The 205,048-nt window shown below is 38.7% G+C and overlaps 1 protein-coding gene across 2 annotated transcripts; it reads left to right on the top strand.

Moving 5' to 3' along the window:
• Positions 1-39,878: 39,878 nt before the first annotated feature.
• Positions 39,879-195,811, top strand: tsnare1 (T-SNARE Domain Containing 1). Of its 2 annotated transcripts, XM_018665760.2 has the most exons (12): positions 39,879-39,964; positions 75,769-75,890; positions 96,775-96,852; positions 98,160-98,229; positions 113,687-113,777; positions 113,884-113,958; positions 114,125-114,181; positions 117,177-117,332; positions 141,606-141,678; positions 148,940-149,022; positions 165,002-165,111; positions 195,154-195,811. In XM_018665760.2, the coding sequence occupies exons 2-11, from the start codon at positions 75,806-75,808 to the stop codon at positions 165,095-165,097; spliced, it is 864 nt and encodes a 287-aa protein (XP_018521276.1). In that variant the 5' UTR covers positions 39,879-39,964; positions 75,769-75,805; the 3' UTR covers positions 165,098-165,111; positions 195,154-195,811. The 2 variants fall into 2 exon arrangements, with proteins under 2 accessions (XP_018521276.1, XP_050932184.1); XM_051076227.1 differs by lacking the exons at positions 165,002-165,111; positions 195,154-195,811 and adding an exon at positions 162,810-163,054.
• Positions 195,812-205,048: the final 9,237 nt, after the last annotated feature.

The following is a 205,048-nucleotide window of genomic DNA, read 5'->3' as shown; positions in this document are numbered from 1 at the left end:
CAGGGAGAGCATGGGGATGAGTATGAGGCAAAAGCAGCTGTGTTAGCAGCTGAACTAATAAAAGAGCATTTAAAAAGAAACACCCTGTCTCCTAATGCCTCACACTGACATGGAGGAATTAACGATTGCTACGTTTCCAGGAATTCATTAATGCTTGGCATGAATGAATATAGCTATTCAACACTGTTTAAAATAGTACAAAAGCTGGTATGGAAATGTTTCCCACCTCCTTATCTTTGCAGAGAATATAAAGCTGTAATTTTGTCCACGTTGGCTCTAATTGCTAACATGTTTCATGTTGTGACATAATGTTAGGACCTCATTGCGGTGATGCGGTAATTTTTTTTTTTTTTTCCCCCGGTGGAGAGATGTGGTCCCACATTTCATTGGCTGTATTCACACTGTGGTTGAAAGTGTCTCAGTTTTTTAACTTGTTTTGTCTTGTGTTTTTGGATCCCTGTGCACCCTCAACCACAAGGATCCCAAAGCCCAAGATTTATTGCATGTCAGTACATTGTGAGTAACTGCATTAATATCAAATTTGTTCAGTAATTTAGGTACACGGTGAAACAGCAGGGGGTAGGGTCAGTGGGTTGGACTGGTCTGGTCATGTCTATAAACAGCACAAAAGTTCTATGAAGATGCATTTTTTTTGTCCGCACTTGATCACAATAGAACACAAAAAGCTGAAGTGTTATTGTAGCTGTAGGGAATTGTGGCACAACTTCACCTACTTCAAAGCTGCATGGAGAAGGGAAAAAGTCTGAAGCAAAAACTTCATCCAAACTTTTGGCATAAAGAACAACGCTACTTCAGTCTGTGGCCTGTGGCCTGCATCAGGATCATCATAAAGTACATTACAAAAAACATTTAAATAAGAAGAATCAGAAATATAATAATAAATTATAGATATAAATTATAGATATATAGTTACATATCATTCTGTGTTAAGGGGTACTGCATAGTTTGTGCATGTAGGCATCAGAACTATGGCAGCTATGAAGATACCACATATAAGAAGCTGTGATTGGTCATCTTAGGCTGCTGATGCCAGTGGAAATTACTGAGAGAAAGAAGCATCATGAATCAGTGAAGCCATCTAACCTTCTTCCCATCACCACTACTATCTCTCACTGTGAATGTGTCACAATGTAAAGGAAAGAATACAAACACTATTAAGGTCCAAATAACAACAACTGAAAATTTTCCTTTTGGCTAACACTGGCACATTTACATTGATGTTGATTAATGTGCATTGTCCCCGTAAGAATACATAAGAACATTAATTAGTTATTGAGGTGAATGTAATTAAAGCACCATATGGCCTGATCATGATACAGAGATCGCTGTCACTGTCAACTGAAGAAGTCCAGGACTCTGACAAATAATAAACTAAAACGTACACTATCTACTGATTGGTGGAGCTGCTGTTAATTCTCAGTTTAGAGAAAGATGCTGATTGTTAAAAAGCCAATATTATTATTGTCTGTCGACAACAAGACATGGACTCAAGGCTCCAACATCAAACTCACATCAGTGCAGAACACTCTGACACTGAGCATTTGAATTTTACATAAAAACTCAGCAAAATGGTCAAACATGAAAATCCGGTAAGTCCTACAGACACTGGGCAGCATTTTATGGGACAAAACTCTGTGATGGATTGATGACTTTCTCTCTTGGTAACAAGATATGATTATGTAACTAAGACAGCTTTGAGTCATCTCAAGACATAATGGCTTAGCAAGACAAACAATTCCCCCTTCCTCCAGCTTTTGTGCAAGGCTTCAACAGACTAAACACATCCTGGAGCTATCTCTGAACTGGACACACACAGATAAAATTGATATTGATTTTCTTTTGTGACCAGGTTTTAGAGGGAAACAAGCATATTTCCTTTAAATGCAACTACAATCAAACGTCAGGCTTTAATGTTCAATTCTAGCCATTTTCTATTATAAAATGACAATGGTGAACTTTACAATTCGCTAATGTGGACAAGCAGGTTATGCTGCAGGACTCTGGATACTGCAGAGCCCTGACATCTGCACTGCACACCATTATCAGACATGACTAATTCAGCACGTGGCCATAAGACTCTAAATGTGTAATTAAATATTTAATAAGGCCACAGACTACCCACCCACCTCACACTAGCCATTTCTGTGCCACATTTATGCAGAAAGCTTGCCTCCTCTAACTTACCTGTACACATTGTCACTCTCAGGGCTTGCTCTTGTCATCTCTGAGATGTGCCCCCTGGTCAAATTTGACAAGTGCCATCTGGGATTTAATATATGCATGTGAACTTTATACAGACAAATGCCACTATGTGAGCCATAGTGGCCTATCATCCTCTATCCTCTGTGTACACATGCAATCTTCTTGTTTTTTCTGTTGCTGCTTTGCTTAAATTGTTTGTTTTGTGTGAACTCTGCTGCTATCTAATCTCTGGATGCAGCCCCATGTCATTTGGATTTGTACAGCTCATGCTGGATAACACTGTCAGGGACATTAAACCCTAATTTGAGTGTGACCTTTTTAGCTGCTTTTATCTAAAAGACTCAAGGAAAGGCGGCCACTCTTGTTGGATGGATTTCTCTGCTCAGTGTGCTCAGTAGCTATTCATAAATTAGCTTTTGTCCCTGCCCAATATACACCAACTTGTCCAAACCTTACACAAGCCTAATAACCTTTTAAATTTGGATGCTGCTACATACCCTGTGTCTTTAATCACACATCTCACAGAGCAATTTTCGAAAAGGTAGACTTTTGTATAGCTTATTTTAAATGATTCATTCATTCTCTGGGCCTGGATACATTCAGGCCTTGTCGAGCCCAGCGTGCTGAGCTGGGATCTGGCCCTGGTCCAGTTCCACTGTGGCTGGGGTGTTAACTGTGTGGGGGTGGCTGGGACCATCCAAGCCAGAGAAATCATCATTGCTAGCATCACATCCCCCAGCCATGTTTCTACCGAGAAAGGAAGAGAGTGGTGCCAGAGATGTGAATATGTGTCATCTTATGGATCATACAGTATAGTGAATAATATAATTGTGCCAGTGTATGTGTGGAAAAATTACCCTGATGAGGACAAGCTTATTCATGGATGCAACTGCAATTTATGAACAGAAAGTGGGGTTTCACAGGTGGCTCTAAAGGTTAATAATTCCATCAACATGATAGCATTGGCCAAGATGAAAGCAGAGGATATTTGCCATGATGTTAATGCAAAGTTTGCATTTGTGCTAAATGTTCATGGCAGACACTGTAACAATCAATATATAAAGTTAAAAGTCTAAAGCCTAGGTGGTTCCCCTGCATGCTGCAATTTTCATTTCATCCAATTATATGAATGCTTGAGCAAACAGCATATTTCAAGTACAGAAACTGAAATGTGCATGAATGTGTTCAGCAAATTTCATGACATATTGCATGTTTCAGTCGAAATGACATATATATCCTGTGTCATGAAATTGTTTATATATATATATATATATATATATATATATATATATATGTGTGTGTGTGTGTGCTCATTATCTTATGATTTCTGTGGAAATTTCAGTCTTAACACAAGGAAGGTCAGGGGGTCACAAGAAATTCATCCTGTGATGAGCATAAATATTGGAAGTCCACACAATTCCAGCCATTTGTTCTTGAGAAACACGAACTGAAGAATTGGTGAGGGTAAATTCTGTCCCAATGGTAGTGTTAGATGAAAGGTCATGGGTCACGAAAATCAATGGCAACACTTGGAGACATGATCTGTGAGGGGGACGTGGAACAAAAATGACTTATTAACTATCAGCCCCCATTATTCCCAGTCTCTGTGTAAAGGCATTCCTATTTTGGAATATTACATGGCCTCAGGTTTGCCCTGTGGTAATTTGGACATTATTAAGGACAATACTAGATTAAATGATGCATATCTTGAAGGTTTTATAGGAGATAGAATTAGGTAATAAAGCATGCCTTAGGACACAGTAGGTGTTATACTATATTTTTCTTCTCAGTTGTCTCACTGAAAAACCAAATCCAATATGTAATTAAAAATAATAATACCTGTATCCCAGTACTTTCTAATACTCTGAATTCTTATCTGTGGCACTTAAAAAGTAGCTGGCCTGTGTTTTTATTCTTTTTTTTTTTAAGCAAATCTTACTCAAATAGGAAGGAGCTGTGCATTCTGAGGACTATTTTCAGTAGTGGATTAGTACACAATTGGTATGATTGTTTGCAGCACCATGACAGTGTAAGTGAGACTGTGTGAGTGTGTATATTCATGATAAAGAAGGAACAGGTCACCCAGTGAAACATTATGTGATATGTATTTCATAACTTTTGGACAACAGTGGAGCTCTGTGGTACATAGGCATAAGCTATATCAAGCTGTGGATACACACACAAAATTCCTGGTTGTTTTGGGGGTCTTTAAGTTGCTAATACACAAGTCACTGATACCAGTTTTCAATGCTGATTTCCTGGATGTATGATGGATGTATGATAACAATAATAGTTTGGACTGGTTCTGGCATCACATCTCACCTGAAAGATTAATCTGGGCCAATTTCTGCACTCTGCTATCCACCACAATGCCTGCTGGGTCACATTAGTTGGGCTGTTTATGTCCTTGAGAGCTTTACCTCTCCTGATTATTACTTCTACATTTTTTTCATCAGAGCCTGCTTACAGTCTGGATACTGCAACACCACTTTTGAATAGATGATCATTTTCCAAGGTGACTTGAGGGTCCTCTGAGGTGAAAGGAAATTTGCTCTCATTTCAAGGTGCCTGCTCTCCATCTCACGACCATGGATTACAAGCATGGTCCTGCTTGTGCATGCCTCTATGGTGTCCCTATGTATTAAATTGTACATTTACTACGCCTGTTACTGAGAGTTTATCTACACAAAACATAAAGACCGACACATTAAAGACATGTTGGGATAGTCCTCTTCACCTTTGATTTAAGACCAGCAATGCGTCACTAGGAGTTGTCTACTACTGATATTAGGGCTGTGTGATTCTGGTCAAAATGAGAATCAGGATTTTTTCGATTCACACCTGAGCTGACAGTGTTCTCCCACAATTCACAGGAACACCACAATTTAATGAAAATATAATTAACTGCAATCCATATTGTCCTCATGAGGACAGAATAAACAATACCATTATTACTCAGAATAATGTTGTTGTTTTGTTGTTGTTGTTGTTGTGAAATTGTCAGGTGACTCCTGGCTGTACCCCATTTGATGTTTTCCTCTCTGTACTCCAGAGCAGCCGACTTAAACATGGACTTTCTTCGAATGCCCCCCCACCCAGCAGTGGAGGTCACGGCCCTCAAAACCAAGCATGTGCTCCATGTGTTCAAGTCAGGACGCCTGGAGGTAACACTCACTCAGAAATAACATGCCAGCAAAATGACCCACATTCAGTGGAACACACAGATGCACTGACAAATATTAGCTTGCGCCCGCGCACACACACACACACACACACACATGCACACTGACAGCGCACATATGCACACCCAAACAGCATATGTGCTTTCTCACCCAGTTAGATACTGCTCCCCTACAGCTACAGTGTATAGGAAACATTTGATTCCAGCTGTTTGTCAGCACACAATCTGATGTTTTGGTAAATGCACTTGTTTGCCATCAAACCTTTACTTTCATTACCCAGCTGTTCAATTAGCTTGCTGAAGTGACACAGTGACAAACTGGTCATGCTTTTTATTAAAAGACACTATTTTTGTTGCTGTGCTTCATGTCTATATAAACCCAACACATTTGAAAGTTCTTCAGAGACAAAAATGGCTAAAACAAGGAACCTAACGCAGGAAACACACCTGAAGATACAGATTCTCAGCCAGGAAGGCTACAGCTGCTGCCAGATAGCCAGGAAGTGCAGATGCAGTCCTTCAGCAGTTGGATACACTCTGCAGAAATACAGACGAACCAACAGCTTGAAAGACAAACCAAGATCTGGGCGTCCAAGGGTTTCTTCAGCAAGAAATGACCACATCCTGATCCACATGTGCAGGGAAAACCACCGAATGACATCACAGGAGCTTCAGCAGCAGTGGTCAAACCAAACTGGTGTCCAGTGTTCCACCTGCACTGTACATGGCCGACTTTTAGATCATGGCTTGGCTACAAGGCTGTCAAGATCCTGATCAATGAGAGACAGAGGTTAGCCCAGCGTCGTTGGGCCCAAGCACACAAGGACTGGACAGCCAGGAATTGGAAGAAGATTCTGTGGTCAGATGAGTCCAGTTACCAGCTTTATCCTCCTCCTGATAATGTGAGGGTACGCAGAAGGCCAGACGAAGCTTTATCTCCAGCATGTACAGTACCTACTGTCAAGCATGGTGGAGACAGTATCATGGTTTGGGGATGCATGAGTGCTGCTGGTGTTGGTCATCTCATTGTCTGTGATGGCACATTGAACTCTGCCAAGTATTGTGCCATTCTGGAAACCCACATGCTCCCTTCTGCATGTGTACTGTTCTGTCGAGGTCAAAATTGAATGTTTCAACAAGATAATGCCCCTTGCCACACACCCAGGGCCAGGCAAACTTAGCTGCAGGAGAATTGTATCCAGGTCTTAGAGTGTCCAGCTCAATCCCCAGACATGAGCCCCATTGAAAATCTGTGGTGGATTATCAAAAGGTCTGTTTCAAAGCGTAAACCAAAGAATTAAAAGCAGTAATTCAAGAAGAATGGGACAAGATTACCCCTCAACAGTGTGAAAGGCTCGTGGGGAACATGCCAGCCAGGATTAGAGCTCTACTGTGTGCTAATGGCAGGACTACTAAATATTAATTTGATAATGTGATGGTTTATTTATTTTTTGTTCAGTTTTGAACACATTCTCTGTTATTTGTTGACTTTGATACCAACAATGTTGAGAACTGACATTGAAACTGTCAAGAATTTAGTTTTGTTAGTTTTTCTTGTAAAGAATAATATATATATATATATATATATATATCATGTCATTTGTATTTGTTTGTGTCTGTCTAATGCAGCCACACCTTTGGAAACACAAAAAATATTTTTCCCCAAATATTTCATGATAATATTTGAGATTGTGTAAAATTTTAAGGGTGTCCGAAAACTTTTTTCCACCACTGTAAATGTATCCCACCAACAGATTATGAAGTTGGAATAGCCCATATGCTAGACACCCAGGTCATCAGGGAGGGTAGCATCCCCTAGGCCTCTCCTAGCTGGTACAAAAGAAAGATGCCACTGTGTTGGATAGGCACTGCTTTCTGTTTTGGATGGATCTGGATCTGATTTTGAATTCAATCGAATGCTGATTGTCAGTCACTTCTGTTGTGTTTGGATGGCATTATTGTTTTCTCTGATCAGCAGATGCTGACGAGCATGTGAAAACGTTGGACCTGGTGTTCCTACAACAGGAAGGCCTCAAGGCAAAGTTGAAAAAGTTGTATTTTTTCAAGAGAGAGGAACAGTACCTTGGCCATTGTCTTTCTGTTGCTTGTGTCCCCACAAACCCTAATAAAATAGTTGCTGTGTCTTGTTGGCCACATCCAACTAATGTGTCTGAAATGAAGTAATCTCTAGGATTTGCCAGCTATTACGGGAATCTCGTGGTGGGTGCCACAGAACAACATTGGATGGGAGAATTGTCTGCCTTTAATTATACTGTAAAATATCATCCAGGTTGGGCAAACATGAATACTGATGCACTCTCCAAGCACTGGGAGGCTAAAGTGACTATGCTGTGATAACCTGCTGAGAAGTGCCCTACCTGACTATTTTCAACATGCTATTCAAGGGGTTCAATACCAGCAGGTAATTCAAGCTTTCATTTCAGTCCTTCTGTCATGGACAATGGCATACCTTAAAGCTCTCCAAGAATTTGACCCTGCCATCAGTACCTTCCTACCATTTTGGCAGCAACAGAGAATGCCCAATCAGGCTGAAAAGGAGACCTTACACCAGTCTGTCAGTATCTTGTCACAGCAGTGAGACGGTATTAATCTTGTAGTTGCTGTTCTTCACAGGCGTTTCTTTAGGCCTGAAGGTGGTGACGAAGTTAAGCAGCTGAACCAACCAGAATGCCTGAAGTAGGAAGTGTTACATCAGCTACACCAGAACCATGGGCATGGATTGAGAAGGCAATAGACCTGGTTCAACAATGATGCTATTGGTCTGCAATGAGGCAATAAATTAAACAATAGTGCCAGCAGTGTGACAGATGTGCTGTAGCAAAAGATTCCCTGGCCCAGATCTGTGCCCCCATGGTATCTTCTGATACCTACACCAAATAAGCTATTGACCACTGACGTTTCATTTCTAGAGTCATCCAGAGATCTTAAAGATCAAGTTTTAGTGATGACAGATGTGTTTTCTAAATTTACCCAGGCTACCTCTTTCACAGGTGTTGGTGAAAGAGTGGTTTTATTGCTTTGGGGTTCTGACACGACTCCACTCTAATTAAGGCCAGAACTACAAAAGTGACCTGATTCAGAACTTAGAACGGTATATGGAAAACATGCACCACACTAAATCGTTTATAACCCTTTTTTTTTCAGGTTAATCAGATTTGATTGGGTGTCCACTGAGCCACAGAAAGGTGTTTTGGGTGACATCTTAATTTTACTGTTATTTTGATGAAGTTCACTATAATTGTTTAGACATAAGAGTGCCAGACTGCTCCTGCTTCACCTGGTGTTCACCTATTGTTATTTGGTCTCTTGTTGTAATTCCTTTGATTAATGATCGTTTTATTATTGTTTTCAAGCCGCTGCCAGGGTTTTACCTCTGTATTGTCTTTTATTAAATTGACAATTTTCCTTCAGTTACCTCTAGATTTTAAGTTCACTTTTTCAGTTTTCAGTTCAGTTTTTTTTTTTTTTTTTTTTTTTTTTTTAATGAATCACCATGGCACTTTTATTTATCTGTTTAAGTTTGCTGTGATTGCTGTGTGTTTGTTTTGGGGAGTTTGTGCACTACTACAGGCACAATTTAGCTGCTTCTTCTTTGGCTTCTGGGCCCTGCTCCTGGCCCCATTTAACCAATTTCTCATTTCTGTCTTTATTCCAAACCCACTTTGACAGTTTCCTTAGCCTTGGTTACATTATTTGTAATATTATTATTATTATTATTATTATTATTATAATAATAAAAAATATCAGCCACTTTGAAGGAAATAAGTCAATGTCTTGAGCAGGAGGATGCTATTTCCAGAGGTTTCTGGACACTTTACACCCAAACGCACCCAAAACCATAAGCATTAATGTGCTGCTATGACAGCCGCCACTCCGCTGCTTTCAGGCTTTCCACCAGATGTTGAACCTGGTTGCATTTCTTCCATTCAGACACGTGACTATTTGCCAGGTCCAACATGATGATGGGTGATAAGGCCTAGATCACAGTTGATGTTGTGTTCCAGTTCAACCAGGCTATGTTATACTGACCTTGCCACCTAAGGCAGGCTGAAGTTTGGTAGTGAGAGTTGAAACCAAACTTTTTATACAATACACATCTCAGCACTTAACAGTGCTTTTGTGTGAACTTTGCAGCTGTTCTGTTGTTCCTCCTAGATGTGTCCCTTACAATAACAGCAGTACAATGTTGGAAGTTTCTGACCTGAATGAACCACTCTGATGCTAATGCTGATCAATGGAGTCCACATGGCCATATGCTTGATTTTCACCTGTTAGCAACAAGCATGTCTGTCATAGTAAATATGAAATATTAACTATATACATAATAATACTTAACATATTCAGTATAGTTAACATATTAGCATATTTAATATGTTAACCACAGAAATATAGTTAACATATTAACTATTAATTTGAAGATGAGTGTTATATTATTATTATTATTTTATTTCTATTTTCTATTTTTCTATTTGTACATGTTAAATCCCATGAGGGATTAATAAAGTATTCTGATTCTAATAGCAGAGTTATCATAACGACATGTTTTCAATATGTAAATAGTGTCCACATCAACATCCAAGTGCAGAAAAGTCTGAGAAAGTCAGATTTTTCTGAAATCTCTGGTATACCCAAATGGGTGCTGTATAATATTTGCGTAAGTGTATGAAAATCAAGCAAACATAGATCCTTCACATCAGCCAGGTTGCCCTGTTCAGTTATATTAAACTCAGATTAAATGGATGTGTTACATCATTAATGCACATTATTTTGTTTTTCACATGTCCGCCTCTGTAGTCATGCAACTGGTATGAGTTATCTCGTAATGTGCATGCTCATAAGTTGTATGACCGCAGGTATTTCTCCATTCCATCCACTTCATGTCAAAGTGGCATGAAACAGCAGAACCCACACATTTAAGAGGGTGTCCATATACCTATGAACATGTACTGTAACCATACCAATCTGACATTTACTACTACCCTGTATGTATGACCAGAGGGACTCACAACAACACTGAAAAGTCTTTGCTGACAGACAGCCAAAGTAGTAGGTGTCTAATCCAATTGCATCTGTCTTGCTTGAAAATGCTGGCAGAGTGGAGCATTTGTTTTTTGGCTGAAGATCAGTGAGCACATTTGGACACTAATCATTCAATCCTATCCTGCTTAAGTAAATAGTCCTGACTTTTGGAACTGTCATGTTAATGTCTTTACTGTACCTGCTTTTCTTAAGTAAGATAAGGTTCCAATAAAAGAAAACATTAACCTTGTCCATCATGTCATTAAGGGCCATGTAAACACCTGAGTCAGATTTCTTTCTACAAGCAGTAATCCAATTCTTTATTTAGAAAGCATACACACATGCAGTACAGACACTGAAAGCAGGTACAGAGTGGCTCTGACTGATTTTAGGTTTTCTGTTAGGTCAAACAACATTAACGGTTTTGTTGAGCATTGTAGTTTTAACAGTATGTCTGAGGTGAAATGTAATAATCAGTAGAGAGTAGAGAATATGTAGTGGTCAGTACCTACCAAAAGTGGTTCACGGAAGGACAACTGGTGAACCTGTGACAGGGTCATTGATGCATGTGGGGAGCAAAGGTTGGCCTGTCTGGTCAGATCCCACAGAAGAGCTACTGTACTGCACAAATTATTGAAAACTTTAATGCTGGCTATGATAGAACACAGAGTGGAGCCCAGCTTGCTGTATAAGAGGCTGTGTAGCTGTAGACCAGTGCCCAAGTTGACCCCTGTCCATTACTGAAAGCTGTGGGATCTGCTGAAAAAACACATCAGATCCATGGAGGCCCCACCTTGCAACTTACAGGACTCACAGGATATGATGTTAAGGTTTTGGGGCCTGATACTACGAGACACTTTCAAAGGTCTTGTGGAGTCCATGCCTCGACAGGTCAGAGCTGTTTTGGCAGCACAAGGTGGACCTACACAGTTAAAGTAGGTGGTTTTAATGTTGTGGCTGAAAAGTGTACTGAGAGCATCTAAACTCTCTCACTTTTTTCCTCCCTCTCTCTCTCTCTCTCTGCATGTCTGTGTGTGTGTGTGTTAAAATAGAGTCTAAAATAACGTTATGGGTGATGGTTAAGATCAGATCAGGACTGAATGGGGTTTACCCAGTTGAAACTGTTGCCCTGTTCAGTATATGCTGGCTGTCATTAACAGTTAATTTGATTGGTGAACAAAGGAGGAACATGAAAAGATGTAACCATTTTACACTGATTAGGTATTTTAGCGTTTAGCATTTACGTAAACAACACAAAAACATCTCTTGCTAAACAGCATTTCTAGCTTTCACTGGCTTTGCATGCACATGAGCTAACAAGCTAGCAAACAATCGTTCACTTCCGAGGTCTTACTTAACCTTCCAGAAGCTTTTCCATCATTAGCAGTGAGATTACATGACTCAGAGATAAAAATTGATGGTGAAAATAATTTCACCTTTTATGGAGTGCTAATGGCTCATGCCGATAGTACCAGGGTTCTCTGGTTACATCTTAGAGTTTCTTGCAGGATTTAAAGGAGAATTTATTGGACCAGTAAAAGTGCAGCAGAGAGAATCTCAGCCCCTGCAACATTTGTCAGTTTACCTTTATAACCAAACTCAGAAAAACTGAGAAGCACAAAGACAAATTGAGAAATTGAGAGACACACAAGACAACTGAGAAGCAGAATGTTTTTTTTAAAAGTCACCAAAAATTAGAAACCAAAAAAAAAAAAAAAAAACAAGAGAGAGAAGCTGTGATTTGAGTAAATCACATTTCTGCAAATCACATTTCTTGTTATTTCATATTGTATCACTTTGCCATATTTTTGAATCAAAGTAATTTTGGGTTACAAGATATGTAGGCTGATTTGTGACCCACATTTCTCTGCATTTTAATAAGCAGACAAAATTAATCCCATAGAGAATAGCAATGTTATTCAATTAAGAGAAATAGCAGATTGGACACAGTGAACGTGCAGAGAACAATTAACTAAACCGGTGTCCACTGGTGAGGTTCAACAGTCCTATAGGTTTCAAGCATTCAGCAGTGTCATACTATGAAGCATGTCATTTTGTCATGTCTGTGTGACCTAATTGGTTTAAGGATAATGTATATTAAACAAGTGTAACAGAGTTTGTATAGTATATGATTCCACATTCCATAATTGTCATGATTCTATATGCATGTATCTGTGTAGAGTGGCCAAGGGTGCCCTCCCTGAGAGGTAGTAATCGGTAAATGCTACTGGCAGCTGTGAAACATTGCCAGATCATGAGAGGTGTTGAGCACAACATTGCATTACAGTATTGTGTAGTAATGTCTGTATGTCCATCATATGAACATGTCCACAATGATTTATGTAAATGTTAATGGGAATAATAATGAGTGGGTTGCTGTACTTTTTGAAATGCTAGAATGCTCACATAATAATAATAATTCACTCTCTTAGTTAGACTCTGTGCTAAATTAACTTGCTGTTCTTTTGTAGCCTGCTGTGTGTGAGTTGCCTTTAGCAGGCCAACTGTATGCCTGACCTGCTCTGTTCCTGTTCAGATAATAAATGGTGGCATAAAGAAGATAAACAAGCCTCCTGCTCATCATTCTCCACACAATGCAGAGGTGAGGGGCTGCATAAGCCAGCTAGTTACAGGGAAGTGTAGCTGAGTGTGGTTACACAAGCATGCAAGCTTTCAAACTGAAGCTGTTGCAGAGTTAACCAGTGCCCATTAACAGACCCTTTTGAAAAAAATGTTACAAGTTGAGAAAAGGACACAGGCAGAGAGTGTAATGACCAGGTGATGTCTTCGAAAATCTTGTTTTATCCACTTAACAGTCCAAAACACAAAGATATTCAATTTTAGACAAAGAAAATCAGCAAATCCTCACAGTTGGGAAGCTGAAATTAGGGAATGTTTTGCATTTTTGTCAGAAAGCATCACTTCATGAGTGAGCTGATAATCAATATAGTTGATCAATTTTCTGTCCATCAACTAACTGATTAATTGATCAATTGTTTCAGTGTTTGTATTGTTTGTATTAGTGTTTGAATCAAATGTATTTTATGGTCAGGTGCATTACTTTGCTGCTTGTTTAAAGAGACGGTGTGTAACATTTACAGAGCTCTACTGGCAGGAATGGAATATAACATACATATAAGTATGCTATAATGTATGTATGTTTTTTCGTGGTGTATAATCATCTAAAACTAATAATCATTGTGTTTTCATTAGCTTAAAATGAGCCATTTATATCAAGGCTATATCTAGGATGATTTTGCATTTTACCTTGACATATACATAAAAAGTATACTACACTGAAAAAAAAGATATTTTGGACTAACTAAAAACTACTAACTAAAAAAATTGCTGTAATTTGTTACACCTGAATTTATTAATTTTCCTCAAGTTATATTTGTGATTTGGCCAAACTGTAAATTTTGATTAAATATCAATCAAACTTTTAATTTAGCCAGAGACAAAAATTTACATTCACACAAAGTAACAAGATTATTTAATACACAATTAGCTGCTGCGTTCCTTTATTTAATACACAATTTTTTACTTTGTTTCAAATCATTTTTTTTTTCATTTGGGAAAACCTAATATTTATTATTACATCTAAGTCTAGTTTTTACTTTAGAATAAATTAATTAAATTGCTGTAATTTTGTTAAGAGCAATAAACTTTTCTCAAGTTAAACTTTTGATTCAGTGCATTGTACCAATATAAAAAATATCTATACAAACACTTCTTTGAATAAAATCTCAATAAAAACTTCTAGTAATGAAAAAAATGCAATGATTTTCTAAATCCAGCAGATATTTTAAGGGAAACTTTGTCACTTTCCATGTGGATATCCAGTCATGTTGATGGTAAATGTAGTCAGTTGATGCAGTAAATTCTTCAGTGCTGCTATACTGACATCGAAACATGAGTCCTCCTGCTACAAAATCTGCTGTTCTTGGGGTATTCAGGTACTTATCCATGGTCAGTGTATTTCTTACAATGGATAGCGATCAGCATGCCCCCAGTTTGGAGAAGCAGCAGGAACACAGGTGTAGGAAGTTAAGCAATGAACTACTGTGGTCTGCAGCCAAAAGTATGTATTCAAAAAAATCAGTGTCATTTTGTGTGTATGCTATATTTAGAATATTTTCATCTCTTTACCCTGCCATCAGACAGCCTTTTCTGACAGGAAACCACCGTTACATGAGTCATTATGGAACACCTGAGTTGCTGGTCTACTGTTTTGTTGTTGTGTGATTTCAGTGTTTTAAAGGGTCAATTCGGATTCACCAAAGTCACAAAATAACACAGAAAACCTAACCTGGTGAAGCAGCAGTCAGAAAAGACTGTCTGACAGCAAGGTAAAGTGGTAAAAGCATGCTAAATTCAGCGTACATTTAAACTGATACAGATTTTTTAGGTGCCTAAATTACATTCTGGTGTTAACCCTGTCCACTGCAGTACATTGCTTACGTTCCTGTACTAGTACTCCTGATGATTCATCTTGAGGCTGTAGGTGAGAGAGCAAACACAATGTTACTATTTTTGTGATATGAGGCAAAGTTAGATGTACTGAGCAAGTACATATCTGATCAAGAACTCTGAGTATATTCCAAGTCTTCACTCTGATAAATTCTCCCTTGTTTCTGATGAGCTTGCTGTGGTGCTTGTCCAAGGAAGCTAGGAGTCGTGCTTGAATAGTCTCATGACTTCAGCAACACCCTTTAAACCTTTAAAATAACACAGCAGTTAGTAGTAGTTAATAGTTACTAGTTTAGATCATATCTAAAGGATAAAAAGAGTAAAGTCACCATATAAAGTAAGGTATCCTTAGTAGCAAAGCAGAAAATCTAGATTTAAAAACAAAAGTCTACAGGACACTGAAAACGGCTTTGGTTTGGAAATGGCATAAATTACGTAACGTTCAACCTCAAACATGAAGCACTTAACTGTTATTGAATTAAGTAATGAAAAGTGGTGCGTGTCAAATGGACTCAACAGTGAGGTTTGACCGGTGAACTGCTTCTGCTAAATTATCTTTTTGTTTGTTTTTAACGTTACTTCAAAGGTAACATACATGTCAGTATATTGTCTCCACAAACATATGGCCAGCTCTGTGTGTGTGTGTGTGTGTGTGTGCGCGCCACTCGGTCCCGCTCTTAGCAAAATCATGCCGACACAGAGGAGGACAGGTCCTCTAATTTACTCACAAACTATAAAAATAACAACTATATTAGCTTTTATATTAATGAAGGCGATGATAGTGTTTCCCTTTGAATGAGGAATGAAGGTAAATAAAATCCTTTAGCGACAGTTAATGTTAGCTAACACAGCAACACACAAAGAGTCTGTGAAGTCAGTTTAAACTAGTTGTCCATGCTAGCGCTAACCACGGATGTGCATGGAAAAATACACATCACCTTAAAACACCACACTTTGGAATCCGTTTTTTAAATGAGTTTCTGTTATTTGCTTTTGGGCAAACTGAACAATACAGGTTTAAACTGAAAACCACTTTATTCCACCAGAGTAATATAAAAATGCACCTCAAATGAATGAGACAGATGTTTGACTCTTTTCAGTGTATGTCTTGAAGGTCTGTCTGCATATAATACTTCTATAAAACTACAGAAGTTCATGTTTGTGTCCACATTTGGCACCTTTGCTCATGGAGACCCAAAACCTTACTAAGACACTTTATGCTTAGGTTTTCCTTCAGTTTGTTACAGCTATAATTGATCTCTTTACAACTGCCATGCTTACAAAAGCAGAGTGGGGGAGGAGGCTTGTGCTGTGGGCTTTTGGGATTGTAGTGTTACCAGGGTCTGTTCACTTGCACAAACATGAACCTGTTTAAGTGTATTTGTAAGATCATCATGACTGCATAAAACATTATGTAATCAATACTTTTTAATAGCTACTGCGATCAGATAAGAAGAGTATCGAGTGGTGTATTGAGGTATGGATTACAGCGGTATTGATCTGGGCCTGACCTGAGGCAGCTCTAACAGCAGGAAACCCACTCCTCTTCTCTCTTGGGTCTTGAAGATTTTTGCTTTTTTCTCTGATCCAGTGTGTTCTGAAATGTTTCTCTTCCTCCTTTTGATCCCGTCATCTTCCTTTTTATGCACTCCCACTAATCTGCAGGATTAACTTATTCTCCATCTACCTGTATTCTTTGATTATTGCTGAAAGCCTGAGCGCTGAAAACTGTCTGGGATTATCTCCCAGTGGAGTGTTTGATGTTCCCCTCTTAATGAGGCTGGCAGCAGAAAGCTGGTGCACTTAAAACCTTCCCTTTTATGTTGATGTAATGTTGTAGCCATTTTACAAGCAGTTATTACGGAGCAATCGTATTCGTTCAGGCATGTCCACTCCTCTATCAATTTAGGGTCACACCCAGGTCAAATGGTGTTTATGCTCAATGCATCGTCACACATAGTTTTGATAGCTTAAGGGCATGCTTACTATCAGAGATTTTCAGATCAGAGCTTTTTGAACCACAAACATCAAGTCAATTCAAAACAACACATCCACACATACACCACCACAGCACATATCAGAAATACTTGGTGGATGATACAGAATTTATTGAGCTTACTGAGTCATTATAATATGGTGTGTGTGTTAAAAATTAATGAACCCAAAAACTACAGTGTAAAGCTAATTTATTATTTCTCTTAAGACACGAAAAATCAATTCTTGTCGAAGTTTCAGCAAAATGAGGAACCCTGTGCCAAACCTGCCTGCCAGGTCTGGCAGTAGGTAACTGTTACTGTACCTTGTACCTTGTTAGATTCATGTTTCTTTGCACAATATGAAACAACGTGGTGCTAACCTGGAAAATAAAATGTGGCAAACATTTTTATTTTTCATAATAGCTTTATTGACCAGGTGAAGGTGACATTTTTCAATTTAGTTTTTGTCTTTAGTTAAACAAACAAAATTGCATGACGAGGTGTCAATGAACATCTCTCATTTATGGCAAAGCAAGAACTCAAGTGTCGTAGCAACTGGGACACTAGTTTCAAGTCCTAGTAGAAGCTGTAGTTGTTGGAATCTGATTTATTTTTTTTTTTGGTTTGTTTGTTTGTTTGTTTGTTTGTTTTAATGAGGAGATCAAATTTGAGTTCAGATTTTTACCATCCATCACAGCAGTAGGTCTTAATGTTGAAGTCATTATTTCATTCATTAACTGACAGAATATTAATGATGAATTGATTAATAACAATCAGATAAGTTGATGTAATTTGAAAGGAGTTGCTGGTGCTGACAAACCTGCAGAGAATTAACACTTGAACTCTAACTGTTGATCACAACTTTGAAAACAAAGTAAACACTGAGACTGACAGCAGAGGAGGCAGGCAGCTGTTTTTAGCAGAACCTCTCATTACTCTATCTTAACAGCAGACAGGCAAGTTAGGAGTCGTTGAAAACCAAACCAGAAGAGACATATAATGAATTGTAGAGGCCAGAAACACAGCTCCAAATGAATGCTAATGTTGCTCTGCATCTGCTGGATGTGGAAATAAAATAAGAATAAAAAAAGACTGCTGAGCAAGATAGGAAATTATGGTTTGAATTAATTAGAGGATAAAGTGATGACTGCCACCTGCATTAAAGGATCAATCTAAAGAATTCTGTGGTAAATGCAGCACCTGATCTTTTCTAGATAAATCAAATCCCAGGATATTAATTATGATAGGTTAGCAAAGAATTGTATTTTGTTATCATGGATGGAGAATGCTCCAGTGGTTACGTTATAGCTCAATCAATTATCACAGTTTTTCCCGACAGACAAAGGATCAGGATTTTTGTCCTTTTTTCAGTTTGACTTTGAGTTTCAGCCACATATGGAAAGCGTTACTGAATTGTTAGATTTTCTTCTGGGTAAACCGATTTATGTTTTTCATTTTAAGAACACTGCACTCTACATGCAATTGTTTACCATCTCAGTTCTATTTTCCCTTTTATTCCATATGATTATTGTTGTAACTTTTTTCTTCTTTTCAAAAACAACAAATTTACAATGTGATAATACTGTCTGATGTTGTGCTTATATATGTATATTTCTGTTGTTGTGCATCCCCCAAGTGTCCAGATAAATACACAAATTCAGTCAAATAAAAGTGCAAATCAGTAGCAGTTTCAAGCTCCCTGTGTGTAATGAAACAAAATGACTAGCTAGATGTTTAAAGTGTAAGCCCAAGGCTATTTTATTTATTTATTTGTTTATTTATTTTTGCATGAAAAAAACATACCCAAATTCAATCAGTAACTGCTCCATTAGTGTAAGACCAAGGTGAACATCTTCTGTGGATGAGGGATCCTTTTGAATTCAGTCTCCCTGTTTCCATCACCAGGCCAGAGAATTCTGTCAGGGCCACTTCGAAATTCATATTCATTCATTTTTGTGGCATTAGTGAAAAACTCTGCAGTGACATTGTAAATGTGACTGTGTTTAAAATATTTATATTTTAGGACACTAAAATTCAAACTGTTGGAACCTGCATGCTTTACACTACACTGTTTCCATTTTCGGAGGTGCCAACTTTTGCGCCTTTCAAGATGTTTTTAACGGCCATAGCCTGATCTGGTATCAGGACTGCTTGAGTGGAAATGATTAATTTGTACAATCCATAGAGAACAGTCACTGACAATGGATGTTACAAATGCTAAGGTCTTTAATCCAAGTACTGCCCCCAGATCCAAAACCAAGTACACAATCATTTTGATGAGAGTGCAGTTTGCACTAATTTCCCCTGTCCTGGAGCTGAGAATAAATGCAGAAAGAGGCAATCGTCAAAGATGATTTTCTCATAGGTTCACCTCCACAAGCAACACTTTTCATCAAACATAGTCATTTGATGATATTGCAACAGCAATTTCCATTCTGTTTTTGTTTCATTTTATTTAGTTTAATCTTTTAATTTTTTTTATGAGCGTTATTGAGAGTGTGTAGGAATAATTACAGAGTGTGATCATCATTACTGCACAAAATGCTGTCAGTTGCAGAAAACTAGCAGCTCCAGATCATCAGAGAGCCTGATAGCTTCCTCCAGCCTGACAAACCAATCCAAGGAAGCCCAGCTGCTCTGGGGGAACCAATAAGTTATGGTTCAGTAACTGACCCTTCAAAGGACCAGTCATGCAAGGCTGAGTGTGTGAAATTAGTTGGCTGGAAGAATACTGTACATGCAAACAGAGATCACTCTCACGTTCTCGTCCCCTTGCACTTTACACTTCACTTCCATTTCCACTGTCTTTACACAAACATGTGAAATAAAGCTTGAATATGAAATGCTGTTTTATGACTTAGAAAATGAAAAAATGTTCTGGTGGAACCATATTGATCCGGAGCAGCGCTCTTTTTTTCCTCCATTCCAACTTTTTTAATGTGTTTCTATTAATGCTTCTCTCATCAGATTCTAATGCCAAGTTGAGCACTTGTCAAATCAGTAATTTATTCCACTTTGATTACTTAAATGGGAATAAATTATGGCAGCAAGATTCTTCTGGTCGATTCCTCTGTCTGGACTTAATACAGCTGGCTATCCTTGTAAAAAAAATCCAACACAACTGAAAACAGAACAAAAGAAGCAAAGTAAGAGTCCCTCTCATGAACCGTGTCGTATTGTAAAACTGTGATTGATTCTGTCATGTCTGTGTCGACAGCTGATAAAAGTGTCAATTTATCACCTTTCGCAATGCTGAGAATCAAAACACATGTTGTGAGAAAAAAAGTGGCTCAGCCCTCTTCATAAAGCCCAAGAGTGACAGGAAATCAATTTCTGTCGCATGCAATTACCAGCATGCTGATTCGGGGAAAACACTGCTTTATATTTCATCAAGGCCATAGAGGAGCTGAGGTGGCGCTCAATACTGGCCTCCAAAGCAGCGCACACACACACACACACACACACACACACACACACACAGTATACATAACTACAACTACATGTATTGACACATGTATTGTGCAACGCTCAAAATTAAAACATACATGGTAGAGAAGAAGATAATGACTCATCATGATGTAGGGCATCAACCCACTTAAAATGGAAGATGAGACCAGGTGGCTCCTTTTGTTCCACTGACAAAGGTGGGCCATTGGAAGCTCAGTGAATGCTGAGCTATGTTGTTATGGCTTTTTGATAGATAAATTATTGGTTAACATTAGCATGTTCACACATATAGGTCTGAAGGTACACCTAACTGTGTTGAATGCAACTTGCTAACCCCCCCTTAATCTGGCACCTTCTGACTTGGCTTTAACAAACCTTGTTACTCTCCCCCACATGTCATGTGGTCCGTCCTTGAGGCCATTTTTGACTCTGTCATCTTGGTTATAGTTTCTTTGTTTTAAGCCATGCAATTTATAACAAAACAGCCATTCTGAATCAGCCATCTTGCCTTTGTCTGTTTGTTTGTTTTCCCACAGACATGGATATCATTTTTCCTTTTAGGATGGTGCTCCTGAGGTAGATTTAATATGAATTAAATCCTATTACTTTATGTAATTAATTATTATTGTGTCATAATGATACAATCCAAAAACCAAAAAGGAATAAAGCAAATCATTTCCCATAATTCCATTTGATCTAATCTATAATCTCACTAACATCTCAACCTCCCCAACTAACACTGGCTGTAACACCTTAATACAGTTGTAGTACAGCTGTTTCTTTCTTGCAGAACTGAAGTAAAATTTTCCAAAGGAAATTAGATGCCCCTGCTCTTGCTGCCACCCCAGCAGAAGGAGAGGCATTCAGAGAGGAGAAAACAAACTTACACATCCCCTAGGTCAGCCAGACCACAATTCTCAGTAAAGCCCTGACTGGTGCAGGCATGGACTCACAGGATTTTTAAATCTGTGCACAGCAGCCTGGAGAGCATGATGTTGGTGATGTCTATCAGTCTGCTGACTGGAGAACAGGCACTAGAAGATGACTAGATGACCGAATGACTGGATCTCCAGGAAAACTGCTATGAAACTGCAGTTCTTCAAAGAGCCAAATCCCTGGTTTGATATCAGGTGGTCATGATGGACTTATAGAGACGTATTGTTCCAGTCAGGTCTGCTGCCTGTGAAGAGACAGTTAGACAAGAGGAGTGAAGGGAATTGCAGAGAGGAAATGATGAGAAATGCAAAGAGATGTATAAGTAGTCCTGTGCTTTTCATTTATTTATTTGTTTTGTCTTTCTGTTGTTTACTATGAGAATATGTGAATACTTGGGGTCTCACAGTCTCTTATGAATTTGAGGCCACTTCTTATCTTGTGTTTAATGTCTGAATATGACATTTGTTTTTCTTTTTTAACTGCTGGAACTGGAAGTGATATTTCATCTGCTGTGTTGATTATGCTTCCTACAATTGATTGATTAATTAATACTACTCTGAAATTATGTAGATTTTACAATAAGCAAATTTTCCTGCACAGCTGGCCTACAACTTTAACTGTACTAGCCTTCAATTGGACACTAACTACAACTCAGCACACAGGTACAGTTAATAACTAGCTGGTCAACACCAGAGACCTAAAACAGAGGCAAAAAAGAATGTGAGGCAGACACAAGACATGATTCACAATTTATAATGTTGCTCTGTAACTGCTGTATGTCTACATAAGCAACTGTTTGCTAACAAGTTCATCAAGGCAGTTATTCATCTGTGGCGCATGACAACAGTGGTACCAGACAGCACATCCAGTGGCCAGTGTGTCATGTCACTCATATAACATCAGGTTTATGAGTAGTATTTATTTACCATCTTGCAGGCTCTTTGCATGCAATCTTTCTATGATATGATATGTGTTTGTACAGTTTATACTGCTCAGAGTACAGCCCAGTGTTGAGCTGTGCATACAACAATATAATGAGGATGGAATAATATTAATGTATATTCTGTTCCAATGTACAAGATGCAATGGGCTGTGTCAGCATCATTAGACATTAATATATATCAGTGTATATAACTCCTTTAAACTTAAATGAAGGTTGTGTATGTTTAGATGTTTCATTTAGGAAAATCATAATGAGATTCTAAGAATTTATTGTAGTTTATGCAGTAAAGATTGATTGGTAGAGTATGAATCTTTTAAAGCGTTGAATTCCCCCTAAGCTCTCCTCCAAGAATTTGATCAGCACCCTGCGCTGCCTGTCTAACCTGCTAAAGAACTGTCAGATAGTATTAGAGCTCTCTGTGTGAGCTCAGATGACACTTATTTTGAGGTGAGACATTCTCCTCTGTTGTATCGTCCAACAACAGATTCTCCAACCTCCCAAATCCCAGTTTTTAACCTGTGTAGCCAGTGCTGTTAGGAAATGACTCTCAGAGGGTGATATGGCTGCAGAAGCCATTCAGTGGCACCTGTGAGACTGTAGCTCATCCAATTTGGCCCCAGGCTGCTATGATGCATCTATCATCTTTAAGATAGAATCTGAAGATCTGGCTCATGCATGATTCATACTCTTTCAATACCAACTAGACTACCACTCTTTTGTAGTAGCAATGTTTACCATCTCTTCACAAAAAGAAAACAAGTTACACATTATTATTTTTGCAGAATAGGAGAACCAGAACACTAAATTCATATGTTTTGGCAGATGATCAAAACAGATTCATTACATTTTTTCTGTCTGAAATTCATTCATATTCAACTGACCTGGAAATCATTGCAAACTAAAAGCAACAGTGGCTGGCTAAAAAAAGAGGCCTACTAGTAGTGGGGCTGCATAGCTAACTTATTGTTCATTTGCTACATACATAGTTTAAAATATTCAGAAGAAATATTTGCATTGAGCCATTGCAGACTGAAATTCTGATGAATATGGCAGCCATTTTCCAAAATGGCTGCGAGTGGTTACTACACCAAACTCCAAATTAAGTGATAAATGTTTTATTACAATGTAAGGCAATCAGAATTGGAAAGGAAATGTGATAAAATGGTGGGATTGTCACAACATATTACAGTGAGAACTAGATTAAACAGTAGCAGAAGGGAGTATAGTTCTGTATTAACAAAGGTCATCATCATTAGAGAACCATAAAAAGAAATGCCAGAGCCAGCAAAGTTCAGTCATGAAAGATCAAAGGACAACTATACATGTTTGGGGGCAATGAGCATTCACCTTCACCTTGAATTCTGTTTACAGGTGAGAGAATGTAAACTTGGATCCCAACAGAAAATATTCATGCACAGTTTTGTGTCACTGCTTCTATGCTAATTTACCTCGATATCCGTAGGTATGACCCCCTTAAAAACAGGTATACTTCAAGGGTTCATAATCTTGCATCATTTGCATAACATTTGCATAACAACCATCTACAAACTCAGTAGCTCATGCTATGTTGGCTTGCTGTGGTGAACTAACTTCTGATAAACATGATGCAGAGTTTTACCCCTGATAGAATCACTTTGTTTGACAACACAGACTGGACCAGCTATGTACTCAATATTTGTCTCTAAAATAGATGGAAAGTATTTATCAAGCAGAATTAGCAGCATTAGCTGATTGGCTTTAGCTTTATTCATACTTCACAATTGCTGGCTCACTAACCAGTGCCCCCCAACTGAATACTTATGTTGAATCATATTCATGTAGCTTTACTGTATGGTCATTATAACCTGATGACCTATACTGTTTTGCTATGTATAATGAATTATTTGCTATAGTTTGTTTCAGACTGGTCAATGCATACTGTATACTCTAATATTTACAGATTCACAACTTCAAATAATTAGGTAATGAAATGACCAATTATTTTGTATTATTATTTTTACTGGATTATTTTTTGGTCAGCAGCATGCAGTTGCAGTCACATTATTCACACATGTCACACATATAGCTACCCATGTATAAATATACACTGTCTCTGAAACAACATTTTATTTACTGTATAATGCGCTATGATTTCTGTCCATATAATTTAAATTGGTGCACTGCACCAAAATGATTCTTGGGTGTGCAAAAACTACATTTTTGTCTCGCTGTAGAATAAACTTAATGTCTACTGTGTAGGGAGTAAATGAATGAACCATCTAGCAATTTCTGAAACAACCTTAAAGTCACGAAGATTGGTAGAGCCATTCTGGGAATGTTGTTGTTATCAAACTAATAATTTTATTAGCAAGAGCCATGTGTACAAAATCTTCCCCTATTTACTACATAGTGCACTCCATTCACTATGTGCCATTTTATTTGAGTGTCTGAATTCTGAATGTGTAAATGTGTCTAATATGCAGTGCCTTAAAGAACTGCTCAGTGGAATGAAAAATTACTGTCCATAGCATGAGCACTTTTCCAAGCAATGGCCCGCATTGGTTGGATAAGACTTTTTATTCTTTCAATGATGACACAAAGTGATAATTTAAACAAGTGTTCAAAATCTCAGTTAACTGTTAAGTGTTGTGAGTAGAACATAAACTGTTCAAACACCATAGTTATTTAACAGTATCAATGAATAAAGTCTTTAAAACATTTGACATTATAGTAGGGAATGCACAGGAGTAACATATCCTTATATTCTATTATATTATATCATATTCTATTATATTATATTATTGAAAAACAATAACACTCCATCTGATTCCAGGAGCCTGGTATTGTGCATTCTGATTGCTGTCACTGCTTACTGGGGCACTTGAATGGATTGGCACTATCATTAATGTTATTAATTACACCTGTGCTTTTCCTGTGCTGCTATGACAAGTCAAAATGTCTGCTCTGAAAAATGATTATTGAAGCAGAGCTGACCAACCTGTAATTGAATTGCATTAGCTGCAGCTGTTTTTCCATGTTTTGACATGTGAAAACAGTCTTCTGATGAGGTACACTGAAGAAGAACTGTAGGGACATCACTTGTCAGGTAATCATGTCTGAGACAGACCAACAAGGTGAGACCATCAGGTGCCATCAGCTTACACTCAGCTCCATGATTTCAGTTTTATTTCAGCAGTCAAATCATGGACTGTGGTTTAGAAAACTGTCTTGACTGTTCCCAAGCTAATGGTGGGATGTGTAGGTCTGTGCTATGTGCACTACTGAAACCTCTCCACCTTTCCTCTAAATCTTGGGGACTGGACAGATACAGTTTCCTTGTTTTTTTGTTTACTTTCTACAACACAAACACAAGCTGAACAGAGGAAATTAGATGAATAATTTTGTCAGCAGTAATACTGCGATTTACCTGATTTAAGGGATGCATGTGTGTGCATGTGTGTGACAGAGAGAGAAATTATCAACACTTGGGAGCATGGTCATCTTGTGGAGATAGCTTAGAGTAGACACAGCCAGGGTAATAGTAGTAGAGGGTTACATAGGAATACAAACAAATAAAATAAAACACACAAACAAAACAACAAAATTTTGTATGTGTTTGTGTATGCACATGTATGTTTGGTTGTGTGTGCACATGTGGGTAAAATATGTATGTGTATAATTATATTTTATTAGATAGGTGAATGTGTGCACATGTGTGTTTAAGTGCTTTTATCTCTGTGTTTTACTGTTGAGGTGCTTAAGCTGTGAATTTTTTTTTTACGGGAAACTCTGCCTTAATTAATAATTAACAAACTCCTTTTCCTACTTTTGTTAAATGTACAAAAATGAAAACTTTATGAGCGTTTCACGCATGAGAAGGTTGCTAATAATAAATAAGTTAAATGTGAACGTCATGTTGCCTGCTGTTTTACTTCTGTGTAGGAGAAGAAACTTCCGAGTTAAACATTAGAATTTAAACATTAAGAGGATGAAGTAAGGCTGTCTCTTGTCATATTGTATTTTTTTCTTCTCCTAATCTGTTAATGGCTTTTTAAATAGGGTGACCATGTTGTGTGCGTTTTTTTTTTTAATCTGAATTTAGTGTATGTATTTATCTTTTTTTTTGTCTGGCACTTTGGGACGTTTGGCATCTGAGGCCAAAGAGAGCAACACTGAATCCTATGTAAAACTAGATGTAAACACAATAAAATTATTCACATCAGTGGTAATGAAATGCAATTACACTAATAGGAGGTCACCAAGATTAATACTGAGTCTGTGTGCACATAGAGTTTTTGTAGAAAAATTGGAAGACTTCCTGGGGAAGATCTGGTCTGATTATGAGAGACGACACAGAAATCTGACTAAATTTATTAGAAAGCCAAAGGCATGACAACCCAGTGTTTAGACCAGTCCTACATTCTTCTCTGTGCTTCCATTAGAGCAGTCACCCACCCAATATCCAGCAGAAACTGTGTCAGCCCCCAACCACCATTACACACAAACACCTCATTCAAAGGTGTACTATTACACAATTTAATATCAAATTACTATAGTGATTTATTTTGTCTCACTGAAACCTGTCTGTGTAATGATGAGTATATTAGTCTTAACAAACTCTCTTCAGACTCCCTCCAGTTATATTAATACTTGCATTCCTCAAAGCACCAGCTCCAGTTTATAAATCAACCATTTGAAAGCCTTGTTCTTAGTCTGTTGCATCTATCAGACTGATTTTGGTTTGTAGTTGTTAATGACAAATCCTCCATATACACAAAATTAGACATGGAGTTCCACATGGTTCTGTGTGTGGACCAGTTCTTTTCACTTCATGCTTCTTTTAGGCAATGTCATCAGGAAACAACCCATAAACTTTCACTGTTATGCAGGTGATACTCTACTTATCAATGATTTCAGATGGAACCACTCACTTAAGTAAGACCTGGATGACCGGCAATTTTCTGCTGTTAAAGTCAGACAATGAATGGAGTTAACAGTTAGGGTTAGATCAAGCTTGCCTGAACCATCTCCTAGTTATGCTGCTATTGGGCTAGACTGCTGTGGGACTTCCCATGATTCACAGAGCTCCTCTCTCTCTCTCTCCTACATCTGTATGTTTTCATATCTCATAAATGTATGTTACTAACTCTGCATCTTCTCTCCTCTATAGTTTTCTATAGTTGTGCTCTCTAGTCTCTTTACCCCCTCCTCTTGCTGTTTTCTACATGTATGAGTATTGGACTTACATTCTTCTGGTGGACAAAAACATAATTCCAAAATGTTAATGTTTCACTGTGGCTGCTGGATGTGTCCAAAGACAACTGTTTGCAATAACTTTATAAGGTGATACTATGTTACAATGTGAATGTTGATGTTTACATCTTGTTTTGCTGCCTCACAGTAGGACATTACTTAGGATATATGGGCATTTGTTTGAAATTGTTTCACTTAATTTTAAGAATCCCAGGCCACTGGATTAACAGGACATGTTTGTGGCACCACAGAAATAAAACTGGCCAATATTATTTCTGTGGTTGGCACACACTAGGAAATAGATAGGTGCCTATATTCAACTCAGCGCTGTGTTAAATCAAATTATTTAATTGTTAGAACAAATCAATTATCAGAAAAGAGATGCTGTAGAATTATTTAAAATGTGGTTTTGCAGTGCTGTTAGCACCAAAACTAAATTATATCCTCCTTCATTGTACTAGTATGTAGTCTGAAATCTCAGAAACAGATATCTCACAACCTGGACAGATAAAACACACATTCACACGTTAGGAAAGTGGAGACAGCTTTGAGCAAAAATTGCTCATAAGAACCTGTAGCTGTACAGAAGTACAGCTGCACTGAAGGTTCCTAAGAGCACAGTGGCCCTCATCCATTTAATTATCTAGTCTGGACACTCAGGATACTTCTCTGATGAAACCAACACTGAACTGATTGAATTGGCCTCAGTTCTCTCATGTCTGCAGAGAACCAGGTAATGCTAATTACCTGCCCAATACCATCCAGATAATGAAGCATGGTGCAGGCAGGGGCAGGGAGACTGGTCAGGGTTGACAGAAAGCTGAATGGAGAAAAGTACAGAGATATCCTGAAAAGCTGGTCCAGAGCGCTCAAGACCTCAGACTCTGCTGAAGGTTTGCCTTCCAACAGGACAATGACCCTAAGCACACAGCCAAGACAACAAAGGACTGGTTTAGAGTCAGGTCTGTGACTGTCCTTGAGTGACCCAGCCAATCAAGGCCAAGCCTGCATGAAATCAAGCATCTCTGGTGAGACCTGGAAATTTGCTGTGCACCGACTCATCATACCTAAGAAGACTTGAGGCCTATTAAGTCAAGTGTGTTAAGTGTGAAGAATAGTTTGAATGAATCCTTTTGCACTTACAGTGCAACCCACAGTGCCTCAGAGAGCTCAATGCACCACAAATTAAGAAAACATCTCCATTAGTTTGACACGTGTTGCAAATACACACAATGCAACAAAATGGACAAATGGGGCAAGAAACCAAAGAATCAGAAGACCACAGGTGGATTGCCCAGAGGCAGGATGTCCAATAATTAGGAGACCTCAGGCGGACAGCCTAGGGGCAGAGCAGGGATGGAGCAGGAGACCTTGGGCTGATGGCACTGTGGCTGAAGAGGAGGATAACTGAGAGGGCAGGAACAGGCCCAGGAACAGATGAGACATTGTCCAGGAGCCCCAGTTCAGGAACAGGCAGAATGCCAGCTGAGATGCCCAACACAGGAACAGGCAGAACATTGCTGGGGATAGCCAACTCAAGGTCTGACTGAGGACCCAGCTCATGGCATTGGGCAGCACAGGCTCATGGTCACTGGGGAGCAGAAGTGGATAGTTTGGGGGATCAACATCTCTAAGACCCCTGCTTCCTTCTGGGGGCTCCAACCTCTAGGTATCTTGGGGCAATAGCCAGATTAGTCTTGAAGAAAGGGGACCAATCTGCATCATTGAAATCAGAATCAGACACGAAGCTGGTCAGCTCAGGAACTGGAGCAGACAGTGAACTAGCTGACTCAATACAAGAAGTCTCCAGTCTGGAGTGCAGACTGAGGGCTAACATGCTGGAGGCTTGTGGGTTGGAGGCCAACTGGGGTGTAGACTGGAGACAAGCTGACTCGGAGGCAGAAAAGAAGCTAGCAGACCCCAACACTAGCTGGCTAGGAAACATTCTGGTAAACAGTCAGAGGGCTAGCAGGCCAGATGCTGCCTGATTGAGGAACTGATGGGTGGCTAGCAGACTGGGAGACTGGTTAGTGATTAGCAGGCAGACACTAGCCATACCTAACTGGATGAAGACCAAGTGATTATGCCAGGCAAGCAGGTGAACAATTATAGGGTAACAGGAACACAGGGAAACACTAGGAAGCTAAAACATAAGAAAAGACAAATGGCTGATGACAAAGGACCAGGTGAGGTAATGAGGGAAACTGGAATCAAGTGTTGGAGTGGGTCAGGAGGTCCAGGTGATTGGATACAAGAAACAGATAAGCAGCTGGGACAGGGAAAAATGTCAGGTTATATCTTGTGGGCAGAAGGAGAATGACATGCCTGAGGGGAATAACGTTGAGATGTAGAAAGAGGAATAGGAGATCATGACAGTACATGCCAAAAATGAGCTTTCGTAAAACCCTGTACCGCAAAAAAAAGCATTTTTGTTAGTCCATCAGTGCTTGTTTAGTGCAAAGCTCTCATGGCATTGTAATAGACATCCAGCACTTAACCAGCAGAGACTGAGCACCTTCCCTCCTACTCTGTCCTCCTGTTTTAAATGCCACTTGCAAATGCTTTGCTGGGTGACTTAAAAATCAATTTCCCACTTTACGTCTGTCTTCGCAGTCCATTCGTCTTGCCAGGATTCCAGTGTTTTGTGTATTGATTTGCTGCTGCCTCCTGTCATGCACCAGACCAGAGGAGCCTGTGAGAGAAGGAGCTGAGACCGGTAATGGAGTCCTCTCCCCCTCGTTATTCCCGGTGTCCAAGCAGAATGGAGTCAGCCACAAATCTGACCTTCACCTCCTTCCCAAAAACAAGACATGACAGACTGTCCTGTTGGTCCAGTGTATACCATGGTCTGTAACAGTAAGGGACATGTGCTTTGTTCTCCCTGCACATCTCTACCTGTCATTCTCTATGGACAACTTTGTGATAAAATCAAATGTCATAAGAATAAAATGAAAAGAGCACAGTCATACCTTGCATCAGACAGAGAAAAAATAATTTACCTTATTCACTTTTCACATGTGTCATATCTTCATGTGATGATGATGTGACAGTTTAATCATGATGATTGATCATGAAAGATTGTAAAAAGAGATGTATAATCACTCAGACCTTATCTAAAGCCATTTAAATGAGACAAAACTGTGTCCTAAGATGTCTAGTTGTAACCCTGAGTGGAGACCTCCCTCACCCATTTACCAAGGAGGGTCTCTGCTATCTTGTTATGGAAATTGTTTTGTATAAGACATGTCATGGACTCAAGTCTGACTCAAGTAATGAATCTGATGGCTATGGATGTGACAATATCAAACATGACTTGCAACTTGAATTTTACTTTACTTGGACTTAAGACTTTAACTTTTAAAAGATTGATTCAGCATCTCACTCTTATAACTCCTAATGATGGACTCCTTACTTATGGAAAAAAGCAGAGGAAACAGAGATATCAATGTTGTGACACACGCCAGAGCATACAAATTTATGTATCAGCCACTGGCATTGCATATTTGGCTCTGCTGCTTCAGTTTTGACTATTTTTAATATCTGTCTGTTGTGATTCCCCCAGCTTTATGAACGTGCAATACTACATTGCTGGAATATTCTTTGGTATGTGATGAAATGAAGGTACCTGTCCTGTCTGAGAATATAGGTGTATTTGCATTAGTTGGGAATTGTAGCAGTTAGTTCCTGATTTGCTCCTTGGGAACAACATGCTATCCTGACATGACTCCAGCTACAATGAGGAACTAGCAAGGCTCCACACAGTTTAGAGCCCAGGACATCCCTGAGACACATCTCCATTCACCACCTGCAAGAGGACAGAGGCTACCTCCATTAATACACAATTGGTTCAGTGAGACAAGTTCACTTTTACCATGTTGTGCATAAGCTGCACATTGCCATGTTAGCCAATGTTACCATGAAATCAAACATGGCATATTGCATCCTCTCAGCCAAGAGGCATGTTGGTTGACAGCCGCAAAAATCAACATCTGTTACTCTTAAAGTAAACTGTCAGTTAGACAACACGGTGTAATGATAAAACAGATTGCTTGGCTGAGGCAGGAAAGATTACTTTATTTTTTAGATACTGATGGCACTTTGCTGTTGTCAGCTTATATGACTACAGTAAGATAGAACTTGATAAATGCACCTCTACCAATGGAGGTAAAACTATAACTTTAAAATACCAAGCCTTTTCATACATATAGTTTGAAAGGCACATACATATAGTTTATGTATTTTCCTTTTGTTTGTTTAGCACTCAACACAGGCTTTCATTTTTCTACAAATGTAAAGATTTGTCATCAGAATAAGTTGAAGCATGTTACAATCTTATAAGACTGCACTGTCCTGAGCTGACCTAGCTATACTGTGAACAGAACCTGAGCGACATTCTGTATGTAAGGGATAATATCCAACAAGTTCTACAGTCCATGATTGTAATGGATGATGCAGAGGCTAAGAACGGTCTGTAAAATCCATTACAATCCTGGAACATACAAGCATGGCCAGTTGCTGACAAAAAGCTGCATATAGTATATAACTAAAAATATTGATTGTTAATTTACACATATGACTAATACAACATACAGCTTTAGATATTTCCTGCTATAAACATTGTAATATATAGTTCCTGAACCTCAGAATTTACATTGCAAGCAGTATCTTAGCAACAGGTCTGCAAGGTTTGACCAGGAGTTTAATAACATGAGTCTTAAATTTTAAAACTGGAAAAGAGAAGTTTCACTGATTCCTATCAGTCTCAAGAACAGAGAACACAGAATATTATCTCTTATCATGTTATACAGCCTGTCTCCCCACCTCACTTTTATGATGTTTATATATAAGTGGCATTTCAAAAATTCACCTTGATGGATGCAAATTGGTCTTAACATAAAGCTTTATTTATTTGTATACTAACTGCTCAAACAGTATATTTTGTGTATAATACAGTAACATACTATATAAAATTAGTATGTTTTTTGCATTGTCAAGGACATAACAAATCTGTCACAGACTGCATGGTATATATTTCAACCCACAACAAGGTCTACAGTAGACTAGAATTAGATCAGTGACCCAAGTAGAAAGCCTCTAGACTCTTCATTTATCTGTAGACCTTCAGGAGTCCCCTTGGAGACCTGTGGTCATCCATCGGGACACATGTTCACAATGTTATCAGAGAACAGTTTATATTCCGCTGTGTTAGGTCATACAGTCACACAAGTTGTGTTAAGTTGGGTCTTCAGGTAGTTTTTATGTGCCAAGTTACTGGCAGAGAGATGCAGCTACTGGCAGACACACTGAGAGACAACCATTTTGAGAAATACTTCCTTCTAGCTGCATTAAATATGAACCACACATGTGCTCACATAAAGACACAGTCATTTTAATGATGGATACAAATTGACTGTATTCATACTAAATTGCATACAGCACTGTACAGACATCTATCATTTAATAGGCTAGGGTAGAAAATGTGGAAGGTCCATCAAGTGACTGCTGTGGTTTGATGCAGTTCTATAATCAACACTGTGAAACCTTTTTACTTTATAGCCTTCCTTCTGTAGAGTGGGAGGGACCGTGAATGCACCCTTCATTCACAAGATAATTTGGGACCTTATTAGGCTGACTGAGTGGTTCACTTAGCACTTGGTTTACATTTCCCATCTCTTGCTCTGGTTCTCCAGGTGTCTCCAGGATGATTACTGTGTGAGTGATTTCTCCACTTGCTACCATCTGGGTGGGAGGACCAGAGCACACAGCCATCTCACTGCCAGGCCGTCTGCAGCATGCAGAATCACACAGCAAGCTGTGCATGAGCTGCTATAACACAGGCATGAGAAGCAGCTGAGAGCGACACACTGTAAATAACATGAAGCATGTTATATACAGAGGGTTGGCATGCTATCAGCCTGTACAAGGCACGACTGCCAATTATTTATTCAGTTTTTCTTTTCAATTTATTTGTTAAAACATATCTGCATGCTTGGAAACTATATGGGATGCATGTTACTTTTACATTCCCATTGTCACAGTCTGATTTATACATGTCACATTTATGTCATATTTTCTTTCTTTTTTAATTTGCAAATGGAAGAGAATGGGTTTAGTTGTAATATCTCAATTTGTTCATCTATCCACACATCCATCCATCCATTATACCCATACCCTATACCATTTATCCTTAAGTGGTTAATGTTGTTGTGACTATGGCTGAAATTGTGGAATCAGTGTCTGTTAACAAAATTATCATGAATAAATATCATCATGGATATCAGTTCTCAGTCAGTCTGTGAAATTGTTGAAATATTGCTCAGATTATGAGTTCTCAGTGGGCTAGGGATTATGTCACACTGCACAACTACTGTCAGTTGCCAGTTTATTTGCTATATCCAGCTAAAACTGATGCAGTCTAATACACCAGTCCTGCAGTAAATCTGACCTTCATGAGGATCATACTGCTCAGTTTTTGTTTGGGGGAGATGTTGATTCAACTGTATGATGCAGTTTTCTGTTGTATTGTATTGTATTACACAGAGAGGTGTGTTTGTTATTAGTGTACCTTCACTGAAAAAAGTGATCTTCTTAAAGGAAAGTTTTTCCTTGTCGCCTAGTGCTGCTCATGGTGGATCTGTTGGGTCTCTCTCTGTAAATTTTATAAGATAAAGAGTATGGTCTAAACCTGCTCTATATGTGCAGTGCCTCGGGATAACTTCTGTTGTGAATTGGCGCTGTATAAATAAAATTGACTTGATTTGACTTGACTTGACTTATGTAGTATACAGCTCCTTACCTGGTAGTGAGGGACAGATTTACTCTGACAGCCCAGGAATTGAACCAAGTAACTTTCAGATCACAAGAGAATTTCTGGAACATTGTTGAAGAAGAAGAAAATGAATTTAATATTAGTAAATGGCAGCTTTAAAATATCTGCTTTCTACCACAATGCCATAGATGTGCAGTCTGCTGTATGTGGTTATTGAGGAACAACAGTCCTGCTGGGAATACAGATGCATGCAGTGTATTTGCTCTTAGTGAAGCGAATGTGAATGTGTAGATGTGAAGTGAATGGTACAGTTAACCTGAGGGACTGCAAACGTTATAGACGCACTGGGCTGATGAACTATGGATCTGCATGAGTAAAGTGAGCTGTATGTATTTGTGTGTGTGTGTGATGACACTGAGGAGGCCTGACAGACTTGTCCTCTGTCAGCAGATGGAGGCATGCATAATTCAATCTGGAGGCAGTTTCATGCTGTTTCTCTTCCTGTCTCATCACTGTTCCCAAAGACAGACAAAGCAGGATTTGGCTACAGAGGATAAGCAAGGGCTACAAGTCGTACTCTCTCACTGGCCCAGCAGTTGTCTGGTACCCCCCATCACCACACCCTGCTCCACTCACCCCATGCACAAATGACACCCACATATGCACAGAAACACACACACACATAAAAAAAGAAAGGTCAAATTGACTGAAGTGTATGTTACTGTATATATTTGTATTATCACATTACAGGACTGCAATATGACAATAATATAACAACTCTATACAGTAAATACATCACTGTTCACCTGCCAACTTCCAAACCTCATATTTCCAAGCCTCTCGCCAGCACATGGAAATCAAAATACATAGTTAAAACAGTCATGCTTAATAATATCAAGTAATGAATGGTATATAGATGGACAATAAGTAGGTCCAAAACATGTTTAATTAGAGGTTTGGATTTTAAGCAGGAATGAAATAATTGGATTGCGGTGACATTTATACAGAGGTCATGGTCCTCTTGGATGGACTGATATAAAATTTGGTCCACATGTTCATGTTTTCACACTGGACAAATTACAATACTTGTAACTGACCACCACCATCAAGTCAAAATTTCAATTTTTAAGTATTTTGGTTTATGGCCAACTGTATGTTCAAAACTAATGACATTCCCATCAGCCTCAGCAGAGGTGCTCAATGGTTGTACTGCGTTTGTACTGGGCAGCTTCCAGGTGTGGATGTGCATTACTGTGTGAGCATTGTCGGGACATTCCTGAAAAAAAGAGAGCTGGCCATTCAGTAGAGCGTCCCTACATAAATACAGGATGAAAAGGTCTGTCCTGGTCTTAACAACTGTCTTCCAAAACTTACCATCATTTTATTGCAAAACTCTCATTTCGTATTAACAGAATCAATGTTTCCCTGGTGAGTTGTGGCAAAGGGATGTAGATCCACTGTCAGCCTAACCACCAGACTTGGAATGCAAACCAGGCTTTCACAGTCCTGAGTTTTGCGATCCACCACAGCCACCTTCCAGCAACTCCACTCCAGTAAACAAATCTAGTGCTTCATTCATCTAAAGAAGAAAAATGTTGGCTATTAACGTAAACCAAGGCTGCAATTATATTTGTCACCAGAATGTAATTGAGAAACAATTTAGTAATATATAAATGTAATTTCTGGGAGACAGGGTTAATTACAGGACATATGGTATGTGACTGTTGCACCAGATAGTCCTTAAAAAAACAAAACAAAAAATAGATAAATAAACAAAAATGTAGGATAAAGGTAACTATTTGACTCTAGCTTTATTTTGCTGCAAAAAATATATCCAGAAAGGGAAAATATATGTTTAAAATAGCTACATTATTTGTGCTGTGCTGAACTTGTATTTGCACTTGAGTCCTCCTTGGAGCTCCTTGGGCATCCTGTGCAGTGCTGAACTGTGGTAATGTCTGGAGCATCTGTCCTGTTAAATGTCCGTCTGTTCCTGCCTGTACTGCCACTCCCTGCCTCTGCTCCTCTCTGTTCATGCAATTTGTGTTTGGCATATGCTCCCACGATTCTCCACACTCTTCTAGTAGCCATTTTAAGTAACTGTGCAGTGTGCAAGTGATGCACCAGCTCTGTAGTCTTTTTAGAATGGCCTCGCGTTAATGTCAGTGTTTGACTACAGAATAGTAGAATAACATCTAGTTTACTGAGCACATACATGTAGCCTATGAATTTAAGTTGAATTTTAAGTTTTTAATGCCTTAAATAACTGAAAAAAAATCTCTGCTTACCTTGAATGCCACAGAGGACAGAACTTGAATAAAAGTGAAAATTACTCCCACATGTGGTGTCACTTAATGCTTGTTCATTTGTTTACAAGATTTTGGTCCACACAAACTTCATCACATGTATGGACAAGCTACCCCACAATTCCATATATATGTAAGTGGGTAAATTATCCAATCAGGAGGAAATTGGGTCAGTTTGTGAAAGTATCACCTTGAGAAAACACACATAATGCCATCCAGATAATTAGGTAGAGAAGGCATTTTTCTCAGAGTAATTAAAAGGATTAGAGATGGCACAGTGTGTCAATGGTGTGGGTGGCCTGGCTTCCTTTAGTGGCACCACCCACCCACCTTGCCTTCCGCAAGTGTATTTCCCAGAAAGTTGCACTATTCTTCTGATGAGCAACTGGAAGTGGGGAGAGACAAATGAAAAAAATAGAGATAGAAAGATATAAAAAACATCCTTAGCTAGATATAGTTTCAACCTATGACACTGCTGTCATGCAGTGTCCTAGCCAAATTAAGTTTTCCTGTATATTCAGTTTGACAGATTCCAGCTCAAAAATGTATTATTCTAATTAGGTTTTCATTATAATTACCTCCAGGGAGCATGAAAAATGCCTGCTGCTCTCTGTAGACATCTAGCTGTGGAAAAAGAGTTAAGTGACCATACACTGTAGACAAAAAAGTTGGAAATCGAAATGACAAAGGCACTCTCACCAAGATGTGGTAAAATTAACCAAAATCTCAGAATTACAATCGCAGACCAAAATGTGTTTAAGAGAGAGCAGAAGTGCCTGTTTCACAAACTGACAGTGTGAAGACTGAGTAAAGACAAGAGGATCCTCCATCATCACAAACATGGACAGCCCTGACTGGCTGAGATCCAAAGATGTCATTAACGGCTCGATAACCAGATATATCAGTCTCACTGTGGACAGGACAGCTGGCCACAGTCTCTGTAGTTTCTCTCTCTCATAAGCACCATACCGATCAGACAGTGGGAGGGTGTGAAGGTCACTTTGGTGTCAGTGAGGCAGATGTCTCTGTGGACACGATGCCCCTGGAGAGATCCCTGTTTGTGGTTAAAAGAGCTGCAGCAGTCAGAGGCAGAGCAGGGTTCAACTGCACAACACAGAGCAGGGCAGAGCTGAGGGGAATTTTAATACCAGAGTTAAACCAGACAGAATCAAACATGAGGCTTCCGCTTCAACCTTTCAAAACAAAACCCACACGTGTTTGGGGAAATAAATGTAAAGGGAAATCTTTTTTTCCCTCTCTCTCTCTCTCTCTCTCTCTCTCTCAAAAAAAATCGACTACATTTTAAAGTTCGTCATGAGTCAAAATTGTGATTGATGATGATTGATGATTTGTTGATGATGTGATAACATTTTCAGCTCTCTCGTTTACAATCATACAATCCAGTTTTTAAAGATGATGGGCATTTATATTGCTAATAAAGAATTTCACAGTCAGACAATATAACTGTGATATGTCAGAATATTTATATAATATCTAATCTTTGGTCTACACCACACAGTGGGGTCATATATACATAAACTGCGCCAACAGAGCACAGTTTAGAAAGCTTTTCTGTGGAAAGCTCCTTGGCATGATTTTAAAGCATGATCAAGAAAAATATCTGTTCACTAATATTAACCCCTCACAGCTCACTACCAGGCAGCTCCAACACTGTAGTCAGATAATCTTGAGAAGTTTAGTATGTACAGTGTCTCAGGTTTGTGGTCATAGGTCATAGGTCTCTTTTTAAATTCCACTGATGAACATTGGCTATATCTTAAGTTGCTTTCAGACAGTGAGCTGTTACTGACATGGTATTCTCTATGTTGGTGGCAGCAGGGCCCTGGCTCCCAGCTACCTGTCAGTCCTACCAGCCTGTACACCACAAGCTGCTGCTGTTTACTGTCCACTGAGTATAACTGATTCATACAACTAAGCAGAGTGGATTTTTAAATGTGGGTAACTGTTGGGATTATTACACAATTAATACAGAAGTTTAGTTATGGTATAGACTTCTGTATCTGTAACAGTTTCCATTTCAGAGGTTCTTCATGTCTGCTGTCAAACAGGCATAGCACCACAATGGAGATCCCCAGGAAGCAGAGGGGGAGTGGCTCAGATTTGGTGTGAGAATGGTCAGACTTGGCTCAGACCTGCCATCCAGCTGGGCTCACTATCAGTCTCAAGCTCCAGCATGAGTCTGTGCCCAGTGGTAAAACCTCGAGCCAAATTGGCCTGGGTGTCTTCTGCGTTTGTGCCCAACATTTCTGTTACCTGCAATATGTGTTCAGGAAAAACACTGACTCCTGTATGCAAGATTCATAATGGCAGGCCTCCCCCACCGCTTACAAAAAACCATCAAACAACAAGGTCTGCTCTGAGAGCAGCTCTGTCAGACCTGTAGAGCCTCTCACATTTGGACAACAGAAATACCAAACTTAACATATCTTCACATAAAATCTGAAGTACTGCTTATTTAATTAATTTAATTAATTAATTCAATCACTGTTTACTTATTTCCTACACTGTTAACTTGTATTGCTTCATGTTTTCAAGCATTGCTTCTTATACTAAATTGTGGATGATAATGTGGAAATGTGAATTTGACTTTTATCTTTGTTGAAGGACTGCAGTTGAAGATTTGTGGTATGGCTAACACATTTAGCACATTTATTTATTATATTTATTGTTCTTCTAAATAAATAAATGAATACATAAATAAATCAAATGAGTTAAGCTGAGACCTAGAAAAAAAACAACAACCTTATATGTGATTATGACAAATACTAGATTCTCCTCATCACTGAGGCATCCTTGTCATTGTTATTATATTGTTATTGCTACTGTTCTAAATATACAACATATAATATTATAATATCATATTATTATATTTTATTGTCAGTATTACATAATATATAATATTACATCTCCATCTTGCTTCAGTTGTTATGATTGGAAGCCTGATGTAAATATCACATATTCACACACACACACACACACACACACACACACACACACACACACATATATATATATATATATATATATGTGTGTGTGTATATTACTGTTTTATGTTTTTTATTATCATTTATTATTTTTATTATCATTTAATTCATATAAAGTATCTTTGTGTATCCTGAACAGCTCTCTATAAATTATTATTGTTATTCTTATTGTTATTATTATTATTACTATTAGTAGTAGTAGTAGTAGTAGTGGTAGTAGTATTAGTTACTGCTTTTAAATTAACACACAGAAATGAAATTCCAGCTTGGCCATCCCATCAACTACAAATCCCAGAGATCTTTGCCTGGGCCTAATCTGGTCATATGACCAGGCAGCAGGAGCAGGTGGTTTGTGGTCATATGATGTTGTTAGCCGAGGCTGAGAAGAAGCATCATCTGAGCTGAATCACAGCCCACATACGCCCTACACTGAAAGGTAAAGCTGGAGGAATCCCTCATTTTCACCCTGTATTTTTCTGCCTTTAGTGAGAGATGTTGCAGTCTCATACAGAGAGGAGGAGGAGAGGGGGGTGGGAATGGGAGCCAGGGATAAGGGGGATGGGAGGCCATCAGGGATGCCTCTCCGTTGCTTTCTATAGACAACAAGGAAGCACAGATGTTTGCTCTGTGCAAATCTATGTTCTGTAAACATATTGAGCCTGAGGTTGTGCATGGGAATTGTATGTGTTTGGATGGATGCCATATTGTTGGAGATATGCAGAGATCTGAGATCTAGAGAGGGGAGGTGTATGTGTTACAAGTATTTCCTCTTGTAATATAGAAGCTATATGTTGCTCTTCTGGCAAGAGGCCAGACATGGATGGATGATCCCTGTTTTCTATTTTCCCTATTTCTGCTCCACTCAAGCCTTGGGGTTTATCTTTATGTTTTTCTGATGAAGTTTAGTATCTTGCTTGTATCTTTTTTTGCCACCTAGCAGGGTTTAAAAACCAGGCTGGTATCAAAATGAATTCTAATGAGGGTTTCTACTGACAGCTCAGGTGTGCATGTGTTTGACAGTTGGTTTAGGAACAAAATAATAAAAAATAAAATAATAAACAAATAAATATACAGAGGTCTGGTGTAAAATGACCATTTGAAATTGTGTCCATGTCTGTATAGTAAATATGAAGCTACAGCCAGCAGCTGGCTAGCTTAGTTTAACATAAAGACTGGAAACAGGGAGAAACAGCAGCTAGCCTTTCTAAAGGAAACAAATAAGCTGATTTCCCAAAATGTTGAACTGTTTTTATTTATTTATTTTATTTTTTCTGGATGTGACTGACTTCTTTATAAGTATAGATATTTTGGGGTGCCTGGAAGACAGTGTCCTGTGCAGAGGCAGCAGAAAACAGCACTAATACTTGGACTGGAATGATCAATAATATATGATAATAAACAATCTGATCCTAAGATCCACTTAGTAGCTAATCTTATCACGTGATCTTCATTAGCATATGGAGTTTACCCAGTTGTATTGTAGATGTTTGAATTTTCATTGTTTTTGTAATCAATTTAAGGACTTCTCATTAAAGTTGGCTTGGAGGTTTTTCTTTTGACAACTGGTGTTTCTGAGGTTAAGAATGCACTTTGAGAACATATCACATATATCACATAATACAGTATGTTACTTCTAGTGGAAATGTGTTAACAATGAAATCTCAGTCAGGTTACTGATGTAGAATTGATGACTGGTATGAAAATATAGTTCAGTACTGTAGTATGTTTGGTGGCAGTAAACATTTCTGAAGGGTGATTGGATTGGAGGAGTGATGATAACATTCTCCATTTACCCCCTTTCTTCACAGCCTCTTTATGTATTAAGTCACAGAAAAGACATATAATGCAAAGAAACACAAATCTTAAATATGTTATTTTGTGTCCCTAATTATTTGCAGCTTGGAGAGAACCAGTAACTATGACTGGTAAACTGTGACTATATCACTATGACCTTTGAAGTGTAAGATAATCCTTTATTAGTCGCATAGCTGGGAAATTTGCAGCAGCACAAATAGAAAAAGGCTAGATATAAACAAGACAAGATATAAAACAAGATAATATATGACAATATATTACTTAGAAATAATGTTGTGGTGTTGAAACAGATCAGTGTTCCCTGGAGGCTTAACTTTCTCTTGAGGTTGCACATTTAGCATAAAGGATTTCAGATAATGCAAATGTCTGTGTCATCATGTTTACATAACATGTGACTGTCTTATTACCAAACTAGCATCTGTGCAAACTCAGGAAGTGCCAGCATAGTCATGACCATGCTGTTTGTGGTTAGCCTTAATGTTCATCAGCCCTACATGTCCAGTCAACAACAAAAGGTCGTCACCTTTTTATAAGGTGGACCCTTTAGGGGTCAGAGGTCCCCAAACCCTCCTAGCCACAGTAATTTCTTGTTTTCATATCAATTTGAATACAGGACACCTGAGGTGAACTGAGGTGACTGTTGCTAGGCCTGGTCTGGTTTAAAAAGTGGAGTATTAAAATCTCCACAGTGGCACACCCAGACACTTAGCTGTGTCAGCATTACATGAGATCCACAACCTCCATTGCATTTGTGAATGATGTTTACGTATGGCTCCCATTCAGCATCGCCATCTGTTGTGGTGTTTGTACAAATAAATGATTATCATTTGGCAGACAGTCACAGTCACACTGTGTTCATAAATTGATTTTGCTTGGTATTATGTGATTATTTCAGCAGTGATGACACCAAGAACAAGTCTGACTCATGACCTCAGTATGAATGTCTAAGTAGAAGCATCTCCATGACAACCATTCAAACTCTTTGCAGAAAGGAAGGCAGGCAGATTTTTTTTTTTTTTTTTTTTTCAGAAATACATGTTCTTTCCAGATTTCCAGATTACCATTAAATTTGTTATGCCCATTCAAGAACCTGATGATTTTGGTGATCCTCTGACCATTCCTCTATCACCACCATTAGACCAACATGTCTCTTTAACACATGAAAAAAAAATAAATAAATAAAATCTTGTCACACCTGTATATAGACAGGTACATAACAAAATAAGTGACTAGTAAAAATCATAAAAAAAATACAAACAAGTTGAGAAGCTCATGTAAACTGGGGGTCTTACTCATGGGTGCTCGTCCACACAAGTAATCTGTCAGGCCTGCATAAGACCAAAAACTACATCTGAAACCCTTCTGTTTTAATCATTGCAGCTGTCTACACTGCCCACAAAGTGACTTTGTGTTTTACGCTCTTTATATAAACGTCACTCAACATGTATTTTTATGATTTATGTCAGTTTTCTTCTGTTTTACACGTGCAACTTCAGTGACTGTGTGCTAGGCTCTGTGTCCTACCATGGGTGACCTACACTCAATTGTGTGCCTGAACGCGTCCTTTGTAGACCGAAGCAGCTGCTGTCCTAACATGCTGCTTTCTCTAAACAGCCTGTGTAAACATTGTGTTATTCACAGGTAAGATTAAGATGGAATGCAAGATCGGAAATTGGATTTGTGCCACATCAGCAGTGATGTGAGCACCAGACTGTGCTTCTGAAGAGGGAATGAAGCTTTTAAATGCACCAGTCGATACATTACAACCTTCACCTATAGTCATGAGCTTTGGGGTGTAACCAAAAGACTGAGATTAAAAGTGGCTGAAATGAGCTTCCTTTGTGCTGAAAGGGTCCACTGGAGGTATTTCACACGTCTGATAAAGATGTTTTCTGGACTGGAAAGAGACCCGGGACACACTGAGTGGATTACATATTGTATCTGGACTGGGGATTCCTTGATCTTTCCCAGGATGAGCTGTAGGGTGTGGCTGGTCTGGGCTACCTTGATTAACCTTAAGACAGACAATTTTCATGGTGGCTATGTTGAGGCCACTACACACTATGGGGTGGCGCAGAAATTAGAGGCTAACCAGGCTAACCTCTGGCTCTGCCAGTCATTTGTATACAGTGATGTTGTGGATCACTTTGACAGAGACACTTTAGTGTATGTAAATTGTTGCACAGACATAAAATAAAAAATCTGTCATTGTTGTTGTTATTGTTTTTTTATGCTGACTGGTTCTGATTGGCTTGTCAAAGTGAAACTGACCAGTCCCACACATTAAAATGCTGCATCAGATTTTGCAGAAGATGCAGTGTTATGGGTGACATGGACAGCTGCCCAGGTCAGCACCTTGCAGAGGACAGCACAGGACATTGCAACCATTTATCTATGTCACTCATTTGTACATCACGTCAGACATATCATGTCACAGAGTGGATCACTTAATCTGGTCCTTGTCAGCATGGGGAAAGTGGTTTCTAGATTGTGAGCTATAGGCAGGCAGGCAGACTGCTGCCTGAGGAGGTCTTCTTCTTCTTGCTTTGCAGTGTTTGCTCCACCAATGGGAAGGTCTCCCACTCAGAAGTATGAGATGAGGAGGGGGGTGCGGGTTAGTTGATATCACCTCAGGTCTCCCTATTGGCAGCTTAAGGTAGGGGGAGCTTTTCCCAACATATATGTAAATGACTTTTGGCCATTTTTTGTCAACAGTTTAACACAGAACATGAGTATTTCTGTGAGGAGCTTTAAATTTCAAATTCATTTATTTCCATTTTTTAAAAATGTAACGAATTAAACCAGTTAGTGAAATCAAAGTCCTATGTTGCAAACAGATTGGGCTTCTTTCTTTCTTTCTTTCCTTCTTTTTCTTTTTTTGTGGAGATCCACAATGATATTGTTAGGGAAGTTAGGGAAGAAGAGCTTCTCAGCTTTGACACAAGGTGGTTGTACATAGAAGTTTAAGTTAAACTGTGTTTTAAATCATCATAGCTTTTACTTGCCACATGTCTGTTCTTTACATTGTTTCCATCATGTGTTTGCTAGTTTACAGTTACAGTGTTGAAGAATGCATATTTGGCACCATGAGTGAAGTTATGTGTACAATTAGTAACCCCCCCACCCCCCACCCCCTGTAATCATGTGCTAATACATGCCTTTAGATGGCAATGTGGCAGGTATATTGATGTGCCATGCATATAGTTGACTCACCTTCCTTCCTCACCTTAAAAAATAGTTTTACAAAATGTTAACAGGCATCTTATGTTAACTTTAACACATCTGTACTAGAGTGATTTTATCACCTTAAGTTTTCATGGCTTTAAGACTTTGAAAGATACAAATCATAACATATTTACAGTCTTTCCATGTTATTATTTCAATGATAACCTGTAATTTAACAGTATATGTCTGTTATTTGAAGGTGGTTACTATTTGAGATATTTACAGGTGTTTTACATGTATTTTTATTTTAAAAGTCAATTTTTATTTATCTTATTTTATTTTATTTTTACATTGTAGTCTTAACAAAGCATGCAGTTAACAAAATTAGAGCTAATTCTAAAATTTAAAGTTAAAGTTCATTCTAAAATTAATCAATTAACTGCCATACACACAGAGCAATAAGTTACATTACACAGTGGAATTATTACTTTGTTACTGTATTGTCATTATAAAACACAACAAGTGATTATCTGTGTTAGTCCTTTGACATACCTTCTTTTGACATACATTCTAATATGTGTTGAAGCTGACCTCTAAGTGGGTTGGTTTGCAAAGGAATCCTCTCTACTCTGTCTCACACCAATGGCCAACTGCCACTGCAACAGCAGATGCTTAAGTAGATCCCAAAGACTGAAGGCTTCTGCAGATAGACAAAGGAAGGTCATGTTGGCCATTAAAAAAAACAACAAAAAACACATACATTATATAACAAACAACTTGAATACATTTATGTTTTTTTTCTTTCTTCTTTTTTAACTTGCCCCCTGACAGGAGTTGGATCAACCAATCATCTTGCTTGACACATAGGTCAGCAGAATCTGGTAAATTGTATGCTTATCTGGAGCTATACACAAATGTTTTTTGCAAGCCCATGCAGAAAATGGTGTGTAACCGTAACTTGCAGAGGCTTGCAGAGGAGTTAACATGCACACCTTCCACATCTCAGCGATTCATCATGTGAGCCTAATTTTAGCTGAATATTATTATTCTAATTATTTGTTTGTGAGTGTATTTAAGCAGTCCAGATTAATTTGAGCCATGAGGTAATGGATATTATTTTTCATATTGTCAACATGATGTAAGATAAGATAAGATAAGATAATACTTTATTAGTCCCACGATGGGGAAATTTACATTGTTGCAGCAGCATAAGTGATTGAAAAGATAGAAAAAGACATAAATACAAGTAAAAGACAAGATAAAAACAAGATAATGCTATAAAAATATACACAACAGTATAAACATGACAATGTAATAAAAAATATTAAAAGAAGAGCAATATACACAGGACTTTATACATAGAGACAGAAAATGAATGCACACAATGAATGACTGATAGCAGCTGTTTTGGATTAGGATGGATTAATTAAAGTGCAGAACCTAGTGAAAATGTTCCATGTGAGTATGTGGTGTACTAGCAGCAGTGCTGGTTGTGGAGTCTGACAGAGGCAGGAAGGAAGGACCTGTGATACCTCTCCTTCAAACACTAAGCATTAAATAGCCATATTTCAGAGCAGTGACCTCCAACAACCTTTTGCAATAGACATTGAGCATTCATATATACAGTATATAATGATGTATTTATATATGTGTATATGTGTGTGTGTGTGTGTGTGTGTGTAGACTTGTATATTAATAGAGAGAGAGAAATGGATAGATATATTTATAGTTCAATTTGATCCATCTTACTTTGGACTATAGAAAACAACACACAATATATAATAATATAATAATAATTTCAGTGAGAGATTATTTTTGTTATTTTTCCACAAGGACGATCAAAATTTAATGAATTGCCATCAAATTTAGCATGATTTATGCTTACTGGAGCATGAGCCTGTTTTGGACACATAGCTTTCCTCTAAGACCTCAGGCCATAGTATCTACATTTAACATAAAACATCTCATTGGCAGATTGCCATGAAAATTCTAAAGTATCTTATGGCATCTTAGCCATAAGACAAGCCCTTTCCATTATAATGTTCTCATGGCCTTTCCTGTAGAACCAGGTACTTAGGTACTTATTATGTTTATGGTTATGTACAACACTGTTATATTGTGGCGTTTAATAAACCTTGCAGCCCTTGGCAGGGCCTTAAACCTTTAGTCATTTTATGACGCAAAAGATGCCATGAGAATGCAAACATTTTCCTCCTGCCAGTTAGACAGTTATGCTGACAACGAGTTTTGTAGCTCACCTAACAGAGCTAAAGCAAGTGACTAGAATGTTGGATGGCAACTAGTAAGGACAGGCAGGGAGGGGAAAGGAGCCTTTTTCTGGATTTAATTTGTGGATTCAGAGAGACAAGAGGCCTTGCCGTCAAAGATAACAAGGCCGAGTTCTGTGATGTGTGAATAATGGCTGGACAGAGGTTTAGACATCATTAGAATAATCAGTCCTGATGTGGACAAAGATGCACAACAATACAGGGGAGGCCTACTGATGGCTGATAGTACACTAATTAAGATGCTGCTGGTGCACTGTTCTCCTTTTGACAATGCAGATGTACTGTGATCCAACCTCTGCCTGGAGTTTGGTTTTATTATGCTTATGCTCATTGTTTCATCCTAATATGCCCATTAAATCTTCTTCATCTTCACTTCTTTATTCATTAGACTTTTCCTGTGTGGTTTGCGCTCTGCTGTGGTGGAGCTCTGTTGGACAGTTTTGCTTGAGTAACTCTGTTTGAAAAAAGACACAGATTTGAGTTTTTAGGTTTCAGTTGGACATTTGTATGTTCTCCATTTTGCTGATGCAAAACAGTTTAGCTTTCAGGAACAGCTCAGCTGCAGCTCATTGCTGCTGGAAAGCATTCAGCATGTTTGAGGTTTTATCGTATTCCGCTACTCATCTTGCTGTCTGCCGGATTGGAAACCTCATTGATCATATCAGAATGGTTAAGTAATTGATTGTTACTGGTTATTAACCTCCCAGAACTTTGGACCTGCTTGCCAGCCACTGAGAACAGCCTGTAATCAGTCACAAATGGCAGCCGCTAATGAAATTAGTTCCTGGTTCTGCCTCACAACTTTGTTTGTTCCACAAAGTATTGGCAAGGGCATAGAGATGCCATGGTTTACTCTCCCCAGAGAATGGAGTGATAGAACAACAGAATGCAGATAATGAGCTGCTCTGTCTGTGTTGTCTCTTTATAATTACTCATGTGTCTGACCAAAATATAAAGATGAGGACATGAAAATCTGTACTTGCAGCAGATTATTTAATGTCTGCAAGAATGACATTAAAGTTTGAGTTTGTGCTTCTCACTCTCTAGACTATTATTAAAACCATATTATATAATTTTGTATATTTACCTGGTACTATTGCAATTTTGTTATCTGTCTAACTCTAAAAGTTGGCTCATGTCGCTTTATTATGTATGGAATTATGATATGTTTAGTTTAGCCTTAGTTTAGCTTAAAGCCACATCAAAGTATATGATCAACCTGAAAAACACACTTTTGATATTTTTGGCTTTGCAAAGTTGATATGGCTAAGCAAAGTATTATCTGTTCAAACAACAGAAAGTAACGTTAGAAATTGCTTGGAGTCACGTGTCTGAGGAATGTCATTTAAATTTTAACCCTCCCTCTGTCTTGTAGAAAATATCTGGACATCAGGTTGTTAAATGTTTTTATTATTATTATTATCATTATTATTATTATTATTAACACATTCAGGCAATTAACATGAATTTAAGTAACCAGATTGACCAGGTTGTGTGTATACATAGTACATGCACTGTAGTAACCCACGTATTGTGGAGCTGTGTATACATTTTTTGTTTGTTTTTGTTTTGTTTTGTTTTGTGTATGTGTGTGTTGCAGTAGAGAGGAGGATATGTCTCAGTTTAATAAATAGTAAAATGTTAAGCATTTGAAAGATAGTTTGACTCCTACAGATGACTTTATGTTAATTTGAGTTTCTTTCTGATTATTTTAAGCTGAGGATGCATTGCTCAGTGTAATGACTGAAAGCAGGTTTAAAACTGAAACTGTGAAACATGTAGCGGGTTTCCAATAACTTATCTTCCCCAGACTCCCCAACAATGCTGCACTGTACAAACACTACACTGTAGCATGATACCCTCTTTTTCCCACTGTAATGTGAATGCTGACGAAGAAAAAAAAGATTGGAAGATGTGAAACTGATGGAACTGATCCTTGTTTCATCATTTGATCTGTATTTCCCAAAATACTGGACTGTTGCTTTTTAAGTTTATAATCTACTAATTACCATTCAACCCAATACAACTGGCCTGCATAGCTACCTTTGTAATTGTAATTTCATTTCTTCAAAGTCTTCATCATGTGTACTTTCCCCCATTTTGTCCACCTGCCTGTGTACATCATCTTCCACACTGCAGAACCAGTTTGATAGCAAAATAATCAATCGTGTTTGCTTTCAAGGTAGTCCATAGATTACCCTGAGCTTATCAGTGAGCCAAAGCAGCCCAATTGTTTCACCAGATGAGTGCTCAGCATTGTTTTTGGAAATGCCTCTGATTATCTTGTCATAACTGGGGAGTGAAATCCATTCACTCAAGAGTCAGCTTTTGTTGAGGTTTGACTGAGACTCATCTTATCATCCAGTTCCAATGAACTGGCATCATGTTGTGAAATTTGAATATTAAGGAACATTAAAAGAAAGTGATGGCAGTTACCCACTGACCAGCATGACCAGTATGTGTTAGGCTGATAAAAGAATACCCAACAGTGGCTTTGGAATGTCTCTCATGTGGTGATTTAGGGCTTCAAGAGGATTTTAATGCTTGTGTGTTTGTGTGTGTATGTGTGTGTGTTTGTGCATGCTGAGGTCTGTTCACCACAATTGGGATTGTGTAGTCATGGTGACGGCTGTGAGGGTCTGTGAGAAAGCAATCTCCAGGAAGTCATAGCCGCAGGGTGAAGCATATGTGGCATGAGGATGGCACCAGAAGGCCGCGTCATGGATGTCCAGTTGGCCATCTGTTGTAGTCCTTCAGCCAGGGCCAGGAAGCCCCCCCAGAAACCACGCAGGAAGAACGGCATTTTCAAAATGCCAGGGCCCAGGACAGCGCTCGTTTCCCCCAGGAATTCCTTGGCACATCCCAGACACTGAGCTTCAGACGCTCTCAGTGGGACTTCCAGAAAACATCCTCGACTGGAGCGATGACTCCGTGCAGTGCATTTGTTGGTTTGCAGAATGAGACCGCTAGAGTGGAAGCAGCCACAGCATGGCTCACTCATCGGCCAAAGATCATTACTCTTCCTTATCTCGGGCCAAGTCCTCAGGCTGCTCCACCACGCTCCAAACAGGGAGCCCATTACCAGACTGCGGGCCTGTCCACAAGGGCTGCGGAGACACATTGACATTCCACTGCTGGTGTGATGTTACAGTTAGGACATATCTGTACCTCCATTAGATCTAAAATACAGTAAATGAAATACAACACTGAGCGTGCTGTTGGATTTCTTGTGACATAGATGTTATGATGTCACTGACAGAGGATTCAGTCTTGAAGGCATCAAACAGTTAAATATGCAACAGGATACTAGGGGTAGTGGCGTGATGTGCAGGATGAATAAAAATATTGTAGGATACCTTTGGAGCCATAATTTTGTATGTTTCATTTTGTCTCCCGTGTAAATAGCTGTGTGATCATGACACCAACTAGGGAAAGTGGAATTTGGGGGCTTTAGTTTCTCATGTTTGAAGTGCAAACTTCTCAGTCGGTGGTCCCTGCAAACGTCACTCACTGTTTTACAGTTACACACCCTGATGCTACAGATTGCTGTGGCTGTTGTGCATAACTGAATTGCCACATTGCCACTAAATCACATATTCTATGATCTCTTGATAATTTGAAAACCAGGGAGATGAATTATGGTATTTAATTATTAGTGTCTTTCTTAAAATGTTTTGTGTAGCATTCGAGGTTACACATGTACACATTTAGGTTTAGCCACACTAGTGGAATGGGATGGCAGTGTCAGCAGGGCAGTGGGTGTGTTGGTCGTTTGGTCATTTATGTCCATATCTCAGCATCTATGGGCTGCATCGCAATGACATTTACACACAATAATGGAAATATTTCAACATCTACTCAATTGATTGCCACCAAATTTGGTACAGACAGTATAGTCATTCAATTCATCCAGTTGATGAGCTGTAATGACTTTGGTGATCCTCTGATGTTCCCTCCAGTGCCACCATTAGGTCAAAATCAATTTGTCCAGTATTTTGGTTCATGACAAAATACCTGCAAAGCTAATGATTTGTCCAACAGCCCTGGATGTATTTTGCATATAATTAGAATATTTTAGCATGCTAACATTATAGATTAAGATGGCTGACGTGATTCAATGTGTTATCACGTTTTAATACCATGTTGCCAACATCACCCACCCTACCGTTCTCGATCTGTCCCATCTTTTCCCTTCACTTGTTAGAGAAGTCTTATGGACATTAAGACAATTATTGCTTCCTCTTCGTTCTGGCCATTAAGAGATGTTACAAACATGAATTACAAAGGCTATCTGAAGGTAATATGAAGCCTCAGTAGTCTGAATTAGTACTGAGTAGATATCTTTCAAAGTTAGTTTGGTCTTTTTAGTGTGAAATTCCCACTTTATGTTGCTATCCCTCCACTGTAGCTTAACAAAGAAACACTGTCCGCGGAAACACGAAGAGGGAAAATTTAAGAGAGGAGAAGAGGGAAGAGGGAAATTTAATTTTGGAAGATATCCACTTGAAACTAAGACTGTCTCACACTAGCCTCATTATCTTTGGTTTGGATTGAGGTCTAGGCCACTTTTGTCAGTGTACTTGTGCCTCGGACCTCTTACTATTTAAAGAACTGTATATATCCAACATTGTAAGATAAAAGCAAGTAAGTGATATCATTTTTTTCAGCACAACCTGGGCTATTATTTAATGAGGGCTTGCTGTAAAGGCAAAACAGAGTGTAGCATGGCAGTTTTTAAAGTAAGCTTGTACACAAATGCGTTACAGAAATATTAATGAAAGTATCAGAGGAGTACTCTTCCAGTCGCCCACGACTGGAAAGACTTCAGAGGGTTAAACAGGAAACCTGCGTTATAAACTGGGGCATGTTGGATTGAGAGTCAAGGACATTTACCAAGCAGGACATAACACTTTTAAGGATCCAGTTTTTGGGACTTGATCAACACTATGATCAACTAAAAGTCAGGATATCTGGTAATGTGTTGCACAGTCTGAAATCACTTAAATGTGAAATGGGTGTGGTTTCTGCCAGCAAACATTTCCCAGTCATGTAAAAAAAACAAACAAACAAAAAACTTATTTTTATTTTTATCTAGGATAGTAATGGCTCTAAAAAGGAAGGTCTGACTTGTCCAGCGTTGCCCTGTAGTTGTTGTAACATGGCTTAACATCCTGTGTCTGAAGTCTTTGTGCTTCTGTTGTACCAAAAATACTGTATGTCCATCTGACATGTGAGATGTGCTGTTATGCCTCAGCCTTAAGTATAATCCAACATGTACCTCCTGGTTCCTTTTTCTCTTTCTAAAAATATAATCAGCTGAGATAGCTGTTGAATAGCCACACTTCAGACATTACTGTAGGTATTTGGGTGCGCATTACACAACCCTGAGGTAACATAATTGCAACTTTTTTCAAAGGTCAGATGAAAAGGAGGCCAGATGAAGACTCCTGCACGCTCGACTGTCCTTTAGAGAAAGGCCACAGCCAGATTGGGAGTGAGAGGGGGAGAGACTGAAGAAAAAGAGAGCAGAACAGTTCTTAAGCACAGATTAGTGAGAGGAGTTTGTGGAATAATGAACAGTTTCCCCTTAGGACCATCACCTGCTCTGTGCCACATTCGTATGCATGCAAGGCAGCAACATGCGGCAGAAAACTCTCATCCTGCCATTGACAATCCAATCAAATAAGTGCATAGAGGACAACCTTTTTGGTCCTTTCAAACAAATGAAAGCTGCATGGTGCTGTAGCCCTCTGACTCAAGGTCACCTTTCACTAAAGCATTCCTGTCTCGCTGTGGGACATGTGAGTTCCCCTTTCTGTAAAGTGTTACTGATAATCATCTGGCTGAACTGTGAGTGCTGTGTGAGACACCTTCCTCAGTAATAGAGACACAGCTGATTCTTTCCAGAAACAAAAAGCACTCAGAAATCCTGCTAATGGTCAGATCTTATTTCACAAGGATATTTCTGGGTTATTGCAACTTTTTGTAGTTTTAACCATTATTCCACTTGGTAATTGTAAGAAAGAAACACCAGCAGTCAGATGATCAGACAGGCTCAAAATAAACAACACCACAATCCTTCCCTAACCTCAACCAAGAGATTTTAGCTGCCTAAACCTAATCAAACCATAACCTCAGGGGTAGCAGATGAGAAAACTGTCATATTCATCGCTTTTGAGATTGTTATTTGTGATAGCTTTGGAAGGCACTGGCAAGCCAATCCTACTGCTGCAGGATGTTGATATTGGACAATTCTGCAAAATCCTGGATCAGGTTTAATGACAACATGTTTTTAGTAGAAAAACAGACATTCACTGTTTACTTACTTTGGAAATTCCAGGGGCTTCTTCCACCCTCTGATTCGTGTGTGACTACAGCTATCAATGTTAATTAAATATAAATACACTAATATGTAAGATCAATAGGCACAATCTATCTGAAAAAGTGGTCATGGCTTTCATTACCATGGTAACACTGGTGCCTTTGGCTACCAAAAACTGTCAAAAAAACAAGTATTTCTCAGGAGGGAAGCTGAAATTATATCACATAAACCCATCATGTATTAAAATTATCAAAGAGATTCCCATGTTTTTCTGTTGAGGAATATTGTGGAAGTCATTAAAGGAAACCTTGACTGTGGATTTTTTAATTGGGAAATAATACTTATGGATGGCAGGTCCTCCCACTGAATACTGTATTTGGGAAGAAAATATGTGTCATCTCAATTTTCCAGTGGAAATGCCAAAGCTCACAGTGTCCAATATTGCTATTGCCAGAGCAGTTTCTCTGGGTGTCTAATATTGCCACAAATGGGTTGACATTGGTATCAAATGAAAACCCTGAGCTTCAGATTTCAGACACCAAAGGGTACTTTGTGTGTATCTATGAGATGCCAGTGGGTTTGAGTATCAGTATTTGACAACTTGAGAATGAGAACAGGTCAGTTTACATCTGTGCTATGCCATTGTTCATTTGTTTGCTTGTTTTTCTTAATTGTAGTATCTATCAAAATACTCAGAATTACAATGTTTTAAAGTACCAATTTGAAAGTAAAAAAGTTCTTGGTTAAATGTGAGGAATAAGACACATTTATCAAGTCACTTACTCCACTTACAGCCAGATGTGAGCAACTCTCAAATGATCACATGATTGATTCAGAGAAGGAATAGCCAATCCGAGATATAGGCTGCAGTCAAAGAGTAAAATAAATAAATAAATAAAAAAATACAAATAAACTTTTACCTAACCACTTTCCCTTGACCTTGATAGAAAATGTCAAAGAAAAGGAAAAGAAAAAGAGAATCACAGTATTTAGATAATCTAACTGCACTTACAAGGCACAAGGCTTTTTAAAAAAATAACTTTATTTATTACACATGGGAAATAAGTACAGTTCCAGTAAGGTTTCCTGTCCAACACAGAATCACAGCTAGCAAAGAAAGAATGTTTTCAGTTTGTAAAGAGGGAACATTTTACCAGCAATTACTCACAGGGAGTAACAACAAAATAAAAACGAAAACAAACTGGATTGAAATGTCGTAATAATAAAATAACCTGAAAGAAAGTGGAGAAACTTAAGCCATGAAAATAATAATTCAATAAGAATAAGCAACTGAGCAAGGGTCCACAATAAATTATATTCAGACACAAAGTAAGAGTTTCCTGACATGGGTGCTTTTAATCTTGTTTTTAGTGCATTCCACAATATTCAGTGCAACTACATTTATGTATCTAGTATTTTCTTATGATGATTACTTTGTTGACTAAAAATTCAATATATTTTTTCTTCATGATGACTCCTAACTGGATTTGAAAGAGAGGTAATCTATATTCATGGATTTGGAGCTCAGCCAATCATGAAAGGATTTCCATAAATTTTGGATTGTGTCACAACCATGAAATAAGTGCTCTGTTGTTTCTACATGTACAGTTGAAGTTTTGTACAGTTGCTAACATTTAATCAGATTTAATCAGTTCCCTGTCTCAGGTCAGTTTAGATCACTACTTTATGTCAGAATAATAGAGAATTATTTATTCCAGCTCTTATCACTTATCACTTTCCCAGTGTGTCAGATGTTTACATACACTTTGTTAGTATTTGTTGGTATTTAATTATTACTTTTACATTGTTAAGCTTGAGTCAACCATCTGTGGTAGCCTTCCATAAGCTTCTCAGAATAAGTTGAAGAATTCTGGCCCATTTTTCCTGACAGAGCTGGTGTAACTGAGTCAGATTTGTCACCCTCCTTGTTTGCTTGCACTTTTTCAGCCCTGCTCATAATTTTTTTTTTTTTTTTTTTTTTTTTTTATTAGACTGAGTCAGAGACTTGTGATGGCCATTCCAATACCTTGACCCTGTTGGGCACAACTTTGGGGTCTTTGTTCATTTTTGACTTCCTGGCTGTTGTCTCGTGGTGTTGCTTCAAGTATCCACATGATTTCTAATTATTTATTAACTATTTTGTGAAGTGCACTAGTCCTTGCTGCAGCAAGTCACCCTCACAACATGATGCTGCCACCTGCTTCATGGTTAGGATGGTGGTCTTCGGCTTGCAAGCCTCACCCTTTTCCTCCAAACATAACACTTGCCATTATGGCCAAACAGTTAATTTTTGTCACATCAGACCAGAGGACAGTTATGGGCAACACGGTGGTGCAGTTGTTAGCACTGTTGCCTCAGAACCCCCATGAGCATGTGTGGTTTTCCTCTAGGTACTGTGGCTTCCTCCCACAGTCCAAAGACATGCAGTTAGGTTAATCAGGGATGTTTGTCTATACATGTCAGTGCTGTGATAGCTTTTCAAGTTATGTTGACTAGTTTTACTGTGATTATTAATACTTTTAAATGTGTTTCATTCAGCATCTTCACAAGGTTTGCTGTCGTCTGAGACTAGTTTGCATTTTGTACATCAAAAAAACTTCATCTGCATGAGACAGATGTGAGAAATATGTAAAATATGATGTTAGAAGTTCTAAGACGCTCTCGTAGTAGGGCACCAAGTTGAAAAGAAATCATTTGAATATTAATTTTCAATATTAATATCCATATCACAGATCTAATCAGTCTAATATCTGGAACCACGATTCAAGAGATCTAGTTCTCTATTGCAAAGGAACACACTCAATGACTGGGTCTAAAATTATATGATTTTATATAATACTTTCTATGCTAACATTGGAATAAATGTAGTGATTAAATGAAACACTAAACAATGTACTTAAAAAAAAACACTTGTAGCTGAGGTACTGAGTACTGTGATAAGGTAGTGATGTAGTAAAATATGCTGTGTACGTAGTGTAAGACGTAATTATTGGGTCCTAAGTGATATATAAGTAATATTTAAATATTAATCAATACAGGACATCAATACAGTCACGAGCAAATAGTGACGGTTGGGGCCTATTTTGACTTGGCAGTCTGGAGATTCAAGGCCAGAGCCCAATCAGTAGACAGTGTTGTCAGCTTATCACAGCAGGATCCAGGTGGATGGTTACTCAGGCAACCAGTTGGGCTGATGTTTTTCTGTGTTCTGTCTGCCAGCACTCCTTCTTCTTTTGGTACAGCTGTTTATTTGGCTCGTAGGTGGCAGGGCAGACGTACCTGTCATCCAATGGCTCTTTCAAGTCGATGAAGAATAGTAGCAGATTTAAAGATTTACTATTCTCCACTCAATAATTTTGGAAGAAACTGGATTTGGACAAATGTCACATGAACTTAGAAAAAAAAAATAAAACTAAAAAAATAAAATCTTCAAACAAACTGGAATGATAACGAAAATAAAATGATGTCAGGAGCACTTCTGGTCTCCTGAAGTGTCTAATTATCAAATGGCTTGCAAAATGGGCAAATTGTAGAAAGTGGGCATTCACAATCACTAAAACTATGTGGGTAGCAAAAATAAAGTACAAAGCCAAAAGGACAGAGGAGCAGTACTACTAAACAGGGAAAACAAAATACTAAGTACTAAAGGACATGGAAGTTAAGTGGAAATAATGCTCAAGAGAGCAAACATGAGGGTCTGACAGTTTTTATTACCTGGGGGAATGTCAGATGTGCCATGTGCATTGTAACTGTTATTTGACTACTCAAACTTTTTTCCCTGTTTCCCAAGAGAAGGCCCGATTTTCAAACAACAAAGCTACTGTGGAAGTAGAAACATTTCTGTTGTTTTTAAGTTAAATCTTAGTGGGTAAAGACAAAGAGCTATAGTTTTTCTCACAATACAAGTTAGATAAGGCCTTCTTTTACGAATGGCATTTTGGCTATTTTTAAGGAGCACAAATGCAAATAGTAACATTAACTATTCAATTATTCAATAAGTATTCCATTGAAGTGCCTCAGTAAGCCATTATAGGGAACCAGCATTCTGGAACTAGCACACCTGAAATAAATAATAATAATCATTCATATTATTATGATGGGAAATAAGGCAAAAAATCTGAATTTATTAACCAGATAAATGTCATGTACACTATCAGCTTGCCTAGCTAGCCTAGCAAAAAACAAAGAGAGAAACTTGCAAAGGTTTCTAAAGGGTTATTTTAAAGCTTGGAGTTTGGATTCGTAGCTCAAAACAGTCTTTATCTTTGCAGGGATGTGCTAAACCCAAAGTAAAATGTCATCACATCCCTTTTACAAAACATCACTAAGATGTATCAAAATCAGCAATTACGAGTGCTGTGGTGGAGGAGAAAACTACATAAGATGAGACTTGTGAGAGACAACGTGAAAAAAGAATAGTCAAAATCCACCTCAACCAGCTACTACAGTAAATGCTGCCTAATATATTGATGCAACAGTATTAACAATCAAATAACATTTCAACATCAAATAATATGATAAAATATTAGTAACTGAAATTAAACAAATGCTATTGCTTTGACATTTTAAGTACATTTTGTTGCTGCCACTGGAGATAATGCTACCTCTGTACTTCTGATGGATTTTTCTAAACTGCAAAATAAATAAACATTGTCATGGTGGGCTCTAAGGACACAGGAGCGAGGACCAAATGCAGACACAGAGCTGAGACTCAAGCAGTTGAGTGATAACACAAAAGGAGAACAAATAGCTTACTGGGTGGTGGTGAAGGAAAATAAATTCAAAAAAAAGGAGACAAAGGGTGAAAAGTCCAATCAGAAGCAAATCCAAAAATCAGGAGAACACAAGAGAGAATCTACAAGGAAAAACATGAAGCATGCAACAGAACTCACTCAGCTAACTCAGTACACTGACAAAGTCAAGGGGGAAAGACAGGACTACGTACAGTTACGTAACAGAGGTGGGACTGAAAACAGGTGGGAAATCAATACAAATCAATACAATACATTGATAAAAGTTTGACAGTTCTTTGCTTAGAGAGGCAGTGCTATGTAAGTTAAGTTAAACTAGGCCCAGTTACATTACCAAGTTCAGTGAAGGGAAAATAAGATGCCTTTTTGGTGTGCTGCTGTTGTTGTTCTGGCTGTGGGGCCTTAGTCTTGTTAAAGTGTTCAGTGATTGTTTCTTTGTTCTCCTTGCAGAGTTAGCCACTTCATACTAACTCTGCTTTGTAGCTCTTTTTGCTGCCAGCAGACCTTGTGTCATACCTGCTGTGCTTAGTGCTCGCTTTAAAAGTTCAGTCCAGTGCAGGCTTCTGCTCATGGAGGTCAGAGAGCAGCAGCTCTTGTTGACAAGCAGGGCAGAGAGAAAGAAGAGTGGAGAACATCTCCTTTTGTTGACCTGATGAAATTATGGGTCCTTGGGCATACAATGACCAATTGTAGCTGAAGTTGGAAGGATTTTACTCTTGGTGTGAAAAGGTGAAGGACTTTGGGATACTGTGTTCAATGGCGTTCCTTTTGGTCATTTTTAAAACCCTGCTGTTTTAACTAGATATCTTTAACATCCCCTGTTGTTCCAGGGAGTATGTTTTAGCTGAGATGTCCAGTTGCAAACAGTCCAAAATTTAGGTTGGTCAAAATGCTGAAATAAATATCTAACTTTTAAAACTGAACTTCAAGACTGATCTATTACTTTAAACAGCAAGTGAATGGAATTGATTCACTACTGTCACACAGAACAAATTAATCAATCTCCCAACCGTACAAGTTGTGCTTTAAAACCTGTGGCTCTTTGGTTTAACTCAAGCAAAACATTAATTCAAGGTACAGTCACACTGCTGTATCGATATATTTCGCTGTCCCCTCTTAAAATTGTGTTATTGACCAGCTGTAGCACAGGAATGTGGGAGATTTTTTGTGGCAGTGATGGAACACATTCCTTTCAGTTCTTTCTAGTGGCTGAGACATCTCAGTCACTGCAAAGCCAAGGCCACCTCACTCGCCGTCATCTCCTCTGTTGAAGGTGTCTCTTTCAGCTCATCAGCTCCCCAACTGATTGGCCGTCTCCATGGTTTCCAAACCCAATTAAAGAGGCTGTTCCAATTAGAGAGTGGAGAGAGCTTGTGTGTGATGCGTAAGAGCACTGAGACCCTGGCCTTGCCGAATAGCGTTAGCAACTCCCTCCAGTCCCTAAATTGTCAGAGCACTGTACTTTTGTCTCTTAATTCACCATGTCTAGACAGTCATCTACACAGCAGACAGCTGTATGAGCTTAACAGTGTTTTATTTTGCCCACATGTCAGAGTTACTGCCAAATTAACATTCCAGAGATACAGACTGTGAATATGTGATAAAATGGCTGTAGTTTATATTATTATTGTAGTGTTGATGCTATGATAATGCACATGGTTTAATTTACCACACACTTGGGATGAAATCCATATGCAATCAATATAGCATCAGACAGACACATTTTCACAGATGCTCACATCAACATGTGTGAACTAATGAAAGCAGAGCAGTGTGTTCTGCCTCCCTCCTTACACAGCATTATGTATTGAGCCAGACTGCTGCTTGTGTTGGGCTTCCTAAGGCCAAAGCTGTGACAGAGAACAAACACAGATAAGACATCCTTTGTGTTCCATCAAGCCTCCCCTCTAACCGTTTACTTTATCCCTGCCAATCCACACATGTGACTGAAGAAGAAAAAGGGCTGTCGTAGATAGACCAGATCTTGTTTGTTGATGACATGAAGTGTTCTGCAGAGTGATGAAGATAAAGGCAGTCAGGCTCCTAACTGCTCTGCATTATTACTGTATGTTACCATTAGCAAGTTTGCTTTGGAGCAGCAGTGGTGTCATTATTTGTAATCAATAGAAAAAATGCTGATGTACTCTGGCTTCTCAGAGACATTTAGTGTTGACACAACATTAGCTGCATATTTGTTGAAAACAATGAATAGGAGCAGCGATATGACGTCAAAAAATTGATTAACCTTTCATTTAGGGAGCCTACCATGGGACACTGTTGCATCATCATGCAGTACATTTCCTTTTTATGAAAAAAATAAATACTCAGCTCAGATTGGGCAGTAAATGTATATAAGCTCTAGGAAGAGTTTTAGTTGTTGCACACCTCTTTCATGTAATAAGTACAGAGCCCACTGTGCTCTTGGGAACCTTCAATGCAGCAGAAAGTTTTCTGCATCTTTCCCCAGATCTGTCCCTCAACACAACCCTGTCTCTGAGCTCTGCAGATGGTTCCTTTGACCTCATGTCTTGTTTTTATTCCTGTTATTACTGTCAGCTGTGAGACCTCTACAGACAGGGAGACTAACTGTATATCCATTTCCTATAAAGGGTCAGTGCATCGGCATAATTTTCTCAGACTGAATAATTTTTTGCTAGAATTATAAGACCTACAATGAGAGAATTTCAGGAGCAATTTGCATCCCATATAGGAACATACCCTATAGAAGAATATGGCTTGTGCCTAAAAACAAACCTGCTTGGGTATGTTTACCAGTCAGCAGTGTTTGCTGTTGGCACAGACAAGAATGATATACTTAGTGTTGCACAGATGATTACTATAACTACCACTCCAACCTTGGCAAACGTATTTTCTGTCTGATCAGCTACTTCCTGCATTTCCACTGGAAGTTGGTACTGGTTGTAAATTGTGAGGTGTGAGATCTCCCAATATAGATGTAATCCCTATGGCACTGGGTGGGGACAGTAAGTGAATACTAACATATTCATTCAAGCTAACATATTTGTACCATCAACTTTTACCAACCAAAATTCCATATACTTACTCCTTCCTGAGATGATACCATTGTCAAAATAGTTTTTGGTTTTCTGTGTTCAGATTGTTATTATTATTTGCAACATATTTGCATATTTGTTAGTGCTTAATTACTTTTTTCACAATGCTGTGCATATGCTGTCAAATTGATTAAGTTATTGTTTTTGTTTTGTCTATCTGCATGTGATGTCTTAAGTTTTTGAATGTTGAGATTTTAGGGGGGAATCCATAGTCGATACAATTACGACTGTGCACAATTTCATGATGAAACCAGTAAAAGAACCATGTAAAAACACCATTATATAAATCAACAAAAAAGTTTATACATCTTTCAGGCTTTGCAGATATAAAAAGCTTTCAGTGAGCATTGTGGCTTTTACATCACAACATTTAGACAGTTATTTCTGCAGCATATTTTACTGTCTTGCTCTAAACAGTTTTAGCTTTGGGCCTTATTGATTTAATGAAAGTTTTTCATGTAGATCACATTGTCAAACCAAACCAACTAGAAGCAGCACTGAATCCTCCTAGAAGACAGAGCTTCATTCTCGAGAGTACATGTGATGGCTCAGCCTGGATGGCAGGTGCCACTGGAAGGTAAGCTGAGGCAGAGTTTAGTTATGGAATAGAATGGGGTGATTTATCTCAATAATGACGGCTTTTTGTGTGACAAGGCAATTTCACTGCCCAGAGGTGTTTTTTCTCTCTTTTTCTTTTCTCCTTTTTTTCTTTCCTCCTCCCCAGGCTGAAGGTTGTTTTCAAAGGGAGGCAGTGCTGATGGAATGGCCTGAGCTCAGACTGGGGACGAGAGAGAGGAGGCTTTAGTAAACACACATGAGCAATCCTTAAGTTTGGCTGTGTCAGCTGAAGGGGTGACAATAAGAAGAGGGGATGATGCAGAACCAGGAGAAGGAGAGTGATAGAGAGAGACTGGTTTTAAGTTTATCTTTCTTTTCTTTTCTGAAGAAGTTACGGTTGAGGACTGAGCTTCAAAACACACTACCTTTTGATTTCCATCCTCCCCTTTGATCCTGTCAAATCTGCCATGTGGCTGCATATCTGTACTTCTGAGTGTGCACATCAAAAAGCTTGCAATCAAACCAGCAATACCGCTTCATTGTATTCACAAAATATCCTTTCATTGTAATCTCAAATTACAAGCAGGCATGTGGCCTGTAATATGTAGCTATAGGGTTTTGAAATTAATGTCCACAGTGAGCTGCCCTCAGGGTATTTCAGGACCTAATCTGCCAAAGAGTGAGCAACTTCTGTTGTTATTTTTCCATAGCAGATCCTACTTTTATGGCAAATTTCACAAAATGTTTTATTTCAGACTGAAGAATGTACGATGGGCAATCACAGGAGGGGGTAAAATTCTTGAACAAACTGAAAAAGAGAGTAAATGATTAGCATTGAATAGTTGAGAAAGAGAAGTGGACATAAGGAACTAAATATGAAGATGAATGAAACAACTAAATTGTGATGGTTTTTCTTGACAATAACCATTAAGAGCTCTAATGGAAATTTGCTGTTAAATTATTAGCATTACAAGTTAAGTATAAAATAAGTAAAAAAAAAAAATAAAAAAAAATCAATCTCATTTGTTTGATTTATGAAGTAAATCCTAATCATTTAAATACTGTGAGTAAAAAATTAATAATTTCCCCCATTAAAGACAGTGCAATACCAAATTCTGTAAATGGTTATTGAAAGTAATGTATTTCTTAAAGGTTAATAAACCATTTACCAACATTTTATAGATCAGTTAGAAGCCATTAATAACAACATGTTTTGGATTAACAGGATGTTAATCAGGCTGGTGTTTATCCTTTTTTATTTGGTAATAATTTATCATAAATGTAGGTAATTGTCACGTTTCTCTCTTATTAACAAAGTCTCCAGTTATAAATACCAGTAAGTCAATAAAGTACTAAAATTACTTTCTAATAAGCCACGTGTCCATATTTATAGCTTAAATCTATGTCAAGTCATTAAGAAAGAGTTGTTCAATATCTGTCAAGTCTCCAGTTATACATGTTAATAAATTATTTACACAGGTTTTTTTTTTCCAATTAAGTCTGTGGTTTGTAAATGTTAGAGGTGTTAAAGAATGGATTTTGGTCCACATAGTCGAGGTAAGGTAGGTGGCCTAATGGTCCACTGGCCTACCTGATGAAATGAAGAAGCTATCTAAAGCTAAATTAAAACAATTGTCTGTGTTAATGGTTTGTTAACCATCAATAAATCCACTAGTTACACTGTAATAAGCAATTTTTCATAAGCCCTGTGTTCAAGTTTTTTGAATTATCTCTCCCTCCAATACAGATTTATCATTCTGTGTTGTTAGTCAAATACATAGCAGTAAAAAATCAATGGTCTTAAAGTACAACCCACTAAATTGTCTGTCCTTCGATATGTTTTTAGTGCCAGCAATGTTTCCCTCTGATTGGCAGTTTCTATTATCTTGACATAAGATGTTAACTTCTTGGTTATCTCTTCTTCACACCACTGTTACAGAGCTGTCCGACTTGCCAGAGGCTACAGATAAACATTAGGGTTAAATGAGAACCATTACTGCACACTGTGGAATGTGGAATAATTCCAACAGACATTTCTGGGTTGGTAAATGAATCATATCTAACACATTTATATATCCATTGGCCTAATAGAGTCACTTAATCGAATTGTGTGTGAGAGATAATTAGACAGGGAGCTTCCATCAGAACTCGGAATCAGGATGTCTTGGATGTCAGAATCAGCAAACTGGTCAAAAGGAGCCTGGCTGATTAGGGTCAGTCCTGTCTTGAAGAAACAACATCAAAGTGTTAATGGTCATCATGTCTCACTGACTTGATTCCAGACCACTGACAGTAATGAGGCAACAGTGAAATAAACCTTAGATTATTCTTCTCTTTTTTCACCTTCTGAGTCTTTTGAATGAGCAGACTTTACTGTATATATTACACACAGTAGGAATGGGCTGATATATGGTTATGCCATGGTCTTTTGATATCATTTATTGACTGGTCAGTCCCCACTCTCATTTAAAAGCAGCCATGTATCCTAGAGTTTTGTGGTCCTTTTCCCTGCCTTAATTAAAACACCAAATTGGTTGTCTGCATGTTAAGATTGATTCCATACTTTTTAACAGTCATTTAGGTAGGGATGAGCAATAAATCACAATTTTAACTAAATATTCTGAATCTCTCACTATCCTAATTTGAGCCATGTTGATATGTGCTGTAAATTACAGGCAGGCTGTCTGTAGCTTATCCCTTTGATGCACATAGCAACAAACTGCATAGTACAAAGTAACAACAAATCACAGTCAGTCAGCTTGTGCATGAGTCTTTTTGTGTGGGTTTAGTCAATAGAGAAGTGGAGTCACCACTGGTTAGAGTGGTGAAGCCAGGGGAATAGGTGCAGATCCTCAGACTGTTTCAATCACAAGATTTCAGATTAATAGAAAGCTAAATGTATACACTGTTGGAAAATATAATATATATTTGCAGCGTTAAGAGGAAATACAAGCACGCCATGGCTAATTCTGCTGTAGAAACTGTATCTATTTAATACTATTTCTAATATTAATTTCTTTGAGAGAAATGTAACCACACACACACACACACACACAATATTTGCTTGTAGTAGCCAGATGATCTTATGTATTGTAAAATGTAAAATGCCCCACAGATGGAATTAGATCATGAAAGGCACAAATCTATTACATTTCCATCTCCACCTCCTGAGAAAGATCATGTGATATGATAAGTATAAAATATCATAACTTCTAAGTAGACCTTGTTGTAACATTATTTTCTCAACTATTGTTTCCAATGTTATGAATGAACTTTGAACATCTATTTATATCACTTACGTAGACTGAAAAAATAATAAGAGGTCCACAGTGAAAATGGAGGATGTGCACTAGCTAGTTAAACAGATACCATTTATGTGTGTCATAATGTGTGTCATGCTATAAAAATGATCTTGAACTTCAGTGAAAATTCACAGTATACATTGTTACATGTATTGCTGTATTGTGGAGGACACTACTTCAGCAATTTGAAATTTATTGTTACAGTCACAGATTACTTTTGGTTGTTGTTCCTTACAGTCCAGGTCCCTTAGTTTTCCCATGATTATTGGTAATGTGGGGTTAGCAGGAGAGTTTCTGTAAAGAACCATATAATTGTGCAGTCATTATAGCAAAACTTGTGAAAGGTTTCCAAGAAATGGAATAATATAGAAATGGAATAGGTCAGGTTAGTTACACTAATGGGAAGCTGTTAATTTCTAAAATATTTCACCAGAGAGAACTGAAAAATTCTGTACTTATAATTTGATTAACTTGACACAACATAACCCCATCCATTTTCTATGTGAGTATGATTTCAAGGCTTTCTTTGAAACTCAAATAAATCAGGGGTACTTATCAACTGTGCCAACTATTCTTTTTTCACTGTAATTAGAATGTAATTGCACAATCATCTGCAGGAAACATACGGAAAAGTACCAAAATATCTCTTCCTGTCTTGGAAATTATCATGAGACAGATGCACCTGCAAATTGATTTTCATATGGAAAAGCATAGAAACCAAAGGCTGCCAGGAAGGTAGATATTAATCTAAATTCTAGAGTGTACTTTGGAGAATTGTCAGAAATGGTGTAACAAATTGGTTATATTATATTATATTATATTATAATATAATAGGTAATTTATAGGACAATAAATAAATAACAAAATATATCATTTTCGTTGTTTGCACTATTTAAGTTTTTTTTTTTTTTGCATCAATTCAAACAAGTACATCGGAGTACACAAGATAATATTATGATTGTAGTATTATATATTAAAAAAACAACAGTAATAGTATGGTACGGTAATGGAAATGCACCGTAATGATGTGGTTGCTCAGTCAGATCTTTAACCAGCTGAGGTAGGTTCTTTTTATTTATTTGCAGGTTGCTTAAAGGGACAAAAATAATACTTTTGGGCCTCTTACACCCAGCACAAACAAAGTTATGAACACTAAACTGACACATCATTACCATTTAAGTTGATATGGCAACGCTGTAAGCAAACACTTAATTTCATCCACTAGTGACAAGCAACAACAGCGTTGATTTGGTGTTTGTGACCACCTGATGAATATAAGTCTAATATTTTCTCTCTTTTAGCTCTATTTTTGGTCTCTACCAACTCCTGAAGGACATATCTGGCTCTTTAGCTATTAAAAGATTGATTGTGTTCACTAGCTTGTATCTAACTGTCTGTCTGCTGTTTGGTGTTAGAAGGACGGTGAGAGTGAACCAAAAACAGTAGAGTTGTGGGCCAGACAGCTAAACAATGAGCTGAAACTCACTGTAAAGAAGATGACTCAGGTATACATCAGTACAAGTGAAGCTAAGTTAGGCTATTTATTAGTGGGTTAATTCTGACGCTAATGCTGTATTCGCATAATGTTGGCAAAATGGGAAGAATAGGAAGAACAGCCCTTTTTCTGACATGGAGTTTTCAGGCATTACTCCACATTGTTAGCCATAGTTCTAATCATGTATTCACACCAGATAAACAGCTTAAATTAGCTTCTTTTGTTGTGTTACATATTTTTAGCATTTCATTACCGAGTGAAATGAGGCTCAAACAAACGGTATTTAGGGGCTCCTGTAAAATGAGCTGACTCTATTGCATTGCATTTTATTTTGATGGAACTGACAGTAGTGGTGCATTTACAGTCATTCAGTCAAGAGTCTGAGTTTTTCATTACCTTGGAGGGTAACACTTTACTGTAAGGTTAATGCAATACGTGTTATGTAGTATAGTGGTTATAATTTGTCTCTAACTGAGCTGGGGCTAGTGATTTAGATTAAGAAAACGGTTTGGTTAAGAAGAGGAAAAGAAGTGATAGAAATACAAGCAAAACAAGAGGTAACATTGATGTTGCTTTTCACCACTGGAGACATCTCTTGGCAGGTGAGGGGCTGAACATGCAATGTTTCTTCTAGACTGGTTAGTAAACAGCTGTTAATGCTAACATTGGCTGTGTAGTGATAGCAAAAATGTAAATACAGCTTTAATATAAAACGTTAGGGAATGCTCTCAGGTCAGAAGAAGAGGGGTGTTTTCCTGTCCCTGCTGACATTACATGAATGGAACATAAAGGAACAGACAGCTTTAATCCCTAATGCTTAATAATGCCATGAGTACTTGTGTCATATTCTTCATGCAGTAGTACACCACCATAGTTGACAGCACATCTCCTTGCAATGCCAGCTCTCAGTTGTCACTGAACTGATGCCATGGGAAACGCCCACTCAGAGGCTCCAGGCTTAAGGGTAACACACACAATACATGTCTAAACACCAGATCCCATTGTTTTCTATGTAAGCCTACACACCAGTGGTGTCCTGACACACATGCTATCTCCAGAAAAACAGCAATGTGACCACATTTGTTTTCCGAACTGGCACATTCTGGCTGAACATTAACCATTTATTTTGTTACTATACCATATCTGGTCTTAGTGCTATGGTCATCAAATAATGCAGTGTGTTTTAGATAGGGTGAAAATATACACAATAGCTGTAGAATTATATGAAAGATAAACTGAATTTCAGTTTGGCTCTAAGGCTGTTTTAAAGGCTTTGCCACATAGTCAAAACCAAAGGAATCGCCCATCGCTGGAGCCTATCCCTGACATTGGATGGTCACCAGTCCATTGCAGGGCATATTGACTATATTGAATATTATTGGTCATTTCCACACTGAAATAATGACATCAGTCTTGAAAAAATCCATATCATTTGAACCCTCTGTCTCACACACACGCTCACACACAGTCCCACCTCAGTTTGGCCCTTGGTTGTTTGTGATAAATGCAGCATTTGTGTCCAGGGTGTAGGCTTATTTCTGCTCAGTTGCCTGCTCTGGCTAAGCTAAGCCTTGTGTTGCTGATAATGACAGCTGTGAAAGGAGTGGGGGACTGAATGAAAACCAGTGGGGGTGGTGAGTATCTGTGAATCCAGTCACTCTGCCCTGCCAGGCCTGTATTTACCATCCTTCTGTGTCCTGCAGTGTCACACAGGGGTGCTCACCGCTCTACCTCACTTTTACTCTGTTTACCAGCGCAAGGGCCTATTTTTCTCTATAAGTGAGGACTGTCTTTGCTTAAAAGTGTCATTTCATGTGTCAGAAAAATCTTTCACCACCCACATTTTAATATATTTTTGTGTGCTGTAAAATTGCTTAAAAAGACAAGTATTACTTCAAGGATTTTTTTTTCTTTTTTTTTTTTCCACACAGCAGTTCACAGGAAAAATGCTGAAATTTCTGGATTGTGATAATGGGTTTTCAACTCCTTGTCTTTTGTGATGAATGTGTGTTCTTTTGTAAACTAGTGCACTATCAGTAATAAGCCACTTTGGCATATATTTACATTGTTAATATCATATGTGAAATCTCAAGTTCTTTAGGTGCTGTTTCTTATCCATCCATCCATCCATCTATCTATCTATCATACATCACTTCTCCTTCTGGGTTGTAGAGGGGGCTGGAGCCTATCTCAGCTGACATTGGGTAAGAGGCGAGATACACCTTGGACAGATCTCCAGTCTATCACAGGGCTGATATATAGAGACAAACAATCATTCACACTCACATTCACACCTATGGGCAGTTTAGAGTCACCAGTTAACCTGTGTGTCTTTGGACAGTGGGAGGAAGCCAGAGACAACTCAGGCAGGCACATTGTAGATGCAATGTAGACTGGAAACATATATTCACCATTAGTGCTAAATTTCATTTAATGTGCATGTCTTATAATGTTTCACTTTGTACATAAATACAGTAAATGTTTTCAAGCACATCAAAACACCATAAAGATAAATTAATACATGGCAAAATTCCTGTATTAATAATCCTGTTAATATATAATTATGCCCCTGCTAAGGACAGGACAGATTATAGTTTCCATAGTAATGTGGCACACTTTGTGGCTTGGAAGTTTTATAGGTGTGTAACAGACAGAAATAATTGCTGTTAGAGGAAGCAATGTTAAGTGCAAAGAAATGTTGATACAGTCTGAGATGATTGATGCAGCAGTTCAAAAGACACAGGCCTTATGAAGGGAATCACAAGAGAGCCTAACTTTAAAAAAAAAAAAGTTAGGTCCCTTTCCCCTCATTACTTGGAAATATCAACAGTAAGACTTACCAGTTATAGAAGTGATTTTATTCAGTGAACGAATGAGTTGATAATATGGTTTTTTTTTGTTGTTTTTTCTAATCTTCACATGAAAATCTAACAATTTAGTTCTTTGGATTTTTCCCCCTTAATTAGTACAGTTAATATAATACAATTAGTAAAATATGACCTGTTCATAATTTATTCGACTGGTCAGCTAACAGCAATAACCACACAGGCACATAGGCAATGCTATGACTGTGAATGCAAATATAGAACCTTCATAAAAGTAGAAATAGGAAATAAGTCCACAGTAAAACAAGTCAGATACATCAACAAACAAAAATAAATAAAAAATCTAAAGTCTGTAAAAAAAAACCTAGGCCCTGGGCTGCAAATAATAGGTTCTTAAGATTAGCCTATGTAAGCTAAAGACTACATCCCTGAAAAAATGATAGGTAGATATATGATTGTGGTGGTTGGTGGAATTGAAAGTGCTTTACAGATAACTGATAATATGCTGACAGCACAAATAATACAAATAAAACAGTATAAGACTTACACATATGAGAAACTGAGAAGATAAATGTGCAGTACTAAAACCAATTTAACAGATAAAAGACAGTAAACATTTTTACACCAACTAATGTCTGGACATTAGTCCAAACTCAAGCAGATGACAGATGAAATGGTTGCCTGTGCAATAGCAGCTGTTGCATTAACACATGAATATTTTGAAAGAATACCAGCATTTGACTTAAATGGCATGGATTTAATTATATTTATATTTGTGGCTCATTATGAAGGTTACAGGATTATAAATAATTATCAATATATACAAAATATCTGTACAGTTTGTAGTACTTCAGTTTCCCTTGTACAAAATCCACTTTCAACCCCATTGATTGGACAAATGTCCTTATTCTTTATTACAGCTATTGTTTTAAAATCCATCAATTCCAATTTTTGGTTTGTGCAGTTAATATTTAAACTGTGATGTTTTACAACACCGTTTAAATTCTTTTATGTTAAAAAGAAGGATTTTTCCAGCCAGAGAGGAAGATTATGCATGCCACCACTTAAACTGATCATCCCCATGTCTGCCAGTGAAAAATACTGACAGTGAAAATAATCTTAAGATGCAATTCAAAGCTGTCAGTGTGTCAAACTGCATTTGACCAATTTGCATGCGCCACATTTTACTTCATTACTTGTTGTTCCAAAATAATATATAAAGAGATCTCTGTACAGCCCTGTGATGGACTGGTAATTGGCCAGGGTGTAACCCACCTCTCGCCCAGTGTCAGCTGCAGGCTCCAGCCCCTCTGCGACACTTACAGAAAAGCGTTATAGATAATGGATGGATGGAGATGTGAATACAGAGGTGAAAACAGAGGGCATAAAGGCCATGTTAGAGGAGCATCTACATCATTAAACTGTAAAATATGATGAAAATAGCTTGATGATAGAGTCATACTTGGTCCAATTGCACTTGAATAGAAATACTACTTTTGCAAGTTCTTGACTAATTTTGGTGCATTTACATGGTAGTGATGCATTGACAGCAACCCTGTTCCCAGGAAATTTTATTTATCTATAACCATAAGTCTTTAGGCATGTTTCGCCACTCTTCAGCCATCTTTGTAGTGCCCTCAAGCAGTTATTTCTGGCTAACAGGGTCAGGCTCCTATCTAAATGAATAAGGACTTTCAGTGACATAAAACTGCATGTATAGAGTCACCAGTCAAATCTGCTCAGAAAGTTTGGTTTACTTTGCCCCCCACCCCCCACCATCTTATACCATAACCATAAAAATAAATAAATAAGACTGTTGTCACTACAACTGGGTATTGTACTGCAAGATTAGATATCATCATTGTAAACAAATATGTTGTTCCGTATCAACATATTTGCAACATGCAAAACATGTAAATGTACATGTCCTCATTATATGAATAGAAACATTATATGAATGCAATTATGTTTCCTACAAAATGTATTTGCTGTTGAAGTTTGGTTGTATATAAACATAACCTCTAGGATACAGGGTTGTCGTCAGAGGGAAAGAATTCAGAGGATAGGGCAAGCTCTGACAACATCACTAAGGATGATACCAACAGCAATAAACATATTTTGGAAAAGTATTGTGTTAGTGTTTCATCATCACTCTAATGAGCGCAGTTTTCACTTGTATGAACGACTAAGTGAACAAGTTCAGGGATTTATAATTATACACAGTGGTGGAGGATAGGATTGTCCAAATATGTGTGTGCGTGTGTGTGTGTGTGCAGACATGAATGTGCATCCATGAGTGTGCATCTCATATGCAGATAGAGGCAGCATGTGTCCACACTTCAGAGGGATGTGAGGCACAGTTACTGGGCTTGAAATCAAGCAGAGTGAAGATTGTTTATGGACTGCCAAAAGTAATTAATCTCCCCTCTCTATGAAAATTAATCGGATTAAACGTTCTTTTGGCCCAGTGAATCTGTCTCTGTGTTCTGTGTGGACACTGAATCTCTGGGTGCTTCTCTGTCCCACTTCGTACCCATAATGCCAGTCCTATAGGCTGGATTCACTGGCTTCAACACAACAATGGACAGCACAGTGACTCTGTGTAATCACATTCTCCTGCTTGTCTGAATGCTTGTCTTTCACGGTGGGGAGAGAGCACTGGCCACTTCACCAGTATCACATTCTAACTTCTGATGCTCAGGCGCCAAGAGAGATTTGTTGATTTGAGTGTCATCTGTGTCTCTCTGGCCGCAGGTTAAACACATGTTTGACCTTTTAAGCAGTATTCAGAAGACTATTCTGTGCCCCCCTCTAATCTCTACATGTAAGTGGGTTATTAGTTAACATCTGAAAAAGGCTAACTTCTAAATATTCACTGGTTTGTTTAGTCCCTGCATGCTTGATTGCTTAAACTATTTTGATTCCTTTCATCTGACACACACCCACACACACAGCGTGCATAGCAGTGCTCTTGCAGGAATACAAATACATGTTAGATAGTAAGGCTCTGATTATTACTAATATACTTGTCATGACTGAGACTAAGGCTTTGTTCAGACTGCTAGCCCAAAGCCATTTTTGGCATATCCAGATATGCACAGCAAAATCCCCATGGACTAACATTTTTGAAAATCAGATCCAAACCACATTCAGAGGTGGTTAGACGCGTCTCAGTCTGGATGCTCTGGCTGCTCAAACCAGATTTCAAAGTGTCTTTTGAGTCACTCACAATGCAACAACAATGCTGAATCCAGAATTATGGCAGCCACAACTGTCTTGCTACCACAGCAACCTGTGCAGATAGGTTGGTGATGTCTGAACACAAAAATCTGATCTGATTACTCAAAGGAACCATGCATACAGTCTGTCCTAAATATCTGATTTGAGAAACAAATTTGATTTGCCTACACTCTGAACAAAGCCTTAGTCATATTCAAACATTTAAACTTACTAAAAGTTTAAGCCCCTATAGCAGATCTCAGAGGCTGTTATGTTCATTACATTGCAGTACAAAGAAGTGAAGAACATCATACTAATGATTTTGCCTTATCAGGTATATTTTTGAGATTGAAATGAAAATATCTATGGCAATTTCATGTCTGCATATTGAGTGCAGAGCAGGTTTCAGGACACAGTTAGCTTATCTTAGCATCATAAATACTGGAAGCAAGGGGAAACAGCTAGCCTGCATCTGTCCAAAGAAAAATATGGCATCTACCAAGATCTCTAAAGCCCACTAATTAAGATGTTGTGTAATGTTTAATCTTTGTTTTGTTTTGTTTTTTTACATATATGCAAACAGAAATGTTAGATTTTATATTTGTGAATGTAGATGAAGTTATGTCTTGGAACTGTTTCTGTATCTGTTGCCATTGCATTATTTGTGCTTTCCCAGATAATTTAATCAGATTCAGGAACATACCCAGCAGAAAAGTGTTGGGTATATGGATAAACTGTTGTTTTCCAACAAAGAGTTACAGCACAGTACTCCCTGTAAAAGCATATCCTTCCACATAAAACACTGTCAAAGCACTCATCAAAAACTGTTCCACAGTGCTAATAGAGGTCAAAAACTAAGCAGCAGACATGGGATTAATATTGATGTTTATGTCACTCTCTTAAATTAAGTTAAAGAGCATCTTTCCAAAAGTGGTAAACTAATTGAGGAAAGACCACCATGTCATAAAAATCTAAAGGGTCATCCCATTGGTACAACGACTTGGGTTTTATGCACATAGCTCTGGCCACCATTTTCCTTGGCTGTGATAATGTACCTCCCAAAAGAAATTGCTGCGATCTCGTAACAAAATCACTGAAAATAAATTCAACAGCTGAAGTGATATAAGCAGTTACACCAGCAATCACACAGGTTGTGAACAAACTGACTGTTTAGCCAGATTAGCTGCAGTTCAACTGGAAAGTAAAACCAAAAGTGAACATACAAAAATGTCTTATTGCATAGGAAAACTGTGCACACAGAATAACAAGTACCTAGATCAAAGTTGAACCAATTCTTGTGTCTATAAAGTATGATGCATGTTTACAACATAAAGTATAGGTGATCGCTTTCCTGTTAGGTTTTGTTTTCTCCTTTGTTTTCTTTTGTTTTACTTTTAACATAAATTAGTAAGTGTAGAGTAGGTACCATGCTGACACCAATATCCAATGATCTGTGTGTGTGTGTGTGTGTGTGTGTGTGTGCGCTTCAGCTTTCTGGGTAAACAAATTTTATCTGATATACAATTTACAACAACTTACAACTTAGCAACAATCTGAAGGGTACTAGAAATGACAAATGATGTGGAAGTTGTTGTTGGGGAAAGCTCCATCATCCTTTAATATGCCACCCTGTTAAGCTATTATAATGTGTTTACAAACAATTTCTTGCTCACAGAAACTGACAACAAAGACAATATGATACACCACCGCCATATTCTCTGCTTATCATAGACCTTTTTCACAGCAGACATTTTCATTTATCTTAGCAGAAAAAGCACAGGACACTGGACACGGCTTACCTAAATGGACTACAGCCTTATGTTATTAATTACACCAGAGCCTTTGCTGTCTACTGTGAAAAAGGTCTGTAGGTCCTGTACAAACATGGCACATTCACACAGGTGATCCCACTGCTTTTGACTGATTAGACCTCTTAGCACTGTTTGGATGTGTACAGAATGTGCTTCTTTGACATCTTCCTAACGCTTAACTAACAGTAGGATTAGTCTGGTCGCACTTATTAGGACAAATTACAAATGGTATGTATATTGGTACCTGGTGTCTGGTAGAATCTTCTCATTTGCAATGTACATTCACAGTTAATCTGATGTAAGTCCAGTATTCACTCTCCTTACATCTGGTTTGGTTTCCACCAAACTGTGACAAAGTATACTCCTCTTTAGTTGCTGCCAGTTTCTATTTTTCTTACCAGATAGATGTTGCTTGGAAGTTGCTGTTTGGTGCTGGGCATGTGGATTACCTTAGATTTATCAGATCCAGACAGGTTTTGCTGGACCCAGCAGTCTAAAGGTGGTTTTCAGATTTGTCAGCTGCACATTCATGCTGTGAATCTACCAGTCTGCCACATCCCAAGGGTGTTCTGTTGGATCTAGACTGGGGGAGGCTATTGAAGTTTACTGAACTCATTGTCATGTTCATGAAACCAGTTTGAGATGAAGTTTGCTTTGTGACATGGAGCATTATCCTGCTGGCAGTAGTCATTAGAAGATGGTAAATTATGCTCATAGAGGGATGCACATGGTCAGAAACAATACTCAGATAGGCTGTGGCATTCACTCCATGACTGATCGGTATTAAGGGCCCCAAGTGTCCCAACAGAATGTTCCCCACACCATCACATGACCAGCAGCAGCCTAGACTGTTGACATAAACCAGGTTAGGTCCATGGATTCATGTTGTTGAAGCCAAATTCTGACCCTACCATCTGCTGCCTCAGCAGAAATTAAGATTCAGACTGGGCTACATGTTTCTAGTCTTCAACAGTCCAGTGTTGGTGAACCTGTGTCCACTGCAGCCTCAGATTTCTGTTCTCAGCTGGAGTGGAACTGGACTGTTGTTCTTCTGTTGCCTCAAAGTTTGTTTGCATTCTGAGATTCTTTTTTTGCTCTGAGAGGTTATCTGAGTTATGATTGCCTTTCTAGCAGCTCAAACCCTTCTGCCATTCTCCTCTGACCTCTCTCATCAACAAGGCATTTGTGTCCACAGAAATGCTGCTCACTTAGTGTTCTTGGCACCATACTGAATAAACTCTAGAAACTGTTCTGCATAAAAATCCCAGGAGGTCAGCAGTTTCAGAAATACTCAGCCCATCTGGCTGAGAATCATGCCACGGTCAAAGTCACTGAGATCACATTCTTTCACCATTAAGTTTGATGTGAAAATTAACTGAAGCTTCTGACCCATGTTTGCATGATTTTATGCATTGTACAGCTGGAGCATGATTGGCTCATTGGTGTTCCCAGTAAAGTGGATGGTGAGTTTATCACAGTCAGGCTTATGTAATCAGTAACAGTCTGACCTCCATTATCAGCCTTCCTTTAGTAATGCCATCTATACATGTCTATGAAGACATCATACAAAGTGAAAGTAAATTGTGTTTTATTGTGCTAATTTCTCTTTCCCCAGGCACCTGTAGCTGACACATCATCAACCATCAAGCAGAATGTCATATGGGTCTATTGATGGAGGCTCCTTTGGCAGTCGCAACCCATTTGGAGGTCCTGTGAGACAGGGCTACCAGCCAGTAGGTAAGGATAAGTATTAATTTTCTCATGGATTCATTAAAATGCTATTTTATGTTGCCCTTTGAGAGGTCCTACATTCAGTTTTTACAACAATTAAAGGTCTACCACCCTCAACAGTGCACATATTGCACAAAAGTGAACATTTCGGCACTACTACAGCTGCTATCACACATACTGTGCAATATTATTTCACTCAGCAATTATCATTTCAAACTGTGCAATATCAGTATTCAAATCCAATTTGATACAATGTATACAGTCCTGTTGTCATCTTGTGTTGTATTTACTAGTTTTTATGACTTGCTTATTGATGCTTTTTGCTATTTTGCTATCCCTGTTTGCTGCTGCAACAATGTGAATTCCCCCACTGTGGGACTAACAAAGGATTATTTTATCTTATCTTATCTTTTATTGTATGTCACAGGATAAGACTTGGAAAGAAATCTGAATATAATACTGTCTGTAGCTACCGCCTCGGTGATGACACTGAAATAATTAGAATCCCAATCATATTTACATATGCAATACTACTACTACTACTACTACTAATAATAATAATAATAATAACTTTATTTATGGAACACTCCAATCTGCAACATTTATGTAATAGGAGACTGAGAATAGACCCCTGTGGGACCCCACAAAAGAGAAGAGCACATAAACACTGGGTGGTAACCATTGAATTGTGTTCTTGTATTTGTACTTTTTGTTGATAATTGTACAATCTCTTAACTGTATCTTCATCATCAGTAAGTACATTTTAGTGATTTTCTGTAACCTGCAGAAAAAAAAAGCTTTGTCCATACCAAAGAACACATTTCCATGCAAGATGTTCATACAGATGCAGACAGGTAGTTGACAGGTAGAAAAAACTGGAACTGAAATTTTGCTGCCAGCACTGAAGATTTGACAAAAGAAATCTGCGACTTGAGTGAGGCAAAGGGTTTTGCAATAGCAAATAAGCAGATGTGGTATATTGGATGGTGATGATGTGAAGATGATGAAGAGAAGATCTCTGCTGACACTGTCTTACTTGCATATAGAAGTTTATTGCAAAGAAGTCCAGCATCAAAACAAGCACTGCAGTAGCTTGTGAGAGGATCCGAGCCAATATGGATCTCTCTCCTAACAGCTCTCAACATCAGTATATATATATATGTTAGTTGTCTTTACGATTTATAGCAAGACATCGGGCTCTCACTCAATGACCTCACTTTTCCAAGAAACAGAGAGAAGGGAGGAAAAGCCCTCTCCCTGTTCCTTATATGTATATGTTCATGGCTACTAACCTAAACATGAACCCAAAGAATAGAAAGACATACATGGAGCTTCAGGCATTCCAAGAGAGTAAAAACCATATATGGAACATCAGACACTACACAGACAAATATGGTGAATGACAGGAACAGAAAAGAATCCCTCAACAAAGATTATTTGTTAATTTGTTAAGATTATGACATTATGATCCTCTCTCAAACACACTACTTGTCGATTAAACTCATCAGGTTATTATTCCAAACTCAATAAGGATATGGTGAACAAGGCAAACATTTGCCATTTCACACATCCAGCAGATATGGAACAGCTCAAGTATTCATTTGGAACTGTGTCTTTTGCAAAATGATGAACTTTTTCTGTCTGCTCTTGGTGCAGGGCAGGTGGTTCAGAGTTTAGAGCTTTTTTTCTCTGAGAACAGCTGCCTAACTGCTCCTGGAAACCAGGTTGAACTGTAACACTGAACAAAAAGTTTCAGAGTTACTAATGAGAATGCATTGTATGTATCCTTGAGCTCTAACAATAGTATTGAATGTACTCTTACTGAGTGCTAACATGCAATTATCCAATCATGTGGCAGCAGTGCGATGCAGTTACAGGTCAGGAGCTTCCATTAATAATCACATCAAACATCAGAATGGGGAGAAAACGTGACCTGAATGACAGTGGCATGGTTGCAGATACCAAACAGGCTGGTTTGAGTATTTCTGAGAAATCTGAGGCTGCAGTGGGCACAGGCTCACCAAAACTGAGCAATTGAAGACTGGAAAAACATGGCCTGGTCTGATGAATCTGGATTTCTGTTGAAGGACACAGATGGTCTGAATTTGGCGGCATCAGTATAAATCAATGGACACAACCTGCCTTGTGTCAACAGTCCAGGCTGCAGGTGGTGGTGTAATTGTGTGAGGAATGTTTTCTTGATTCACTCTGGGCCCCCCTACAAATCAGCCATTGCTTGATTGCCACTGCCTAACTGAGTATTGACTGACTATGTGCATCCCTCTGTGGCTGTACCATCTAATGGATACTTCCAGCAGGATAATGCTTCATGTCACAAAGCAAACATCATCTCAGACTGGCTTCATGAACATGAGTTGAGGGTTACTTCAATAGCCTCTCCAGTCTGAATCCTATAGAACTCATTTGGAATGTGATAGAGTGGTAGATTTGCAGCATACATGTGCAGCTTATAAATCTGCAGAAATGATATGATGCAGTCAATATGGAACACAATCTGAGAGGAATGTTTCCAACATCTAGAATAATCCATGCCACAAAGAATTAAGGCTATTTTGAGACTGAACAAAGGACCAACCCAGTATTAATAACTAACAACCATCGTCTTTCTTACCTCTGTTGATTCATTACTGAATATCTTGGCATGCTACAGCCAACTGCTGATTGGTGGGACAGCATCCAAAAAGGAAAAAAACAAAACAAAACAAAAAAACCCAGCTCCATAGCACTACTAGACTCCACAGGGAACCTTTATCAATACAAAATTGAATTACACTTTAGTTGCTGTTTTGCAGATACTTTATGTTCTGTATGATCACTTTGCATTGGTAGACGACAGTTTGAAAATACATTCAATATGAACATTTCTTGTTATTTTGGTAATCATAATCAAAATGCATGAGCAATTGCAGATTAATTGTGATGAAAATTCAAGTCGATTAGAGCGAATCAGGCTCTTTAGCTTCTAAATGTTCCACTATGTTCACCAGTTGGTTTCTGACTGTGCCTGTCAAAATCAACTCTATGAGAATGGTGAGAGTGAACCAAAACAGTAAAGTTGTGGGCCAGACAGCTAAACAATAAGCTGATAACCACTATAAAGCTCCATAAAGCTGAAGGGAGCTGCACATTCTGGTGACAGTTCTCTGTAGATTTATAAATGATGACACAATCACAATCTCCTTTCATACTGCCACACTGTTTTTGAAAGTTGGAAATGAAAATGAAAGTTTGCATAAATTTTAGTCATGCACTTACCCATTTATAAGCAAGTAATCAGAGTCAGGTTTTCCAGTCATCACAACACATTTATTATTCATAAAGAAATGAATTATTCAAGCAATCAACACCACATGTACATGAGTAAAAATACACATACAAATATTACAATTACATGCAGAAAAGTGCACAAGTAAATGTTGCACAAACCACAGTTTCCATGTGTATGTGAAAGCTTTCTAATTTTCATACACACATTTGTATGAACGTTCATTTTCTTCCGATTCTATAAATCAATGTTTATCCAAAACTCTGTTTGTGTGTGTGTGTGTGTGTGTGTGTGTGTTCTTGACCAGAGGTCACAGGTTTCCATAAGGGTTAAGCAGTGGGAAAAGCACCTTCATTGGATTTGATCTTCACACTGCTTTCATTAGCCCTGTAATGGGGTAGGAGCAAGACAGAATGCCTGAGGCAAAACCAGCCCTGTTCCCAGCCAAACTGAATTTGTTGTGTATGTGTATGTGTATGTGTATGTGTATGTGTGTGTGTGTGTGTGTTTGAGAGAGCGGAAGATAGACAGATGAAGTTAGTAGAGATACAGTTTGAGATGAATAGATGGCAAGGACAATGAACTAATGTGCCATGATGTTTTAGCAGGACAGAGAGCAGTTGTACAGCTGATGAGATTTTGTATGTATGTAGATTTTGTATGGGATTTTTTGTATTTTTGTACTAGATAAAAAAAAGAAAAAAAAACTGAAATAACACATACGGGCCACCTCACCTCAGTATACACAAAGAAATTTGCCAAATGAATTCTGGATCATTTCAAAGGATGTCTACTGAACATATAATAGAGTGTTGTATTCCTTTTAGAGCTTATTACTTAAAGTGAAATATTGTGAACACATTTCCTATGGTCCATACGCAAGATGACACATGAAAGCAAGGCCTTAGATGATTATATGATTATATTCTGTGTATACACTGTTTTCTGTCATTGAGTCAATGTTTGATATATCTCTGTATCTCTTGGGCATACAAAGGATAGTATAGATTATTCAACTGAATTTATACTGCACTGAAGTGATTGAGATTGAGACTCCAAAATGAACTCAAAGAAACAAAGTCCTCACATGCCACTGGCTGATGATAGTGATGGAAAACAATTGCAGTGGTGTTTCTGGCCATCCAATGAAAGTTGATCTAATATTCATTAGTCTTGTACACAGTGTACATGTGGAGCTGTTGTCAGTTCTCAGAGGATCTGACCCTACAAATGACCCTCTACTACACCAAAGTAGTAATAAGTAGTGAAGGGGAATCAGCATTTATTCATGAGTGAATCAAAGTCATCAATCAAAGATGAATCACTGTTGAATTAGGTTTTGATTTTGAAAATCAAATCAACTTTGATTCAAAGTCCTCAACATTGAATACACTAGAAGAAAAAACAAATCTTTATTTAGTCTTTACACACACACACACACACACCTTTCTAATACCACTATAACTAAATTTTAAGTTACACGCCAACACATATTGATGTAAGTTTAAAATGAACAGTAAGGTAAAATTGCAGTGATTAGTTTAAGAACATTACCCAAATGTGTTTTAATAATGTGAAAATACAGACCATTAGCAACCATTAGCAGTAAATGTTTCAGCCACATTTGTTCCAATGATATGGTTGAAACAACATCAGACGCTGTTGCAGACATATTGATTCAATGTACAGATCTTGTTAAAATTTTAACATTGACCTGTAAGTATTTTGTTAGTCTCTTTACAACTGTGATCACTAAACAATGTTTCAATGTTTTTAACAACTTAAAAAAACATGTCTGTTTAACATTGAAGGCTGGTCACATGCTAGCTGGGTAATTTGAGATGACTGCATGTACAAGAATGATTGGACTAAGCTACAACACAAAGAAAGAGGAAAGAAAAAATGGGGGAAAAAAGCATGCTTATTGTAAAAGTGTGGTCAGTGCCTTTTCAAGATCATGATAACACTCTCTTACTTATGAATTCTACACTGACTGGTATCATGGCTCTCAACCATGGTTATAAGGCCTCTGGTTTTAAATTAGTTTAGTCCCATGACTGGTGATGTTTGCCAACCATCACAGCCTTCAGTAGATATATGCCAAAAGATAAACTGCTGATCAATTTTTTCGGAGCTTCTCTGAACATTCAGAGCTGACTAAATTCATGTCTATAAGTGCATACTGGGCATTTCCTAACCCACCTACTGCCAACTCCTCTGCTGCAATTTAATTATTTCAGTTCTGAGAAATCATGTTTCTTTCTGTGATTTTGGCATGGTGAGTCAAAATACTACAATACAATAGTCTCTGCTGTAAAAATGTAGTGGTGACCAGGTCACATCACCATCTCCATCTCTCCCTGTTATCTGTCTGTATCATGGATGTATGAAGAGCTGCAGGTCTGTCTGACTGTTTGACCAAGGGGCTGAGCTACACACATGCAGAGCAGAGAAGCCACAGTGTGAAACAAGTGGACAATGACGTTTTATTTCTCTGATTCATTGTTTTGTTCTTGTTAAAACCGCTCCCTCTCTTGAGTCACTTGCACTTGTGGATCACTGCAGTCTTGGAGTAGATGTGTTTACAAAGAGCAACCAACAACCTGCATATTATACCTTTAACGACAACCTCTACGTTTTTATATACACCAGGTTGTACCTTTGACTTTTTATCAAAGGAGCTGATATGTTAGGGCTTTGGCTTTTAACAGGACTGTTGAGAGGGGTGATGGAGTGACAGGGGACAGGTGTGTGAAGATGTGTGGTAATGGTGCAGTTTGGCTTGTGAAGGCTGGAGGAGGGTTAATGGTGTCAGGCAGAGGTGAGCAGGAGTGGTGCGAGGCAGAGCAACAGGTCTCAGGAGACACTGAATAACAAAAAGTGCAAGACTTGCAACAAGTAGCACAAAGGAAAGACATGGCCAAGAGCAGACCTACCACTGAGGAGCTATAACAATCTGGTGACAAGAGGAAGGTGAGACAGGGTACTTGAGCAGGAGTTGATGATATGATTGAGAGCAGGTGTGGAGATTGAGCCAACAGCCTGGTGAGGAAGCTGTGCTCATACACACACATGCACACACACACTCACTCACACAGACACACACACACAGGGAGAGACAGGGAAAACACCAGAGGCATAGCCTCCTCGTGTAGTTTCATGTCCATCCAATCCATAGCAGTGTTCCAACTCCGAGTTATGAAAAAAACAATGAGACTTCTTTTACCAGGGGCTCCCAAAATTGCTCCCCCCACTTTGCAACTCAGTAGATGGCAGTGTCAGCCAGTCGGCTGGTTTAGATTAAAGTATCAAAAATATCTCTTCTGCTGAAATTTGGTATTTTGTACATTTATGTTCCTCTCAGGATGAATCACTTCAGCAATCCCTTAACTTTTCAACACCAGCATCAGGTGAAAATTTCAGTTTGCCCAATACCTTGATCATGCCTAAGTACTTGAGAATTTAATGCCATTCCCACCAGCCTCATCTGTACTCCATGTTTAATGTTAGCATGTTAACCTACTAAACTAAGATGGTGAGCAGGGTTCACATTAAACCTGCTTAAGGTCAGCATGTTATCATGGTCATTGTGTCATTTGATTATAGTTTCACAGATTGTGGTGATCTAAAGTAGTGATCTAAATCGAAATGTACTCTAAATGATTGTTGTTCCTGCTACAATGGAATGACTTGCCCTTGTTTAGGTGTTAGATGTAATTTCAAGCTACTCACGCAGGTTGTTTTATGAGCATGCCCTCTAACTATGTAAAACCTGATTAACATGTTGATGTTTATTGTTTGTCACTGAGGTAATTACTGAGAGCATGCATGCAGCAGTGTGGTTCAGGCAATCACACCCTCGGACAATTTATGAAAATATTCAAATTACCAAGCAGAAAATGTAGTGCAAGTCATTTTGGTAGTCAGCACCAAAGGAACATGTCTTTATCTCTACACAAATGTATATTCGTAGCAATCATGTTTGACACTCAAAGGGAGTAGTTGGCACAAGTCATTATGCCGCCATTCAGATATACCATGAGGGGAAAATGGAGGGTGTGACAGAGAAAAACAAACATCACATATGCTTTTTGTCTCTTTACTCCAGCACACTGTACTCATATGTGTGCTGTGAAATACTTTCACTCAGTCTGACAGTCAGCTTCTCTCAGTTTTCTCTATTGTGGGCAGACAGATGGGAGCCTCAGTCATCAGAAAGGAGGTCTTTGATCACAGTGAAGCCTGGGTACATTATGAGGGATATGAGTGGTGGTGGTGGTGGTGATGGAGGTGGTGGTGGGGGTAGGGCAGGAGCCTGTCAGATTTGCCATTTGTTACTTGGGCTGATCTGAAGGGGAGCTCAGGAAATGATCAAAGCCCAGGTTAAGTCTCTAATAGAGCTGTCGTTTAGGCTAATCTCTCTCCTCCCTCTCCCGGCAAAAGCTCTCAACCCTCCACCCTGCTCTCTGAGAGGTGGAGTGTCAATTCCAACACAGCCAAGCGTCTCATTCAGGACAATAGGACAACATGGTTTTAATACCATCGCACATTGACGCACCATATATTGCTTTTCTTGACAGTTTACAACAGCGGTCATAATTGTCACATAATTACTATTATATGTACATATTTTTTTTTAAATAGTTTAAAACTTGCTTAAAGTTTTAAAAGTAGCACTCACTCTTTTTGATACCCAATTGCTGAAATACCAAAATTCCCTTTCGGTTTTAAATTCCTCCTTTAAAATTAAACAATGAACTCTGTTGAGTTTCAAAACAGTAAAATTACTTCTCTAAGTAAGGTAACGTACCATATACAATTATTTTCTAAATTAGAAAATGTTTATGGGCAGGATGGTAGTGCAGTGGTTAGCACTGTCGTCAGATTCGAGCCCCTGTTCGAGCCCGGAGATTTTCTGTGTGGAGTTTGCATGTTCTCCCAGTGCCTGTGTGGGTTCTCTCTGGGTACTCCAGCTTCCTCCCACAGTCCAAACACATGCAGGTTAACTGATGAGTGTGAATGGTTGTTTGTCTGTATATGTTGGCCCTGTGATGGACTGGTGATCTGTACAGGGTGTACCCAGCCTCTCAGCCAATGTCAGCTGGGAGAGGCTCCAGCCCCGCAACCCTTAATGGATAAGCAGTACAGATAATGGATGGATGGATGGAAAATGTTTATGTATTTTGCTAAGAAATTGTTGACATGGTAGAGCCTGACATGTACAGCATACCACACTTTTTGTCATTATATCCCCGAACTGGACCAAAAAAAACTCTCATAGGGAAAAAAATAGAAGAAACCTCAGGAAGAGCTGAGGATGGATCTGGGATGGACAGACATGCCATAGATGTCATGTGTACAGTATAGAGAAACACCATAGATTTACAGTATGGACAATCAGGATGACAACATTATAGACTCTCAACATATTATAGTAAGAACTGGATTAAACCATAGCAGTAGTGAGTACAGTATGTATTAACGTAGGTCATGTAACAATGTTCAGTGAATGCACTGAAGTCATTAACTATGCCACTGAAGTTGTTTGAAAAGACCAGTGTTATTGCTGTATACTATTTGGACCATTCTATGAACATATCTTGATCATGTTAATTGTTCCTCACAGGAAGACAACTTGCCATCAACCATGACCATGAGAGATTTTAGAGTCAGCTGGCACATTTAGAAGTAGCTTCTCCAAGTTGCAGTTATTATACATCTTAAAGTTTAGGGACCTGCCAGCCAAACACCTCCTTAAGTATCTGAACAGTTGCTCAGATGGTGTTCCACCTGAGCTTTTTGTTTTCAAAGCAATGATGGGATGGATTTAAGCTAAGCCCATGAAAAGGCTTAAACTTGCTAAAGGAACTGATAATAAACCATTCATTTTCCCTGATGATGTTCAAGGAATTCAGAGAAGTCCAGTCTCTGAATATGTGGTCTCGTCACAGCCTAGTCAAACTCTACAAAGCAGTTTTTGAGGATTTCTGCTCTAAAGAGACTGCACTGCAGTCAGGAATAAAAAAGACTGGAGAAGGCTGGGAGAAATGTCAGAGCAGGTGGAGAGGGTGGTGGTGCTCAAAGGACAACTGTATGTGTTTGGGGGCGAGAAACTTATGGCACTGGTGACACCTTGAATTCTGTTTACAGATGAGACCTGGTAATCTTGGAGCCAAACAAAGAATACTCATTTACAATTTTATACTTATGTGTCACTGTTTCTGTACTTTTACTTGCCACCACATTTGAAGACATCAAACAGCTGAGAGAGCCTGGCTGAAATGCAGGAAGAGATGCTCTGTGGTTGTGCTGAATGGAAATATATATGTAATATGTGAACACTGTGACCCAGAGTATATTAGTAATGTGGAATAATACAGCCCCACTTTAAACTCTTGGTGTTATGGAAGGGATGTTTGTTTTTCAAAGCAAAGTGTGCTTTATACTTCAAGGGTTTATGGTCTTGTTTAAAATTTGTTATCTACTAACTCAGTAGCTTGTACTATATCGAGTTGCTGTGGTGAGCAAACATCTGTATGGTTGTCTGATGAGACACAATGATGTTCTTACAAAAAACTGACCTAAATATAATACCAGATGCAGTGGAAAAACTGTGTCTTTTGAATTCTTCTGAGAAATCCACCGTCGTTGAAAAAATAAAGGCTACATAAATAACTAAGTGTATAAGTTCGAGAATCCTGGCCTGACACAAGTTTTAAATTGTTTAAAAGTCAACAGAATTTCAGAAAACAGGCTTTAATGAAAATGAACTTGAGTTGTTGAAATAGATACAAGAGTCTGCAAAAGAAAAACTTGCAGTGGGAACAGCAAGAGAATTCAGACTAACTGACAGAGGGGTGGTTTGAGACTTTACAGTTTACAGGTTTAAGGAAGCATAGAGTTAATTCAGGCAGAACCGGCATTAGCTGATTGGCCTCAGCCCCTTGATTCATGCTTCACAATGGCCCACAAACCAGCTTTTTGGCACCCAGTTGAACAGTAACACTGAATATTCATGTAGTTTTACAGTACAACCATTATAACCTGATGTCTCATTTGCTATGTGTGGTCAATTATTTGATATATTGTGTTTGCTCTGATTTTACTGTTTCACGGCACTATATAATAAGATAATGAAATGACCAATTAGTTCCTAAAAGTCCAAAAGCCCATTGTGAGTGAGTACTTTATTTGGTTCCCAGGGTTACTTGGATCCAGATTATGTCTGTTATTTATTTTTTTTTTTTTTTATGAGTCCAGTGGGATAGGAAAGTTTAACCAACCACTGGTGGCCATTTTGAAAAATGGCTGCCATGGCCACCTGGGTAAATGGTCTGAAATGTGAAGAAATAGGGGAGACTGTGGCAATTATAACTTTATTGACTCCAAGATGATGTCTTCAGATGTCTTAATTTTTTATGACCAAAAGTCTAAAATCCAAAGGTATTCAGTTTACGTTTATATATATGACAAAGAATCTGACACTGGCATTTTTATTCATTATTTATGCAAAAGAAATAACTAAAACATTTACTTAGTTATCAAAATAGTTACCATTTACTTTTCTGTTCATCAACTAATCAGTTAATTTCCACCCACCCCCTGCCAACCACACACACACCACCACCACCTCCTCCATCCCTCCACCTCCACCCCAATTCAGATCTAGGTCAAGCATTAGTCATTTGGGCACTTAGTTCCTTTTCTGGACAGAAAAGACACGATGACAGAGAGACAGATATATGATAAAAGCTTAAGGACCAGGTTCTCCACTGCACACAGCAGAGTGCTGGGGGTTAGACCTGACCCGCAGATGTGTCCACATTGTTAGTTCCCTGTGATGAGCTCTCTGGAGACAGAGCCCTGCTTATTAAGTTTGAATGAAGTGAGAGGGTGGACTGGGTGTGACAGCTCTGTGATGAGCACTTGCTCCTCCAGCTCCATGCACTGCTGATGGGCAGTGAGTGGCCAAAGTGGGCCATGTGTTAGATAGCCACGCATGGATTAATGGAACAACTGAGATGCCATTGATCTCAAGTCCAACCTTCAGTGACCCTGCATCCTCATATGAGGACTTTTGTTGACTAAGGCTTCATTGTGCCCTATACACTGTCTCTCTGAGTAGCTCTGCAGCCTGTAGACTGCAGCATTTTGGTGACTGTGGAATTAGCTTGCAATCTGCTGTAACAATACCACAATAAATTGCAGGATTAAGACATTTTCTAAAGATAACAATTCTGACAAGCTCTGCTAATGTTATTATTGTTATTATTTTGTTTGGTTTTTTTTGTTGATATTTGGTAAAATGTTTTATGAACAAGTTTTGAGGTATGTCATTATTAAAATAGAGATATTAAAAAGACATTAAACAAAGCCTCAGCCTCTGGACTGCACTGTTAACTGTCTTTGAGTTGAGCACTGTGGGATGTATGTGTAGTATATGTACATACAGTCACTGAGTTCTAAGAATACCTGTACACTTTCTTATGTACGCAATTAACCAATCAGCCAATCACATGGCAGCAGTGCAATGCATACAATCATACAGACAGAGGTCAGGAGCTTCAGCTGAACGCCACAGCCTGAGTGTTGTTGTTGACCATGTGCATTCCTTTATATCCATCTTCAAACAGCTCCTTCCAACATAATGCAACACATGACAAAGCTAAAGTCGTCTCGAACTGGTTTCATGAACATGACAGTGAGTTCAGTGAACTTCAGTGACCTCCTCAGTCTCCAGGTCTGAATCCAGTAGAACACCTTTGGGATGTGGTAGAACAGGAGATTGACAGCATGAATGTGAAGCTGACAAATCAGCAGAAATGATGTGATGCAGTCATGTCACCATGGAGCAGAATCTCAGAGGAAAGTTTCCATCTTCTGAATCCATGCCACAAAGTGTTTTGAGATCAAAGTGAGGCCCTACCCAGTATTAATAGTGTTCCTAATAAAGTGCTCAGTGAGTATATGTATATGTGTGAGCATGTGTATGTATATGTACAGTTTGAATGTCTGAATGACAAAAACACAAGGTTTGTGGTCTTAAGTTTCCAAGCACACTGATGCTGCCATATTCATGCATCATCCCAAGAATAATGAAATTTTGGGTGTCTTTAATGTTAGATGATTTACCCATATTTTTGAATATTCACATGAATGTAGAAATCTTGGATAAAACCAATCAATAATACAAAAATATGAGTGAAAATTAGATCATAAAATTGTAATTATTAATCTAATTTGAAGAGTAGCTGATCCACAGCATAAACTGCAGCTCTAATTGAATTTCAAATTTGATCTTCATGTTTCCCCTAACCCTCTGTCAGCAAAAACATTTCTGAGCTTTCCTCACCACCAGACAGATGAATGTTCAGCAATGTACAGCAAGTTTACAACAGAAAAGCAATGACTCTAATATAAATACAGAATTTAGCCTGAAGTGTGACTGTAAAGAAAGTTATACAAGTGCTTTTGCCTGATTTAGCTGTTGATGTTAAAGAATGCATACCATCAAATGTGTTTTTATCTTTTGCAGTTTTCCCCACATTAAAGTGTCATAATAGCTTAATTTGTCTTGCATGCAGCTGTAATTGTTTTGTGGAAAGGTCATGTTTTATTTCAAATTCTGCCCTGAACAATTTGTTGTTTAGATGCCTACAGTAAGGATGAAGAATCATGAAAGTAATTACACTGGCCTGACAGCACTGTGACGATGAGAATGATCCATCAGGTTTAAACAGAAAGTAAATGTGCTGCAACTGAAAAATATCTCTCCTCTGTGTGTGACAGTGATAACTGCTTTTTTTTTTTTTTTTTGTTAACAATAATGCAGAGTCTCAATTTGCATTACTGGGAAATCATGAGGGGAAAAAAGTTCAGACGCAAACTTAAATTTTATTGAGAATCACTTAATTGATGCATTTTTCTAAATATTTAAGTGAGATCAATTTGGAAGCGTACTGTTCATTATCCTTGCAAACTTTTCCTCACATTGTTTGCAAATGATCTGTCTCCTGCTGAGCAGAGGAGTGAGGCAAAATTATGAGGAAGCTTTCATCAAAGACACAAAAATATGCAGCCAAATTGTAGCATCTGAACAGCATGGTGTTCAGTCAGACCGGAGCTTTCCATGATAATCATTTAATGTTGGTCTGCATTTTCTGCACGTTCTGGCCGCAAGGGACGTGATAGCACACTAAACAGAGCAGAACGCCTCCAGACGGCTTCATGTGGGGGCAATGCTGTACAGTATGTGTGTGTGTGTGTTTGTGTTTGGACAGTGGGGGGTAAGTACACCTCCTCCCTCTGCAGTCAAGGTGAATCTTTTATGAATTCCTGCAGCTTGTTCACTCTTCTCTCCAGGTTCTCCAAGCTTGATTCAGTCATCTGTTTAAAATATCCCCATTTGTCCACGATGAAGCTGATGTACTAGATTCCAGCATCAGTAATTTAAGAACTTAGGATCCGGACTTATATTCACATCTGAATTTGAGCTCAGTGTATAGCTTCAGTTAAAGCACGACAAGTGTGTCAGGCTTGTTAAAGCTGTATTACCAGTGCACCAAGTCTTTCAGGTAAAATTAGCAACAAACTAAAAACTATCTATCAAAAGAAGCCTTTACAGTCTCATTTTATTTATTTTCCCTCATAATGATGTTGACTATTCAACTGTTTTGAAGTCTTGATGTAGTTTAACATTTGCATAATGTACATAATATGTGAATATCAGTACATGATTATGCACTAAATGAAATGCTACAAAAAATGCTTAAAATAGATACATTTAAAAAATCAGCATTGGTGAAATGTCTTCTTCAGATATGCTTTGAAAATAAAGCCCACCTATTAAACATCAGACTATTGTCTGTCTTCATGCTAGCATTTCATTTAGCACTGCTATTACAGGTTATCTCAGCATACAGTAGTTACAAAGGAGGAGCTGCTGCTTTCATAATCCCCATCCTGTATTTCCATTTACCATGTCCCTGTTAATCATATCCTCAATGCTATTTAATATGGAAACAAAGGCCTGTCCTTGATCATGCAACGGTCAGATAGTTTTATGTTATAGCCACAAGGTTTAATTGTTTCAGGTTTAATTGCTTCGGAGAAAGCACTGAGGGAGGTGGCTCTAAATACTCCACCAACTTCAATAAACATTGCCATGGACAAGCAGCCAGTCAGAGGTGTGAATCAGTGCTGTAGTGAACAAAAAAAGTTTTATTGTTGCAGTTAAACAAAACATGACCCTGTAAATAACTGAGGCTGCAGAGTGTGTTTTCAGTATTTTTTTTTCACGCTGATTGTTTAAAAGGCAAAAGGTATGATGGCCTTAAAATACTTAAAATAGAGTTTGTTCTGCACCAAAAACAATCAGGCAAACATAGGATTGTAGTTGCTTACTTGGTGCCCCTAGAGGTCACATGGACACATTATGTCAAAAATAACTTAAAGGAAAAACAATCATCTCTTGGACCACAGCTGTTCCAGCTCCATCTATTTGTTTTACATGCAGACAAACACATTCCTGATGCCATTATTTTCAAGTAGTTACAGGGGTCATTGATTATGCTTTGATTCTATATGCTTCTCTGTCTTTTGGCAATAACTTAGAGCTGAGTTTTATGACACTTGGTAATCAGTCCTTGTCCTTTTGACAAAGGAATGTAAACCAATAAAATGAAAAAAGTTAAAATACTTTCAATAACAGGGATATACAGTTTTCAATATCCCTATCATCTGCTAAAGCGTTTTCAGTAGCAGCCTCTGTGTGTTGGTCAAATCCTGCAAACTGAAAAAAAAAAAAAACCTTGCTGGCTCCACCTGCAGTGCCAGCTGTTGGGAGTGAGCCAGGTTCTCATTCTCTCAATCAGCTGCTCAGTGGCTAAATTGCAGATTTTTGAAAAGAGTAAAATCTGTCCCTCCTCTGTGAGGAGAGGCAGCCACTGACCTCAAGCATAATGAGATGGGATCTCTTGATTAAGTTCGTCTCTGATTTGAGAGTGTAATTGAACATGTTGCAGATAGCACATTTGTGCTATCGACAAGCTACTCTGTGAGGGCATGATGATATTCATCCCCTGCATGCTCAGGACTCTTCACTCATTACAGTGGGAGAAATCAGGGCACTCTCTATTGATTATTCAGCACTTAAATAAAGAAAGAAAAAAAAAATCAACCACAGCCAAACTGATCATCAGCTATAATCAGTTCACTAGGGTATATCATTAACAACTGGAAATACGCAAAGTGAGATTCTTCCCTACAGCTTTCTCTTTTTTTCATTCCATTTCAGACACTTGTTCTTATTTGTTTGTAGAACAAATCCCAACAAGGACATATGAAGTCATACAAATATTGTCTCTGTGCAGGCTTAGACTAGAGATTGGTAAAATCAACTGAAATAGTCACATTCTTTTCTTTTGCAAATGTTATTTGATAAAGATAATTATTTTCTGTCAATTACAGACGTCTAATTCAACAAAAACCATTGAAGAGAAAATCAAATGTAATTGCGTTAAGCCATTAGTGTGAGAAACCTTATTTCTCACAATCAAATGAAATAATTCTCTCAATCTCAGAAATGCCAAACATCACTGGTAGAATAATATTTGATCAGTCAAAGAGACAATTTATAACTGACTGAATACAAGTGGGATGACATACATGAGTGAAAGTAAAATGAGCAAAATCTACTGGTAAGAGATTCCAATTAATATTAATTAAAATTGTATAATTATTAAAAATCAACAAATTAAACAGATTAAAGAAACTATAATTCAAACAACTGTGTTCAAACAAGTTATTAACCATTAACAAGGATGATTATGAGGATTCTGTTATGAAGTAAATTAAGATAGTTATACCTGCTTAACATCATCATCATTGTCATTATGAGCATGGTAGCATGTTGGCATTAACAGCAAACTCAAAATCCTACAATGCCTACAAACTACAGGCACCTCTTAGACTTGTTGCCATTTTATTGTATGATTCATATTTCTTACACTCCTCTTAAGCATTTCCAAAATGCCTTTGTAGGACAAAATTAAAGTTATGACTGTATCAGACACAGTGCTCAAACCACAGAGAGACTAAATTTGTCAAGAGTGATTTAGTGAGGGAAATGCATATCAGTATAGCTTTGAAGTCCCATGCTGATACGGGCATGTTAATGTGAGAGAACAGTTTCAAGTGTGAAAAGATAAAAAGCTGCTGAATTGATCCAAACCATTTACCAAACACTGATTGTGAAATAACCCTCTATGGATCCCGAACCTTCCAGGGAACAGTGGAGTTTGTGAAATGAGCGTGAAATAAAAAGTGTAGATTATGTGTTGTGGACTTTAGTGTGAAAATGACATTCCTCGCTTGTGAAAGGATTGTGTGACAATAACATGAACTGGGCACACAGTTCATGTTATTTTCCTCCATTTGTGAAAAGGATGAATTGCATGTAAAACAGAGATCTTTACTTGAAGTTAGAGTCAGCATCATCAGATTTATGCAAGTACCTTTAGTTTAAAGTGCAATAAGTCACAGTTTCTCCCTCTCCTCCTCTTTCCATGAGTTTAATGACTTAACCCTAAACCCAGCCCTCATCACTGAACTTCATCCTACAGTAGACAGATGGCGCAGATGGTGGCAAATTTCACAGATAGGCAGAGGTACTGACGTGATAATACTTTTACAATCAAATGCTTATCCACAGTAGAACTGAAAGATCACCACTTTGCAAACAGGGGTGATTGTTTTCACCTTGTATTCACTTTGATTACAATGAATTGCAGTTGCTCCCCTAGCACTTGTAACTCTGTGTTAGTTTTCATTGGAAATCCATTGACATCCTGCTTCTTTCCTTTATGTAGTCCTATGTCTGATCATACCATTGAAACAAAGGGAAATTTTCACCTGATGCTGGCAAGATTCAGGGGTCATACCCCAGATACCCAAAATAATTTGATAAATGGTTGATGATAAGGTTTAGAGAGTCTTATTAAGTAAAAATCTCTCCCTGACAGTCATCGGTACAGTCTCTATAGAAAAGCTTCAAGCGTAAATCAACACTCAACAACTTATCGCAGCTTAAACACACCCCCCTTCACAAATTAAAAAAAGCATTCAAACCCTAACACACACAGTCACAGGGTATGATTTCTCGTAGACTGTTGGAGGGTCTAGAGGACAGAATTACTGGGTCCTCTGTGGAAAATGCAAAATAACCTCTGTTCATAATGAATGCTGCAGACTGGGACCAGGATCAATTAATGTGTAATAAAGTGTCTGCACATGTACTTATCAACTCAAAATAGGCTTTAGAGTTAAGTTTCTTGTTAAAGAGCAAGTTGCATATGAACCTACGGGAAAATCTGTCCATCCACCAACCCAGTCCTTATTCACACAACAACTAATTTTCCACAGTGCTATTTAACAGTTTAACCAATCTGCCACGTGTTTCTAGTAATTGTATCCACATATAATCCTTTATCAGTGAGGAGACATTTATTTCATTTGCCCTGCAACCAGCATGCTATTAGCATTGCAGATATTAGGCTGTGTTTCTCCCAGGATACTCACCTAGAATCACTGCAATAGAGATGCTATAGAAATAAATAACAGCTTTCATGTTGTGATACGGTCAATTTTGTTTTATTTCTATGTGTCTGTGCAGAGTAGGAATGTGGGCTCCTGGCACCGAAGACATACACAAACATAGACTTAAGTCATACACCCATCCTGCAAGCCAGTCCAGTGATAGGCCCATCTACCTCCACTGTAGCATGAACACTAGATAGCCATCCATCACGGTAAATGAAAGGTGTACAAAGCACGTGTTAAAAATGTGTGTGTATGCGGAGATAACATTAAAAATGCACTAAAGGTCTTTCAGTTGAAAAATGACCTATTTCCAAATGTATCAAAATCTTGTAGTGCTGCTCGAATGACTGAATGCAATCATGTTATTACCTGGACGATTTGTCAGTATAGCTCAGTGAGTAGAGTTAATGACTTGTGATGTACAGCGGGGGGCTCTCAGTTCTTCCTCTAGCCCATGCTGTTAATAAGTGTTTCATTGTCCAGCTCTGCTTTGTCTTTGACTTCACCTCTGCCTCTCTGTCGCTCTTTACTCCATGCCAATATTTGATCTCCCATTCCTCTAATATTGGTGCTTTTGAGCATTTTCACACCTCTCCATGTTATTTAGAACCAGAAAAATAAATGTAGATAGCAGTCATCTCTGGGTGCAGTATTTGACAAAAGGGTGGGTGAGATGGCCTCTGTGTGCAGTTTATACAGGTCGTGATGTTGATCTCAGCCTGCTGTAATGGCTCCAAGCCATTAAACCCCCTGTCATTTGCAATGACATGTGCTTTTGAACAAGGAAAATGGTCCTGCCCACATAACTTATAGAGCAGACTCACCACTCCTGCTGCCAGCCTGTGGCTCAGTGCCATGCCATTTTCCCCGTCCAGTCTATCATCATTGCTGCAGTTAGATCCCACATTAGAGGCTCCCGCAGTCTTTGATGTCCATTCAGTTTCCAATTCTATTCATTACAATAATAATACAAAGTTTTTTTCAGTAAAATTAATGTAAATGTTAATTTTCCCACAATCTCCTATCACAGATTAATGTTACTTTGAAGTGCCAGCTCTTCAAAGGGTCCACATTTATTGTTTTAAACTCCCTCTGTCAGCTTGGCTTGATTTGAGTACATTAAATGATTGTTTGATTTTTTTTTTTTAAAAGCAAATTAACGCATATAGAATTAGCAGCAATAGTCGCCATTAATGATGAACAAAATAAAATGGTGCCATTCAAGAAATTTTTTCCCTGCATGTAAACTTTAAAGCAGAAGTGTTGAATTACATGCTGCCACCACCAGAAAGTCACTTAAGAAAAACTGCATGAACAGAAAATATATATTTATTATTTTTTTAAAAACATCAGCACACAGAATCCACATCACCACTAACTGGCTTCTTATCCATGGTTATCCATGTACAGTCACCTGTCACATATAAATAACACATCCAGACCAACTGGTGACAAAGCAGATTTTGTTATGGCAAAAATGATTCTAAGGGCTGTTTGTGTATGATCAAATTTTATTGTACTTCATGAACATTTTAAGTACCAGTCTATGGAAACCTGTTTCCACAACTGTGATGGAAAAAGAAGATGATCCTCTAAGTCAGTATAATGACAAACTTTAAGCAATAAGAAACCTCAAAATAACTGTACTGTGTTATTTTGAAACACTAACTCATTATCTTGAGAAAGGTTCTTATTATAATGACTTGTATTTTTTTTTTCATCACAATGACAGAAATGGGCCTCCTACTGTTTAGTGTGGACAGTGTGGACAGCAAAGCTAACGCTGTGAGCCTGTACTTGTGCTAAATGCCGATGTCAGCATGTTAACATGCTTACACAGACAATGTTAAAATACTGATGTAGCTGAGTACTGAGCACATGTAGTTAATGATGGCATTATATGATTATTACAGTTCTTCCAGTGGGGAACATGAATATGTGCCATGTTTCATGGTATTCAGCCAGTTCTTAGGTGGTGTGAAAAATATTTCTTGTTTAGCCAACCTGTAAACTGGAGTTTTGTAATGTTTTTGATCAAATGGTTGAATATCAAATCACTGTATATTTTCATATATATGTTCTCCCTGTGCCTGTGTGGTTCTCTCCGGATATTCCAGCTTCCTCCCACAGTCCAAAGACATGCAGGTTAACTACTGATTCTAAATTGCCTGTAGGTGTGAATGTGAGTGTGAATGGTTGTTTGTCTATATGTTTTGTGACGGACGGACTGGTGATCTGTCCAGGGTGTACCCAGTGACAGCTGGAATAGGCTCCAGCACCCCCGCCACCCTTGACAGATAAGCCTTAGCAATAATGAATGGACGGATATTCTACAGTATTCAAAAGGTTTTCTAAGTAACAGACATTGCATCTTATAAGCAGATGAGGCACATTAGGTCTCATTCATCAATCTGCAGGACCTGACACATGTTTATGTTCTTTTTGTGTTAATTAATTATTCAGATGACATATTCATATTTACCTCACTTTGCCCAGGCTCTTACCCCATGTACTAGAAGACAAAAGAGAACTATAGGAAATGAAGAGCAAAAACACCACAGCAAGGACGACCTGATGCCTTTAAGTAATATAAAGTAAATAAATATATATGTATGGCTGCTTTGAAATCCTGCTTCAGTTAGTGGCAGTGAGAGATAACCACAGACAGCACAGAGATATGATACGTTTTTTAATGACATGATCTTTGTCCAAACTAACAAAGAACACAGAACAACTACAACAACTAACTAACTAACTAACTAACTAACTTTAAACTGGGCAACCACACCTGAAAACTACCCTTTGAGATGTGAGTGTGATGGACAAACAAGAAAAATACAGTCAACCAGACACTTATGCAAATGTTCAAATCTGGATATTTACATGTTTTTTGTTTCATCACAGTAGTCCCTACATGCTGCCACTGTGTGGTCCACTCTCTGTCTGCTGCAGTGTCACGCTCCACTGGGCTGAGAAGTGTTTGCTGATACCATGTTTTCTCCAAAGCAACACAGGTCAGCCCCTCAGAACTGCAAGATGTGTTTCAGGAGACCTCCTCCAATATCTTCCAGATCAACGCCAATGGTAAAAGACCATTCATCATTAAAAACCGAGTGTATATGTGCTGTGTGTGCGTGTGCATGCATTTGTCCTTGTGCTCCTATACACAACATAAATACTTTGAGATCTTTGACCAAGGACATTGTGGCCAGTCCTTTTCTCCTCAGATAGATTCTAAGATTAGTATCTGAGCTTAGAGATGAAAGTTGGTCAGGGTTAAGGTTAGATTTAGGATTAGCGCTGCAAATTTGGTATAAAATTAGAAGTAGTGCTCGGATTAAATTAAGGTTTAGATAACTTTAGAATAAAATTTAGATTAGATTCAAAATAGTATTTATACATTTATTGGGACTGGTTTATATGTTCTGAGTTATGATTGAAATCAGTACTAGAGCTAGTTTAAAATCAGAGTAAGTTTATAGAAGGGTTATATTTAGGCAGAGATTTAAGGTTGAGTTTCAGATCAGGTCAGACTTCAGTATCAGATTATTAGCAACGGATTAAATGTCAACAGTCAGGGTTTAGGTTTAAGATTAAGAATAGTAAATGGTAAATGTAAATGATATTACAAAACATCAGCGACTTATGTACATGTACATGTACATACAAATTAAGGTTAGTTCAGTCTTACTGTATGTTTTGGATTTAAGAGTTAAAGCTTGATTTTAGCATTGAGATTAGTGTTAATACAGGGTTCAGATTTAGGACAAAGTTAGCTCTAGTTAAAGTCTAAAATTAGACTGTGCTTATGTTTAATTTACAATCAAAGTGATAATTTTGGATTCAGACAATTTGGCAAGAAGTTTAGTTCAGATTATAAATTTGGATTAAGGCCATGATTTAAAAAAATGGGTCTGAGTTTAGTTTAAGTTTGCTGTTTAGATTGTTGTTAATACTGGCTATAAATCTGAATATATGAATTATACATTTTGTCATGGACTTAAAGTCAGGATTTAAATTAACAAAATTTAGGGTTAAACCCCCTGTAATTTAGGGTTAATGTAATTTTGATGTTTGGATTTATATTACTTTTATTACTAGGTTTAAATTTGGGATGAAAAATATTGCTTTGGTTTACAAGAGGTTCCAGATTTGTTTTAGGATTCCATACTTTTCGTTTAGGATTAGGTTTATAGGAAATCTAAAGGCACTTCTAAACCTTATCTCTGGCTTTTCATGAGTGCCAGTAATGCTGTTCTTTCTTAACTTAGTCTCACAGTGAGGTTGTAGAAAGAATATAAAGTTCACCCAAGTGCATGAGTGTTCGTGTATTTGTGAGTTCAGTACGTATATTTATATTTGATGTTTGTATTGTTCAATTGTTCCCCCAGTTGTCACACTAGAGAAGAATCTTCAGTCCCTGGGAACATCTAGGGATACAGCAGAGCTGCGACAGAGTCTGTGAGTGACACGCACACGTACACAGTCTACATACTTGGTCATCCAGCTCAGTACAAGTGTTACATTTTGTACACAGGTTACATTTATCTCTGCTTTCCAGAAAAGTGCTTATTTTCTCTTTGTTTCACGGCCCTCTTTCATATTGATTATTCTTTTTTAGTTGAGCTGCCAGCAATTACCAGATTCAGTGTTGATGACAAAGTGGCCAATCTAAGATGATTGCATCTGTTTAAAATGCATTACATCCCACTGTGTTAGCTGGCATGTCATCAATTGTATCGAACATTTTTTATGATCGCCTTGGAAACTTTGACAATGCTTGGCTGCTTTTATTTTTAACTTCCCATTTTCCTTCAACAGTATTGACGTTGGATGCAAAAAACACATCCAGTGCCTCCGACTGATGCAAATTACATCCAGTATGATGCTTTGTGTTATTCTGCAGCTCTCAGTGTTTTGAAAGATTGTTCCAGAAAACAGTCAGGAGGCTTCCTGGTTCTCCAAGAATTTAATGGTGACTTTTGGAGCTCGTTAATTAGAAGCTTTTGTTTTGATCAGTACTTTCTGTGGTTTACAGTTTTCTCTTGTTGCCACTGACTTAAATGTGAACTGACTCTGATGACACATTCTTATCACATTCAACACGCATATACAAAAGTGACAATGATTAATTACAACATTATCCAGGATTTAGGTGAATTGTTTAGTTTATTCAATAAGGTGTATGCTGATTCCAAGGCTTTCTACCCAGACAAGAATAAAACTGAAGCGCCAAAGACAAAGAGTGATTCTTAAAATTGTTTTAGCAATACAATGGCACTTAAAACAATAACAGTCTCTAGTACTTTTGTTTTAGTACCTAGTTTTGGCAACAAAACTTTGTCACTGAGGGTCTATTGACTGAACTGTCATTTTCTTTGTGAATGTCTATTGACTGAGCTCTTGTTTCCTATGGGAGAGTCTATTGACTGAAATGCTGTTTGAATAAAGTGAGTAGCTGTATGAAATTGTTCAGTTTTAAAGAGGATTTGCACAACATGGTGGCTACATTGTATATCAGCCAGTTCAGCTGAATTGAGTTGACTTTTTGAGTTTTATTTATTAGCACACAAGTGATAAACCACAATTAAGAAAACCAAATAAATAGTAGAAATGGTCAGATTTAGTTTAGTTAGAGAAGAAGAAGAAGACTTTGATACAAAATTCTAACAACCTTGCAGCTAACAATACTTTGCAATTTCCCTTTGCGATTAATAAAGAACTCCCCATATAACATTAGCTTAACATAAGAAATGCTGTGTTATACTGTACAAGAAGGCAACAAAGATATACTGTGACAAGAAAAAATTATATGGAATGACCCAGTGTCCTTCATTAACCTGATCTTCATCTAACTCACAAGTATAGACACACATAATGTGCTTTAGCTAATAACAGACACAGTGATAATTTTTCATGTCTTTATTCAATGTTCACAGTGCTGGTGGAAAAAGCGAGTGAACACTTTAACTTAATAACTAGTAAAATCTTCTGTGGCAGCAATATCAGTAGCTGTGGATCAGACCTGCACAACATCCAGGGGGAATTCTTCCTCACAGACCTGCTTCAGTTCAGCCATATTCTTATGTTGTCTGATGAGAACAGCTTTCTGAGCTCATTCTCCAGCATTTCTATGGGGTGGTGGTCTGGGCTCTGATTGGGCCGCTCCAAAAGGCAGAATTTCTTTGCTTTAAATCATTCTGTAGATTCTTCATTCTTGGAGATTTACTTCAGGCTGGCTGGCAGGCAACCACCCAGACATTATCCTGTAAGATACCTTGATAAACGCAAAACTTAATTTACCTCTGATGTTGAGCTGTCAAGGCCCAGAAGCAGCAAAGCAGCCACAAATCATGGCTCTTCTTCCACTCTACTTCACCATTAGGGTGGTGCATTGGTGTCTGTGGACACCATTTGTGTATGGTAGCCTCCTGAACTCCTCAGATGTTCAACAGGTCAAATGATTCCTCTAATTGATTATTAGGATTAAGAATTTAGCTGTTACTTCTTTTTCGCTTCACTGCACATTCAGCATTGTCTTTGGAGTCATCTTAGTTGGTAGCCCACTTCTAGGGAGAGTAGCCACAGAACTAAATTGCCTCCATTCATAGAACATTTTGAACATGTGAATATCTATGTCTGTATGTGTCTATATCTCTATTTTGCAACACTTCCAAGCTTCATACAAATAAACGTCTTAATTCTAAGTCTTCCGAGATCTCTTTAGATGAAGATATGACCATATTTTAAAACAGATACCATAAATGCATGAAATTCCTTAGGGTTTATTAACTTTCTCTTTCCACTGTAAAAAGACAACTTTGCCTTAATGCCTCATTTTTTCACATTTAGTGTTGTTTTTTCGTGCACTAGAACAGAGGGATTTCTGTGCATTATGAAGTAAAGAATAAGACTGGAATTATTATGCCTTTATTATCAACAATATAAACTAAAAACTTCCAGTACTAGTTACTTGAATCCTGGTTGTGACATTGTATCTCACACAGCATTAACCCACATGGTTCCTACTGAGGACATACTGAACATCTTGCAAAGAATGAGCAGCATGCATATATATATATATATATATATATATATATATATATATATATATATATATGCATATATATATATATATATATATATATATATATATATATATGCAGGATGGTGTATGTGAGTCGAAATAAACTATGGGGTGTATGTTTATGGTGATAAAGAAACATGTCCTCTTATAGAACAGTGTGGCTCAGTGATGTATTTTACTAGTCTGTGAACTCTTTGGCACAGGGAACTAAATCTCAGGCTGGATACACACACAATAATTGATAGAAGTGTACATTCATTGTTGGTTTGTGTCTTTAGATTGGATTTGTTGAAAACAAGACAAATGTAGAATATCTACAGTCTTATCCTTAATGCCTTATCTGTGATATCCCAACAAGCTCCAGTTTGGTTTTGGTTGTTGTGTGGATGGTTAAGGTTAGGATTACTGTGGTTGTGGATAAAGTCTGTTAAGTCTTGCATGAGAAGCTGGATATAAGGTATATACAGCCATGGAGGAAGTGCTGATAGACTTCTTTTGGCCATATCTTTCCCAGTCCACTTACTGGGTTTTTCACGTGAGCCCATCATAACATTTGTTGTGAATGAACCTCATGTCAGTGTATGATAGATAGGTGGATTTGAATCATGATTCTCTCAGAAAGAGGATGATGGCTAAGCAGCAGCCAAAGACTGCAGGAATTCACTCCAATGCTGACTTCTCAGTGGGGGGGAGTTGTTGGGATCTAAAACTTTTGAAAAACAAGTTGAAAAACAGAGAATGTCATATCAGCCAGTGGAAATCACATTGTTGACCCCCACTCAGTAGGTGTTTTGATACCCACTGACACCCTCCTACACTGTCTGCTTCCATCCCCCTGTGCCTTGTCCCCCTCTTCATTACTGCAGTACCATATGGAGGACTACAGCTTTCAGATCTCCATCCAGTCACACTCAAAAAGGCCACATACACACATATGCTGTTCTAATCTCACAAACAACAGATCATCACACACATGTTCCCTTGCAAGAGGAAACACTCTTGAGTTTTGTGAAATAAAAGCAAGTCTTGTTTGTGCCCGTGGTTAGAATGGTAACCCGCCATCTGCATGCCTGTCTTCAGGCAAAAACTCAAATCTCACGGTTAATAGAATTTGACCCACCCCTGTAATCGTGGAAATGCACACGGCAAAAAGTCTAAGTGGATTAATGGCCGGCACCCTCTGAGTGTCATTGTCTTTGTTAGCGCATTAGACATTCAGTGGTGTTCTGGCTACAACATGCCAGAGGACACAGGGCTGTGTTTGGAGGAGAGCGCCCCCGACTGACTGACAGCCTCCCTGCAGATACATTATGCTACAATACATCATAATACCAGATAGACTCTACAGCAAGAAGGAATGAGCTTCAGTTTATTATTCATAGGACGGGCAGATTTTGCCAGCAAGACTGATGAAGTCATATCATATATGCTACTTACATGTAGGTGATAATAGTCTGATAATGATATGATAGGACACTTTAAGTGAAACTTTTGCTCTTGTTAGGATGGAACTTAATATATTTAGGGAACTGGTAATGGATGAAGAATTTAAATAAGACACAAAGGTAAGACTCATAGCTGAATAACAAACTAGTGTTTTTCTATTGCTCACAGTTGTATGACATGTTTTGACTGATGCAGAGGGACATTTCCATTCATTTTGGAAAATGTATTGAATTGTCAGTAGTTATTTTCATGTCATACAAGAGTTGTATTGTGTTGTATACTCATGACAGATGTGTGGGGTATGGGGGTGTTAAATTATGAACAGAACTCTGTGAAGTCTACTTTCCTCTTCTTTCATATCAGGATTGCATGTTGACATGGTTCTATTGATTCGTAAACCCTGCACTGCTTTATTATGTCACTGATGAATTCCAGTCTTAATCCTCAATGTGCAGCCCATTATTTATTTCACTGTGTGTTTCTTTTGATGTAGAACAAAATGTTGTGTCATCAGACAGATGAAAGTGCCAGTAAACAAACTCAGAATATGATTACTTTGTCGTGTGTGGTGCCAGAAATATCAGCTAATTTCATATCCTTATTAAAAACACAAAGCTGATGAGGTGTGGAGTTTATTATTTATTAAAACAACATGCTAAATAAGCCAGCGTTTATTTCTCAAAAATGTACCATGGAGTGAAACACAATGTGAAACACAATGGAGAAAGGCTATGAAAAAAACAAACAAACAAAAAACATGTCACATAGCCTGATTCATGTAGTGAATTGATAGCAGTTGGTGAACCTGCAGTGATGGGATGCTCATTTTGACATATTTTCTTTCTCTTTCCTCTTGTTATAGCCAGCAAATTATAAGAAAAAAAAAGTGTTAGTTCACTTAGATAATCATTTCAGATTATCATTGAATGAAATCTTGAGAATATGGAATGTAAGTCTGGATATATTGAATGAAATCTTGCAAATACTAAATGAATACTGAAGTCATCAATGTGTAGGTTTCATTTCTGTGCATTTACACACTACATTTTGTTCTGCTTTTTCACCCTGTAGGTATTGGATTGCTGACAGGCTGACAGACTTGGTTTTGGTTTTTCTGGTGTTTTTTACTTTCTTTGTGTCGAGTAGCCATGCTACAGGGAATGGGCTTATTGTTTACCTTCACGATCAGCTGATCTTGCTCTCCAAACCCACTCTGCTCAGAGCAAGCACCCAGATTCCCAATGAGTTGAGGAGATGCTTTGGATGTAGGGCTGAAGCCAAACAGAGAGCAAGAAGGAGAAAGTTTAAATCCTTTCTTCCTTTTGTCACTATGGGAAATGTGAGGTCCCTGCAGAATAAGAAAGACAAGTTTATGTGCTGACTAAGGACCAATGTGAATATTGGTAATGCAGCGTTATGTGCTTTACTGAGACCTGGCTGCAGGTCAAACTGCACAGGCTGACAGAGACTGCAGGCAGAGTGGGGATGAAGGAGGGGGGGCTGCAGTGTTTGAGAACAACAGATGGTGTTATCCCAGACATGTTACTGTGGAAGAGCAACTCTGTGGCCTGGATGTTTACCTATTAGCCACGAGTCTCCATCCATATCATCTGTCTAGTGTGTTCACAAGTGCCATTGTTGCTGCTGCTTATATCCCTCCATCAGCTGCTGCCAACATAGCATGTGATATCATCAACTCTATCACCACTAGATTTCAAACTCAACACCCATAGGCTTTCACTGTCATCTCAGGAGACTTCAACCACACTTCAGCTGCCCCACCAGAGAAAATAAACCTTTAGATTTACTGTATGCAAATGTGAAACATGTATGCACTACCACTGCCCTATGCCTCGTGTGACATAAGATCACAACCTGGTGCTTCTCACTTCAACCTACACACTCATCATCCAGCAGCAGCCAGTGACCATTAGTACTGTGAGGAGGTGGTAACAGGAAGCTAATGGGACTGAGCAGGGATATTTGGAGGGCACAGATGGGGATGTCAACATTGTCTCCATCAGGACAGTGCAATGTTTCCCCAGCAACAAGCCCTGGTACCAGCTTTGACCCTGAAGGAGCTGTTGAGCAGGAGGAAGAGAGCCCTCACAGACAGTGATAGAGGCCTACTGAAGAGGGTGCAGAGGGAACTGAGGTGGAGCGATGTGAACCGTCACACACCTCTCCAGTGAATGATACCAATGGCTTAGATCACAGCCCTACCATTACCCTCCCCTTTCATCAAACAAGTCAGGCAAAGTGGAGCCTCCACAACCCTCTGAGTTACTGACTACCTGACAGATAGACCACAGTTTGTGTGACTGTGGAGGTGTGTGTCTGAATGGGCGGTCAGGAACACAGGAGCACAGCAAGGGACTCACCTTTCTACACTCCCTACACTCACCTTTCTTCCTCACCCTGTACACAAGTTTTCAGATGACTCTGCAGTTGTGGGGTGTGTCAGCAGTGCACAAGAGGCAGAGGACACAAACCTGGTGGACCTCTTTGTGGATGGCATGGGAACAACCACCTGCTCTTGAATGTGACCAAGACTAAGACGATGGTTGTGGACTTCAGGAGGGCTGAGACTATGTTAAACACCGTTTCCATGGAGAGGAGGTGGCAGCACTGGAAGGAATAGAATACACTGGAGTCTACAGAATGGACTTGAAAAGGAGCAGACGCTACTTCTTGAGGAAGCTTAGCTCCTTGTGACGAGTGCAATATTTTTTGCTGCAGTCTTTTGAGGCAGCAGCATCAGAGCCAGTGACAACGACAGACAGTTTCCCTGTGCCCAACAGTGGAGCTAACTGTTAGTTCATACATAAGATAGCTGGGAAGATAGCTACATGATAATATTACTTGTTTATATTGTCAGCTGTTCTGGATCTTAGTGGATATCTGCTAATGTAAGGCTGTGTCATCTGTAAATTTATGTTAGAGACCAAAGAAAAACAGCATTGTTGGCTGTTACCACCACTTTACCTCCATGTCACTGGAGGCGTCAGAATTATAGAGCTAGCAAATACTGTAAAATACTATAAATACATCCCATCTGTTTAAGCAATTCCTAGAGAGCAGGGAAATCAACATCCATCACTAACTCAGCTGGTAACATGAAGGAAACAAGCAGAAATGTCATAGCCATCTTTTCAGACTCAGTTCATGACTGTGTGGATGCACCTCTCCATCTCGTCCTCCTCCACTCTTACACAACAAGCAGGCATCACTCTGCCTCTCAAACCCACGTTTATGCACCACTCTCATACAACCATGTGTACGTGTGAACCAACAGTAGGTGTATGTTCTGTTGGAGATGCACATTTAAATGTCAGATGGATTGCAAAACTGAAGCTCTCTCTCCCTCTCTGGGTGTTTATATGGGTAAAACTTTACAGTGGTGGTGATTGGAGAATTGAACTCTACTTTCCTGATGCTCTCACCGCAGATCTCTTTAGATAAGCACCTGAAATATATCTCTATAAATGTAAATGTAAAATGTCAAGTGTTTTTTGGGGGGGAACAGGCACTGCATGCATGTGTAGTCAGCATGTCTGGTATTTTGAAACTTTTTATTTCTAAAAGAGGAGGAGTTTTATTGGAAACCACAGTTACCTTCACAGTGTTTCTCACCCAGATACACTGAAGCCTAACAAAGCTGTCACACAGTTTCATATTAGAGTCATTAAGTTTCCATCACATTTTTAACTCAAATCTTGCAGTAAAACAAAATGTCCACTGATGTGTTTCTCCTACTGTTACATGAACATTAGAAGAACAGTTGGTGGTGCTAATTCTCCAGTCGGGTGCCTCTGAGCCATTGCAGAAGAGGAGGGTGCAAGTCAAACCTAAGACTGTGGGGAAGAAAATTTAGAAAACATGATGGAGATATAACCTTTCTGTTTGTGTCATGTATTAGTTTCAGGATACGTCTCCTCTTCCCTCCACACAGATCTGATATTTTTGTCTGCAGCAGTTTTTAATCTCTCTGGTGGAGTGGAAGTGTCAGTGGACATTTGGGTCACATGCATCACATACATCATGATTTATTCCCAAAGTCTTTTTTTTCTTTTTTTTTCCCCAGAATTTCATGAATTTCCACTGTGGGTATTTTTATGTGCAAATTGAAAATGTGAATAAACAGGTAGATGGCCTACATTAATGATAAAGGTCATTTTCACACATATTCCTACATAATAGACCCTCAATAATTAAGTGGAACTTAAAGGAGATAAATCATCATTTAGACATAAATCATCATTTAGTATCATCGCTTACAGGTGTAGTGTTGCATAACTTACACATCTATCAAAGGAATACCAATACAAGAGACTTTTTTCATTCCATTGTGGAAATTTTGGGATGCACTATAGTGCTTATATTTCTCACTGTGAATGTAAACATTTGGAAAGTAAATATACCTGATAAGTAGTAGTTAGGTTGGTTTTATTTTAAAGTGTCACACACTAAAAGGAGCAGAGATGATAAGTATCTCACCACATAGTCTGCATTTATCAGAGATCAAAAATAAATTAGGACGTTCTACAGACATTTTATGCTAACCTATATCTAAAATTATGATATAATAGACAATAGCACAAAAAATGGATTTTGTTTTTCCCAGATCACACAGGTGACGCTTTCTGTTCTCCTCTGGAACTGCATGGAAGTGTCCAGTTTCACCTGCCAGAGGCAGACAGACTTCTGCAGTCTGGTCAGGTTAAGGGTGACACAGTGCTCAGAGTGGCAGAGACACTTTCATCACTTATTAACAGTAATAATCAGGGAATTCTATTGGACCCATGGTCCCCCACTGAAGTTTGTTCCAGCTATTCATCTTCTTCTCTTCACAATTACTGAGCAGTGAGAGATCATTATATATTCAAATATAAATAATACTAGTCTGTATAACCATTCATTAATCATTCACAACCCTTCACCAAAGTCGTGAGTGAAGGGTTGTTAAAGTTTTAAAGAGGTGTTGTGCAACTTTATGTTTTTTTGGAGACTGGTTCAGTTGAACTGTACTATGTTGTACTGAAATATCTCTAATACCTGTTCAACACCACTTATTTAAATGAGGACAGCATTTTGATGGTCCTCAGATTGAGATGCATACTACTGGTACAGTACAGTGGCACATCAACAGGCCCACCCAGCACATTAACTATACATTACTGTACTGAGAATATAAAGTGGGATGCTGCTTTGATATCAATGGTTGGGAGTTACTTTATGGAATTTCTCACATAAAGAGCCAATCTCCCCAACCCCTCTCCAACCCCAACAATAACTCTGCCCTGTCACTGGAACAGAGAGAAGAAATCAATGGTTCTGTATACCCTCTCCACCACATGTATTTTGTCACAGCTGTCTTGACACTCAGGTTGTCAACACAGGATGTGTTTTGTGCTGAGATCACACCACACAATGTCTCTTAGCTGATGATTCATGAGTCATTTATTCTTTCCTGGCTACAGATGGTCAAATCTGAAATGTGTGTGGAAAGGATGACAGTGCATCCAAATATGTGACAGATATGGTATAATGTCTCTAACCCAAAGGTGAGGTCAAATAGTTACGGGTTCACTGTCTTCTGTCCCTTTGCCATATTCACAGTTGTGAATGGGAGTGTGCTCTGTAGATCTGTAGAGTTAGGTGAGAGAAGGCCAGAAATGCTCTGTCAATTGCCACTACATGGAATATAAGGAGCCACTGTCCCAAATGATCCACTTTGTTCCAGATCTGACAAGCTGAAGAATTATTGAGCTGAAACACAGAAGCCTAACAAAGATGTTGAATGTATCTCCTTCCCCATAAAACATTTGCAAAGCTGATTCTTTGAATCATTCTCGACCTTTAGGAACAATACAGTATGGTGAAGAGAATCTAATCTTGAAGACTTACTCACCCATAGTTCAGAGTTTTCAACTACACCACGCAGTCTTTATGCAGTAAAGCAGGGAGACCTGTCTGAGAACATGTTCAGTATATCAGGGGAGACGTCTGTACAGAGATGGTCTCTGATGGCCTCTGAACTCTGTGTTAACATGTCTTGTGTGCCTCACGGTATAGATGAGCATGCAGAAAAGGCTGCAAAATGGCTCATGCTTTATATGCATTACTGCAACCCAGAGTGCATTTAGGCTGTACGCTTGTTGGCCAAGTTACTTGAAAAATCTACTCAATTACTTATTAAATAATATTCATTAAAAAGGAGCTTTTACATGTTCACTAATTAGTTAGTTGTAAGAATATTCAGTAATGCATCTTGGTGACCTAAGACATATAGTTCTTTGATTATGGGCTGAATTAGGTGCATGTCATACCCTCTCTCTGCCCTGGTTTCCTGATTGACAAGTGTCAACTGTTAAATAAAGTGAAAATGAAAAAAAAAAAGAAAGAAAAAAAATCTAAAATAATAAAAAAAAAGAATTCAAACCTCACATGTCACATATACCACTTCCTAACTGGTGACTAACTGAATGAAAATAAGACAACTGTGGCACATTTTTTCTTTGTTAGAGGTTAAAGCTGCCTGTCTGAACTGCTTGTTGAATGGCTGATAAGCTTTGGAAACTCCCTCCTCCCACAGCTTTCCAACATCAGAATTTATGGGGCTGTGTCTTACACTTATGTAACTACTCACACTCCTTTCATGCCATGATTGGTCAGCCATGTACAGGTGAGAAAGAAACCAGGGTTTGTACTTCTCTCTCATCCTCTTTTTTTTTTATTCCCCACAATGTCACATCTCTCCCCCTATATGGCATCCAGCTTTTCACTTCCCCTTCCTGTGTGACCACAGGGAAGAGCTATAAGCACAGATGCCTTCCAACATGTCGTACAAACTAGTTCTTCTCTAGCATAACCCAGCCCTAACCCAGACTAACACATCCTGGACCAGTCTGTCTATGAAAAGCACAGAGATTAAACTAATATCAACTCCAAGGAATTACTTAATCCATCAGTGGGGTGTTGGGACGTAAGTGCTGCCAGAACTGAACACGCGTCAGTACTGCAGTTGAAGCTGTGTAGACACTGAGGCAGCTGATGATCTGTATCCACTACCTGGTCAGTGTGGAGAAGTAGTTGTCACATAATACAGACGTATGTTGGACTTAAGTCAGTGCTGAGTTTTACAAATTGTTCTGCATTGTCATCTGAGCCAGTGAGAGGTCAGGGCTTTGTATGAAGCAACTCAAATATAGTTCATATCAGAGCCCTTGTGAAGTCCTGAAACTATGATTGCAGCCAGAAAATAGCCCACACCACCACCCACCATCACCACCACCACCTCTGCTCCCCAACACCCTACCCCACCCATGCTTCACACCTCCCCCTGCAGCCAGCTGCTCCCAGACTCCTCAGTCCTTCACCAGGGCCAGCCAGACCTCAAAGGAATACCAAACACTGCGCACGCAGGAGAAACACACAACAGAGGTGACTGATTGAAATTCACAGTGTGAACAATTCCAATCTTATGCATGCTGTTTCTGCCCGCCTGGCTCTCGAGCTTGTTGTGGGAGAAGAGTGTGACTAGCAGATGTATCACTGTGCAGAGATACTGCAGAGGTCTTCTCGGGGGTCCTCAGTAGTGGGCGAGCTCTGATTGTTTGGTAACAGCATGTCAGTGGTGGGTGGGGCTTCCACTGACTCATGGATGATCCATCAGAGCTCATCAGCAGTGAAACACAGCTCAGATTGTATTTTTAGCTGGTGGGCTGGAGGTTCATAGGATTCCCTTTGCTTCCCTCTACTTCTACCTGTGAAATAAATACAAGTATCCATCAGTTTATAAAAAGTTTCTGTTGATTGAGTCACTTATGGTCTGGTTAGTGAGTAGAATCTGGCCTTATCCTCGGTCGACAACTGATCATTTTCTGCTGAATTTTCCAACTTTAAGGAAAAGCAGTGACGGTTGGTCTCAAGAACAACTGGCTAGATTGCCACACAATTTTGGTATGCCGCACACCAACACTTTGGTCTGTAATAAGGTGTTAGGAAAACAAATTATTGGCTCCATTATGTTCCTCACAGGTAACTCCTTGAATGTTGATGTAGAAGCCATAATAAACAAAGCAGTTAAGCATCTGACAACAGTGAATGAGTTGCAAGGACCAGCACTATAGGCTGTGAGGCTGCCCACAGTTAGAGCTGAAGGTCTCATGACATTCACCATCCAACACAACTTATTTCCCCATCCACAGTTATTTAAAAGGCCTCTGAAAACTATTGTAAAATGTCTCTTGTGGCTCTGTGGGAGCTTTGTCGAGTTGGAGAAGATAACACTGAGGTTATCATAGTGATGTCATCAGGGAGGTCTCGGCTTGAGACCACAAATTCTACATCTGCGTTACAAAGTGGACATGCAGACTTTGCAAGACATGGGCATGTAACAGGCAGGAAGGCTACAATGAAAAATGCTATTGAATTGCATCATGGGAAATGTAACATCCAGTATTTTTGGAGCGTAACCTTTGACCATTCTTTTCATACCAGTCTCCCAGGTCCTCAGATTTTGTGTGAAATCTATGAAATCTATAGAACATCCCTTTAAGTTGTGTGCAACAGTCAACAGTTACACATTCCTCACTGATTGGTGAGAGGGATTATGTCACTAGTGAATGTCATGTTGTAAATTGTTTGATCCGTTGCAGGTGTTCGTAAAATGACTCTCCACGTTTCACATGGAGCATCATGCTGAGGTTTATTTGTCATTCTTCCAGATCCCTAATGCAGGGTGCCAGCCATACAGTCTCTACTCTGCTGTGTAATTTTGGTGGGTAACGTGATGGAGCATTAGCTGGCTGTGATTTCAAAATAATCCTTCACATGTCTGTTGCTGCTTTACAGCTAAATGATGACACATCAGGCTGAGGTCTAGCATTTGTTAATCTTTCTGTTGTGGCTATGTTTATGTGTGTGTGTGTTTGCACCCAGATTCTGGCTGAGACTGATGTGTCTGTGAGCAGAATGCATTCCTAATCATGTATTGTAATGGATGATTAGTAAATGCAACAAGTAAGCAATGTGAGTAAGATGTTTGTTTGTTTTTTTTTTTTTATCATACGCTACTGTTATACCATATACCATTCTTCAGAATATTCAGTGTACATCACCATATTAACTTAGCTCAGGCATGTACAGATTTACAGTCTTACAGCTGCAATATATGACAGCATTCTGGCTATTTAAAGCCTTAAATCCTGATTAGATTATAAGTATAAAACTTCTTCACATAGAAGACACTATTTCTGTCTGTTATAACTTTGGTCAGAGAGGAGAAACTGGCTGCAGTCCAATTTAATTATTTCCTCATGGTTAAACTTTTATTTCTAGCAGCAAAATTAACTTCTACCCCGTCTGCTTCCCTGACTCTTCAACTCTCTTTAACCCTGCTCTGCACTGATATGATGGCTGATGCTTTTCAGGTATTTTCCCACCATGACACTTTGGATTTTCTCACAACAGATACAGAATTATTGTGACATGCTCCTCCTCTCCTCAATGCACTATGGTCCATCTGCTCCCCCTGCCACCCGGTACATATAGATCAATATTTGATTAAGTTATGCAGCAGCAGATGTGTGTTTGTGTGACCGTCCAATTTCTGTGGGGCAGCATTGTTATAGTGTCAAATCTAGAGGATGGGAGTTGGCCTTTGGGAGTATTGCAGCAGGCTGAGGGGGAACTGTAAGCCCAGGAAGACCTGACAGCAGAAATATTTGATAAATGTCATAACCCACACTTCTAGCAGATGTATTGGAGAGGTATGAATATGGCTGCACCTTCAACCTTTCACCCCAGTGGAACTTCTCAGGAATAACATGAAGCAATGTGTCAATGATGTGTCAGTTTTACACTGTCCATCTCTACCAGTTAATATTCGGTCACACACCTAAGAGCAGTTTTTGTTTGTTTGTTTTCCTTTCAAGAGGGTGGAGAGTGTTGAAACATATAGTCTGCTGTTTGTCATTTCCTATGTTTCCTTACCTGTCCATCAGCAAAAGGCCAGTGTTATATTTTAAGTATCCATGAGTATGCTAGGGTGATGTACATTTCCTCATGAGTGAGAATAAGCGAGGCTCTGTGTGGACATTTATGTACCAACTGTGCATGCATCATCCTAGTGGACTCAAGCAGACTAGAAAGAACAACTATGTATCCTTGGTGTCCACAGCTGTCTGTGTGCATGTCTGCAAGGGAGTGTTATTTAGGCTTGGGGGGGTTATTTTTGTAGTAGTTCAAACTACTGTGATCATGGATCATGGAGCCCTCAGACGGGTTGTGAATAAGCCAACAATTTAGCCAGATTAGTCAGATTAGCCTCCACTTAATTTGGAAGTAAAACTGAAAGTGAGTGCAGCTGTAATGTACTAATCCCTCCTGGCACAGGAAAATCAGTGTACAAAAAAAGTGTGTACAACTACGATGAAACTGGAGCAGAAAGTTGGTCTGTCACAGATGTTTACATCAGACAGTTTCAACAATAAATTTACAGTTCACCTTTGTTTTCTCTTCCAAATTAGTTTGGCTAACCAGGTGGTTGAAACTTGTCTGGTCATCCCACTGCTTATGTCTCAGCCATATCTGGCCTGTGAGGAATAGCTGCAAGTCACAATGAGAACCTTAATTTGATTGTACCACAAGTCCTCCAACCTTAACGACCAGATGTCATTTGTCCATACCTATCCTACTTGATTAGTAGTCCCTTAAAGATAGAAGACCTTTGATATCATGGTTACAATAGACAGTTAAGATTGTGGACTTCCTAACATACTGTACACACCAAAGCAATAAATCCACAATCAGCCAATACTGACCAACCCATACACTTGCATCTGCCTTTAAACTACATTTCTGCTCATGTACAGATGAAATAAATCAGACAACAACCTGTTAGCTAGTGAACTTTTGCAGATTTATGTTGGTGTCCTTTTGAACTATGGGCAGAGCTATGCTAGCTGTTCCTCGTTACTTCTAGTCTTTAGCTAAGCTAGGCTAACCATGTTGTGATTCAAACCTTGCACTTAAAGCCCTGACAAACATAATTCTTGGAAATGAAACAAGTCTTTAAGTGTGCTGTAAAATTCTGGTTAACTTGTTTTAAAAAGCTGATTTTTTACAGTGTATTTTAGGATGGGTTCTTATTTTAAAAAGGCACTTGTTGTAACAGAATTTCAAATGAGACAATTTTTAGTCCATGATTGTCTGTGTGCTTTCTCAGACACTTTTCCATCTGGGTGACAATACAATTCTGAAAACAACACTGACAAAAGATGGAGTATAAAGTCCCATATGAAGTCCCATTTCACTGTAATTCTCATAATTCACTAAATGCTCTCTCACTCTTTCTGTCTATCTTCCAATTTCTTTTTCTAGACACTCCACACAGCAGCAAACCAACAAAGTCATCACCAGCACAAGCCAACTGATCAAACAGCTCTCTGATATAATCAGTGGCTCTTCACGGGTATTTTATGCTCCAATTCCTTCCTCATTCATTGTCATTTTGAAGAATAAACAGTGGATTAAACAACATTTGAGATAATTAAAGCTAATCTTGTTTTGTTACACAGCAAGACCGTCTGCGTCTGACCAGACTAAAGACTGAGCTGTCAGAGTCAGTACAGCGCTATGGGGATCTGCAGAAGGTACAGTATTAATTAGTTGCTATATGGAATTCTTACTGATAAATGGAAAATAAATGGTATCTTGTGTACTACATGTGGTTGATCCAGGCACAAAAAATCTGACCTCTTTAAGGAGAAAAAAAAAAGTGTCTTCTTGACTCTGTCTCTTCATTTGTTCCTCTTTCAGAAAATTGCCGAACGCTCAAGGGCCTTGCTCCCTCCAGCACAGAAAGACAAGAAGAAGGTAAGCTAATACAGAGGGTGAAAATCTGCCCTTTGTTTCACTGTCATTCATAAAAGAGCACGATGATGAGATGGCATTTCTCTGCTCGATTGCATCCTCACAAGGGCTCCTCTGAAGTTCTGTCTCATCTCTTTCACTCTGTTATATTACAGTGGACTCCATTCATCACATCCAACTCTTATGCTCTGCTAAATTTCTTTCTTTTTTATCTGAATCTAAATCAGTTACTAGCAGGAGTTTATTTTCACTGTGTAGCCCAGTGAGAACCCTGAGCTAGAGGCTGGTAATCCGTAATTGTGCTGAATAAATGAAAGTCAATCCCTATTACAGACAGTCTGGATATGAATGAATGAACTTTGAGTTAATTGTTGATTACTAAAACAAGATAAAATAAAATGAAAATGATTGATCTATGTTTATATATGAGGTGATTGCTGCAGTAGGAGTAACAAAATACTGCAGGGAAAATGCAACATATATATGAAGTTAGATTATACTGTAGGAACAGTGGGTACAGAAGACTGTACACTGAAAGTTACAGTATTTGACTGTGGATTAATGTGATTCCAAAATAAAATAGAAATATCAAAATCTGTCTAATTAATAATATGAATCTGAATATTGATTGGGAATAAAAATGATATTAGCAAAGTGAGAGGGTATATACAGTAATAACATGGACAAAATGCACAATTATAAAATATATCCAGTGGTTAAAGTAAAATACGTTTTTCTGCTCTGCATCACAGATTGACCATAATGTTCAGTATCTGTTGGGATAATATTGTTGATCTGTGCAAATGACTAAACATGAATTTGGCTGAAACGTTTCACATTGTCATTTATCCTTGTGTTGCCATAGATCTTTTTTTAATTAGCCTTTATTCTGAAGAAGTTTCAGTGCACTGAGTTCTCTTGGCCATTGTAATAACGGCCATTACAAAATAAAAAATAAAATAAAATAAAACACTCACTTTAGTGCTTACATTCCTTGATTATGTTACACTGCCCAAGGTCTTCCAAATCCCAAGTGTTTCTTCCAGTTCACTGTTGATTTTTGCAAACTCAGCTGTTTCAGTGAGATAAATTTGACAGCACATGCACAGCATTTCAAAAAACACGCTGCAAAGAAAATCAAACCAAGTACAGAAATGTAAATTCAGACAACATAGCTGAATACTGAATACAACCAAATAGAGACACATGATGCAAAATTAGAAACCATATGTAGTTTTTTGTGTTTGAATGTTTTTTAATGAAAGTTGTACTGAGTTAAGCTCAGTAACTGCCTTTGTCACTCAACAGTACTGCAGCTGGTTGGAGGTAGGAAGCGCCTTGATTCAAGGACACCAAATTAAACATCACCCTGCTGTTGAACTGGAAAAAAAAAAAAAATCATTTACAGCTTCATCTGGCTGGACAGTAACAATTCTGTGAAGAACCATTTTGCTCACAAAGAGCCTCTAAAAATCCATCTTTTTTACAGAGGGGAGAGTCATATGTATTAAGGTTTTATGTCCCTCAAAAGGCATATTATGAAGGTCTTTCATACTCCTACAGTTAGAGGTAAAGGGCTTTGGGGGCGGCAAGCTGAAGGGTACACTATATACATCTGGTATAATCAGTAACAGTAGAAATGATCTGTATTGTAAAGGATGAAGTGGCAGGTTTTTTTCAGTTTATGGATATCAAATGAGAGAAGCAGTCTGACGTTTGGAATGTCATACATATGCATTTATTATTTCAGCTGTTATTGATTGCTTCCCGCCCACATCTTTAAATTCACGTCAATTGAGTGGACTGGAACCGACAGCGGGAAATTCTGGAAACGCTGTGTACTCCTTCATAGTCTGTGAACTTTTGCAATACAGTGTCAGAGTGATTGTCTTGAAAGTTGTTCCCATCTGTGTAATGTACAAATGTATTGTGGAGTACTGGCGGTGGGCATGCATGTGGAGGAGTGAGCACAACGTTGCAGAGTTTTTTTGAGGAGTGGTGAGTCAGATCACGGCCAGTAGACAGAGCACTGTGACTCAGCCTGGGTTGGTTCCTGTGCTCTGACCCGCACTGGCCTCTCTACCGTGGATTAGCTGTGCAGTCAGCCACACAAAGGTGGAACACATTAGCTATGCAAAAAACTCAACCAGGCCTCTCTGTGACTATAAGCCTCTTCCCTTTCCTCTGCACATGTACTAAAGTGTGTGCATATGCAGATGTTCATGAGAGAAATGGGCACTACTGTGTGCCACTCTTGAATTGTAAGTGTGGATGTGAAGTAGTAAAACCACAACATCAAATACTCCATTACAGGTAAAAGTACTCCAGTTAAAATTAATTTAAGTGAAAGCAACAAGGTATTACCAACTAAATCTCCTTAAACCTGCAGTAACTGATATTGTGACCATGTTGGGGCAGTTGTAATCACAATGCTGACAGCTGAAGTTGTTAAGCAATTAGTTGTTTATGTTCATATCCTGCAGTTATGGAGCATCACTATTATTCATTTAGAGTTGTGTTTCTGGCCACCTGAAATTCACTCTATTTTACTTCTATTTTGGTCTCTAGCAACTCCCAAGGGAAATGTCTGGCTCCTTAGCTGCTAAATACTCCACTATGCTCACCAGTCTCTAACTGTGTCGGTCAGCTGTGCTCAGGAGTATAGTGCACAGTGGGGTTTTTAGTGACTTTTCTTCTGAAAACCACTACATTTGAAATGATGAGAGTGAACCAGTGAGCTGAAACTGACTGTGAGACTGACTACACAGCGCAGTGAAGTTGGTTCAGGTGATAACTCTATGATTCATCAGCAAGTGACCCCTTTCACATTGCCAACCATTACAGTGTTATAAAAGTTATACAGTATACAGTACAGTCTGTGTGTGTGTGTGTGTGTAAGCCATGTTTGTTACTGTTGTTACTATTATTGCTGTATGTAAAAGCTATTGATCTAATATCTAATCTAATGTGTGTGTGTGTGTGTGTGTGTGTCCAACAGAATGTGCTGACTCCATCCAGTGAGCAGATGGATGAGGGTCCACTGTTTGGAGAGGCAGTAGACTCAGAGGGAAGAGCTCAGGCTTTCTTGTCTGAGATCAGTGAGGAGGACGTGGAGGTGCTTCGCCAAAGAGAGGAGGCTCTGCTGCAGATCGAGGTAAGAATGCTGGCAACAGAGCAGTTCAGCTCTATACACTTATTTTTTAGACATCTGGCATTATTTGAATAACTTAATTAATAATACACAGAGATCACACAGTTGCCCTGACTAGATCAACTCCAGTGTACTGTTGGTAGACAATGAGTGCCTCCAGGAGCAGCTGGAGATTAGAAGCCTTGCTTCAGGGCATCTTGTTTGTAATTGCTTCACACACAAAAAACATGCAAAACTACAAAAAATGAAGCTTTGTAAAGACCTTAAGAGTTGCCACAGTCAGTTCAGGTTGTGCTTCATTTATATAATAATGATTATGGATGTGGGACAGTGAGCCCAGGGGCACTGACATATTAACATCATATGTTAGCATGTAGCAGCAGCACTCTGTATTTCATCTTTTCAGCAACACTTTGCAGGTTGACTTGAAAAATGCACCTAAACTCTTTGTTTATGCTAGAGAAAGGTTCCATGCCACAGCAGATCCACACTGACACTCATCTCCACACTCTATATAGGCAACTATTGTATGCCACCATAGGCAAAATTCCAGGAAACCATTAAAGGAAACCTGTGGTCATTAAATTCCCTTACAAACTGAATGTAAGCTTACTGTCGCCTTGGTGTGTAGTGTGCAGATGTATTATGTAGAAGAAGAAGAAGAAGAAAATTAATGAAAAATATTACCAGATCAAACTAAATATGAAAGGACTTGGATATTACTACTATTGACTGAGCTTTCTGACTTTCCAACAAGACACAACAGAATAAGACCAACACCAGTGATGAAAATATTAGTATTGAGCTTGTATTCAAATGCTGATATGTCTTATTCTTGTGTGCCTCGTTTGTGTCTTTTGTCCACAAACTTTTAAAAGCACGTCAGTGGGCCACAGTGCTGCACTGGGTGGCATGCTCCTTCATTACTATGAACACATCCATGGTAGTTTATTTTGACTCAGTCCCATATACACCATCCTCCTGCCCCAAATACTCACTGGAGCACCAAATTTGGATTAGACTGCCGCCAAAAATAGTCCCCAACAAATACACAAGTTACTCCTTCTGGAGTGATGTTTATTAACAACTACAGTGACCAGCTGTTTTAGGAAATTTCTGAGCTTTTTTGAATACACACACACACACACACACACACACACACATATATATATATATATATATATATATATAAAATTATGCCATGGCAGCAGATTCAGACACAATGGCCTCTCAGGAAAAAAAAAACAAAAAAAAAAAAAAAAACAACAACAACAACAAAAAAAACACAGAGCATCTTTTATGCAGCGAAACTCAGCTCCAGCCACCAGGATCTTGTGGAGACTGGCAGAGTGAATACAATGAACTGCTGCATCTTTGTTTTCATTGAGACATGGCCACACAGCAACATTCAGGACATGATTGTTGACCTGGACAGGCTAACAAGCTAGTGAGACAACAGGGAATCATCACTGTCTGGTAGAACATGTGGCAGTGGACTGCGTGTTAATGTCCACTAGGAATGGTGCACAAAATAACTACCTGCAAGAGCCGCACAGTGTCACCAGCAATCAGCAAACAGAAAATACACCGAACCTTGTGTACATCCTAGTTGCTGCTCACAGTGCTCACTCTGACCATTAAGACTGTGTGATATTTTAATATCTGCTTTATGTTGCACTGATGTTCATAACATTTCATTTCCCTGTATGCATGTCAAGCATATGTGTTGAAGTGCAAATGATAATAACGATAATACCTGAACCTTAATATTTGCATGCTGTGTCTAAACATTCACATAATCCATAGGAACTAATGGGCTTGGAGCTGAGAGGCACAGACAGGGTAGGGAAATCAGAGACTATAAATGGATGAACACATTGTTGGTTTGGATCTTTTCATTTCATTCTTTTGAAAATAACAAAATTCCTACTCCTAAACTCCCCCACCTTATCCTTTAATAACAGTCAGTACACACAAAGACAGTGCAGTCAGGCCTCCTGTTACTTTTGGATACCTGGATCTGAGCCCAAGAGCCAGACAATAATACTTCTTGTGTTGAGTTTAGCATGAAATGTCATCCCTCTGAAGATATAATATTTCACACATGTCCCAGAAGCCAGATCTTTGCTATTCATGGTTCACCTGCCCCACCCATGTATTCCCAGCCTGCCTCCAAAATCCAAACCAGCAACATTGTGATTGTAAGCCTGTTTACTGTTGTTCTCCCAGGGCCACATTTACTAAGCCGCTAGGCACCTGATTTCAGATGAGAAATGAAAACCTGTATTTTCATGTGCATAAATCTGTCCCATAGTCTTATATGCAAGTAAAAAGCCCTGGCCATTTACCTTTAAAGTCGGGTATCCGAGATAGAAACCACCAGAATTAACAACACACTCTTCAAAAAAGAAAGAAAGAAAGAAAGAAAGCAAACTAGGTATTTGTTTTTTTCAAATATTGCCTCCCAGGAGGCCAACACATGCCAAGTTAGTAACGAGAATTTCAGACAGGCTCTGTCTTCTTCTGCCACCTCCTAAAGCTTATTAGTATTTTGTCACAGTACCCCCATGCTGCTGCAGGATATTGAATGCTACCCAATTACTAAGGTGCTTATATAGACTTGTTTGTTCGTTTACCTGGGCAAAGTGCGTTTGGAATCATAATGTTTCCAGACTTAACTTTTGAAGCTGGTGTTAAAGAGCACATCATTCTGTTAAATACTGTAAAATCATTTCAAAAATATCTCTATGTCTATGTCAACCTGTTGACCACAGGATCAGACCTGTTCCAACATAAATTATTGTTTTATATCTTTCAGTCTTACAAAGTCTGTCTCGCTCATGGAGCTGCTAATTGCAACACATTCACTTATCATTTATTAGGAATTGTGTTTCACACAGTTGGATATTCACTCTCTTTTGGCTTTATTTTGAAGAACAAGATACAGTGTTTTCTCTATTAACATTTAGCTGAAACCACAGCAGGTGGCACGGTGGTGCAGTGGTCAGCACTGTCCACAGTATACCCCGCCTCTCGCCCAGTGTCAGCTGGGATTGGCTCCACCCCCCTCACCTGAACCCATGTGGATAAGCGGTATAGATAATGGATGGATGGATGAAACCACAGCCTTACCATAGTGTTGGCTAAACCTAAGGATGAATGTGAACTCTGGTCTCTAGTCAAAGTTCTAAACTAAAGTCCTGTATGCTCGCCATCCATGTAGACCTGCTCCCTGTGTTTTGCAGTTGGAACATAAATATAGCACTAGCTACATGGGAAAAAAAAAAAAAAAAAAAAACATTGTCAGGGAACATAATCCAGGTAATTTATTTCACTATGTAATGTAATAATTAATATTAGATTAAATACCATTTCAAGAAGACAGGGTATGTGAGATCATTGTTCATTTATGGAAGGATTACAAGTGTAATGAGGGAGCTAGATGTGGTTATCTTAAGTATGACCTAAGACTGAAGCTACTACTAGTAGTGGCCATCACACTGTGTCACGGTGTGCTGTTGAAATGATAATAAAGGCTTTTTTAAAAGTTTGTATAATCCATCCCCCTGTCTTGTCTTGACAACTCTCCCTGCTGTCTGAGGTTTATTGAATATACCTCTCCACTTCTGCAAAATCTGCTGATGAAACTCTTGAAGACATATTGTAAAACTTCATCAGCCGTCTCAGGAGCATATGGCTGAATCAAAGCAGATAGAAGCCTGACACATGGTGCTGCAGTCTGCTTTTAAAATGACAAGCTTCTATGTGACTGTCCAGCTTTGGACTGCAGTTTGCCATCCAGTGGTTTGAAGACTAATGATAATGTTTTAGGAGCACTTTGCAGCATAATGAAGATGTATCTCTGTGCCCGGTTGGAGCAGCCTGAACTTCATCAATGTTTCAAATCAGTTAATCCCACCACAGGGGCCGTGCTGAATAGGAGCGAAAAAAGGAAGAGCATCAATCTCTCCCCGCAGAGTGACACGCAGTGAAAGAGCCACAGCACGAATGACAGCTTCATTTCAGTGCAGGCGCCAAGATGGGCCAGTCAGATGATTGGTGTTCAGACAGGGTCGTCTGGTCTGTGCTTTAGTCATAGCAGCATAGATAAATGTCACAGTCAGTGCTCAGGCAGGTGCTGAGGGGCTTGACGTTGTTCCTTTGGGGAGAGTGATAGTATCTGACAATGTGCTTTTTCATCTCCATACCACCCTCTTCGCCTCTGTTCTTCCATCCAAACACCCCCACCCCCCCATCCCTCCATACCACTAAATTAGCAGTGTTTGCTGTGAATCCCAACACACCTCACTTTTCTTCACTGCCCTCCTCCCAGAGGACCCAGGGAGCCTACTGTCTGTCATCGTTATCAGCCCCTCTCTCTCTGGAAAAGGCTTGATGTGGTTCTGAGGTTAATTCTGCCCTCCTCAGAGACTGGATGTATGTGTGAACTCTGCCGAGGATTCCTGGCTACAGCTGAGGTGGCAAGTCATGGTGTGCTGACTGTAAGCGCTGTTAGTCTCTGTGGGATTTGCTTTACAAAGCCTTTACCCACTCATGCCTTCACCACTGTCATGTTTTCCTAAAATGGGCCCTGTTCTTTGCACGTGGATACAACCTGTCTCCTAGAAATTAAGTTTATATACAACTAAACTCCGACAGCAATGAAATATTACATTTATTAATGGTAACGGATTCGCCAGGAGACTGTTGGAATTAAACCCCAGCAAGCAAGCCACAAACGTACTGAGGCTTGAAATGGTGAACATCAATACAATTACAGATGAAAGCACATACAATATTAGTGTGGACAGCTTTCAGAGGAATATTAATTAAAAACACAAAACATTGCAGAAGTGACCTGCACGAGATCATATAATGTTAGTGGAGGCTGCTAAACCTTTCCTGATGTAAGACCTGACTGAATCTAGGTACTGTCATAGCAGTTCCCTGTCTAATAAACTACCTTATCCAGAGAAGGGAGAGGCATGGAGTTTGGGCTGGCATCCGATCCGGACAACAAACTGAATTTAAAACAAAATACAAAGTCAGGAAATTGACCAGGCAGCTGCTGCTGATGAAGTTACACACAATGCTAACCATCCGTCTCATGATCCGTCTCATAATGAGCACGATAGCACCCTTTACTTATAATATCAACACTGCTTTGTTGTTGCGTACATAGTTATTCTTTTGTGATATGTCAGTGGCAGGTGACTTATATTGAGTCTGGGGATGAAACACCCCTGTCTGGAAACCCCAAGAGAAACCAGTGATGCGGCAGGAGTTGTTTGCTGCTGATGGAATATAAGGCCATGGGAGTGAGGACAGGCCTCTGAGGTGCTTACGGGCTGAAACGTGAGGTATGGGCTTTGGAAACCAAACTGAGGCATTTTTGAGGGTCTAGAGCAGCAGGTGTGGTTGTAACTGGAGGAGCAGCGGCCCATGTAGAAGAAGATGAAGGTCAGATAGAATGACCTAATGCGTGACCTAATTTTGAGCTGAGGAGTGGCTGATATCCTGGTGCATTTATGGTGGTGCTGGGTCTTGTGGTCTCTTCAGGGAGAGGTGGAGAGGCCTCTGTTGAATTGTTGGCTGCAATAAGGCTTGCCAGTTTGCAGAGCTGAGACAGCTGGAGACCTGGGGCTGGAGACATGCCTTGGGCCCTGAACTGGAAATCTAGTCACTCATACTGTCTCTGAGCTAGAGTCAAACTAGTGGAGGCGATGTGGGCACTTCTGCTCTGAGCCGTGGGAGACTGAGCTCCTTCCAGCTGGAACTCGCCAGTCAGATTGAAAGAGGATCGGAGTCGTAATCCGACATGCTTTGATGAGTGGAGAAGATGAGGGCAAATGCCATGCAAAAGGTAAAGCAGAGATGAGACATCATGGTGCTGAAATGACAGCTGAGGGAGAGAGAGAGAGAGAGAGATAGAGAGGGCATTTTTAAACTTTGATGGTTTAAAAATGATTGGCTCCAAGTGTGTGTGTCAGGTTGCAATTGGTAGAAACAGAAATGAGTAGGTGGGGCTTAGAGATAGCAGGAAAACTGTCTGAACTTTCCCTAAACTGTATTTAATATGTGTAAGGTTGCCATTTTCTGGTAATGTGTTGGATGTTAATATCGTTTATACAAAGGGAATACTTGATTTGTTACCAAACCAAGGTTCAATTTAATATACATTTCTATTTAACCATTTAGAATTTGATTCCCTTAATTTCATGCCTATGATGTACTTAAAGAGCAACTTGCAGGTTACATTTTTTAAATAAAGTAATAATAATTCATTATTAGTAATAATAAAGTAATAAATTCATTTATATGTTTTACAAGAGATAAAGGAAAATGTGTCTGTTAGCGAAGCTTCTCCATCAACACTGCGTCATAGTCATACAGTGTATGGTCATGGTACGTCACATAGGGGAGTCAGTGTCATTGAGGCAGTGTGCAGTAGGTGTTAGTGAGTTTGAGCAGCAGTGTGGTGTTTATTTGGTAGTTTCAGTGTAATAGCCATGTCTGTGTGTGGTGCAGGCAGCAACTCTACTATTTTCCTGACAGGAAAAGAAAGTGCGCTAGCTTTCATGTTTAGGTGTGTTTTGTGCAGGTGAGGAGACTTCACTGCTGCATCTGTGACTAAAAACACAGTTGTTTCAGACAGAAGGATTATGTTTCCGGCAGTGTGATAAAGATGGGATGTAGAGCCCAGTGAACTGGAGACTGTGACCCACTCAGATGCCGCTTCTGGTTCTGCTGTCAGCAGACACTCTGTTCAGTTAGAACATTAGAAGAGTCCTGTTTTCTAATGTCTGCTAGCTGCCAAATTAGCCAGCATCTCAATTTCAACAACAGGAAGCAAAGTGTCAAATAAGGTGTCAACCTGCCTCCCTCTCTCTCTCTCTCTCTCTGTCTCTCTCTCTCTCTGTGGCAGTACAACACCATAAAGGTAATGAGGAGTCATATTATGCAGAGACATGACTGATAGAAGCAGATACTCACTAAACAGTGTCACAGGTAACTATCAATAGTGCTGCCGGTAGCAGACAACCAGTACTAGTTTTGTTATATGCTGATATGTGATACTAACCTTTATAATGTTGTGATGTAGACGCAGCGTTAGCCATTGTTAGCTGTCGCTAGCTAATGGCATGCAGTCACAGAGACACCTGCCCAGTCCTCCACTCGTTCTCCTTACACCACAGCTCAGTCTCTCTCCTGTGGCTGTTATTTCTTCTGAATCTGGTCTGTTCCTGGTCTCTTGGATATCTGAGCAGGTCAATTATACAACTGTGCTCTGTCATATGAATATGTATTTTCAGTGTCTTCAGTTTCAAAACTTGCATTTGGATCCATATTTACTAATGTTAAACTTTCTCTAGCTTGGCTGAGCTCCCCTGTGTTACATCACTTCCGGTTTATTGTTTTTAGATGCGGAAGGAAAATTGTCTCACATAAATGGCTCCAGAAATCACTGTAGTGTGTGTGTGTGTATATATATATATATATATATATATATATATATATATATATATATATATATTTGAAATTTTAGTTCCTACATCATTTCCCTTCACATTTATTCACTGTGGTCTCCAACCTGCAAGTTGCTCTTGAAGAAATAAGGGTAAGAGTACCCTGATAATCTGAAGTATAATAAGGATATACTCCAGCCCAGCGACTCATACAATAGCTGGATATAGGTATTAAACTGCTTCCAACCCTGAAGAAGCTCTCCTAAGTTGTTGTAGTCACATGGTCCCAGCAATTATTGTTACAATTACAATTTATATGAAGTATGGGAAGGAGCTCATTGTTTACCTTTAATAAATAAAAATAAAAATATATACAAATAAATACAGTGGCCCTTATCACCCCCCCATACACACACACACCCACAACCCTGACCCACATTCTTTATGAGTCGCATAATTGTATCGCCGCGTCAATCATTCCCATCCACTCTAAGACATTAGGTAAAATGGAGCAGGCAAAGATAAGACAAGAAGAATATTTAAATATTAATTCAATCACAGAGGACACTGTGTAACCAGGAGGACCGTCAGCAGCCAGGATAAGATGTTCAGATTGCAGGGAGGAGGGAGGGACCGAGACACCCAAGTCTCTGTGTCAGTTTATCGCTGGAGACGTCTTGTAAGGTTTCAGAACCTCCACTGTTTCACATCAGTACATTTCATTTGGAGCTCTGTTAGTGGCACTGAGCGATGACTGAGATGTGCATGTCACAACAATGACACATGGCGTTTGAAAGAAGCGTTGTTGTGCATTAAAAATATTTAGGATTACAGCAGGTTAGCCTTTACAGACCAGAGTCCCTTGTGCCCAAAGCAAAGTTTGTCATTTCACACAACTAGCCTAGCTTACATGTGTGGCTTCACTGGTGTATTCACATATTATGTTAAACGTACACACATCAAGACTACATCAATCAGTCAATCGCAGTGCAGGGCTGCATCGTCCAGCGTCCTGCCAGCAACCTGACGGGCGAGTGATGTCCCGCAGATGCAGGCAGTAAGTCAGTGAAAAAATGTAAACAAAAAAGGAAATGGCACGATGTTGCAAGCTGATCAAACAAAAAATGTCTGTCTACAAACAAGTAGTTCCGACCAAGCAATCTGAATGGTCAGCAAGACATTTAGAATGTGCTCAAATCAGCATGACAGCACACCTTACTCATCACTAAAAATATTACTCTGTACGCCATATACATTTTACTTTGTTGGTAATAGTTGTATAATCGCAATGTTACACTCGAGGGTGCACTTTAACGTCATTTGAGCACTTCGGTGATGCTTGCGGACCTTGGCGCAAACGCCTCGGCTTTATCCATCAGTGTCGGTGACAGGGTGCTATAACTTAAAATTCATGTAAAAGTTTGCGGTTGCAGAAGCTACATCTGTGTGAGTAAAAAAAAAGCATGCATTTATTTGTGCAGTAGGCTGTTGATTTAGGTCGGTAAAGTCCGAGACCTCGATAAAGCATTAACGTCAGCTCAGAGTTCACTCATCTGGGACTAGAAAATCATTTCTGTTGCTAGGTCGTTACTAAGGGTCTGGTTATTTGCTGTAGTGGTAAACTCGGTTCCATTACACATAGGAGTCCACTGAGGTGACTGATTGTGTTCCAGTTATTAGTCAGACCCCATGTATTTCCATGGAAATAGGAAAAACACTCGCCAAAGCCTTTTAACTTTGAGAGCAAATTGCTCCTCAACATGAACAGATTTTGATTATACATTTTACTTTGTTGGTAATAGTTGTATAATCGCAATATTAACCGAGAGGGTGTGCTTTAACGTCATTTGAGCACGACAGTGATGCTTGCATGCTCAAATGACGTTAAAACACACTCTCGGTTAATATTGCTTAATTAAACACTTAAAGAGGGCCCAAGATCTAAAGGAAGCCAACCATACGATCCTTATTCATTATGGCAGGGACTGATCACTCAACACTGTAGCAGTCAATTAGTTTTCATTGAATGTTTCATTGAATTGAATTGAGTCAGCTTCATGAATAATACTAATAATTTACTAAAAATGTGAAAATTACTGAAGCAAGACACATCAGCTTTTGGTGGGTTATACTGGATTGTGTGTTCGCTGAAAATCACATCTCTCTCCAATTTTAATGAGCAAACACTGTATTTTCTCCTCGTTATAAAAAATCTAAATTAAAAATCCTGGATACATATGTTTTTACTGGACAGTGATAGTAATCGAAATATGTAAAGGGACATTCCTCAGCTTTACATAAACTACTGTTCAACTGCAGTAAAAATGTGCTGTGTGCAGGCATAGCGCTGTGTCAGCATAAATACAGTCATATGATCAGCACCGTGATTGATTGAGGATCTGTGTTGCCTTAATTTCAAAATAAGAGTGCACTGTTACTCAAGATAACTTCATCAAAGAGAATGAACAAATTTATCCTTGTTTAGTTATTAGTTGCTTTAGTTATTATCAGAATTAGAATTAAGGAGATCACAGAACATCATGTTAAGCTGTATTTGTTTAACTATGTTTAAAGACTGTGGCCATGAACAGCTTTGAGCCACCCAAGGGACAGGTAATTGAATTTTGCTGAGTATTGTATTATTCCACATATTTTGACAAAAGATATAAGTCAGAATACAAGTATCCAGCCTGTGCAGCACTTTCTGCACATTCCAGTCCCCCTTTAGACTGTCACCTCCCAGCTGCACTTTATGTGCTTTGGCACAGGATATTATTTCATCAAAAATGAATTCATAAAAAAAGCTCAGGGCATAACAGAGGACAGCTTTCAAGGAGAATCTGAATACAACACCTGGCCCAGTAGAAAGAAAAAGGGAGAAAAAAAAAACAGCCCATAGCAAAGCGTGCCTGTGCTGCCGATGTATTCTCAGGACAATGTATCTCTAGAGTTTACCCTTCAGTGAAGACAGGTATAGTGGGAAACACCACAAGACAAATCATTCCGTAGACAAATAATAAGACTTTTGAACCCTCAGCAGAAAACATATCTCACAGAAAGTGGTTTATTAGCAAAAGCATTTGTTATTAACTCTGGCAATCAAAAGACTATTGATTTTCCTCTCTTTAGTCACTGAAGCTAATGGTATGATGGCAGATCAGGTACTGTTGGCTGGCTCCCTCAAGATAATGAGAATATCAGTACCCTGTGAAATCCAAATGCTTAAATTCCACTCAAAGTTGATTATTTCTATAAAGCTGACTAATACAGGCTTCAGGTTCCTGCTTACACTATTCACAAGGTAAATTTTCAGTTGTATTTTGTTATTACTGCAAAAGTAAGACACAGACAAGAAAATAATTGGCACAGCAGGTGAATTAAAGTATTTCTAATGTACAGTGAAATTGCTTTAGGTGCAGTCATGCGGACAGTATTAAAATATTCTGCTAACAAGCTCTGACACTTACGCTGAAATTTAATTGAAGTAGAGGCAAAAGTATTGGTGTTAAAAACTGTTTAAATAAAAGATAATTCAGAGTTACCGTTTTAATTCAACAACACCATAACCTTTATTTCCCACACATTGGAAAATAGATTGAGAGGACTGAGATTTAATTAAATTTTAATTAAATTATAATAAATCAAATAATGAAATTAGAGGAAGTGACTTTTTTTCTGTTTCTGCCTGGCTGTCACTGCTAAACACACTACAAGTGGCCTCAGTACAGTTTAGATTCTCTTATAGATGCAATCTTCAATCTTACATAACAGACTAAATAACAAAAAAAAAAGAAAAGAAAAAAGAAAAGAAACAAAGAAAGAAAGAAAAACAAACCAAAAAAACCCACAGCAATGCGGTATAATGCTGTAGTTACAACAATTCTAAATCTTTCTGGTGCTAAATTAACTTAATACTAATGTTATGGCAAAACACTGGCATAATATTTGCCATGTCCAACATGTAAACATGTCCAAACTTAGTTCAGTGTCAGTTCAGTTCAGTCATGCTTGGTACAACAGTTGGTACTTGGTACTAAATGCAACAGCACAGCTGCGACTGTGATGGCAGTGTCATTTGTTGAGAAGGCATTTGGTCATAATCCAAACTTGCCAAAGTTTGACCTGATGATGGTGTGAGAGGGAAAGTCAGAGAATCAACAAAGTACAATTAATTCCAAAGGGAACATGAATGTGACCTAAATTTAGAAATTCATTCAATAGTTGGAAAGAAGTCAAATGGAAACATCAACCTCACGGTGACACTGGCTGAAAAGTCACCTCCTGGGGACCAAGAATGTCTGTACAAAATCCCATGGCAATCCATCAAGTATTGCGACATTTCAAGTAGGATCAAAGCAGTGCTAGATTTAGTGCTAGCACTGCCATTCAGACAGCCTTGCTGCTAGCATGTCTATTTAATAGCATGGTTCCAACTGCCAGTCGACTTGTTTTTTGTTTTTTTGTTTTTTGGCATTTCCACTGTTTCCTAACCATACCCATGTCTTTATTATTGTAACCATGACAACCAGGGTCTCCTAAACTTGATGAAATGGTCATTTTAATACAAAGCAAAATGTTTCCCTCATTCTAATCTGACCATAATGTTGTCATATTGTTAATCACACCACAGTGATTAGTAACAGTTTCAGAAGACAGAGGAATCATGCCATCCTGCTGATAGTGGTGTTAGATCAGAGGACACTTCAGTGTGACATTTTAAAGGGCATAGACTATCAACATATTTTGTTGTTTTATTTATTGTACTGTTCTGGCACTCATGGCACTTTGTTAAAGTCAGGGAAAAATAGAGCTTTTGGTTTAATACTTAACAGTGATTTGAAGCCCAAGACAAGTCATGTTTACTTCATTAACATTTAAACAAAAATATGAACAATTCCTTGACTTTATCTGAAGTGGTTTTGTTGTCTGACACAAACCACACATGGGACTCAGGACATGAACCTCAGTTTCTGGTGTTAAAGTGCACAATTTGATGTTGTACAAATTTGTGACACTTTCTTCACTCAAATTAGTCGTCTTTAATAATTTGAGACCAACTGAAAACAGAAAGAGTTTGTCTTCTGTAGGACATGAATGTCAACAGTATTTTTATGCTAATCTGCTAACATTTGTCAGTTGTCCAAGCTAATTGGACTGGGGTCAATAAAAATGTTAGGAATCATCATCTGTGGATCAAGGATGTGAGTAGAAAATTCCACAGGGACATAGCCAGCAGTTGACATGATGCTCTATCTTTCTCTGCAGCAAATGGGCAAATGCACAGACCCTAAAGCCCACCACTAGGGTGACAAAATATATAAGTTCAAAAAGCTATTCACTAACATGAGTGAATGTCATTTGCCTCCATGCTTGTTATTTTGAAAACACAGAAGAGAAAGAAGGTTGAGCCTCAGCAGACTGTAACCTCTGTCTCTAATATTTTCAGCTGGGTGTCCTCACTGGCCTTCAGGCCCTGCTGCTGGCATCGTGTTATCATATTCAGGGGTGTTAGGTCCTTCAGCTACTGCCAGAGAGGAAACAAGATTTTACATTTATAAACCATTTATTCAGTAAGGGCAAGAAAGAGATGTCTCTCATGCACTTGGTGTGGGAATTTTTTTTTTTTCCTCCCCCCTTTTCTCACCAGTAAGCGTGCGAGTAAATCTGCTTAACGGTTTTTCTGCTGTGGCAGTGACACTGTGTCCTGTTGCCCAATGCCTTTGGGCTCGGGTGGGAGATGCGGGGAGAATTTCATATCAGCATTAAGCACACTTATCAAAGAGAGTGAGAGCAGGGAGGGGGAGGAGAGATGACTGAGCATCAGAGAAAACAGCAGATAAACTTATTTGTCCTCTGTCCAAGCCACTTTGATCATCTGTAATTTTATATAACCATGTTTTTATAATCTGTACCAAGATTAGATTACAAGTTTTTATTGGTATTACTAATTTATGTAGACTTCAACAGCACCTCCTCATGATTGGACCAAACATGCCAATCACTGAAAGATCACTGATCATGACAGTGTCTCCAATTTCCATTTTCCTAAATTCCTTTAACCCTGTCAGATTTGCATAAGTAAACACAGCATTTTCAGAATAATGTTTGTTCCCAGTTAAATTTACTATTAAAATATTTGTATATTCTTGATGGTTGCTCTTAAATACCCATCACACATCAACAAACATCATCAAAACAGTCCCCTTAGTATGCTGATTGGTGTTACTTCCAGCTGATGGGCTAAATTGATTCTCACTTTATGTTTTCAGACTATGCTCTAATAAGAATGTGAAATATATATTTAAAAAAGTGACATTAACTTTAACAGACACGCAACAGAAGACACTGACCAACAACAAAAAAGATGATTGCTGTTTTACAAATATGTTGATAAATGATAAGTTCATTTAGCACAGTATCTGTTAATGGCAGGATATGTTTGTATGTAGGTAAGTGTTTTAGCAGTTTCTAATATTAAAGCAAAAACTTTATCATCATCCTTATCTTCTTAAAGCAACAATAGATGACTTTTCTCCACAGCATTTCCAAGTGATATTAGGACCAGTGTGTATCTATCGGCAGATATGGAATATAATATACATAAGAATGTTTTTTAGTGTATAATAATGGTACTATTAGCAACATAGCTATCTGCTATTAGCCTGGCTACTGTCCAAATCAAGAAACCACTGTAAGAATCCTAATTTTAAACAGAAACCCTGATCTCAGTACAGTGACAGAGGCAGAGTAAAACACCTAGTTGTATAAATACGTTTTTGTTAAGGTTTTGTTACTTACTGATATAGTAGAAATACCAATAGCTAACTGTTGGTTTTCAACCCTCTCAAGTCGCAGAGCTCTCTCTTGCTGGGACAAATTTCTGTGGGCTGTTGGACCATACAAAAATCCATTAAGTAAGTGAGAAGATAAATCCAGGGCTGAATTCTTGTCCCAGTTCAACCCATTGAGTGAATGCCCATCTGAGGTTCACTCCTGTTTGACTACTGTTTCTATCACCCCCCCTTTACCCTCTTTGAACAAACAAGAGCAAAAAAAAGTGCTGTCCTTCTGTTTTGGTTGCACGGTGGCAGGTGCACTTCCATTGTGCCGTAAACTGTAGACTGTGCAAGGAACTATTGTCACTCTAAAGCTCTTTTTTTAAGAAAATACTCTTTTTGGATCTAAACTTTCAATGAGAAGTAGAAGTGACCATACATACAAAACATACAACATTACAATGAATGTTTCCAAACTCCACTTACCCAATTACAATATTTCATCTGCACTCATCAATGAATTATAAGTTTGAAAGTAGCAAATATGTCTGCATTTAGCCATCCATCCATTATCTATACTGCTTATCCATTAAGGGTGTTGTAGCCTGTCCCAGATGACATTGGGCAAGAGGCGGGGTACACCCTGTATGGATTGCCAGTCCATCGCAGGGCCAACATATACAGTGGTGGAAAAAACGTTTTCGGACGCTGCATGCATTTGTGAAATATTGCATTAAGAATCACTCTTAGGTCTTCAAGTGCAATTTCTTTTAGTACAGTCACAGCCATAATACTAAACAAATCTTAGAAAGTCATTAAAAACTTAAAATTGATTGGTTCCATAAAAATACATAAGACATTTTGAGTATTGGGTCATTTTGGTACCAGTGATCCACTAATGAAGGTCGTGCTTTTTATTAAAAGATGCTTTTTATTATTATCAAAAGGTCTGTTTCAAAGTGTAAACTTTAAGAATTTAGAAGAATTAAAAGCAGTAATTCAAGAAGAATGGGACAAGATTACCCCTCGACAGTGTGAAAGGCTCGTGGGGAACATGCCAGCCAGGATTAGAGCTCTACTGTGTGCTAATGGCAGGACTACTAAATATTAATTTGATGATATGATGGTTTATTTATTTTTTGTTCAGTTTTGAACACATTCTCTGTTATTTGTTGACTTTGATACTGACAATCTTGAGAACTGACATACTGAAACTGTCAAGAACAATAAAAAAAAAAATCATTTGTATTTGTTTGTGTCTGTCTAATGCAGCCACATCTCTTGAAACACAAAAGATTTTTCCACAAATATTTCATGATAATTAAAAAAAATAAGTTTTCCTAACACACACATCCATCAAAATCTATGATGTACGTACTGTAATGTTCTATAAATAATGTTATCAATGTTGATGTTGGAGTCTGAATTTATAGGTAAAAGAAGTATGATTAAAATATTTTGTTTTATGAAATGAGTATGTAATAATAATGATTGGGAGATGGATGATGTAAAATTAAAAAATGTTGAGAACATAACTTTTTGCCTATAATGTTAGGTTAATACATATTGTTATGGTAATTACATTTGTGGTAGTAATTTGCAATGTATAGAAGTGACTGAATAAATCTTGGAGATGGGAGTCTCAAAATCAGGGAAAATAAAACCAAAACTATCTGAATGACCAGATACCATCAAAGGCAATGGAAAAAAAGAATGAATGGATATATTACTTTTATATCATATATGCTGGGTGGTTTCATAACACAGATGCCAATAAGTCATACGTTATATCTCAGGCCTACATGTTTGTGGGGGTGGAGGTGATGAAGAGGTTCATCTCTGTTAGGATGGAGTGCCCACTGCTGTTGTTAAGGAGAGGGTAGTCTCTTGTTTTAACTCAACACCTCTCTATGCTGAGAGGATTTCTTGTCAGTAACAATCTGAACAGAAGTATAGTGTGCTCATATGTATCTACATCTAAATTAGTGTAACTGGAACACTCATCTCTGTTACAGCCCCACAGTGTGATCTAAACTGATAAGATGTCTGGATATTTACATAAAAATGTTGTTTTGTTCAGCTTGAGTTCATCTAAGGCCGAACACTGATCTATATTCAGGGTTGATTGGGAGCACAGTGTTGCACTGAGCTGCTTGGCACATAGTAAAGAAATTCTTTCCACCCTTGCGGGCTATGGATTTGTCAGAATACAGCAGGAACAGAAGGGACTTGAAATGACGAGCGTTGACAGCAAATGATGACTAATGTGCCTGTGGAGAGTGGATACGTCACTGAACACTGCCAAAGAACAACTGTCATGACAGTCAGTTAACATGCTTCCTAATCCAGACTACACCTGAGATGCACACCAACTTACCCCCTAAAACACAATACAGCACGTGTTCAACTGTTCTCAGTTCTTTGTTCTTTTTCACCACATTATCTTGGAGCATAATTATTTCAGAGAGATTATGGTAATATGATCTACAACTTGAAGTAAACCAGAGGTAATACACAGATAATATATTGTTGATAACAATAAGAATATATTATTTTCTGTATTTGAGTAATAGTAGAAAATATCTGGGTTGAAAAATCAAAGTAATAATATAGTAATAGGCTAACAACAAAAGGTACTAGGTTAAATCAGTAGTATGATCAAAGATCCAATACAATGGGTTCCACATTTCTCATAATACAAACAGCAACATCATCAGGGTTATTTTCAGAGCTTCAGAGCCATGAACAGAAAACATACAACTGTTTTCACAGGCTGTCTCATACTGCCCATGACTGGACTTATCACTATGTTGAAAATTAGAGGAACGTCCCTTTGAATTCCCACCCCATTCCTAACTCAGGAAGCTTTGGTACTTGAATATACTCTTTACTCATAATTAAGTTTCCATTTCTTAAAGTTGAGATCTTTAATTGGAGATTTATAGTAGTGGTGTTGATATTTGTTAATTAATTTGAATTAAATGTTAAAATATTCCATCAATTTACATGATAACACATTATCACGTCCTGCAAATGTTAAGTGCTTATCAGCCTTCATTGCCTAGAATATGACAACAGATGGGCTGAAATGCAAAGCACAACATATAAAGTATTGTAGTGATTTAAGTAGTGCTAGCCTTGTTCAGAATGAAACTGCTAGCTTCAATCTAAACAAGGTTACAGGGCAAAGTTTGAAATTTCTCACATAGCTCACATCACCCTTCTTTTATGTGAATGAATGTAATCACACGAACAGACTATCACAGTCAGATCACATTCACAGTCCAGAGGAGTAGTCAGTTTGGCTTTGGAATGTGTTGAGAGACTTTTCTCTCAGTGAGGTCTCACTCTGATTGCTGTGCACTCATTTGGCCAAAAGAAGCAAACTAAGTGGGAGAGAGCACTTCAGAGTTCCAAGTAACTTCTCAGAGCAAACAAGGTGTGAAAACGCCTTAAATCTCCCAGATGCCTCTTCAGGGTCTTGCTGTCTATCAGCGCTTTACCTCTTTGTTGCTGACTTGCATATTTAATCAGCTCTTATTACTCAAGCTGGTTCACCTTAAAGAGGCGGATAGGAGTGCTCTGCTGTGCCACACTTCCCTCTGCAGGCACAAGAGGAAAGCTCCACTCTGGGCCATTTGTCTCATCACTGGTCTGCAGCGTAAGACTGAATGACATATTAGCATGTGTGCTGCTGGCCTCTATAAACTGCAGTCTTTGCATGAAACCCATGCTGCGAGAATCATGTGCTGTATGCAGCACTGCCTCTAATCCCTGCTGCTCGCCATCATATGCTGGAATATAAATCATCTTTATTGTGCTGATACCTGGTAGGGTATCAAACTGTGCCTTGCAAATTTTACTGTTAATAAAGACAGGATGATTTTCAAGACACAACCAAAATAAGGTAATCACATATGGGACGCTCAGTGAGTATCTGTGTAGATAAATAGAACAGTATTGAGGAAATATGAGCATGAAAGTAACAGGGAAAGAGGAGTTTTACCCTGTTTTCTTCATCTTTCACGATCTGCAGGTTGCAAATCTTTGGATCAAGCCGCAGTCTTTCCCACAAGTGTTCCTATCAGCTAGTATCAGACAGATCCTTATGACCGGAGAAATGCGAGGCATGCAGTATGTGACTGAGGTGTCAGATGCTGCCAACAGGCTTGTTTTTGTGACTTTTTTTATCTTGGCCTCAAGTTTAATTGTATTTTTGCTGTCTCCGCAGTGGCCCAGTGTCAGATGGAACAGATGTCTGAATCAAAGTCTGACATTTTAGTCTCATGAAAATATACAGACCCTTGGAGCTTTTCATTTGTTCAAGTATGTCCTTTTCATCAGTCACATACAATAATAACAGTGGCAGGATTGATGGGAAGCATCAGAGGACCAGCAGAGGTGAGAGTAATTGAAAAACAGAAAGACAAGTCTGACTCATTGGCTACATCATACAAATTTGTGGACTGCAACAAATTGTGACACTTTAGTGATCCCAATACAGGAAGTTCATTTTTTGCATGTGTGCCTGACAGGTGAGGTAAGGGTCAGCTATAGAGTGCTGCCCCCTGAGGCAGCTGCTGATTCAGGGTGAATCACTCAAAAATAATGCCTTTTTACTTTTTCTTGTCAATTTCCCGTGACTTTTGGGATAAACATGGTGTGTTAAAGGAAAGACGTGAAAAAAAAAAATCCAAGATGGCTTCTCTTGTTGCTAGTCTTAAACCTGAACAAGCTGTTACATCATCAGGTCATCAAAGGGATGTTTGCTGGCAATGTTGCTAACTTTGTGCTTTTCTCACTAGAGTTATTGACTTTTTGGAACTTAGTTGCCAGTATTGCCCCTTGAGCATGAGGGCAATACCTATGTGTTTCACTCAGTTGACCTGGCTTCTTACTTTCTGAATAATCATTTTATATGTAAATGTACCCAAAATCACAGTACAGTTGTTGACTTTAAAGCTAAAGTGTATGGTGATTTTGTCAGATGATGTCATAAAATCAGGATTTTAGCAGTGCAGAGCAGCAGCTTGGAAATAGCTTAGGTCAGCTGGTTAAAATGTAGACTTAATGGGCAGTGTTTCTGTCACTATTTCAGATTTGTTTCGTTGTCTGACAACAGAAACAGGAAAAACTTGTAAATGAGAACAGCTTTATTCTGAATTTGTTTAAAAACACTGTATATGTGAGAGCAGGAGAGAAGCAAAGGGATAGATAGAAGATAAAGGGCTGAAATAGACTGACACTAAGCAGAATGCAAATATGACACAATAATGTCATGAATATAATAATTTGTGTATTACATCATCTAGTCACATTTAGCAGCTTTATCTATTTTCTTAAAGTAGTTATTTACATCAGTTTCACAACAGTTCTCAACTACATCTTCAGTTTTACACAGCCATATATTAGGTTTGTCCAGGTTTTACCTAGTGTTGTTTTATATCCTGTTACATAATTTTAACAGTTTGTTAAGAAGTGAAACCAGACACAGTCTGTGTATAGCCATTTCTACATTAGCAGAAATGATTGTGTTAGAGTTAACAGTGAATTTTGCTTAGATGTAATTGTCAGTTACAAAATGGTTTTGTACCTACAGTATGTAGTTCATTTTACAAAGTAAGTGATAGTATGGCTGTCAAAAATTTCTGACATCTGCAACTCAGAATCACAACTAGGAGGCTGATGTGAATGGTTTTCCCCAATGCTGCTTGTATTTACCATGTGACATAGAATTAGCAACCAGAACATCTACTGCCATTTGGAAACTCAAATTGTAAGTTGTCTGTTGCTGGAGCCAGGAAAAATGGTGCAGTAGTATTTCCTTTTGTAACATAAAGAATAAGGAGGGCTCAACCAGGTCTTCTGGTAGTCCTCTGGTAGCCTATGGAATGGTCAGTTTGGTCAGTTTTACTCACAAAAACATCTTTCTTAGGTTTGGGAAAAGATTTTGGTTTGGGTTCAAATAAGTACTTCCTTAATGTTAGGTGACTTTTGTTTTCAATGATAAACACACAGTTAATGTTGTGGGACTGTCATAGAAAGGAACAACAACTGGAAAGAAACAAACCGTAATCTTCTGTGTCAAAGTCCAGTGTTTTATTGATCCATCCATCCACCCCAACTTCCTCCTAATGTGAACTTTATCGCCTTTTATACTATGTCACCTGACCTCCTCCTTTGCTCCTGTCATAATTACTTTGGCTGCTAGAGGTCACCTAACAACAAAACATTACCATTTGTAATAAGCTGCTGGCACTGGTGAACAGTTTCTTTGACACCTGACCTTAGGGTACACTTTAAACAAACTCTTGTGTGTTTACCCATTAGGGTTGGTTTATTTAGTCAAGGAAGTAATTTTCCATATAATTATGAAAGATCCAGGGTAACAGGTACATTCACAGATCATTTTATTAGGAACACTTGCGTATTCATGCAATTATCCAATCAGCTTATCATGTGACATCAGTGTGAGATTCGAGTTAGGAGCTTCAGTTGTGCCCATGTGAAAATGTTTTATTATTGGTTGGTATTTGATCTTCTGGGATTTTCATGCACAACAGTCTCAACAGTTTACTCAGAATGGCAGAATGGAATGAAAAACAAAAAACATCCAGTGAGCTCTACAATGCAAATGACTTGTTAATGAGAGAAGTCAGAAAAGGCCATGGTAACTCAGATAACCACTCTTTACAACTGTTGGGAGGCCTTATGCAGTATTACATACATGTAGCTGCCACACAGTAATTATCCTCACATAACTTCACATTATTTAATGTTGTAGCTGTCTATCATTTGACAATTTATGTCCAGTTTCAGTCTAGATAATATAATGTTCAAACCACTTATTACCAGATATGATTAGTAATGTTCAGCAAATCTTGCTGTAAGACCCAAATTACATTTAGTCAGTTCATGTGTCTTAGACAGATCTCAAAAAAGGTAAGTGTAATGTATCCAAGAAGCTTTGAAGCAACACTGACATGTGATTACTTAAACCACTTCTGATTTGAGATGCATTCTGGCCATCTTCTGATGTTGCTGGTATTTAATAAACAGCTTCAGGTGCTGACCCTGATTTATATACAGCCCAGGAAAAGACAGATTGCAATCACATTTGTGATCTGGGCAATTAGACAAATGCAAATTGAGCCTTATTCAGGAATTTCATTTCCCCACAAAAGATACACATACACATAGTAACTAAAGAAGAGACTATATCCAAGCAGTGCTGATATACTTACCCTTGTTTATGAGGAAACCTCCTGTAGTAAACCTGGAGAGAAACCTGGAGAACAATCTCCAGTCCTGGGTTCCAGCCCAGTGCCACTATCCAGTGGCTGCTCGACTGGCCATGAGCAGAATTTAAAGCCCATGAAATATGGAAAAGGGCACAGTGTTGGCCCAAAGCCTGACCACCCACTCAGCCCTCAGGCAGGGGTCCCAACCCATCACATCTCTGCCTTTTCCCAGTGTATGTGTCTCTCTCTTTGCCTATTCAAATTCACTTCCACACATTATTTGCTAAATTGGTTACACACTGTTCTGTCATTATGATGAAATGAGCCCTGATTGCCCAATGCTTTGCCAGGTAAAATAAATTTGTTATTCTATTACAGCATGATAGACAGGGTTGCCCAAAGATAAATGCAAAAAAGTCTTTAGCATCACAAGGTTTGCCAGGGGCCATTTTGGCTCCATTCAAATGGTTTTTGCCAAGTGGCAGGATGGCTGCCAGTTTCCACAGCAATCTCCGCCACCTGTGATGGATGGCCCAGTGGGTTAGGCTACACAAACGCAGCTGTGATTGCACAGAGCCATAATGGAGGAAAGGGGGGACCTGTGAGCAGGAGATAGACAGAGGTTTTATAAGCTTTCATATTGGTTTGAGTTGAAACATTGAGAGCAGATTCAAAGCCGGGGGACTGTGGAGAATTAGCTGCGGTCAACCATAGCTGCAGTAGTTTGTTCTGTACCCTGACAGAGAAATAACTGAACAAAAAAATGTAACTTTTTGTCTACCCAAGGACACAACATTTAGGATTAAACACAAATCCACTGGTCAATTTAAAGGGACAGGATTTATTTTATTTTTTTATATTTTAACAAATCCACATATTTACACATGACACATGGCATGGCATCTTTGTAAAGATAAATGTGGAAAGAAATTATATTTTTTACAATTAAGACTTGAAGGCACTTAGAAATAATACAGAAGTAGAAATGTAATCCATACTTTGGTATATTTATTTTTTTTTATTATTCTTTAAGATCACTATTTACTTACATTTTATGAACAAAATAATACATTGATGGATCAAGAAAACAATTTTCAGAGTAACTGACAATGAAGACAACTCTGATCCACAACTGAAGCACAACTATAAACATAATGTGTGGAAGTCTGGGGTAACACTTCTAAAAGTAACTTAAAACAATTATACATACTACAAAAGAGAGCAATCAGAATAGTACACAATGTGGGTTTCAGGGAACACACAAACACACTGTTTTTGAAAGCAAATACTAAAATCAGAGGATCTGGTTAAACTTAAAACAGCACTTATCATGTTCAAAGCAAGAAACAATTTACTTCCAGGAAACATTAAAAAAAATGTTTGGTGACAGGGAGGGGGGTTGCAATTTAAGAGGTCAACTTAAAAAAAAAAAATGTTGTGTTCGTACCACACAGAAGAATATGTGTATATCAACTTGTGGGCTGGATTTATGGAATGGATTGAATGAGGGACGGTAGATGTTGATTGACTTTTAAATTAATCTTAGACACTGGGTGGCAAAGTGGTCTGTAGTAATCTAGGTGGTGGTGTAGGTTTGGAGCAGGGTATAGTGTTTTGGTAGCAGTCGATGTAATCTGAATTGTAAACAAAAATGTAAATAATTGATATTTGTATATTGAAGATGATTGCTATATATTGTTATAAGAGGTGGGGAAAATACGTTTTTTACTTCTACCTACTTCTTTTCTGACATTTTGTCTCTTTTTTTGTATCTGTCTTGTTTTATTTTGTGTTAAATAATAAATAAATAAATGAAATGAAATAATAAAGACACTGATGCCAATTCACAAGTGATTTGGAAGAATTCACCTGGAGCCCCCGCACCATGTTGTACACTAAAACTTTATGAGCCCAGTTTGGTTCATAGTGACATCTGGTGAAGATTTGCTCCAAATACAAATTTACTCTCTTATTGTATAATTTTTATCTTGAGTTATTTACACCAATGTGAACACTGGACAGTCCTGCAGTCTTTGTTAAATCACCCCATATAGCCAAAGTACTAACTGTACAGATGTTAGTTGTAAGCTAGCTAGCAATGTACTACTGTAGCAAACAGGTTTTGCCCAAAGTCCAACTCAGCTGAGGCATCTTCATCTTAAGGTGGGAATACACATTTTGACTGTTAAGCCAGTTATGAATTACTGGGTCTGTTGTTGTTGGCAGTTTGCAGTTGAAATAAATAAATAAATCCTGTCACTCTCATTCTGATAGACTTTTTAAACATGTTTAATATTTCATTTCCAATGATGCCCATTGTATCACCCAAGGAAAATCTCTTTACCTTCAGTTAGCTTTGTTTTACAAAGTTCATTTACCCCCGTTTCCCTTTGTAGTCTACACAGTCGTAGACAACTCTCCCTCCAGGTTCTCATTAAAACTTTTTCTTTCTTTTTTTGGCCTTTTCAACTTAAATGTTGCATATAAACTGTACAAGCTGCTGAATGTCCATGTCCATGATGGCTGGCAGTCTTGTTGGATCTGAGTTGGCTACCTCCAGTGGTTACTGAGCAGTGGTTTATTGTGATGTCTAGTGACATCCAAACTTTTCTGCTCCTTTCTGACTGTCAAAGACTAAAAACTGTGTCACTCTGTAGGTTTTCAGCTGGTCTTTAGGTTTGTCCCTGACGCATTTAAATTAAAGCCAGTTTAGTTTCGAAGTCATTTTATTTTTCTTGCACCTGTGATGAATAGCAGTGTAACATTAGTATATACTGTATGTTTTCTCCATAGAGAGACATGCTGGACGTCAGTCAAATCATGAAGGATCTGGCCAGTATGGTCCACGAACAAGGAGATGCCATAGGTAAGTTTCATCTTTCTTTCTTTTTTTTTTTTTTTTTTTTTTGGTGTGTGTATGTGTGTTTGTGCATGTGTGTCTACATGTATTTTGTATGGATCTATGGTTTGAAAACAACATTAGGACATTTTTGCTGTGTTTGGTTTTAAGTTTCAGATTAGAATTGGATAGGGTTTCGTATTTATTTGTTATGATTAAGGTTAATGTGTGTGTGCGTATGTTGAACATTGTTGTCCCCAAATCAATTAGCATCAGTAACCTTTGTGGTCATGTTTTAATTTGATGTAGCCTGATTAATAACATAAACTCAAAAGTTTTTAACCTCCACCTTGCTGCCAAACCAGCAGATTCTTTGATGAGAAGCAAAATGCTGTGGGTTTACAGAGACAGTAGCCAGTTAGAGAAAATCCATTTAGACACCCTGATATCTGTAAATGGCTCTCTGCACCCTGCAGTGATAGAGACTTGGTAAAAAGAATGAAACTTGGCACACAGATATAGGACAGATATGGAGGTTTTGCTGCTGGGTCACAAATCTGCCATCAGCTATGTCTAGCCCCATCATGAACATTCACTGGAGAATTGGCTTTTACTAATAATGTCAAACAATGACATAGACAGATAGACATACCAGAAAACTATTGCTGTGATGGGTTTGTGGATCAATTCTGAGAAGAAGTGAAAGGTGTGATAAGGCAGATGACTTAATCTTTAGCTGTGGCATCTGCTGCAAACCACTTCTGTTGGTGGCTAGAGGAGAGTGAGTTCATCTACATCTCATTTTGTAAATCACTGGGAGGCTAATTTGAACCTTTAACCATATGTGTGAACAACGTCTCCTTTAAAAGAAAGGTAAGAACAGGACAGTGAATAAGTATTTATTTATTTATTTTGCCATGCTACTATTTCTAAGGTTAACAATCAGCTTTCATGCTACACTGCGCATGCTTATCTTAACAAGGGAACATGTCGCTCAGTAACTGTGGGCCATTGATGTGTTTGCAGCACTATAGCACAGAGAAATAAGATACATCAGGCTTTGATACACATAAAACACATGGATGGTAGGAATCAATTTTGGTCTTTTCCTGGCATTGGCTGACTGTAAAATATCGACCACAGCTTTGTCGTATCTTCCAATAGCAACTCCAAGTGTCAACTGTGAACTTTAAATATAGACATACCCCTTTTTCCCTAATGTGTGATAATGTTACATGATTCATTGATGCATCATTCAACTTATATAGAGTTTAAACTCAAGATATTTAAAGAATCTACCCTGTAAGTCTTCACTTTTTAAGAGTTTGGTTACTTTATGACCTTTAAATCTCTTCTGCAGGTCAGAGCAATACTGACATTCACAATGTCTGTGTAATAACCAGCCAGTGGGACACAAACTAGCAATTATTGTGCTAATTCTAATGTGTTCTAATGTTCTAGTGTTTTTTACTCATATTCTCAACTAAATTTAACACACAAGCCTCATATACAGTATTGTATGCTACTAAGGTGTTTTCTAGTTAACATCATCCTTGTCTATAAGATATTGTAAATACAAAAGCGATTACTTAGCTGTCCTGTGAAGACAGGGCAAGATTACTCATACAACTGTGGCAGCTGTGGCTCAGGAGGTAGAGCAGGTTGCCCACTAATCAGAGGGTCAGTGGTTTGATCCCTGGCTCCTTCAGTCTGTTTGCTGAAGTATGCCAGGGCAAGATACTTAACCCCAAATTGCACCACCAGTGCATGAATGTGATAGAGCGCTCTATATACATTTACATAGAACAAGAGCTGTATGAGTGTGTGTGTGAAAGAGTGAATGTGAGCTGTAGTGTGGAGAGTTTTCAGTGGTCAACATGACCAGAAAAGCGCTATGTAAGTGCAGTCTGTTTGCCATTTATAGAACTGTGTGTGTAATTCTAACAATTAAGACACTGGCAAAGGTTGGGGCACAAAACACAAAAACAATAGCAAGAGTTAAATCCTTTATGTCCATTTCAGCTTTATGGTGTTAGGTGTGAAGACTAAGTGCAGATGTGTGCGTGTGTCTGTGTGTAGTGACGTTTTCTGGAAGGAACGAGGAGCAATAACTTGTGCTAATTGCTGCCTTTTTTGTTGTAGAGTGTTCTTTTGTCTGCTGCCTTCAATCAGACTAATGTAGATGCCCTTTAAATACCCTTTAGAGTCAGGCTGACTCAGACCACTCTCAAACTTTCAAGTATGTTCTGCCTCCAGCCACACCTAAATCAATGATGTAACACTACAGCAGGTGTTTTCCATCAGCTACTAAAGATAAAACTGCTGAGACCTAACACCTATTTTGAATTGCATCATGCTTGAATGTGTTACCCAAAGAGAGCAGTACACAAGCTCATCAACCCTCAAGTTTTCATTTTGGCTTTTACAAATACATTTCTGTTGTTATTGTTGTTTGTTTGTTTGTTTGTTTGTGCGTTTGTTTTCCAAAGCTCAATGAATTCACTTTTTGATTTAGATTTTTTTTCCTCGCAGCATGTTATTTCAATCACAACGCATACCCCTACTAAATAAAAACAATGGTCCCATTCTCTTTTTTTCAAATAAAATATTTGCACCTTAAAATAAGTTCAAAGAGGTAAAAACATACTATTGTGCAGCATAAAATTCAAGGTAGAAAGAGAAACAGTGGGGGCACTGAATCAAAAATCTAGGGAACTACTGGAGATGAGTTTGCATTCATGAATGAAAAAAAGTCAAACTTGAGGTAACCCAGTCTTTACATTGTGCTCTTCAACACATTCCTCATGCCACTTCCTCAGTCAGATATAGAATATAGTGAACTCCTTCATCCATCACACACAAGAATCTTTGTTTCTTTTATGTGTGAATTCTGCTACATTTCATGCTGATCAGACATGCGTGAACTGCACTGAGTTTTTCAGCCATTTTATCATTTGCATGTGAAAGGCTGTTGATATGGTACTTTGGACATGGAAGGTGGAGGAACACAGTGTGTTTCCACCCAAATGAATGAACAGAGAGCGAGAGGAGAACTCTATGGAAGACTGCAGAGTTCACGGCATTATACCACAGCACAAGTCCAATCTGATCATTACAGAGCCATGCAATAATGGACCTCTCCCCATTAAAAAGAGATGCACTGAAATTGCTTTTGGCGTTTTTTGAACAAGGCTTTCTTGGTGTAGTGGCGGATATGAATAATATGTGATTGTGCTGTGGAGGCGTTTGTCGCAAAAGCAGCAGGTAATACAAAGAAATGAATAGGCTCAAGAAGGAGGGATTAGTGCTTTTATGGCTTATTCATTGCTGGCTAAGAACACACTATATTAAAGCCTGTGAGTCGAGATACACAATCACCAAGGTTGGTTTAGCAGGCAGACACAAACTCTGGCACACCACACAAAAGAGGTGTTAAAAACATATTCATTTGTTCACATCAAAAGTGCACATTCTTTTGTTTTTCGAGGTGATTGAAATCTTCTGTGACTGTACATGCTGGAGGCCTTAAAAGGGTGTCTTCCCTTTGGGGTTTGAATGAAGCAATCTCAGACTTATGAATAAGGTTATGGGTTGTGAGTTGTTTGGAACAACACTGACAGTTTGGCCTGAGGGTGGTGCTAGAGTTAAGTTTGTGGAGTGAAGTATTCTTGGTTTGATAGAAATCTGTGTATTAGATTTTGATATTTTTGCAAGCAAAAAACTTGTCCTAAAGCTTGAGATATGAAGTTGGGAATCATCCTCTGGGGACCATGAATATCCATAAAAAAGTTAGAACCCAGGTTCCCTGGCAGAGAAGACGACGACAGTAAGCTAGTACACATGGATGGAAACAATGTAGGTTTCCAAATGTTAAAACAGTCAGCTTTGCAAATGTTGTATGAGGATGGAAATTCATTCAGTTCATTTGTTAAAGTTTAAGAATACACACAGTGCGCTGAAACAAAACTATTAACAAGAAAACTCTTGTTTGTTCCTAGGAATCTAGAGCCACTCTAGCTGTTTATGAAGCTGTGCTTAGGCATGGTGGTTCTTTAAGCTAAATGCTAAAGTCAGCAGGCTACCATGGTCATAATGTCAATGTTAACATGCAAATGTTTAGCAGATGTTATTTCAAAATTTTTCAACATTGTTTTCCAATTTGAGCTTGTAACCTCTCTAAATAGTACTAAATACAAAGTACAGCCTAGGCCTAGGAATGTCTCTCTGTTGGAATGTTTGGAACAAAAAGACATGCCTGTTTACGTATTTGATTATACACCAAAGTGCCAGGAAAAAAAAAAAAAAAAGATGGGATAATGGTGCTAGATGAAAAGGCAGTGGATTGCCAGAGTCAGTAGGATTCATCCCCTGGGGATGATGATTTTCTGTACACAGTTTCATGGCAACTCATTCACTGACAACCAAACAGCACTGCCAACCCAAGAGCCAGGGCACAAGTATGACAAGAAAACATGTCCTTCCCCACTGACCTTTAGTGACCCATGATGCTTTTTGTACAAACTTATAGCACAGTGGGTCCTCATAAATATTACCTGATGTCCAGGGACAGATCACAATACATAAACAAAGCTATGAATGAAACATTTAGATTTGTTCAAATGTTCATAACAGATGTATAGCTGCATTAACTGTGGCATGCATTTCATGGAAAATCTAATCTTGGATTTATGTTGTTTCTTTCTGTGGTTAGGGTTGGTTAGGGTTAGGGGGAGGGTTAATGGCTACTCAGAAGACAAATGAGCATGACAGCGTGAAATGACACAAAAAAAGCAAAAATGCATGTGATGGCACATGAAATGACTTGCAAACTGGCGTGTTCTTCATATGACTGAATAAGTCAACCTTATGTCGTTAGCTTAACATGTATTCTTATCTTCTCTAGCTCACCAAGGAGCCAATTTATTCTGTCAATGAGCACAATTCATTCACCCGACCTCCTGCTCTAGTCAAGTCCAAAAGTTATTTCTCTACAAGCTCAAACAGTGCAGCAATTATCAGAGGCCTCACAGCATAAAACAGTGAGAAGTCTTTGTCTACATCTTTGAACAGTTTGCAGCCTTTTCATTCTCCCAGCACCCAAACAATCAATAGCACTCACACTCATTGTTATTGGCCAGTCATAAATATGTGCATAAGTATGTGGTGATATCAAATATTTTGGACCATCCAGTTCATTAAGCACATTCTGTCTCATCCCATTAAATCCAGTGTATTGACAACCTTTAAAGGGGGCCCTGCTGTTTTATTGGTCTAAACTATTAGACCAGTAGTCTTTGTAACACAGAGGGGTGGGTTAGTGGGTTGTCAGGTAGTGTGCTGTGTGCAGAGTACCATGAACTAGTATGAACAAAAGTCAGTCCTTCCATTTAAAAAAATGAGATAAATAACTATAGTAAATGAGTACATTTTTTGTGATTTTAAGTAACAACTGTCAGATAACAGAATTGTAAAATTTCAACCAATTTCATGTCTGTGTGTTAAGTATATAGTATAGTCAGGATGTGGTTAGCCTAGCGTTGCATAAAGACTGGAAGCAGGGGGGTAAACAACTAGCCTGGCTCTGTCCAAGGTTCACCAAGCATGCTTACCAACCTATAGTGTAGTCAGGAATGATATTACAGTCAGTCATATTAGAGGCACCAGTGTGATTGGACTGAAACGAAATCATAATACCTGAGAGAGCATGGCAGTATAGCCTTCTACTCCATGACGAACATGCATACACGTTTACAACCAGTCTCAGTCAGCAAACACAGCCACAGTGGGGTCAGTGTAAAACTACAACAAAAAATTCCACCAGATGCAGCAGAATAATAGTGTAGTGTGTTGGCTAAATAAACACACACAGTCACACAGCTGTAGTGGCACATCTACCTCTACCTGGTTGTAGACACAGTGGCATAAAAACTGTGCCCATATGCTCAATTACCGTAATTTCCAGACTATAAGCCACTACTTTTTTCACATGCTTTGAAACTTGCAGCTTAAACAATGATGCGGCTAATTTATAGATTTTTACGGGCTAACGAGCTTCATGCCGCAAAAACATTTAGACACTTGCGGCTTATAGACAAGTGCAGCCTGTATATGTACCTTTTTTGTTTTTTTTGTTTTTTTTTAGTGGGCGTGGCTTATAGTCAGGTGCACTCAATAGTCCGGAAATTACGGTAACTAAAAGAGGCAACACAGCAGGGACAAATAATGACTTACTTGTGATACCTGCACTGTCAGCACTGACATTATTTCACTGTAGTCCACTTCAGTCAGTTCTGTTTCAAGTTTCTTTGTGTCACAACCAATGTTCTAATGTAAAGAGTGATGTAAACTTTGTCATGTAGTGTGACCAGGGCCTGTAAAACACCATTCATCTTCAAAAGTATGTCACTAGGGTTTAACTTTATGTCCAGTAGGCTACTAGGGAATTAACTGAATTAGCATCCATATACATGTACTCACTGTCTGACAGGGATGACAATAGCTTTGAGAATGACAGCTGAAAGTTCTTCTGTTGTGACAAACTTAAACAATATGATTTTTGCTGCTATCTAAACTTGAGCCTCTGTTCCTCAACGGTGAGCAGTGTGGCCGCTGTACAAGGGGCAGAGCAGGATGATGGACAGATAAGATCCTGATAGTTTTACACAAAATGTTTCTGCTGCCATTCAGAAACAGTTATCACTGAGTGATAAGAGACAAAAATACATACATATTTTATTTTCAGTAGTCACACATAATCCAGAGAACATTTAAAAATAGGCATAGTGGTGAACTTTAAGAAGGGCACAGGCCCATCTAGGCCCACCCGGGGCAATGCATATGCTACCAACACCACTAAAATAAACTGATTAACATGTTGTAACCCAGTTGTTGAACCTGTGCATATACAGAAATATAAAAATGACAGTTTGGGGGGAGTTATGTACTGGAGTAATTTTCTATCAATCAAAAGCTGTACTCACCTGTGCTCACCTAGCAAGGTGCTGGGCAAAAGGTTACAGTGGGAAATGGTTAAAGCAGGTATCTTAGCCTGAAATTGGAGACTACAGTTCTAACATTTCTTATAACAGAGTGTCAGCATTACATTTTACCTGGAAGCATAAACTTTGAAAGATGTAAGAGTTTACCAAACAGTGCACGTCTAATGAAAGACACAATCAAGTTGCATTATGGGAAGTGTAGGTTGTGTTAATGTTTTGCAAGCTTGACTCAAACTAGATACTTGCTGGAATTAAAGTGACCCCTTAACAAATTTGCTTTGTTTTCTCAGACAGCATTGAAGATTACATCCAGACAGCATCATCCAATGTGGAATCAGCCAACCAGGAGCTCGCAAAGGCCAACCAATACCAGGTATACTGAACCTTCCTGTACTGCAGTGTGCTCCACAGTTTGCACCAACTTTGCTTTGTTTTAATTTTGTGTACTTAACTGAGCTTTTGCATTATAATGCACTCACAAGAAGCTTAGCTTGATCAGCCATGCAAACAGGGACTTTGCTAACTAGATTACACAGCTTTATCACATCCCCCACTAGCATAATAACAGAGATGATGTAATTTCATGTCATACTTTACTAGCTTTTGCCTTCAGTTAAATTAATTGTATTTAGAGAGAGAAAACATAAAATGCTTGCCTGGAGTCTTATAAAAACACAAAACCACATATATAATTCCCATTCTATGGGCAAGTGTTATTTCTACTGAGATAATAGTTATAAATTTGCAATTTCATCCAACAAGTGTATTGACTTAGAGGGGAATACATTAAAGGACAACAACTGCAGCCAGAAATTGTAGATCTTTCTCTGTGGTTTTTGGGATGGCTAGAATTTCCACATCACAGCGCATATTGGAGAGACGCTTTATGAGACGCCCAAGGGGCTGCTTTTGCTCTTTCTTTTCAAGAAAATGTATATCTCCCTTGTGTCTCCTGCTGTTCTGCCTGGGAATATCTCAGTAGGCCAGAATTCAGTGTGGCTCTGTGCTGTGTAGGCCTGTATTGATTTAAGTGTCACTGTCCTAATAAAGGATATACACTTTTTGTACAGGTTACATAACTTAGAAGCTGCATCTTACTCTTAACCTGCAATGTCTTTTGACAGCCATGGAAATGACACGTTTTGTGATTTTTGACATTTAGACATTAACTGATTTCTGTCTATTGAATATACTTCCAGTAGAAGGGAGAAAGTGAGATTTTGGTTCTGGAAATTTGATAATAAAATCATATTTTCTTTGAGTCAGGGCCAGACAGTCATACACTCAACTTTAATTTCTCTATATTTACATGGATTTTCAACAGCAGCTATTCATTGTGAAAATGATTGCTGGGCAGTTTCCAGAGTCTGTCATGACTGCAATGATTTCTGTCTGTCCCCACATGCTGCTGCTCTACTAGTGAGCGAACAAATGAGCGAATGGCAACAGCTTTCCCATTAATTGTCATTTCATTATCTCAAGGAGAGCTGAGCCGTGACCAAGCTCACACTGAGCAATTTAGCTCTCCGCCAATCCAGACAGCCGCTGTCATTGCAGAGGCAGAGCAGCTGAATGGAACAAAAACAACAAAGGAGAAGACAGACTGACAGGCACAAAGTCAGACAGACACACAGGCAGAGTGATGGACAAGGAGAGAGGCAAGTCCAGATTCTACACAGTCTTATGTTAACATCAAACCGGATCATTCTGAACTGTGCAGAACATTGTAAAAGTTACATATAGTACATGTACCAAACTACTGATACTAAAATCAATTCTATATGACTTCTGAAGGTGTCCTGTGGTACCTGGCACCAAGACATTAGCAGCAGATCCTTTAATTAGAGTCTCTGTAGATCAGACCTGTTCCAGCACATCCCCCAACACCCTCTCATCACTTCATGATCTGTCCCTCCTAGGACCATTGTCAGTAGGTATGCACTGCTGCCGACTAGGAGTCATCCGACCATAGCGATTTGGCCCTTTTAAAAGAAAAAAGAAGTTATATGATAGTAATGTCATATAACAGCTATTAATTTAAAGAACACATTTGAGCTACAAAGTAAAGTGAATCAACTTCAATCAATTTATATTCTAGCAAAATATAATCACACCATTCCCAGTTGGAAACCACACAGAGCTGTAATGTCTAAACCATTTCTTCTCTATAAACAGTCACTTTGCAGCTAAATATACAGTTGCCTTTCATTCAAAGGAAGAACCACCATGGTGAGTATCCGCAGGCTTCATGTGGCAATATTAAACTACATCAATCAAATAGGAAGGAAGAACAGCAGCTGCTGCCGATGAACATGCATATTACAGCATAAGCAGCTACTTGAAATGCAGCTAAATATAACAAGATGAAAAAATACATATGTAAAGGTTAAATAACTGATATTTAAAAATCCTCAAGTAAGTACATGTACACAAAAACGAGAGTAAAGGTGATTTATTACTTCCATCCCACAACCTATGAAGCTGCTTTCACCTGTTACTTACCAACTGGTTGCATCTATTCTCGTTCATGCTTTTTAAGTGAGAGTTGAACTGTTTTCAGTGCTTACACTTAAAGCGATGCTTTCACCTATTTTCAGTGTCTGCACATCAACAAAGCTAACTGACACTATGACACTTGGAACTGTCTCTATTGCCTCCATTTCAACTGAAAACTGCTTTTATCACACGCACTTCGAGTTAATCAGCTTTCTGTGTCTACACGTCAGCCGACATTTCAACTGTTTTCATCTTTTACTCTTCAACTTATATTTGATAATTTACACTGCTTACATTCCAATTGTTTTGACTGGTTTCACTTTGACTGACTTTACATTACTGTACTTCAACTGAAACATCTCTTGTTCTGGCTTCCATTTCAGCTGAAATTTCATGTAATTCCATCACTTTAACTTAAACATTTTTTATCTATTTGATCTATTTTAATTTTAAATTTCAAATATTCTAATTTATTCAACTTTGAAATAAAAGCTAATTTTATTTTTCTTCCACTGCTTGAACGTAAACTGACACTGAACGAACTGACTTTTAGTGTTAAGCAGATAATTAATCTATTTTTAATTCTAATATTTCTGATGCTGACTGCTTACATAGCAAAGTAAGCTTCTTCTAACATGTCATGTGACAGTTCCAATCTGAGTTTCAATCTCTTATGAATTGAGAATTCATTCTGCTTTTAGGTATTACACAAAATAAAACCCATTTACTGTGTTTTTGAACAATGTTCTGTGGGTTTGAGAGACTTTTTGTGATGATGTCATGTGCAGACAAAATGATGCACACCTGAGGGCTATATCGATTTCAAGTCAATGTTAATCTGAAACTCTAAAGTCTAAACCCTAGATCCGGCTCAGGTTCTGTCTGGTGTCATTTTTTTAGGCGCTGGATCTTCCTTAAGACCTATATCTCCTTTAATTTCCACCAGGAACTGATGTGAACAGTTTTTACCAGTCAGTAGCTTGTATTTACCCAATATAAAGTGAATGTAGCGTGAAGTTAATGGCACCATTGTGATCACATAAAAATTCAACAGAATTGTGACCGGGGGGGAGCTTTAAAGAAAGAGATTAAACACTTTGCACCAAATCTAAGCACTGATGTAGCCTCGAAAGCTGGTCTACATGCACCACTGCATCTCTCCCAATGGTCAATTAAGAGCGGATGTCATTTTCTACATGTACCCTGCCTTGTCTGCTCACTTTACATTGAAAATAAATTGAATCTATAATCCATTACCCAAGGCAGATTATTCTCCCTCCTGCAAGTTTCTTTAGTTCCGTGATGTTTTATCACCTCATCTGTGTTCAGTGGACCACAATGAACTCTGATAGCTGATTGCTGCACAAGGTGGTTTATAATTACGAATAAAACAGAGATGTTGTAGGAATTTAGTGATGAGAAACTGTAGCCTTCTCACACGTAGCAAAAAACTATGAAATAACTGAATTAATTATTGATTTGACAAGGTGTGACTGGGATGGGGGAAGGGTGAGTTGGGTGGTGGTTCCATGCTGATGTCATTGTTAAGACTTAAAAGTCCATCCGTCTTCAGAACTGAAAATTGATCTCCTAGTGAGCGACTACATCCTTCTGAGTCGTGAAAAAATCAATTTAACACAGTTCTTCTCTGACTAAATTGAGGATAATATGAAGTGCTGGCTATTGTGATTGTGGAAGGAACAAAAGAAGAGGGAGGGGAAGAAATAGAAGACAAAAAAGGAATATGGCTTGTAAATGAATGGGTAGACGGATGAATGGACCCATCCACACACAGACACATACAAATTGTTGCCTTTTGACAAATAAAATAATGAAAAAGAATAACCTAATCACAGTGGTAATGCTCTGAATGATCACTGCACTTGGACTGGGGGGGGTGGACTAATGCTAACAAATTGCAGGGAAACTGACTTTCTGTTCAATCACTCTTCCTCAAGACCCTCTGGACTCTTTATGCTACTTTGAAGGATATGGAGTGGAAATAACAATGTTTGAAGTTACCCAGGTTGATGTCAGTGACACTCCTCTGGCTGTGCCCCCATCAGCCACAGCTGGGCTGAGCTTTTTGAAAAGGAGAGAGGAGCCCTGATTTCAAGTAATACATGGATACATTTACTTACATTCAACCTTTTACTTTGATTAAAAACAATAGTGTTGTTCAATACAACCAATAATAGAGATGTGTTAGATGAAACGATCACCATAGAAACTATTTTGGTATTTTTAGAGCCTTAATATTAGGGGAAAGAAAAATGTAATAAGTAATCTTCACATTAAATTGAAAGGTGTACACAGCTGGTATTTTGGCCTGAGCATACATTTGGAAATAAAGGCCGTGAGATCACCACAAAGATTAGGGATTCACCATAATACTCATACTTGCGGTATTTGTAAGTGGCTAGTGACATATTTGTGACATATAAGTGACATATTTACACTGCCCAAAAGCCTGTTACCACCACGAGTTTGTCAGAACTCACAGTGTTGGACGTCCATCCCTTCATTCACACACACACACACACACACACACACACACATTAAGTAGCTGACAGGAGAAATACATATGATATTATTTTGAATGGTGTCTGACAAAAACAGGATATTCACTGTTTATCTTGAATGTCAGACATGCAGTACTCTTATTTGTCCCATCAAGAAGCACAGATCGTAAGTATTATGTGATAACCATCTGTGGAGCTTCTACTATAACTTTGTGGCAATTGGAGATGAATAATAATATTCACATGGGATCCAACATGTCATAAACCTTTCCATGTTTAATGATTTTGTTGGTCCTAAAACTAGCCTATACTTGCTACTTTTACTACCTGGACTGATTTAGTGTGTTAGACTGTGGTGAATTGTGGGATTGAATACTGCTTTAAAGCAGTGTCCTGAAAAGTGTACATAAAGCTTGGATTAAGTGGACTGTGTGTTGGAATTATTTCAACATGGGATGCACTTGCCTTCTGCCTGCTAAAATATGAGGTACTCAAGACCATAAGTGAAGGAATTGTAACAGACCTTATAATTCACCCTGTGGGTACAATAAATGTTTATCCAGAGTAACTGTATGGATACCAGTTGGTTTTGGGCCATCTTGCTATGAGACAAAATGTTAATAAGAGGCTAATTATGTCTCTGTCAGTTACTTTAGGCATTTTGGAATTAGCATACAAAAGTAACAAAGGTGTAACAAATGTTGAAAGGGACCAAGAATAAGGTAGACTATTAAACACAGTGGAAACCCTTAGTATGTAGAAATTTTCTGCAAGTGTGAGATTAGCAGAATGGTGCTAACTTAGTGTTTGTCAGCTGTGGCCGTTGGTGCTACTCACTGATCACTGAAGTTTTTTTGGGAGAACTGAGGACTCTAACAAGTCCTCCAAATTAAATGACAAAATGCTTTGATGGTCCATAACATGGGTTATTGTTCACTGTGGTTTGGGTTAAAATTAGTACTTGATTATGGCTTTGGGATCCTTGTTGTCATGAATACAATAATAACAATTTGTGACTGTGGTCATGGTAAAAAAAAAATAAATAAATAAATAAAATAAAAACTTATTTAACCAGCAGGAAATGGGAAACAGATGTTTCCTGTGTTAAAGTCTGAGGATTTTATAGCATTTATATAGTAACTTCACATTACATCTTCCCCATTTGAATGTAAATATGTGACATTTTTGGGAATTTGCTTTTTTTGCATTTCTTATCCCAGCACCTAGTTGCATTAGTGAAGTCAGTTAGACAGCATTATGCTATTATTCAAAAATTAGAAACCATAACTTAGTGGTCGTACCAGACAAATTAAGGCTGTAACAGTAAAACCCATGCAGAAAAAGAAAATCTACTTTTAATTTTTAAGAGGAAAGAACATAAAGTCTCAGTTTAAAGGTTGTCATTTGTCCAGAGCTGAGTGTACATTGTGGCATTAGAAATTTCTACAAAATACCTTGACTTACTTGATCTTCTCAACAAGAAAAACAAGAAAAACTAAATAGTTGAATTTAAAAAATCATTAAGACCTTGAACTGGTAAACTGTTTATTCATAAGTCTGGAGCATGGTCTTCAAAGTAAAATTTTAGGAGAGAAAATATATTGAACTCTGGTAACAGAATTCTAACGTGTGTTCCAAATAAATAATCACTATAGAAGAAAGTGGTAAAAGCAGTGTTTAAACAACTAAAATTCTTCTAATTTTATGAGTTTGTATAAGGCAACCTAGTCAATGAAGATTGTGTGTACATGTTTTTTTCATGGCACAGGGAACATTTAATCATCTCAGAATATCTAGAATATCTCGATTCTTGCAACATATCACATGTACTGTTGCCATCAGTTGGAGCTGGTACTCGACAATCCTGACAACTCATTACCAATACTGTTTATTGGTATTTAGTCATTTTGTCATGAACCAAAAAATGCATTTTGCTCCTTTATATATATATCAAAATCTGACATTGTCATATAGGTAAATTCCATGTGTTGTTTTAAATGATGTGGAAAACCCCTTACACTACACTTCACACAGCACTGTTGAGTGCCACCTACAGAAACCTGATTAATGGAAAATCCCAAATCAGAAACGCAAGAAAAAAGGAATTACAGAAGCAGTCGTGCTGTTTGATTGACAAGTGATCTGTAGAAAGCGCAGCACAGCAGAAATCAGGTCTAAACAACAAAGTCTGAGGACAAACACTGCAAGTAAAAAGAAAAAAAATGTGTCTTACTTGAATTTCAGTATGTGCTTCAAAACCCCACCTTGCAACCCCAAAAATATATTTCTACCTTATATCCTGACTTTGTTATTGGTAAATCTGGAAGCAAATGTCTGTCGGGTTGAAAACCCCAGCAGAGTGACTTTGTGAGAGCAGCAGGTCACGCCACACTGCTGGTGCTTCACTCTGTTTGACTCCCTCACACACTCACACACATACAGAGACATGATGTGAAAGGCACTATAAAGCACAGCTTCCCTTATTGAATCCAGCATGATTGTACACACCACACTTTGCTCTGAGCTCAGCTCACCTTTCTTGCTGAAGGTTAACCCTCAACAGCAGCAATGAAGATGCCTTTGTGAGTCAAAAAGTCTTTAATCTGTCTTTACTGTAGTATCTAAGAGCTTGGATGAATGAGTCCCATCGGTACAAATGGTCTTTTTGTCTCTTTGAACAAAGGGATCTTAAGTAGCTGTCAGAGGTGAGGCAGCTTTATGCGTGGCCCTACAACCTCATTTATATTTATAAAAGCTTGTTTTCTTTATGGATGATTAAACAAGAAAATTATCAGTAACCATTATTTGACCATTTATGTGTCACAAACTTATAACTAGTTACACAAGAAAGTATGACACAGGATTTTAGCTAATTTTGCATGATTGGCACAGAAATTCATAAACAATATTGTTAAATATATTGCCAAGATCTGTAATTTTGGCAGGCTCTTCACATTTTATTTGCATTGTGGCAAATATTGTATCTGGCACTGCACTGTAGCCTGGTTAAAGACCTCTGAATCAGTGCCAACATCTCTAATTTTTTCACCAGTTTAAATAGGTCAATTGTAGCTACCTAGCTAGCTGTTATCTGTTAACAGAAGTAAGGCCACAAAAACAGCAATCCAAAGTATATTACTATAGGGAATCTGTGTAAGCAGCTTAATATGACCCATAAGTACATTTTATTCTTAGGAGGTTATGATGACAGGAGAAAAGAGGAAGTCAGGTTTGGAGGAAGTCTTTGTGTCTAAATTCAAACCAGGAGCATTCCAGGAGCTTAACCATGTGTTCACCATTGTAGCCATAATGGCGAAGGTCTTTTATATCTGCCACTGTGGGAGCACTATTTCAGTCATGAAACCTATTTTTTAGTTTTTTTTTGTTTGTCTGTTTTGTTTTGTTTTTAACAAAGCTCTAGGACTACTGCATGTCTTTTGAACTGACAGGCACTAGAGCACATCAGCCAGCACAAGATATCACAATAAGATAATTCCAGTTTGTCTGGTGGGTGTCTCTTGAAGTTGGCAAATATCATGGTCTATGATTGCCTCCTTGCTGATGATTGACTCTGGCCCTTTTTGCCAACACTTTGCCAACTTACTGTTCACACAGACCTTTTGTCCAGTTGACATGGGAGCACAATGTTGACATTGCTTTCTTTGCTACTCAATGGGTGACAATTTAAATGTCAACTGAACATATGTAACAAATATAAAAAAAGACCACATTTCAAAATGTTATTCATTTAAACAGCACCAAAGATCAGGATTGTACAAAAGAGTGCTTTTTAGTGTGCTTGCAATGAATATCTCCACAATGCTAAAAGCACTGTAAAAGTGGCAACTCTCATAAGTTTCGCCAGGTAATATTAGCACATCCATGTACAATTTCTTCCCAAAGCTGTCCACTGTGTCATGTTCTTTATCTGCTAATGCTGTTGTCACAGTTGTCTTCCTGTGACCTAAGAACTCTGGTCATATGCTAAGCTTAAGCTATCATTCTGTATATGATACAAGAGGTTAGCATACACTCTCAAGAGGTTAGCATACACTCTCTGAGCAGCAGTATTTCTTCAGGGCAGTGTGGACACTACAGTAAACCACTATCACACAATAATGACATGGGCTAGCCAGGTGGAGGCTTGCAGATTTGTTAACTACCTCCAGTAGAAGAAAAGAAATGATGGAACTAAAGGCAAAACATTAGTGTTCCATCGCTGGGGACAGCACTTGGTGAGTAAACGATTGATGATTGATGCTTAATTCGCAACTTTTCTTCTAGACTGGTAATGATAACATTGGTTGTAGTGATAGCAAAACTATCAAACAGCTTCTTTAACATGGGGTTGTATAAAGGCATTGATGGATGATGATAAAGACTGTGATGCAGATGAAATTTTTGCTAACAGTTCACATTTGCCCATTCACACAACATAAACCAATGTTACAAACATCAGGGGCAACGTGGGGTTCAGTATTTTGCCCAAGGATACTTCGGCACGGATTGGAGGAGCTGGGGATCGAAACACTGACCTTCCGATTACTGGGCGACCCGCTCTACCCCCTGAGCCACAGCTCCCCTGGTGTCTCTAAATTTACATACCCCACAGTACGGAATCATGAATGATATGATGATGAAATGATGTACAAGTTACCGTTCAGTCCAAGTTAACCACTGTTCTGTCAGTGTGATGCTGAGATCAGGGGAGTCTCCACCATCTCAGAGGTAGACAGCATGACTGACCAATGAGCTATGTTAAACAAAAGGCCAATCTATCTGTAATAACAGGCTAAATATGCTGATGCCAGTTAGTGATTTTGTTCCATTATTGACAATTGTTGTCACAGGGCTTCCTCCCAGGATGCCAGGATTGTCCATGAAGTCTGTGTTATTTGCTGGTCCTCTTAAATATCATAATCAGGGTGACTGCATGGGACTCTGAGTTTTATGTAAATTACATATAAGCCGATTACAAGTGAGGCAGTTCCGCTGTAAACATTATTTATTTTATGGACTTCCAATTTTCCGACCAGATGCGATAAAGGGAGAATAATATTATGGCCATTATCATTGCATTGCATTATTGTTGTATTATGAGGATATTTCTCATGTCACACAAGGTAAGTGGTTTTTCTCCCACAGACACAGCAAGTTTGTCTTCCATGTAAGGGAGGTGGAGATGAGATAGATAGTTGGTTTGTGTGACAGTGCTATCAGCTTTAATGGTTATAATGCAGTTTTTTTCCCCTGGAGAAAAAGGTGTTTTTGAAATGGTTTATGGTTGTGGAAAGTCTGAGATGGCCTCAGAAATATTGAAAAATGGAAAGGTGAACAAGCCATTTAAGTTCTCATCTTCTCTGTCTCATCATTTCTTTAACTCATCTCTCCTTCTTGCTTTTGACCTGCACTGCTGACCTACATTTGCAGTGGGATTTCTTGAAGAAAAGCGGCAAAAACAATGACTTGTCTTGAAGCTATGAAAAAAGTGCTACTTCACGAGAGAAGACTATACTGTCCTTCTAAATAATGATGCCTATATGCATCCTATTTGTGCAGATGGTTTGGTATGGTCATATGGAGAATTTATCTCCATGGAAATAATAACTTAAGACTGAACCTGAAGTGCCTGAATAACATAACAACAAAACTTGTTTGCAGAGGGTTTCCTTGCTTCCTTGACAACCTTTGGTATAGGTATCAAATTGAATGGAGCACTGGTAATTCATCAGGTATCAGGTTATTGACATCCTCAGTGCTCTAAACAACAAGAGTTCAAACAGAAGAAGAAAAAACTTAGAAAAATGACTTTGTATGAGGCAAATTGTACAAGGTAATAATAGATGACTCAAGGGGACTCCATTATTGTCTCCTGATGGTCACTGATGTAGTTAAAAAGCTCAACAGAGGCAAGGTGGAAGAGTTTCACCATAAGGCTCTGTTTTGGCTGGCAGTATTTCTTCTGTATCTTGTGGGAGGCTGGGTACAGTCCCCATGATCAGAGACTTTGTGCTAGGTCTAGATCTAGGTGCCAAATCTTATATTTAGCTGGTGCACCACAAAATCTGTCCTGATCAAAGACAATGGACTTGCTCTTTAACTTCTTGTCAAATACTCAAGGGCTTATGGCTGTTTTGTGGTCTTGGTTGGTTTATGACTATGTCTCTTAAGGTCTTTTATTGGGTACTCATGTCTGTTGTAAAGGTCTGTTTCAAACAAGCCATTCTCTCTAGTTCATTTTAGAGTTGTTTTTTTTTTTGTTTGTTTTTTGTTTTTATTCTATCTGTGATTTTAATGGACAGAATTTTGAGGCACAGCAAAGGGCTGGAGCATCTACTTTGATGACCTCAGGCTTACAGCTCAGCTTTTTGCCGATGATGTGATTCTGCTAGCTTTGTCAGCCCGCATCCTCCACTGTGCATTGACTTCGGTTGGCAGCCAAGTGTGAAACAGTCAAGATGAGAGTTAACACCTCCAAGTCTGAGGCCACTATGCTCTGTCAGAAAAAGATTTATTGTGCCGTACAGGGTTGAAGGAAGCTACTGCTCCTGTAAAAGGATTTTGAGTATCTTGGGGTTTTGCGCACAAATGAAAAAAATGGAAGTTGATGCAGCAACTATAATTATGTTGTACCTTCGTCTTGGTATGTTGTTGTGAGGAGTTGGGGTTGAACCCTATTAGTATTTCCACCCTCAGATATAGTTATAAGCTTTGAGTACTGACTAAAGGATAAGCAGCCATGACATGTTTTCTGGTCTCACTCTGAAGGATAATTTCCAAGAGCCTCAAAAGACTCAGCTCCTTCTTGCTCAAAACAGATTATGATCAGGATTTGTCCTTGGACTCCCTCCGTCTACTATGATTGCTACTATGATGATGATGATGATGATGTTTCATCATTAAATATAATGAGTGAACTCTCAGCATTTAAGTCATTCATTTTATCATTTCAAGTCACAAGACTTAAAGTCAGAACAGCTCATGTTTAGCTTTGAAATGGTCTGAAGATTAATTCTAGAAATGTTGAATTAACTTTAGATAAATCAGTCACGTGTACCTAACACGTGGTGTTTAATGATTAATTTTCAGCAGCAATAAATATTTATCATTGCATTAATCCAGATAATTATGGCCGGGAAAATAATAAATGTATTTTTACTCATAGCAAGAGTGCTGCCATCGTGAGCCTGTTGTAACTCACCAAAACACCGGTACTTTCCACTTCAGCTGTGTGCATTCCTGCAACATGCATGCAGCTCTCAGCAGACAGAACTCACCTAGGAGTCACTGCACAGGGTTAGCCTGTGTGAGCCCTGTGAGCTGCAGGTTGCTGACTCCTGCATTAGAGTTGTGTTAACACTCTTTTTATGACATTTGTGACTTAATTTAGAATCGTCCACATCCACATCGCAATGTGTTTAGAGTCACCAGTTAATCTAACTTGCATGTCTTTAGACTGAGAGAGGAAGCTGGAGTACCAAGAGAGAACCCATCCAGGCACAGGGAGAACAGGCAAACTCGGAACCTTCTTGCTGTGAGATGACAGTGCTAACCATTGCACCACCATGCTGCCCCAGCATCAATCTTTTTTTTTTTTTTTTTAATTATGTACAATATATTTTTTCCTATAATGAACATCAAGACAAATAACTTTAGGTGATCCAGGAAAACATTATAACCATATTCTGGGCAAACAGCACAAATTTGTTGGTATTCGTAGTTTCCATCTAAATGTAGCAAAAATTAAAAAAAAAAAAAAAATTCACAAAATCTAAAAAGACCATTTTACATACATTTCCCTCCACTACTTTTATGCGATTTGGTGGCAATCATTTTCCTTTAAACCACTGAAGATGTAGAAGCAACATGATGACAAAATTAAAAGAACACCAGTCAAACCTCAAACAAATGAAAGCTATGTAGATAATGTGATGGAAATATGACATTTATGTATTTTTTGGCCGTTCAGTGACACTTGACCTTAAGTCATGCTTTATGGATATCGTGATTTATTTGCAAAGTCTATTTTCATTGTACCTGGTTGCATTTTGCTTTTTTAATACCCCAACTTTTTCACTTGTGCCAAGTGTAAAAACCTTTTTTGTGATGTATTGACTTTTTGATGAATTCCTGGTGCTTTTTATTTGCAAAACCAAAATATGCTTAAATACAGGTGGGTGGAACACTTGTTGGGTTTCAGTAGAAAGTTACATTTGACTAGAGTTAGCAATAAAATTTGTACCACTGTGTGAGGATTTTCCACACTAACAAGAAAATTATCAATTAAATTTAAATTTCACCAGCAACATCATGCATTAAGATAGTGACTATAGCTTTTGGAGGCATATTTTGGAAAATATCAGAGTGACTGTCAAGCTTTAAAAACCTATACTGATTTTATCCTAGCTTAAATATGAACTATTCCCCCCATATTAGACATTAAAGGTGAATAAAAATGATGTGAGGGTGACGCTGTCTTTCCCTGAGGGATTCCTGCACCCATTGGCCCTGAAGTGCTGGCGCTAAGGACACATTCTCTGGCAGATTAAGTGAGTGGTGATAAGAGCATCCCTTCTCTATCCTCCTCTGTCTCTCCCGCTGCAAGTCTCTCTGTCCCGCCTCTCAGCCTGCCCTGCAATCTGGAAAATTCTGGTTTAAAATACTGCAACACTTCCTTTGTTATTCTAAGCCCTTTTTTGTTCCCTCTCTACCTTATTTATTTTCTTGTTCCCCCTAAATAACAGCAGTGCTGAGTTGAGCGAGCACGAGAAATAGAGAAAGAAGGGATGAGAGAGGGAGGGAGGGAATACAGTATATAGAGAGAGGGAACAACTCAACACTGTCAGAGCGAGCAGAGAGGAGAGGATGGCAGAGAAAGTTTATAAGGCGTAGTTTAGGAGGAAATGCGTGAGAGAAGCTGGGGAATCTGTGGTGGCCAGCTGCAAGAGGGGAGATAGCGGAGAAAGGCTTTTAATTCTCAATCCCCACAGAGCCTTTGAAAATTACCAATCTTCTTATCACAGACGCAGGGCTGCTTATGCAAATTGTTGTGGAGTGGAACGTTTAAACGGAAAATTACTCGACAGCGTTTTTTTTTCCCTCCCTCTCCCCCTCTCCTTCTCTCCCTCTCTCTTCCACACAGAAAGCCTGTTTCGAGTCTCAGATAAGAAGATGAATTGCTCTCTCCGTGCTTTGAAGCGCGTCAGGATTTAAAGACTCCAGCCTCGACTCTGGTCTAACGCCACTGCTCTCGCTGCCTTTGTAGCAGAAAACAGGCTGGAAAAAAATGGAAGAAAAAGCATTTCAGAACAACATAGATTCTGTGCTCCAATACATCGTCACCGCCTGAGGAGACGAGGAAATAAATAAATATTCCCTAACCCCTGCTCTTCACTCTATTTACTTTAATGTTTTGCTTAACACATACAGTTTCCCTTAAAAAATAAATAAATAAATAAATAAATAAAAAACATGGGAACGAATTGACATGAATGAATAAAGCTCATGCATTGTGTGGTGAAAGCATTTATCTAAATTATTCCACAGGCAATATTAGAAATGAAATAGAAAATAGTTCTGAAAACCATTCAAGAGCTATAAGCACTTAAAACAAAAACAACATACTGAATGCAAGTGACTATGAAATTGTGAGGTTTTACATGTTTCTAAGTTTTATATTCTATAATCAAGCAGCTTTTGATGTATGCTTCATTCCTCTGTACAGACTGGCTGCCTGAGTAGCATACCTCTTGCCTGGGACCTTCCTAACACATTTTATACAACTAATGAAAAGCACCTCTCTAAAAATGTATAAAGGCAACATGAGTTCTAAACAAACAATGAATACAAATCCCTTGCAAAGTAATGAACAGTAAATGTTGATTATGAATTAGTGTTTTACTGGACAAATACTACTAGTTCAAGTGGGAAAACATGTTATGAGCAACATGGCATTAATTACAGACTGATAAATACAAAACCATCAATAACAAACAATATACAACATTAAAATAAAATTCTAATTCTTACATAGTTAATTGTCCCCTTGGAAAAACTGTTTTTAAATTAAATACAACAGCATTAAAAAAGGGGGGAAAAAGTGTATGTGTAACATATAAAGTGAATATCTGATTCTGAAAAAGCCTTCTCATTCAGCAGGGGAAACTTGTTCTGCTGTACACAGTGCTGTAGATTAAAAAAGCAAATACACCACATAAACAATCCAAACTGTCTCTGTGTCTTCAGAAACTCTGTGGTAGGAGACGCAGTCACAAATAATGCAGTTAATGGTTCTTAGCCCCATTTGATAAAAGCATTGTGGGTTGAAAGCAATCTTGAACATTATCCAACATTTGAAAAAATTGTCGATTAATGAGTGCTTTCTACTCTGATGAGGACTGAAAGCTTTGTAATACCATGGTAAACCTGCAGAAGTCACCATTTCATCTCATTTTTTTCTTTGTTTTGTTTTCCTTAATTTGAATTTTTAGAGTTTAGCAATAACACGTGGCACTAAACAAGCTAATGCAGTCAGCCCCTACATGGGCTGACTGAATAAGCTGAGGAGAGATGAAAAAGCTTGTATTTCAGTGCTTTACATCTGCTAGTCTCTTGCCTCCCTCCTCCACTTCCTCCTCTCAGTCATGTAAGGGTGCCATCACAGGGACAAGAATAATGTGCAGCAGAGCCATCACTGTGATGACTGCACAGCACTTCACTGGAAGGAAGTGTAGGCAACCACTGGAGTTTTTGGACAGTCATCCCATTCCTGCAGTTTATTTGTATTTGTCAGCATGACCTTGAATCCTCTAGCTCCTCGACCGTTGTATTAATCTCATCCAGTTGAAATGCCACTTTCTCTATTCACGTTCACTTTCAAAATGTCGTTTTGTTTGTGTAAATTGTGACTGCATGTAAACCTGTGCTGTGGGGTTGCAGTGAATTATTTCCAAAACAACATGAAGGCAGAAACAGGGCAGTTGGGCAGTTGTGTGTGGTTATTAAACTGGAGCTTGACATTTACAGTGCTGCTAATGCACTATGGCAGTGGCTTTCATGTATGCAAAACGAGAGGTTTAGAGCTGAATATTTTAGCTTTGTGGAGAATCACTGGTTAAACCACTGCTGTCTTATGTAAACCACCAACAGAGGGTGGAAAAACAAACAAATATGATGATTTAATGGCAAACCAGTTATACAAAGATAGACCATCATTATCATTGTCTTTTCTTCCTGATGTAGGTTTCCTTTTGGAGGACACAGCAGACAGTGTAAAGTGTCCAGGTGGGAACTGTCTAATGTTTGAACTCCAACCTGAATTCTTTCTCCCCACAGAGGCAGCTGAGGAAGAGGAAGTGCTATATCCTGGTGGCAGGAGCCATCATCCTCACCATCCTCATCATCATCATTGCTGTTTCAGCAAGAAAATAAGACTGGCCACTGTGGTAAGATCTATCATCCACAATACAACACTGTAACCCTTGTCCCAGTCTCAGGGTCACTGTGTCAGGCGGAGTGGCATTTCAACTTAAATCTTCTTTCTGGTTTAGTAGGTATATGTAACCCATTCTTGTTAGTCCAGTTATTACAGTTCCTGTACCATCAATGTTAAATAAAGATTTTATGTTTACTTCCAAGAAAGCATATCATAACAGTTAATCTACATTTCATTCCATATGGCCCCACCTGTTCGATTGTGCTGTGGACTCTCCAGCCACACTCGCACCAAATGTGGGATTATTGACAGTTTTTCAGATTGTGGAGGCCCATTCTGTCATAAAATGTGTCACTAACACTTTATTTTCGTGACCACCATGAGTCTTTAAAGAGCCGTTCCTTGGCCCAAAAAGGGTCTTGTAGACCACCTGGCTGGAGAGTTCATTAGTTCTACCCCAAAATGATGATCCCAGTGTGTAGGCAAAAGTAATGTATGAGTGTGACTAAAATACAGACATTAAAATGGCGAGCAGATGATTTCCCCACAATCCAAACTGTCTAATTGAAGAAACAATCTTGTCAGAGAGTATTTCCCAAAGAAAAAAGCTGCAGGAGCATTGTACTGCATATTCCAACAATTTACCAATGAAATATGTTTTCAGCATACAAAATAAATCCTACATACTTACAGTAATGGTATGCATTATGGTTACCCAATGGTAATTTAAGGCAGTTTCTTACATTTATAGAAGCTAAGTACCTTCAGTTATTAAATCTTTATAGGAATCGTTGAGATTTCCACATTGCTGTTTTGAAACATGGCTGGGCAATAAAATGATCAAACAACAAAAAACAACAATTAGATTAGATTGTACTGAGTAATGTTAGATATATGTATCTGTTGTGCATCTGGGTCAGCCCTCTGCACATTCACATTACTATAGTGTAGTGTTGTGTAGTTGTCTTGCTTGCACTATAAATTTTGGCAGCTAATTTTAATTTAGTTGTAGTCTTAGTATTTTCACCAAATCGTGCATCATTTAGTCAAATTCATTTGATTTTTGTTACATTTTAGTCCCGTTTTCATCAGTTCATCATCATTTTTTTTTTTTTATCATGTATGCACTCAGGCTACAGCTGTCACCATCTTTGTTATGCACAGTTACCATGGCTACAGGTGGTGTTCTTGTCCATTGTGAGGTTTGTGAAAAAGGCACTGTTTACTTGTTCACACACAATAACTATCTGACACTGCTCCTCTCAGTAAACTCAGTTATCATTATAAACTCTAGCTGTTTGAACAGAACTTCTCTCTCTTTTGTTCCAGTTCACCTAGCATCATTACCACAGCTACCTGTTCTTTCAGCTACAGAGCAGCAAATCATTCAGAAGCTGACTGACTCACATGTTCATTAAAATGCTGTTCATTATTTGAGTTTATCTGGAGAGAAAACACAAGGTGATTTAGTAATGTTTCTTTAGTAAACGTGTAGCTGAAGATTTAGATGGTGGACAGTCATCCTTACTCCTGTAGCTTACTCATTCATTTTGATAACAATACAAAACAAAGTGAAAGTTACTATTATACTCACAGCACTTGATAGTGTTTTATCGGCCCACCTTTTTACAAATGTCAGCATGCTTCCTACATGTTTTTGTGGTTTGTTGCAGCTTCCTATCTAATTAGACTGTAAATTAATTTCAACCATAAATATGTTTCTTCCAAGAGGCAGTAACATCAGTAACATCAACTCTTTATTAAGAGAGACATAACGTTACTGACGCAAGTTGCACCTTAGTGCAACAGGTGTGTACGAATTCTGCAGCTACATGCAGGTTGTTATGAAAAATGTGATTGCAAATGTAACTGTTCTCATTTTCAACAGTTTCATTTTATGAGATAACTCTGTAACCAGTGCTTTCCTTGTATAAGAAGTCAGCACTCCAGAATAACACTGGTCAAAATCAAGTTGCAAACACAATGCTGAGCTGTCAGTCAACATAAATGTGTTTGTGGCTACAGTTCCACCAGATATTAGTTCAGACTGAATGAATGAAAAAAAAACATCTCAGTTCTCTAAACAAACAAATTCCATTTGAACACATATTTTTGTTAATTTGAAATTCTATTGATTTCTTAATCTCAGTAATTGTGTGCTTTGGTAGAAGCTTATAGAATCATTGTCTCAGTAAACAAGGTATTTTATGCTATGGGTAAAATCACAGATGCTACATCCATGTTTTCTTCCAATCTCTAAACAAAACTAACTGTTTGCTTTATATAAGATGCTGGTGGTGAAAATTAAGGTTGGAATGGTCATGCTTGTTGCTCATAGCCATTTCTAACTGTTTAATGACTTGGTTGGATTTATTTATTTATTTATTTTTTTAATATTTAGTTACAGTCATTAAATAAGATAAACTAAGAGATGGGCAATCCAAGGCCTGAAGATCTCAGTTAGATATTTATTTTAGTTTATTTTAAATTATGTGTTTTCTTGTACATTGCTCCAAAGCTGCCACATGACACTGAAGCTGCACCTAACATATCTGAGTTTGATATTTCTCATGGTGGAAAAAGCTTTCTTGACAAACATTGTATTTTTTATTTTCTCACTTGACGTTCAATACAAGATGTCTCTGCTTACATAAAGTATTGATTGTCACCTATTTTCTTCTGTGGGGAGGAAAAATGGAAATCCTGTGGAACAAAGCATTCTATTCATAAAACAGCAGGCTGAATCGATGCTCCTGTGGCGACTGGCCCATGTTGGGGCTCAGCAGTTGGCGGTCGACACTCAAGTGGCTAGACACTTCTACCACACCAAGACAGTCTGAGAGCTAAAAAAGGAAACTGGCTATTGTGAAGACCATTAATGACTGTTGTACTGTCTGCACAGTGTAGAAAGTGTTTGCACTGTTTGACGAGGCAACTGTTACTCTCAGTGTAAAGAACAGTGGGGCAGAGGAAAACCTGGTCTTTGCCGCAGTTTGACCAGTTGTCTGTAGAGTCACCTCGCTGATCTAGATGTCCAGTTAAAGGTGCGTTTAGCTGGTTTTCAGTAGGAATGATAGGAGGGAGTGGTGACAAAACTGGAGTCAGAGACACTTATTAAGATGCGACAGTTACAGCTGCAGACAGATTTTGGCAGACGGGCTGCAGTTCCTACTCCTTGTGGAGCATGGTTATCATCACATTCAGCTGCTGCATTCGATTAAGATAAAATATTTCTATAGTCGCTGTGTTTTGTAAGTATGAGTCTTACATAGGCACTTTTGAACACAGATATGTGGGAAATACTTTTGCAATGCACATTACCTGATAAGGCTCAGGAGGCTTGTTCTTCTCTTTTATTGAGGACAGTCTGGTGTATGAGATGCTTAACTCACCTATTGTGTTCATTTCGACTAACAACTTTGGTGTTTCCAGTAAAAAATGACCAATCCATTTTAGATTATTATAAATCCATAATAATACATATCTTGTATTACGTTGCACTACATCTTTTTTTTTATCAACTCAGGTTAATGTGAACATTATAAGTTTTGAACTTCCATTTGCTATTTTTGGCCTGTGGCCTCATTGGCCGGTGGTCATACAACTCTTTAGGGGAAAAAAGCATTATATAGATATTAAGGATAACAAATACTCAGATTAATCATATTGTGCTATTTATCACAGACTACTTGATTTCAATGTTGAACAAAGACATTGTTTTGAAACCATTAAAATTTTCTAAATAGTGGCTCAAAATAATATCTTTGGTGTTCTCCATCGAAACTGACCAGTATGATTGATTTAGTAAAGAAAAGAAGCCCAAATCTACACAGGAAAACTTTACCATATTACAAAAGTAATGTCACACATTAACTACTCTTTTCCCATCATCCTATGCAGACCTGAAAACAACCACAGATGGTCCCATAGTGCTCCTTAGTGTTGCATCATTATTTGTCTTTGCTCTTAACCTCTGTACCTCTGTCTGGCTTCTCTCCTCCTCATCAGTGTCATGTTCAAAGATGTAATCCAGAGCCTCACGTACAGTATATCTTTTGGCCATCGTGCTGCCACAGAATGAACTGTGAGCAAGGCCTCAAAAAAGCTTTATAAACCACAGCTGCGGATAAAGTTGGATGTATCATTGAAACAATGTTGCAGCTGTTTTTTGTGAATTGCAAATAGGTGTGGTTCCCATTGGGTAAAAATTCTACTGGGGATAGGTTCCCATGGGGGTTGCCATGGAGGTCAAAAATGGGCATAAGCTGTGTGTGTTTATGTGTGTGTGTGTCTGTGTCTCTGCTCAAAGACACCTGTATGTGGGGGAGTGGGAAAGCAGTGTGGGAATGTGCTTGAACTCTATTTTATTGTATTGTAGTCTTCCTTATTCATTTGTAATGACAGGTCATTTTTGACCAGGAACACCAAGTGTATACACAGGCTCAATAAAACACAGAAAAATGTATAAAAATTCTCAGAATGTATCTTGTTTGTTCAGATGTCACAAAGTAATGGAACCTCATGACAATCAGATGACATTAACTGCATTTTTCCGAGAGAAAACTTGTAAATCGGTCAAATTTGACCAGAACACAACAGGAGGCTTAAAGGTGCTTTTTTGCAAGCATATGAGTTGGTGCCAGAGGCCTCCATGTGTGAGCAGATGTTGTGTACTGTCATTTATTCAAGTGAGCAGAAGGTAACTGCCCTGCAGCAGGCCGCTACTCTAGCTGATTTGCCAAGCGTGACTCTCTCCACCGTGATTCTTCCCAAATCTGGATAAGACGCATGCCACACATGCCGCTGCTTCCTCGTCAGGTCCTCGTGTGGAGAAACAGCGTTTCTTTTGCCACAAGCCCGGACATGGAATCGCTGACTGTGAAAAACTGAGATGTAAGCAGCAGGTGTCAGCTTCTAACGGTGGCCAGTCCACTGCCAAATGACTGTCTGAAACCTTTCATCTTTAATGGTTCTGTCTCTTACAGGAAGGGCTCAGTGACCAGTTACAGTGTTATGAGACACTGGTGGATCAAAATTGTTGTCCTGCCTCTGACAGGCAGGACCAGACCACTCCGGTCTGGTCATTGGTCTCTTCCTGGTAGCTGTCCAGTCCTGTTTTATCAGTGATTGTGTTGATTTCATGGGAGACAGAGGTACAGTTTATCCTGTCCCTTTGTGAGACTGAGTCATCCAGATGTGTTTGCACTCAGTGTTCTGGTCAGAACTCCGGCCTGTAAGCAGGTCCAGGACATTGACTTCTCTGCCTCACTGTTTGTTGTCTGTTTGTCTGAGCACCTGTTACCACCTGTTGGTGAGATGGTGAACTGTGTTTCTAAAGAGCCTGAATGTTTGTCTGTTAGGCACCGAACTGTCGATGTCAATGCTCTTCATCAGAGTATTGACATCCTCCTCAGCCACAGATATACTTTGTGTTTAGCAAGTAAACTTGATTTCAAAGCAAAACAAGAGTTACAAGGTGCTGTGCAATAAAAAACAGTAATGAAGTTAAAAACAGAAAATCACAAAATAAAAACATTAAAAATGCATAGGAGACAAACACACATTACAACACAAAGTGCTTATGAAACATGTGAGTTTTTTTTTTTTTTTTGGGGGGGGGGGCTGCAAAAAGCTCGGTGACCCTTAGGGTACATGTCCATATAGTGGTTTTTTTTTCCCCCAGTTGTTCCCAATGAGAAGAGAACATATGCAGCTGCCTACAGAAAAAGTTATCTACCCAGCAGCACTTTATTTGTGTGGCTGCTCCAAGTGCTTCAAGTTGAAACTTTAATAAACAAATGCCAATAGAAAACAAAGGGGAGATGCTAGTCTGTCACACAACAGTGGTTCAGCCTGAATATACAGAGCAACTGAGGCAACTTCTCCAAGATGCTGACACAAACTATCTACATACAGGTGTGCTGAAGAGAACTGGAGCTGGGGGGCATCAGGGGATGTCATAGGAAATACTGCAGTTCGCACAGGGTTGATGAATAAAAATTAATCATGGGATACCTTTGTGCTAGATTTCTTTTTGGCACATATATGTGTTTCCAGCAGAAATCTGCCTCTACTTTATTTACTCAGATCTCAAATTAGTAGCTCTTCATGTTTATGAAAATAGAACAAGATCTCTGCTTTAGCAGATGAGGCAGGATTATCAGTGTGTGTGTGTGTGTGTGTGAGAAAGAGAGAGAGAGAGAGAGAGAAAAAAAAAAGAGCGAATATCTTAATTTCCACTGGAGGGAAATAATATTATAACCCAGTATTTGAGTTTAGCAGAGGCAACTGGGTTTACTGCCAAAGCAGACCCTGTCATAAGGCTGGCAAAGTTCTTGTATTAAAGAACCAGATGAACAAACGTGGCTTCAGTTCCATCAGACATTGTGGTAGATGCAGAAACATCTCAATTTTACTGCAATGACTGCCCAACTGTTTTATTATTCTTTAGGTAAAACAAACTTGGCCTTTTTGATTAAACTGATATTGGCACAAATAAACATTTTAAAGTATGAAGTATTTTACAGCGTGTCCCCTAAAATCGTTTCTGAAATAGTTGTGAGCATAGCAGTAAAATACAGACTCCGTCAATGTTCAGTCAGTTTTCTTTAAGATAGGACTTTACCATCCAGTGAAACATGGACAGATGCATGGAGACAACAAATCAAGAAGCAAACATGTGAAGGTGATTCACAGATATAAATAGACCAGTAGATAAAACCCTGTCAGAGATCACTTCAAACTTTTGTAGCTAGACGACAGTCTATCCACGAGTTCAGAAATATTCTTTGCTCATTTGGCATGCGCCGTATGTTGGAGATATATTTTCAGCAATTTGACTCAAATCTGGGTAACTCAAATATTATTGACCACTTTTGTCAATGTACTTTTGCCTCAGACTCTTACTATTTAAAGAACTGTATAAATCCAATACTGCAAGATACAAAAAAGAAAGTGACATCATTTTTTTCATTTCATTTCATTTTCATTTATTCATTTTTCAACAGAAGAAAAAACATGTACCAGTGTTTGGAGTCTAAATCCATGTAGCCCAGGTTCTCAAGTAACAAACAAAAGTCCACACACAGGCAGAGATATTTACATTTATGTCTGTCTACTTGTTTTTTTCACTTTTTTCATTCTGCCCCATTGTTTCTGACCAGGATCAGGCAGAGAGCTACATCACGCACACACTGCACTCCCACAACACAAAACTGTTTAAACTATGGTCACCACTGTCTCCAAACCCCCTATATTCAAAATCTCTAAAAATTCCCTCGGTTTCTCACGGGTCGTTTTCGTGGCAGAGCCATATATTGGCGACCGTTTCCTTTGTGAGCGCCATTTTTAATGCGCATGCTACAGCGCACACTGACGGATCAACGGCGTTCAGATTACTATCTTGGCACATTATTTTACCTCTGAAGTGTGAAGCCATGCTAAATTAGATTTCTAAATGCTAAGGACACAGCATAAACATAGTAATGTCTGTAAATCGGGGATCCGCCATATCGTGACTCTTGATCGTGATCAGCTGTTTTTGCATGGTTCAAGAACACAGCTGATGATTGGTTTACACAGTCAATATAGCTGCCATGAATTTCATTAAACAGGGTAAAAAAAAAAAATTGCATAACGCATTAACAAGGATGCAAGACACAGATTTATCCATTTTTTTCTGGAAATACTGAAAAATGACACCAGTTTCCGTGATGGATCACAAAACCCCTGGAAGGATTATAATCACAAACGAGGGCTTGTTATAAAGGCAAAATAGAGTGGAGCATGGCCGTTTTTAAGTTAGTTTCTACACAAATGCGTTACAGAAATATTAATGAAAGTATCAGATGAGTACTTTCCCAGTCGTCTGTGACTGGAGGGACCATAGAAGGTTAACCCACAGATTTACCAGAAAAGGCCACCATTTGTCTTGACTTCAACACTTACCATCAAGTTCCATCGCTTAGTGGCAGCTTAGACATTGCAAGTTGTATATACGTTTTTATGGCCTCCCCTTGTTTTGTTTTGTAAGTGACAGTTATCTTCTAACCCAGAGTGAATAGATTTAGACAAATGTCCTGACAAACAACTTGAAAAAATGACAAGAGAATACAATAGTACTATTTAGCACAAGGATTACAATGTAGTGCAAAAACAGGAAACAATCCACATTCAGCATTTATATTCAATTTAAATGTTTGTTTTGATGTCTAGAGGATCTTTCTTGGTGATAGTTAAATTAAATAGCCAAGTTTTTTCTTCTTTTTTTGTTTTTAATTAAGTTGTTTAGTAAATGTAGCAATCGTCTATAGTTGAAGTGAAAGCTTCATGCAACTGCTGGGAGCTCTCAGTGCCTGGACCCCACCCAGGTAAATTATCACAAGCTGTGTGACCCCTTTCACATTATTTGATCCATTGTTAATTTTCTGTAAAAACGCTTTTTGTGTGTTATTTTTTAATGTATTTTTCAGCAAAATTTCTGCTAACCTCTTTTAATCATCCTCTTTCCTATTAAATCCAACAAAAGACTATTTGTTTAGCTTTTTATGGTTTATCCACTACTTTGTGGATAATGTAATGTCTTTGTTCTACTTAGCCGATCTTCATAGCCAACTTTTCTGACTTCCTTTTAGTGGCTGCTAATTAAAATGACTGACCTGACATTCTCTCTCCAATTCATTATTGAGATGATTGATGGCATCATGACATCCATAACTCTGGCTGAAAATCTGCTCCAATATGTGACTGACCACTTCATAGCTCAGAGCACATTTATATCCCCTCAACCATTTTTCTGTAGGCCCTCTGTCAGAGTTCACATCACTGTCGACATATTGATGGTACTTTAAAACCGAAAGAAGTTTGACTTGTGTGCTTCAAAAGGCGAAGAATAAAAACAGAGTTGAAGAAAATCAAAGAGAATGAAAAGAGAGAGCAAATATACAACCTCTGAGGTAAACACAGAGGCACAGCACAATGTAGGAAGGATCACAAACAAACAAAAATCTTTGAGAAAAGGTTTGATTTTAAAACTACTCTAAACATATGTCAGAGGAGGCTGGAAATTTAATGGAGTTGAAGCTTTTACAGCAACAGCTTGGTCACCTACGAGTCCAAACAAGACCACACCTGAAAGACGTGCATTGTATCTAGAGGTCATCTTAAGCAACAGTTTCTAAATCAGTGGCAGAATTTTAAAACTGACTGAAGCCTTGTTATCCAGTGCCAACCAATAAAACTCAGCGTCAATAAATAAACAAGCAGAATAGAATGATGATAAGTATAAAGAGCAGAAAACACATTATATGACAAAATAAAGTAGTAAAAGGATGAAAAAATGTAAAACACTGCTGGATAGCATGCTGGAGAGTCATTAGCTAATCCTTCATAACCTGGCGCCACCAAACACAATCTTCAATCAATCAAATGAGCAGTGACTTCTGTGTCTTCTCTGTGGTGGTTCTTTGAATTTCAGTGACGTCTGAGGACTCCACCTGTGTTGCAAAAAGCTAATATTACAACCTGTCTACGAATAGGTGCGGACAGATGGAATAGTCACTCCATCAGTTGTGCAGTGACAGAAGACCTGGCTTTACTTGCACCTTTAAAACAGCTGTTATCAAAAATGTGTATCAAATGACAATGTAAAATACAGTGACAGTGTGAAAGCCAAACTATCAACAGAATATGAAGCTCCTCTAGGATTTACTGTTTCAGCTCATTGTTTGTGTCTGTTTACCCCTCAACGTAAAAATTCTGGCTCACCCACTGCTTTCATTAGATTAGACTAGATTAGATAGAGACTTTATTAATCTGCATAGGAAATTCACAGTTCCAGCAGCATCATCAAACTTAAGATAAAAGGTGGAGGGCATGCAATAAATATTGGGAATAATAATAAAAAAACTGGTAATAAAAAGTGCACAGTGAAGAAACTTCAAGTCCAGTGCAAAGTCCAGTGCAAACAGAATGCCATATTTAAGGTGCATGGTGTACAGTGAGTGTGTAGGTATGTATTTATGTAGTGTGTAGTCCGTCAGAGCAGTTGACATCAACGTTTTCCCCCCTTCGTGGAATTAAAGAGCTGCATGGCGTGGGGGAGGAATGATCTCCTCAGTCTGTCAGTGGAGCAGGACAGTGACAGCAGCCTGTCACTGAAGCTGCTCCTCTGTCTGGAGGTGATGCTGTGCAGTGGATGTAGTGGATTGTCCATGATCGACAGGAGCCTGCTCAGCATCCGCCGCTCTGCCACAGATGTCAGGCTGTCAAGCTCCGTGCCCACAACAGAGCCCACCTTCCTCACCAGTTTGTCCAGATGTGAGGTGTCCCTCTTCTTGATGCTCCCCCCCCCCAGCACACCACCACGTAGAGGAGGGCACTCGCTACAACAGTCTGATAGAACATCTGCAGCAGCTTCTTGCAGATGTTGATGGACGCCAGTCGGCTCTGTCCTCTCCTACACAGAGCATCCGTGTTTGCAGTCCAGTCCAGTTTATCATCCAGCAGCACTCCTAGGTATTTGTACAGCTGTGCAAACTCCACGCAGTCACCTTTAACACACAGGTTCCAGGTGAGGCCTGGGCCTCCTGAAGTCCACCACCATCTCCCTGGTCTTGGTTGTGTTAAGGTGCAGGTGGTTGGAGTCGCACCATGTGACGAAGTCCTGGATCAGTTTCCTGTACTCCTCCTCCTGTCCACTCCTGATACAGCCCACGATAGCAGTGTCATCTGCAAACTTTTGCATGTGGCATAATTCCGAGTTGTACTTGAAGTCCGACGTGTACAGGGTGAACAGGACCGAAGAGAGCACGGTCCCTTAGGGCGCTCCTGTACTGCTGATGATACAGGATGTTTTCCACAGCCGAGGGACCCTCTCCCATTCCAAACCCAGGTTGAAGATCCTCTGTAGAGGGTTTCCCAGCTTTAGTGCGCAGGCCTTCAGCAGTTGAGGGGATACTCCAACTGAACCTGCTGCTTTGCTGGGGCAAAGCCTCCTCAGCTCTCCACACACCTGAGCTGCTGTGATTGTGGGTGGGGGGAGGAGGATGAGGGCATTCTCCTCAGTGCTGGAGTCAGCTCGTGGGGGGAGGGAGAGAGGAGGGTGAGTGGGGGTTGCAGTGTTTTGAGGTGAGAATGAGTTGGGGTGGTCAAACCTGTTGAAGAAGTTGTTCAACTGGTTCGCTCTCCCAACATCTCCCTCAATGGTGGCACCCCTCTTTGAGCTGCAGCCGGTGATGATCTTGAGCCCATCCCACATCACACACCTTCATGCTGTTTTTCTGCAACTTCTGCTCCAGCTTCCTTCCGTATTGCTCCTTCGTCCATACAGAAGTTGATGTCTCTCAGAGCCTGTTCTGCCTCAGGAGACCACTTCCTGAATGAGTGTGTGGTTGTGGGTAGCTTCCACACTTGAGGCTGGAGCAGAATGAGGTTGTGATCTGCTTTCCCCAGTGCAGGCAGCGGGGTGGCGCTGTATGCGTCCGTTACATTAGCATACAGTAAGTCAATGGTCCTATTTCCCCTAGTGTTGCAGTCCACGTACTGGTAGAAAGCAGGTAGTGTCTCGTCCAATGTCACATGATTGAAGTCCCCTGAGATTAACACAAGTGCCTCCGGGTGCTGTTTTTGTAGTTTAGCAACAGCAGAGTGGATGACGTCGCTCACTACCTCCGCATCAGCACGTGGAGGAATGTAAACAATGACAACAATGGCGTGTCCAAACTCTCTGGGCAGGTGGTAGGGATGCAGACTTACAGCCAAGAGTTCAATGTTCCTGCAGCAGCTGGAGATTTTGATGTTCACATGCCCATCTTGTGTTTACATATAAAGCCCACAGGCTTTTGTGTCTCTGTCTGCTCTGACTGTACTGAAACCGGGTAGCTCCACGTTAGCATCTGGGATACTAGATGTGAGCCATGTTTCTGAGAAGCACAACAGACTGCACTATTTGTATGTCTTGATGTTTTTCACCAGCAGTCGGTAGTGAGTTCACATTTCCCATAACCACAGAAGGTACTGTAGGCTTAAATTGCCACTTCTTCACTAGACACTTAGCCTTTAGCTTCGCGCCAGCTCTGCAGGCACGATATGGCCTCCTCACCTCGTCAGGTAAATGGGGACCACCCCGGCGCGGGTTTTCAGAGCAAGAAGTAATTCCCTCGAATAAACAAGTCTTGGTGTGAAAAAATCCATATCGATAGGATAGAATAACACAGAGTATCATGCAGATTAGAAAAAGAGCGAAAATAAAGAGAAAACAATGAAACAAGAGCAAGGCGCACACAGAGCTGCTGAAATGACTGCCTCTCGCGTCGGCACCGGAAATGAAAGTCATAGCACTGTTTAGTCGCAGCGGGCAGTTGTTTTCAGCAATCAGCCCTAAAATCCCACTGCACAGTACCTACATGGCTGCAAACAGCAGACTGACACAGCTAGAAATGGTGATATGGTGAACATAGTGGTTTAGCAGCTAAAGAGGCATACTTCCCTCAGGAGTTGATGGAGACCAAAAACAGAACTGAAAAAAGTGAATATTGGACTCACATTCATTAGGTGGACAGGAATGTGATTCCAAAGGAATTGAATGATTGCAAGCAAGTTTAACATATCAGCTTAAAAGGTGATGCTATGTCAGTGTTCACTACCTGTTCCCACTGCCTCCAAATGGCATATATATATATATATATATATATATATATATATATATATATATATATATATATATATATTTTTTTTTTTTTTTTTTTTTTTTTTTTATTTATTTATTTTTTTTTTTTTGCTGGCCAAAGGCATTGTGCATTGGCACATCTTTAATGTTGGACTTTGTTGAATCAGATTGAACTTAAGATTTACTACTGCACTAACATTGACTCCATAGTGTCATGTCGCTTCATGCCCAGCTTCAGCCTGCTACATTTTTAAGTGAATCCTGACATAAAATAATCAGGAGGGCAGGTGTTATCATATTTGTACGAGTGTAAATCATTAAAATTATGAAGGCATGTTGTTATAAACCCTCTCATATCAAGCAGTTCAACCTCTGCAATAGGTTTTAGCCATGATAGTGGAGTGGTAACGTGGGTTAGTCAGTCAGTCAGTGTGGTTGGTCCACTGCTCCTGTCCAGAGTGAAATATGTCATCAAGTACTGGATGGATTGTCAGGATATTACATATATTTAAGCCATCAGGTTCATTCCTAATAATCCCCTGACTTTTCATTTAAAACAATTTGTTCAATACTTTAACAACTAAACACCTCCAAAATGTTAGCATGCTAATCCATTAAATTAACATGGTAAACATCACACTCACTAAACATTATCATGTTAGCACTGTTATTGTAAACATTAGTCTTTACTTCAAAGCAAAACAAAGCTGCTAGCATGGCTGTGGACTTGTATTATTTCATAACATGTTATAAATAAGTTGTGCAATAGAAGAGGTGACCACACACTGTACTGTATGTTTAAACTGGCATAAAGGGGATATGAAGAATTGTGAAAATTGTTCACATATCATTCACCAATGACCCGAACACACACAGTTCAAAAAGCTGTTAATGGCAACAAGTGTGATGTATTTTGTTCTCTGAATAGACAGCGAGACAGAGTGTATAAAAAGTGAGTGAAAGAGTGATGGAGAACAGAAGCAGGAGAAGCAGAAAGGAGAGAAGCAAGTGCCATACATCAGTTTAATGAGGATGACGGTGACAGAAATAACTGGGGAGCTGCTTCTACTCTCAAATCAATAGCCTGGCTCTTTATGACACTCTAAATAATGCAATAACTGCACCCTGACACTTATTCCTATACGAATTATGTTACTGGCACTGCCCTTGCATCTTGTTTACAGAGTCATTTGGGGATTTCTCTATATGCACGTCAGTGCCACGTGCTAAATCTACACTTGCGAATTGTGTCAGGGTTGCTGAAAGTGAGGTTTCCTATTTGCTATAGGCAAAAAAAGACTTTCTCCCATGTAAGCATTAAGATAATCAGCCATGACATTTTATGATAAGTATATTTGGATTTTACTAATTTCATTCACATATGGATAGTTATGAGGTAGAAATTTTCTGTAATCCTCCATCTTGAATCATCCCAGTCCCAACCCCACCTACTATAGATATGACTGGGCCAGAGGAGAATGATGTAGGCCTGTTATTATACGTAAGCACATGTTAAGGTTTAAATAACTGGGCAGTGAATCAAAGGTTTGAAAATCGCTGACATTAATCAAAACAGAATTTAACTTTTGAAGCATCTTATAGGAAAAGCTGATCTCTAACTGCAGCGGTAACAGTCATGTCAGCCACAATTATAGGATGCATTTAATTCTGTTGATATCTAGTGTAAACCGTGAAGGGTACTGCACTATTCTAAAAGGAGGGAAACACTATTCAAAAGGGAACAGGCTTAAGACCAGGACAGAGAGGAAACATCTTCCACTGAGGTGAAAAGATGTTTGTGTTGTCACATCTCTTCTAATGCATATGCCTTATCTGTTTACTGAAAACATCAGAAGCCCCAGAGTTGTGTGATAAAATGTAGTTGCTAACAGCTAAAAATGAAAGGAACTGGGATGTGTTTGTCAATATGTGTGGTTAGTATTAGTGGTAGCATTATGAAAAAAAATGAACTGGTTGCCTTGTTTAGTACAATTAGTACGGGTAGAAGCAACAGTTCTATTCCCCAGAGAAACAGAGACATTGTTTCTGTAAAGACTTGCTGCTTGTTCAAATGTCATTTTTAATTGCCTTAAACTCCGCAATATCCAAATTATCTGCATGACTGGATACCACTAGGAGTAATTGGGAAAATATGTTTGTTTTTCTGTGATTTGGATGAAGTGACCCTTTAATCTCTAGCCTTTTCACAGATGTCTTACCTGAGATTGGTGCATCACTTGAAAAAGTGTTTGCAAATGCCAAACAATTGAAAATAGTATTTTGAGGTGAATACCTTTGATTTAACTTGAGCTTGCAGAGAAAACAATATATTTTCAGATCAGAGAAAGGAACTGTAAAGACTGTTATATCAGAAATTGTTGTTATATAATAAAAGCTTCTTTGAACTTCAGTCAAGCAATCATGAAACTTTCTCCCCTCTACTTTCTAATATGAAAAGACCTTAAATCCCTTTCAGATGTTTTGGACTAGTCACAAATACCAAGGATGTAAGTTCCACTTAGGATGGCAGGGACATGTCTTGCTCACTCTTCAAAATCCTCTTTTTGTTCCCCTCACTTTTGTAGTTTCATGCTAGTTTCCACACTAAAATCCCTAGTGCTCACTATCCAACTGCCAAAACCCAGATGAGAGAAGCAGATAAAAATGCTGATATGTCCATTAGCGTTGCCTTGAATTATTTCTGTGTACTCATAGCAATAAGCTTTGCGAGCAGCAGCTAATGCTTCACAGACTTGCTTGCTGGAGGTTTTGCCTCTAAGGCTGCATACAGGGTGTCCTAGCTAATTGGAGGAGGTTGTTGGGGCTGTATGCTAAGCCACCAGGGACAGAGGTGGGCAGTGAACTGATTTAGGAACTGTGGCAGCAAAGGTTATTGCAACTTCACTTGATGCACACTGGAAAGAAGCAGCTATAAAATGATGAATAAACTTTTTTTTTTTTTTTTTTTTTAACAAACTCAATCTGTCTGGAAAGAGGTGTGTGATTAAAATTTTCATCCAAAATCTCAGACATGCATGCTCTTAGCCAGTCAGAAAAAAAGAAAGAAAAAAAATCATCCATTTTTATTTGATATTTTTTGTAAATAAAAGGATGTTTACTGAAGGTATCAGTAAAGCACAGTGTGCTTCATTGTGAAGATGCAAATGCAGCATTAGCTCATAAATATCAAGTCTCTGTTAAACATGATGTAAGTGAGATCAGTGATACACATGTTCACAAAGGATGTGAATTCTCTTATGTATTTATTTATATTGTTATATTTCCATTATTATTGGTTATTTTTAACTTCATTGTGTCCCACCTGTACACCGTTGACAAATACAGTATACAGTGCACAGTGTTACCAGATGAAGAACAGGGTTTGTTAGCATGGGAAGAGATAGCCAAGATGGCTGACACACTTATGCCCCTCATTTGGATGGCATTCAGACGACCTGTTGTTTCTCTGACCAGACAATTATTAATCCCAGAGATTAACAGAATATGAAAAGCTCCTCTGAGCACTAATGCCTTTTCATCAGAGTTTCCGAGAGCATGAGCATCTATTAAACACAGAAATCAGGGAGTTCTGTGTTTGGTCTACTTAAACAGGGAGATTTGACTGGGCACATACCTGGATTCACACAAGTATTAGAGGCTAAGAGGATAATGGGAGACTACTGAAGAACTCCTCAATCCATATTAATCCATATGCCTTCAAATTTGGTACACACATACCCTGTAGCTTTATACAGAACATAAACTATATAATAGACAAAATAGTCATCATACTCTGCTTTTCTAGTTGAGTCTTAAATTCTTCTAATGATCAATAATGAAGTGATGATATATAAGCAAAATATTAAAATAAACTGAATCTACACTACCTCATTACGTTTTACTAGTCAGGCAAAAAGCAAAATAGTAAATAATAGTAATTATAGTAATTATTATTACTATTATTATTAACTGACTAAATGTTATCATACTGTAATGAAAGTGAGTGGAAACACTGGAAACTCCAAAAAAGGTTGAAATATCATTAAAATGTTTTCATGCTTGGCTGAGTTTGAAAGATGTATAAAAACAAAATGCAACAAAGTGTACTGGAAACAGACTTATCATGACATACAGAAATCTTGTGACTTAAATGTCCTGGAGTGCACTCCACTCCAGATGAACGATGGCTTTATTTGAAAACATCAGATCTGTACAAGTACAAGAAACCTCTAATATTTGCATAGGAGCAATGAATGGAAAGATGCATTAATTTGCATTTTCTTTTACTGTCTTTCTGAAAATTTGTTTAAAATTTGTGTTACCTTTGGATGGAAACTTCACAAATGACTATGGAGTTAATGCTCCTACGCCCAGCTTTAATTTGAGGGTGTTCCCATCCAGAGCAGACGAATGGTATAGGTGTTGTGGTCATTTAGCTTCAGTAGTGCCGTGGCTCTGGGGATGACAGTGTTGGTCACTCCTTCATTTTGGTCTAGACAGAAAATATCTCAGCATCTGCCGGATGCACTGAATTGTAATAAACTTGATGATCCCTTAACTTTTCAAACAGTCCAACCATGAGGTCAAATTTCCCTCCATCCAATACTTTGTTTTATGATCACATACCTGCAAAATGAATGACATTTCCATTAACCTCAGACATACTTTGTAAGGTGGTGGAGAAAAAGCCAGAGCTAAAACAGAGTAAATATTCTTGTTACTTTCAGTAGAGGACAGGTACACAGGTATGAATGAATGCTGTTGTTTCACCATAACTTTATACATGATTATACAGTGATTAAGTGATTCTCCACATGTGAAGCCATTGCTAAAGAATGAAACTGAATCTACTTCCTGCAGAAGTAAAAATCAAACTCAGGGGAAACCTTTTTTTTTTTGTTGTTGTTGTTGTTTGTTTTTCCACAAATCAATGGTCTTTTGGTTGTTCAGGGAATATATGTGTCAGACAACAGATTTTATTGACTTGTGTTCTTAATTTAGAGGATCACAAGCACCAAAATTCCAAAATTCCACAGGAATAAGACGGGAGTGTTAGAGAGGACAACATATTGACAATTGACTTATTTACAGACCATGTAATGAGGATTAAAATGTCAAGTGTGTCCTGAGGGTAGCACTAGAGGAAAGACCACAGGGCCTCCCCTGAGTTCATTCCCTTGGTAGCATAAATGTACTTAGTATATTCCCTAGCAATGTGTATATTACATTTGCATTTAATTTGAACAAGTGGACATTCTGACTCAAATCATGAGGAATTTTCATTCGCATAGCATAAATATTTGTATGAAACTGCATGGCAGTCTGGCCAGTTGTCAAGATTAAGTGTCTCCAGAACAGCTTCAGTGGAGTAATTTTGTTAAATCTTTGGTTGTCAAACAAAAATGGTGGTCTTAGATAATCCTGTGAAACTCCAATGCCCAATTTAGCATATCATAATTCTGACAGTGTAATTTGAGATGAAATACTCACATTGTGGATGCTACTACGATTCATATCTACAAACCAATCCATCGGAATATGACATAACATGACACAATATGTTGGACAGCAACAATATTCTAAGAGCCCATAGACACAAATCCAGCTAGATATCATGGAAATATTTGTATGAACCACAAATAATACAAATACACAACAACACATATTTAGGGTCAAATACCTTTTGTCTCTCAAAAGCACAAGTGGAAGTAGTGTGAAGTTCTAATAGCTGGTTCAGTCAACAAAGTGTGAGACTTGTTCATTTCCTGTGTCCTACCAACAATCAAGACAGTCTTCTGTGAAAAATGAGCTCCTAGGTCATCTGTCCAAGCAGCTCTTGATAACACATAATTATTTTATTATTACAAGACCTCTTTTTATGATGGGAGCAAAGCAGGAAGTTTGATGACGCAGTGTAAAGAGCAAAAGTCTGTGTTAAAAGAAAGAAATGTTTATTTTTGTGTGAATTCAATACTTACAATAGTTTCTTTTATCAATGATCATTTGACATGTCTTCATTACTGTAACCAGGATGATGAAGGTCATTTAATCTCACGGAAGTACTTATCTGAACCTAAACCATGATCTTTTCCTAAACCTAACCAAGCCGTTTTTGTGCGTAAACCTAACCAAATCAATTTTTTCCAGTGTTGATTGCTGAGATTGTTGCATTACTATTATTGTTACCATGACAACACCTGCTGCTGGCATGCTTCTACGGGTTGCATACTTGCCATCATGCCAACGGAGGTCTGGTATGCTGGTTTGTGCCTATGACTGTCATCCTTCTCCAACCTTGACCAAATGCATGGACACTAAATGTTTTTTAGCTACTGAGTTCAACCAAAAATTGTGCAACATGTCCCAAAATCCATACTACGTTTCTAAGCTGGTTTTGACAATGTAGTGTGACTGCACTTTAAAATATCCTCAAAGCAAAGAGAATATATAATACATGTGCTAGATTTTTTAGTGTGTTGCCGGCACATACTATTTTCACACTAAAGAAAAAGAAGATCTACTCGCAACTATAAAACAATCAAATGTGTGTACCCAGGGTCACACTTATATAATTTCCCATTATAGTATGTACTTTTCAGAGTTGTATAGAAAGTAGTATAGAGTTGGGACACAGCTACTGTGTGTTTGTAACTCAAACCGTGGCCTCTTTCAAACCCCACCCAAGTAGGACTTGTTGTAGAGCATCTGTGGGACATGCCTGATATTGTTTAGGGCACAGGGACACAGGATGTGTTCATGAGAACCTGAATAGATGTAAGTGAGTATAGATAGATGAATAGATGGTTCACTAGAAAACAAAGAATATGTATCTATTTTCCCTCTAAAACCTCTGCTTGCTCCATTTTGTCATTATTTGCCACCATAGAGTTGGTTTGCAATGAGAATACTTTACATATCATTAACACACCACTAAACTATAGCTCTGATGCTGTATCAGAACAGCCTGCTGTCCTTTTTGAGCAGCTATCAAACAAGTGAGAGTGAAAGCTTAGATTGCTATTGTTCACTTGTGGACTGGTAACACAATGTGGGCAGTGGTAGACAAGATATAGGTTTTCCAAGGGATAATGAGGGATTTATGCTCTACTGGAGGTGCAGTCTGAATGTGTGTGCATGTGTGTTTGTTGACCAAACTGTGTCAGAACTTGAGCTATATTTGTGCATTTTGTGTTGTTTCCTACTGAATTTTAAACACGGATATAAGCCACATTTTGAGCACCTTTTCCCACTGATAAATATTAAAGAATTAATGCAGTGGATATGTGTTATATTTAGCCTCTAAAGCTGCTTTAGTCACTATGAAACACAGCAGACACACTCGTACTGAAAGAGGCTTATTCAAATGATGTAAAAAGCTAAGTTGACAACACAGAGCGGGAATTCAGGAGCACTGCGATGATATGACACAAAATAAATATTGAAAGAGAAATTGATATTTAGGAAATGGGAAGGGAAGTTTTGGGGAATCAAACAAGAGTGCAAAAACAACCATCATATTTGGCTTTCCCCTCACTTTTATAGCTTAAACAAGCAATGTATGCTTGAGGACATGATTTTGATGGATGCTTAACAATCCAGCAATGGACACATATTTGTATGTATTAACCAAATTAGGTATTTTCCCATGCATGCTGCAAACGGTCCCTCTAAAACAGTGATCTGAGCCAGTGAGGGGGAATTGTGAGTTTCTGCCACAGTTAGTGGAGTTCTTTGGGCCTAGTATCGTTAATCCATGTCTATGAACAAGTGTGACAATAAGCTCTCTGTCTGAACAGCAATCCTCTTAGGCAAAGCTTTGTGGGTAAACTCGCCTCATGCAAATTCTAAACCCCATTAGCTTTGAGGGACTAGTCAGCTGCATTGAGATTAATGGCCAAGTGACTACTTGATTTAATAGGGTTATTTCACATCTTCCGGGGAAAAATAAACAACAAAGTTAATGCAAGACATTTGTCACTGACGTCCTCAATCTCTCTTCTCTAAGTGGGAGAAGTTTCTCGTGCGTTCAGATGTGTTACTTATTCAGCTTGGCATTGGTGAGACAGTGTATGTGTATATACTCAGTCTAGAATAAAATATTTTTATATTCTCTCTCTCTCTCTCTCCCTATATATATATATATATATATATATATATATATATATATATATATATATATATATATATATGTTTTTAGTTGTTTGGCCTCTTAAAAAAACCAAGGAGCAACATTTTTGTTCATTGTGGTAAATTACAAACTGTATTAGAGATAAATGCAGCAAGGAGAGAAAGTGCTCTGCAATTTTTCATTGCAGGGTGAAAAATGAAAATCCTTATTTATCTTTTTCCATGCCGTCAGCTTACTCCAAACTTTGCTGCGGGGGATTACTGGCTGGATGGGTAAGGCTCTGTCACTGCAAAGTGGGAGACAACACACTGTGACAACGGTGATCTGAGAGCACTGCCGACTCCTCCAACTCACAGCTGAGGAGGAGTGATTAGCCAAAAGTTGAACAGGAGCATTAAAATACTTCCTCGTGACCTTTAATCCCCAGTCAAATCAAAATGCCACCCTTCCCTCTGCTGCAGAACACAAGCAAACACTCCAAAGCCTGTGTGCCTGCTCAGCTCCCAACATGTGCTGCTAACAGCTTTTCAGGAGATCTGAGATTAGCCAAAGCTGACTGATTACCTAAACAGGTGAAATGAGTATCATCCTCAAGTAGAGGGTTTAATACTGAATCGCATCATATGAGAACTGCCATGAGACTGGGACAGCTTAGAGTGACATATTGAAGGTGTTCAGTTGTTTGAAACAGTTTTAATGTGCTTTTTACTGTCTGTACTGAGTGATTTGGAAAGTCACAACAACAACAGTCAATAGTACAGACCATGTGAGAAAAAATACCAGAGACTCCTGAATGTTGTCATTCATTGTTGTCATGGGCCCAACAAACTGGTGAAACTGAACAAAACTAAAGGTTCAGTTTGGGCATATGAGTAACTCAAGGCTACAGCTATGTCAGCAGGTCTGGGCTGTAGACTAATTTCAACATACTAGCATGCCCACAATGATGATGATGAACATTTTAGTGTGTAGTGGATAATACTGTGCCACAATTACCATCTTAGTTTAGAATTCTAGCATCCCAATATTTGCCAATTAGCTGTAAACACAATGTGTGGCTGAAGATGGTGAGAATGTCATTCATTTAGCAAGTGTTTGGTTGCAGTACGCAAGTGAGTAAACTAGTAAAGGACTCAAAATATTACCCGATGATGGCACTATATTAAAAGTTAGAGGATCAACAAGGCATTACAAGTTATTACATCTTGTCCTTCGGAGGAATGTGGATGTATGGACCAAATTTTATTTCAATCCACTTAATAGTTGTTGAGAAGTTACACTCACGACCCCTGCCCCTAAAAACCACCCTCTGCTTTGCCTCTGGTTTTAGCCTCCGTGTCATCCATGTACAACTTGGACAACATTATTCTGCTTACACAAAGGCCACTTCCCAACAATCTAACTTCCCTATTTTAAACATCAGAAAATGTAGTTCCTGAGCCTCAGAGTTTCAGTTGTTTGTATTTCTAGGTTAACATTGTGTTCAACAGGAAAGGGTCTGCAAAGCTCAATGGGAAGTTTTATAACATTAATCTTGAATTTTAAAACCAGGAAAGAAAAAATCACTCATTACAAGCAATCTCAAGAAGAAATGCATTCTGATACAATATTATTAAAACTGTCCAGTGAAGATAACATTACATAGTGCTCTCTCTCCTATATCATGTTACACAGCTTGCCCTTCTCTCTCCCTTCTGTCACAGACAGATGAACCCTAGTTGCTAATTTAGTTCTAATGATAAGGTACTGTTGAAGCTGATGGGAATGTGATTAATTTTGAAGGTATTTGGTCATAAACAAAATTACTGCATAAACAAACAAACAAATGTTGACCTGATGGGTCGTCCAGGACTAATAAACTGGCTTCTTTTGTGCATCATTTGTTATACCTACTTTCACAGAAGGGAAGAATCAGCTCTGTGGCAAAGAGATATAATCTTTTTGCACGGTTGCACATTGAATGACACAACCATGTAATGCTCTGATGAAGATGGTCTGAATGACTGTTTTTCTTAAGCTATTTCAATAATTTCTGTCAAGTTAGTCTAGATGTTGTAATGCCTTACTTTCCTACCTGAGACTTGAAAACAGTTTGGAGAAAGAGCCCCTATTAACATTCTAAACTGATATAAAGACTAATAGATGACAAGAAGAAGAAGAAGAAGAGGACTTAGCGTACCTTGGTTTGGAACAGCAACGTAAACCTTTTACAGACTGGGAAAAGCAATTGTGTTTTATCTTCTAGTAAAAAGAGATGTTTACCTCTATGAAACATATCACAAATTGCTCCTTAAAGTTAGAAACATATAGGCAGCTGGTGAGTTGCAGTTTCTCAAAACATCTTGAAGTTCCCCCACAGTACAGTACAACTTTCTCTCTCACTTTTGGGACTTTTTCCCTGTGCAACTTGAGCTTAAAATTAATTCTGGCAAATTGTGATTTATCTCTCTGGTGCATAATGATATGATTATGATCATTCCAAAGCACCATACTTTGATTAGTGACCAACAACTTTGAAAATTCATAATTTGCCCCTGATCTTAAAAATAATTCTGTACCTCTGTGGTCAGCAACAGGCAGCCTGTCAGATTATTTTCTTTTTTTTATTAAAATGTATTTCTTTACAATATTGGACTGACAATCCCACATTTAGCTGTAATGTCCAAATATAGAATCTAACCTCACGTTAAGAAAGATAATTATACTTTTATCCATCTTCAGAGTGAATGACATTTTGTGAAAAAGCAACAAAAAGAAGGTTGATTTTCTGAGCTCACACCGCAAATAAAGGCATCACAATCACACAGCCCTCCCCAGCAGTACCTCAAACTGCTGGGAAACCGACATCCTAAAAAATATGTCCACAGCCTGCTGCAAAAACAGTCTACTTGATCATGATGCACAATGGCTTGGGAGGTGTGGTGGTGCATAGGCTCATGGAGAGTTTTTCTTTTTTTTTGTTGTTGTTGTTGTTGTTTTTGTTTTTTTGTTTGGTTTTTTGCCATGGAAGAGAAGTTTCCAATTGGTTGGACTGTGAGCGGGTCACATACAAAAGCAATGATGTCCTTTTGGATAGAATAATCCTCAAACCTGGAAGTGAAAGTTGCCCCATAGCTGCTTTAGAAAGTTCACCATCAGCTCTATCACTTGTCCCAGAGCCTGTATTTTTAGTACACTGAAATGTAGGTTCCTGCCAGTTGACATGTCTGACTCCAGCTTCCTTGTGAATGATTCCAGCTTTTCATCCATGTCCACTATGGCTTTACGTCTCCCCTGTAGGTGGCCAAATATATCTGCTAAAAATGTTACATTGGACATGAACTTTTTGTCTTCCAGAAGGGCAGGATGGTCAGCTGCTGCCCTAATCTTGTTTAGTCCAGGTCACCCTGGCGGATGAGGCAATGCAGTCCATGAATCTGGGGGTGAGCTTCTTCAATCTGCTCAGCGTACCTCTGTGCTTTCCCACCATAGCAGGAGCCCCATCTGTCATGATTAGGTTAACCTTCTCAAATGACAATGAATGCAACTTGAACAACTCTTCCAGTTTTATAAATAGAGTGTCCACAGTGGCGTGCCCTTCTAATGGAGTAAAAGAGAGCAGCTCCTCCCTGAATACTCTTTCCATCAAAATATCTAACATAGTCGAACATCTGGGCTTCATCTGTGCTGTAACTGCACTTATCAATGGGGAAAGTGATTGGCCCAACCAAAAGCATAGATAATAACACTGTGTCAGATGCTATGTGGTGGGTAGCAGACTTTGCAGAAAGCTTCAGCATTTCACTGAGGCAATGATACCATCCATCGACTTATCAGAGGCCAGCTCCTCTAAAACTGTCACCACAAGGGACATACTTATCGCTTTCTGTTCAGCTGTTAGGCCTTGCACTAAGATCCTGCTGATGTTTGCATAGCTTGCTGCCATTGCTTCAATTTTGTGCTTTTGTGCGTAGGTCTGGAGTGGAAAGGCACCTTTAAAGGTGTCATGCTTCATCTCATGGTGCTGTCTAATATCATATTCTTTGCAAACAGCAACAACTACAGGGAAGACACATCAGCTTTGCATTCATGAAACCAGGTAGGATGAACATATAGTTGCCTTTCTGTTCTTCTTCGTATGCCCTGCTTTCTGCTGTCAGCTTTCCTCTTTGGACTTTATTTTTATCTTGCTAGCTAGCTCAAATGTTAAGCTAACTTCATTCTGCACACAGTGTAATGGTATACCTCCAGCAAGCAAACAATAAAAACATGTTGTATGTTCTATGTGAGAAGTAGGCTCACGGATGCTCATTTGGGCCAGTAATGGGCCTCTACATATCTTCTTTTATTTTGTTGGTGAATTAAGACAGTAGCCAGATTATGTGTCACTACTGTTGTATTCCTTGCAGTGCAGCACAAAACCCAGACACTGGCACACAACTTACATGCTAAACCCTGCAGTACTTTGGTGCTGCAGTTTTGCTAACTCTGGGTAGCATATGACTCACACAAGTGATTCTGAGGCTGATTGTTCTTAATAAACAGCTGCTTAGAAGCAGTTATCTGCAGATATACCACATCCTTAATGAGGTCTGTCTCTTTGTCTCCTGTCCAGCAAGCTCCCATTTAGCATCTGCTACAAAACAACAAAACAAGGCCTTACCCTTACTTAGTCTAACCTTTTCTTTCTTTCTTTCTTTCTTTCTTTTTGAATAACATGTTAGCTGTGAGCAGTTAGAGCAGTTTAATAAGCTTTGTTTTGAACTCTTTTTGTCCCCCAGTGGTCAATTGTTCAATGTAACCTTAAAGGGTGATACTGTAAACAGGAATCAACCAAGACAGATTAGACCTGAGAGGGAATGTAAACTTTTCAAAACAATCCTATCATTAGTTGCAATATAACTGTTACAAATACAAATACACTGTTGAATGAACTCAAGTAAGCTTCAAGGTTTTGTAATGAAGTGTAAATGATGTACAGTAAATCAATAAAACAATCAAAGCCACTGTAGTGTAGCCTGTGACTTGTACCTTTGTAAACATGATTTAATTACTTCAGGTTTAAAGTTGTTTGCAAGGGTTTTGTGTTTTTTGTACACACTCCAGTGTGAGTGATTGAGAATACATTTTGTAATAATTTCAGTGTTGTGAGGACTCCTGGACTTTTCATTCACACAAACCCTGTAGGCTTGGACTCAACAGCATTACAGAGATGCCATTCATCCAGCTGCCGACTGACAATCAATGGTGGTGCCATTGAACCACTTTTGGCTGTGATTGATACAACCTATTAGGTTCCTGCATCTGGACACTGTTTTGGAAATGGGTGAGGACAGCACCAACCTACCCAATCAGTCTGTATTGATCTAGAACTGAAACCTCTAAATCTTTTACCATTGTGGATAAACCACTGTAACTACTTCTCTCAGATATAGACAACATTGTTGTTTAGTATAGAACTTTTTGCTGTTTGTTTGGTGAAGCTGACTTTAAGTCTGAAGAACTCATTTGAACTCAATAAAAGAGGGGCAGTGTTGAATGATGATGTCACTCCACTTCTCAAAGCTCCTTTATATGAACCTCTATATGTAGTGTGTTGTCCTATGAACACAGCGGCTTTGCTGCCCAAGATGTGGTCTGCTTTCATTTGTTGTGTGCTAGTCATATGACCGCTAAGGAGTTGCACTGAATGTACAATAAACATAATGCAACACTATTTTTATTTTCACCATATCATCATCATTGTCTGTTGATTACAGAAAAGAAATTCTCCATATTCCTGCTCACCAATGCTTTGCCATTTGATCTCAACTCATAAATACTACCTTAACCAGCGGCCATTACGAGGCTACTGGGCTGGAGATGAAGTCATAATTTTATGATCACTAACTGTTGGGCAAAATGAGAAAAATGCAGGTTAATTACAGCAGATGTGAGATCAGCTATACTGACATTTAGAATGAGCAGACACAGACACTGACATTTTTAAGAGCTTTATACAACTAAAATTAGTCAGTCACTAAATTTTCTCTCAGTAAGTAACCAGTGAAAGTCATGCTAATGTAATGTAATGTAATGTAATGTGTGTGTAGATTCATGGGATGTCACACACCTGTAGCTGGCAGGTGCTCATTATAATTCATCAAAAGATAAGGGAAAGTTAGAAAAATGTACTTGGCAATCTTTAAAAGATAGTTTTGTTCATAAATCAATTCAGTAAAAAATAATCATAAGTTACATCTTAAGTCTATGTCACTAATGCTAGTACCCAAAAGACAAAGGCTTTAGGTTTGTAGGTTTGGCCACTGTCACTGTATTCAGTGATGTGATTGCTGAGATCAGGTAATGTGGTGACTTTCTAAAAGAAGTGAGGCAGGGCAAAAAATGCAAGTAATCACCCAATCAGACAGGTTGTAAGCATATCCTGACATTACTCAGACTTACTTGAAACAGAAAATGAAAACTGTCAATAAAAATCCATCTTCCATCCATCCATCTTACAGCACAATGTCCTGATTCAACATGCAAGTGTCCTTGAAAAAATAATTAGTAATTTTGTAATTCTGACATAGCGGTACGTTATCACTGTGACTTGAATGTTGCAATGAAAACATTTTCGAATGATTGTTGTAAGAGAAACAAACAAACAAACAAAAAAAAAAAACTAAAAACAGACAATAAATAAAGAGCAAGAGCAACATCATCTCGTGACATTGTACACTTATTATTGTTCACAACATAACTTCTAGTTCATCAGCAAAATACTTCCAACTACTAACTCCTTTAGAATGTCTGTCTGCAGGTATATCTAAGGAGAGCTTGATGCTATTGTAGTAAAAAGACAACAAGTTAAAAAGAAAACAATGAAAAGAAACGATGTCCAAAACAAGGTAAAGACAAAGAGCAAGTAGCGGTTGACAGGAGCATTATGGACTGGGGAATGATAGTAGTTGAGTAGATGTGTGTGTGTGTGTGTGTGTGTGTGTGTGTGTGTGTTGTGTCTTCCGGAGGCAGAGGGGAGCGCTCTTGGTGGTGGCAGGCCTGCAGAGCTTTGATGTGGTTGTGACTGGCAAAGCTCTGTGACTGTGTGAGCCAAGCAGACACACCCCATGGACTCTGATCTCTACAAAGAAGTATCTTTACATGTCTCTGTCTCTCTGTCAATCTCTCTCTACACACAACCTCTAGACCCACAAACACACACACCTTGACATAAAATCTGCTCAACCCACCTCCTCTCTCCGTAAACTGGCATCCTTCCATTTGGTCAGGATTGGAACATTGTGCAGATGGGCACAAAATTACCAATCTGACGTACGCCTCTGGTCTTTTCATGGACGGGCACTGCGGTGTAGTCGTGTTCATTCTCCTGTCAAACTTCATCGTCCTCTCATCACTCTTCCTTTCCCCACAGCTTTCTCTATTCTCTCCCTCTAGCTCCATTCTCTCCTCCTGATGCTTGCCTTTCCTGCATCACTCTCAGTGATTCCCTCTCACTCTGACGGTGTGTTTTCTTTCTCTAAATTTCCCTATCCATCTCTGTCAGTGATCGTTGGTGACGTAGTGAATGAAAGGCACGTCTGACATTTGAGAGAACTTTAAAAATATGATCTACTTGTCGGTTGATTTGTCTCGTATCATTAGATGCATATTTCTGTTCGAGGTTAGGTTTGTCTAGCTTGATATTCACATTGTTCCAATTGTTCACAATTTTGGAATAAATTTGTGAAATTATCCACAATGTGAACTCTCTGGCCCTGTGATGGACTGGCAATCCAATGACAGCTGACCCCCAGAACCCTTAACGGATAAGCGGTACAGATAATGGATGGATGGATGGATGGATGGATGAACTTTCTGGCTCTGCTCACCAAATACAATTTAATCTTTTTGTTTTCACTCTGGGTTTAGAAGCCCTTAAGTCCATCAAAAACCTTAAGGAAACACACATTTACCTTTTCTCCTCACTTGGTTCTATTCAGTTTAATCTTTACAAGTATTGCCAAAGTATTTAAATAAAATTCAATAAAGATGAAAATAACTGCTGCAGAAAAAACAGATTATATAAAAAGAAATTAAATTTGTTGCTCTAACAGGAATCGACTGAGTGTCTCTCTTTGGTGCCCCTGTCTTTACTGTCACTGTTTAATTCTGTGAGTGTGTGTGTGTGTGTGTGTGTGTGTGCGTGCATGTGTGTGTGTGCGTGTGTTTGCATGTGTGTGTATGTTAGGGCAGCCTCTCAGTTACAACCTTCAGCAGCAGTGATAAAAGATGAGACGTTGCTGCAGGCAGCTCATTCGATGATTATCTTGAAGTGTCTGACTGGAGGTTATAGGCTGGAGAGGGAAAAGAAATGAGAAGACAGCCTGTAAGAAGTATCACACAAAGTTTTAGGTTGATTGTATGGTACAGTAGATCTGTAGCTGCTTAATGATGAATATCTAAATAGTGTCTCACTGAGTGACTGCAGGCTCCACGTTAGTACTCCAGCTAACAAAGACCTGGGGACTATTTAACCTCTTAAACCTTACTGACATGAATTCTAGTAGAGATGTTGGCCCTGTGAACACTGAAACTGACTGACTCCATCCAGTAATCCCTCAACTTGAAAACTGACAAAAATTTTCAAATAGAACCAATTTGAATTTTTCATCTTTTTAAAGTTTCCTTTCATTGTGAGATAGCTTGGATCAATAAACTGATGCCAGCGTTAACCTTTGATTTGAAAGAAGATATCAGCACATTTCTGTTTGTTGATTAATATGCAGATTGGAAAGCACCTGAATGTATTCAAAATCCATATTTTGATCAGAAGTGAACTTATTTCTGTTCATCAAATGCTAACATGATCCTCAGAATCATCTCTCCTTGCAGGGCTTAATTCACTTACATGTTTCCTGTTAGCCAACTATTAACTGTAATTCATATAAAAGTGATGCGCTTTGGCCTCTCATGTACCAGGCCAGTCTGCTAGTTGGTGATTAATGAACCACTTCCATCTCCAGCACTGTGAACTCTGGCCTGGACTTAATTAAAACTCTGCCGTTGACCACCAATCATAAATTACTTCCCACAACCTGTGACACTTTTAGAATAAAAAGAACAAATTGGTTTCTCACCAATTAATAATTTACAACGGAAAGGGAATAAAACGTCCGAGGCAGGGATCTGCATTGTCCTCGTGCTTTGAGAAGGCTGACAGCACGATCCCTGAGCATGAGGCAGTAGTGTCTGCTGAGTGATTGATGTCTGTTGTCTGCTCTGCTTGTGTTTTCCAGGTAGCTGCTGTCATTACAGTGTCACCTCAGTGCTCCTGCCCAGTCTGATCCCTGACCTGAGCAGCTGGTTTCCAGTAGGAGGGAGCTGCCCTGCAACAACATCTCTACTCCATCATCTCTGGCTTTGTTTACATGTGCTTCAGTCTGGGGATGGAGGCCTTTCTCAGCATACCAATTTGTTCCGAGGTAGCCCCAGTCTAAGCCTCTCATGTAATCATCATTGTGCTCATTTTTTATTTTCTTTTTTAATGCCATGGCTGTTTTCTGTGATGCAAATGTTATCATCAGTGCTGAAGGCACAAATTTGAATTGAGTCATTACACCAGAGGCACAAGCTGGGGTGTTCCCTGCCTTGGATGTGATGCGCTACTGTTCTATATCACACAACAGCAGCTCCTGCTTTGGTGTTTTATCAGAAAACCAGATGAAGATAAAGCAGAGGCTTCAGGGTGAGACAAGGCAGCTTGAGCTTTACTGTCTTCACTGCTGTACTGTATTCCTTTATGTATTTCCTTTATGTATTTTTACTGAGATGAACTTCATATTTATCAGCTTGTAGTGTAATTTAATCAGTATTATATTGTAGCGTTTCTTGATATTGTTAAATATTGTTTGACCAAATATATCTTCCAAAATAAAAGTCTAAGTTCAACAGCAATGTGATTGTCTGGCTGTATTTGTGTTCGATCATAATGGTAGGGAATATTACTAGACTTGTTTTTTCTTTGTGTGTTTATATATATGAGACTATCCTTCCATAAAAACAACCCTAGAAGTTGGTGGTGCAAGCAGCATATCACCACACAGTTACATTTTATTGATAAGTGAGATCAAGCAGTCAAGTGAGACATCATCAGTTCAGCAAATGCCTCAAAAAGACATATATTTATGTTCAAGTCACAAAAGCCCTAGTGGCTGTAGTAATTATGACAGAAACAAAGTCAGGTGACATTGTCTGCCTAGGGAGGAGGTCGGAGTGGATGGATGCGGTGATGGAAGAATAGACTTTAACACAGGAGACTGCTGTGTGTTTCTTGTTTCAAACTAATAGTCAACATTATTTATTTTCACCATGACCTCAGGTAATGGTCCTATGGGTCAACAGCCTATTAGAAACTTTAAAGAGCAGTCCAACATTTTTAGAAATATGCTCAGTAGTTGTCAAAGCTCAAGTCAGATGATAAGATTGAATCAGTTTCATTTTTGTGAGCCCACTATGGAGAGAGGTCTGACATGTGTTTGCCTTAAGAGCCATATGGATGTGGGTTGTCCCTTTCAGTCATTAAATACTAGATTATTCATATTAATACATTTGGATCATGCCTTATGCAAGGAAGGAAACATAGTCAAGGCCAGTGCTAGCATTATATTAGAGTGACAGTATATAAGTAATGGAAACTAGGAGATCAGCAGGCAGATTTATAGCTGAGCATTAAGGGGGTACTGTGTAGCAGAGAACCTACACATGAAGCCTGAACTATGCCATGGCTCCTCAAAAATGTGATGCTATGTTGGAGCTGCTATAGAAATATCATGTGGAGACCACAAGAACTGTGATTGGTCAGCCTGGACTGCGTGTGTTTTCTGCAGGTGGAGATTAAGAGACAATATCAGCAAAGCCATCTCCACTGTAAACCTTCATATCACCCAAAAATGTCACTCTTTATCACAGTGGAAAAAAAAAAAAAAAAAAAGTTAGCATATGATTGAACAGTGTAAGGCTTCTATTCCGTTATGAGACAGGGCCAACCCATCATGATTCATATCATGAAGGAAATAAAATGGTGTAAGCAGTTACTCTGGGAAACATTATTAAATCACACTACAGCCTGATCATAGACATTACATCTGTATAGTGTTGTGGTGTTGCTATCAATGGGTTAAATCCTACACTAAGCTATAATTCATACCCAGTGCTGTAGTTGTCTATGGCAAAACTGTTGCTAAACCCCTCTGTCAAGTCCACCCTCACAGTTTAGATGCAGTTCTTCATTTGTCACAAAGACCCTTTGTGGGGTGTGTGGTTACTTTTAAAATGGAACTCATACAAAGACAACGTGAGACTGCTCCCTTTGAGCTTGTGTATAATGACCTTCTTCATGGTTTGAATTGGTTTTATTATTATCAGAAAAAATAAACCATGATTAAGGACACAAGATACAAGACACATCTTGTTTCCATCATGTATTTCCTTCGCCAAACTAAAAGAAAGATGCATCTCTGTACTGTTTTAACCCTCAAACTATGTCTGCTAATGGGCATCTACTCAAATCATCAATTCAACTCACAAAATTTCAGTCAAAAAGAATTCTGAAACTGGCCTAACAGAGCTAGAAATCCTTTATCTGCTAACAATGTCTTAACTGTCAGCAATGTCGGCCCAACATATATAGACAAACAACCTTTCACACTCACACACTTATTATGGGCAATTTAGAGTCACTAATTAACCTAGTGCATGTCTTAGGACTGCTGTGAGGCAACAGTGCTAAGTACTGCACCACTGTGCTGCCCTATACTTATAGTATGTTGCTGAAAAACTTTGCCTCAATTTTGGTCTTATGCCCTGAAAAATAAGTTTTCCCAACATCTGTTTGAACTGCATCTCTCAACATTTGACTCTTTTCCTTAAAACCTTCCAAAAGTGAAATAATACCTGACAGGATGGCATCATCTGTGTTAACCATTGCAGGGGTAATGATACTGCAAAAGAAAAAATGTATATTCAGGAACTTTCCCCCAGTGGGATAAGAACAGTGGAAACAAAAGTAGAACTCATGACAATGGCTACACGTTAAAATATTCCTAATGGAACATTATCACATCTACATATATGCATGCACATTAACACCAAAGTAGGGAGCATGTGACCCATATATTACAGGTTTTTGGTGGCCTGGAGCATAGGTTAATCACACAGCAGACAGTTTTTCTCTTGTCTTCATTGCTTCACATTTCTAGCAAGCAGTCTTATTTAGAGATAGTAAAAGGCTTAATTTGATCTGTAAGAGGGGTAATTATGTTGCTGTGTGTTGTCTCCTAAGGCAGCACAGAGGGTATGATGTGATGCTGTGCAGCTGCAGGGTCAAATCCCACAATCCATCATCTTTTACTTCTAACCAGTGGAGCTGAAAATGTTAGCTTTTCTCTAAAGTTTGTCCATCATTGCTGATCTCTTTTTTTTTGATGTTTTGGAATTATTGAGCTCTGACAGTATTAACACACTTCAGTAAAATTTTCCTCAAATCACAAAGACTCACTGGTGCCGGAGCTTTTCATTTTTGAGTTTTTAATAGACAAGGAAGAAACAAAGACATGAAAAAAGGGAAAGATTATAGTTGTCCCTTTGTCTCAGACATAATGTAATAACATAAGATTGGCAAATTCATTCTTTTTTGTGTCTGTTATTGTTGAGAAAGGCCAGAGAAATGTTTCTTTATAAGGCTATATGCCCTTTTTTCTTTTTTCAATTCATTGAATATCTAGCAATAATAATGGAAAAATAGCACTTTAAAAAGCTGTTCAAACATTTGAAAAAGCAATCAGTCAGATTTTCCCTAGCTTGAGGCTATGTATTTAGATTTAATTCTGTGCAGATTGTTGGACAAACTTAACGTGGTCTTGATTGCTTACAGCATTTTACTGTCTGATGGCCTGCTGTCTCTGTAAATACAACATGAACCAGAGGATAAATCTCCCAGGAAATGTGGGCTGAGGTGAATTTCAATAGCAGGTGGAGCAGTTATCACCTCTGGTCAATGTCTGGAATGTTAACAAAGGTTTGCATCAGGGGAAAGACTCAGAGGAAGAATGTATTACAACAGGGGACAGGCTTGTCTCCAGCATCATTACTGGGCTACACTGGTGTTTTCATAAGAAAGTCTTGATAAAGAGAAGCCCTCGACTGTAGAAAGAGGTGTCTTTAATTATAATCCACATGTTTTTTTTTCTTTATAATGGATTTTTGCTGTATTGCATGTTCTCAATCTGATTCATAATATATGTGTCAGTGGAAGGCTCCTGGCTAGAGAGTTAGATAATTCTAATGTATGTTTTTTTGTGTTGGATGAGGCAATCTTAATTTAAAGTTAGCTTACAGGCTCGTCTTACAGAGGTATCAGTGACATTTCATAATCTTTATCAGTGGACGCAGTTTGGTGATGGAGATAGATCAGTTGGCATCACTATCACATAACAGGTGAGAATAATCCCACCCTAACTTGATGTAGCCGGAGCACTGTTTACTCCACCCTCCAAAGTAGAGCGCTGCACTAGTTTTCTGGTGCACTGATTGCCAGAATGGCGCCACGCCCACATATATAGTGTGCGCCTTGCGCGCCGTCTTCCCCTCTTTGTTCCGGTTCCGCCCGTCCCCGTGGTGGCTGTGGCCTGGCGTGGCAGAGTCAAGGTTGGTGGCGGCGCAAGCGTCTGTAGCCGTGCTTGCCATTGAGGTGCACGTTTCCTCGTCAGCACACAGTGGAAGCTGGAAGCCCGCTTTCGCGTGGGTGTCTCCGTGTGTGTTGTTCGGCTGCAGCTGTGGATGGTTCGGCGCGAGGCGGCGTCAGTAAAAGCCGAGCTTAGTCGCGTCCTCCGCCACTTTGTTTGAAGGGGCGCTGCTGTCCTGGCTCCCCCTGTTACCGCATGCAGCTCCATTTGGCCATTTGCGGATTACTTTTAGATTCTTTTCCTATTAGTTTTTTTCTTTATTTCCTTTTTTTGTTTAATGTTAGTTTGGTGATTTGATTCAGTTTTGCTCCTTTTGTTTTTTTTTTTTTTATTTTCACATATTGGTTTTGTGTGTGTGTATGTGTGCAGGTGTCTGTATGTGTGTGTATGTTGGTGTGTGAGCGTCAGCTGTGCTGATCACCGAGCCCAGTTTTAATCCTCCTTCTCTTTGTGGACAGGTCCTGCGGGCCCACGGCGGTGACCCAATTCCTGGTGGTGGGTTCTTCACGATTTAGTGTGTGAGTGTATGGTGCACGGGTGGTTAAGTTTAGTTTCTCCTCTTCCCCCGATTTTGGTTTCGTTGGGGGCCGCTGTGGTCAGCCTCAGCCCTGTCCAGTGCAGTTCTCCCCCTCCCCCTTTGGGCCAAGTGTATCTTTTTTTTTAATATACTGCTGACGCTCTATCGAATTTTATACATTTATATATAGAAGTTTTTTGTCATTTGTTAAATAAATTTGATTTGTCCAGTCCCTTCCTAACCATCTCTTGCCTCGTGGTGATTTTCGAACCTGGCGTGACCTATCAGTTATTTATCTATTTTCTGGGGTGAAATTCCCCAGGTGGCGTTGTCGGGCAACTTATTTATTTAAATTTTTTTTGTTCCCATCCTCCCACCTGCCACATTAAGATCAAGGGCTGCTTTCACAAAGATACGTTGACTGTATGTTTTAGATCAAACTAACAGTCAGACTTCACATAAGTGTCCAAATTCATCTTCCCCCAGGGAAACAGAGACAATATTCGATATCCTCACTGCTATATATTCCCGAGACATTACTGGAGTCTTTGAAAACTATTTCCTCTCTTACCACTTGCTTTCTAATTCTTTCTCAGTTGGTCAGCAGGTATCACTGAACGTTACCGTCCACCATCAAAATCCTTCTCTCTTCCTGTAAAACACTGAAGATCCCCTCCAGATATGTTTCATGACATACACAATACTCTGCTTGAATAATAATTTGAACAGCCATTTCACATAGGAGATTTCTTGTATGGGGCAGCACGGTGGTGCAGTGGTTAACACTGTCACCTTGCAGCAAGAAGGTACGAGGCTGTTCTCCTTGTGCCTGCGTAGGTTCTCTCTGGGTGTGAATGCTAGTGTGAATGGTTGTTTGTCTCCATATGTCAGCCCTCTGATAGATGGGCGACCTGTCCAGGGTGCACCCTGCCTTTCCCCCAGTGTCAGCTGGGATTGGCGCCTGCCCCCTGTGACCCTTAAGGATAAGTGGTATAGGTAATGGATGGGTTTCTTGTGTCCTGCAGTTCAATCAAGAGAGACTTATAGGAAGAACAAAAGAGAATGAGACAATCTGAAGTAGAATAAAATTCATTATGCACAAGAGAAATAGACGTTGGTGCTTAGTCGCCGAGTAGATCACCGTGGGAAGCCAATCAAATGTAACTGGTGCTTCCAGTATGCAGGAAACTTCTCCCCAGAGCCTAGACACTGGAGGTAGTGATGAGGGATGGAGCCTGAGGTTGGGACATCCTCATGAGAGGGAAACCTCTGATCAGGGGGAGATTAAAGATGGCCAGGCATCTGTGGATGAGGTGGTGAAGGGGGTGGAGGTGGGTTACTTGACGTCACAATGCTGAAATGATAACAGAGACAGAAAACATTTTAAAACTTTGACAGCTTACAAGTGATCAAGACAAGCATGTCAGGGTGTGATTGGATGAAAACAGGAATGAAGAGAAAATTAGGTCAACGTGAAGCAGTTAAGCATTAGTATACTGAATGAGAAAAGGCTTGTAGCGATGCTGGGGAATAAGCCCAGCTATTAAGGGGAAAAGGCTAGTCAAGATGAAGGGGTTGTAGGTCACAAACGCAGGGAAAATGCTGCCTAGTGCAGAGGAAAATTAATTTGATGGAGAAGTGAATTCCCTGATTCTTAGAAAGCAAAGCATAAAAGTTATGAAGGGAGTGTGATGGGGTTTCTATTATCAGGCACAGAAGGGAAGCATTTTGAGATTCCTTTTAGTAGCAATTTTATTGCTGGGTTGGTAAAAAAAAACTGGGAAAAGAGGGATGAAAACATCTAACAGAATTGAATCACCGTAAGCAAGCCATGAATGTGCTGAGGCTTGAAATATCAATACAGTATCAGATGGAAGGCCATACAGTATCAATTTGGACAGGTTTTAGAGGAATATTAATTGAAACACAAAACATTGCAAGGGTGAACCAAGAGAAAACATTTGATTTTGAAGTGGAAGGTGCTAAACTTTTCTTGGCTAAATCTAGCTAGTTTCCTAATGGTTTCCTGTCTAATGAGTTAGCTCCTTGAGAAGAGGGAAGGGCATGGGATTTTGGCTGGCATCAAGACATTGACTCTAAAAATAAAGACAGGATACAGGCGATGATATGGATGATATTTCAGCGATGCTGAAATAACCAAGCACGTGACAGCTGGTGGTGATGAAAATATGTGTAACAGCTAACCTAATGATGTGTATCAGAAAAGGTACAATAGAACATCAAGAGGAGCATCCTTTTTTTGTAATATTGTCACTGCTTTGTTGTTGTATGTACAGTTATTCTATGCCAATGATAGCTCCAAATGGCAAACAACTGCAAGAGGGGAAATCTCATACAGAGTAGATGCCAGTTACTGACAAACCACTGGCCTTGAAACCCCATCACACTCCCTTCATAACTTGATATCTGATCTTAGAGATATTTTCACCCTATGTTGATTCACTTCTCGTCAGTGTATTTTCATTAGCCTTCTATGGCTTTCTAAGAATCAGGGAATTCACTTCTCCATCAAATAAATTTTCCTCTGCACTAGGGAGCATTTTCCCTGTGTTTGTGACCTACAACCCCTTCATCTTGACTAGCCTTTTCCCCCTTAATAGCTGGGCTTATTCCCTGGCATCGCTACGAGTCTTTTCTCATTCAGTATACTAATGCTTAACTGCTTCACATGTTGACCTAAGGTTATCCCAAAGGTGTCACTTATTTTATCTCGCCATTATAACTGGCTTTACCTGAGACATTATTATGACAAACATAATACTACCAAGAAAAAAAAAGAGACATTTTATTTTTGAAATGTTCTTACAAGTTGTAAGAGCATCTCAACACCTTTTCAAATAGTTGTGTTTAGGATTCACTGAGTATGAGAGATATCTGACCACAGAATCTTCTTCTGCATGTGTACTGTTCTGTCCAGGTCAAAACTGGATGTTTCAACAAGATAATGCCCCTTGCCACACATCCAGGGCCAGTAGAACTTGGCTGCAGGAGCACTGTATCCAGGTCTTAAGAGTGGCCAGCTCAATCCCCAGACATGAGCCCCATTGAAAATCTGTGGTGGATTATTAAAAGGTCTGTTTCAAAGCGTAAACCAAAGAATTTAGAAGAATTTAAAGCAGTAATTCAAGAAGAATGGGACAAGATTACCCCTCGACAGTGTGAAAGGCTCGTGGGGAACATGCCAGCCAGGATTAGAGCTCTACTGCATGCTAATGGCAGGACGACTAAATATTAATTTGATAATATGATGGTTTATTTATTTTTTGTTCAGTTTTGAACACATTCTCTGTTATTTGTTGACTTTGATACCAACAATGTTGAGAACTGACATATTGAAACTGTCAAGTAGTTTTTTAGTTTTTCTTGTAAACAATAAACAAAAAAATATCATTTGTATTTGTTTGTGTCCGTCTAATGCAGCCACAGCTTTTGAAACACAAAAAAGATTTTTCCCCAAATATTTCACGATCATATTAGAAATTGTGTAAAATTTTAAGGGTGTCTGAAAACTTTTTTCCACCACTGTACCTTCTAATTTATAGTAAGGACTGATAAGTTCATCCTTTAAGGGGTGTTTTTCTTTCATACTCAGGAATCTAGTGAAGTATTAACTTTAGAGTAGTGGATGAATGGCCATGGTAATTTTCTCTCCCTGTTTCAAACCTCATGAATATTAATCATATAAAGCTGCATGTAGAACCAATCAGGTCATGCTGTTGCCTAGAGAAGAGAGTACAGACTTAACAGTAATACACATCTTTTACAGTAATGGAATATTTTTAGTTGTAAAACTTTCCCAAATTAGATATCTTTTATTTTATTTTATTTTTAACAATTTCACAATGTCATAACTATGTAAACTCTATGGGCCACCAGCAGAAACACTAATGTGCAGTTGGCTCACAACATGAAGCAAAGCCATAAGCTAGAAAACATTTTTCTTTTTTGACTTGTGTGGCATGTGCAATTATCATTTAAATGAGTGGATGAGTGGGTGCCAGTGACACTTCTGCTGGCTTAACTAGCTGACTTCCTGTTGGCTTGTTGCACACATGAATAGGATGAAATAATTTAATCATATGGTTCTCCTACACTAGACTGTGTTTCTCTGGTGTCCTGGGTGATCTGATTTAGTTTAGTCCAAATGTTAAATCTTTCATTTCAACATAAGAATTTGACCAAACGCATTTGGTCAACCAGAGCTTTTGAATGAATTGAATTTTTAGATCTGGATTGAGCTATTTGAATTAGAATAACTTAAATATAGCTTTTGAAGGCACATGATTTTTTTTATCTAAATTTGAGAACCCTAAAATAAATAACAATGCAAAAAGTTTTTGAAATTGCACAACTTGAAACCGAATATGACCACTGTAGTCTTGTGTGGAACACTTAATGAAGTCCCGTTCTGTAAGTGTATCCAATGATCCTCGATTTGAGGGTTTTGCATTACTGTCTCATGCTCCATATGTTTGCAACAGAAACAGACTTTTGACTGCACCTTGTATTTCAATGCAGTAAAGAACTTGGTATTTTGTGTTGCGTTGCTGTTATAATTGCGTTACGTTGCTGAATTCAGAATGTGATTAACCTGGCATAGCATAAAGACTGGAAGCGGGGGAAATCAAATACCTTGCCAAAGACAAGCCTCTAAATCTCATCATGTTTCACGTATCACATTTGATAATCAATAGATTAAAAAATGTAATGTATATTGGTGATTTTAGAGGGAGTTGCAATGTGCAAATATTTCTTTAATTGCAGTTCATTATTGTACAGTATTGTCTCCAGCTAGCAGGTAGGAAGATACAATCAGTGAGCACACTTTTAGATTTGTCTCTGTGCATAGATGTCACAATGACAATAAGACAGTCTTTATGCATATGTGTCTGTGTGTGTGTGCATATCTGT

Source organism: Lates calcarifer, linkage group LG15 (assembly GCF_001640805.2).
Source record: "Lates calcarifer isolate ASB-BC8 linkage group LG15, TLL_Latcal_v3, whole genome shotgun sequence".
Classification (NCBI taxonomy): Eukaryota; Metazoa; Chordata; class Actinopteri; family Centropomidae; genus Lates; species Lates calcarifer.
This window is presented reverse-complemented; position numbering and strand designations above follow the sequence as displayed.

What these genes read in the sequence shown, in the direction of transcription:
- tsnare1 (XM_018665760.2), top strand. Translation starts at nt 75,806, where the DNA reads ATGTCATATGGGTCTATTGATGGAGGCTCCTTTGGCAGTCGCAACCCA. An exon ending in CACAGAAAGACAAGAAGAAG is followed by an intron (nt 114,182 to 117,176) that starts GTAAGCTAATAC and finishes TGTGTCCAACAG; the next exon opens with AATGTGCTGACTCCATCCAG. An exon ending in CGAACAAGGAGATGCCATAG is followed by an intron (nt 141,679 to 148,939) that starts GTAAGTTTCATC and finishes TTGTTTTCTCAG; the next exon opens with ACAGCATTGAAGATTACATC.